The sequence below is a fragment of the Aptenodytes patagonicus genome, chromosome 5 (genome assembly GCF_965638725.1).
Source record: "Aptenodytes patagonicus chromosome 5, bAptPat1.pri.cur, whole genome shotgun sequence".
Classification (NCBI taxonomy): domain Eukaryota; kingdom Metazoa; phylum Chordata; class Aves; order Sphenisciformes; family Spheniscidae; genus Aptenodytes; species Aptenodytes patagonicus.
Genome location: NC_134953.1, coordinates 27,977,352 through 28,180,415, shown reverse-complemented (window position 1 = coordinate 28,180,415; position 203,064 = coordinate 27,977,352). Strand labels below are relative to the sequence as shown.

General features: G+C 41.1%; 2 protein-coding genes across 16 annotated transcripts; both read right to left on the bottom strand.

The window, feature by feature from the left end:
• Positions 1-50,624: 50,624 nt before the first annotated feature.
• Positions 50,625-52,704, bottom strand: LYPD3 (LY6/PLAUR domain containing 3). Its single transcript, XM_076338138.1, has 3 exons — positions 52,650-52,704; positions 51,677-51,793; positions 50,625-51,068 (listed from the first exon to the last, which is right to left on the bottom strand). The coding sequence occupies exons 1-3, from the start codon at positions 52,702-52,704 to the stop codon at positions 50,863-50,865; spliced, it is 378 nt and encodes a 125-aa protein (XP_076194253.1). The 3' UTR covers positions 50,625-50,862.
• A 597-nt stretch (positions 52,705-53,301) lies between these two features.
• On the bottom strand, positions 53,302-200,764 carry TACC2 (transforming acidic coiled-coil containing protein 2). Of its 15 annotated transcripts, XM_076339161.1 has the most exons (27): positions 200,667-200,764; positions 189,273-189,401; positions 186,970-187,154; positions 184,252-184,329; positions 182,636-182,695; positions 171,417-171,586; positions 156,315-162,104; positions 138,366-138,491; positions 135,456-135,605; positions 131,053-131,184; positions 99,778-99,941; positions 90,740-92,060; positions 87,322-87,357; positions 85,780-85,840; positions 84,524-84,731; positions 80,606-80,667; positions 79,642-79,757; positions 78,684-78,855; positions 77,137-77,277; positions 76,150-76,230; positions 68,636-68,779; positions 67,630-67,706; positions 63,084-63,127; positions 56,777-56,937; positions 56,090-56,196; positions 54,851-54,971; positions 53,302-53,870 (listed from the first exon to the last, which is right to left on the bottom strand). In XM_076339161.1, exons 4-27 carry the CDS (start codon positions 184,282-184,284, stop codon positions 53,805-53,807), a joined length of 9,543 nt encoding a protein of 3,180 aa, XP_076195276.1. In that variant the 5' UTR covers positions 184,285-184,329; positions 186,970-187,154; positions 189,273-189,401; positions 200,667-200,764; the 3' UTR covers positions 53,302-53,804. The 15 variants fall into 15 exon arrangements, with proteins under 15 accessions (XP_076195276.1, XP_076195275.1, XP_076195278.1 ...); XM_076339160.1 differs by lacking the exon at positions 186,970-187,154; XM_076339163.1 differs by lacking the exon at positions 186,970-187,154 and having other exon boundaries at positions 79,642-79,754.
• Positions 200,765-203,064: the final 2,300 nt, after the last annotated feature.

Genomic DNA, 203,064 nt, shown 5'->3' with positions numbered 1-203,064 from the left:
AGGACAGAATCTATTTTTTACCTACCCTGCAATGTCTAAAAAATTTCAAGAATAAAGTCTGCACTGGCTTCTGCCCCGTGCAATGCCACTGACTTCAATTTAGAAATTGGCTTGAAGCCCAGTATATTCCAGCAGAATTATGAGACAGGCCCTTATTTCCTCTCCAGTTGTCTCTATTCATAGTTTTCAAAAGCTGGCAGGTATTTTCACAACAGCCTTCATGCCTGGGAAAAAATATTGGCAGGCCCCTTCTGTACCGATCCTTTACTCAGGAGCTGCTTGTGATTCTCATCACTGAAACGGGTAAGAGAGTTTGGACATCAATTCCTGCTGGGATTCCAGTTACTCAAAATAGAGTCTGCAATAAATAACATTTCGTGGGTGACCTGCGGCAATATGCACCTTTGAGAACACGTGTTTATTTCACAAGGTATGGAAACTCCCAGTAGAACCTATGTGTATAACAGTAATACCAAAAGGCATAATATGTATCTATATATATATGTATATACAGATATAAATATGCATATCACATATATACCCTGTATATATAAATACACATCTTGCATGTCCTGGCAATGAAGCAGAAATATTCAACAATTCCAAAATATCCCAATTATTAACTTTTCTAATTGTGTTTTCATGATGGATCATTTTACCCAGCAGAGGAAGTTCAGCAACTTTATACATACACAGAAATAAAGCACTGTGAACAAAACCTCATTTCATTGCTCTAAAGAAATTAATTCTGCCTTAGACAAAACGGTTTTGTTAAAACTATCAGTTATGTTACAGTGAAAAACAGGAAAAAGCCTGGCCAGTGAATTACTAAGCGTAGAGCAAAATGCTTTCACTATATTCTTTTTTATGGGTTCAATATTGCAAATTCCATCCACATGCAGTATGCCTCCTGGGCCCTATTTTAAGAGGGGTGTTACTGAACTCAGTGGGACTACTTTTCTTGGAGGCTATGATCAGGCGAAGTCACTACTCTGCTGACACCTTCAGTGTTAGCAACCAAGGAAAGATTTTCCATCATTAAACTTTATCCCAGAGGATGAATGTCTGAGTTTTCTGCAATGACACGGGATTGATTAGGTAATATTTATCACCTACTGAAATTATTTACCATAATGTAGAGACAGACAAAAGTTCTCCAAGGTTCCTGTCAGTGTGACCTGGGGAAGAACCCCCCTTCGTACCTCAGGGTTGCCAATTGCTGTGACTTCAAACACATGAGCAAGATGGACTCTAAGAAACAAGGTTGTCTTCTCCACCTCGGGAGTACACCCTTGTTCACCTCCAGTTATGGACGGTTTCTGAAGCTTGAGAAGATGACAACACTGATCCCCGAGCTATCACTAGCTAACGGGTAGTGAAGGAAAAATGTCCCCTGGATCGTTGCAGGCAATTAGCTAAAGCACTGAAGAACGAGGTTTCCCTACAGTCATTGCCTTGCAGCAAAACTGTGTGTGTGATGGGCACCTTGAGGGCAACGCAGACAAGCCTCATCCCTCCGTGCCTCCCAGGGGGAGGCAAGGAGCAGAAGCATTAAAATCCCTGCACGTACAAGCAGAGAGTTTAATTCAGAAGCTGCTTTAAAGCGTATTTACAATATGCATTTTAAAGCCTCTAAGTGAGAGCCAAAACTTCATCTCATCTGATAAAATGTTGACAGAGCTTGGAAATTTAATCTCACATGGAGGTTGAATTCATTCAGCCTCAGCTTCCAGTTGTTGGATCTTGTTATTAATTTGATACTGAGGTAGAAAAGCACCCTGATGTAACTGCTGTGTATAAGTACTGGTACACAGCGATGAAGTAATTTCTCAGCCTTTTGAGGCTCTATTTCCCTGAAAGTCATATTTAAACACTTTGAGCTCATTAGCACTAGGAGTTTAATATTCTTATGTTGCAGTTCTTTTCCTCATTCCTATGTGCATAGTATTACACTAAATCGTATTATACGATGATTCTTCAGTTTCTATCAAACAGTGCATTTCTAATTTTCTTCCATCATTTTTAGATATGAAGTTTGTTACTGAAAAACAAAAAGCCCTTTTTTCCTTCTTATTCTATTTCAGCCCAGAGCCCTTCCACTTAAAAAAAAAAGTGAATTATCTTTAAAATATAGTGTCTCTGTAATAAAAAGTTTGAAATGTTTTTTTTCAGTTGGGGACTATCTCTTTCATTCCAAAGCTTGAAAGACGAGAGCTTAATCTTCTTCAGAAAAGGGCGTATTCTGCACTGAAATATATGCAAATCGCCCGGAGGGCTTTCAGCTTGCACGGTTGTTGCAGTCACTTACTCGGCTCAGGACGGTGCTTTGCTTCTTACTGTCGTTGGGCTCAGCAGCGGCATACCCTAGAGAAAGCCAGCGCACAATGCTGTAATGGTCTTGGGATGACAATAGAAGGTCAAGACGTGCGAGTTCGCTTTCTGGCAGTGTCACAGATGTGATGCTGGGGTGCTCGCAGCCTCCCTGTGCCTTTCCTTCAGCAGATATCCTTCACCAGGTGCTGGGTAGCAATATACACCTTCTCTTGTGAAGGGTTTGAGGTCTACGTATGAAGGTATACAATTGTGTAAACATGATTTAGTACTAGAAAAAGTGATACTCTGTTGGAGCACACAGAATGTGAGATGGAGGTAATGAGACACACTATTTTATTTATTTAATTTTTCACTATGCACTATATGCCAGACATCATTTACATCTATATTAGGAAGTACAGTGCGGAGCAAAACAGGTGGTTGAAGCTGCTCTCATTTGTACTTTTGCCTGGAACCATAACATTATACTTCACTGTAACAACTCAGAGTCTCAGAGTGACAGTCAAAGTTGCAGTTCATGATGGGTGGAAGTATGAAAGCTTTCATTCAGTTATAGCAAGATCCCAAAGTACTTTGCAATGCCCTGCCCCTGGCACACCCTTCTGACTTGGCTGTAGCTAATATTTCCCGTGCCGGGGAATCCCTTGGTGATGGCACTCTGGGTTTCTCCATCCAGTTGTGCCAGGTGGCGAGAGTCCCACCGCTGGTGCCACCAGCCCTCGACCGCTCTCTTCGGTACCCACTTATGGATGTGCTCCTCCAGCATGGAGCAGTCCCCGTTGGGATGCCCACATAAGTGGCAGAGCCTTAAACCAAGGTTTTTAATAGGAAGAACAGCTCTGCAGGTGGAGATGCAAGCAGCAGCATCAAAAATGTACTATTTAACATCAGAGGAGTAACTACAGGGGCCCGAGGGGCCTGTAGTACAAGGTTAAAAGTGCCTCAGCCCCATGACACAGAGCACAGCACCAGCACAAGCTCATTTGATAATTTCAGATGGGGTCAACATTTTTACCAGCTTACTTTTGCCCTGGCAGGCGCCATGCCAGAACAGGTATCACCTGTCACTCTGCAGCTGGCACGGAGGTGGCATTAAAGCCAAAAGCTGCTGCGAACTCCGGAACACACGGTGGCTCATGTGGCTGCAGTGCAGTTGTGTGCCCACACAGCCTAATCCTGACCCAGTCTGTGCCAGTGGAGGACATGGAGCTGTGCCACTTGAGGCAGCTGCAGCCCAAGCAGCACATCTCCAGCAGGGCTTGGTCCTGCTCTCGGGGCAGCCGGAGGGGAGACAACCTCTGACATCTCTGGGTCTGGACTGGGCACATGGGTCATCTCTGCACGCACCCAAATAAACGTCAGCCCTGCTCAGGAAGCAGCAAGTGTCAAGAGAAAGGTTGGTCTGGCTTCTTGCGTCGGGGCAGGTCAAGGCACTGCAGGAGCCGTTCTCCTTTGGGAGCAAAATTCAGTGTTGCCTTCAGCGCAGAGGAAACAGCCCTTTCTGGCCCAAGACTGATGGGCCAGTTTCGTAAGCCTTAAGGATATATGCTCGAAACATGTTTTACTTTGTAAAAGCAAAGAGCTGTCTTGATTTCTGTATAGGCAGGGAACAATTCGCAGGGCTGGGAAGCAACTGATATTGGTGGCCATTAAAAAATGTACAGGAATTGAAGTGTGTGGGGACCCTGGTTAACAACTAACATTGTAACTTTTAAGCTCATAAAATAAAATGCAAGAAGCAATTATTAAAGATTTATTAAAAGATAAGGATATCTCTGTAAAATCCACAGTATTACATTACACAACTTCAAATAGATAACAAAGATTACAACTCTGTGCCTACATTTAAAAAGGAAAATAAAAACGTGGGTTACCATTTCAGAGTATCTAGAAGGAACACAAAGATCTTTGAATGTTCAGATTTAGAAAATGTGTGAAATTCTGAGGTTCTGGTGACATTGGAAATGGCCTCAAGTTGCACCAGGGGAGGTTTAGATTGGACATGAGGAAAAATTTCTTTACTGAAAGAGTGGTTAAACATTGGAACAGGCTGCCCAGGGAAGTGGTTGAGTCACCATCCCTGGAAGTATTTAAAAGATGTGTAGATGAGGCACTTAGGGACATGGTTTAGTGGGCATGGTGGTGTTGGGTTGATGGTTGGACTTGATAATCTTAGAGGTCTTTTCCAACCTTAATGATTCTATGATTCTATGATTCCCAAATTCAAACTTCTGAGCCCATAGGTGTCCCCTTCCTAGGTTGTTCCTTGAGGGCTGTTTTACATCTCCTTTAGAAAAAATCTTTCGTAATGTCTCAGGTTGGTTTCTGAGCAGAAGATGCCTGTCATCCTTCTAGGACAATCCTCATTTTTCCTACCTCATTGCTTCTGAGGACCTCCCAGTACCTTCCAGTATGATTTGCTTTTTATACCTCCCTTTGTGTCATCCTGCAAACTCTGCTGCCTTCAGCAATGCCACTTTTTATTTACATTGGAGGAAAGATTAAAATTGACCATTGGGAATAAAGCAGCTAGAAATTTGGTCCCGAACTTGACCAAATTTCAGTGTTTGTAACTTCCAACTGCTCTAATTTTTAATACAGGAAGCCAAGGTCTTTGCACATTGTGCATGTTACGCAATGGGTTACTGATGTAAACTGTGAATATTTTGTCATCAAAAGCTGCCCAACTCAGGTCTTACCGACTTAAAATACTTGCATCTTTATTCCATTCTCTCTAGGATTTACACTTTTATTGAAGTCAGTGCAAGAATAAGGCTTTTTTAGTATGTTCTCATGGTAATGGATGCAGTTATGACATGGTCTATAAAATCCCCTGTTGCCAACAGTACCTATCCAGAAGCCACCCTGAACTGATAACTGCTGATGGGGGAGACGGCCAGAGCCAGAGCCAGCTCCAGCCAAGCTGAGCAGAGGAACGGCGTTTTGCACCACGATAGCAGCCCCTGTGCCTGGGGCACAGCGAGCACCCTCCATGGGGTACAGAGGCAATCATGGCCTCTCCTTCTGGGCCCCCAAGGATGCTTTAGGAGATAACAATTTTTCTCTGGAGCCCTTTTCTAACCCCTGTTGCCATCAACGAGTACACCCAGGGCTGAACATGGCTGAAATTGAACCGCTGCTGAAAATCATTTAACTGACAATGCACCCAGCACCGCTCCAGATATTGCTCTAGCTTGTCTGGCTTTTCAGCATTTCCTTTCTCTCCACAGATTTTCCATTCTTGCTAAAACCAGCTCCACAGGTTGTGGCAATAGCTTCAAGGGGTTGTGTAAACAGCAGCATTGCCAGGTCATCTGTGCCTCTGCTCAGCCAGCGACAACTCTGGCGTCTCTCTTCCCTGCAATTTGTCATCCTAAAGTGGACAGATGTTGACAGCTGTTCTCATGCTGAATGCTACCTTTGCCGTCAAGGTACCGTGCTCATCCAGCCATAATTTATCCAAGTTAGCCAGGTGGCTTTATGTTTCAAAGGTACAGAGCCTATTTCTGTGGTAAGTGGATTGGATTTTTGTTTCCCCAGGTATCTGGAAAGGCAATATTTCCAGAAGGTGTATTGGGCTGCTCTGTGACAGCTTAGGATTTTTTATTATTTTTCTGTAGACAGCTGGGCGTCAATCTTTTCTTTATGACTGAGTGCAATTCTGATATTAATGATGAAACGATGACTGGTTCTGCCAATCCTGTTTTGTCTTGGGGAAAAGAAAAGAGAAATGACTTATTCTTTGGATCATTTGGTAGGCTCATCACACCTTAGAAACATTTAAAAGCAACTGTAATGGCATGGACCATGTGTCTGACTGGGAATGACCTCAGTACTATGAAAATACCTTTGTAGGTAGGTTCATAATGTCTTATGAACCACTAACTGGTGGTTGGATGGGGATGAATTAAGGTTAGAAAGGAGTAAGGTAGAGCTGATGCAGGGGAAAAAAGATAAAATAGATATTTGATGGCAATTAAGATGCATATATTTCTTTTTTACAGAGATTAATTGAGTTATAGTTTTGTTAAAAGCATCTTTCAGTTTTGTTACAGCAATAAGAACTCAACAGAAGTATCTTATGGTCCTGTTTTGAATTAATTATTAACCAGCAAGAGTAATCAAAATCATTAAATAAATTTGGCTCTGTCCGTTAAAAGCGTAGCAGTGTGGTTCGCAGTGGCAGACCATGGCCAGATCTGACATTTCTAGGGGAAAAAAGGATGGGCAAAATGGAGCAGCGGGTTTTTGTGGCACATGCTGGGAGAGAGCAGAGGTGAACTCATGCTGTGGGCAGCCCTGAGCCACACTGGGGCACAAACCTGCCCCTTAGGGCACAGCCCTGCGGGGTTGCCTTACATAGTTGCAAGTAATGGCACGCTTATCTACCAACCTCCGAGTCCTTAAATTGTTTTACAGTTTGAGGCTAGTGGATAAAAAAGTGTCCTATTCGCTTAACAGCAAACGGTTCCCTTGTTTGGAGTTATACTGTCATTTATTCCTTTTGCGCCTCTTTCATTTGAGAAATCAGCAACCATCGCCACTGGAGGCTGAGGAATTTCAGCGTTGCTTCTCCTGGGTGAAGGCTGGGAGCACGGTACCGAGCTGGCTCTTTGATCTGCAGGAGCGGTGGTACTCACAGCGATGGGCACCAGCCTGGACCTGGGGAAGCATCCTCCTTCTTTGAGGTTAGGGAGCTGTCTGAGTGCCAACTGCCCCTGGCTCCTATGCCCTTAATTTGAGTTGTTTAAATGAAGAGACTCTTGGGAATGCTATAAAACTGCAGTTTACTGAGAAATCAAGGACCAGCGGGCTGTGATAGGAAGCCAATTTAGTCCACAAAATGCAGAGCTGTGATAAGGAAGAACAAAGGACAAAAGGAAAAAAGGCAGAAATCATGCCTAACAATTATATGACTAACCCACTCACTCCTCTGCAACGATTAAACATTAAACTCCCACAAGCTAAGTAAACAAAAAAACCACCCTCTGAATTCCCCCAAGGCTTTGTCTTCGTAGCAAGGTCTGAACTTGAGGGACGAGTGCAGCCGCATCCTCCGCCGAGCTCCCCTCCGCCCTGGAGGTGCTGTCTGTAATGTGGTTGTCTGTAACGGGGGTGTCTCTGGCTGGGCTGGCCTCAGCTTGGGGTGCCGAGTATGCTGTGTGTATAGCTCCCATACCGTCCCTATAGATGCAGCAGGGTGTCAGAGGCTGTGTCCCTCTGCAGAGTGAGGGGCTCCACCTTATCTGCATGGTTTCTAGCCCTAAGAGGCAAAATGGTACCTCTTCTTTTTTTTCCTGCAAAGGAATAATTTGGGTTTACCTCTCCTTAGCTGTTACAACCCCACTAGCTTGTCCTCCTTCAGCTTCGTTTTATTCATCAGGCAGATCCCAGGCACATGCAGACTGCCTGTAGCCTGAAATTTGGCTTTTGCTACTTATCACCTCCCCTGTTTGCCGGCACAACTTTAATTATTCTGACTAACTTCAAAAAGCAGAAAGAGATTTAAAATCATCCCAGATTACAAAGCAAGGAACTGAATTTATGCTTCCAGAGCAGCCTTGCCAAAACAAAGACTGCAAAAGTCATTCTCTCATAGGTGGACTCAACCACCACTTTATCAAAGAAAGGAGTGTAGCAGCCGGCTTCCTATGCGGCTCCCGTCCCGGCTCCGGCTCCCATCCCCACAGAAACCCAGCTTCCCTCGGGAATGTAGCACAAGCACGCACAGGCATGCTGGAGCGAGCAGCATGCAAACAAATCTTCCTTTCCAGGGTCCTACGATGTTCTTGCTTAACAAAAAGCTCGGCTTTCCACCTCTGCTTTGGTCTGCCGCCTGTGTTTGTGTTGCAGGCTGTAAATGGGGTCAGCAGAAGTTGCTGAGATTGTGATTCAGTTTTTTCCTATGGACAGCAATGAGTCACTGCAAGGAGGGCAGGGGATGGATCACCAGCAGGGAATGCTCTGAGGCCACTGGGTACAAGTCGGTAGTGTTATCCCAGAGGTAGGTGTCTGGGGGCAGCTGGAGAAAGGGGATTGAAAGTGCCCAGTTGCTGGCAGTGCAGACTTTCCCACTGGAGCATCTCCACTGCTGTCTGAGCAGCGGTGCAGCAGTCAGGTACCCAGAAAGGTCTGGGGCCATGGTGAGACTCTGTGAAAGAGCTACAATACAATTCCAAGTCACCACTTTTAAGTGTGTAGAGTAGATAAACAGAGATATCCTGGCTGCACACTTGTTCACAAATACACCAACTTTGTTAAATTGCCATGATAAATCCAGATGCACAAAAGGTCAGATGTGCAAAAAGGATTTCTGTTTGCAAAATTTGAAAATCATAGAATCATAGAATAGTTTGGGTTGGAAGGGACCTCTAAAGGTCATCTAGTCCAACCCCCCTGCCGTAGGCAGGGACATCTTCAACTAGATCAGGTTGCTCAGAGCCCTATCCAGCCTGACCTTGAATGTTTCCAGGGATGGGGCATCCACCACCTCTCTGGGCAACCTGTGCCAGTGTTTCACCACCCTCAGCATAAAAAATTTCTTCCTTCTATCTAGTCTATACCTACCCCCCTTTGGTTTAAAGCCATTCCCCGTTGTCCTGTTGCAACAGGCCCTGCTAAAAAGTTTGCCGCCATCTTTTTTATAAGCCCCCTTGAAGTACTGATAGGCTGCAATAAGGTCTCCCCGAAGCCTTCGCTTCTCTAGGCTGAACAACCCCAACTCTCTCAGCCTTTCTTCATAGGAGAGGTGTTCCAATATCCCACTCCTGAAGCTTACCTCTGAACGCCATCACTTGGAAGGGAACGAGGCATCTGAAATCAAAATAAGAAGTATGTTATCATAAATGTTTAATTCTTCAATGCTGTGGCCAAACCCATGTGGCACTTACAGTCTACACCTGGCTGATATAAATGGGGCTGTAGCCTAATGGGACTGTTCCTCAGCAGAACTAAAGGTAAGGCTAGGCAATTGAAACTGGTCGAGTTATCGTGTCTAATAAGTTAATTCAGCCACATGAAAGGCTAGCTTAAAATATCTATCTTTTTATGTTTGCAATAGGCTATGGGCCTGTTTGCAGCTGGGGAATATGATTCAGTGAATGAGAAGTGGCATATTAAGCTCAACTGCTCAACACACAATGTGTGTGCAAATAACAGCGGTGGATTAAGGACTTAGTTTTAAGGAGTAAAAATGTAGAGCTTTAAGGGAGTTAGAGAGCTGAACAGAGGAAAAGGAAATGGAAGGAAAGGAAAGGAAAAGGAAAGGAAAAGGAAAGGAAAAGGAAAGGAAAAGGAAAGGAAAAGGAAAGGAAAAGGAAAGGAAAAGGAAAGGAAAAGGAAAGGAAAAGGAAAGGAAAAGGAAAGGAAAAGGAAAGGAAAGGAAAGGAAAGGAAAGGAAAGGAAAGGAAAGGAAAGGAAAGGAAAGGAAAGGAAAGGAAAGGAAAGGAAAGGAAAGGAAAGGAAAGGAAAGGAAAGGAAAGGAAAGGAAAGGAAAGGAAAGGAAAGGAAAGGAAGAAGTAACAGGGAGAAGTAAAAAAAAGAAAAAAAGAAAGGAAATTATGGAGCAGACATAAAAACAGAGGAGATTACCAGGAAGAAAACAAAAACAAATGGAGACTGGGTTGTCCCCTTTCAGGTGGTGATGGTGAAATAGAAAAACCTCATTGGAATCTAAAGCGGTCACTTCAGTTCAGCTCCCCTGGATAGCCTCGTAAAACCAGCACGACATACCCAAAGATACGGAAAACGGCCAGTGCCACTGCTGTGTAATCTGTTTTCTTTCATTTGATGGAGGTCATGACTTCGATATTTTCCACCAGACTGGCCCTATTTGGGTGTCGGGCTGTTTGTTTGTTTACAAATAGAGAAATGTCTCTGACATCTGTCTGCATTCTCCTAGCAGCTACCTCATGGTTCTTGCAACTTCCCACCCTTGCCCACGGACCTTTCTTGGAAGGTTAGTTTAGTTTGTGTTCATTAAAACACCCTTTAGCTGAACTCACTTAACAACAAAATGACAAAATTGCAAGGGATGAAAACTATCTTAGCCTTTATGTAATGTTTTGCTAATTTTAACAAACAGGTTGAGTGGTAAGAACCCGTGGGGATGCTGAAGAGCCATGAAGAGATTACATAGTCGGGTATTTCTGGAAATGTCTAGATTTCTAGAAATACAGATGAAATCATAACGAGATCAGAGTGCAGCTGTGCAGAGAAGAGACAACTCATTTTTCACCTCCATCATCAGGCCAAAATTAGTCCAACACCAGTTGGAGAAGTGATGTGGTCCCTTGGCTTTACAGCAGCTAGAGCAGAAACCTGTGAAATGGCCACAAGCTGGGGCTGGTGCTGGGTATTAACCAGTCCCTTGAGCCCTTGGAGCAGCTCGTGGCTCATCCTCGTGTGCATCCTGCAGCAGGTTCAACCTGCAGCTCACCTCCTGGGGCAGCTCTTGGGGTTACCTGCTGCCACTGCAGGAAACAAAATTTGGGAAATACACGGAAACCGCAAGGTCAAAGCCTCGAGCGGAAATTTTGCGAAGAAACAAGCTGTTCTCTGCGCAGCCAAGTAATAACCTTACAGATTTTTGTCTGACCCTTATCCCCATGGTGCGAGGCTCCGAGCTCCTTCCCATGTCCTCCTGGCCGTCCCCTGGGGCGGGCCGGGGCTGTGGGCAGCTGCCAGCGGGCAGGACCACAGCCAAGGACTACGTGTCCTCTCCTCCAGCACCCCAACACACATCTCTCCTCCCTACCCCCTGCCAATTTTTCTGGGATGTCATTATCTTTGGGATTTGTTAGGCTCTTGCAAATCTGATTTTAATTAACCAGTGGGTTCTGACTTCTGGCAAAATGTATTTTAGCCTTAATTCTGCTTTAAAGTTGGCTTCTGTGTAAGAACATGCGAAAAATTATGTGTGTGAGCTTGGGAGCTTACTACCTGTACCATTTATCTAACGGCTATCCCTAAATGTTTTACATTTCCTACAGTATGTCAATGTTATAATTGTACAACTAATTGAACAGGGCTTTTATTGAACTGTCTGTAGGAACAGTTTACACTTAAATACTCAGCCAACTGTTAACTGCTAAAGCTTTTACAGAAATGATTACCTTAAATTTCCTTTCAAAATTGTGATCTAGTGCAAGCACATTGTCATTTTTTTAGCAAGCAAAAAATAAACTTTATGCTGTAGAAATGTGCACATGGTCTTTGGCAGACTGTTTTCCTGACCTCAGAATTACTATGAAACATGTATTTTAAATACTGAGGATCTTGAGAGTAAATGTATTTGCAGGAATGAAAGCCTGACCAGAATGATAAATGAATCAGGCTTAATCAGAAATAAACAGTGACCTATTCATAGCTGTTTCAAAAAGGCAAGAATTTTGCAGATGTTGTTAGGTCAAGTTATATAAAAAGACAGTTTATAATGAGCAGAATGTGTGTGCTAAAGTCAAGGGAAGTCTTCACAGACACATGTTTTTCCCATAGCTGTGTGACTTTATTCCCCAGTGGTGTGGCTTCATTTTGATACGTGCTCCTTCTCATCTCTGACCATTGCACCATCCCCTTGGTGGTGGGATTGCTGGAGAGCACACTGAGAACTTGGAGAGACACGGGAAACTGAAGTTTAGGCTTAAATCCCTTAAGACATCCCAATCCATATTCACAGGAGGGATGCCCAGTGCCAAGCAAAACCTGCCCCGGGAACCTGCGCGATGGCTGGCATGGGGGCAATTGCTGCACCGCCCAGATTTTAGGCAAGGTCAAACATTATTCTGACGTATCCATCAGTGCCCCCACAGTGCCCCTCCCTGTGTGTGGGAAATGCTTGCCTAGAAGGCAGCTCCGGCTCCCATGGGTAAGGCTTCGCCTGTCTGGAAATGCAATTTTGAGAGCCCTGTGTCTGGAGTCCAGCAGGAATAAAGAGCTCATCTAGAGCTGGAGCCCATTTTTCTCCCATCTCAAGTGATGGGAGAGTCAGGCAAAAGGCTGCAATTCAACCAGCAGCGGAGCTAGGGTAGACCCAAGATGAGCTTTTAAAACGCTCATGAGTCGACCCTGATTTTCATTTGAAAACCCTGATTACAGAGTGTCTACACTGAAGCCTAGAACACCAGAACCCACTCACTGGCTTGGAGCCCAACGCATGCTCCGTTAAACCACATTTCATTTATTCTAAATAAATAATCGGCATCTTTTATGGCACCATAAAATATCTCAGGTAGTGTCTCTGCTGTTATTGAAGGAGAAGAAGAGGGGAAAGAGATTGATAGCTGATGTTTCATGCGCTCAGAGGCAGAATTAATCATAACCCAGGTACAGGATAGCACTGCTGCATGAGTTCGGGCCTGAGCCTGCCTCTCTGTATATCAGTGTTGCACAATATTTCAGCTGTAACACAGAAATTTTGGAATAGAGTCATCCTGGAAAGAACAATTTATATCCAAGGTCGGGATTGAATGGCATTAAATGAGATCCCTTGCTCTGAAACGGGCTGTATTTTGTCCCTTCTGGAGGCAGCAAGGTTGCATGGGTGGCTGCAGAAGTCAGACCTGCAGGGACCAGAGACTGCCAGGAGTCGTGCACTAAATTTCAAAGTGTAGAAGTGGGGTCGGAGGAAGGGACATAGGCTGGAGGGTCAGAGAGGGCACAGAGTAGCGTGTAAACTCATAAGGATTTACAAGAACAGTTGCACAAGTGATCTAGATTAGGCTCATTCATGGTTTTTGTAAAGTTAGAGCCCACTTGGAAAATATTATTCAGTCAAAAAGAAAACATGTGTGGAACTGTGGGAAAGAGACATGAACACCCCCAAACTTTCTCTTCCTATAATCTAGAGCCAGGTTTTGTCATCTGAGCCCGTGCCTAATACAGAGGAAATTGCCAATTTTCAGCAAGAACCTATGGGTAATGGAAATGGGCTGTTGATCGAATTTACCCTTCAAATAAGCATGACACAAGGAGAGGCTGCAGTTGCTTGTTTTCATTCTGTGACAAACAGGATTAGTGGGCTAAACTGATTGCTCCCGCTTCACCAACCCCATCAGGTGCTAAAATCAGTTCTTCAAGAGAGGAAACACTAGGACTGACTGACTCAAGGAGGTGGAAGAAGACGAGCATGTGTCACATGGCTTGGAACAGATGGTAGCCATGCTTCAGCACCGGCACCCAAACCAGGATCCATATTGGAGGAATTGATCTAATTAGTTAGTAATTTAAAATTCTAAGATGACTTCTGGCCAAGTATTTGGATTGGCAAAACAGCTGCAATCTCATTGCTTTGAACTTTTAGCAAAAAGACAGTTTCTTTTTAAATGAGGAAGGGGTAAGACTAGGCACTTTGTTTTCCTGCCGTGAAGCAGACAGTGTGTAATCTATACCTGAAATCCGAGTTTTGCAGACAAGGTGAAAAGAAACACGTTTGACTTCTGAGTAACTATTAAAAAGTCCTGACATAGATGCACACAGAGGAACCACAGACTGTGTCTCTTAAATAACTTTTTGCAAAAGGTACGCAAGCAAGTCACAGGTCTTCACAGGAACTTGGTATTTTGCTGGGGAGCATAATCTTTCCTAATACTGTTAATTTTAATAAGCCCTTTCTTGTCTGGTGGTTAGACCACAGGTCTACAAGTCGTAACACAGGGGTACCGTTCCTGCTCTTTGTTAGCCTTGTGTCTCACCTCAAGCAAGACACATTGTTACTTTTCTCTGAACCTTCAGCTCTAAAACTATAAAATATTTGCCCATCTCTATTGCTCAACTGAAATAACATTTGCAGAGCACTTTGGGTTGTCAGAGGAGAGACAGTATTTATTAGTGTAATTTCTGATTTCAGTTACACCCATGCAACCTACTCGTTCATGTGGAACAGCGTCATTTCTCTGACTTCTTTTCTGTGCAAAGGCTTGGTGTTATCTGCGTTAGGAAGTATGATTAAGGAAAGAAGTATGCTTCTTTTTAAAGTTTTTTTTACAGATATCTACTTAGCGTGTGCTTTTTCTTTCACAGCAGTCATTTTACTTTTTTTCTAAGCTGAAAACCTTGCTTCAGCGCGTTACGTTCCTGACATAACCAATTAGCATTTTCCATGAGGGCTTAAGTCCACATGCCACCAACATTTTCTTTGAAGTGCTAAGTATCTCCTTTTGACACCAATTTCAGCAAAAATTAGGGGAACTCAAATACTCCAGAACTGAACCTTGGGTAGAACGATTCTCAGTGGAGATACAGTGGAGGCTGTACATGCTTGGCCATCCCTTGTAGAAAGCACTGGTGTTGATGCACAAAGTATTTTATTTACAGAATCTCTGCTTATCAACCCTCTAGCTAACCATGACCCTTGAAACACTCTGCAGCTTCTAGAAAGAGCCAAGTTAGTTAATGGTCATATGTAGACGTGAGGATCAATGGGCAAAGGCTGAAGAAGTAACTCTAGCAAAAAACTATGCCAGCAGTGTGTTGAATCAGCTCTTTAAACAAACTGCTGGATGTCAATGTCAGGTTTTGAAGTCTTACGTGCTGACAGGCCCTTTTATATGCCTACTAATGGCAAAGGCATTGTATTTGTCATCAACTGAACAACAATAATTGGAGACAGCATTTTTGTCATTGTCTCAATAGGTATTGCAACAAGCCTGATGTTTCTCTGGTACTCTGTGTCTGCCACCACATTTTAAAATTCATGGACTATGCCTATTTTTTTTTATTTTTCATGTGTCTTATCAAAGTCCAAGCTCTTTTATGTGCCGTAAGCATTTACTTGCCACAAATACCACATCAGTGTTTAGACATAGCAAGAATAACTGTGGTAGAGTTCATCCTTTTCCAAATGCCTTTTGCAAGAGGATCGTGTCACTCCGGATTTTGGATGAGCTGATCAGTACCGGTCTGTGTGCCTGACGCTCTGAAGAGGCAATGAATAAAATTCAGACAAAAATCTGTAATGCGTATGGGAAAACTGACTGCTAAATATTGTTTGTGTCAACTGGTAATTGCAATCTAGGTTGGAAGACTGTAGCCCCTGGTTACATGCAGCTTTTTTCAGGTATAAACAGAGATAAAGTTCTCCAAGGTGTTTTCAGCAGGAGTAAAAATAATGAATCCCATGCCAACGTTTGCACAATGTGTTTGATTTCCCTACCATTTTTCCTGTTAGATCAAATTAATGAGATGCTGTAGAGTTTTGACCCAGGATCATGGAGTTCTGCAAAATTGCTACATGCAGGTTAAACAAGAATATGTTGCTGTGAAAAGTAGAGGGGTTCCCTGGTAGGGACGGCCACCCCTGCCAGCAATGCTGGGAAACACGTTGGAGAGGACCAGCCAAACTTTCTTTCACTGCCATCCGGAATGATTGATGCACGTTCCAAACCCGGACACCTCGCCGATGTTTCTGGCACTCATACCACACCCAGACTTGGTCCTGCAAATGCAAATCGTTAAATGTTTGCTTAAGAAGGAAGATCAATTTTCGTTCAAAACGTATCTCCTCCACGCTGCTTTGGTGTTCAGTTCTGAAGGCACTCCTCCTGTGCTAGCCCAGCCCTGTAAGCACAACCTTTGTCTCGGTGAGGGTTGAGACTGAGCCTGGTAAGTACCAGCAGCTCTGGAAACCCCCGAGCAGCAGCAGGCTGTGTGCTGCAAAAAAACCTATCCACCACCATCACCAATATTATTAATCGGCCCACAGTTTGCTCAGACAGGAAATTGTTACCGACCACTTTAATTTTACTAAACAAATGAAACCACCCCATTACTCATTCAAATCTAATAAACCGCAGAACACAGAGGAGGAAGTGAGCACTTTAAAATGGCTTGGAGAAAAGTTCTCACTTTGTTTTGCCATTTAATTAAAGCCAGGCTCTTTACAGGAAAGGGAATAATGAAATGGCAACAATATGTGTACTATGATAATCTTCTCTGTCGGCATCTCAACGTGCAACTTGCTACTGAAGGCAGAGGGACTTTTCGTGCTACTCTTTACATTCCCAGAGCATTACCTGCTCCTCAGGAAGAAAAGAATTAGAAAATACATTGAGTACCAGGATGGATCTCTTCTGTCATGCCCTGTTGGGTGATACGGGGCTTCGTTAGGAAGGGGCCGATGAAATAAATTTCCTGACACTTAATGTCTGCAGATGTTCAGAAAGCGACTTCCTGAAGATGGGCCCTGCAAAACACCTGACAACCAGCTGTTTTATCAATGCCTTGGCATTTCCTGATCATCAAGTGTCTAAAATATCAACAAAATATGATTACAGTTTTAAAATTTGCAGTTCTAGCACTAGTTAAATACGTGATATGATTTGTATGCATATGTAAATATTGTCTTTGCAGTCAGAAGGCAGAAAAAGCATGAACGTACTTGCACCACAGAGAGCGATTGCTGTAATTGTTTGCCTTTCTTCTCAACATCAGATTACTACTTTAAATGAAGGTAATTTCACAAACAGGCAGAAACACCATTTTCGCTATGGGAATTCTTACTCCAGCATAAAAGCTGTATGATGAAGCTTCATATTTAACTGCTTCTACCTGAAGGAAGAGTTCATAAATGGGAATTATTCCTTTGTGGTGATTTGGCTCCTAAAAGACGATTAAAGAAGAAAAACACTGGTACCAGATAATCTCAATAATAAGGGCAAATATCACAAAGCAACTAATGCGCAACGTGTTTTTGTAGCACTGCAAAGGCCATGAAGGCTTTTCCAAGTATGTACGAGTTTGTTCCTGTCTGTACAACACGTGCTCTTTGGGACTGTTGGTGTTTGGCTCCTTCATGCTCAGGGGGAAGGAGAGTGTTTGCTGGAAGGTCCTTGCCAACTTGGAGCTGGACCGAAACAGCTCTCACCTGGTTTGCTGTAGACACTTGATCTACTGCAGCCTTAATCCAAGGCACACAGGAGGAAAGTCAACAGGAAGATGTATTAGTTGTATTGCGTGTTAAAGAAGCCCGCATACTTAGTAAAATCCCCTTTCAGTCACCACCAGAATGAACTGGTGTCTGATAAGATAAATAATTTTTGTTACCATGCATCAGTCCCATGCATGGACCGTGTTATCTGCACGGCGCTGGCATGGAGCTGGCCCTTCTTCCCTTCTCCATCACAGATGTGCTGCAAAATGGGATGCAATCTGCTCTACTTCTTTTTCTTCAAAATATTCTCCCCACCAGTTTAGCCAGTCTTACTTAATTTGTTTTGCTATTTGGAAGGAGTTACAGATTTGACATCCTAGAAAACAGCTGTTATTTTTACAGGAAAAAAGTATGTGATTCATAATTTTCCAGAAATATGCACATTACACATGTAACATATTGGCACCTTCTAAAAAACATGCTAAAGCTTGAAACTTGTACCATATTGTTTCTGTTTCTCAGCTTTACGTACCTGTTCAAACATCACACCAAATCTCACAACTCACAAGGAAAAATCTGTGGTCTCTCGTGCCATCGCCATTCTCCAGCTGAAGGGAAAGTAGTTGCACCTTACAAAGAAAAATAATTCAAAATGGTGCCATTTTGTAATGGCATTTTCCAGTGGCATAGAGGACTATGGAAAATCCAAGGATATGGAGTATCAGGAGCTGTAGGACAGACCTTTTTGCTAAGCCAGAATGTGCAAAAGAAATTCATAATGCAATTCTGATTCAGTGTTTAATTTCAGTAATCACTTTCTGCTTGGGGTTTTTTTTTTTCTTCCTTTTTAAAAGCAGCATCCTCAGCTTGCCTCATCGGGAGCCATGGGGTAAAACACTGTGATGAAACCAGACTGTCATGACAAAGGGTCCTGAGGGAGGTCGGCAAGAAATGCAATGGAAAGGTGTCATGGCCAAGATGACCCTCGCTCCATCCTCCTTCTTATCATTTTGAGAGGTGAACTTGCACATGTTGTACAGAGTGGAAAAACTCATAGATACTTGAAAAAATATTAATAATTAAATATAGTGGGTGTTTCATAAGATGCCAGTGTACACACTCAGCCTCGGAAGGAATAGCTGGATGTTGTGAATAATGCACTCTTCAGAAACCTCCAGAAAGTAAAAAGAAAAATTTATGAAGTGCATGTAAGGATAACAGTAGTCTATCCACTAAGCTAAAAATGTCTTTCTTTCTGTCCTCATCTACTTTTTAGCATCATTTACAGGGTACCTTAATATTCCAAGGTGTACCACCAAAGCTATTTTATACATGCAACAGGAAAGTAAAAGCTTTGCAGTTCAGAGGTTGTTTCTGACACCCTTCTTCTGACACCACACAGCCCAAATCTTACCAGGACTTCAAGGCACTTTGTAAGGTTGGAATACAAAAAGCAGTCATCTGAGTTTCAAGGAATAACCTCCAACGTTTTCTATTTCTGTTCTGCAAAGGATTCTTCCATCTCAGTGCACGGCGATGCTTGGCTAGGACCCCGCCAGACGAGGCACTGGGAAGAAGTCAATCTCCTGCAAGCCCTCCAGCTGCAAGCGTGCCAGGGGGAGAGTTTGGCTTCAACAGCCGCCCGTCCAGCTCAATGCCACCCAAACACCCTGTGTTCCTACGCACGGCGTTATTAAGACAGTGGTATTTCCTGCTCTGAAACTGTACATTCCTATCGCTTCCTCTGAGAGCATAACTTTGGCATAAGTAAATAGAAGCCTTCAAAGGGAGATTCCACTGTGTTGCCATTTAACCTGGCTTGCCGCAGCTCTGGAAGTCCCTGAGCACTCAGTGCCACCAAAGCAGTTTCTCACCAGTTCTCCCTACGGATCCCCACCCAGCTGTGCTTCCAGCAAAGGGAGATGGGGGGAGCCCCGGCCAGGGCTAGTTTCCCCCTGTGCACACTTTTTTGCCACCCTTGGACTGCAGGGACTGGGCTGCAGGAGACTTTAGGAGTACAAGTTCCCTGCGAGGGCTCCCCAGCAGCACAGGTAGCAGGCTTGCCAACAAAAAAAACTCATTATACAAGTGCTGAGGTTCCTCTTCCTCTCCCATCACCTCCCCAGCAGTTATAAGAAGTGATGGTATAGCCCTGTTAAACAAAAAAACCCCACCAAGCCCCCAGCTTTCAGAGCATTTTTAGTATCCTTTCCAGTGTACCTCATCCTTCGTTGTTTGCTTAAACAACTGTTTAAACGGTTTGTGTTTGACAAGAGTTATATCCTGGATCAGTAAATAAACCTATAACTGTATGCTTTCCTATAGTTACTTCTACCCTGATTATTATAATTAAAACAAGTAGGAAAAAATTACATGTATACAAAGAAAACTGGTGTCTTCAGTGAAAAAGATCAGAAATTATAGATCTGGTTTGATGTATGCAAACAGACACACAGCCAGTTGTGGCTGCTTAGCTCCAGGATTTAGGTTTAGAAGCATCTCTCTAAGCAAAATGACACCCAAGCAAAAATGTTAAGGTAGATGATAAAATATGAATCCAGAAAGTCTGTGGGTTAGATTTTACTGAGCTTTGGCTGGAGTCACTGGGTTGAGGAGCTCTGTCTCCTCTGGCTTAGACGTTACATAGCAGAGCTCGTAATTTTTCATCTGTTCTGGAATGTAATTTTGCAATAAATACCAATTCTAACTACTAGGTGCGAAGGATTTTTTTAAATAAACTTTTACACTGTCCTCCTGCGTTCAGAGTAGGTAAGAGTTTGGAAAAAGGTGCCCCCCTGCCCAGGAGAGAGGTACCGACAGGAGCTGTGCTGCACACAGACCTGGTACTGGCACTTCAAATCTTTCCATCTGAAAATAGGAGCCGGTAAGTTTTAAATCACAAACACACGATAAAACGTACTTGAAATGAGTCCATGTAAACGAAGGGATTGAAAAACAGCTATGTATCTCTGTCCTATTTCCCTTTCCAGGAAGGGACATCTCTTGGGTAATCTAAAAACAAAACAAAGTAGCAGAAAACTTTACTTAACCTCAAGCTTATTTCCTATCTGCCCTAAATTTAGCTGTTCAGATTTTGTTTGGTATATATGCCTCCCAACATACTGACTTTCAGAGGGATGTTTGCCGTTTGCCTAAAGCAACTGTTGCAGCACTCTGGTTAAAACTGGCTGATTTAATTTCACATCTCAGCATTAATTTTTAACATGAAATGTCACTCTGTGTTTGGAGACGGCAGTGCTGGAGTGGCAGCAGGAGTCCGGTAGAGCCGATCGCTGAATTTTGCTCACTGGAAAAGCCCAGCCACCCACATAGCGAACAGCTGCTGGGAACTCACTTCCAGTGACTCCTGCCTCTCAAAGAGCGGGCGAGGGAGAGAGCAAGAGGATAAAAACATTATCATAAAAGCTTCTCCACGCTTATTTTGAAACAGACAGTCATTAATTCAAGGAAGACCAAGTCAGGGACCAGCCCAAAACGCTTAGATTATTTTTCCATGAGTCAAGAGTTATACTCAAAACAAAAATTAGACTACAAATACCAAGGCCACGCTGGTGCACTAAGCATTTCCCGGCACAGGTCACTGCTGCCAGCCTCCTGCTACAGAAAAAAAAAGATCTGACAAATGGCTTGGAAAGTTTTTAAAACTTTATTCATTCTGTCTGTGTCTGTCTTTCTTAAACCTTGAATTTTAAGGCCAGAAGTTATTTCTACTGCTGTCAGCTCAAGGTGTATAAATTCTGGAAGGAGCATAAAAGAGGAACAAGTACATTTAGAAACTCTCTAAAATTGAGAGCAACTGGATGTAAGGATTTGGGGAAGCTGAAGACCACAACAAAGTGCTTCTTCTCATCCCTAACTGAGAATCGCCTTGTCTTTGTGGTGTGAGTCTTTCCAGGGTAAGAAGATACCAGGTTACCAAATTATCACCGAAACTATGACTAAGTAGTATCTGCTGCTCACCTCAGTCCAATGATATTGGAGGAAGAAGGGGAAGGGAAGAAAATAAACAATTTTTAAGCAAGGGAATTTTTAAAAAATCACAGAAATTTGTACACGTGAAAAATAATGTCTTTATTAAGGCGTTCTAATGTTAGAACAAACCCTGTGAGATGGGGTCTTTGATCCTGTGCAAGTAAAATGATCGAAAGGGAATGACAAATGTATCAACAGACTGGCTAGAAAAGGTAATTTCAGGCTATGTGCCTGCACCACGTCCCCGCCGAGACCCACCGGGCCCCCCTGCCACAGACCCCTGCCCGGGCTCAGCCCTGCTGCACAGGGAACCTCTGCGGCTGCTTGCCTTTCCAGCCTGGCATCCAAGGTCCCTATTTTGTTACAAACCAGAATTTGAATGCTTGAAATGAAATAAAAAGCTTTGTGTGCTTATAAATCCCGCAGCACAGGCTGCAGCTGCGCTGGAACGAGCAGCACCTGGCACAGGCACAGGCACCGTGATACTGGGCATCCCGCTCTTGCCAGATCAGTGTTTATTTCTTGGGTTTTTTTCTTGTTTGTGGGCAGAAAAAATTAAAATTTAAAATCAAATTGCATAAACCACCCTTGTTAAATTGGACCTTTACTTTCTTCATGAACTGAAAGGTACATTTAAGATTTTGCTATTCACACTAATGAATTGTAGCAACCTGGGATGTAAATGGAAAGAAAGCTGTACTACATGTAATGCCGGCAATTTACCCTTCTGTAATCATTAATACTCTTTCCTAAGTCCATAGTTGATTCACTTTGATTTTTTTGTTGGTGTGAGAATGTAGGGCACTGTCTGATTTACAAACCCATATAACCTCTGTTAGATGAATGGGACTGTGCAAGATGCGAGACAGGGCTGCGGATGATTTAAGATTGTTTCCACTCTTACAGCGGTAGCTTCTCTTTCTGTCTCTGGCATTAACAAATAAACACAATTACAGGCAGGGCAAGAAGAAGCAGCTGCTTACTAGTAGGAAACTAAGTGGTAAATAATTAAAACAATTAGCTCTAGGAAGGAAAAAAGTAAAAAATTGTTTTACTGTAATAGTTACATTTTTCAGTGGTGACACCCAAATCTGGCGGAGATCTGTGAAAGCTGATTCAGGACTGGTTTTTGGAGTTAAGTGCAGGTGGTGCCAACGACTTCAAAAAAAAGCTATGAATAACACATAACTAAACTTTTGTTGAGTAATTATTAATAGAAAACACGCGATTCAAGATAAAGAAGTCTTTCAGCTGGCAGAATGTGGTAGACATCACAGTAACATTGAAGTTATCAATCCACAGGGCTTAGATGGTGCTCAGCAAAAAAGGAAATGTATTTTCCCTGCTATTTCCCCAAATAGTTGTGTGGAGCAAATCAACATCCGCAGAAGGCAAGAGAAAAATGTCTCTGTTTCTGATGCAACTTCCCATACGTTTTCAATCAGAATTTTCCATGTGCCGCCTTTTGCTGATGCATTTTAAAGCAAGCTAAATGCTCTGATTGCAAAGAATATATATATATATATATATATATATATATATATATGGGTCAGCTGAACACTGCCACTGCTGCAGCTTCTGAAGGAAATAAAAGAGAAAGATTAATCATTTGCTTCTCTGAGTAGCTGTGCATTTGTGGGTCATGGAAGCACAGGTACTATTTTGCAAAGGGATCATTACAAATGAGAAACGAGCTGTTAACTCCATCGTATCTCCTCCCCCACATTGTGAAAGGTCATGGTTGGCTGGGCTCTGTTGTAGCTCAGCTCAGAAAATGGTAAAGGAACTTAGAAGTTGTTTTTCCCACCAAAAAAAAAAAAAAGAAAGAAAAAAGAACAATTGTACACCACTTCCATTTTCTGAAGAGGAAATGGTGATTTGTCTCAGCCATGCTATTGCCTGGGAATTCAGCGGCCTTTGGTAACAAAAGAGTTAAACAGCAAGTTCATCTTAACTCTGGAAGAAAACATGTTGTTTGAATTGCTTCTTTCCAGGGTAAATAAACATTAATGCTTCATAGCACCTTTTCTCTTTGAGGCGCACTATGTCTCTGGTTTGGCTGGGTTTTATTGAATCCCAGCTCAAGTCTAACACAAATAATGTGCCACACCTGAAAGATGCAGCCACGCTGGAAAATCTCAGCCTAAGAAAAACAAGTAAGAAATGCACTGAAGGGCTCTGAAATTCAGTCTCCTGAGCAGACGTGAATTCCAAGGCACAAATTAATTACATTATGTGGGCTAGATCAACCAGTGAGTCGTCGTGGAAACCCAGACAAGTATCCAGCAAATGGATTTTTCACTATGACCTTTTAAAATATTGCAACAGCAACAGTGTCGCTGGAGAAGCCCCAGATCCTCTTTCTCTTTTGTTCTGAACCAGCCCCTCCAAACCATACTGCTAAATTTCACTGCAGGTCTCATGTCCAAACACAAATCTGTTCTGTCTCCTCACCATGAAACCCTATATAATAGCTGTGCTTTTGACGAGTCTTTCCCATATTTATAATTTTCAACCCAGAATATGCACTCTCATACCTCTGACAGTGGGTAATGGCACACGTGCTAAAGACGACCCAGTCCCTCTGGATAGCATATTGCCCTTATGCATAGCTGGACATAAGGGAAGTTATACACAAAAGCACGTTAAAATGTGAAAATGCCCCGAAAGGGCACTTGCTCAGCCTTAGATCAGCCTCACTTAAATCAGCCCAATGAACAGCAGTTCCATGATACTACTTTTTCTTGTTCCTATGTGACACCTACCTGTTTTCCTGCAGAGGATGGAGCTGTTCCGGGCATGAATCAGACTTGTTTAGGAAAAGAGGCTGAGTTGCCCGTAACACCTGGTGCTTTAATCAATTGCCCACCTAGTCACCAGTTATTCATGGTCTGCTTTCTGGAGACCTCTGATTCAGAGGTCCAGAGCTGTCAATAACTCATTGTAACTGGCATCGGGTAAAGTTGCATGTCAATTAAATGAAATGCTGCATACCTCTAAATCCTCTGAAAGAACTCCAAGTCCGAGGCAGCAGCTGAGCAGAGAAGGTGGACACTTCTGGTGTTCATTTACCTCTGTCCTTGTTCCCCAAGGGGCGAATTTAGAGGAGTTGAATCTTCACACCTCAAATTGGTATGAACGTACATCGTTAATAAACATCTGCAATGTTCACTGGGCAAGGCTGGTAAGCCTGATGGTTATCATGATTTCAAAAAAGTGTTTAAACAGCATATTGCAAGATGCAGTAGGCAACAAGAAGAAGACAGAACATGCAGACACCTCATTTTTTGAATGCTTTTCCGCTCTGAAACAGGGATGCAATGACAAAAATGGTTCCTTAATTATTTATTATAAGGCTTTATTATAATGCCTATGCAAAAGGGTCCTGGATTAAGATTGCATAGGAAGTTTTAATCATGTCATTTCATTGTTTTTGTGGACCTGACTTTGCCAGTCCAGTAGCATTCTTCCCTGTAATGTGCATCCTGTGCTTACAGAGCATTTGCTTGTAGCCAACTGTTGGCTTTACAAAGAAAACTGTGTGAAAAGTCTGTATTTTTCACTGCATTAACAATGAACAAAACCCCAGCTTGCATTAGCAATATATATACCGTTCTACACATTGTTCGTGTTCTGAAAAGGAAGAGGAATGGGGCCGGGCTCCTTCAGAAATGAGACAGAAATGCCATTGAGATCTCGCTTCCTGTGCAGGAGCTTGCGAGAGCTTCAGTCGCTGCACTCCTATGTTGGGTTTTGAGTAGTGTCATGGTTTGTAAGATCTGCTACATCTTCCCGAAATCACTCATTCAAGATGAAAAAGTCTAAAAATGGGCCTGCTTTTAATTTAAAGAACCCTAACAGCTCAAGCAGATTGAGCTGAGGACAATCCCTTTGAATGGGGAGCAGAGATCCCCTCACCTCTATTCCTGATGAAGAGTGGGAGGGAAGCGTCAGGACATCTCTGCAGCTAGAACAGCCTCAACGTGTCTGGTAATTAAGAGATTGTCCCTGACGTGTCCAATGATGGTCAACAGGCCACTGGTCTCCTCGCCACAAGTAGCACAGCATATGCCCAGTTGGATGTCAAACCCTTCTGAAGTAATTGTTTAAAGTAGTCGCAGCCAAGCAGAAATAGGAAAATGTTAGATGCTGTTTGTGTGCTGGTTGTACATGCTGCCATTCAGACTCATTAATCAGAGTCCAGAAATGGCGGGATGGCTTACAACGTTGTTGTTGTTTGTAAATTATAGTTTAGGGGCTCTGCTTGTTTAACCCTGGCTTTCTGTGATTCAAGCTATTTTGGGGTGATGCATGCTGATTTAGCTGTTTCCAGGGTGTGGGGCTTTTAAACCCATTTTTCCTCCCAACTGAAAATCATGGGACTTGTGAAAAAATTGCAAGTTGGCAACACTGTGCATATATTGGGTAGCTTTTATGGGAGAAGAGGTCACTGATAGCTTCTACTTTCCTCCATCTGCTTGCATGGAGCATAGAAAGGCAACCTCATTGCCACGCAATCTTAGCACTACGTGGTTGCAAGAATATTGGTGAAATGGGAACAGCCAGCTGCACTTTAAAAACCCATCGTCAAATCCAGAAGCTATCCTGGGAGAACTGAACGCATAATGTTCACTTCAATCAAGAGAAATCAGTCTGAACAATATTTTAGTTTATATTTTTTTAAAATATATCGTGGCCTTTTCTGGGAAATTCATTTCCTCATCTCCTCGTCCTCCTCCTCCCCTCCCACCTGAAGTGATGGCCACCATAAAAGAGACTTCTTGATCCCAGATGTGTTCCATTTCCTGCAGTAAAAATTAAAATCATTGCCTTTTGCATAAATATCTGCCAAGGATGGAGATGCACTACTCAAGAACTTTCTGCAACCGCTTTAGTTCAAAATGAATAAATCAGTAAGATTTGATGAGCTAGCCAGCATTTTCTAATTTGTTTCTACTGGCAAAAGTGCCGCAGTGAATTACATCCAAACAAATTTGGTGGCAGCATCTGCTTTATAGTGACCTAAATGTCTAAATCTAATTTTAGAAAGTGACTTGCAACGGGTTCAATCAAGGCTTTCAGAGCTTGGTCCGGATTTTATTTTCACTCCTTTAAGCAAAGAGCTGATTCATGGTGTTTACGTAGTCGCTGTTGATTTATGGATCAGCCGTGGGTCCTAAGCTGAGCAGAGCTCTGACCCATACACATGGGGCAAGACCCTCACACATCCAGAGAAGCACATCAACGCTGTTTGTGATGGAGATGGAGGAGGGTCAACCCCTCAAAGCCACAAATGGTTTGACATACTGAGAGGCAAGCCTGTAGGAGGAGATACTGTTTCAATATGGAAAGCTCCATAGTTTCCATAGGAAGCTCCCTGGTTTGGTACGGCCTTCTGATTACTACCCGCTGCTGGTTATACAGGCTGGCAGTGATGAGGTTGCAGAGAGAAGTCCTGCAGTGATCAAAAGGGACTTCAGGGCACTGGGGCGACTGGTTCAAGGATCGGGAGCACAGGTAGTGTTTTCCTCTATCCCTACAGTGGCAGGGAAGGATACTGAAAGGAGCAGGAAAACACACCTGATCAACACGTGGCTCAGGGGCTGGTGCCATCGGAGGAATTTTGGTTTTTTTGATCATGGGGAGGTTTACATGGCACTGGGCCTGCTGGTGACAGACAGAGTTCAGCTGTCTCACAGGGCGAAAAGGATCATGGCTCATGAATTGGCAGGGCTCATTGAGAGGGCTTTAAACTAGGTTCGAAGGGGGAAGGGGATAAAACCAGGCTCACTAGAGATGAGCCTAGGGGTGGTGTGCCGATGCCGGGGGCGAAATCGATAGCCCAGCTCAAGTGCATCTACACCAATGCACGCAGCATGGGCGGCAAACAGGAGGAGCTGGAAGCCATTGTGCAGCGGGATAGCTGTGACTTAGTCACCATCACAGAAACATGGTGGGGTGACTCTCATGACTGGAGTGCTGCAATGGATGGCTATAGACTCTTCAGAAGGGACAGGCGAGGAAGGAGAGGCGGTGGGGTGGCCCTGTATGTTAGGGAGTGTTTCGATTGTCTAGAGCTCAACGATTGTGATGATGGTACAGTTGAGTGTCTATGGGTAAGGATGAGGGGGAAGGCCAACGAGGCAGATATCCTGCTGGGAGTCTGTTATAGACCACCCAACCAGGATGAAGGGGCGGATGAAGCGTTCTATAAGCGGCTGGTAGAAGTCTCTCAATCGCTAGCCCTTGTTCTCGTGGGGGACTTCAACTTCCCGGACGTCTGCTGGAAATACAACACGGCAGAGAGGAAGCAGTCTAGGAGGTTCCTGGAGTGTGTGGAAGACAACTTCCTGACACAGCTGGTAAGTGAGCCTACCAGGGGAGGTGCCTCGCTCGACCTGCTGTTTACTAACAGAGAAGGACTGGTGGGAGATGTGGTGGTCGGAGGCCGTCTTGGGCTTAGCGACCATGAAATGGTAGAATTCTCGATTCTTGGTGAAGTAAGGAGGGGGGGCAGCAAAACCGCAACCATGGACTTCCGGAGGGCGGACTTTGGCCTGTTCAGGACGTTGGTTGAGAGAGTCCCGTGGGAGACGGTCCTGAAGGGCAAAGGGGTCCAGGAAGGCTGGACGATCTTCAAGAAGGAAGTCTTAAAGGCGCAGGAGCAGGCTGTCCCTGTACGCCGTAAGAAGAACGGGCGGGGAAGACGACCGGCCTGGCTGAACGGGGAGCTCTTGCTGGGACTCAGGAAAAAAAGGAGAGTTTACCGCTTGTGGAAGAAGGGGCAGGCGACTCAAGAAGAGTACAGGGATCTCGTTAGGTCGTGCAGAGAAGAAATGAGAAAGGCAAAAGCCCAGCTAGAACGCAATCTGGCCGCTGTCGTTAAAGACAACAAAAAAAGTTTTTACAAATATATTAATGACAAGAAGAGAGCCAAGGAGAATCTCCATCCTTTATTGGATGCGGGGGGGAACATTGTCACTGAGGATGAGGAAAAGGCTGAGGTACTCAATGCCTTCTTTGCCTCAGTCTTTAACAGGCAGACCAGTTATCCTCAGGGTACTCGGCCCCCTGAGCTGGAAGACAGGGACGGCGAGCAGGATGAACCCCTCGTAATCCAAGAGGAAGCAGTCAATGACCTGCTATGCCACCTGGACGCTCACAAGTCTATGGGGCCGGATGGGATCCACCCGAGAGTGCTGAGGAGCTGGCGGAGGTGCTCGCCAAGCCGCTCTCCACCATTTATCAGCAGTCCTGGTTAACAGGGGAGGTCCCGGACGACTGGAGGCTTGCCAATGTGACGCCCATCCACAAGAACAGACGGAAGGAGGATCCAGGGAACTACAGGCCTGTCAGCCTGACCTCGGTGCCGGGGAAGATTATGGAGCGGTTCATCTTGAGGGCGCTCACAAGGCATGAGTGGGACAACCAGGGGATCCGGCCTAGCCAGCACAGATTCATGAAAGGCATGTCCTGCTTGACCAACCTGATCTCCTTCTATGACCAGGTGACCCGCCTAGTGGATGAGGGAAAGGCTGTGGATGTGGTCTACCTGGACTTCAGTAAGGCCTTTGACACCGTCTCCCACAGCATTCTCCTCGAGAAGCTGGTGGCTCACAGCTTAGACAGGTGTACTCTGCGCTGGGTGAAAAACTGGCTGGACGGCCGGGCCCAGAGAGTTGTGGTGAATGGAGTTACATCCAGTTGGCGGCCAGTCACGAGCGGTGTTCCCCAGGGCTCAGTACTGGGGCCGGTCTTGTTTAATATCTTTATCGATGATCTGGATGAGGGGATTGAGTGCACCCTCAGTAAGTTTGCAGACGACACCAAGTTGGGTGGGAGTGTTGATCTGCTCGAGGGTAGGAAGGCTCTGCAGAGGGACCTGGACAGGCTGGATTGATGGGCCCAGGCCAACTGTATGGCGTTCAACAAGGCCAAGTGCCGGGTCCTGCACTTCGGCCACAACAACCCCATGCAGCGCTACAGGCTTGGGGAAGAATGGCTGGAAAGCTGCCCAGTAGAGAAGGACCTGGGGGTGCTGGTCGACAGCCGGCTGAACATGAGCCGGCAGTGTGCCCAGGCGGCCAAGAAGGCCAATGGCATCCTGGCCTGTATCAGAAATAGTGTGGCCAGCAGGAGTAGGGAAGTGATGGTGCCCCTGTACTCGGCCCTGGTGAGGCCGCACCTCGAATACTGTGTTCAGTTTTGGGCCCCTCACTACAAGAAGGACGTTGAGGTGCTGAAGCGTGTCCAGAGAAGGGCAACGAGGCTGGTGAGGGGTCTGGAGAACAAGTCTTATGAGGAGCGGCTGAGGGAACTGGGGTTGTTTAGCCTGGAGAAGAGGAGGCTGAGGGGAGACCTCATCGCGCTCTACAACTACCTGAAAGGAGGTTGTAGCCAGGTGGGTGTTGGTCTTTTCTCTGAAGTAACAAGTGATAGGACGAGAGGAAATGGCCTCAAGTTGTGCCAGGGGAGGTTTAGATTGGATGTAAGGAAAAATGTCTTTACTGAAAGAGCGGTGAAACATTGGAACAGGCTGCCCAGGGAAGTGGTTGAGTCCCCATCCCTGGAGGTATTTAAAAGACGAGTAGATGAGGCACTTAGGGACATGGTTTAGTGGACATGGTGGTGTTGGGTTGATGGTTGGACTCGATGATCTTAGAGGTCTTTTCCAACCTCAATGATTCTATGATTCTATGATTCTATGATTCTAATACCCCACCTGACAGTGTTGAAGAAAAATGGGCAAACCTTGGTGTTTAGCAAACCTTCAGCAGTTGGATGGTTCAAGAAATCCTGTCTCTGGGCAGTCTGTGATTGCCTTTGTTCCCAGGACCGACCCTTCCAGGTACATTGCAAATATCCCTACGACAGGCAGCAGTGATTAGGTTTCACCTTCTCGGCTTCCAAGAGGATTTCAGTGGCTCGGGCTGGACTGCCTTCAGGGTCTGCCCGTTGGGCTGGAGCTCAGGCAAATAGCACTGCTGGAATTGTCTGGCAACTGGAAACGGTTGTAATCCACCGGGAGTTAATACTAAAATACCCTTAAAAATCCTGCTAACAAGAAGGCCTCCGCGTGTTCCTCCAATTCTTAACCTTTTTGCTGGGGCCCTTCCAGCTGTCCCCGATGCAAGTGGCTTCTGGGGCTCACATGGGATTTTGGTTGCCAGGTTTTGGTCAAATTTGCTCTTTTATCACCTGGAATTCTGTTTTATTCCAAATTTGGATTTCTGAGCTTAGATGGGCTTTAGTGCCCAGGACTGCTCTGTTTATATATATCTGTACGATTTTTACATCCAGGCTGTATAAGTGTTTAAAAAGTGCCTTATTATATTGTATCATACACACATAAAAGAATATAAATGCATAAACAATACCATGTTTCTGAGCCATATGAGAAAATATACTCCTGAAGTGTATTTTAAATAACTAAGATACCACTCTGGAATAAAATTAATCACATTAATAATCCTGATAAAATATAAAATCAAGTCAAAAGTTATAAGACATTATTACTGTATACGATGTAAAGAAACCATTAAAGAGCATGTTTAGTGTCTTGAGTTGCATGTAGCTTTGGCCTTGGGTTTTAGGGATTTTATTGTATGATTTCTTTTAAAGCTAGTGGTAAAAACACATCTCAGGTCAAAATGGTAAATAATGAATCACCCACAAATTCAGCTCATTTCCTATCTCTCACTGAAAAAATGTTGATTCCAGGCATGGGAGCAGAACTTTGAGCCAAACAGTAATTTCTTTATCGTGTGCATGACTCATAGGAAAGAATGCCTCATGAGGATAGCAGGAGAAAAAACTAAATTAAAAAAAACACAAGTAAATTCACTTTAAAGAAACAGGCAATCAAGTAAAGGGCAAAAGGTCAGAAAAGGCCCTCAGCCGTTTTTGCATTGCTTTTATGGTCTTCACAGTGTCCTCCAGCTCCTCTGCCCTGAAATGCCGTAGCTCTTCCCTGGGAGCCCCCGAGGTAGCTGCCAAGGCAGGGTGTGTGTCAGAGGGGGCAGCACCCCAGAGAGGAAAGGTGTGTGGCACCGTGGGACAGCTGAAGGGCCAGCTTAAGCCCATCAACCGGATAAAGAAGGAAAATCAGACTTATGAATTAATTTCACACCATCTTACAAGACACTGGGAATAGATGCTTTCTTTTCAATGCATGCCCATAGGTTGCCCCTGGTGTGAATGAAACCTCTGCATCCCCTATCCTGCGAGCTGATCCTGCAAGTTATGTGGCAGTGATCCGTGGTAGGAGGTACGGTACAGAGTCAGCAGATACCCTCTATTCTTTTTTTTTTAAATGTCTAATACCTTATTAGTGAGTTTACTTAAGTGTCTCTTTTGCATTACTCTTTCCTTATCCACAAATGCGAGTAAAAGCAGTTCACCCTCCTCCATATGTTGCTTTGAGATCTCTTGGTGAGCCTTTAATTATTACAAATATTACCTGCCCTCTCCGGAAAGTGTCTCCTCCCTCAGGCAGATTTATTCAGCGGGGTAAATCGATATTCATCAAGCATATTTCATGAATGCTGATTGTGAAATGAAACAGAATTTCAACTCAGCTTTTAGCAGCAATATCTCATCTGATTTCCGTTTCTTTTTTTTACCAGACTGCTAATGGATGATTAATTTCAACAAGCATTGCTATGAACATTTACATAATTATTTATGAGTAATTAAAACATCTTGCCTCCTGTTCCAGAGCCAATATCGCGTGGCCAGGAATACTAAACTAGACAATGATGCAACATTAAAATGTAGGGTAGCTTATTCCTGTAGGGTAACTACGCGCTTCTTTAATGTCACACATGTAAAGCTGTGCTCAGGACCAATTAATTTCAGTCTGTGAAGACTAAGAGAATTGTTTGCATTATCTCAGTACAGATCGATACTGTCTCCCACACATTTTAGGAGCTTTCAAAAAAATGCAATTCAGGTTCCAGCAAGATATAATTTTGGCCCTGAGGGTAATTTCCTGTTCAACACCTTTCCTTCATAGGGATGCTACAGCAAATGAACTATACATTTATATACTACGATTGCTATAATAAATGAAACAGATTTCTCTGGTTCTCCATGAACACTTAAAAGACGAAATAAAAATGTGCACTTTGGAACAGTTTCTTATTTAAGAGTTAATTCCTGATGATGTAGGAAAACTCATTATAAAATTAAAATTAAAATTTCAAAAAAAGCTTGAATTGGAATTGAATTACTTTCTTTCCACTCAAATTCACTTCCTTACCTACTAAAAATACAGTGGAACTGTTTAATGAGCTGGAATTATCTGGACAGATGGATTTATCCATAGGAAGATCCACCAGAGAGTTGTTTTCTGTAGGTGAAATTCACGGAGTGTAAATAACCTGCAGGAAGAAAAGCTTTGTTAATAACAGATTGGCATAAATTATTTATTCCATGTTACCATGTCAGGGAGAGATCAGCCCTAAGCCGCCGTTTCCACTCATTCGGAAGCACTAGGAGGGGAGTCATAGGCTGGACTTCTACAAATATTTAGGAAATCGTAAGACTGCATATCCAGAGTGACTTTTGCCCCGGCAGATGTAATACAGATCAAAGGACTGATCTCTCACCGCATGTCTGCTGGTAGAGGCTCCAGGGTAAGGCCTAAACCATCTAAAATTCACTTGCTGTGGAACACAAAGCTCTCCAGCCCCAAGTAACTTCTTGCAGACCACAGGTGAGAGCCAAGTGCTTTCCTGATTTTGGGTTGTCTTGTTTTTACTTGGCTTCAGAGGTGAAAATACCTTCTAAAAGATGTTGAAAGAGCAAGGATAATGAACCCTTAATTTTAGAAAGCACTGCAGCAGTGTCACTTGTACCACCCCCTTGGTGCCCATGGCAGCACTGGCAACTCACTGACTGCTCTCCTGCATTAGAGTTTATAGGGGGTAAAAAACTTGAGTCTTGAGTCCAGCAGCCTATTTCATCAAATGTCCTTATCAAAATGATAAATACAATAGATTTCTACCGTAGCTTTGCAACTACTAGAGTTGTACTGGCCTTCCTAGCTTATTAAATTGTGTTTTCCTTCATCATTATGAATAATTTGGAATGGAGTTCAATCCAGTTGGCGGCCGGTCACGAGCGGTGTTCCCCAGGGCTCAGTACTGGGGCCGGTCTTGTTTAATATCTTTATCAATGATCTGGATGAGGGGATCGAGTGCACCCTCAGTAAGTTTGCAGACGACACCAAGTTGGGTGGGAGTGTTGATCTGCTCGAGGGTAGGAAGGCTCTGCAGAGGGACCTGGACAGGCTGGATCGATGGGCCCAGGCCAACTGTATGGCGTTCAACAAGGCCAAGTGCCGGGTCCTGCACTTCGGCCACAACAACCCCATGCAGCGCTACAGGCTTGGGGAAGAATGGCTGGAAAGCTGCCCAGTAGAGAAGGACCTGGGGGTGCTGGTCGACAGCCGGCTGAACATGAGCCGGCAGTGTGCCCAGGCGGCCAAGAAGGCCAATGGCATCCTGGCCTGTATCAGAAATAGTGTGGCCAGCAGGAGTAGGGAAGTGATGGTGCCCCTGTACTCGGCCCTGGTGAGGCCGCACCTCGAATACTGTGTTCAGTTTTGGGCCCCTCACTACAAGAAGGACATCGAGGTGCTGGAGCGTGTCCAGAGAAGGGCAACGAGGCTGGTGAGGGGTCTGGAGAACAAGTCTTATGAGGAGCGGCTGAGGGAACTGGGGTTGTTTAGCCTGGAGAAGAGGAGGCTGAGGGGAGACCTCATCGCTCTCTACAACTACCTGAAAGGAGGTTGTAGCCAGGTGGGTGTTGGTCTCTTCTCCCAAGTAACAAGCGATAGGATGAGAGGAAATGGCCTCAAGTTGTGCCAGGGGAGATTTAGATTGGACGTGAGGAAAAATGTCTTTACTGAAAGAGTGGTTAAACATTGGAAGAGGCTGCCCAGGGAAGTGGTTGAGTCCCCATCCCTGGAGGTATTTAAAAGACGAGTAGATGAGGCGCTTAGGGACATGGTTTAGTGGGCCTGGTGGTGTTGGGTTGATGGTTGGACTCGATCTTAGAGGTCTTTTCCAACCTTAATGATTCTATGATTCTATGATTCTATTTTGTATAATGGCCACCTGATTAATAGGGAGAAGAAGAGTGGCAGATGATTTATGCGTTAGAAGGCAAAGGAAAACAGTTGGAGTAGTGAGACCTACACCATGACTTGCCATAGGGCGTGAGGATTTCAGATCGGCCAGGGAGCACCAACAGCCTGGAGGAAGAGTACAGTCTATGGGTGATGCATTTGGCATCAGAGGGATATAGGGAACTGCAGAAGAGAGGTTCTGAAACAAGCTCAGGCTGCAGGAGATGAAATGCTAGGAGCCCTGTAGTCCATACAGGGCGAGCAGTTTCATGCCAGAAGAAGACAGAAAGTATCCCTGGCTGACCATAAGGAAACCAAGCCTTGCCAGAGAAAACGTACGTGTCAAGGAGAGCGCTCGCAAGGTGAGTGCATGTGTGGAGGAATCCAGTGGCCACAGGTGTTTGTGATGACAGCTGGTGTAAGGAAAAAGTACTGATTTTCCAGTGGAAAAGGCGATGTCAGGATGAGTTACATCAGAAGTCGGAAAAGCACGCTTTGTAGTGGAGGAGCCTAACAGGAACAGCCATGTATTTCTGTTTTTGCTTAACACTTGACATTAAAATCGGACATTTGGTTTGGGAAGGAAAAGACAAAATAACTGGTAACTAACACCTTAAACGTCTGAAAGAAATGGTAACCTCTGCAAAGGAAGCGTCAGGTGGTGCACAGCAAGTTATAGATAGCAATACAGATGTCGGGTCCTTCTGAATTAAACATCTGTACTGTATTTTCCTGCAATTACAGTAACCCACGCTTGATGCCTCCGGTGGAGCGCAGGACTGCAGGAGCCCCATACCCCTAATTACAGCAAAGAAACACAGCGGCTGGTAAATGACAAATGTGAATGAGTAAAAGAGCTAACTTTGCTTTAGCATCAGTCTTCACTCAGGTATCACTGAGAGATCAGTGAGGATGCTGTATTACGTTTTTGGTAAAGTTTTACAGCCTACGCTTTCATTTCAAGTTAATTAACATTGATGAGAATTTTACATGGAGTAGGGGGTGGCTCTTCTTTACCAGAGCATCAGCTATGTTTATCTGTCAAGACTATTCTCATTTTACTGACTTTGAGGTCCTCATTAGTTATTAAAACCAGGAACCTGGAGGGAAAAAGCCCTTCATTGCATTTATCTAAAGTCAGTGTTTGTGATGAGTAGGTTATGGCACTCTCTAATCATTGCTAACTTTCATTAAATTTGAGTTTCTTTCTTATTAGAACAGAATTAACCAGATGGGATTTTATTAGAGAGAAAATACACTTAATACCAAAAAACTGCACTGCAGTTGAAGGTGGAAGAGCTTAGAAATGAAAGCTGGGGAGGTTAGACTGTCAATATTTTGAACCTTCTTACAAATCTACAGACTGTTTCATTTTAAAAGGGCAGCAACAGCAAACCTTCCAGAAAATTTGCTTTCATGTTTTCATGCCCATCGTCATTTCTTTGCTGTTTGTTTGTTTTAAAATGCTCCACTCCACTAGCGGCCATGGTATGCTATGTTACAACACAGTGTTTCCAGACATGGAAGAATGTTTATAAATCTGTGGGGAAAGATTTAGCTGCCTTTTAAAAATAGGCTATTTATGTATCTGGGTGTAAAAGACTGATGTCCAGTTTAGAGCCCCGTCCCACCAGCCTTCCCTCTGCTATGGGTCACTGTGGTCATGTTTACAGGATAGACCTGGAACTATTTTTTTATGGTTGCCCCTGTAGCTGGAAGACATGAGCATGAACTTCAGAGCCTTCATAACAAGTAAACTCTTAACGATGCTAATATCACATAGAATAGTTGCAGGAGTTTGAAATAGATGTGGATAAAATAGCTAAACAGAAAGAGGTTTTTAATATTTTTTTTAGGTAAGATATTACAATCAGTGCAGTGTAAGAGTTCTTACTTTGAGCACAATCCATTACACCTTTCTTACATACTGATCTTTTTTTTCGGCCATTCAACAGTGTATTTGCCTGATTCCACTTTACTGCACTGGCATAAAGAAGAAGTCATTCTGTGTAAGTGAAAAACTAGAGCATAACTGGTCCAGACACCAACCTGGGGTCTCCGCAGAAAGCAGAAATTCCGAGAAGGAGCAGGACAAAGCTCACAAGCCAGTTGCTCACCCCACGGGGAAAGGATGGTGTACGTTCGCAGCGCTGCTCCAGCGCTCCCTGACTGCATCCCCAGAGAAATGCCACCCTTTCTGTCCTAGGGGCAGGGGGCTGAAGTGGGAATTAATGTCTAGCAGATGTAGTATTTGCACACAGGGAGATCTGGCAAGGGACATGTAAGAAAAACAAACCTGCAGGCACCTGGTTTGGGAAACAGGTCTTCTTCTCATTTAACTTTTGCGAGGGTGCTTGCGAGGTCACCCAAGGACAGCAAGAAATTGGTTGATTTGTGATGTAGCACATTATTATCATCCTCCTAGAAAAGCATGAACACCTACAAATGTATTTTAGGATTTTTGTGTAGAAATGCAACTCGTGGGGAACTAGCTCCTGAGTTCAGCCCAGGTTCATACCGGAGACTCAGCCCCATCCTTTCCATTTGTACAGCGCCAAGCACATCAAGGCTTGGCTCTGCCTGGCTCGTCTCAGGCTCGCGATGGCTACGGTCATCGCAAGGGTGACGTGTGTGTTCAGCAGATGATCGCTTTTGCAGGATGCAGTACAAATGGCCAGTGCACGATGTATTTAGCAGGAAGCATTACTTCTGAGGACAGTAAAACAATGTCACACCTAAAGAAGGGGGACCTGCAGGCCAGTCTGACCTGGGGGGTGGAGCACGCAAGGCACTAAATGCTGGGGCGGTTTCCCTAGTCGCGTCTGGCAGGGGAGCTGAGGAACGAGGTTCACTTCAAGCCGTCTTTTGAGGTCTGCTGTGTTTGCTGGTTAAGTAACTAGCGGAGAGCCCAAGCCCCTGGGAAGACATTTATCTGTGAATCCCGGGTACCATCTGCTGGTGGGCGCGGGGAGTGCCGCCTGCCGGCCTGGGGCTGCAAACCTCCCACCCTCGGTGAGTCAAGTTTATTTCATCACATCGTTCATGCTCATATAATTCAAACTCCGCAGAAAAGACATTCGGCGACTGAAAATCTTAAATGTGGGTAGATGCCATAGTTAGCAGATTTCAGGCCCAATTTTGGCCAAGTAACATAATACAAAGACGCGTACAGTGATGTTATAGGCAAGTCAATGCATGCAAAAGGATTCCCTCCAAGAGCGTCGAGGTGTCTGACAGCAGTTCGAAGGTTCCCGAGCCGGTCCCCAGTTTTGTCACCTTGAGACCTCCCAGCCCAAGGAGCGTTCCCAGACCTCAGCGGTGTCTCTATCTCACCTGGCCAGCAGCTACAGACGTAGCGGAGCAAGCTCCACACTTCATGATGGACCGACACCTGCGATACAGAAAGAAATATTTTTAAAGCATATAAAAAGAAATGTTTCTATTTTGTAATCAGAAGTCAAGATATGTGAGTTAAAAAGGTAATTTTAACAGTTAAATTGGAATGGGGTGAGGACTGTGGTTACTAGCAGCTGTTTGCCAATAAAACATTCTCTGGCATTTTCTTTGAGGAAACCTCAAAAGATCTTTTCACGTTAACGGTCTCCAGAATGGGTGTTAAGTTTCCTATTATTGTAAGCAAAGCATGGGAAGCCTGACACCCTGCGTGGGAGCGAGATGCCAGGCCAAGCACGGGCAGCAGCTGAGGAACAGTTGAGAAGTGGCCAAGCGCTGTTGCCAATTAGAAGAAAGAAGGAATTCCTGAGAAAAAGGAGTTTTCGGAAGGAATTTGAAGATTATTTGGGATGACAAGAACATGAATAAGTGATGGCCCGATTATTTTAGTATATGGAGGAAAAAGAAAAGGGGAAAAAATGCTTTAGTGCTTCTGAAGAGACCAGAGTGACGAGAGGTACCAAGAGAGGAGCTGAGAAGCTGAGACACAGCTCTCCAGAACAAGACAGCTGCTAAAACCCTCCATAATTCTACGGAAAAGAGAGAAAGAGGGAAGAGAGGTTGTCTGAGAAGGTCTGAGCTGGAAGTGAGGTGCTTGTCTGAAGGGTTTCCAAATCCTCAGATGACAGGTGCTTTAGCCGTTGTATAACCTTGTTTCTAAAAAATAATATTACATTCCCAGGACCAAATATATGACCCCTTGTAAAAAATCTGATTTCCATATCATCAGAATTTATTTCATCAATTTTCATCATGATGAACAGGTAACGCATATATTTCAGTTCTTCACCCGGTTAGGTGGTATCAGTGGATATCTGTATTCACATATATATTCCTTGCCATTTATATATGTTCCTCCAGAAGGACTAATTTCTTTTTACTTGACTTGAGCATGAAAGCTTCTCTAATACTCCTCCTGTTTGGAGAACATCAGGCAGCTGTGAAGTAATTTAATGAACCAAAAGGAAGTGGTTGCTGATGATCCTAATCAATCAGTTCTCTATTGCTCTTTGATATCTTGCTCCATCAAAGGAACAAATCGTGAATGTGCAAATTAAGTGTGATTTAAGGACACTTAAATATTGACAGAATGGGACTGCAGATGAAACTGTAGTGGCTTTGATTCTTACTTTTCAAAAATCCTGTCAATCATTGTCATTGTTGTCATTATTTTGGATGTGCAAAAATGAGGTTTCCAAACCAGACAGCTGAATAAATCAAATAAGGCAAATACAGATATATGAAAGAAAGACACTAATAATCTCTGTCTGTAAAAGACATTTATCTGGTTGCTGCTTGCCAAGAGGTTTTTGTACTCTGATAATTCAAGAAAAATACTAAAATTTTCCATATTTATGCCTTATCTTCTAGTTTAAATGCCAAAATAAGAGAGCCTGTGATCAATATTTGTTTTCATGTGCTGCAGCAAGGTAGTAGAGACGATAATTTTTTGCCATTCTCTCACTCTGGAGATGCTGCGGGTGAGGCTTTCCTGCTGAGAGACACAGAAAATAAACCCCTGAAAAGGAAAGAAAAGTAAAATCTGGGCTACAGGTCAAAATGCCATTTGGTCGTCAAGGCCACTACTGCGAGTAAACAGCTGTACGGAGGTGCTAGCACAATTCAAGTAGCAGCAGCCTACTGTGCATCTTAGGGATAGCAATGTCTAAAAAGTATCATGTGCGTGATGGTGACCAAATTTGCAGCCTTCTGGCTGCATTTCAATTGGAACAACCGTGTCAACTCAAATGTATATATAAATAGCATTCACACTCACTTGAATTTAGCATGGTTATGTCGAAGAGCGCTCCTAGGAAGAAGGATGCCCACACACGTGTGATAGATACCTCCTTCCTCGACAGTAGTGCTGTAAAATGGGCTAACTGTTCTGCAGCCCGGCAAGAAATTTTGCAGATACTCTAATGGTAAGCTATGCAAAAATAGGCTCATTCTCAAACTAATTCAGGCATTACAATAAGCTGAAAGTCTGAAGCTTTATCTGAATCTGGTGACTGGATTCAGAGTGTACAGGAGCATTTCCACTGATACCTTCACAGTATAGATCAGCTCATGCCCTTCCTTGTAGTGAGATAATTACTGTAGATCAAGAGAGTTTGACAATATGCAGATTTTCCTTCTGCTGCTGCTTTTTTTTTTTTAATTCACAATTTTTTTAATTCAAAAGATCCCCAGCTTTAAGAAACAAGACATTGCATCCCTACTGTTCAGGGCATGAGATGCTGAGAGGAACACACACTGTGGCAGGGATTACTTTTCTTGCCTGGGATATAGTTTTGTAGACTGCTTTCATTCCTGGACTAGCTTTACCAATGTAACAGAACTATACTGTATCATCGCATATATAAAACGGTACGCTTCAGCTACCTTGAGAGAACAGCTTGGCTGCAGAATTGAAGGTATTGCTAAGGAACCGGTCCAGCAAACAGCATTTCACGGATGCTGAGCAGCAAATGAATGGCTAGCACAGCTCCTGCTGCCTGCTAGCCCCACCACAGTGATGGGTTAGTGAAAACTGGTTATTGCTGCCACAAATGTCCCTCTGTGGCATTTTTTGTGTGTGTGCTGTTCGCTTGCCATCAATGAGATCATTTGACTTTTCATGGATTAACACATTGCTTTGTGTATACTGCTGTTTTTAAAAGCAATTAAAAAGCTGAGTGATATCGCACAGCACGCTCCCATGAGTCTCTACTAATCAAGGTGGTGTCCTGGTTTCAGCTGGGATAGAGTTAATTTCCTTCCTAGTAGCTGGTACAGTGCTGTGTTTTGGATTTAGGATGAGAACAATGTTGATAACACACCGATGTTTTAGTTGTTGCTAAGTGGTGTTTACACTGGTCAAGGACTTCTCAGCTTCCCATGCTCTACCGACTGAGAAGGCTGGAGGTGCACAAGAAGCTGGGAGGGGGCACAGCCAGGACAGCTGACCCCAGCTGGCCAAAGGGACATTCCATACCATGTGACGTCATGCTCAGTACATAAACTGGGGAAAGCTGGCCGGGGGGGGCCGCTGCTCAGGGACTGGCTGGGCATCAGTCGGCGGGCGGTGAGCAATTGTATTGTGCATCACTTGCTTTGTATATTCTTTTATCTTTATTATTGTTGTTGTTATTATTATTATTATTATTATTATTATCATTATTATTATTATTATTATTTCCCCTTCCTTTTCTGTCCTATTAAACTGTCTTTATCTCAACCCATGGATTTTACTTTTTTTCCTCCCTGATTCTCTCCCCCATCCCGCTGGCAGGGAAGGGGGGGAGTGAGCGAACGGCTGTGTGGTGTTTAGCTGCCTGCCGGGTTAAACCACAACAGGTGGTTACCTTCAGCTAACTGTAGCATTTTTGATTCCACTGAGCTATACGATTCTTGTTCAAGTAAGCGTATTTGAACTATATTTTATGGTAAAAAAATACTACAAAGCAAGTAATAGCTCTTCCTGAAAACTACCTCGATTCACTGGAGCCAGTGTGGCTGAAAGCTGTTTTCATTTTGCCCTGTCTTGAAGCCCTGATGGTGATCTGTAAGGGCTGTAGCTTCTGTACCAGCCCCCTCCTTCCCAGCCCTAATTCTCCTGTTTTTTATCACAGCCCAGTGTTGAGGATTAGCAAATCAAACGTGCAGCTAACACCTCTGGAGGTTTTTTAATTTACCCGTCCTTCTGTAGGTGTGAGAAGCAGGGCTGCTCCCATTTTGCTTGAAGATAATGCAGTATGGTAGGCAACAGCGGGTCTTTGACATGACTTGCAGCCAATATTCCAGGATAAGACGCATCATGACCTGCCAGAGCCATACCTCCACCAAAACCACACTTGAATGGGCCTTCCCAAACCACAATGAGCTTTGTTAGGCAAAACCCATGGTGATTCCTTCATATGGACATCTGTGTTCATAGTGCAAATAAAATAACGTAGGAAAGCCTATGGAGGTATGGGTGGTCCTTTTCTCTCAGTCTTGTCCCAGCCCTGCTTTAGTCCCCCCTGAACTGCTTCAAGAAATTAAGCTGCCAGATTTTTTTCCACTTTTAAGAGGTTAGTTTTCTGATGTGTTTTCACCCTGCTGCAGAAGAGCAGAGATGCAGCAGCAGCAGCAGCAGCAGGGATAAGGCTGGCGGAAGAGGGAGGTTGGCAGTGGCCAGCCGTTAGGTCACTTGGTCTGCAGTGTCTCGTGTTCCCTATCCACTCCCGTCGCTGCCCTAAGAAGCTGAGACTGAGATCAAGCTTTCAGGAGCACGTCTACAAGCAATGCAAAAAGCTCCAACAATTTCTGGTTTTAAATAAATAGATCCGATGAGGATCCCACAGGAAGCCCAACACTTCAAGAACACTTCCAAGGAAAAAGGAAAACTTGCATTAAAGCCCTGCTACTCGGATCAGTGAAAATAAAGTGCAGTTTCCAAGGAACATGTTCTCTCAGGTCACTGTTTCTGACTTGGACCAGCATCTTCTGTGATCTTCCACGTGTGGGCAAAAAGAGTTCCTTTGGATGGGGCTTCTGGGTATATAACCTTAGAGAAGAAAAAAAGAAGAGGAAAACTTAAATATTAAGAGTTTTCAGATCTGCAGAAGGACTTTTGTGCCTGTTTCTTTTTCCAGTTTTCTTAGCTGGCCTCAGTAAAGACTCCCACCTCCCCCCAAACCTTTCCTCACCTCTGCCTTTAGTCGGTCACCGCTGCAAGAGCATTATCCAAAGCTAAAATATTTGTACCATTTTTTTTCTATTGTAAATTTCTATTGTTTCTATGTAATTTTTCTATTTTTACACAAATAGCAAAACTGTAAGATGTGTTTGTGTTACCTGTCCAGCGTGCCACCCTTTTTTGGAGGCCACAGTGGTACGTACACCTGAGGAGCTCATCCTGTACGTCCCAGCCCGGACGCCAGACCTGCTGTACTGCCTGGAGACACCGGTGTGCCCCAGCTAAGGGGTTGAAGACAAGTTTTCTGTTGACTGAGTGGAAGTGCATTGATTAGGTGACACCCTAAGGAATTTCTCTTGTAAATTATGCAGCAAAGCAATGAAGGTGATTTTACCGCAGACAGAATAAAAGAGTGAGTGCACTGATGCTCAACAAAAACTCCATAAATGAGCCCCTATTTGGCACTGCAGCCTCTTTAGACTTTTCATGCAGAACTAGCAGAGTCTAATCCTATTTAAAATGCATCCAAATTCCCAGCAGAAACCGGCAGGAAAGTGGGACAAAGCTGACATCCAGACGGCTAGCTCTGAGAGGGGACCTGGAGCTGAGACAGGGCTGAGACACCTGCGGGTCGGTGTCTGTCTGCAGGCACCTTGCGTCAACGAGGGCAAACTTCCAACGGCAGCAACATCCCTAAACCTTGTCCTAATTTCAGCCATCGGCTCCAATCCCTTTTCCTCTGCCTGACTGGGGCTTGTGGCTGCCTTGACCTCAGTTTCACAGTTATGAAAATAACATGAATGAAAATGCTTCTGTAGTTGCTGGGCAAATCTAGAGCAAAATAGTTTAAGGAAAAAAAAAGAAAAAAAAAAAAAGAGAGAGAACTATTTTAAGCACTGCGGCTGACTGTCTTTCTCGAGACCAAAGCAGCCCGCAGGCCATCTGTCTCCTGGAGAACTGGTCTCTGAGACTGGGCACAGAAAGATCCTCAAGCACACCATGACTTAGAAATCAGCTCCAAGACGGGGAGGACTGTTTTGTTTGCTGGCTCGGGATACCCCATCCATGGGCTAGTAATCCTCTCTTCATCCTCCTGATGAGAGCAAGCTGAAAGAGAGGTCACCAGGATTTGCCCCAAATAGCTCGGGTTCGCAGTGTGGTCTGGAGCCAAAGTTTGGATAAGCATAAAAAGCTTTGGATAAGCCATGCTAAAGTAAAGGTCAGATGAGATCACTAGACCGCTGATCATTCATGAGCAAAGTATTATTTTCAGTTTCCACAAGGGAACCTGATTTTTGAGCGGGCAGAAGATTACTTTTTCAGGGACTGCTTCTCTCTAATGTTAACAGGAGGTGTCAAATCACAGTTTTCTTTCCCCCCCCCACCTGTCATCATCCTCAGAAGAGTCTCATCGAGGCCAGCTCTGAAAGCCTTATTGGCTTGCACAGTTCCTAAAATATCACGGCTGAAATTGGCAGCAATTGGTGAAACCCGCTTGACTGCAAAACCACCCTCATTTCAAGAGCACCGCACCCTGAACACACACACAGATTTTTTTCACGCACTTATCCATCTCGGGGCCGGGGGTTTGACCCTGCGGCTCTGCTGGGATTCAGAAGGAAGATCTACTAAATCTAGAAAAAATTGACAGAGCAGAGCTGTGTCAGGAAGATGCTTTAGCAGAAGCTCCTCCCTATCCTAAACCTTGGGTAGAGCTAACCAAACCAACCCAGGGAACAAACCATTCATTTTCATCTGCTGCACAAACATCACCAAATGCAAAGCAGCCTGGTAAATCTCCCCTCTCCACGAGCTCCTCCTACGCTTGATTACAGGAATGCTAATAAACCCGCCGCCAATGCCCCACGGGCACAGCCCTGCTCGGATGACTTCCCAATGAACATTTTTCCTGGCTCAGTTAACTGCCCCACTCATGGATTTGCTTCATCCTGGTAACTGATTTGCTCTTTCCAGAGTCATATTCATTGAAACTGAATATTTAACAAAACCAGACATGTTTATCCAATATGAGGAGTCATAGCTGGCTGGGAGAATGTGGAAACTGAAATGATGGAGACTGCCAAATACTCATAAGAACTGTTAACAGTACAGTGCAAGAGAAATGTTCAAAAAGATGGCTCCCAAAAGTAAAGCTTAACCCTTAGAAGGGCTAAATGAGGGGAGAGAAGAAGACGGGCGTTGTCACTAGCTGCTTGTACCTGCCCACGTACAGCTGGTGATGGCAGCTTTCACAGATGCAGAGAAACACAGAAGTGAGACCGAAAAAAGCACCGAGGCCATCTGATACTGCAAAGGTGCTTATTTCTCTTCTGTTACAGCGGATTTCTTTGAAAGTGTGTCTTAACCCCCAGCTCTGCAGCCCCAGCAAGGCTCAGTGCTCACAACTGACTGTGAGTTAAATGGCTCCTGCCTTAAACGCAGTTTCTGGGTTTCTAGCATGCCTTCCTGCCGGTGGGGCAGGAGTTTTTCTCTGGAGCTGGCTTATACAGCCCTTAACCATTAAGTCTTCATACGCTCAGCATAACATAACATAACATAACATAACATAACGTAACATAACATAACGTAACATAACATAACATAGAACGAAACCTATCATGGTGATAAAGACTGAAACTAGTTGTCCTGGTTTCGGCTGGGATAGAGTTAATTTCCTTCCTAGTAGCTGGTACAGTGCTGTGTTTTGGATTTAGGATGAGAACAATGTTGATAACACACCAATGTTTTAGTTGTTGCTAGGTAGTGTTTACACTAGCCAAGGACTTTTTAGTTTTCCATGCTCTACCGACTGAGCAGGCTGGGGGTGCACAAGAAGCTGGGAGGGGGCACAGTCGGGACAGCTGACCCAAATTGGCCAAAGGGACATTCCATACCATGTGACGTCATGCTCAGCATATAAAGCTGGGGGAAGAAGAAGGAAGGGGGGGACGTTCGGAGTGATGGCGTTTGTTTTCCCAAGTAACAGTTACACGTGATGGAGCCCTGCTTTCCTGGAGATGGCTGAACACCTGCCTGCCGATGGGAAGGAGTGAATGAATTCCTTGTTTTGCTTTGTTTGCGTGCGCGGCTTTTGCTTTACCTATTAAACTGTCTTTATCTCAGCCCACGAGTTTTCTCACTTTTACCCTTCCGATTCTCTCCCCCATCCCACTGGGGGGGAGTGAGCGAGCAGCTGCGTGGTGCTCAGTTGCTGGCTGAGGTTAAACCACGATACTGGTAATCATCATAGAGTTGGGAGATGCAATTTAGAGATTATTATGCTATTAGAAATTTAATTCCATTGACACATATATATGAGAACTTGAAATTAATAAATACACACTTTTGGATATTTTCTTTCCATTTGATAAAAGTCCTCCAAAAGCGTCAAAGGGGGATAAGAACAAGTTGCTAAAGGGAGACAAAGAACATCCTCAAGATCGCAAAAGCTCTGTGAAGGTTGGGAGAGCACAGGAGCAAAACCATGCATCAAAAATTTGTCTTTGAGCAAAATCAGGCTCTGACCTGGCTGAAGAGATGCCAGCCAGTGCGTCTGAGCTCCAGGCCAGTTCTGCAGACACTGACCTTTTTGCACTGAAAATCAGAAACTGAGGGTGACTGGCATTGCTTAAAATAAGATGACAGACGTCTCAAATGAAGGCAGTAGGAATCAGTGACTGTATTTGAACACCAGCCTTAATTTTTGGGCCAAGTCTCTGCTCGTGTTCAAAAACCTCCCCCCCAAGTGTTTAAAGCAAAAAATAAAAAACATTTTGGTGAGGATGAAGGGCAGAAAGTCTTCAGAAAAGGGAAACGACTTCAAGCGAGAAATTCCCCTTCACCTTTCAAACATTATCTCATACTTACAAGTCTTTTGAGCTAGCAGCTAAAAGGGTGGGTTTTGAAAGAAATACTGCCTGCTGGGCTAAATCAGGTTGCTAGGAAAGGTGTAAGCAATTTTAGTAATAGTCTACTCCTTCACAGATTACTGGTGCTAAGTGCGGAGCAGAGGAGGGTTGGGTGGCTACAAAATGCTCAGCCCCATCCTCCCACTCTCATTCCTCTGCTTTCGTTTTGTTCCAGAAAAGTGTGTTACCTGTCTCCCTTGGAAACCTGTCCCTATGGCAACTTATAGGACTATCTTGACGCAGACAGGCTAGTACTTTGACAGCCCCTTCTTTTTGTGACACTTCTTATGGTAACATCCTGAGATTGTCAGAAAGATGATGTGAGATCACCTGTATCCAAGATACCATTTGGATGATTTTCTACTGAGAACTTGTTTTTGCAGTGTTTCACTCTTCTAGCTCTTGAACTCTCAGTCTGTATATCACGACTGCAATTTTATCTGAAACGTGTTGCAAAATCTATGTATTTGCTTTTATCAGCAAAAATCCGTAACCTCAAAGGAGATGTTTTTGACAAGACCTACTTTCCATAAAGCCACGCTGCCAAGTATCACATGCTGCTTCTGTGGTTCTTTCTGAACTGAATCCCTCATTGGCTTTTCCCTTGTTTTATTCAGATGCTAACAAAGTTTACTTGTACCTACACCACCAACATGATGAATGTCTAGCTACACTCTTTATACACACTGTTACTTGGATTAACAGTTATCATTTTTTTCCACTCTGTTGTGAGTGAATATGCTACATCTAAGCATGTCATAAATTTACCAATTAAAAATACGCTGTGCACTGCTGGCTTTGGATGATAAGAGGGAGTGTATGTGTAAGCAGGATGACAATCTTGAGCTCCATGAATTGCAGTCAGGACTTCTGATTTCAAAAGCATAAAACTCCTCCCCAAGGGCAGTCACCAGCCACAGCCAACAGCTCCGGGCTACGTCCTAAACATCTATAGGGTCCAGAAATGTTGAGACCTTTTGGAGTGATGCTCACAATGAAATCTGTCACAGCTGGGCTTCCGTTGCACACAAAGACGTGATAGCACAAGGTACACAAGGGTGTTCTTTGTTTTAATCCCTACTGAACAGAGCCACACGACTAACATTTCATATGAAAAAAAGGTTAAAAAAGAAACTGTGGTCTGTGACACCAAGTTATACCTAAAACTTCTTTCATTAAATATCACAGCCCTTATTGAGGTAATTTTCTCTGATCTAGAATTTAAAGCTCACAAGCTTCCAGAATTGCTTGTTCCTTACCAAGAACAAGAGGCAGCTTGGAACCTTGCTCTCACTGCGGGAGAATTCATGTGTGGATGAATGTAGACACAAATTAATTTGTACATTTGCATGTATGCTCTTTGAGAAAGTGCAGGGGAACTTTGCTCAGATGTGCCCTCCCGGTAGGTCCCAGAGGCTCTCATTGTCTTTGGGAAGACTGGGAAAAGAAGGAAACGCTGTCTGTACTGCCAAAACCAAGAAGATACAAAGAAATCATGGAAATTATGGTTTGGGGCTGTCTGTAAATCCTACAAGTTATAGTTATAATTGAGAGTTTCTCTCACTTGTGAATCAGAAATTACAAATCTCTTGCTTTGGAGTTCCTTTCTTGAAGGTGAGAGGCTAGCATCAAACTCAAACCCAGGACTTACCCAGCTGATCCACTACATAGATCCAACTAATACAACAGACAAAAAAGAAGTCCTATCATTTTCAGTCGCAGCAGAAAGCATTTCATTATCAGTTTCTGCTCCTTTTGTCCCAACTGTCCATCGACATTAAGGAAGACAGAAAGAGTATGCCACCATGCCGGGAATGATTAGACTTCAGAACAACCAAACTAAAGACAATTACTTGCTGTTTTACATATGACTGGGAATAGCTCTGCACAGTCATGGCAATGGAAACTTTAAAATATTTTCTGTATTTTTAATGGAGTTTAAAAAATATTCCTTCTGTTTTGTTCCATTTTTTCTGTGCTTGTCTTCCTGTTAATGTTTATGCCAAGAACCATTGTGAAACCCCTCTGATATCATCAATCCATAAATATGGTTTATCATTTCTAGATATATACATGCACGCACACTTCAGGTTCATAATTAGGCAGGAAAAATGTCAGACCCGTAAAAAGCAAAACACAGCCCGTTATGCGCTGGGTGGCAGAATCAAACGGAGGCGGTGGGAGGCTGCGAGCTGCCTGAAGATCTGAGTCCTGGCTGTAGTCAGGAACGACAGATGGTGTTTGTCAAGAGGATAGAGCCTTACCTTCTTATTTTATCATGGAAATATCACAGTAAGAAAACTATCAACATTCACTATTTTATCTAACAGATTTAAGAAATACATCCCACAGAAAAAAAGCCAGAATTCCTGCTGGAAACTAGACCGCCAGATGCAACTGGAAATCCCAATTGAAAGATGCCGTTTTGTTTATCAAGAGACATTGTCAGCCATTGCATGTATTTTATTTTCTCATTAAGGAAATGCACTGAGCATATACAGAGATTACGTTCAATACAGATTTATCATTACAGAACAATCATAAAATAAAGATACAATCAATACGTATTTCCTGTAGCAAAACAGATTGAAGGAACTGATTCAAGCCGAGAATGAAATGAAAAATACTTAAATCAACTTAAGTGACTTTTACACAGATGAGATATTTAAGTCTAAATTAACATTCTCAGCCAAGATCTGTTGCATTGTTGCAATCTTTATATTCACAGCTTTATCAGACTTGTGCCTAGCAACTCAGCATAGACCAGAACTGCCTTGTCTGAGAGCCCATTCGAACAAAACCCCAGAAGAATAGTCCCAGTCTGAAGCCACAATCTACACGAGATGATGAAAGGATCCACACAGAGGAACAAGTACAATAAAACAAGGAGACAGTTTGGTCCATGTGACAGGCAACAGCTAGTAGGCAGGCTAGGGTTATACTCTATGTGGAGGTTTCACTGACTTCACTTGACGAAGCTCTCTAGAGTTTGCAACCTTAATAAAATTTTTGTGAATGTGCAGAATTCTATGACACACTGCCTGGAATTGATTTTTCAAAGAATTATACTGAAAAAAAGTCACAACACAAAGCTAGTGGAAAAACTACTTTGCCATGTATTTTGTGAGTTCTGTAAACTTGACGATCAAATCTTTTTCCAAATGGGCAACTAAAACTAGAACTCGAAAGACTACCTCTACTTCAAGTAGACCGGCTGGACTTTAAGCCAGTCCTATGCATGTTGTGTGCCAGAGATTAGACCAGATCATCACAGTTGGACATTAAAATCTACAAATATCACTCATCTGCTTGTCTGTCCCTCTGAGTTTTGAATCAAAGGAGGTACCACCCTGCTCTCCAATGTCATAGAGCCAAGACCCTGCTTAGTGCCATCACACTGCACGTTATGTCACTTCTTGTCTTGCCTAGTTTCAGCATAACCACTTCAAAGGACTGTCTGCCTACTAGCTAGTGCTGCACAATGCCTTTGACGATGTGGCCCATTCTGGATCATTTATTTGGTAAGACTGCAATGAATGGGATTATTAAAAATGTTGATTTAGTTCCTTACATCTCTAAAGATCTCCAAGTAATTCCATTCACTTTGCAAAATAAAAAGGATATATAAACCACCACAGATCAACTCAATCACGTCATTGAAGGGGGAGATATATCCTCTTACTCTCAAAGAATGAAGTTTAGGACAGTGAAGAATTAACTACATAGTTGAAACTGCAGGAAGAATTTGGATAAACAAAAATGTTATTACTCAAGTTATTTGCCTACAAGACAGGGATTAACCACTTGTTCTCAAAACCAGCAGTAGAGAGAGAACAAAGCTGATCTTTGGAGGGAGCTTACCAGTTCAAAACAATTTCCAAGCTCTTTTTTTTTCTTCTTCTTCCAATGTTGTGGTAAGATTCTCAAAGGATCAGAAAAGAGAAGACTGGAAGGGTTTTTTTCCCAGGAAGTGTACATAATATAACATACCTCCATGCACTGTTCTCTTAATGCCCTTCTCTCACCAGTTTGTATTAATAGTAAATCACCTTTATTTCAAGTTTTCTGGCTTTGTCCAGTTTGCAAATGTTCTCTGAAAGACTAATTTGCTTGCTAGAATTTTCAGTCACTTTGTGCTTGAAAATTTTAGCTTGCTTTTGAATGTCTGCCAACAGTAAACAGCGTTTGGAAGATATTGGTCCTTTACCCTACTACAAGGCTACTTGCAGCTAAGATTTCTCCTTCTCTTTATACATACTATCTAAATTGTAGGAAAATTTTACATATTCGCACAATCAACCCTTTACAATAAACAAGAAGAGGTCAGTGTTTCTTAGGTATAGGTCAAGACATACTTAGCAGATGGAACCATTTTTATCTGAACATCTGTCAGGTCTGCCTACTGCTTTTTGCCTACCGAGAAATATGGTACATGGAGTCACGTGATTAGGAAATATAATCATCCCTTTCTAAGAAGGCAGACTTGTTGCTTCAGGATACTTTTTCTCCCCCCTCATGTCAGCTTCAACAACAGGTGCCACAGTGATGTAAAGATGAGGAGAGAGAAGTAGCTTGCGGAGGTGGTGACTCTTGAAGCCAGGCTTTTTGCATTGCAGTTGTTTGAGTAGCAGCAGTGAACGCTCACTCCAGGCGCTCTGGATCCGTCCCTCCTTGCCCGCTCGCAGAAGGACCTGAACGAACAGGACTTCATAATGCCACCTAGAACAGAGCCACATTGAACCCAAACGGACCAGCACGTTCATGGTGACCCGCTCCTGTCTGCGGCCCCTCAGCATGAACCTGACCATCCTATATTGAGCAACAACATTGGGTTTGGCCGTTCCTTACAAGTAAATGAATACAATCGCATCAGATTACAGCACACTATCAAGCTCCCACTTAAGTTAAATAATCATGATTTATCTTAGATGGAACTGATGCAGCTGAAATATCTCTGAACGTGCTCAAGTGCAGTGCCTCATTAGCTTCCTTTTCCTTTCTGATTTCCAGGTAAGTCATTTAACTTAAAAATGACAGATTTAAGTAAGAAGTGGGCAATACTTAAAATGCTTTTTTACAGCTTTCACGTAGTGTGGATACAGCTCATCATGGCACACTGACAAATCATACTCAGTGGGATTTTGTATCAGATTGCTGCTAAACCAATAAAAATAGGGATTGAGATTTATTAATAGGGTTTATTTTGAGAGGAAACATTTACCTTTGGTTTTCTCCTTAGCTTACTATATACTCTTCTCTTTCCTACACTGATTATTTATTTCTATTATTAAAAATTTAATGAGTCTGAACTGTTTGTGACTACTTACTTGCTTGTCCTCTAATGACCGCACATGCATCTGAATGCCCTGGACATTGCTGAGTTCCTTGTCTGTTACAGTCTTCATCACTAGAACCTACACAGGTGTAACACTGCAGTGCTTCGCCTGGCATTAAGGAAAAAAAGACCACTTATAACAGTAGTGTTTAGAGTTTACAAAAAATATTTTAAAATATCAGCTACACAGTCTTTCCAATTTTGTTTGAAGCACATGCAAAAAATTGCAAAAAGGGTTAAAAAAAAAATCTACAGATTCTGCAAATCCCATCAATTTTTCTTTTTTAGAAGTGGTCCAGATACTGATTTCAAAAATAAAAAAAATCAGCCATATGTTATTTCGTTGTTACAGTTTGCATTTAAAATAATCCAAGAACATCTGATGTTCTGTAATTGCACCCACACCTTCTTGTTACATTTTCAAAGCAGAGTCCACCGTAACAAGTTGGAGTATCCTGTTTTTTTCCCCCTCTGTCATGATCTTTGGTCCACAGTACCATGAAAGAGTACACTGTAAACACATACAATCTTACTATGATCCATATTTCATTTTCTCCTAAAGTATCAATTCAGGTGGAAGGCACAAGAGTATATCTTAAGAGGTTTGCTTTTGTTTAAACATTACAACCATAACTCGATCCTCTTTCTTTTTCTTGGTTCAAACTACATGGTATTTTCAAAGGCAAGCATGAATTTGAAATATATTTAAAATACCATACTTCAAACTTGCAGAGCAGAAGGCACACTTGCTGTCCACAGGGACATGTGCATTTAAATTTGTTAGCATACATATTTATGTTTACATTACATAGCAGAGGTGAAATTCTGTGCTGCTAACCACATACACAAAATAATCTGAAAGCAAACAAACCCAGGAGAGAAGCCCAGAACAGCAGAGGCTCAGCCACGCCTGAAGTAGGAAATGAAAAAGAAATGAAAAAGGAAAGAAAAGGGAGTTGACTTACTTTTGAGTACAAAAAGGGAGCTGACAAGAACCAGGCTGAAGACTGTCCACATCATGGAGATACAAGAGATGTCCCATTAGTCAAAGAAAGCAGTTCGTTTGCCATTAAAGCCTTAATACTTATCTTACATACCTAATCTTCTGTAGAGGATAACTTATAGGATAAAGAGGTGTGCGAGAATGCTGCTTACCTAGCTTATTCGGGTTGTACTTCTAATCACACATACTTCGTCTCCACAATCCCTGCAGGCAAATTCCTCCAGCAGCAGGAAGAAGAAAATGTATTCACCTTTCAATGATAGATATGCTTAAAACCCACCGTCCCATCATCGCGTGTCACAGTCTCCAGCTCATGGAGTCTCATTACGTTTGCCTATGTGATTCGCTGGATCAGGGTCAGAGTATTAAACATTTTTGAGGAATAAGCCTATTCTTGGGACGTGAATGGTCCAAATCTAGCATATATATATTTATAGGGAGAGCAAGATATAGACATAGATATGTGCACATAAGTAGTATATTCTTGTGACCCACGGAGTGCTCCAAGCAGTGACCCATGAAGTGCTTTCTATGGAGGAGCCCCTTAATAAGAGCTGCTGTATCTGGCGCTGCACATGAAGTAAGCAAGTGAAGTACATAAAACAGAGCCATACTTATCTTCAACTTTCGACGAAAAAATTTATTTACAATAGAGAATTTCATTTAAGTGACATGCATTTTCTTTTTTTTTTTCATTTTTAATTTTATTTTACAAATCAGCAAATGCAGATAAAGTTTACACTCCTTAAGGCAAGAGTCCCCATGCAAGTAATACATGTTTATATTAAATTCAAAAGACATCCAACATGGGAACTCATGTACAAAGGGAAGGCTAGGATCAGCAATTTGTAATTTCTTAGAGAACTTGACCATCTCCCTGATACAGGAACTTCGAGATCAACTTGCTATGAATTATACTATGAAAATGCAAACAATAGCAAGAAATTCTGATAGTCATCTTAGTACTGCATACAATTAAATCAACTTTATTTAGAAAGAAAATACAGTAGTGCATACGAAAAAGTGAAAATATAACCTGTCCACATAAATGTATGGACATCAGTGTGCCAATGGTCATATTGCACTCAATATTGAAGTCCAGAAATTTGGTTAAAAGTTAGCTTTTCCCCATTTTGGCAATCAGTTCATCACAAATCTTTGTTAATTCTTCTATCTCTTTATTCTGGAAAATAAAAGGCAATATTAAGTATTATGAAACATGTTGTTGCATTAAGATAAGGGTTTTTTTTTTTTTAATTATCCAACCTTTGGGCAAAGTGTGGGACAACTAAGTTTTCTCCAATACTGAGAACAGAACATCTATATAGAGAGACAGATATATATAGATATATATATGCACACATAGTACAGCTACGTATGGTGCATTCAAACAATATGCTTACTTATTTCCACATACAGCTCCTCCGACTTCAATAAATACAATTTAGCACTAAAGCACACAGCTTTATAGCAGTCATTCCTAGCACACGATAATAATACATAGTGTAAATTTGTTTCTAGGCTGCACATTTCTAGCATTATTTTCACTCTGTTTTCCAGGGGCTCTAAGCAAGGACGAGCTGTACTATACTGAAAGCAAGCTCCTTTGCTGAGCTAGAGAACATGAAATATAAATAGGGATTTCCTACAGTCATTTTTGCCCTAAGCCGTACAGATCCGTATCTGATCATTTTGTCTATGTTAACAGTGGAGGCATGTAAGCTAGCGTTGGAATTACAGCTAAAACTAAAAATGGAAACAAAAAACGAAAGAAGAACTAAGACAGAGAGATCTTAAACCGGAGAACCAAAGCAAACCAAGGGCCCTGCTTGGTACACAGGTGCCCACTGAGCTTTGACCGAGTCTGAATCAGCCCTGAGCGCTGGCCGGTGGCTGAGATCAAAGCCTGGCAGATGGGTCCATTTGCCCGAACTGCCCGGTGCACACTGCTGATTTTGTTATAAGGGTTGGGCATCTCTGCTCTCCCTGGGGGCTGGGGAGCTGCCGGGCCAGCTGGATGTGAGGAGCTGGAGAGGTCCTCGGGCAGACCTTGGCTGTGGTCTGAGCTCCAGAAGAGAGCTGGATGCAGCCACTCTGGGAAGTTTCACTTAACTTTGGTCACCCTGTTGACTTCTGTGTTAAAAGAGCTGAATTGCTGTTTACCTTTTGTTCCAGTGTTCTTTCCAATGCGTCCACTTTCAGCTGCTCTTTACGAAGGCTGGCCTGATACGCTGCTTGCTCTTGCTGAGCCTTGCCTCTCACTTGTGCAATTTCAGCATTGGCTCTAGAAAAACATAGATTTTTGTCACGTCAGGTTCTCTACAGGAAAGGACAGCGGGTACCAAAGGACGGACTGCATCTTAACAGACGGGTGGTGAGGTCAGGGCTACTTTCTGCATGTCTTTGAAAGTATTCTGAGACTTGTCCCTAGAGACTTTTCATGACTCCCTCTCTTGCTCAGCAGAGGCTGCAAAGTCTTTTCTTAATGTCTGTGTCATTCCCTTCATGCTTCTCTTAGATATCTGTGCTGGGGTCACAAACATCCCTTAGGTAGAAGTGTTTTATGGCAGTTTCTAAACCTGATCTCCAGTTCTTACAGACTAGACTCACAGCTGGGACAACAGCTTGAAAGCAAATCCAAGTCTGTCTTTGTTTTAGGCACTGATCAATCCTAGTGACATTTTGGAAACATCTCTTGGGTCTAGGGGACTGTAATATGAGTCCTGAATATAATTCTTAGAAATGCTTAATTGGTCATTACATGGAAGCATGGGGGGGGGGAAATCAACCAGAGCTGCCTCTCTTAAGCCACAATCTGATGTTCGCTCCTTAACGGTGGCTGGAGGAGTTACTATCCGTGCACATCTGGCACAATCTTTTGTGCAACTATTCCTCGTCGCCCTCAGCACAAGTTGGGCCGATCCAGCTTAGATAACCAGTGTTACAAGGGAGAGACCGCCTGACTGATTCTGCACTGAAACAGCTGAGCAGCACTTACATGTTCTGTTCTGCTGATTGACGCAGGGGCAATAATACAGCACAGGGGCAATAGCAAATCTCTGGGGGCAGGAATACTGGCTGCAGGTGCAAATATCTGAGCACAGCCCTCCATAGCCGCATAAACCTAGCTAATGGCCTCTTTCTTGATCTTCCCTGGAAAATACGTTAAGGAAACATGAAGACATTTGATAAAGATAGAAATTTAAGGTGTTCTATATGGTCAGGAGCTGGAAGAAACACCAGCACATTACAGAAATTCTCATGACGGCGTTTCATTCCACCCTCCATCACAGAGCAGCCTGTGCTCTGCATATTGAAGAAGCAGGCTTGGGGTGCAAGGTCCAGCCACAGGAATACTCCTGAAGCATGAACTCCCGAAGAGAGATGTGTACAATCAATTACCTGTCCAGTTTTTCCTCAGCATGAATTTTGAGTGCTTGATACCTCTGCTCTTCCTTCTTTACTCGCGATAAATATTCCTGCGCGCATTTCTTTAACACTTCTTCATTCTTAAATGAGAAGATGATTACATTAAATTTAATCCAAGAGGTTGAAGTGTAGGACAGGCACCTCTTTGCGGGAGTCACATTCAGATATTTTAAGGGCTGCAGTCTAACACTGACACCCCCACACAGAGGCCATCTGAGGCAAGATTACTCAATGCAAAAAGCTTTACAATTCTTCTGTTTGCATTTGATACATGGGTGCAATCCTTCATCTGAGGATTACGTTACGTCACGCACTTTAGATATAACCTCTGACCTGAGGAATTCACATCCTAGGTTTTAACAGAATGCTCAGTCCAGAAGCCAGCCCTGACATGTGCTCAAGTCCTGCAGTTATGTGACATCTATTGAAATCGCAGTGTCACAGATGGGAGCAAGTTACTCTTGTGCAAAATCTTCATCTTTTTAAAGCTATTCCAAAATGAAAGCACAAATGAGCATTCATGTTCTCCCTCCCCCCAGCACACTGTAGTACATCAGATTCAACTGGAAACAAAGACGTGCCTTCTGTTAAGCAGCGCTGGTATACATGAGAGCCTGCTCAGCTATGCTCTGTAAAGGAGGGGACTTTAACATGACTCACCTTCCGAAACCCCTCCAATACTTCTTTCATTTTTTCATATCTCCTGAAAAGATCTGCCAGTGATTTCTCCACTGAGTTCAGATCTGCCAAAGCTTGTTCCTTCTCCACTATCAGCTGCTGAACAGTGTGATGCGAGACAGATTTCTCCCTCTGTTCGTCCTCTGTTAGAAAGAAGAGAGGGGAAGGAAAAAAAGTTATTTTCAGAAGGGTAGTAGTAGTAAGAACATTGATTTCACCACCATCTACAGTTTCTATTATACTGTGCTCTATGCTGTGTATTAGCAAGTTTGCAGCATCCAGAAAAGTCATTTTTATATAAAGACACAATCCTGTTTTGGAAAAAAGCTGCTAAATACAGGGGTATTTAAATATTTTGATGTTGGGGAAAAATGTGAATATATCTCTGTACTGATGATTTATTTCACTCTGAACTCAGCTGTTCCCCTGAAAAAGGCAAGTGCTGGATTTCCCTTGTTTGCCTGAAGATGCACTAGCTGAAGGAAAGGACATTTATGCACATTACTAGCACTGGCAATAAATTATTTGCCATTGCTGATGTATGGTTTTCATCTCCTGGCATCTCTTCTAATCCTGAACAAACAAAGCACTTTGTTTAATGGAATTCAACTCAAATTCTTCCCTTGGAAAAACAGTGTTTTGCAAACTCTCATTCTTAGGATTACTGTAGCAAGTGCCAGAATGGAAATCTAACATTAGACAGACTTTCTAAGTTCTGGTCTGCAGAAAATATCTTCCAAGCTTCTCCTGGGTATAGTTAAATTTGAGGCGGGGATGGTGGGAAGAACACAACAGGAATCCAAATCCGTATGGAAGAGAATTTTTCAAAGGAACTGACCTAGTAATAAATTGGAATACCCGCGTAACACTGGAAGAAAAGGTCTGGCATTTCCTCATCCAAAATGCTTCATTGTTTGCTTCATATCCTAAAATATGATTCTTGTGTCCATGTTTTAAGGGCTACTTTGAATGATACTGAAATGAAAACCAAGCCGCAAAACATAGCAGTTTTATATTACCATTTTCCTTTGCCTATGATGGAAACTAAAATAAGGTAAGAAGTTCTCCCACGTAAAAAGCACGGGGCATTTCAGAATCTACAACTTTTCATTCAGGCCTTTATATTTTGAAATATAAAGAACTAAACAAGAGTTCATTTTTTTATTTGAATAGAAGTCTTCATCTGAATTAAGTATTTCATAGTGCTGGTCAGCTCTGAAATGTCAAAGTTGATACTCTCAATTCCCAAACTGAGATTAATTTCTTCCTTTTGCATATTAAATCCTTTTATACACTTTTTTACTAGCCTAACTAAGCCCAGAGCAGTGACGATGCCATGCTGTGCCTCAGCTCATGTTGGCTATGTTCTGTGCTCCTCTGCATGCCCCCGACAGCATCTTGCTGGGACAGAGCCTGACCCGAGGTTATTTTGCTCTATGTGACGCAGAAGGTCGAAAGAACCAGAGAAGCTCTCAGGACCTGCACTGTGTTTGCAGCACTGGAAGTTGTAACAGTTTATTTTACTGGTGAATAAACACCTTTGATATGGCAGAAGTGAGAAACCCAGAGCCCCGTAATGCCACATCAGTTTGATAACATTTAACATCTCATAAAAAATAAACAAACATTCTTTTCTATTTTGCCTTCTTAAATACACTCTGTGATCATTCGTAATGTCAAAAGGAATGTATTCTCAAGTAAAATGAGAAAACCATTTGTCATCCTTCATTTATTTTTCTAAATCTGAGAAGTTGTCACCTTGTGTTCCAGCACAAGATTTGTTCAATCACGCTGGAGATTACACACTGTCTAGCTTAATTCCAAAACACTTACTGGCAGGATCCTGTTCTTTGGCAAAACCTCTGTCGTCGCAACTCCATGCAGGGGAAGGGATCCATTTGCATGATCACGTAATGTACTTAAATGTATTTAATGTCACAACTTTACTTTTTCTGAGGCTGCTGTCTGTGGTATTTTAGCAACTTCCTTCTTATTTGTTTCTAGGGCAATCTAGAAAGTTAGTAATTCATGACTCACTCCCTCACAACTATGGAGCTCCTCCTGTTCCTCCCAGTGCATCGCGGTGCCCTCCCCTCTCCTCAGCTGGACCAGCTCCTCCAACACTCATCCCCAGCCCTGCTTCAACTTGCACATGGGAATTAGGGGCAAGTGATATCCGATGCTCCCTTTCTCCTCTCCCTTCCAGTACATGCTAGAGGTGTCCACGGACTGGGGAGCGAGCTGAGGCCTCATTAGACTCCAAGGGGAAAACAGGAATTTATATTGGGGAAGGGAGTGACATATAAATTGAAAAGAGGGAAAGCTTCCAGTGAGCTTTAGGAAAGGGGCATCTGATAATCTCAGATAACAGTTAAGATGATACATTAAAAACCAAATTGGTTAAATACTACAGAAAAAAGAAACTGGCATCTGGCTGGAGGGGGACTGCAAGATCTATGTGATATTTTCTAAAACTATGATTTAGCTTTAATGCAAAAGGTGTTTAGTGGAACTGTGCTGATAATACTCTGCCAGTCAAATCTTAGTTAAGCAGTTACAGATACTTATTTCTAAAGATATTTATGAGGTTATGTGATTAAAATATTTTAATTAAATGGCTTCCATGTCTGCAACACACACTGTCCACGGCTCACCAACAATAACAACAGTATGCTCAGGACTAACACTATCCAAATTGACAGAATCAGAGCACCACCACAGCAGATCCGCTTTCAGGCTCAGCTCAGTATTACTTACATTACTTAATGGGAATGCAGCAAACGGAGAACAAAACCAAAAGAAACTAAAAATGCAAAATGCTGGTGTGAAAGTTGGTGAAAAGCTTTACTTACCAGGCTTGCCTGTTTTGTTTTTGCAAGCAAATAGCAAGAAGCAACAAAAACGGAAGCAAAATAGAAAATCAGGAATTGTTAGGAAAGCAGAAAATAAGTAATGCAACAACCTGTAATGCACAAAGCATAACATCTGTTTGGTTTTCATTATGAAAATTTAATTATGTATTTAAACGTACAAGTATAAGGACACATTTTTAACAGAAAAAACCCCAACATTACAAATCCATCAATAAAAAGGAAGTCCACAACAGGGATTTTGGAAGGGAACTGTGGATGCCTGTGATCAAGGTGTGTGTAGGGTGGGGTGCACTGAACATCGGGGTGACGCAGGCTCCGTTCCATACAGCTGTCAGTGCCACGCAGTTGTGAGCTGCAAAACTTGGGCAACAGTCAGCAAAGCAGTAGCACAAGCAGCAGGCTAGCCTGGAAAGCCTGTTCTTTTTTCTCCCCCCTCCTCAATATAGACAAGAATATGTTAGGGGCTCAGGCAAGTGTAAGAAAAGAGGAAAAAAAGTTAAAGCACCAGTAAAAAAATATGCAAAGAGACACTAACAAGGAGCTATACACTGACAGCTTGCAAGCTTTGGCTGTACAGAGTGTGTCATGAAACTAATTGCATAAGCTAAGTTGGGTAATATTGGGTTCTATATGTATAGGACAGCAAATACTAGACATTCCACAGCCCTTGAAATCAAAGGCAATTACTGTTTGCAATGCATGTTTTCAGTGCCTTTATAGGCAAACATGCACGATCATATATTGTTAATATGGAATATTTTCAATACACATGACAACCTATAAAAAGCTGAGCAGGACCTATCAACCATACTGAATATTCATGAAAGGGATTTGTGAAATTGGTTCACTTGTAATGCCCTCCTAGCAGGGCTGTATAAATAGCTCAGAAGGGTTAAATCATAAATAGAAACAGCACAGGCATTTCTTTTGTTAAAATGCCTATTTTGCTTTAGCAGTAAGGCATTATTGTGATAATAGTTCAGTGAAGTATATGCAAATAGCACACAGACAATCATTTTCCTCCACAACGTGGCATTTGGATGAGTGAATTCCTTTATCAAAAGGGACAGTAATTTACGACAAATGACAGGAGAAAGTGGGACAATTAGATCAAGAATTTACATTAAATGCAGGGAGAGGAAGCCTCACATTTAACATGTTACCATGCTGCAGAATTTGCATACTGCTCTAATTAACATATGCTTTCTGTGTCACTGTTGTTGTTTCCGTTCCTTTGCAAATGGACAGCAAATTACATTATTTATAGCCATAGCTCTTAAAAACTTGCCATAGATCATTTGAAAGACTCTAACTGATACTCTGAATTTGAAGTTTAAAGTTCTTTTTACTTCCTCAGTGGTCAATGGCCCGATGCTTTAATTATCCTTGATTTCTTTGCAACAAGAGGAAATGGTAATTGTAGAATTTACTATGTACGCCATGGCTGTGCCTTTGCCTTAGCACTCCTATTCTATACTTCTTGTTGCACTGTGGTCTCACAATTTGAATTTTTTTTTTAAATCTGTCTCTCAAAAGTAGAATTTGATTTTGTTATCAAAAGAAACTTCTGTTGCTAACTATATGCATATGCTTGGGAGAAAAGGACAGGTCCTGTGTTTGTACATATGAATGACCACGTTCAGGGACAAAGCCGTACCAGAGTGTGTTTAGTGTAAACCAAAATGAATTAAGTTCTTTGCATACTCTGGTCACTCCTATTTTAACACCTGCATGATAAGAATGACAGACGTTATGTCAGAAGGCAGGCAAATTTGCTCAGTTGTACACACAAAAGGCAACAGAGGCATAACACCATAAAGAATGAAGCCAGGTATATTATTACTATATATTATTCATTTTTGTATATTTTGTTATTTATTTTATTTATTGATATTACCATAACATTATTTATTTATTTATTTATTTATAGGTCCATTTTTCTCTTCACTTGAAAGGAGGCTGGGGTGTCTCCCAACGACTGAGAAATGCAGGAAGGCAGCAAAAGCACCCGACATTGAACTACTTCCCCCTACTCTCTTTGGGCAAAAATAAGCAAATTCGCTACAAATGTATGTAAACACAACTCAAGTGTTAATTAAAACAAAACCAATTTAAAAGAAACCAAAAATTTGGGGGTCACACAATACTGACTGTATATGAAGGGACTGTCAATTTTAAAAGGGGCAAACCAATACGATATGTTGATAGCTGTAATAAAAATCCTTCCCTATTAAAAACCTGTTACAAAGATGCAGGTATGCCTGTTGTGTTCCTGGCACACTGTACTGTCTGTGACAGTTCTCTCAGGGGGAGTAAGAGGAATAATTTCTTTCTTTTTATTTTTCAATAAACACAGTGCAAACAGGCTGGATTCATAACACTCCCTGCTCGCAGGTATCATTAGCTAGGCTAGCCTTTCTCATGCATCTCACAGCCCAGATTTAACTCCGAGGCTACTCCTAATGGCTTTTAACAATATTTCACAGTTCTCTGCTGCTTTACTCGAGCTTGTCCAGATGAGCTTGGTCCTGCTTTCTCATCAGCCACTGCTTCTTTTCCTGCTCTTCCCAGCAAGTTTGGCCATAGAGAACCCACAACCCCGCTCAGCCATTTGCCTTTCTGGGAGACAGCTCGAGCTGAAGCAGTACAGGGCAGCACAGGCCACTGGTGCTTTCTACAGCCAGACTAAGAAAAATAAGTTTGGAAATCTTATGAGGAGGCTTTAAAATCACATCCCAGGGGCCAGACCTCCCGCACCAAGGAAGCAAATGAGTCCTGCAACCTTTGGTTTTGAAATACTACTGCACGTAGTGTTTTTCATTTGTGGGGCATGCTATTAACAAAGGCGTTTTCTAATTATTGTGAGGCAAAATATGTCATAATTTAGACCTTAAAGGAGACCCCTATGTCAGTAAATAACTGGGGAGGTGGATTGGCCACTCATAATCTCTCAGCTGGGATTGGAGTTAATCTAGGTTTTGGTCTGACGAATGCACTTAGCACAGATAATCCCTGTTGTAAAGAGCTAAGTTTGGTATCTCCCATTAAACAGTTGGGAGCGGATGACTAAAGGGTTTTTAGGTCATTGAAAGTCTCTCCCAGAGACACCCATGAGTTCTGGGCAAAGCATTTGAACATGTTTCCTATGGGACAGTTTGCTTTGATGCAGAAAAAAATCCCTGACCCTTCTGTATTACCTGGACTGCCTCGGGGGCTGCTTTCTGTGAAATGAAGCCCTAGCTTTTCATCACAACCTGGCAGCACACACTGGTGTCCTCAGATGCATTCACAATTCCCAGCAGCATCAGCAGATGTAGCTAGCATCAAAATGAAGCCCACAGACTTCAACCATGTTTCTAGGCTCTCTTCAGAAAATCAGAGTGGAGGATAGCATCTTTCAGAGTAGAAACACCTACCTATCATCTGAGCAATCGTCTTCTCATATTCTGAAACTATTTTCCTATAAGAGGGAAAAAAAAGAAAAGCTTTTGGCAAACTTCATAATTGCTAATGCTTACTTAGAAAATATTGCTACTCAATAACTGAACTATGGTATTTCAAAAGAGATACAGAACCCCTTCACACTTTTATATGCTCCTTATTACCTGAGTAACAAATAAAACTAACAGTTTAAACATTGCACCTGATTTTTAATTCTCCATGTAAATCAATATAGGTGGGGGAGGGAAAAGGGATTGCTTTGAAACAAATTCTGTTATTTGAAACATGCCCAAAGTACATTACCAATCATGATTTAAATATAAACATACTCACATTGGTCTAATTCAAGAGTTACAAAGAGTCTGACTTTTCCATTATTTCTCCCCTCTTCTCCATGTTTGTGTTTACTTATTTTTAATGTAAATGATAAGTAAAGTTATAATTGGTAGCAAGTAAACCTAACAGGAGTATAGTTGGCCCTCATCCAAAATATATCTAATCTTCCACTCTCCAAATGTGACTAAATGATCCATTAGCACTTAAGAGAACAAGACCAAAATATTCAATTATGTAGCACAAAATCCATCATGTCCTATTTCCCAAATCTGTTTTTAAAACAGAAGTGGCAAAATGTTACTTTTAAGACTATTTTATTTCCTATACTTATGGTAGGCTTTGAATTTCCTTCTTGTAAAAAGGTTAGCCAAAATAAGCAGATTAAATGTGATTTAGAAAGATGATCCATCCCTTCCCAGAGCCAAATAAAGCTAATGAAATGAGACTAGCTTGATACGTACTTTGATTCATGAGCCACATAGGACTCTACGAAAAACAAAATTACCTCACACTTCATCTGAAGTGGATATTCAAAATTGCTCACTGGTATTTGAATACGTCTCTTTTGAAGTCTTAGCTCATTTTCACTTGCTCCGTTTTAGAGAAGTCTGCTGCAGTTGGTGAGGTTACAGAAAGGATCCTGAGACAAAAGTCAGTAAGGAAAGGAGAAACTTGCAGAGCTCCCAAAAAACTAATGCAGTAACTCCAGTACCGCCTGTCTCACATCTGAACTGCAAACAAAGCCCAGAAACCCCTGAGAAGGCCACTTGCCCCAAAGGTCAGTAGCGTCTCACTTGCCCCGGTCCTGCAGCGCACTCAGCAGAGCTGGGGGTTTACAGCTGCGCACCCTGCTGACCTCGCTCAGACTTCAGGTAAAAACAATTTTTGGTACTGGGACCAAAGCCCATCTCTGCGCAGCTCGCTGTGCCTCCAGCCGCTTCCTCCACTGGGATCTCCTCAGATGCTGCTTTCCCTGCTGTCAGTCCTGTTGTTTTAATTGGCTTTTTTCTTTTTCTTTTTTTTTTTTTTAACCATAAATGACACTTTTGAGAGCAAAGAGCTGCAAGGATTTTCCCCTAAAAGGAAGGCATTGGTTTCATGTCCAAAGAAGATTACCTCAAAAGCCTGCTGTAAGCAGTAAGGATTTTAAAGCCATGTCACATCCTTGTAACACCAGGCACCTTTAGGAAGTTTTATCATCCTAGAAAACGAAGCCAAGGACTCAGGGCAACTAACAGGACATTAAACACTGTTACACCGCTACAGCACTTCCCAGACTAGGCTGCACCATGGAAGTTGGCAGCAAAGTGAAATAACATTATCTATTTCTTATGTTTACCAGTTCAAGTAGGTACCAGCCTTATGAATCATGTGGCAGCTGTTCAATAGAAGTGGGTACTGCAATGGCACATTGATTTTAATAATATTCAATTTGGAAAGGAAGGTAGTCAAGTGAAGTCTTGCTCCAGATTCATGTCAAAGGCCTCTTTCAGTCAAGCAGCCTGAATAACGGTCATTATGGCTGGGGAACCAAAGGATGCTGGCCACATCATTCCTCTCTGTGATGGCACATCTTAACCCTAGCTTGACATGCTGCATAGGCTCAACTTTTGGTATTTTAGACATTCAGTCTATTTATTGACTTCCTGCAATTTCCTAAGTCCTAAAAATACCAAAATCCAGGGCTACCAAGGATCTCGGAGGTAATCTGCTTGACTTCCCTTACTGAGGCATAATCAATTAGACCTCCAAATAACCATATTTAAATATTTCTTGCCTGCCTCTGGTTGTACCCTGGGATTATGGTACAGCCCACCCTCGTTTAGCTAGGGGTTAGTTATTACATTATTTCAACTTCTCATCTTGGCTGCTGTTCTCTGGAGTGGAATTTCCTCCAGTCTGACGTTCTTCTGGAAACTTAGCTGAACTCAGGATATTCCAGGTAGAGTATGCAGGACTTGGGTAAAGGAGCATTGCTTCTCCTCCTGTGGAAAGTGATGCTTTTGTGCTTGTAACTCTAGATAATCCCTTCACTCCTTGCTTATCATTATGTCATATCTAATTGCTGCATCCCTAATTTACCACACATGGACCGTTTCAACATTTAATCTTCCAAGAGAAATCTTTCTTTGTGCACACATGCGTATTTTATCATTTTGTGACAATATTAGGCAGATTTTTTTTTTTTCACCCATGTGTTCTAGTGATGTGCCTGTGGGAAATTTGGCTTAGATAATGTGGTTTTTTTCAAATCAAATTTTACGGAGGGTGTAGACACACAACCAAATTACTGTGAGGAAGATGAAGGTACAGATCTACAGTGTGCCAGCTGCTCTGTGTCACCCCCTGCTCTTCTTTCATTAAGGAATAAGCAACCTCTGTCAGTGCCCATTTGCAGCCGGCAGGCACGTGAACCCAGGCAGTTTCTAGACAACAGACCAAGTACCGCACTTGAGCGTCTGCTGAACGCTGAGACATTCCTTCCTAATTTTGTTCATTCCTTGTTTTGCTTCCTCGGTTTGACTGCTTGCAGCAGCTCCTTTCCATTTTGCCTCACTATGCATTTGAAGGCTATGCCAGGGTTTTGTTTCCTTTCCCAAGCAGAGCACAAGAGAGGTGAGATAACTCAGCTGGGCGCTGGGAGATGGTTTTCTGAAAGAAATAAAGTGGCTGCCCTTGCCTTTTGCAGATGCTTCTCTTAAGATGCTTTGGCTCAAAGCCCTGAGCTGCCGCTATTCAAATCTGCCATGTGCGACTCCTGGCATCCATGCTAGCGTTTGCCATGTTCTGCACCACAGTTCCCTTTTACCCTTACTCGCTAAGTACAGCTTTCCTGGATATAAGCAGGAATTACATATGCAGGTCATCACTTGATACAGCTCACTGGCTTTAGCTTTAAACCACTGAGACATTTAATTCTGGGAAGAAGCTGGTGCTAGAACAGAAGTGATTTTGAAGAAAATTCAGTCTCAGAAGCGATTGCAGAAATTATTATTATTTAAAAGAAGGATGCTAAAATAATCTGACAGTTTCCTTTTATTTATGAGTTAAGGAGTGGGGGATGGTTTTTCTGTCTGTTTGAAGGTAGAAAATAATAGGCTTTAAAGACTCCATGAAATATTTTTATACATTCTCTTTTGCAATTGATGGCTTCCTCAGATTCAGATCGATGAGCAGGTCAAGCTCATAGGTATGTCGTTCTTATGGTATTACCACTGTAAAAAAAGAAAGGCTGAAACTTTCAACTGAGTAAATGGGAAGCAATAATGATTCTTTGAGCAACACCGCTCACCTCATCCACTACAGTGACTTTGTTGTCACCCTTGCAAGTGGTAGGACCTGGGCTGGGAAGGAAAGTCAAACCAGTTATGTTCCAGTATACAGATATTTAATGTAACAGAGGCAGGTTTGCAAGGAGAAATAGAATAGAACAGATACAACTAGAATAAACTGAAAAGCTCAGGGTCCTTCTGTCAGGTCTCAGGTGGAGCAGCAAAATCCAAGATAAATATTGCTTAACTAAAATCAAGCTTAGTGTGTGCACTAATTCAAAAATCAGCTCAGTTCAAAGAAAAGGGCGTAGAATCTCCTTGAAAGTCAACTCTCGGAGACCAGAGTGGTTCCTCTGCAAGAAATGTTTTTCTACTGGCAACTGGGTTTTTGTTTTCTATTGTTAAAGAAACTTTTTACAATAATGTCCTGGAGGGAGCCTGTACTACTCATATCTATCTGCAAACCTTCACGTTCTTTCTTCTGTTGGCAAAACTATTTGTGGAGAGTGAATTTTAAATTAGCACGTGCGTACCTCTGCCAGCTCTGCAGGCAGACTCATTCAGTTAGGCAACAGAAACATCACTATGCAATCCACGTGAGAATTCACAGCACAAACTGGAGGAAATTCTTCCCTTACATTAACCTAGATTAAGACTTCTCTTATCTCAGTATTTTGAGGATGTAAGTTAGATTAGCAACATAGAAGTTTTCAATGATTACCCTGAACTGGGGTGCCCACCATGCAGAGCAAAGACAAAGTATCAGTTTAGGATCAATCCAAAGCCTGCAGTTAAAAATAACGAAACAAATTCAGCTAACCAAAACAGTTGTACAATCATGGTACTCTGTGTACTATCTGAGGCTGAAATGAGACTTTCTGTCAGTGTGATTAGTGACAAGTTAATAACCCACCTCATTTCCATCACTTCCCTTCTGCTTTCTTCATATTTCTCTTTCCACTCAGATACTTCTCTTTCCTTGGCCACTATCTGAAACAGAGAAAGCAAAGGAAGAAAAGCCCAGTAAAACCAAGTGATCCATTAAAGAGGAAATTAAGTAACTGTACAATATTTGATTTAATATCAAATCCTAATTAACAGAGGTATAGTTTTCAAGTGCATAATGTGTTCAAATATATGCATCCCCAGTGACTTTTTTCTCTTTTCAGACTGCAAGGTGCAATTAAAAAAGTTCGGATGTGAAATCATACTCAAGTTTTGAAAAACTAACTTAGGAAAGTAGATGCAATGTTCTTGTTTCACGTTTCATTCCTGATTATAACAAGGACGCTTTTCAAGAAATACTATATTACACTACACCGTGTCTGATTTGACCTGGTGCCAAACCTGAAATACTTCTGTACATGGGTTTGGAACATGGTCCCCTGGTTTGTCCTCTAAGGGGGTTCTACTGCTTCTGCATGCATATTTAGGGCGGGCTGACTGTCCATGAAATTTTATACCCAAAGGACTGTGTTCCTTTGTGCTCCTTTCGTTCACACAATTTATCATGAAGTTTGGAATACTCTAACACTAGATTGTACCCATTTTTTAATTGTTATTATTAGCCAGACTAATCTTATATGTAGCTTTGTAAAAGACATAATTTTATTCCCATTTCTAGCATCTTACAATTTTTATATAATTGTATAGCAATGTCAAGATGCACAGAGCACATTTGAGGTCAAAAACAATAAAGATTTATTTTCATATAATGTCTGCTTTTCACTTATGTCAAAAAAAGTAAAACTTACAGCGTAGTGCCTTTTGCTTTGGTAGCCCCTAGCGTGGCTTTAGCACGGCTGAGGATGGTTTCAAGAACAGAACAAGTGTTCGTAATAGGAATCATTTGGGAGAAAACAGGAAAGAAGGAAACTACAAGGGGCACATTTCCTTTTCCAAAGTCTGAAGAAAATTACCTCTGCTCTGGCGAGTCGTAGTGCAGAGTCTAAGTCTTGCTGGGGGTAGAGAAGACCCGTGGTGCTTTCTGCATCCGAGGTACCGATCCGGGAATACAGTGCACTTTTAGAGATGGAAACATCTGCTGGGATAGCAGGTTCTCTCTGTGTGTTTGTTTTTTTAAATACAAAGAAATGAACCATTAAATATGTGTTTAGCTCTCATGTTTTCTGGGTGTAGTGCTAGGCACCAGGGTCCTGAGCTAGGATTAGAATCCTGTGCACTACTAAATTATAACAGCAATAACACTGACAAGGAACTTTGAATTTAGCAATCATAAAATATACATTTAAGAACCATAGTAAACACGAAGGGAGCCGTGTTACCCTTATAGCGAGAAAATAAAGACAGCACTTTGCCACCAATATTTTAAGGTCCTATATTAGAAAATTTACTACTTTCTGATGCAGAAATTTCATCAAAACATCCACAAGGAATGCACGTCAGCAGAGGAAATTAGAATTGGAGGCAGAGAGCTTGTTAAGAGAAATTCTGCTTCCATAAAAATAGATCAAGAAACCAGAAGCAAGAGGACAGCTCACTTTCTTAAGTCTGCCCTGCCAATATACTATTCTATCATAAACAGTATTACATAAAAAGTGTGAATACACAAGTGACATTGCTGCCCCCCTGGTATTTAGCATGCGATTAGTAAGTTAAGTGAGGTTTTATTTGCAGCTGCCAATTTTGCTCATGTCAGCAGCCCAGATTAACCCAGGAGGAAAGCAGCATGTAAAATGAGGAAGAGAGCAAAAAAGAGGTATGTGACACTGAGATGCATCAGATGCCTTACAAACAACTCTAGATACAAACAATCCAAGTTACAGCACATTAAAACGAAAGAGATTATAAAAGATAGTTAGGAAGATACTAAACAAAAAAACCCCCACATTTTTAGACACCATCCGTAGCAACCCCCTGAGAGCAGACCCCTCTGCAGCAGATGCACCACCGCAGCTATATGTCCCTGTGTCCCCTACCTACACTTTGCATCTCGCCATCAACCAGCTAACATGCACGTGCTGACCGCCTGGCTGGGAATCGCCTCTGGCAGTCTGGGAAACAAAGTGTTCTTTCTCTCAGCTGCTGGTGGGTCACAAAATAATTTTGGGGGTGGAGGTGACCATATCCCTATTGTTGGGGTTTAATGTTCCACTCCTCCCTTAAATATGCATGAAACTGGCCAAGGGAATCAGGATTACTGGGGACAGGGAGGAAAGGGGCAGACAGTACAGACACCACGGCCATCACCAAAACACTGCTTCCTTACAGCACTGAACTAAAACAGGCTGGAGAATCAAAATGTCACAAAAAATTAAAATAAACTTTTTTTTAAAAGTGGAAACCCTCATAGAAACCAAATGGGGTAGCAAGTTAATGGTAAGAGGCATCTCTATGAGCTTTGTTATGTTTCCAGGCTCCAGAGCAGAGAAAGGGGATCCCCTCTGCCTGTGCAGTGCTGGGACCCCCACGACTATACTGCACAGGTGCAGGCTACATCGTCCTTGGGGTAATTCTGCAAGACAGAGCCTGAGCACCTCCACTTCACGGGTGTCCTGGTTTCAGCCGGTGAGTGAGCGGCTGTATGGTGCTTAATTGCCGACTGGGGTTAAACCACGACAACAGGCTGAGGACCTGCTCTGGTCCCCGCATTGCCCAGAGCAGTCCCAGGGGAGCCCCACCTCAGGGAGCACCATGGGGGAAGGTGGGCTTAGCCCTGGCCAGGGATGTGCTCTTGCACTTATTAAGTGTTTTCCTTTCTAAGAAATCCTTCCACCAAAAGAAGTTTCATGGGAAAGATCTTGTACCTAAGCATGGCTGAAATTCCTTGAATTTCTGTGACCTAAGATACTTCATATGGTACAGAACATTCAAACACACTGACTTCAGCGGGGAGGACACAAATGCCCAGAAATCCCTCCCTCACTGTGTATGTATATACATGTCACTTGCTAAGCCAGTGTCAAAACTGCATTTTAAAATATGGAATGATTTTTTTTTTTAAACTTAACCTGCAGATTCAGTAGCATAATTTTTCAGTGGCTCTCATGACAATTTAAATTGTCTCTATGACGATGCTACACGTAGCCACAGAGAGGGCTGGCCCATTGCCAACAGTTTGTGCAGGTGAGGAGAGAACTCAGGTTGATCAATGCCTTTTTCCATCCACTGATGGAAATGGATATTCACATACAGCTTTTCTCGTACAGCACGTCCTTGCTGCTGAAAAGGGGATAACATATTTTTCCAGTTTACTTGTTACCTTTGCGCATAAAGCAATATGTTCTGTTCCTTCAAGTTCACTAACGCAGTACCTTAGTCTTTAGGCTTTATCTGCAATAATTAAGAGTAGTAATCAAGATTTTTTTAATGATTTTTTTTTTACCCAAAAGAGATAAAAAGATTTTATTTTATTGTAAAAGAGGGTTGGTGGGTTTTAGTTGTTTTTGTTGGGTTTTTTTAAGTAAAATAGCAGTCACATTCTACTGCTTGAAGCACATGAATGTGAAAGTAAGTAGATAATGTCTGAATCAAGGTTCAGTCCTCCTCTCTGTCCACAACGTGCACACAAGTAGACCTCATTAATTTCAACACCACATGCTCTTGTTTCAACACAGTCAAAGGAAATTTTGTCAGATGCTATTCCATAAATCATTCACTTGCTCACAGTTCTTCTCACATAGCCTAGAATAACAGAAAGGATCCAAACCCACTGTTAATTTTGTTGCAATCCCTTCTGAGTTCTCACATCGCACCTTATTGAAGAAGCTATATTAAAAATTACATACAATGCTCACTTGAGATAAACACAGGACTACTAGATGTTCTGGATATCACATCTGTAGACAACATGAAGAAACCACACCAGCAACATTAAAAGACTAGGCAAGAAAATTTAATCAGAGCAAGAATAAGCTAAACAGTACTTACAAAACACCATACTGCATCTTTATTTATACAAGAGACTCTCACTAATTTGCTATGTATTTTTTGTTAATTTTTTAAACACAGGAGCCAATTGACTATTACTTCTAGCATTTATGGAGCAGGCCACCCCTTCCCTTTTTTGCTACATTTAACCATGAACACACAAAATAATGATAAATTCCAACATAATTAGGAGGTGCAACCTCAAATCCAGTGGATTCTCCTACCTGAGCAAAAAGCACCACAAGATCTATCAAAATTGAAAGTATCTCCCAATATACAACAACTACGCAGGAAAAAATACATCTGGGACATAAGCTCAGACATCTATGTAAATGCATAAATACAAAAACACATGGTGCTGTCCACAGATCTGAGTAAAGGTAAAACAGCCAATAAATAAGACTACTGCTGACTCAACTCAGTATCCTAACTTCAAAAAAAAAAGTACTTTAGTTCCTCCTCAAACACAAGGCAAGAAAAAACGAGAGATAAAAAAGAGCCATTAGATCATCAAAGCTGCCCTCAAAAGAAAGGCCATCCTGAAGATCAATCTGTTGAACTGTATGTATCATATTTCAAAAGCCTCCTGCAGCTTAATTTGTTGGATCTCATAAAGAGATTGCTGGAAAATATTAATTGTGGTGAAAGAAACACAAATTTCCTCAAGCTCATATAAAAACGTGTCAAAAGTAACTGCCAGGATGATGAAAATTTTTAAGACAAAAGAACATTCAAAGCACTTAATACATACTTATGCATATTTTTATACAGTGCTCAACACCTCACTAGTATATGTTTTCTCTAGTTCTCTCTTGCATTTGAGTAAATTGTACAAAAGAATAGTAATAATGACATGCAAACCAACGTAAAATTTCAAAAAACTATTGCAAAAACTCTTGGAATTTAACCATTGAGCAGAAATGCTTCTGGTAGTGGTCCTGAACTCTGCAAACACTTCACACGAGTCACAACCGGGCTGCTGGGTTCTCTCTTTGGCAGGAGCAACCGGTAAAAGTCCTCGTGGTTTTATTTCAAAAGCCAATTTTACACAACTCCAAACCGATGTACAATTCAGTAACCGTTATTTGCTGCCTCCAAACATTCTTATCCTGAGAAAATAATAAAACCTGACCAACAGGATGATGGTATTACCCAAAATAACTCTGTCAATGCTTTAAGTTCAACACCTAACTGCTGAGAAGGTAAACAGTTAATTGGGTTAATAATAAGTGTAGGGATTTATAAGTCACTGAACCTCGCACAGAAAGATTAGAGTCTGCAGGGGAATTACTACTAAATGTAGGTCACTGCAATCTTAGTGTAAATATTTGAAAGCCCAACGCACTTCCTCTTCTCTTCCCAGCATCTTTCACAGAAACCAGGTATCTGACCAGAAAGGGAATAAATGCGCATCGATTAACCAGCTGCAGTTATCTCACTTCAAGAAGGTCAAAGTGAAAGAAAATAGAGACAGGCACTGCAATGAAAATGAAAACTAGTTTGTATCATACCATTTAGAGGAACATGTATTTAGCCCTGCTGAAAACTAGCTTGCACTTTACAAGCATTCAAATACTGCTTGGGTGCATATCAAATGATCTACTCTTTTAACTAATTGATGTGTGTGTAGACAGGTCAATGGAGGCAAAATAAGACCTATTTGTGCTTGCAAATATATTGAAAAGCAAGTAAAATCCAAGCATAAGTTCTCTGCTTGTAAAGTTTTACTAGGAAAAATGGTATCCCTGTTTGAAGGAAATATTCCTCCTTCACTGCCATGAGAACCCCCCAAAGCCGTGATGCACTAATCCCATTTGTGCCGATGCCTTTCTTTTCATTTTCTCTCCTTTCCTTGGATCTTATTTCAACACCCAACTCTACATCACCTCAGCATCTGTAGGGTGGTGGACACAAACCCTATCAGCTTTCTGTTCAAGTTGCACCTATAAAAAAATGGCCACAGGACATCCTAATGGAGACTGTTTAATAGAGAACTGTTAATTCATCTCAATGCTAGAAGATAGAAATCTTTGGCAATATAAAAATAGGCGACTAGTCCTGCTGTTGTTGAAGTCTGTGACAAGAAGTTTGGGAGTGGCCAAATAACTTCCCTCTGTCTGAGAACAACAAATTGCACATCCTTATTCTCAGTCCTAGTACTAGCAGAAAATGCTTGTATTTAATCTTTATTTTAGGTGACCTAACTTGCCATAACAAGTGCTTGTGTCTTTATTTAGCATCCTATTCTTGTTACCCCATCCTGTAATGGTTTAGCAAATGTTAAATGTAATTACACAACATTAAGAAAAGAATGGAGGCCAGCCAACCAGAAGGGAATTCTGCCAGTTAGCATCCAAATTTAAGTGACTGCAGTTGTCTGGTGGATCCTATTATACTTAATCCAGGCCATCAGTCACTGTAGGTCACAAAGGTTGTCATCATAGGCTAATTTAACATTAGCAACCTTCCACTGAAATAAAGTTATGCAAGGACAAAAGTCCTTCCCAGCTGACACCCACAGTATTCAGCTAAAAGCATTCCTATGACTGGACCAACATGGGGCTTTGTGAACGTCAAAATGACACCGATTCTCTGTCAGAGCGTGGAGTTTTGCTTATTTTTCTCTCCTCATCTCTGCTTATGGTTTTTGCTATCTTTGTTGTACAGATTAATGGAATTTTCTAAAAATTCACATGAAATCCATTCCCCGTTTCTAAGTTCTAAGGAGTTCATAAACTTGTTCTATATAAAAGAAAATGCTGTAATGATGTTAAAAAGCATCTTTAAAATATAACTCCACATAATCAAATACATACTATAACATTTTTGCAGCTCAGAATCTTCCCTGGGTAATACACAAGGATTCACAAACATATGAACCTATTCTCTTCAGTCTAAAATACTACAATTTGTGCGTCTCTGAATTGCTGGCTGGCAGCAAAAATGCAGATGTCTAGCGGATGTTTTTTGTATAACCTGTGAAGAGCATCTAGGTATTATTATGTGTTTCATCTCGAGTGTTTCCTGGTGCTGGAGAGTTTGCCTGCTGCATGTTACAGCAAAGTGCTGGGAGGACAAGGAGGTAGAGAGACAATAAGGAGGTAGAGAGGATCTAGAGAGGAACCCACCTCACCCTCTTCTGACACCCGCCACTCAGGGCAACGGAGCAAGGGGACACAGTCACACACAGGCTAGTACTCAAACAGGAAAATGGTATTTATTTTTTCACTCCTTTAATTAGAAGGTTAATCTTGGTTTCTAATGAAGACAATGGCACATTTCTCTTGATTAAATAAAAGATTATAGCCACATACTTTAAAGTTTTAAAACACCCATAAATCTGCCCAGAATGAGTTTACTTCGGTAAGTATAGCTGCACCATGGAAACAGCTGGCTTATGGGCTATTTAAGGTAAGCAAAATAAATCAAATATGATCATTATTTTTTCATAAAAGTACAGTTAATCTAAAAACCCCTTTACTTTTATGAACTAGCTACTTTATGACTGATCTTTAGAGCACCAAGAAATTCTACCCTCTAACCAGCTCAAATGTTGTTATGATGCAATGAACTCAAGATGATATAGAACCAGGCAAAAGACTTCCCACCAACTTATTAATGGACAGTACAAGAAGAGAAAGATCACTGGAGAAGAACATGTCAGAAGCACATTCTCCTCATTTGGAATAAAATGTCTCACTGCAGCAAGACACTGCCATCCCATCAGCATCCCATTCAGCTGATACCACCTCCCAAGAAAGCCACTAACATTTTTGGCTTGACTTTTTTGTTAAAAGCACCATGAAGGGCATCATAAACTGGCTGCACAACTGGCTAACCACCAAACCCAGCGCATCAGAGTGAGCTTTTCTGTCCCGTTCCAAACACAGTGAGGACCACGTGCATCACTAGAGCAGTGCAAAGCATCACTCTGAGGAAGCGCTAGCCAGCACAACATAGAAGTAGCAACAAAAAGAAAGCTTTAGATCTTCATGAATAAAGACACATTGTGTTGGGAGGCCTTTTTTCCTTGGGAGCTCTACAGCCCTTCCAAGCCTGCTGTAGTCCCTTTCTTCACAAGCCTGAAGGCAGGGTTGATTGAACTTCTCACTTCTGAACTTTGAGGGTCAAGGTGTCTGGTTTCAAGCTGAAAATACCAACAAAAGGCAAAATGCCCCTACAGTCAAAATCTATAGCATCTTTATAAGAAGTAGGTTTGGTATTGTTTTGCCATCTTGCTGTAGACAGAAGACAAATGGCCACCTGATTGCAGAATCTGCCTCCTGCGAAAGGTATGTGCTTGGTTCTTGCCTTCAAATTTGCCTTTTGTTAATTTGGATGTAGCAGTACTCGCTTAAGTGGAGCAGGTGACAGCATTTCTGTGTGCAGTACTGCTTTCAGCACGCTCTTCTGTGTCACACTGAGGTGCGCACAGCTTAGCATTGCACTCTGAGAGCCTTAGTTACCTTGTTAAAGAAAAAGCAGCACTCGGTTTCTTAGTCTGTGCACACTCACACACACATGGCAGGCACAAAACAGATACCTTGGAGCAGAAAGAAGACAGGGTAATCTGCCTGGCTAACTTCAGTGCTTCTATCCTCATTGCAGCAAACTCTAACTCCTCCTGTCAAGTGTTTGGTTGTGAGCAATCCACAGAAAAAAAATGTATTAACATAGCAAAAATGTTTAACACATTAAAAAATTGAATGTTATATTTTAATGCATAATTCTGACAATCCCTGGGTGACAAACACAACCCACATCCCTTTCATGACTAGAACATTGGTACAAAACTCCAGGTTTTGGTTAGTTTTGAGGTAGCTGTATAGACAAAGAATTTTTATTAGGGGGTAAGTATGAACAACTCTTTGGGTAAAATAAATGTTTTCTAAAGCTAAAGCTGTTTTTCACAGACTCCTCTCCTTTCATTTCTGTTTTATGTGAATTTATGCCAGCTGCTGCTCTCAATTCAACCTTTGCTGTTTTAAAGTTTCACTATAAATATCCTAGAAAATATGTCCTGACATACAGAACTGCTCTGCAGATAAATATGCTTTTCCTAGAAGAAGCCATGCCAAATTCTGCATTAGATAGATTACCAGAAAAACAAAGCCTAATTTTCATTTCAGCAGAATTAGGGCCTAAATCTCTGAAAATGAATCTATGCATACAGACCTACTAAGGACAGGTGTCAAGACAACTCTCCACACATCAAGTCCTATGGTCAAGCTTAAAAGATTTGCTTTATAAAGACTTCTGCAAAGTATACACATCAGTGGAATAGGATAGCTGAAAGTGTTGATGAAATTTAAGTTTAACTTTATGTATTATATGAATTAAATTAAAATATCTCTGTTCCTTAAGTTCCTGAAAGGCCAAAGTTACTTTGGAAAGAATCAAATCATTATTTTGCTTCTTTCCCACCTCCCCTCTAAGTGTCCCACCACCCCTTTCAGATGAGGCAAAGCATTCCTCTACCTGTGTATAGACAAACTTAAAGAAAAGTGACATTTATATTTCTGCTACAAACCTGAAGTTTCTGAGCAAATACTGGGGGGTTCTTTTCTGCTAAGTCAGGATCTAGATATTCAGGCTGATCACAGATTGAGGTTTTCTTAGATATCCTATTGAGAAGAGCATCAGCAGAGACAAAGGAGTCTTCAGGAGATGTCTGAAGGGTAAGGAGGATATAGAATAAGCAACAGAAATTTTGCCCAAGTAGTTCAGGCCAAAAGCAACATACCTGTCTGCCAATCTTTGATTCCTAGTTATTTCATGCCCCACTGAAGATTACTTTTGAATACATGATTCATAGGTGTAACAGACAAACATCAAGAACAATTCTTCCTAATTTAAAAGCTGAGCAAATTTTCCAAGACTAACGTGAAGTAGGTAATATTAGGACCTCTAAAGCAATGGCTCTCAAACCATGGATCACAGCCCACTCTCGATACTTCTATAATAGTTTTCAAACAGTTACGATAGGTTTTGTTCATACAATAGCTTATGTTCAGTTCAGGCATCTCTAAGGCAGTCCAAAAGCTCTGAAGACCACCAAAACTGAGGGGAACCTCAGCAAGCCTCTTTTTGCAGTCTTTACAAAGTCTTCTGCTGCTTACTGGGGATAAACTAAGTTATGTCCACAATTATAACATGATCAGGATAAATACACGATATGAGGGTGGACAGAATTAGAATGACAAAAACAAGACCTCTGGGATTTGAGTACCCAAGACTCCCTGCAATGAGAAAAGTATTCACTCTCATAAGAAATGTTTTGCGAGATGGTATCAACAGCATTGTTAATAGAAATTAAGCATAGTATAAAAGTGAGCTGCTTCTTATTTTGACTCCTCAGTAAATATATCGTCATATAGTTTAGCATGCCTAGGGCTGTAGGCATTTGTGAAACAAGTTTGCCTGGAAAAGTGGAGGTCTTGAGGGAACCTTCATGAATTTGAGAACTAATGCTCTAAAGTCTATGCAGCGCAGGCTGGATGCAAGGAAGGGCTCACCACTAATCCAAATCCAACCCAGAGAAGCCACTGAAAAAAGTGATTTAACTGGAAGCTGGAATGAGTTCTAATGATCAAAAAAGTGAATTTTACATTATCAGTATCAGATGACAACAACACAGTTAACAGTTTATACAAAAATGTGAAAGGGCACCTGTTCCTTACCAACAAAATTTTGAAATTTCACAGTACATGCAACAGAACAAATCATGTCTCCATGTTTATATAAAACCCCTTATTTTATATATAAAATATTTCTTCATATATTGGGTTAAACATAGTGTAAAAAGGCCTGTGTGAGAAAAAAGCACTTCAAAGTATCAACTTGGAATAAGTTATCACAAGAACATGTTAAGCTATGGTGAGAATTCAGAAGATTCTTCTGAATTCCACCAGTTCTATCAACCTCCCTCCCTCATTTGTGTCCTACTACATGCTGCTACCAAGATCTTTAAGTATCAGGGTGAGATTCACTCTACTTTCGAGATCCACCTTTGCTACCTATGACATGAGAAATTTCTGCAGGAAAATGATTCCCAAACTCTTATCATAAATGACTTACTATTTCAATAGCCTCTGGAGTTGTTCCTAGTGTCATGGGCTCTAGGTCTTTCTGCTTTGACTTGTCAGATGACTGCAAGTGTCCCTCTTGGCTGGCAGCTAGGACTCGGGAAGCTGGATGTTGTATTTTCATTCCAGAGGATTGCTGGGCTTCAGGGTCTTCAAAACTTGACCTGGAAAAAGATTGTGTACATGCTTTCAGGGTGGAGCACAAGACCCCTACAATTCTACTTCTGGTAACAGCTAAGGAAGTCCTCTTCATTACTTTCGTGTGTGTATATATATACATATATACACACACACATTGTTTCAACTCAACTTTATATCATTTTATCTCATAACACTTTGCAATATCCTTACAAAGCAATGCACCAGAGTCATCTAAATAAAGCCAGTTCTATCAGAAATGTTATGCACATTCCTTAAATATTTCTCACTTGCCTTTTTACCCCTTTCTCATTGTGACCTACATCTCTCTCAACAAACAATTTTTACTAACAAGAACAGATGTCCTTAACCAGCAAAATTTTTGGAAGTAAATACAACCCCCACATCCTGTTCTTATGAACTACACTCCTTGTTCAGAAAATATATCTAGGAAAGGCCAAGTGAAAAGTTGCAATTAGGAGATTTCTAGATTGACGTGAAAATGACCTCAGTATCTGAGAAAAAAACTGTTAAGTAGGAAGCCATAGTCTAGTGAAACAGCTGCCACTGTGACTCTATTTAGTAAGAATATGAAGGAGAAATATATGTCCTTATTCCTTCCCATTATAAAACTTCTGTATCTTTGCCCTCTATTCTCTATCATAGGCATACACAAATGGGAATTTATTTTTAAACAAACAACTCAGCAACACAAAGGCAGAGAGAGGAAGAATTGCCTGTGTACGTGCTGTGACGGTAACCCATTTCCCTGACATCCTTTTCCATTGCTGAGTTTGCTTGCAGTGACATACCCTGAGCACGGTGTTGTGGAATCAGACAGTCTGATGGGAGGTGATTTGACTGGGCTCTCATGCTGTGCATCAAACACTAGGTATAAAGATTGTTTCTTCGGGGTGCTATCATCCTGCTGGCAACAGGAAAAGAAAGACTCATTAAGCAACTCAACTGTCCTCCATTAGAGCTAATTCAGGTCACTGAAGCTTTAAGTGACCAAATGACTTTACAGACAACTAATAACATAGGTCTGTAATATAGTCTACGCTGATACTGAGATGATCCCTTTAAGGAAGAAACCATTAAAGAACAAAACCTAAACAGTTCACTCTTTGTAATGGCTCTTCTTCTCCCACTTTGGGGTTAATCAGATTTCTGGTCCTGTCAGGCAGGAGGCATCCCTTGACTGAAAGTGTTACTAAAATATTCATTGAAACCAATGTTATACTCATCAGTTTAAGCACCTGACATACATACTTGATTTTTTTAACTTCCCCTGTGGATATACCCCCATTAGATCTAGTGAAGCTATCAAATCCGTGAATTAAATAGAAGTAAGGCAAAACAACTGATAATGTATAGTACTGCATTCCGTATTTCACATTCATTCTGTATTCTCTCCTGATTCCCTCCATCTTCTTAAAAGTCTTACTCTCAGTTTCTTAAAATAGTTCAATAGTTGATGTAGACAGCTTTGTACTCTACACTGCTGGAAATACTGATTTGCTTTTAATCTCCAGAAAGAACTACTATGATGCTAGCTTAAAAATAAAATAATAAAATGGAATGAGCTCTACAGGATATAGGAAAACAAAGCACATGCAATTCACCCCAGTTATGCCAATTTAAAGGAACTGGTTTTGCAAATCTGCTGCAGGTACATTATAATTAATTTAAGGGGTAGTGAGGCTGATGGCATTATCAGGATAGTATATTATGATAAGAGAATGCAAATGAATGGAAATGGAAGTGAGAACTTACAGGCACAGAGGAGCCTATTTTCTCCATATATTCTATTTCATATGAGTTGCCATATTCCAATTCTGCAACAGAAAGAAAAAAGAGCCATTAAATACATGTCATGAAATGATTTTTGCATAAGTAAATGAGATCTCTTCTCATTTACAAGGGCCACTCCCATTCTGCTCAATATTTTTCTATGAGGTATTAATAGAATATACAGAGAGAAAGCAGAAGGTGCACTGATTTTCATTGATTTTCAACAATGAACCTATGACACATTTCAGGCAAATTCACTTGCCTGAAAAATTTCAGCTTTATCAATTTGCTGAAGATTCTGCCCCAGGGGCCAGAATATTAACAAAGTTTCAGAGCGCTTTCAGAGCACAGATGACTTTCCCCTATCATGTTATCTTATCGCAGAAAACACATTTTTCAATAATTGGTAATGCTGATACCAGTTTCCTTTAATGTATGCAAAAAGATTTTAAAAGCTGTTGAGAAACGAAGTAATTTCTATTTCTTAATGTTTATCACACAGTTCTTAAGTGATACCACAGTAGTTGTTCTTAATTAAGATAAAAAGATACATAAAATACCTGTATGCTCATTAAACAAGGGGTGACACAACAGCCCAGCTTACTGGGCTGTTTTCACATTTTAGTTACAGAGGAAAAGCCTAAGGCGGAAAGATTTATGAAGAATCCTGTATCTAAACCCTAATAAAAATGCAAATCTTTACTGCTTCTCTACTTCTAATCTCCTAATTACACTGGAGGGAATAACCAGTATTTCTCTCCAATCCAGCTCAGTAGTGAGCTGACATAGATGCAGACAGATAAAACACAGCAAAATGGAAAAGAGAGCATACCTTCCTGCACCCAAATAAAAGCAAAGACTTTGTTCAATGACACCTTAATTTAAAAATTAAAAACATCGTTAATTTGTCCTAATGCTGTATTTTACTCTGTTTCTATGAGTTAACTCAATAATCCACTTGTATTATTTCATTTCCATTATAGATAAGTTCTAATGAATGACACACTAGCATTTACATTACGATAAAAGTATGTGCTAAACTTCTAGATTTGGGCAGCTTTTGAAAAGTATGGCTTGTATCAGGAAGATGGTAACCATCATTAAAATGTTTGTTCTTTAAAAACAAACCAACCCTAAAGATAATCTCTTACCTGTTTTGTTAAAAAAAAAGTTTCAAAGGGTGCAATGTGAGCTTACATTGCTCAAAATTTTTTTATAATAAAAAGCACCGTAAAGTACTAGCACTGTAATTCCACAAGTCTACATATTTTGTCAAACAACCACTGAAGAGGAACAGCCACAAACTCTCAGTACCTGACATGTGGGAGGTATTAATAGTAAAACATCTAAGTGAAGAGAATGCTACAATAGCAGGCTCCTCACATTTAAATTCCTAGCACCATATATTTTAATGGTAATAGGGAGCCAAGCAAGATGGACAACCTCCTGGTATCAGATACAAATTTCTGAAAGCAGAAACAAAACTGAAACGATGAGATTCAAACCACCTCTTGGATGCAGCATTGCAGGAAAAAGCATGAAATACCGGATAACAGCATCCAGTGTTTAGTAACTGCCTTTCTGTATTTCATTTATCTACACATAGCCCAGTGAGGTGCATCACAAATGTTTATGGGGCAGCTTTATGACCCCAGAGAGCAGTGAGTGAGTGTACAAGCACGCTCACAGGCAGGAGACGTACCGGCACTGTCCTCTGCTGGCACAGCCGGCAGTGATCTTCCATCTGCCTTGCAGGGCTGGTAGCGGCTTTGCAATTGCAATCCAAACTGACTTTTCAGACAACACGTATTTAACTTTACTGATTCAAAAAAAGGCAGAACACAGATGGAAATACTTCAACTAGAAACAAAAGGAATAACATGGCTCGCTAAACACAGTTTGCCTCGTCTCATTGCTCTCGGAGGTTTCCAGAATAATTAGACACTATCTCCTCTCCCAGGTATCTCCTCTAAGACATCATTGTCCCTCCAAAATCTTAGGCTCCAGTTATCTTTATACATTCAAAATTACAAATGCCCAGGATACCCCATGAAGTAAGATGATTATCTTTTATAAATACATACAACAGACTTACTAAGTGATGTTCTCCAACTCCTCCTACAAATAGCTGCAAGATTACATCAGAATTTTCTGCTAATAATTACTGCTTATTTCTGGTCTGTGCAACATGAAAATGGCAGCAGTTATAAGCAGCGCATGCAACAGATGAGAGCTGGATGTATTGGGTGACTCAGTAGTTGGGCTGTATCTGTACAAAAGCAGTGTTAGGTTACAGGGTAACACTCATACTAGTATCTGGGAGAGGTAAGAATATTCGCACTGAGGAACAGCCCTGGAATTACTAAAAAAATTCTCAACGCCACAGGAACAAGACTGTCAAGGGAAAAAAAATATTATTTTTAAGAGATCTGAAAAGCGGATGCATTGTTGATTTTAATTAGCATGTAATCTGAAACTCTGACTATACCATGCAGCACACATGAGACAAGACAATTAGCATTTAATTAGGAGCTTTGCTCACTTTCTTCTACCCACTTTGATAGCTAAAATGATTGCCTTAGAGTATCTCTCACTATCCCTTTGTTCCATTTCCTTCCACATAATTTCCATTTTCCCAGATTTGGGGCACTTACTTTCTAAAAAATATTTCTTTAAATTATTTTTTTAAATACAAATAAAGTGAAGCCGATGTCTAAAATTTATAATTTGACAATAAAGCCAAATGGATTTACCCAGACTGAAATACTTATCTGAACGGAAGACTCAACAGATTTCCAAAAAGCCCAGGCCACGCAAACATATAAGCATGTGCATATGAACACGTGCAGTGCCATTAAAACCACTGTGATTATTCATGCCTTTTAATGTCAAACACATTTGACCTAAAAGCTTAACAGTTCTTAATTAGGCAAAAACTCCTCAGACCCAGTCTAAAATGGCATAAAGTAGCTTTAATGGTAGATTGGGACATGGTTTGAAAGGTTAGGGAAAAAAAAAAGATTCATACCAAGAAGAAGTTGTTTAAGCCAAGTTAAACTCATACATTCTTCCTACCCACAAAGCTGAAAATCTGCCCTTGGAGCAGATGTTGCAAAGCAGTATTCCCTCTGGTAACCCTAAGGAAGGCCACACACAAATTTTCTAAATTCTGTCTCTTCCACATTTCACAGACCTGGAATGACAGTTCTCTTAACAGAAACTTCCAGCTTTAGTTCACAACTGCTTATAGGAAGGTATGACAGGAAAAATCTTAATAAGCTTATCTAGAAGGAAATTTTGTCTGGCATGTGAATGGTAACTATCTTACACAGGGAGTATCCTAGACATTTTTATGCATAAAGATACCTGGATCCTAGGAACCTGGAGGAGAGATGGCATGTTAAGGGTCAATGCAATACACAAACTTTGAGCAGAATTTTAAGCTGGGACCTTCTCCCATTCAGGTTAGAGCAACAGGCTCAGGCAAAATCAGTAGTTCAGTGACTCTGGATCCAAGAGCACCAACTGAGAGCAGTATCAGGCCCCAGTCTCCCGTGAAGGCACAGAGAGAACAGGTAGCATGCAAAGAAGAACAGAGCTTGCCTACAATTAACTATACAAAGGAAGCAAAAGCCTTTCCCTGAAGGCCCCTTTATTTTCCTTTAAGCTCCCTCTCTACTCTTTCTTGACAACTCAAGGTGGGACTATGGGGGTCATACCTTCAGCTCTCCGTAATTGCCAAGTTCCCCAGACTGGTCCAAAGAGCATCATTTTTTAGGGTTCCCAAATAATACAGTTCGCATCCAGCAAAGTATATGCCAATATCCTCGAACGAACCAAAACCCCTCTCTCAATAAATATAACATTAGCTGGATGCAGACAGTCCTTTATAAAGCATACCCTCTGTAGGAGAGCTGAATTTAGTCTCATTAACAAATGTAGACAGATCAGACGGTTGCGGGTAATCCTGTTTATCCGTGTTCAGGTCCACAGTCATGCAGGTCCATTTCTGACTGGTCACCGAAGATGCCAGTTTCTCCTCATCTGTCGCATGAACCACCGTAGATATGACGGGAGGCGTTTCTGGAGTAGGCAGTGGAGTGGGATCCTGCAGAAAACAAGCGCCAATTAATTCTATTATCTTTCATTAACACGTTGAATTGTCAACTCCCTAAATTCCTCTGCATGACCACAGTCATCTTTTTAATTCTGTACTCTTTACTGCAGCTCTGTATACAATACTTAATGAAAAATACTGAAGTACTTAATTTAGAACTCTACTAGCAGCAAGTTTTCCCAGTATAACTAAACTCTTTGATGATAAACACTCGCATTGCAAAGCTGCCTTGATAACAAGGAAGAAAGAAAATCCAGAGCTGTTTAAATATGTTAGGCACTTGACATAAGTGGCATACATCACGCACGACTGAAGTCTTTGACTACCAAAACTGACTTTTTAGGCTTCCCTCATGGGAGCAAGCCTTCATAGGTCTGCAAGGTCATAAACCCTTTCCTTCACTTCTGGGCTGTCAGGCAGCATAGATAAAAGGGTAGGATGGATAACAGGAAGATGAACAGCAGCATGGAAGGAGCTGTGCCACATCAAAGCACTTAGGCCTTTGTAGGCAGAACAGCTTTTGTTAACTTCTCTTCCAAGAAAACCACCTGCCGACAGTTTACAACAAGGAATAAAACCATCCAAGCACATGTTCCTGGTAGATCAGCCTACTTGTTTTATTTCTATTTCCCTTCCAGCCCACCAGTTTGATGCATTTAGTTTCTTACTTTCTAATCTAAAAATTCCAGGGTGGATAGTTACATCTAGTTTTTCAGACAACTGATTGAAGATATTTATTCATATTGTCACTCCATTGTAACATAGGACTTTTCAAAGTACATGTACTAATAATCTAACTGGAATTCCCAGAGCAAATACTAGATCTAATATATGTCGTATACATGCTTCTAGTGACCAAAAGTTTAATACCTTATGATTACAGCCCAGTGTGCTATACTTGAACACCAATATGCTTATATTCTTTACAAAAACCTCTTCTATTATTAAATGTACAATTCTACAATTAAATAAATCAAATTTCCCTTTTTGCCCCTACAAGAACACAAATTACATGCATCAAAATAAGGCAGTACTTTACCTGAGAAGGAGGATCAGATAGGGGGGATCTTTTTGGTGATTTTTTCACCCTAAATGTATCACTGAAAATAAAGTTAAAGCAGTTAATATGGTAATACCAGCAAGAATTGGGTCATTCCACACTTAGCAAGAGACAGCCACAGACAACGCAACCTCTGTAAGCCCTTCTGCTTGAAAACCCCATCCATTAGGCAGCAGCACCACAGAGAAACATGCCATAGGTACATATTCTTGTCATGCACTTGGAACAGGCCTCAATTCCCCAAAAGCTGAGAAAAGCAGGATTGCCATATTTTTTATGCCAACTACCGACACATTACAGAAAGGAGTTGCTGCTTGATTGCAATTCAAATCCCTGCTCTACCACAGACATCCTCAGTGGCCTTAAGCAAATTATTTAGCTTCTGTCTGCTTCAGTTTGCCATCTGAAAATTACGTCTAAAACACATCTTTAAATGAGAATTAAGACTCTGATAAACTTGGGCAGTAAGCTCCAAGGACCTCATAAATCATTAAGAAAAAAACTGGTATGCTTTGGATGAACTACATAAAACCAGCTGAGGCAGATGCTGTTCCCAAGATGCCAGAACAAAGCTCTATCATTACAAATGTGCACAACGGACCCCTCCCTCTTTAAAACAAACACAACAGCAAATATGGCAATGCTGCTTCCAGTTCCTCTGACAGCTCACAGTGCAGACTGGGAGCATGGACACTGTAGCCCTTCAAAATCCCATAGGTTTCAATGAGGCAAAAGGAATGAAGAATAAACATTATGTCTTGGTGTATAATTATGAATGTTGCCTTTATGTTTATTCACAATCGGTTAAAAATATTTTCTAACAAGGAAATAAACCAATTATCCACCTGTTCTCTTGATGCATATTGCCAGTTATTCAAACACATTTTTGCTACTAACTAGAAGAGGGAGAAAAATATCATACCAAACTCGCCGATAAAGACTTAATGTTTGAACTGAGATGCAGTAGCAAAAATTACTGCCTATCAGCTCATCCCTGATCAATGAATGGCAAGATCAACTGTAGAAATTATAATGGTGGGTTTCAATCGGTAGAGGGTAAATCAATACCACATCTAGAGGGGAAAATAAATCGGACAGCTGAATATTGGTGTGTTCGATGCTACTAATTATCTAGTTATGATGCTAAAAGTAATTAGAATAAATTATTCCTTTAAGAAGGAGAAACACTTTATGACATATTTATGAAAAACTGATTGTACAATATTGTTGTACAATGGTAGAAATAAAACATTCATATTTTAGCTCAAGGATACAAAATCTATACAGTTTTTAAAAGAGGATCTTCTTTGATAGGCAAACAGATAACGAGGCAATAGATTCTTCAAACTCATTCACAGCAAGGCATCTTAAAATAGCTTTCATATGTGCCAGTGAAGTGAAATAGTTAACATAAAAGCTTCATGCTAAATAATAACTGATCATGCTGCAAAATAAATGAGTAAAATTAAAAAGCCCATAAATCAAAGAGGAAACTTGAATTGTTAGCTTAGAATTACTTACAACAGAGAACATACAGACATCACATCTTCTACCATCCTAAGACAAATAAGACAAAGAAAAGAGAGACAGACAGAAGGAACTGACAAAAAAGATAAACCTACAAATACTCTGTTAATTTTAATGTGTTAATGCAATCCGATCATGCGTATTTTCTACCTGTATAATCTTAACACCTACTTTTTATTATGAAATACATGGGGAGAAAAAAAATATTCAAGTCCTTTAACGTTTTCAAATTCAGTTATACTTTTGACACACTTTCATCTTACAAAACACATTTTTCAAAGCTGAGGCCTCCGAGTTAAGTTCCAATCAGCATACTGAGTGTCCTTGCCTTCCCTGACAGTAGCCACCTGCTTTCTTTTCAAAACACAGTATTTGTTATTATATGGGATGTAAAACTGTTCTTGAATGGCAGCTAAGCTTAAGGAAAGAGCACAGTTATGCAAGGTTTTTTCATGTCTGCTGATTTGTTACGACAGTACAGAAAAAGCTACTTGACCATTTCAAATCATTTACCTAAGTCAAGAAAGAAAATGACATGTCTTTAAATCTCATCTATGTTGGCTTTCACTGAAACCTAACTTTGTATTCTGATAGAACAAATTGATTGCCCCAAAACCAGAAGCAAATCTTGCCAAACAATTAAGGCTAAGAAAAGTTTTCATCTACTTATAAGCTTGGCAGCTTCTGCTCAGCTCTTCTCACGTGAAATGCTCTTGAAAGCTGGCACCTTGCATTTCTAAACACAGCCTCCAATCATCCAACAGTTTTGAGAGCAACGTCTACACAAGCCACCTATTTTTATTCATCACTATAAGCAGGCACTCGGGAGGCATCAGCTGCTCTTTGTTCAGTATCATCTGAGCAAGATGATCTATCTCAAAACAGCTCAGCACTTAGGTATACGACCAGAGAGTAATTTGCGTTGAGCTGACATCTCTTCTAAAAATCTCATCTCTTCACAGGGAGGTCAATGCTTAGACTGCTGCAGGTTTCATTCCAGAATAAAACCTGATTATTTTTATTGATTTAACACAGGTAAAACCTAGCATATGGAACAGATTCAAAGCAGTACAGGCTTAGCAATGGCTTAAACGCATGCCTGGCTTCTTCGTCTCCCATAGGCCTAATCCAGAAATCGCTGTCTTTCCGTATAAGGAACACATTTTCAAACTGGTCCATACAGTTGTATTTCTGCACCCCTCAATAGCGCTAATAAAAAACCCTGGCTTCGCAAAATCATCTATTATTTCGGATACAAGTCCTGGTATATTACAGTACAATTTCCTAATTCAAATACCCTCCTTTCTACCCCTTGCAGCTGAAGCATCTTGCACTGGCTTCTTTCTCCCGTCCCACCAGGACAGCAGCACCAAGAAGGGTCCTACACCCCATCTCCCTGCCTGGCATGGGGTTCTCCTGCACTGGACCCCACGGAGGAGTCATGCTGAGGGCCTTTTTTGTGGAGAGGAGAGACCAGAGACAGGCAGAGACAAATAGAGCCACTGCTTCCCCTGGCATCCCCCAACAAGCCTTAGGCTAATTTTCTTCTAGAAAGTATTACGGCTCCAGGCTGCATGGTGTATTAATATGCAGATTCTCTTCTTTGTTAGAAACCACTAGCAAAAGTAGGTTATGGGGCTGCAGCGAGCAGACACGTAACACAATGCAGTGAAAGCAGTCCCAGACAAGGGCTGGGAATTCCTGCAGACCTCCTGACCTAAGAACCTGTAAGTCCTGCTCTAGGGTAGTTTTCACTTCTTCCACAATGACAAAGAGCAGCAGTGAACTTTGTGACTGTAGGACAGGGCCTTCCCGCGATGGATTTTCCCAAAGATCGATGTGGTTTAGCAAACTCTTTCTAAACTCATGTTACCCCTAAATTAACAACTTTGGAATTGATTCTAATATTCACAGCAGATGGGCAGACCCAAGAGGTTTATACTTGGGGGTCTGTCAACTCCACTGCAGCTACTGGAAGACACAAGGAGAGTCTGGCTGGCAGCAAATATCAGACTTAAGGATCTGATGATATTAAAATTCCCCTCTTTCACTCTGCACTTCCTCAGTAAGATTCAAATTGTTCCTCTCTTGCAGTCAGACTTTTAAGTCTTCTTATTTTGGACAAAACCAGTTTGGACTGTAGGCTCGGAAAATATGTCAGCTTAGCATGCATCTTAACTCCCACCTTAATTTCCCTGAAATTTCAGGCATACCTCAAAAAAAACCAACATCAGAACAACTCAGACTCAACTCAACTATACAGTGGTCTATAATTTTTGTAAGTCAGAAATGCCCCTAAGAAGAAAAAATGGCACAAGCTTCCTCAAATCTGGCAAGGGACATAAATTAGACGTCTAGAGGGTAGCAGGCTGCTCAGAAAAACCTAAACAATCTCCACCTCACTCCATAGAGGAGGACATTTTTTGTACTGCCTTACATTAACCATGTCATCTTCAAATTGCCAGGCTTTTATAATTGTAAGTCACATTTTTGTTAGTTAGCTGAAACTTTTAAATCATAAAGGGGCATGCAGTGAGATACTTTCTTATAGATACACACAGGATATCAATTTCAGATAAATGGGATATAAACTTACTGATTACCAACTCAAAATAACCATGTCTGAATGGGCAAGATAACAGGCACACCAGCAAGTTAACCATGGAATCAATGCAACTAGCCATGGAAATCATTAACCAAATACCTAAATACAAGAAGCTAGAGAATTTATCCTGCACATTGACAACTGTGTCTAAAAGCTGGATATTTCCCTAACACATAGCAGTCTAGGAGATTTTAACCCTTCTGCAGAACTGTAAGCTCTTTCACAGAAAGGAAATTTTTCACATTTTTTAGTCTTGTATTTTAAAATATATATTTCAATACTGCACTCTTCTGTTTCAGGTTATTTTCTTTTAAGTACTGTAAGTCACTAGATAAAACCATCTTCCTGCTGTGTGCAATAAGAGATTGCCGCTGCCTTACTGTTTCATGTCCCACTCTCAAAAGTGATGATTCACAAAATAGTCTTTACTTGTGTGAATACTTCGATCAGCTCAAACAGTATCAAATTCCCAAGATGAGGTCACAGAAAATTTGGCACAAAATTGATAAAATTTGGATTTAATCAGGTTCAAAGCTACACTGAGCCCCAAAACTTCAAAAATCCAATTGCCAGTCCAGTAGCCTAATCTGGCTTGATTTAGCCCTGCTTCTCCCCTTCAGTCTGGAAACTTCAAGCTATTGAGGAAACAGGTTGAGGGAGAGCACATACAGACTCCCGGCATGAGTCCAGTTGTGTGGCTACCAACACTCAACAGCATCTTCCTTTCTCTATTCAAATATAAACCGGGTGTAACTGTGTAGGAATGTGCTGCTTCTAATCTAGAAACATCTGTGCCCTTTAACTTACGTTTTTAGTGGCGTCTTCTTCTTTTTTGCAGGTTTATTCAAGTTGTCTCCTTCAGTTCCGTTTGCTTCATTGGCACTGGCTGGTATCTCAAAGGAAGCTGGAGATTTAGAGGGTGAGCTGGCTATCTTAGAAGAAGACTTGAAAGGGTCAACAGAGTCCTCACACATGTCTGGCTCAAAACTGTATGTTTGTTGAGGCAGTTTGGGTGATTCTTGCATTTTTGTACTAGATGAGAACGGGTTAAAATTGGGATCATCCCACTTGTCAATATCAAAAGTGTAAGAGCCTTTTGTGATAGGGATTTCGTTTGGATCAGTGGGTGACTTGGTCGGTGTGGTTGGAGCATTGTCAAGCTTTTCCACTGACTTTTTAGTCTTTGGCCTCCGTAGTGGCATTTTAGCACCAGGCTTTTTACCTGCTTTTTTGGGAGGAGGAGTACTCTCCTGCTGGTCTTCACTCACCCCTTTTTCTTCAGAATAATCGAACTCCAGCCTCACCGCAATGCCTTTGACTGGCGGGTCTTCTTGTCCTCCAGTGTCAGGCGGAGTCACCTCCACAGCCTCTGGTGCCGTTGTAAGAGGTAGCGTTTTCTTATTGGCAGGGGGAGAGTTTTGTACTTTGCTGCCTCCAGTGCTAAATGCACTAATCCCTTCAAAACTGTCTGGATCCAAAGGGTAGGATCCTTCAGGCACAGGCGAGGCCTCCTGTTCCTCAGCGGAAATTTTAGAAAGTTCAGTACATTCGGGCTTTACTGAGTCAGCCTTTGTTTCAGATACTGGTTTATCCTCACCTGGGGCACAAGCTGCTTGGCCAAGGTCAGACGGTTCTTGTGGTGTTTCCTTCACTGGTGGAGCATCCAGGGATTTTTTTGCTGACTGCTTCTTTTTTAAGGAAGCTGGTCTGGATTTCTTTGTTCTCTTAAGGGTACTAGAAGCACTACTTGAACCAGTACCGTACACATCTGCTGCCGGTGCTAATGTCTCACTATTGCCAAGATAAGATGCTCCATCAAAATCACTTGCTTGCAAGCTAAGAGATCGAGACAATGTAGATTTGGAAACTGGGACTGAATCAGTAGATTTTCTTCGAACATTCGTTTTGGGATCACGATTCTTCGACTCTGGAGAGCTCGGTCCTAAGGCATGGAGAGAATCAACCAACTCAATGTTATCGAAGTCCAAGTTGTAAGTTCCACTGCTGGCTATCGGCTTGTCCTCATCGAAGACGGTGGAAAAAGAATGGGAAGGGGGACGGAAAGGGCTTTCTTCAGCTGATTCACTGTGTGACACATCAGTTACAGGTACAATTTCTGAACATAATCCTGTGGGAACAAACAGAAAACTGTGAATTTTAAACACATTTTTAAAACTGGAGCATAATAAATTTTACTATAATCTAATGTTACGACAAGTAAAAAAAAAATAAAGGGTTAAAATCATACAAATGAACTAAGCAATGATTAAAGGACATAAAAACCAAAGTGACATTTCCAATATATGAACTAGATTAGGGGAAAAAAATAGTTCTGTTCTCCCCAGAGAAGGATTCGAGGCAAGTTTCATGAAAACACAAAATATGTACTTGCAATAGCCTCTAAAGCATCTCTTCTAAACTAATTATGACTTAGTTAAAGAGATGGATATTACCATAACATGCTAACTATGCCAAATACCAGAAAAACTGAACATTGAGCACTTTATTACTCCCGTTTTCTACTGTTATAAAGAGTTCACAGAATTGTGTCAGAGCTCTAATGCAGTAAATTCCCTGTAAATTGTCTGGTACTTCAGCAATTACATGTTGATCTTAAGTTTTGTTTCCCATGTGCTATTTTTACCAATTTCCCAGAGGAACATGGCTTCCTCTCCACAACCCATCAATGCTGCTCCTCTCTCTGCCCCAAGCAGTCAATGCACTCCACTTTGACCTCGTAATTCCAAGTTTATAATGAGACATGAATCACTGAGAATTTCATATGAAATAAATTATGGTAAATGTAAGAAAATTAGTCAATTAGAGTACTGTACAAATATTCTCAGTTGAAAATCTTCCTTAAAAAAGACCGCTAGACGCTCCCTACAAATTATTTAAAAGAGATTTCTCAAAGTGTAGTTCTAACTCAACGATGAAAAGAAAATTTATAGAGAGAATTATATGCTAAAACTGTTAAACCAAGCAGCTTTTCATTGTAAAGATTTGCTTATTGAAAGGAATCCTAAAAAGATTTCTAGAAGTCTCTTGACTTGGGATATAACACCTGTATTGGACAAAGTAGAAAAATAAACAGTGCATGTTAAAAAAAATAGAAAATATATAGGTAGGAGAGGATTAAGATAATGGCCCTTTCTGCCTTCCAGTTCATAAAAGTTCATTACTAAAATGTTTTACAAATTCTGAATATGGTTTGTTCCTGCTGTCATTGTACTGCTCCCTATCTGAATGTAACATAGTCACCTCTGCCTATGTGTGCGTGTCCCAGCCAGGGTATCAGAGACCTGGGAAATCTCTCTCCAGCTCACAGCTCAAGCTGGGGTAAGGCAGCTTCTCTGAGCTCTCACTGACACGTACTGGAGCAAAACGCCCCAGTGTTTCCTATTGAAGCAATGCAGCATTCTTCATGCTGTCATTTTTTAATTATGCAATTACAAAGAAAAACAGTCAAACAAAATGAATGCTTTGCTCATCCTTAAACGATTTCAGAGAAATTTCTACACATCTTTTTCATTCCAATCCTGACATGCTTTGCAAAATAATTCCCATTTTGCCCAGCTACATTCATTAACGTTGTTCATAAAAGCAATACAGACAATCAATAATTACTTTTAGTCAGAAGCTATGAATGGATTAAGAACAGAAAAAAACCATTTTTCCTTTGTTTCAGAGGAAATTATATGCCTGCATAGAGATTACAAGAATTATTATTTATGGATGTAGAAGACAGAAAGGATTTAAGGAAATTGGACACATTTCCCAAAGCAGTACCTTAGAGTAGCATCACGTATTTCCAGAGATTGTCAAAGGAATGACAGCTACACAGTTTCTCTTTTAAGACTGTGGAAGTTTACTAAGTTACATCAATTAAAATAATATTTTAATGTGTTTTTTTCTGCTAAATGAATGCTAATAACATGGCAGTACTTCAGGACAGTTTATTTTTCTCCTTAACCTCCACTGGCTTGGCCTTGGTTTCAGCCTGGCTGAGAGGTCATTGATTAGACTTGATTTGCCAGCTGAGCTAGTGCGCACTTCACACACCCATCACTTTCTGACGCTGATGGGACTTCTGTTAAGGGGACTCAAGGAGTGCCATAAAACTCCAGCATTAGACTAATCTGTACATTTTACACTGAAACAGGAATGGAAGACACTTAATGGGAATACATTACAATAAACACTGGTGCAGCTCTAATATGTCAGCAGAGTACACATGTAGGTCATCATGAAATAAAAGGGGGATCTGAACAAGAAGTCATCTGCAATTATGCATTGTTTTCATTCCAGCGTGTGCCAAAGGCCTCAACAGGATTGAGGCCCCTTGTTCAAAGTCAGTACAAACATGCATTTAAACAAAACAAAACAAAACAAAATAAACCAATGCCCTGTAGGAGTTGGACTGTAAATAACAGGCATAGTAGAGCTGAGGTTAGGGATGCATCACAGCAGCAAAGAGGGCGTACAAGGCTTTCCAGCTACTCAAAGCAAAACAGCATTCAAATTTGGTATGCTCCACACAGTGCAGAGCTTTAATCTTCTTTAATTGCTTATTTCACAACTTCCTCCTAATCAAATCCTTTACTTACAGTATAGATTTCTGCAGAATGTCGCTTGCCTCGCTACTGTGATATTTTTATTGTTTCTTTATGAAACAGTATGTGAAACCGTCTCAGAAAACATAGCTTTTGGTAGAAGTGAAATGCTGCTGTTAGACTCTTCTGGCATTACAACAGAATTGGCTCAGTACTAGTAACAGCAGAAATGCTGGAGAGGAAGATATGAACGGTACTCACTATTGCAAAACAGCATGGCTTTATTACTACAAAGAGATAAGAAGACGATTCTTTCCTGACATTAACAGCCTATTCAGAGAGCAGTGCCATTTGTCCTTTTACATCACAGAATTAAGCAAATCAGTATTACTAATTACAGTATTTTATTAAAATGCAATTTGATCACAAAGGAACATACTATGACACAAGCCATGAAAATTAAGGCAGGTCTTGCCCTAGAGAGAGGCCAGCATAAGGTTTTAAATAAGGTTTATGCCTTTTATTGGCGCTGACAGTCACCCACAATTTATACTGGTAAGAACTGCCCACAGGTAAATATTAAGTTTTATAAAGCATTCCAAGAACATGAGCGATAGCAGGGAAACTTACATTGCCATAAAAAACAGGCAATCCCCAAAAAACCCCTCCCATTTCATTCATTAAAAAAGAAGGTCCAAGTTCTGCTCCTTCCACAAGGAGATTTCTCTGATTTCAGAGAATTTTTGCCTGGATCAGGTATGAAATACAAAAACAATCCCCAAACCAAAGACAACAACAAAAGACCCCAGACTTCTTGTATCCAGATGATGAGACCTCTCAATGACAGCTGCATGACATGTTTAATGCTTGGCATTTCCACCTGTCATCTATTATGGCAGAAGCAAAAGTTGCTAGAAAGATATCATAAGACTGTTTGCATTAATAAACAAAACAAATTTCTCTTGTTAGTATCAACAAAAAGGAATCAAAAAAGTCAAAACACTTTTCTAATCAACTACAGAAATCTTTTTCTTGTACATTATAAAATACCTAAATATTGATAGCACTTCAGATGCCAGTAAAGCTTCAGTGTCCCACAAGAACAGCGAGATAGACAAATACCTCACTTAACTCAGCCTTCTTTAAATAAAGATCCATAAATGGTGTGGACAGTAACAAATCCCATGCATGTGCTCCGAACTGTCCACTGATGAGGACAGAAAATTTTTACTACATTGCTACCACTGCTTTATATTGAATATGAAAGGATAGGAGGCATTCGTAGGTTTGGAGCAGGACTGGTATTAGGATTTACATCTGACAGCCTATCTTTTTACAGCCTTAGGAAAGAAATGCAGAAACTCAGTGGCAGTAGTTGCACAAGGAGCTACAGGAGTAGCCAAAGCAAGGGCAGACTTGTTTCATTTTGCTGCAGCATCACTGTTCTCTTCCTCACCTGTGAAGCTCTCCGCACTCCGTGCCTTTCCCCGCTCTGAGCACTGTGGTACCAGCGGGACAGGATGCGGCACCCCGGGGCATCCCCTACCACAGTGCAGGTAGCGTGCTCTCCCGGGAGGTGTTCACAAAGAGAAACATTTCCAAAAACTTTGGAACTTCAGGTTTGTTTTAAAGATATTTTAAAGAAGAAAATTAAGTATCTGCACCAGCTATGAGCTTATTGAATCTAAATCTGCACTATTTCTTTATGAATAATGAAAATATATTAAAGAGAACATATAAAGTACTTCTAGGTATTTTTAAATACATTTCCCTTTGAATTACAACAAATTCTTCTAGACGGGGAACTGCACTGTGCACTAGGACAGTTGAGCATTTCTTCTTTGTTGATGTATCTCTAAAATAGGGGGAAAACCAATAGGCTGAAAATAGAAGGCCTTAACACTGCTGAGCCAGAAACAAAATGAAACACTATTTTGAAAGGCTTAGAAACAAAACTTAACCAGTTCTAATAAAGCAAATACAGAAGAAATTAGATTCTAGTTGTGTTTTCTAGAGAAAAACAAACAAAGAGAAACCCCTGGAAAAAACATACAGCATGCACCCACATACTCCGTTACAATGAAATAACTCAGGAGACAAGTACACTTCACCTATAGCATATAGGAATTGGAATGACCTAATACTAGAAATTTTGAAACACAGTTTATTTCAAGTTTCTGCTTGTTATGAGAAGCCTTTGAAGTTATGAAATCAATTAGTAATGCTATTTTAAAAATTACTTCCACCATTTATTCTGAAAGAAAACTTTGGATATAAAGTCTATTTTCAATTTTTCTGTGTTAGGCTTCAAGAGGAAAAACACTGAAGAAGAATGTTTTCCATCCCAAAAATTCAGTTTGGTTTTGTCTGGGTCATCATCTCTCTACTGGAAAGCCTGACCTCAATTTCCCTGGCACAAGATGGACCTGAATATAGGTCTCCCATATCCTGATAGGTGGGCTGTAATGCATAGACGGGACTTCAGCTCTCACATCTCCCCTTGTGTATATAATCTGAATTCATTAATTAATTGGGGAAGGCAGCAGGGGGGCAGAAGAAATGCCCCTGCTTAGGCAGGAATTCCTGGCCAGAAACAGGGGGTATTTGGGAGAAAGGGCTTGGGACACTTTCTGGTGCTCGGATGGCTGGAACAAGGGACAAGAGGACACTGCTATGAGAAGCTGATGAGACAGGCAACGATAATTTAAAATACTACCAAAGTAATAAAAATAATAATAATAATAAAAAGCACCCTCAAAGTCATTTGCCTCGAGAATATAACCCATGTTCCCCATAACAAAGAAGTATTTATGGAGGAATGGAAGGGCTCATTAGTGACACTTTCTGGGGTTCAGAGTTAGTTCCCATATGTGCTCTGTAACTCCTCTTCTCCTCCAGACTCGCCTGCAGACTGACTCCTTCTGCTCTGCTGCTGATGGACTGGAGCCATGCAGCAGGTTTTACCCCACCAGGAGCTGGCACAAACCCAGGATGAGTCTAGCTATATTTCACTTTCATCATATTTATTAAGCTAGCGCTGAAGTCAACCTAATTAAAAACGCTCCTCTTGGCTTTCCAGCAGTGGGGTCCAGCTGTTGAGCTAATGATATCATGCAGCATAACTGCAACCGTCTGCATAAGTAATTCTTGTCAGATATATATGAAATAATACTTTAAAAAACTTACTATGCTTCCTCCTTCCGCCCAAGTACATGTTCCATCACCAGCCTCATGTAGAAGACAAAGCCATGCAGCTGGTGAACCAGAAACCCAGCTGGCCATTGCTGCCTCTCTCTGTGTGTGTGCCAGGCTCTCCGGTTGCCTGTATTCCTTATTCCTTTTTTATTGAAACCTATTTATTTAGCTGTATGGTACCAGTGAGGAACTCTGCTTCAACTGCCCATAATCCCCGAGGAAGGGACTCATTCTCTTTGTGTGCAGCCACATGCATAACCTATGAGGTAAGTAAACTACAAGATAACTGTTACTCAAGTGGTTTATAAAGTACAAAATGTTTAACTGTTCGCACTTCTGAAGAAGCATGCAAACACCTAAGCTATGGTCTTAGTACATTTAATTTCTTCTAAAGATTTCCAAAACAAAGGAATGCTTTGTGTTGCCCTCCTACATTTGAATTTTTTCTGCATTACACATCTTCCTTCCCTCACATGAATTACCCTGTTGTATAACTTCATTTTGCATAATTTTGGAATGCTGAACATAGCTCTGTTAGTTTGTGGTAACTTGCCTCCCATGGACAAATCTTATTTGCAAATGAAATGTTTTCATCTCTGCCATCCAATGGCCTTCAACATAGTTCACACTGGCTGTGAATAGATATATTCAGTTTCCTACCTTTCTTCAGAAATATCTGAAAGAAAGGAGGGGGAGATCTGGGATGTAGGGAGAAAAGAATCACGTATGCCAGGGAAGCACATGTGTAATCAAGGGTTTGAAGATAATCTACTGCAGTAATTAAAACCACACTCCAATCTTGTTTAGCACATGCATTCTTTTGTTCTCTCAGCACTTATTTTGTAATCATTAGATTACAAAAGATTAGAAAAAGGAAAGAAGATGGAGAATGAGTAATGTTGTTTGGTACAATGAAGAGGGAACTGTAACAGTGGAAAAGAAAAAGTGTCAGGATGTCTCAGTATTTCATTTTTATTTTGTGGAATCAGTTTGTTGAACATCTTTCTAGCTTCTTATAAACTTGTATAATAAATAATGATCTTAAAGAGCATTCCTTAATGCGTAACTCCCAGAAATGCGTTAGGTGACTCAAGACATTTGCAAGACTTATTTGTCACTTTCCTGAAGGCTTGAATCAAAGCTGGACAGCCTTTATAATACACACACCAGCCATGGACATTGCTTTGCCCACTGCTAAACATAGCCACTTCTACAGTGGAAATGGAAGCTTTAAAACACTGCCTGGCAATGCTGTACATCTTTCCAAATGAAATACAAGTGAGCTTTAGTCTGCTTAGAGTAAAATTACCTTTATACAGTTTAGCCAGGTGATCAAAATGACTTGACTTTCAGATGGGAAAGAAGACAGTATAATGGGGAATTCAGTCTTAAACTGTTGAGCTGTCATCTGACAGCCGAAACAAAGCTATTTTTGGCTAATAGAGTGCTTTCTACTCCCTCATATTCCATTACTCAATTTGGAGAACAAAGAACACTTTTTTTGGGGAAAGTTCTTTGGTTTTTTAAACAGAATATTCCCTTTTTAACGCTTACTTTGCCAGTATGTACCAATTTTTATGTATGTATATTATACATACATTCACACATAGTCCTGTGTGTTCCTCCTATACTGTACCATAGAGATAATATAAATATTCTATTGTTCTATGAGCTTTCTGTTTACCTTCTGTTTCAGCTAATAATATATTTGAAAATAACATTTAGTTAACTGTCACTGTTAATGGTGCTCACCCAGATACCTGCACCTGTATCTCATACCTCATTTTTTTACTCATCTCACTCTGTAAAAATCCTACAATTCTGAGAGGAGGGAATGAAGTTTGATTCAAAAGGAAGAAAGGTTTTTCCAGAAAACTCCTCTTTTCTTTATTATTTGTCAAATGTTATAGACAGATTCTCCAGTACTTTATTCCAAGAGGCAACAGGGTTTTTCCTCTCAGCATGGATAAGGCCCAGCACTAACTAATCTTCCAGGAAACATTTTATTAGCATCAATTCCTTACCTGTGCTAACACAAACACCTCCCTGCAGCTTCACCTTCCTCAGTAACCTGTCCATTCATTATATGCTCATTACCTGTGTCTTCCAAGGGCAGCTGGGGTTTTATTTCTTGTTCTGCTATGTCTGCTACAACTGCTGCTGCTACCGCTGCTTCGGGGGGTGGCTGCGGAGGTGAAGGTGGTGCCTTTACTGGTGTAGTGGACTCCGGGGTCTCAAATGCTTCTTCAGAGTCAGAGCTCCTGGTGAAAATCAAATGAGAGACTAGTGAGCAGAGTGAAGATTCATGTTTGCAGGTCATACTTGGAAATGCAGGGCTTTCTGAGCTGATGGCACAGACCTCTGCATTTCCCAAAGGAGATTTTACATTGCAGTATGGTTTCCAGAGCAGGATATCATGGCTATGGTCTCCTCCATATAAAAGTATTTATGTCACTTAAGACTTCTTTGTGTTACAAAAGTGAACACATACTTAGAAATAAATCCGTCCTGCAAAGCCTGCTTTCCAGTGTGAAGGTGGCTCAACCACACAGTCAACACCACTGACACCCCTGTGTTAGTTTCTAAAACTCTTCCTGGCAGAAGTGTACCTAAATCAACCAAAAAAAATACAAAGGATCTTCTCAAGAGATTTCATAGCTTCATCAAAACCCCCATCTAAAATAGCATCAAATTTCTGTGTGTGCTCCTACAGGTGAGAAAGCAGACATGGAGATATCTGAAGTGCAGCAAATCCGTGTGCATTCTGCTCCCGTGTAAATACTACATTCTATTTTTAGCAGAATTTTACCGTAGCCCTTTTCAAACAGTAAGCGTATGGCTTTGTTCAAAAGGTAAGGCAACCTGTAACATGCATGGAGTCCTGGTATTATCAGTAATCCTTTTCTAGCACCATATGCTCACACAGACACAAAAACCCAGCAAGAAAACAGCAGCACCCAAAATGGAGCCAATCAAATGAAACACAAGCTTGAAAGGCAGCAACTGTACAAAATGATGGGTAACCTAAACATTAAGTGACAATCTAAACCACACAAGGACACACAATTTGCTCTTACAGCAGTACAGCCTTAGGAAACTGTCCTTCTAGATCTGGAAACTATAGATCGTATTCCTTCTTAAACCAAACTGAGACCAAATTTTAGCTTTTAAACATTTCTTCTTGAAGCCTTTTTTTGGGAGTAAGGAATGCAGTAACAATGGTGTCATATTAAATATGCACTGAACATATGTTCAATATACATTCAATAAGCATTTCTGTTGGTCAGATGCAGATTTTTATGGCTGGTTTGTAATAAAGTGAATTGAATATGACAGTTTCCTAAAGGACAGGACTGATTTGCCTATTGCCAGCGATTCTTTGCATGGCTGTAGTCTCTACTGCCCCTCACAGCTGTCCACACCCCACACCCCAGTGCAACGGGGACAAAATTTGCCATGAAATGAAATGCCGTTTCATCCCCCAGAAGCACTCTGCAAGCCGTCCTGAATCGAGGACTCTTCTCATTTTGTTCAAGTTAAAAGATAACTCTGAGCTGCCAGATTCTGTCTGGTTTCTCAAAGCTCATGGTTATTTTAAGCAGCTCGATGTCAGGAGAAGTACAAGATTTGCATTCGATTACATTTGCCTAAATCTATCGCAGCATGAAGCCTTCGGTGAGCTGGGGAAAAAAAGACCCCAATGTCACCCCTGACAGCTTGAGGAGCACAGCGGACCCGATTCTCCTCAGCTCCCTCCGCAGAATCCCAATGAGAGCTCCCACCTCCTCGCACGCCATCAGGGTGCACGCCACGGCCCGGCGCCAACCCCTGTCTGATCACCTCTACTCCTGTGCAAAGCAAAAGGTTTTCTATTAGCTAATAGCTTTGGATGTTTGCATTACTTGGGGATTTTTGGAGATTTTTTTTTCTCCCCAAACTTATGTCACTGCCTGGAGAACTGCTCAAAAATAGTGTGCCTGGCTTTCTATTATATCTATTGCTGCAGCTCCTCAAAATATCTTCTTTGTGTCATTGCTTAAATGACATTGCATTCATTCATCAGGCCACAGAACAGACAAATTGGAAGAGGTAAGCTGCAGCATTTTAAATTATATCCCTTCAAAGATGCACCATGTTTTAAGTTAAAAATATTTTAAGCTTAAGAACAGCTGCAAACAAAGAGCTGCTGTAAATAAAGCTGCACAATAGGAATTCAACAAAATAATGCTTTCTCTTCCTTCCACAGAGCTGGGTCAGGAAACTTTTAAGTTGAAGAATCAAAGAGAAACAGAGTTGTGTGATATTTTCCCAGTAGAGAAATGTTTCTTGTGTCATAAAAACAAACCTAGAAAGTTATCATCTAAACCAAGAAAATGAAAGGTAATTCATATCTCTCAGGCTTTCACATAATTCTGCATTGCGCTGTACTTAATGCTTTACTCTCTTCATTTTGAACCCAAAATGTTGCTCTGTAATACTGAAACAATAATAGTTGCACACGTTTAGATCCCTTTTTTCCAAACTGTCTGTATAGCACATGTAACATATGCAGTAAATATATAGACAGATGTAATATAACTGAAATTGTGAAAAGTCGCTATTTTCATGTCCTACTCATATTTGTAACTGCTTTGTTAAAACTGGCTTGATGGCGCAGTTCTGTGTCCTCCTTTATTTAAATGATGGAAAGACTCTGTGCATCTTTACCTCCCTTTTAAACAAGCTACCTTTGTTTACTTGGTCTCTTCCTTGGATGAGGTGGGTATAAGCATTTGAAGTAAAGAGAAATGTCTGTTCTTTTTTGTTCGCTGTATAAGCTTCCACGCTGGAGAACCTCCTGAGTCTGTGGACAGACAGTTGTCGTGCCTGAGCTCCAGCACAAGGCTTTGTTTTGCTAATATTTAATAATCCCCAATCTGATGCAATACTCGTAATTTTCAGCTGCACCCCTCCATAAGCAGCAGTGTAATCAAGTAAGAACTGTCTTAACCGTAATCCAAATGCTGCTGAGTTTGTCATGAGAAGCAATCATGCTGGCAAAATACGGTATTTAACAAAGAAATATGAAGGGAAGTTGAATACCAGAAAAATGTTCTTTGTCATAGCCTGGGATCTGGGAGAGAGCATAAAGCCTGGAAGCACATACCAGGACTACGCTCCAAGGTCTACATTACATATATCCTGGAAAAATTAGATCCTGTGTTCAGTTTTCCTTAGTGAAAATATGGATGGTCTCTCTTGCATAGGATATTTTTAAGACTACAGTCCTAATTTCAAACTGTAAGAAAAGATTTTCCCAGAACAACAGGATTTCCTGTGAAAAGGAAATTACATATTTCAGCCAGTTCTATTCATAAGTCTTTTCTCTGAGAAATACATGGAATACAGAGAACGAAAATAATGCTGCCGTGAAGTTCACGGTGTAAAACAGATTGCCAAATTTTGATATGCTGTGAGAATCTGCACCAATTCAAAGCTACGCAAGGAACAGCCACCACGGATCCAGCTGTGGGCAGGCTCTCACGAAAGGAAGAGCCCTTGTATCATCTAGAATATTATTCTGAAGCTCCAGCCAAGGATGAAGCACGGTGAGATGGGATGCATGGGTTTTAGGGATGGAGAACTCATTTGCTGGCCCCATCTCATAATGTTGTGGAGATGGGGCGTGCAAGTGCAGAGTCCGAGTCTGCAGGACTAGTTTGTGGGGCAGCGATGAAGTAAAAGCTACAGGAAGTAGCTACATGCACGCATCCTTTTAGCCAGCTTGGGAAATGAGCAGGAGCTTGCCTTGATAGCATGTCATTTGTTTCCATCTGTATCCTTTGGGTTTTGTACATAATGGGCAAAAATGTATAGACTGTAGAAGCTACAAAATTATTAAATGATAGTAATAGAATACAAAATGACCAGAAATATTCTTCTAATCCATCTCTTTCACCTCCCTTCTTGAAAGATACCAGTAAACAGTAAATGTAACACATAGAGATGGGGGAGGGAAGCAGGGGAGAACTGAGAAATGCAAGAATCATACCAGACCAATACAACACTGGCAACACTGCATCAACTTGTGGAGCAGGAGCACTCCCACTCTCATCTGGAAACTGTGAGGTCTTGCCCAAGCCTGTTACATAAATCTCCGGAGGAAATACTGAAGGGAGTCACTAGGGTTGACTTTTCTCCACCTTGCAGAAATCCAGCCTCATAAGCTACATTACCTTTTTTTGTAAACCACAGATGCTTATAATTTTAAGTCCTCCTCTATTTCAGAATGAAAAATTGCCTTTTTGTCACTGTAGCTGGAAAGCACTCAGTAAGCAAGAATGAGATTACTTCATTCCACTGCCTCTCCTCACTGCTTGCCCTCTTCAGGCACGACAGCCATTGAAGTGAGGTCATCCTAGTTGTCACTTAGAAACTCAATTCATTAAAAAGTAGTTTGCAACAGAGCTGTGGCCTTCAGCCGCATCGGGAACCCTGCCATCTGTCTCAGGTTCTTCTAATATTTACACTACAGCAGTATAAACGGTGCAAGTGTGCACTCTGGTTTTATTTCACAGGAATGAAAGGGATGTCTGATATATAAAAGAAACTTAAAGGCAGGGCTTTGACACAAGGACTGAGATCAGCAGCATCACTTCCAATGGAGGGGCTCAAGGGAGCAAATCTGGAACCGGTATGTGCCAAGGGAGCTCCACGGGCTTTTGTAGAGTTACTTCACTTAAAGTCAAATCTATATAGAATTTTTATGTAGCGTATAGCCTGCTTCAGAAAAAAACCAAACATGCCTAACTACTTTACGCAGCACTGATCTATTGGTGTGCAATATGGACAGTCTGGAGAGGAATGGGTGTGTGATATTTTGAAGTTTTGAAGCCAGGAGCTGGAGTTGCATTACCAAGAAGTGCTGTCTGTGCTGGGAGTGGGGAGAGGGGGATAGAGCCAAAGGAGCTGCTCTCCACCAGCCAGGGTTGTGGAATCACAAGTAACAACGTCAAGACCAGCCTCAGGGGAATCTGCTCCATCAGAACTAAGGTGAAGAGCCTCTGTCCACCTGTATTTAAATTTGTATATTTTTCTTCCAAACTTTGCACGTAGGAAAAAGTATGTTAAATGTGCCTTATTAGTGGAACATGTCCCAGATTAATCGAGGTCTCTCATACCTGTCAGCGATATCACTGATGCCCAGCTAGCACTCCATAAACTCATCCTTCTTGCTGGTACTCAGAAAACTCTATCCGCTAACTGTTTTGTCTCTATGTACCTTTGTTTTACTGACATCAGACCAGAGGCAACAATTTCTTTCTCATGGTGTATTTGGAAATATGACATATCGGGAGGAAAAAAGTCAGGTAATCTTACAACATGCACACAACAACAACAAAACCAAACTGTGCTCCATTACCACCCAAGAGTGCTTGGAGGGTAATGAAACAAAAGCAAGGACTCCAAAGCTTTACTGGAGAGCTGTTGTTTACAGATTGCCCTCTAATTGTAGTGTGCGGGACGTTTGGAAACATACAGAGAAATTGAGGACTGTCTCAGACGATGAGCAATTCCTACCTGATCAATTTTAACTGGCAATAACTTCTAAAGTCTTTTCCTGAGATATAGCTGAACTCCCTGAGGGGGAGGAGACAGAAATGGATATTTTGTCTTTTTTTCCATCTCATCTTTAGATCTACATGTTCTTTACAACTGGCTAGAGCTGCAGTTCAAGGGGAAAATGGCTGCCCAAGTACATCCATCACCTCTAGGCCACATAAAACCACACTAGAGTTATCTGCAGATCTGTTTCCCTGGGCCTTAAGGATCAAATACAAATAAGAACACGCAAGGCACATGCATCTGTTACCAGAGGGACATCACGCAATGCTCGGTTCCGTACTGAGATTTCTGTGCACCAGAGGTACTAGCAGGGCTCTGAGACAAAGAGGGAGTCCACAGCTGTGCGATGGAAGGACCCAAATGAGCAAACACTGCAGTGCTGATACATAAGCACTACCTGTGGCAACACCTAAAGGCGACGCACAGATTCCATCAGACCTGGCCCTCCAAAGCATCTGTAGCTGTTATATCATAAAGTTAAGGTATAAATTTCACATGAGTATTTACTGGACAATTTAGCATACACCATGAGAGGAATCTAAATCAGAAAAAAAAAAAAAGCAACTTCTTACAATGTTCAATTTAGTACTGAAGATGCATTCTGGTTTTCATTCCTGTAAATCCCACTGGGAGATGAACTGGCAATAAAAAGGAGGAATAAGTTCTGTAGTCTTACCTCCATCGATCATTTTCAGAGATGATCCTCATAAAACCTGCATGAATAATTCAGGTTTGGTTTACTAATGAGATCAGAACCAAGGATGCAGGACTGGCTGTATACTTCTGAGGTCAATCTGTTTTGCACGTTACTTAAGCAGGCACATATACTGCACTGGCAAGAGCCACACAGGCTGACAGATTTAAAAAGACACAGAGTAACTTTAAACTTTAGATTTCCTAAAGCCAGAGAGGCAAGGCACTCAGAGATGCACATTAATTTCAGTCAAAGCTCTTTCACTGTAAACAGCCTGATAAAACCTTTTCAGATTTCCTGGTGCCATTTTCAACGGTTAAACTCATTTTTCCATATAGTTCTTAAAAAAAACAAAAACAAATAAACAACAACAAAAAAAAAAGAACACTGAGGCAGGATGTTTCAGCAATACATCTCTCCGGACGAAGATCAATCCCAGTCTCAACTCTGCCACTGAACTGCTGCGCATACATGGTCTTGGTCAGTTCACTTCTGCATCCACATCAAGTCTGCCTTATCCACTCAGGCTGGGATGTCTTAACACCATGAACAGCTTCTTGCTATGGACGTATGCAGAGCCCAGAGGGGGAAAAAAGACTGCTCGGTACACATCACATTCGAGGGTTTTTTCCTTCTGTTTATATAAAATTCAATAACTGACAATCTCTTATAATTCATGTTGTGGTACCGCTCATGTTGCAGTTACACAACTCTGCAATACAGAGATACAATCTTTCCTCTTTTTTTTTTTTCCTTTTCTTCAGACTCTTACAAATACAAATCTGGATCATAATTCAAAATCACCAAGAGAGCCCAAATGGTAATTCCTTTCCTGGAGATCAAGTTACCAATTTAAGCCAGCATCCATTAGCTGACCCGAGGGCCTACTCACAAGGACCACGAATATTCTATAGCTACAACAAAAGGTCATTTTTTTTCATCCCAGCATTAGGTTAGGATAATATCAAATATGCGTCAACTTTGTATGCTATCATTTTTGTACAGTATTTGCCTACTCAGTGACTTCCAGCTAACATGACATTCTTTTAACATGATGATTGTTAGCTATGTCATTGTTCACCCACGTTTTGAATACAAAACATCCCTAGAAATTTTAAATTTTAATATTAAATTTCTATAGCAACATATAAAAAACATGGATACAATGGTAGATTCATCTCGTTATTTTAGGTATTAAATATTTAGTGTCTGAATTAGTCTACTTATCAAACCTAGTATCCAAGGATCTGCTAAACGCATGGTATTAAAAAACAACACAAATACAAACAGTGATAGGCATAAACCTCACAAACAGTATTTCCCTTCTCTCTAATAAAATACACCACTGAAATGATAGAACTTCTCAAAAGAATTCAACAGTACAGATAGCTCTGAAAATGTTTTGCCCAGAGAAGAGCAAAACCAGTAACCTTAAACTAGCCTACCAAAGCTCAAGGGTGGGTGACTTTTCAGGGACCACTGAAAGCCATCTGCCTTGCTGCCTCTTGCCCCATGGGGAGTGTTCTCGGTGCTGGATCTGATGCTTACGTTGAGTCAGGAGCCAGGGGAGGTACAAACACGTCACTTACATGTCACCAGACTCCATTTACAAGCCAGTTCCTTTAGGGACACGTTTCTGACCATTAACTATTAATGGACTTCTCTCACACTGTTATAAGGGTATTCAGGGACAAGGTCATCTATCCTATGATTAAATAAATTCACAACAAACTTATACTGTGAGGAGACAAACCGCAAAATGGGTCAAAAGGAGAGGATGCTGAGAGGGAAACAGTCAGATCACCAACATTGTCTTCAGCTCACCTTGGGCTCCTACTGGCATGATACCGTTGTCCTATCTGGAACATTACTACTGATTTGCACACACAAGATGAGAATCAAGCCTTGCAATAAAATAAAATAATGTTTGTTACCCCCAAGGTAGCCACAGGAAAACCAGAGTGTATTGGTCTCTGAGGGTCTGTTCCAGTGAAATGCAAAATGCCCTAGACTACACCAGAAGCCAGTGGGAATTCACAGCTTTCTAGCGCTGAGTCTATACTAAGCAAGTACATCACCTTGTGGGGGAATACTTTTGTCTGCTATCTGATACATATGGCATATGTACAGAATATGTATCATATGCATATCAGAAAAGGCAATTACGCCTTGTGCTACTCACCTGCATTGCAACATTGGTGCCATATTTTATAGGTTTCTGACTTGCAAAGCCTGATCATCAAAACAAAACCATAATTTCATCACAGGATTATTTAAGCTTAAACAATGCTGGAGAATAATTTTAGTCTTACTTTATAACACTCATCATTGCTGGCCTATAGATCTTCTCTCTTTATTTTTACTTTAAAACTGGATATGGCTCGATGAAAAATAGGTACAACTCCAGCTTCTTTAATCACAGCAACTTAAAATAATTTTATAGAAGAAATCCCTGAACTGGGATGAAGTTGATTTCCTAGGTATCTTCATTCTTTATCCTGCTGTCTTTCTGATGCATTAAAACCCTAATAAAAACAATATTGTAGGACAGCAAAACAGGTAGCAATTTTTTTAAAAAGGTTTTTGTGAAAGAACATATCCAATCAAAGTTGGGAGGTTTAAACAGGTTTAAATGTTTTGCATTCATAGGTTTCTGCGGCAAAAGTAATATTCCACAAAATCATCCGCAGTGTCTTCCTCAGCAGAGGTATTCTGCCCAACATAAGAGCAGGGTAAATGTCACGTGTTCATTTTATGGCCTGAGCTACGACGCAGCGAAGAAGCATCCTTTGCAGTTCTCACTAAAGAATAAAGCTTTTGTCAAATAAATCCCATTCCACTGAAACGACAAAGACCTACTTTAGTGCAATGCAATTACACAAGAACTCATATTGACACGGATGTGTGCAGAAAGCAGGGCAGGCACTCCTCTCCAGAGAAGGACTTTAATATTATTTCAGCATAAATATTCCTACGAGACCCACAGAAAACATGGCTCCCCAGAAAAATAATCACTATTACATCGAAGGTGATACTTGCCGGCCCACAAGTGATGTGTCATGACAGGCACAACGTTTTAATTTAGGGACACAAGGGAGGAAGATCATTCTGCATCGTGTGCAGAAGCAGCCAGTCGTTCCCCTGCTTTGTGCAGCTTTCTGCTTCTCCTCCATGCTGCAAGCCCAAGGGTGTAATGTCCTCTGCTGCCCCAGCACATCTCAGACAGTTCAGCTGAAGTGTTAATGATTTACACCAGTGTAAATTTGGTGTGAATGGGTAAATATGGCTCAGTTACATACTGCTGCTGATGTAACGCTACTGAGCGACTTCACTGCTCTTCCAATAACATTTGACGTCCAGCGTCAAGTCCTTGGACAACTCAGTGTCTGAGCTGAGATACAAGAATCTGGATTTTCTTTTTTTACGTAGGTGAGATAACAGAAATAAAATGCTATGGCTTCCTTTTTCAGATCATTATGACTTTAGCAATGGAAAATAATACCTTGCATGTTATCCAAACCAAACAGATCAGTTTGGAAATCTGTCTTCTAGAATAGATTGCAAAAAGAAACTTATGAATCCCTTAAACATTAATCACTTACTATAAAGAGGCCAATTTTTCCTTACAGGATGGTTATATTTAGAGAACAAGATTAGAACTGCAGTGGAGGAGAATTAAAAGGGCATAATAATCTTAAAAATAATGTTGATTTTTGTTTTTTAGCCTACTGTATTATAAGTAATCTTCCTACCATAACTGATATGGGAAGAAGGAATTATTTTTCCTGCTTTTTCTGCTTGTTTATTCAGCGATTTTGAAAGCATTTTGTGCAGAAGCCAAATTCACACTCCCCCAACAAAAGCCATTTCCTGCTTTCACACAGCAACCAGAAAGAAATGTCTCAAGCTGTGGGAAGCCACATCTGAAGGAAAAAAGACTGAGGGATATAACATGGCATACTTACAGCAGCACTTCAAACTACTTAAACCATTTTTCTAACTGATTAGCAAGAAGTTCCCCATATTGCTTTAAATCATGTTAAATTTTTCCTTTTTATTGCTTTTCCTGAGATCTAACAGGGTATGTTTTTCAACACTACTGATATAAATGAATAATGAAATGAACTCCCATCCTTTCTGGCCAGCCTGCTTTCCCTTTTACTAGCTTCAGTCTGAATAATGAAAACTTCTACGTTACAGAAACAGGACTCGGCATTGAAGAGTTTTTTTAACCCCTATGCTCTTTTCAGGCAGATGCTTTATTCTCAGAGGAACAACAGGAAAATACCATTTAATTAAAGGCATTCATCTTCAGACATCACAACAGCAAATATACTATTGTGTCCCTAAATCACCAGAGGCCGCTAAATATTCAAACACATAAATCTCTTGAGAGATGAGAAGAAACAGTAAAGATGCAGTATACCCCAATATCCAAGGTAGGAAATACCACAAATATAATTATAACCAGTTAATATATAATAATCCCGGTCAGTGCTGCACTTTGTTCACCCTAGTAGGCTAGGGATTGGTATTTGAATCAGTAGTTGATGTTTAAGTATTTAATACTCATGGCAAATATCTTTCCCCTGCCTTTAGTACCAAGCTCTAAAGTTTTAATCCAGGAAACAACATCCTGTTAACTATCTCCTCAGAAAGCATCCATGTGCCTGAGCTCACTGCTATACAGCATCATGCAATGGCTTCAAGGGAAAACAATCAATAATTCACTGGGAGCCAGAGCCATAGGTTTGAAATTGCTTTGTTTATTGGAACTACCTTTTAAATGCAACAACGCTTTCCAGAGTCACATCTCTGCTCAGCCACACTGCTCAAAAGCAGGACCCAGGGACAAAACAGCAACTGTGAAGTGCAAAGATGAATATATGACACCTGAAATCCCTGGGGGGCCAGCTTATCTTGTGGCATGGAGATTCCTGAAAATAGTGAGATGTGGAAATAAGACTGTGTTCCTGTAATGCTTGTGGTCCTTCCTTTCAGAAAGGAGATAAGGACTACATGGAGGGTGGAAAAGAAGGGAGGCAGGGAGTCCCTGTGCTAAAAGGGAAAGAGGGGAGACGAGAGTCCCCCTGCCCTCAACCTGCTCCATATTCTGCCTATTTTACCCCTGCACAGCCCCTGCAAAACTGCGCAGAGCTTCACACAGATCCCACTAACTTCCTCTACTTCAACACGTGAAGCAGCTGCGTGGATAGAAACATGGCCAGGAAGCAATAGGAGCAAAGGACAAAACAAAATCTCAACCTCTTAACAACAACAAAAAAATCTCTCATTAGGCTATAATAATTTCATCTCCTGACTCGGGGGTGGGTGTGATCCTTCTGCTGCCACTCCAGCCCAGTGTAGCTCTGGGAGGTTTCTCCTTGACTTCAGCAGAGCTGCAGCTTTACCTCTCCCACGGGCACACTCTGTGCGGCTCCAGATCTCAGCACAATGAAACCGTCCCTTTCGGTAGGTGCTGCGTGAACGCCCAGCTCAGAGAAGTGCTGACTCAGCACAACAGCATGCTGGAAAAAGCAATCCCTGATTTGCAGTGGCACCTCACCAGCTGGCACCCAGCTGTACAGCCCACAGCTCTGCTAGGTGAGGAACAACAGCACTAAACCTTCCCTTCCCAGGATCCCGCTTTGGAAGGGGACAGTCCTGCATTTGGGAAGTTAAACAAAGGGATTCAAATTCCTTGCTCATCCTCCCCCCCTCCTTTAGCAACCAAACCCTTTTCCCAGCACAACACTGGACTCATTCCTAATGAGAGCAAAGAACTGTTATTAACAAGACCAATAAATGCAGGTTTCTATGCCAAAGGAAATCAAAACTCAAAAGCAGGAGCTTATTTGATTCTAACTACTACTAGGTTTCAGATACAATCTGGTCTATATTTAGCCCTAGAAACAAGCTTCTTTTGTTTAGAAAAACCCTATCTTGTAAGTTTGAACATAATTCTAAGGATCTCATTTAATCGAAATCAAAGAAACTTGAAAGGGAAAGCCCCAGATTTTCCCAAAGTTTACTTTTCATCCCAACAGAACCAACGGCCCCAGCTCTTCCTCCTGAAAGCAAGAGGCTTCCCAAGCACCCATTCCTCTCGCTAATCAGACCTCGTAGCGGAGGGAGAGGAGCCGTAGCAAACAGTACTGTGAGGATGCAACAAAACAACTAACACAGCTCTACAATTACCCTGAGGTCTGTCTCAGAGATATCTAAACTTGCTTAAACCAAAATTTTCCCAGTTAACATGCTATGTTTTTAGACAATTTTATGCTGCAAACTTCACATTGGTTTCTAGAGCTAAGGAGGGATCTTACTATCTTGTCTAGTATCACCATCTATGAAGGCTCTCAGGCTAAAACATGCCTTAAAAGAAACCTTTGAAACCTCAGACTGTAGTGGAAAAAGGAAACTAATTCATTTTTTTCCCATTAAGCTGGTGCTCTGGTGCTAATGGGAGTACAAAACATGATATGCATAGTCTGCTACTAAATTCAGATAGTTGCTTCAGAGCATTTAAGGATCTGATGAGAAATGACACCTTTTTTTCTTAGAAGTTTTTCCACAGTAAAAGATATTATTTTTTTGTTTGTTCCTTACAAACACTCCCAGTTCCTCAGAGAAAATGCAAACTGCACTGAAATTCTAGCTATAATTAAAACTCTACCTTTTGCCACTGAAAAGCCTGCTTACCTGGACTAAATAAGAAGTTTGTTACATAGCTAAATTCTTACAACACATCAGAGATGGATAAGGAAATGGTATCTAAGACATTAGCAAATACAAAAACTCTCTATAGGTGTAAGGTCTTAAAACAAAGGAAATGTGTTTATAATAGACAGAACCACTTTTCTATGTACTATAATCATGTTAGAGAAACATTAAAAGCACCCAGTCTATTACCCCTTGAAACACACAGGACTGAGGAGCATCTTTGATTTAAATTTAACAAGCAGTTACTTTGACTGCTGGGTCAAGCAAAGCAAAAAGCAAAAGCAGACAGGAAAACAGTTCTGACTGTAAGTGACAGCCACAATGCATGTGCAGGAATGCCTTTTCATTCATGTTTTTACTACCTCACATCAGTTTGCATTTTCCAATTTGCCCATATGTCATAATACATAATAGATGACAGCAGCTCCATTATGCACGGCATAGGGCACACCATTCACTATAGAGAGCTTTATAATATACACGTATTTGCCAGATGTGTGGCATGCCTTGCTAATAGAAGGGTGAGTGATTCTGGGGTCTTTTTATTTTGTTTTCAAGTCTAAACGTGACCTGCCTACTTCTAGTGACAGATGTAGCAGTTGATGTAATAACCTCTCATATCAAAGGAAGCGCTGTCATTGACTTCAGAGATGAGATGCTTTGGACTCAAATAAGGGAAGCTGGAATAAAAGACAGAGGAGCTTGACAGAAGAATTTGCTTGTTACTTCTGGTCCATTTTCTCTTAAGTAAAACACCCCCACGCCTTCCAGCAATTCACCCTATTTAGTAGACAAATCTAGTAGATAGAGTATGGTCTACTTATTGATGGGGATGCTTACCGGTGACTGTCAATAAGAGAAAGAAGAAAACAAATTTATGTAGAACGCTGACAATAGGCAGAACTATCTGTCAAGGGATTAACTCAGACTAAATACCAATTCAGTAACAGAAGGCTCCCCTCCTCCCAAGACCCAAATTCTTTTCAATACTTTCAATATCTAGATATCCCACTCTTCCATGTATATATTCATTAAGATGATTTTCCTATGTATGAGCAGCTAGAACTGTGCAAATATTTTACCAGCCTAATTTCTTTCAAACTTTTAAGAATGATACAGTGGATTCTTCTAAGTTTGGGAGATAGAAAAATAAAAAATGTGGTAGCAAGCAAGGGCTGCGTTTTTGTACGTATGCACAGATAACTTTTATATATATACATGCATATATATATACACACAGAACAGCTGCTCACATCTCTTATGCACAAGGCTGAGACAATCCAGTTTAAATTTTTCTGAGTCTTTCCAGCAACCAACAAACAAATGAAAAGACCACGCAACAGAAGAAATACTGAAAAACAACCCACAAGGGCACCAACATCTTGGCCTGCTACCAATGATCAGTAACATTCGATTTCTTTCTTGGAGCCTGATCCAGCTCCCACTGAAGTCAGTGGGCATTTCACTATCAACTTCAGTAGAAGCTGGCTCAGTCTTCAGTCATTTTCCTCTTGGATTGGCAAGGGATGAAAATGTTAGAGACGCAGTATGTAGAGCTCCTGATGGGAGGAAATAACACATCATTAGCCCTTTGGCTGATCAAGAAATGGGCACTGAATGTAAATCCTGCCCAGTTGCTGCAAGGACAGCAACCATAAAGCTCCACAAAAGGAAGGTGTGGCTCGTGCTCAGGAGAAAGGAACCCTTTCCATCGGAGGAAAAAAAAATGATTCAGAGATGACAACTGGCTAAGAGCTACCAACATTTAAAAAGCTAGCAACATTTCCAGTTTTCTAATACTTAAAAAGTATTACCAAGAGATAGAAATATATTACTATTAAAAAGAAAACCACTGATATATAGGTGATAGCACTTGGCAAGCTGAATTCTGTTCACATCCTCAGCAGGACAAAACTGGCATCTCAGCGTAGCCCAAACAGCGCACGCAAGGATACTGTCACAAGTGCACTAGATGTAAGCGTGTATGCACCTGAACAAATTCATGCACGCTAAACATCATCGTACTGTCATTTGCCTTTATTTCAACCGAGTCCATTCCTATTATCTGATTGAAACGTGCCCTTGATTTAGCTAAATCTGTGACCACCAGGGTGCCTGCTGCAATTTGCAAAGCACATGACAGTGCTTATAATGTCAATAGCGAGGTCTGAACCACGCCACTTTTATCTGCAGTTAACTTTTATTGTCACGGGCTTCCCTTGGGCTTTCCCTTTTTTATCATTCAAAATTGACTTTTTTTTTTCTTTAAATAAAAGGACAATTGCTACTGCCAGTGACTGAGTCACTAACAATCCACAATCAACAACAGAATACCCCAGGCTGTTAGTGTCAATACTGGTTTTATTACAAATACTTTTTTCCTGGCTGAAACAAATTTACATTGAAATTGGGAATTTGGCATACACATGCAAAAAAAGCACATTTAATCATGGATGCACTCTAAAATCTTAACCTAGACCCCTTTTCAGCATCGATTCTACCACCAATTTCTTTCTACACTTTCCCTAGAGATTAGCAAAGTCCATCATAGGACACTTTGGAGAAACTCCTAAACCAGCAGCTATTTAAGGAATTTGTTTGTCTCTGTATTTTTTTGATGCTAACATAAATCTATTCCAGTAATGATTTCTGATTTACACCCCTCTAATCTAATGAACTCAGGGCAGCCAAATCCAACTTGGCTTTCTCTGTGTTAAGAAGATGTCTCCATTAAGCAGTCAGCCTCTGCTGATGGCTAAAATGATGACTTCAGGGATGCTGTAACTGCATGGGCAGTTACCCAACTTGCCTGGGACATGGCCAGATGTTTTTGCCTCTGAACTATCACTGCCATTAAGGAATTTGCTTGTGTCTGCGAAGTAAGTTAAATGTAACCTCATTAAAAAAGCGTTGGTAAAAGTTATAGTTATTAGGGTACAAAGTCAAAACCTCAGACCAGAACTGATTACCATGACATCCTATAAGGATGTTCTTGTTTTGGGAAAACAGGCTCATACTTTCTCAAGGATAAAGAAACATCTCCATACTTATTTTAAAGAGTATGTAGTTGGAGTAAAGAAAATGGCATACTTTCTTAGTGATTTATTTAATACAAGATGAGTAATATCTTTCACAAACTCTTCCCTAGGACATCAACAGTTATTGAATGACGCCTGTGCTAAAAGTGTATCTGTTGATTATGTTGGGCCTTAAAAGATCATATTGAAACCCCACAGCAATGACTAACTGCAAAAGATGAGGATATTTATATATAAGAGAAGTCATTGAAAGAGATGACAATATAATTTACTCATGTGCTCCCAAAATATATACATACATATATATAGACACCTTGATCAGTATGTTCTTCAACAGAATGAATTTCAACAGAACAGAAAGGCTGTGAAAATTGTAGATAAAAAACACTGAACCCTGCTTTAGCTACATCTCTTTTATTGCCCAGTCCTTGGATCACTGTTAAAAATCAGCACCAGTTTGTGCAGATAAAAATGTAATTTACAGTACTTTAAGGATAATGAGGCATCAGTTTATTCCACCATACCATTAAAATAGATGCTGTATATAGGAATGCTAGTACTATGTATGATGGAACGATATAGAAAAAAATCTTAATTGGTGAAGCTATACATCAAAGGAACAAAGGATACAGGAATGCTGTTAGGCCTGTATCTTACAAATATAACAAGACAGTATCAAGCAAAGCTATCTGCCGATATACCGGAATATGACAATAGGGAGCATACACCTACTTGTAAGGCCTATTATAGAGGCAAAACTATCAGTTACTGCTTTATCATTCCCCATTGACTCTGAAGGACTTATCTCAAACATACAAATGATGTCTCAACTATAATCAGATCTACCTTAATAAGCAGACATAACATTAAAAAACAAAAATTTAGAGACCTACATGAGGCTGGTTTATAGACTAGCTCTAGTGGATACATACCTAAAACTTACCAAAATACATGATCAGAAATTAACTCGGTGTTCAGACATGTTAGATAAATGTGATTTATGCAACTGAAACGACAATAGGAGACAAGGCAATTCTTCTAAAATCCATTCAGAGGTAAGGTCCATGCTCTAGCATGCCAGCTTAGTAGTTTGGGGTGGAGGGTTAGGGAGCAAAGACTGTTGGCTAAGTAAACCAATAAATCCTCAACCAATAAATGACAAAATCCTATTTGCAAATGGGAAATGACTTTGCTATTTCTGCATGCACATACATATTTGTGCACTTTTATATATGATTAAGCCATCTGAAAAAGTGATAACTTGTTCTGAATAGCCACTAATTGTTTGCTTTTTCTTCCCTCCCCCCAATGAATCTTTCAGAGTTGGCCTTCAGTGAGAAGAGATCTAAGGACCCCTTGCTTATGATTCATCAGAGGATATAATACCATGACAGGGGTGGATGCTGACAAGGGTGATGTGACCTGAAAAACAGTATCTGTATAGAGAAAAGCAAAAAGAAACTCTGAAAAACCAGTGAAATGCAGCTCCATGCTGTGCATTTTAAATAGAAAACACAGAGGTGGTAGGTTTGGGAGGGGGGAAGGGGTGTTTTTTTGTTCACTGGAAATGGTCATTGTGTTTGATTGATTATGCATCCAAAACATAAAAAGACAAAACATATGGTACACAGCTATTGCTCAACACAAATGCATCGAGGTGGTCAGTCCAAGCGAGGCGCCTGCCTACTAGGAAAGCATTATCAAATATAACTTGCAATATTCAGCAAACCTTAACTATGTCTCCGGCTGAATGCAATTAGCATTAAACAAAGGCCTCAGACACAAAAGTCAGCTCCTTAACGCACCACACAGGTTAAGTGCAGAAAGGCTGCAGGCCCAACAGTACAGAGGAAAAAGAGGAGAGACAGGGGAATCCACACTTACATGGCCTCTGACGGTTCCCGGTTCAGGCTACCTGTCTGTGCCTGCTGCAGAGACTGCGACCCTCCCATCCTCAGCGTGCCCTTGGGTTGAAGCTAGATGCGAGCAAGGCCAGCTTCCTCTGTAATTCCACCAGCAAGGAGCCCTGAGAGCTCTGACTGTGTAGAGGCTGCAATACTGCAGTGCAGATGGAAACAGCTGCTTGCATCAGTGGCACAAGCAGAAACACTTCAGCAGCAGCTTCTCTTCTCTGAACTGTTGCCAGTTTTTTTTTTTGTCCAGATGAACACTATTTATAAAATAAAATAAAATCCCAGCCACTGTGGCAGGCTAATCATCTGCTAAACATCAGTGGTCCAAGCAGCTACGGTGCAAGCGCCTCTAACACAGGACTATTGGCTATTGAAACTGGCTTCAAAAAAAAAAAAAAAAAAAAAAAAAAAAAGAAGAAGAAAAGCAGACCCTCCCTTTAAGCACACATTGTCAGCTACTGTGGCTCCCTAAGGACCTACAGGCAGGACCATTATATTGTGTTGACTCAGCTGATTTGAAATGCAAATGCACGTGTGCACTGGATGCCGTGCATACATTTCCCTTTAATAACAGGCAAGTTGTGCATATCGGGATGATTGCAGAGAGGATTAATAAGCAGAACGGCTGCTTTTTTTTCATTTAAACAAATGAGCTCATCCCTCTTGCAGAAAATGGAATCTTCCATGAGGAACGTAGGGAGACTATCATGAGCAGCCAAGGTAAACAAGCCAATGTGGGAGCGGACCCTACCCGGCACAGCTCCATCCAACAGATCGGTGCACTTAACCATTTTGCTTCTGCCTGCACAGACCCCCTTGCTGGACAATGAGGTGGAGAGCCGTGGGGATGCTCATCATCTAATACTGATGTGATTAGTGCTGAGGATCTTTAAGCCCAGAAAGTACAAGCCCAAGCAAACAGCATTCCAAACCCTACGCGTAAGCTTATCGTTTTGCCACAGTGGAGGTACCAGGGTACTGGGAATTCACGTGCTTAACAAGCTGAAAGGGCTGGGCTCCATCACTCTCCACATCACCGTCTTTAGCAAATAACAGATGCTCCACATACAAATTATGTTTCGCATCACTAAAGGAGCAAAAAAAAAAAAAAAAATCAGTGGCACTACCGCCTATACTAGGAATTAAACTCTAGGGACACAAATGGCTTGAAGCTATGTAACAATTCTGGATACGTGACAAGGCAGAGAGGTCAAAAGGATCAGATAAATTGAACAGAAATATTAAAACATACTAACTTCCAAGCACCTACCACAGCATGGCTTTTGTGTTTCAGTGGAGGCCTCACTAGGCTTATGCCTTAAACAGCTTCTGGTTTTTTTCTCTGCATGCAAAAAGGGAAATCCAGTAGGGTTTGCTTACTTTACAAAAATAAGGGTTGCTGTATACATGTGCAAGGTTCTGTCTCTCTGGGTGCACCCACAATCAATTGTTCTTGGGATAAGAAGAAACAAAGATGCTTAGTGAACACAAAGCACATTTCATTTCCAGAGACTGCCTAAAATTAAATTCTGTTTTATGAACAGTATCAAAATAAATGAGCCTTTTTTTTCTCTTTTTTTTTTTAACTAAGGGGAAAAGCTAGTGAGCCAGCACTTTGTTTAGCCACAAACTTCCAAGCAAGTTACAATTTTGGGGTTGTTTCGTTTCTGGTGAAAGCCAAACCCTCATTTCTAATGTCTCATTGCTCAACACTCATCTCAAGTCCCCCAGAGAAGCAGCGGCACTGCCTCACTCAGGGACTGAGCTTCAGAATTTCTGGTGCCCAGCTGGGTGCCTGAGCCACAGTTAACCCCCAAGCTCTGCAGCAGAGCCCAGCTCTGATGCTCCCTTGTCAAGGTGGTGGCAGCTCACTACGCCTTCTGTATTTGCCAGATCCCAGGGGAAGGCTCTCGCTGCTTGGGCAGCCCGACTTGCCCAGACAGCCGTTTCCAACCATCACCAGACAAGAGATGAGGAACCAGACTTGTCCCAGGCACTGTCACAATTCTACAACTCTCAGAGTAGGAGTTGAAAATACAGGACAGTGTCACTTGACAGGGTTGCACCTCTTCTGTGCTAGAGAATACAGGCTGCTTTTTAGCCCTTTTACAGCAGTATTTACTTCACCAGACACTTACCAGGAAAAGCATAAAATGCCATGAACTGGACAATTTTGTTAATGACAGCAAATCAGTAGAGCCAAATAAAAACACAGCTCAGTGTGCAAAATTTTAATGTAATGTCAGGTAAACACTTGTCAGGAGCATTCCAAAGTAAGTAAAACACAGAATTTGAAGAAAGTGTATGAAAAGCCCCATGTATACTCTGGCAGTAGATTTGAAATGGTTAATAACTCCAGTATTTGCATCCAATATGGGAAATGAATGGTATCAGCCAACAGACTAAAATTACATGGCTGTATTCAGAGAGCCTATTAGGTTGAGGTTACAGCTCAGCTTCAGTTTTGCATGTGGTAGCTCTACTGAACTACAGAGGACTGGTCTTTTGAATATGATAAGAGCTCCCTACTAGATTTCATTTGTTACAGAGAAAAGGAAGACATTGAGAAAAAAAAATTCCTTAGAAAGGCAAACACCATATTGAGAAAGTAAAGCCCTAGCAGGTACCTGGAAGCCAAAAGGGAGAACACAGGCACTGTTTGTCCTGCCAGCGGGGAAAACAGGAATGTTGTAGCATCTTCCTAACAAGTGTAAAGAATACACTTAAAATGCCTGTGTCAACTCTCTCAAGTTTCACGTGTACATCTATTAAATAACCAAAGGCCTGACAAAAAAAGGCTTGGATTAAATCCTATTCTGAGGCAGCATGATCCTTTCAGGAGCTGTATAGTGGAGAAAGTTTTTATCCCATTCCCCAACACTTCTATGCAACAGATATTCAAGCTCCACTAGAAATAGCAGGTCTTGGCTAACATGTTCACTGGCAGTCTGCATGATCAAGGGCTTCAGCCTTTTGAGCCCAACTATACCCCTGGTCTCTTTACACATGCTGTCCGGGTTAGCAGGGGGCTCTGGTCTATTGTGAGGGGTGTCACAGACAAGGTATTGCCTCCTTCTCCCCTCCCTCTCACCACAGTTCATGAGCACAGCTCACGGCACATCTCAGAGATTCACCACAAGGACAGCTCAGTGGCCTCTGTGCCACTCCTGCTTATAAAGGAGACAGGATTTAACTCTTCTCTTTGAAAAATAACCATCCAAGCAGCTCAATTACAGCAATGTGAACTGGAGCACTGGTAAAACAAGAACATGAGCTGTAACTCTAGTGAGACCTTGATGGATGTGCTTCTGTCAGTTTAGTGTCAATACTTCATTGACTGGCCAGAAGAGAGCTGCTTGGAGCCTTAGGAAAATGTTTCAGACCAAAGACGAAGGAGCTCAGTCCATTACACCCAAAGGCACCTGCACAAAGAGAAGTTACATGTTCGAAAGCAATGGTGGCTTTGACCAAGTACTGCATCAACAAGATCCAATGAGAGAAACTAAAATTAGGAAAACAAAATCAAATCAACCTTTACATGCAAATTCTTAATAGTGAGTACAGTTACCTCATGGGGAGGGAACACATGTAATAATTTTAAACCTCCAGACTGCGACGGTCTTTCAAAAATAGATGTGCTCATAACTGAGCCTTGGACTTGAAAGAGTTTGTTGACTAAGGGATGCAAGTGTAACAATTAATAGACTGCAGTCTCTGGCCAACACTGTGCAAGAAGCCAGACCATAGATTTACTTCTGATTTGGCCATAAAATCTGTTACACTACAAAGCTGTCTGTGGACCAACCCTAGGTTGACGTTTGGGGAGGTTCTGTCATTTTGCTTGTTGCTACATTCATCTAAACCCACATATTCTTTAAACTACTCTAGATGCTCAGAGGATCATGTCACTCCTTTCACTTCTTGCACTTCAGAGAGAGGAGACGTAATTAAGCATCATGCAACTACAGCAGTAAGCTTGCAAAGCTGGCTCTGGCCTTTGATTTCTCTGTGGGGCAGAAGCACGGAGTCTGATAGACCTCCAGTCTGAACACAAACGTGGTGTGATCAGCAGCACTGGAAGGTTTTCCCTGCAGCCCGCCCTGATCAGTAAGAAAGACCTCGGATGAGAGGGGAGCTCTCCCTCTCCTGTCTGGCCCCAATTCATCCTCTGGGCCTGCCAAGAAGCATCAATTTAGTACTAAATTTAGTGCTGGCTTTTAAAAATATAAGAACTGTGTTGACGCTGTAAGTACATTTTGTAAGAACTTCTCTGGAACCTGAAAAACACACAGATGTAGCTGGGAAAAAAAAAAAAAAAAAAAAATCCCAGTGTGGCTTCAAAGGACTTAAAGGTACCCCAGGCCTTTCAGCCTAGGGATGAACAGACCCATAACAACTTATTGTGATCCCACTGCTGAAAAAGACTATTTAAGTATTCAGTACCATCCTTTAAAATGTATAATTTTCTTTTCCTGCCTGTTTCATCCATTTAAGCAAGAGCCATATTTTGGCCTATACTAAATTAATGTTTTATTGAAATTTGAGGTCTATTGGTTAGTTGTTTAAAATGCTGTACAGGCCCCTAAATATTTGGTCTTATTACATTTCATGTTTATATATAAATTCAGACTTTGGTCACTTGCACCCAATTTGAAATTTTTGGCTTCCATCAAAAAACAGTGCTGGACAGGACTGCGATAAGGTTTATGATATACTGAAATTTATGTTCTGTTTCTTTGCTCTTGGCTTCACTGTCCATCGTGCTAGGCATTTATGCTAGTTATAAACATGACCACACATACACACATGGAAACATCAAAGACCCCACTGAAAGAAAACCCTCCCTCACACATCCAACCCCCTTGGGAAGGAGTGGGTAAATATTAAGCTATATCTCCTAGCTGCAATGCATTATTGAGGTACTCCGCAGAAATGAGCACCATATAAAGCAAACTGCATAGAACAGAGCAAAACCAAACATCCCAATAACAAATGGGTTTCTCTAGTATCCTGAAGGCTGCTGCCAAAGCTCTGAGGAACAGTACTGTCTACAAAAAAAACAAAAAAAAGGCGGGGGGGAGGAAGTTAACAAAGGATAGATTACTGTTTAAACAGAATCCCCTTTCCCCCCAAATATTTTTTTTTTTAATATTTAGATTATATTGCCTTTGGATCCCAAAGCCTTGAGTGCAGCCTGGGAAGAAGTTTTCACCCCAAGGACTCCCTTATTATTAGGCTGCCAGGTATCAAAGGGCTCATGGCTAGGGCATCCACAACATCAGACTGCTAAGAAAAAGCAACATCTTTCCTAAAGGACTAAAAGGACCACACTGCTCAAAAAAATCAACACTGTTCTGTATAGACACAGTTGCAAGGCACACCAGTGCCTCTGGGGGGCTGGCTGTACTTTTGAGAACACATTAGCACATAAAAGCATTGACATCTTTTGAAGTGCAGTGGTGACAGCCTTTTTAGGACACCCAAGGCTGGAGACTCCTGTACTCTAAAACCCTTCGAAGAGCACCAGCCCTCCTTGGCCTTTGCTGATACGCTGTCTAAGCACAGGCTCTGTCTGCTAAGTCCTTCCCAGAAATACAGGTCTACCAGGACCAGCATTGATCCTTGTGTTACAGAGAAGGTCAAGCAGACTGTTTTCAACCATGTGGGCACTCAAGGTTTGGAGTTCATTTTTCTGAAGGTTATACTGTAAGCAGTTTTACAGGCTTTTAAAGAATTCAAGCATTCTTCATTATAGGCTGCACAAAAATACATGGCTCTAGACACGTTCCTCATATTCCTGTGCTAATTTACTCATCATGCATTTTTTTGTCCTGGGACACTTAGGATTTTTTGTTTGTTTGTTTATTTTCCAAATCAGGGTCTCTCACTCCTGCAGACAGATTTTTGCTCCTTAGTCTTACCTCCCTCTCTAAAGTGACCAAGAGCGGATCACTTGTCTTGAGGAGAGTCACTTAAAAGACCTCTTCAAGCAATGAGCTGCTGAGGCTGCCGGTTGAACGCTACAAGGCATTTGCTACCCTTCACTTTGGTTCTTCACTTTATCCAGGTAATTCTACCCTTACGTTATGCCCAGAGATGTGCCAGCAGGAATTTTTGTGAGACCACATTGAACCTGCATTTGTTTTTCCAGCCAGGTCATTCCACAATCCAGCTCACTGCCTGCACTCCTGCACTGCTGTGGGACAGGGACAGTGGCAATACTTAATGCTGGTTCTGTCATCAAATCCTTCAGAAAGTCACACCTAAGCACAGAAAGCAACCGTAACCCTTCCAATCTCTCTCTCCCCAGAGGTGCGATTCTAACTTTTTTTTGCTTTAGGGAATAGCCACAGTATTGCATGTGAATAGACCACCATTTAAAATTTAAAATCTTGTTATTTTGAAAGATGATATCCCCAAGAGAGAACCTAAGCAAATGCCACCTCCTGGAGAGCCATGCAAATCGGTGAAGAGAGGAATGATCTCTTGCTGTCAGGTAGCAAGAGCAGTGGAAGAAAAGCAGATTTCTTTCTTTCTCTCTCTTAGGTTTATGGGGCAACTTTGTGCTACAAATGAAAGACTAAGTATGAAAGTTACCTGAAATATGCAACAAATTTTGGTTTACTGGCAAAAAACAGTAAAGTGTTAACATAAAGTGTAACACCTATGCTTTAGTAGCACCTAATAAATAGGCATTTAGTGCAGTTCATGTCCACAGTATAATTAATATATGATTATAGTCTATAATTAGCAATTTAAAGGCACATTCATCACCATCCTTCAAAGATCCAGTTATCCCTAATTTAATCCCACTCCAGTACAGATAAATCAGAAATTCAGCCCTGAAGTAAGAATGACAGACTTCAGATTGAAACCATGGTCTTGTTGGTTTTTTTTTTTTTTTTGTAGTTGTTTCTTTTTTTTTTTTTTTTAATGGGCTTAGAGTGGGGTACTGATTCATGACTAGAGTGTAAATGAAGTCTGAGCAGTAAAATAATTAGAGTGTGTTAAATCAGTGGGGTACTTTTCAATATTCTCATCAAGAAAAATAAAAGCAATTCATTCAACTGCCTCTGTACAATACCTGGCATAACACAGCCCTATCTGTGTTACCGTGATATAAAATAATACACCACAAAATAACAGGAGGAGATACTAGGTGTAAAGCTTCAGAGATTTAACTTACTCTTATAGGTTAAATACTTTGCTAAACACATTGCCTGCTCCACCACTTATCTAGATTAACACCGCACGAATGCTTTATTTGCACTGATACATTGTTAGTTCATGAAAAAAACCCCAGTCACAAAATTTTAAGTCTGAGCACACTGACAGAGTATTTCCATCTGACAAGTCAAAGAAAAATGGAGTGACCAGTGGTGATGCACCCAGGATGGACACTGCAACTCACAGGAAACAAACACTAGAATGGGTTTCTAAAATAAAATAAAAATAAAATAAAAATAAAACAAATAAATAACTGTGCCCCCCATCCCCATTGATCACTGTTTAGTTGCTAAGGTCACTGCTTAATCTAAATTGCAAGTGAGATTAATGGCATTAAGAGTTATGAATAACCAAGATGCCTGCTTAGTTATTGAAATTTCCTGCATGGGAAACCCACTGCAAAGATAACAAAAGGGGCCTCTGCACAGTGCTATTCAGGATGCCAGGGGGGCTACAGTCTTTCAGAGGTCGGCAGTGAATTACGATCACTAACGTGAGAACAAAACACACCAGACGATTCCGTGTACAAAAGCGTTTTATGAAATTAAGAAGCCATACAAACAGGGAGATTAGGTTTCTGAGGGCTGAGCACATCTTCAAGTGTGGAAGCCTCCACGGTGGCCGTGCAGAGATTTCACCGAAGGAACAAGGGGGTCTGTCTATCATGCAGATCTACAGAGGAGACCCAAGTTAAAGCTCCAGGGCAGCCAAACCCCTGTGGAAAACTCTTCATCCCACATAATTTTGTGCAGCCTTTGGCCTCTCATTTGCTCCTTTGCTTTCTCCTCCTGCTGAGGCACAGACACTTCAACTTTGGATTTCATTTGTATCGTGCTACTACTGTATGAACCAGGCCTGAATTCAATGGATCACAAACAAAACTTTAAACCCCTTTTTTCCAAATTTCTGGCCCACAGACTGGGACCACAAGCATAACCACACCAAAGGAAGGAGTTTGTTTTACTGCTGAATATGCCTCTGCAGACTATGTCCATGAGCCAAACGCCCAAAGCTCTGTTGACATTTCCGTGCACCGGAGCTGCAGAATCGCCATCACAGACCATGGGACCTTTTCTTGCTTCCGTGCTTCTTTCTAAGACTTTAAACATCCCAAGGTATAAGATCCCTAAGACAGCTGGAGCCAGGCTTGTTAGGAAAGGAGCTGCGTAACGCCGAGAGGGGACTGACATTTTTAAGGGCTTTCATGCACCTGCCCTCAGCTGACAAGATCAGTGTGAATAACACTCTCCGGGGGCACTTTGTTGCAGGAGATTTCAGGAGGCAGAATCCAAAGGTCTCTTGCCCTCAGGGCCTACGTGAAGGATTAGATTATGAAAATGCAGGATGAAGAAATCAGACAAGAACAGTATTCCCGCCTGGTGCAAGTCTTTGCTGTGACTGCCAAGGATGGGTGGTCAAATGACAACTGGGTAACTTCTTAAAGAAGTTAGCTTACAGCTTCAATTTGATTTCAAAAGAGTTAACAGAAAATTGGTTTGAAGTATTTTTGGTATTTTTCAGGGGTATTTTTTGCTTTTGTTTTTAAAAGATTTAGCATTAGGGGTAGAGAGCCCCAAAGGCACAGGCCATATTTAAGCATAACATTGATTATTGAGAAATACAAAATACATCTGACTCAACAGTTTTAACCCATGCATTACCTGCTCTAGGACAAGAGGTGATCCCCTGCAAGTCCTCCACCCTCCTGGCAATGCCAGACTCCTCTAGTGCCCTCGGAGCTGTCACCGTGCATGCCACAGTGCCAGGGAACCGCAACCCAAGCCAGGTGTATAATCTCTGCCTTGAATCTGTACTGCCAGTTTTGTAGGGTTGATGCAAGATGATTAATGCCATTCTAAAATTCCTTGTGGATGGATTAATTAGTGTAATGACATACTCATTTTCATGCTGCTGAACCTGTTCTAGCAGCAAGGAAATTACCATATATCGCCTGAGGGAACCTGTAAAATACACAGTAATAACAAGCAAACAGAGGGCTACCATCGCCCTTTTGCCCACTGCCACATACAGAGAGAAGCTTTACAACACACACAAATAATTGCTCTCTTTAAGCATAAACATGCAGGCAGAATGCACCCCAGAGAGCCCAAATTCTGAACAAAGATATTGTTAGAAAACTGGTGAAATTTCCTGCTTCTGTCAAGCATCCATTAATGCTTTGCCTTTTAAAAATGCAGTTACTGGAAGCTATTTGTTGAATTGCTGCTGTTTTATGGAAGCTGTCCTCTGCCAGCACACAACATGGGTGTTCTCTCTTCACTCAGAGAAGCCTGCAGGATCCAGTCCCTTGTCTGGGGACCCCACCATACCAGTCCCACAATCAGCTACAAGAAAATGCACTTAGTCCACAACATTTTTGGCTTGAAACACAGCAGACATCCCAGGATTTGATGCTATTAGTCAGTAATAGGCTGAAGAGATCTACACCGAGCAACACAGAGCATCCTCCTGCCTGGGGCTGAGCAGTTCTGAACACATCATTCAGGAGACACAATCTCTTTTAAAAACGTGGAATGGAGGAAATGAATGAAGAGCAGGACTGTGGCTCATTCCTGTCCATTTGTTAGAGACTGGCTGATTACGTGGAAGGTATCTATTTTTTATGTTGTGCTTCAGAAGATGGTGAATGCTTTTTGGGATGTCGGCCACAAAGCCTCAAGAAAAATCCTTGGAGTTTAGTTTCCAAGACCTAAGCAACTTCATTTCAATGCCTTCATTCTGTTGCTATTATAAAAAAACATCACTTCACTTGTGCACCAAACAGTCCAGACACACATTAGAGGTATACTACCATCCAGTTCATATAATACATGTAAAAACACCCCCTCCTAAAAAAAAACCCCAAAACCCTCAAAACCCCACACTGTGGAAACAAGAAGGCCTTGAGATTGCATTTGTATCCCTCACTTGTATTTCCCATCTCTTCCTTGCTCAGTGCACGTGTAAACCTAGTGGAATGACTCATCCCTTTCAAAAGGGTTAAATCCACTCAAGGAAAAAACCCTTGTGCTTTTGAATCCCATTTAATCCCTTCTTGGTTTTCATTACATCATTAAAAGCAACTCAGTCTAGGATTATCAGTATTGGTCATAAATGAAGGCAATACATTAATTTTTACTTACTTAGTTATACACCAAGCCTCTCCAAAGGTGGGCAAAAGGAGAAAACTTGTTTTCAACATGTGATCAAGCAAATAAAACCCAGAAGTCATAAAGCTTATCCTGTTTTTCTGTGTGACACCAATAATTCAGCTTTGCTTCCTCCCAGGGAAGTTTTATGAAACCACCTTTTGGAAAACAACGATGCAGAAAGCAGAGCTTTCTGTAAAGACTGTTGTGACTTTTTGCATTCAGATAGAAAGATTTGTTGCTGTGCTTCCAATTGGTTCCAGGCTCATTTCAGGAAAACTGCGTAAGACAGAGATGTGTATTTAATTTCAGAGATTCACAGATCAGCAGAAGTTCCCTATCCATCCAGAGTCTCTCAAAATGATATGAGTACAGCCTGTTTTAGCTTTTGAAAGAAAACTGACCCCGTATCTGACAACAAGGAGGACCCACCTCTCCAATCACACCAGCCACATTTAACATCACAGGTGTAGCTTTCAAAGCAGGTAGTGAGGCTACAGGTGAGGACATGCACAAAGACAGCATTTGCTTTTTGCTCTACAGAATGGATTATATCCGTGTCTCTTCCTCATAGGACAATCAGAAGGATGGATCAGCTCTTCAGGGCCTTTCCAGCTCTATCCGTAGGGCTTCCATAAAGGACAAGTTACACTCACTAGCAATATTTCAGCACTTCTCCCAAATTATGAACTGTCTGTGACACAGTTCATAATGTGACCATCATAATCACAGAGGAGGCTGAAATGCCTCAAGGATCTATTTTGCAGAAAATTGTGCAGTGGCACAGCATTTGCAGAAGTTTAGCACCTTGCCGTCCAGGCAGTTGCCATAAATGTGACAAAGTGAAACACAACCCAGTTTTCCATGGCTGATTTGACTTGATACACATGAATCACATAAAAATGCAAGATAGTCCAAGAAGGGTTTACATAAGCAGCTGATTATAACAGCAAAGAGTTATTTGGACACTAATATATTTGCTTTTCAAAAGGATGCAAGAATTATCTTTTGTCCCACAGATATCTCTAATTCTCACCTCTGTATGCATCTTAATTTTCATTAAGATCTGTGAAAGTCTCTGTTCATGTTACAAAAAGAGCAAACACGCAAGTTCAGCTTTAGAGAAAGAAGGCTGTGGATGATAATACTGCTGTTCTCAAGGCGTAACAAGGATGCTTGCTGGTGTACATTTTGGTTACTGACATCCTAGGCTGGATTTTGATTCTGCATTAAGCAGTTCTACTCATAGTACTTAATTAGACCATTGTTTACCCCATCCAAGAGATTCTTACGCACGCACATATATTTACATTATTAAACACACTACTTCATTATCAAAACCAAACAGAAACTTCAGGGGCACAAGCCAATCTAAATATGTGAGCACAGCAGCTCTGCTTGTCTGCAGAGTTCTAAAATTATTTCTCCTCTCTTTGATGCTGAATTCTGGTGAAAAGGAAAAAAAAAACATCACCATGTGTTTTGGTGGTTTCAATTTGGATTTGTAAACGATAGTCATCTGTGACTACACTAAAGCACTCACAGAATGTGAAATTCAGTCCCAGGTATCCATTAAGTTCAAACAATTTTGGATGATTCTCTGGAAAGAGACAACATCTTGGAGTGAATGTTTTCTAACTTACAACCTCACCTGACCATTTCTCTCCATTTTTAGAGAATTACCACGGTATCTACCCTTCATTCAGAAAATTCTCTGCAGATTACAGAACTTGCATACTGGTGCAAAACAGACCTTCGAGCACTTCTGTTCCCCACCAACTATCAACAGGTTAAAAAGTGCAGGTCCAGTACAGTCTCATGGAGGAACATTACATGGAAGACTTGGCCTAACTGTGCTACAGCAAGCATATACACTAGAGGTGAGGACACTGTTTTCTGGTCAAAATAATCAGAGCTTTAGAACAAATAGTTAACCAACATGTTTCCTAGATATTATACTGTGGATGTTTTTTTTAATAGCATTTGCTGATAGGTATTCATTCACTGTTCCACAGCAGAACATGTCTATTGTGTACATTTTCATTCGTGATTCAGAGTATTCTCCTGCTGACTGTGGCATCTTTTGACATTTCTGAACAAAGCTTTAGTGGAATAGCTGTATTTCCCGTGGTGTCTCCTGTCCTGTATTGTACTTGTCACAAACTGCCGGCCTGTATTTGTGGGGTGGAGAACGCTATTCTCTAGGGAGTGCCCGTTTAATATTCTCAGCTGTGCTGTGACCTTTTCCATTAATAGATGTCACAATAAGGGCATGCCTTTATTGCTGAGCCACAACAGCATACTGGTTAATCACCCACAAGACAGGCGTCATCTGAAGCTCTGACAGGAATATCCAAGCACATGTCTCATCTTGACTATATTTGAGATGGGAGGACTCAGTTTGGGGGTTTTCCAATCAAAAATTCCCTAGGCCATCTATCAAACACTATGGCATCAATCAATGCAAATCTGAAGGAGAGAAACATTTAACTTTGAAATCAAGATAATTCAACATTTCTTCAGCAAGAGCAAAACCAAGCTGAACTTCTTCCCTCAGTATTGACAACTACAATACAAATCAGTAGTGTGGGGTGGGGAAGACGCTGGCAGCATCTGAAGGGGAATGAGTGGAACAGTCCTCTTGAATACGACCTGATCTTGCACGGTTTCACAAAAAAACCCCAAACAACAAAACAAAACAAAACAAATTTGAACTTCAAGAAGAGAAAATATTTGGAAAAACCCCTAAAAAATTATTGATTTAAAAACAGTAGGAAAGATCAACATAATAATAACCAGCGTAGTCCAAGCTCCCTCTTCTGGTCTTTTGCAGTATATATACTGGAGTAAGCAGGTCTTGATAGTCTACCATTTGGTTTCAAAATCTAGCAACAAAGTGTTCATATAACTTAGACAAAACACTTTTTAAAGTTATTCAGCCTCTTTCACACTACTTATGTTTTCTTAAGCAAAGGATGTACAGACATGGAAATTGTAATATATGAAATAACATTGCACAATACCTCTTTTTTTCCCTTGTGAAACCTTCAGTTTCTTGAGCAGGCAGTTCTACACCATCACCAGGGGCCGCAGCCAAAGGTACATCCCCAGAATCGAGGTTATCAACTTCTTTGCAGCTATCAGACTTGGAAGTGCTGCAAAACAATTATTAAAAATAAGCTGACAAATTTCAGAAGTGCCCATGAAGCTTCAGTGAAGTCTGCTTAAAAGATGAACTTTGGCTGGATCTAAACTAAGGAGTTCTAAGGAGCACATCGTCCCCTCCCCAATACTGTCTCCCTCACACCTCCCACAAATTACTCTTTCCTACAAACCCTATTTCATTTAATTTCTCAGATGACCACATAACCAGTAATATTGCAAAGTTTTGACAGCTCTTATAAACCATAACATTAACTGCCAGAGAAATTTAACTGTGTAGGAAATTAGTAAAATAAATAAATCACTAATGACTACTTTGCAGTTCTCATGCAGCCCTTTCTCCTCAGCATACGATACAAACATTCAATTAAGTGACTTGAGTGACTTGTCTTTTAGAAAAAACTAAAACCCAGGACTAAAAAATTCTCTCACTTTAAAAGCTCTCCCTATACTGTAAAGCTAAAAGCACAATGATCCCTGAACTCATGACATGAATGTTAAGATTACAGGACTGTAATACTGCTGTATTTGTTAATTCCTACAAGTCCCTCTGCTCAGCAAAGCCCCACAAGACCCAAGCTCAGAAGCATGACAGCCACGTAATGATTTCCAGAGCACGTAAATACAGATTGGAAAGACCAAGCTTCTTCACAGCAAGGGAAGGCACTGTGGGGTGCTTTGGGGAGGCGTGCCCTCTCCTGGCACGTGCCTGCAGAAAAGGAGCTCCTGCACACAGACACCAACCAGAGTACAGGAGGAAACAGCCATCTGCCCAAATCCCTGGCACGCAGGGGAGGGTAGTCTTGCCGTTCCCTTTCCTCAAGGCAGACCAGAGCAGAACACACCGTTACAGCCCCATTAACTTTCTGTTTTCTTAAGCAAAACCCAAATTAGAAAAAAGCCTCAACAGCAACACAAATAAAACACTTCTCTCGGGAGCCTTCTAATGCTCTTTAAGAAGCTAAATCACCTGTGTATCCCCACAAGAAGCTCAATTGCATTCTCTCTCACTTTAAGGAGACTGGTAACCATACTACTCCCCCGGCTCTTGGCTACACTCATTAAACCAATGACAGAAAAGGAACTAAATAACCAATGACTTCATGTCTCAAAAGCAGGAGCAGGGTAGGGTCTTGTCATGCCACGTTGTTCTTTCCAGGGCACCTCTGACATACCAGAGGGACACAGATGTTCTGGGGTAGCAGCCACACACAACAGCCTCCCCTCCTGCCAGCTCCTGCTTCCAGAGATCCAGACACAAATGTTTACAGAAACGTTGGTGGAACCAGGCCTTGGCTGAGAAGCTTCTTTTAGGTTTCCTGAACTAAATATAAACAGTTATCTTAGCCATTCCTTTTAAAATTTCCTCTCCCCTCTCCCCCAGTAATTGTACTGTAATTGTAGAAGATAGATTAAGTTGTGTTACTGAATAAGAGTTGGTAAAGTTCAGGGACAGATTGTTACTTCCTTTAGAAACATGTATACAAACAGAGGACAAACATAAATCACATCCCTAACTTTAGTTACAATATGTATGAGCATGAGAACAGTTATTCCCCAAAGTGTTTATCCACTAACTTACTAAAATTATGAAAGCTCTTTCTGAGAGTGGTTTACTTTAATTAGCTCATATCCATGAAGTTGCTTTGTGCCATATGGGATAGCTACTCAGTTATTTCTTCTAAGAAATTATCTCTGCTTTACGCAATCCTTCCTTCCTTCCTTCCTTCCTTCCTTCCTTCCTTCCTTCCTTCCTTCCTTCCCCCAGTTTGTCCAAACTCATCTGACACTAACATAGACTTCCTAAATTTTCAGTCACATCAAGTTTAAATAAATAAATAAATAAAAATTCAAAAGCAAACTGTTTCCTTTTTCATGCAAAGGACTTTTCCCTTTGCTAAAAATGTCTTTGTCCTAATATAGTAATAGCATCAAATATATACAAAAGCGACGTGACTATATAGGGTCACACGGAAATTAGAGAAAGTAAGATTTTAAAGCAAAAAGTAAACTGCTAAAAATAAGTGAATGCTGAACATCTGTTTGGAGAGTAAACAAAGAATTGCAAAACCCAAACAATTCACAAGAGGGCCCAGCCAAACAAGAATACCAAGCGCACATAAAATTACGGACCTTATGTTACGCACACATAAAACCGTCCCAGTTAATTGCTTACAGTAGCACCTGTTCCCCTCTCAGCCACACCCTTCGCACAGGCCCCACTGCCCATCTGCAGCCCTTCAGCTTCCCCCTTTAAGTCTTTCCACATAAAATGAAACAATTTTCAGAGATATACTTTGACTAATGTCATTTCTAATGCTCTCTGCAAAGCAAAACTAGCTATCAAAATACAGGCATTTTTAGAAGAGCTCTGCTCCCTGGCCTTCACAAAGCACAGGGCTTAATTTTATGAGCGATAGTATCGGTATGTGTTAAAATACACAAATAATTTCCCCTCATCTTTCCAAGCTTCATCTAAACCATCAAATACTGGATTCCCATAAAGACCATGCCTGCCAACTGTCAGCTGCCTTACTTGTGCAAGTGAGCTTGTGAAGGAACATGGCAGAAATGCAGTTGGTACTTGCATTTTCTCTGACATCTTGCACCGACACAAGTACTAGGAGGAATCCACCTGTGTGCCATGGGAAGGCGGACTGCAGGACAGGGTGCACGGGCAGCCTGAACCCCTTTTCCCCACTGCTGTCCCTCTGACAAGGGGTCCACAGTACCAAGGAGTGTTGAGCAAGGCCATGAAAAGTAGGTTGCAAGACTGATCACTCCAGGTCTGGGGCTAATATTGCCACATAATAATTTTAGCACTGTTCAGCACGGTTTGCAGGTAGAATTGCAACAGCGTAGTGCTACTGGTTTTTGCCCATCACCAGATGGGCACTACCTGCAGATGGGTGCTGCCCACTGGTGGCATAATAAGCTCGCAAAGGACAAGGCAGAAGCAGAGCAGCTCAGAAATGGTACAAACTGCACAAATTGAGGCAGGGTGGCACAACACAGCAACCCTGTCCAAAACACAGACTCTGTCCACTCTAAACTCTCCAGCCTAAGTCTGCATCAACTCAGGTACGTATCAATTCATGGTGCTTGTATCAGCTCAGACGTGAAGTGGCTACATTAAAACCTCTGCCTCTCCACAGCTCTTACTAAAACAAGACTTGCCATTAAACTTATTTTCCAACAAGTAATATTCTAATGGTTGTAGCAAGGATACTACCAAAAGGGCCAAGTCTTTGCAGTGCACAATAAACTATACATGGGCCAGTCTTCATCCTGTAGAGTTGAGCTGATTCGAAAACAAACGTTTTTCAAGCTCCATCTCTGTTAAAGTAATTCTCAAAAGTCATTTTCTGACCGTCTGTGTATACAGATAACCCTGGGTGTTCCTGCCTGCTTGTACTGCTAACACTGAGGAGCACACCCTGAGAGCATCACAGTTCCCCAGGCTGTGAACTATGCGACCGGGACATGTCCATCTGCAGATAAAGCAACACAGCTTTTGGTGCATCCGACATCACCTATCACAAATTCCCCTATGACAGCTTAATGTGCCCTCCACGTAACAGGAGCTGGGAGAGAGGCTGATGCAGGGGAACACAACGTTGTCCAACACCAACTCAGGTTTAGAACAGCTTTCATTCCCTAGTATTCTCAACAGAGCTGCGACAGCTCTGTCTGGTCTGGACTAAACGCCATGCTGCAGCTCCACAACCTCAGCTGGCGATTAAATGCAAGAGCAGGAGCTTTCCTTACCATGTGGAAGGGATCAGATTGGGTTGCCCTGCCTGTTACCTATTGCCTGACCCTAAAGACAACTCATGCAGCCAGTGCTTTCCAAGCTACCATTTTTTCCTGGGCACTTGCAGGTTTTTTTGCCCGCAAGACAGGCAGCAAGTTGCAGGGAACAGATAGACACTGCTTAGAAATGTGTAACACCTCTAACCATGGAGCCCAGCTAAGCTGTGGTCTCGTACAGCCAGGACACTTATCTGCCATCTCTGCCTTTCCAATCCAAACATTTCTCATATAAAACAGAAATCCTGTTGCAGAGCTCTGCACCTGCAGCATAAAGAGAAAGATGCGTCTGGCTAAAATTTCTCCTAGTGCAATGTGTACTGGCAAATCAGAGTGAACTTGGCCTTTCAGTTTCATTTCTAAACAAAAATGCTTGGCAGAACAGCCAGTGAACTTTTTACCTAATTCTTTTCAGGGCACTCCTCTGTAAATACAGTAAATAAAATCTACTGACTGCACAGATGATACCATGTTGTCCCTGATCAATATGTAATCAGCAGGGGAGGAGAGAGGCAGACGGTCATCCTCAAGAAGCAAAACAAAGATACAGTTTCTTGACCGGACAGATGGAGAGACAACCTGATCTCTTATTATGCACTGCCATCTGGAAGACATTTAGCACAAACTGACCCCTGCCTTATATGCACCATTATTTTTCCCTGTCAAAGTGCACACCATCTGCATTATATGACACCCCTGATGGGGAAATACATGGAAACAAAATGAACTTATTAGTAAATAACTAAGTATATTCAGGGAAAAACACTTCATAATTGTACTTTAATGCAGACAGACTGGAATAGCATCATGCCATCTAGTAGCCCTGGTAACATTTCAAAAGTATAGTGCAGAGGTATAACCAGTAGGCATCGACACAAAGACATCACATGTGTGTGCATTAGAGAATTTTTTTGCAGTCATACTGAAAAGCAGTGGTGTGGTATTTCTACATAAAATGCCAAAAAAGCAGTGGCTTTAATATGATCATCTTACTTATATAGGCAAAAGTCTGCTCCACGTCACAGGTGAAGAGACGATGAGGGATAAGGCAATGACATGAAACAACAAACATCACTGAAACTCTTCCCTTGGATAAGAAAAGCCCAGTCCTGCTATTACTTATCCTCATTGTGAGCATAATCCCATGCATTTTAGGAGTAATACTTTCATTTGCTACCAACATTATGTTGTTATCAGGTTAGGTCTGACCAAACCGCAGGGAAGTCAGCAGTGTTCCTTACTGCTGGAAGAGAGTTGCACCATGCCTGTTTCAGACAGGAGCTAAAGCAGGGGTCCAGCTGTGCTGATATTAACCCCTCTTCTGCCGATCAGCTGCATCTGCGGGTGAGCACATGTGGGAGCTACTGCGTTTCTACTGCTGGGACACCAGGGAACACCTCTGCAAGGCTCACAGAGAAGCTGGCAAGCAACAACAGCCTGGACAGAAGACAGGTGCAAAGAGAACAGGTAGGCTTTTTTTTCTAAAGCTGACCAAGGATGCAAACTAAAGGAGTAAGAAAAACAAACAATACTGACAAGAGTTAACTTGTGCAGCTTTTTAAAAAAATAGACAAAAAAATTAAAACCAACAAACATAAGAGAACTACCTGCAGCCAGATTCACTCCAGCTGACCAGTGTATTTCTCTCTCACCTCCCTCCATTTCAGGAGCTGAAAAACTACCTACTTCCACACTGAATACCCCTGGTTTGCAACTTTTTAGCACTAAACCCTTGCAAAAATCCCTGCACCTTCATCAAGGTCAGGATATGGAAACAAGAGCCAGGTCCTGTGGCTGCTGCACAGTCTGTGTGCCCTCACCCCTACTAGGCTCAGCCACCCTGTATGGGCTAACTACAGCTCAGCACCAGCACTCGCAGCCTATGCAACTGGGATGAAGCAAGGAACCCTGAAACTAACTTTTGGACATTAACAGTAAAAACATTTTAAAGACAGAAGTTATGAAGCAGATCAAAAGAAAAGGTATAATATAATTAACTCGACATTGCAGATCCAGATGAGAATGTGAACAGTGTGAATTCATGAGGTTTACAAGAAGCAGTACATTAAAACACTCTAAGACTGTTCTTCCTAAATGTTTCCTAAGGTGACATTTAATCATAGACAGTTTGTGTGCCTTTTTCCCTACAAACAGCAAACTATCACCCCAAGGGCAACAGAGTCTTCTATTTCAGACTGTAGTCCAGAGACCATATATAAATCTTCCTGGCACTTTTGGTGTTAGTCTTTTTTCATTCCTCCGCATTCAGAAAGTAGATCATAGCTCCACCTCAATTACTGCTCACTCTTTTCTAACTGCCTTGCTACTATGGCCAACACTCCATTAGCAAGAAAAAACAGAATCCACAAAAACCCATCAGTAACCCAATTTCATCTGTTAAAAACAAAGAAACACAACTCTTTGAGTAAAAACTTACAAGAACTGGAAGAAATCCACATCATTAGCTTCCCACTGTAAGCTTCTCTAGATCATCTTACCCCGATTGTAGGAAAAAGGTTGTTTCTCACAGATTCACTCAGCCAGCATTAGCAACTAACTAGCTTGGGGACTGATGGAAGACCAGTACCGGCTAAACAGCAAAGTCACACAGCCTTTAAGGTGGATTGAGCAAACCACACAAGCTCCTTTCCGCCTTTGATAGCATATTATTGCTACTTCAGCTAACCAATTTAATGCTAGCTTAAATATATTGTGTATGTTTACACTCCACTGAATTCACAATGATTGAAGGGTAAATACACCCTACAAGGCTTCCTCTAGTGTTGACAGTTAAGACAAACTCATACACCCAAAGATCTTGACAACCCAGCTGCCACCAGCACAAATAAAGCAACAGTTTCCCTTCTCAGTGCAAGTAAAAGCAGACAAAAAGCCCAGTGTCCAACAGAGATGAGATACTTGAATGCTTTATAATCAGCATTATACTGTTAAGGAACTTCTCAAAGTTAAAGAAAATGACCAAAGGATCAGTTACCTTGTACTAATCCAAAAAAAAGTATAAGCACCTAAAAAAATATAAGGCATATATTGCACCTTCACAAGGCATGACCTTCCCATGTGCCAAAGTGATTCAATCTCAGGGAAAGGTAAATGGCATCTTCCTTTGAAGGTTTTGATAGAGGGAGATTTAAATTCTGGTAAAGATTTCCACTGACAGATGCTCCACTGACTACAGACAGACTTGGCAAACCCATCAGCAACTGGCCATATCAGACATATATCCATCCAAGAAGAGTGATAGCAATTTCTAAGCTAGCGCTGACCTCTGTGGTCCTCCACCCACCCCAGTAAGCAGTTTGCAGCTGTTTCCCACCGCTCCAGCTGCAACAGCTCTGTACAATACCTTGCTGCAGTCAGCTCAGCAGCATCCACGGGATCAACATTTCCATACACCGTAGAAACAGCTAAGGGTTGCTCAGAAGGATCAAGGGGAGAAGCCAACTGTATGACATCAACTGGCCCAGAAGGGCTGCGGAGAGAAGAAAAGACATGGAAAAAGGCAGCCTCAGAGGTCTGAGTTATTGCAGAACTACTGTCACTTGCCTGTCTGAACCCCCAGACTTTAGCATGCATATGCTAACTTCTGTGTTAGGGAACGCAGCGGAAGTTGGCATTTTTAATATAAGTTGCTTTTGTGCACAGCCCTACTGTTCCCACCAGGCTGAAGTCACTGGATTTTTGTCTGTGTTACAACTGCAGGAGCAATGAGATAGTACAATCCAACAGCAATCATGTTTTGATTCTGATTTTAAAAAGCAAATGAGAAAACAAGCTACTGCTTGAACAAGAGAAATGGCAAGACTTCCTTGCTCAGAAACCACGTAACATACAGGGAGCTCGGGTCCGGCTTTCACCGGCCACGGAGCTGCGCGGGGACTCATCAGTGGGAGCACAGAGTCAGAGAAAGGTCTCCCGGGTGTTGCAGGGAGCACATGCAGGGAGACACCCAGCCTTGTTCCACACCCGGGGAAAGCAGGGTGCAGCTGAGTACCAGCACTACGTGGCTAAAAGAAAACAATTTGGATACACATCCTTGAATCAATAAGGAAAGGAGCCTTGCTGAAGAAGGGTTTTTTGTTTGTTTTTAACAGACACCAAACCATGGGAACCCCCTGAAAACAATGTTTTTGTCGCCTACTTCAACCTGACTTTCCCATGTGGCCACCCAGAGACCGGGGCCCTGGAAGTGTCAGTTTTCCCTAAAACTCACCAAAATCCTCAGGTTTTTGTAAAACATAAAACGTGACCTTTAATTTGGGTTCCAGTTTCATATTGCAGGTTCACCCAAGTGGCTCAGTTTTGAGGTGCCGCTTTCCTGAACACCCTTCCATCCATGTTGTTTCCAGTACTACCAAGTGAATAAAACCCTGTGCACAGACGGATGGTACTGTACACAGGTGGATTTGCGCACAAGTGTATAAACTTAAAACTGTCACTCAGCATTTGGAATTTCAGCTTAAAAATAAAAATCCCTAAATTATGGAATTCAGCTTTAACACTAGACGATTACTTCCTTACCTAACCGCAAATCCAGCGGTTCAGTACGATTCTCTACTGTAGTTTAATTTTGGTTCAAAGAACATAACAAGGAGTTAAACTGCACTATAATAATGTCAGTGTTATTCCAGTAACGACTGAAGGCTACCATCTGAATATACTCACATTTCACATCTTTTATCTAAAGGATTCTGTAAAGTAGCATGTTCATATGGGAAAAATGATTTGTCAAGCTTGTTTTCTGATTTTTTAATTTTATTTTTAATTAATTACACCTGTGATCCTTTGTAAGCCAGTGTTTCTGCTTTTCTTTTCCAGTGGTTTCACAGCACCATTCTGTACTTGGTCCAGTTTGTTTGTCCATGGCATCCCTGACAAGCCAAGTGGCATCCTCCCCTCACTTAAACCAACACTAACAAGAGCAAGGTTAAGCCATAATGCAGTTCTCAGATGACGGCCTAGAATATTTGATTTTTTTTAAACTCACAATATTACTTTTATCTAATTACAATACTAAGCAATTAACTGACCACATGTTCTCTGGCTTAAGCACACCTGAGGGCTCAGCCTGTTGTAGGAAGCTTTCAGCTAAGATGTTTACAAGTTCTAAAGTCCTCTAGCTTATTAGTATAAAAGGACCGGTTTTCACTCATCGCTAAGAGTTGCATATACTTAGAGCACAAACGGGGGTGCCCCCACTGCTTTGCCTTAAAATGAGTTTAGAAAGTAGACCTTGACAACAGGACATTGCAACTTCTTTCTTATATACATAAGGAGTGAAACGCAGATGGGCAGATCTTGTTCTGGCTACTGACAGAGCACTAAGGGTCTTTCCTGTGAAGGTATAGAAAGTACAGCACAAGCCAAAACTGCAACTGAAGCTGTTGTACTGGTGTGCCCCAATCTGGTGAGAAGCGAAGTGTTTGCCTGCCACCACTCACATCTGCTGCACGACCAACTCCTGGACAGTGACTTTCATACAGTCTACTGTTACTGTAAGATTTCGGTATCACTACGGACAATGTAACTTGTAACTCAGTCTTGGGGAGGTGATGGCGAAGCTGCTCATTGCCAAGCCACCCTGCTCTCTGCGGCACAAACAATGAAGCTATCCAAAGCTGCTCAAACTAGTTCCACAACTGACATTCCTGGGCACCACAACCTTCGCCTCGCAGGCGCCCGCCACCAGGTCCCTGCTGTGAATCCTCTCCAGCAACTGGCCTTTTAGGCCAATTTGTTTCAAGAATCGAGCTCTGTAAAAAGGCCATGAGCTTTTTCCATTCCATTGCCCAAGTTCTGGGTCAAGTCTGGAAGAGGATCTACTTAAAATGACTTCCAAATTCTACTTATGACAAGCGTGACTGAAATACTTTTCAAAGGAAAATACCTCACAGTTTAACAAGCAGTTGCTTACTAACAGCTGCAGCGAGCACACTAAATTCAGCCCAAAGACCAAGGGGTTCAGTCTGTTATTAGTGTGTCACAAGTGAAAGACATTGCCCATCAAGTGTCCTTAGGCTCTTGAGTTTCATAATTTCACTTTTAAGGCCTCTACTTATCTTTGAAAAGAGATTTTCCAAGTCACTGTTAGAAGGCAGGTATGCAAATAGCAAGTTTCAGACAAAGATTGACCCATAGGAGTCATTAAATATCAATGAACGAATAAGAAATAACTGCATAAACCTATGTAATTTCTTCTGTTTAAACATAGGAGGTCTGACCTCAGTCTATGTAAGAAGCTTTTGAACCAAGGCAGGAAATGTATTTAAAAGATGTAAAAAAGCATAGCTTTACATACGTGGACAGAGAGGCAAGCAGGGTCAGCTCCTCGGTGCCAACCCCAAACACAGCGAGGGCTAGGTATTCTGGTGGTTCCATTTGTTGCTCTCCTGCTGACATCAGTGAGATGCAAACCTTAAAACCCTAATTTCATACTAAAGTTTTAAAATGTTTTGACACTGGTGCTGGAGACAGAAGGCAGCTACGGGTCTTGGCATTTTCTCCCTGTCCACATTTTTCCAATCAGGAGAGCTGGATGTGGCTCCCTTTGAACAGTCAACAACAGCTCCAAGTTTACTCCAAGGGAAACCAATAAGCATTTCAAGCCCTGCTATCTCCTAGTCCCAAACATTTGGTTGCTTTTAATGAGATAAGGGTAAGATTTATAGATCCTGCTCTTGCTCCAGAAATCTCTGGAAAACGGCACCAACAACCGCAAGGCAGGACTGAGCTCTCGGCACTCTCATCACCTGCTATTTCATTTTCTTCAAGAAATGAGATGTTGCTCACTGGGTACAGCAAGGCTGATTGATAGACAAAATCCTCTAGATTTCATATTTGGCTTTGTAATAACTTGGACCAAAGAGCCAATTTTTTGAGCCTCAGTTTACACATGTGTAAGAAAAAATAATAATTAATCACAGAAAAATATTGAGAGGATTTGCTATTTCTGATAAGTTTTTATACTGCAATTCTTTGCAAGGGAAAGAGATCTAGCAGCATCTACATCACTTCAAATTCATTCATTCAAACACATTGTATCTCGCAAAATTTCATCCATTTTATTAAGTAATTCCTTCATAATATTCATTTTTACCTTCTCATACTTCATTTTGTAGCTTATCTCATACATTAGCCACATTCATTGAAATCAACTTCATGTGTAGAAAATCCAGCAATAACCTGCTATAGTAACTCTATGCACCTTCAGTATTTCTGTTCTTTAAAAGTATTTTCATGACTATTGGGAGTCTGTCATTATAATTTAGCAGAGTAGGAGGTAAGAAGCTATTTCTCAGATTAGAAATCAACATTACTGGTATCAGGGAACAGCTCAGGACTGCTGCATAAGCTACCAGCACAGGATTAGAAACAAACAAGACCCTCTTTTTTTTTTTCCCCGTACTACTTCTTGTGAGGTAATTTAAGATCAATTTAAATATTAATAGAATTTTAGGAAAAATATGAGATGCTAAGATTGACATGAAAAGTCTGGCTTTATTTCCCAATGAACTAAGGGGACATCCATACAACCAAATGATGTCCCCGCAGGGCAAGTCCATATGCCAGCAATAGCTTTAAAAGCTCAGACACAGCAATGACTGGGGGTCACCGGTTACTTTGCTGGTCGCTATGCATACATACAACCAAGGCTTTACTTTTACCAGCTAAACACACACCCACAGTCAAAAGTTCAAGTTTCGGGAAATACGCTGCCTTTTGTAAATCCAACAAAGACTTACTTATGCATTTAAATATGTGATTTTGGAAAAACCTCTCAAATTCCTTCTGTACTCTGAAGGAGAAACTATGCCTTAAGTGCCTCGCATCAGCACTTTGTATTTACACTGCAGGACCTTCTGCATGCCTCAGCCAGGCTGAGTCCTGCTGAGGTGGGAGCTGTACAAACACAGTAATGAAGGTATCCAAGAGATGAACTGGCATGTGTTAATTAAACAAGTAAAATCACTCTCATTCAGGGAACAGGAGTTTGATGCACAGTACTGTGCACAGCAGCATTTCTGTACTTATAGAAAAAAGACATTACCACCAAGATACCAGAACTGGCTCCTGGGGGAATTATTGCAGTGTCTCAGATACACATCCTCTTCCTCTGAGCCGGACTCAAGCAATCAGCAGAACAGGTCTGGACGCTGTGTGACCGTGCTCAGAATGCCCAGGGAGAGCCAGCCCAGCCCACCGCGGCTTGGGCAGCACCTGAGTCACACCTCTCCCCAAGGACGGGAACTGCCATCATCCTGGCTGAGCAACAGGAACCAGCTGCATCTCCCAAAGGCTGCGGGCTGCCTGCAGTCCATGGGGGAACACACAACTGCCCGGCTCCAGACACAAGACTGTGCTTCCAGCAACAAAGTAGTCCCTTCTCCTGCTGCAAGTTTCCATACTGATAAAGTAAGAAAGGAAAACAAACGCCGAAACTGCATTCTGGAGAAATGAAAGCATCTTTTAAAAGACTTCTTGAAGGCAATACCCCACCTATTAAAAGCAACCCCAGAAACCCAGCTGCACAGCAGCTGGCAATCCCTGCAGGTAACTCCACATTACCCAGCCGAGCGGGATGATAGTGCTATTGCTGTCAGGCAATCCGCGCATGTGACGATGGAGAGTACTTCTCAGAAGCGATACTTTTCTGGCAGTGCTTGTGGAAATCCTGACAAGATAGAGAAGTTATCTTGGCAGGGGATGATGTTTAGTCACGCATTACCTGAGGGCCTGGACTTCCTCTCTCACCCAACCCTTCTTGCTTAGAAGTCCCTTAATTTTTGTAACACGTGTATCCGGATTGATCATCGATGTGATTAGTCGTAACCGTAAAATAGAAAAAAATATTTTTTTTTGGCCTGAGTATTCTACATTACTGTGGTCACATTAAAACCTAAAAGTTATGGTGGGTTATTACATTAGACAAACAAATACAATTATTTTAGATTAAAAGACTTCAGGGGACTGAAACACACATTACAGTATTACTTCCTTCGCAAGCTGAAACAGGGACAACAGAAAGCCACATAAAAGTGTTAGAAGTATAAATCACGCCTGCACAGGATGAATAAGCATATTTGCTGTAATAACTGTCAACCATTACAAAAAGCCCGTAACGTCACCACCGTGCAGCTTTTAGAGCCTCTGAAGGGCTCTCAGTCACGTCCTGATGTCATTGCTGCAGAATTTAAAAGTCTCCAAATTCCAGCTAGTAAACCTGAACCAGAAGTTTCTCAGTGCGATCAAACCGCCCCCCCCGAAAGTCTCCTCACCCGCTGACACTCCGGCCGAGCAGAAACCCAACCGCGAGCCATGGCAGGAGCCACAAAACCATCCGGCCTCTTTCTTGGAGGTAAGGAGAGTTAATCCTCTCCCAGAGCTGGAGGCAGCGCCGTGTGAGCAGAAGGGCATTTTACTCGGTAGAAGTGTTACTTTTCAAAAAGTTGTTCAAAGGAAAAAAAGGAGGGGAGAAAAAGTGCAACAATCTTTTGAGAGAGAGAAGCAGGGGCAAACAACAGCTGACTTTTAATTTCTGATACAGACCGTAACTGCACATTGTTTTTGTTATTTCCTTGGCTAACTTTCCCCTCACAAGTGTCTACTTACCAAGACCAGGAAATAATCACCAGCTTCGCTATTCTCAGTCATCCTCGGCTCCAACACGACAGCCCGCAACAGGCCCTCAGTTTAACACGAATTCCCCCCGCTTCCACCATCCCGGGTCGGGAGCAGCGGCCCCGCCGCACGCCAAGCCCGGCCCCGGCCCCGGCAGCCTGGGCGAGCGCTGGAGCGTACAAAAGGCCGAGGAGTAGGAGCCTGGAGCTGCTTCTCGGAGGCTCCTCCCATGAGGCTCCCCGAGGAAAGGCCGCAACGACCAAGCCTGCCGCGCCCCGCGTCCTCCCCCGCCGGGGTCGGATGCCTCCGGGGCGGCTGCCGCCGCCCCGGAGGCATCCGACCCCGGCGGGGGAGGACGCGGGGCGCGCCCCGCCGCCGGAGCGCTTGCGGCAAGCGGGGAGAGAGGGGGGGGGAAGGACACACGCAGGACCCCGCATGCTGCCCCAAAGCTGCAGAGCGATGAAGCCGCGGCGCCCACGTGGGTTTTGTTCTTTTTCTCCCGGTTTTGGCGTGGAATTTCTTCCAGGGCTCTTTGAGTCATGGCAACCCGATGGCCGCTCGGAGTTTCCATCTGCTGCACATGGTGGGGGAGGTGGACAGATTAAATTACGACGTATGTAACACTTAAAGCATCCACAGATACCTCCTAATGTTTTAAAAACCGCTTCAGCAGAGCCTTGTTTGACTGATGGCGTTTGGCAACTTTTTAAAGTTTCAGGATGCAGGAATGGTGTTTGGCCCAACTTTAAAGATAACTTTCTAAAAGTTTCAGGATGCAGGAAAAGTTTTTAACAACTTTCACTGCAATGTTGTTTGTTGATAGCTGTAAATCTAAACTAAACCTTTTTATTCCTACTCTAATTCTGGCGTTAAGTTCCAGCTCCTAAAGTCACACAGGTTTTCTTATAGGTTTCTTTACCTATAAGAAAATGGAGCAGTTTTAATTAGTTGCATGCCCTTATTAATCTCTTAGGTTTCCTATGGGTTTATTACAACACAAAAGAATGGCTTCACAGGTAATTAAGTCTTTGCATTGAGATCCACCAAATTGCATATACAAGCTGCCAGCACCCAAGGAATTAATTGAGTCTCTACCCAGGGAGATCATTATCATGTTTATAACATGTCATACAATAACCATAGACTAAATGTCTATAATACCTATCCCACAGAAAGATAATTGGTAGATTCATTGCTTACCAAATGCCCAATCGAGATATTTCAGATAAAATGCTGGGGCTACAGAGACTTAATTTAGCCGAGTTACAGTTTCCCAGCTGACTCCATGTGCACTCTGCCCAAACTCTGGACATTCAACTGTGGTGCCAGCTATGCCTGCTTGGGTGACAAAACTAACATTTCCTCTTCTTCAGAACTCAGTCCAGCTCTTAGCAGGACTGTGCATCTCCTTTTAATGTTAGGGTACAGTAATGATACCAGTTGGAGTATCTGGTATCCAAAGCATCAATTCACAACTGAGCCTCAGGTGTAAAAAGGTATTCATCAATTTTTTTTTATTATTTGTTTTTGACTCTTGAACTGTTTCTCCTTCTAGCCCTTGTTTGATTTTCTGTGAGCAAAAGGAGGGAACAGATTTTTGCCCAGGTAAATTTTGTGTTACAGGAGAACTTTTGCATTCGTGAGTCTGAAAGCAGATGACAGGGATTTCCCTTGGATGTGCTCATTGCTGCTTTTAACAATTTGGATACCTGTACAGGAAATAGGAGAATATACCAAATGACCCCTGGAGACCAAATCAGATACTGTAATGGGTGAAAATGCTGAAAAACATGTAGACTACCAACATCGCCTGGGCTGCAAGGTATGGCTCATCGAGGGGTAAACAGCACTTATGGAATGATATGCTGTGGAGAGTTCACTTAGTTGCAGCACCGGGAGCCAGTAGCATCCATTCTGACAGCAAGGATTAAGATCAGGCAGAGAGTTAAAGTTTATGGGGAGAGCAGCTCTCTCATATCCTGCCTCCCAAGCAGCAGGAAACCAGGCATGGAAAAAGTTACTGTGATTTCTGATACAGGTACAGGCATTCAGCCACCCTCTCATTTTGGGGGGAACTAAACTCTTTTGTCATCTGGAAACCATTTCACAAATAGCTTCTGCAGGTATAACAGCCCTGAGGAGGAGGGAGACCCCAGAGAGAATAAGATTCATTAAAATAAATTTTTATTTTCTTTGCAAGCACCACTTCAGTCTGGCGCAAAGCCGTGGACACAGACTAGCTACATTCCTGCTAACAAAACCAAATTTAGCATTTTTGGAATAAAATGGTCATTTTGCTCAAATAACATGCCTCTCCCTGTTTATTCATTAGCCTCTTGCTGTACCAAAACCCTTTCACCTACTGCTAAGCAATCTCAACCCACCTTTGTCACAAACACATTTCCACTTTCCTCCCAGTGCCCTCTGCTACTTAAACATAGGAAAACTGATACGCAGTAACTCCAGGAACATGGTGCTAAGGTGTGCTTGATTATCTGATTTTCCTGTAAGGATTAATTAACCTGCGTTAATAGAAGGCTTGGGGGAGGAGAGAGGAAACAAGCTGAAAAGCAACAGGAAAACAAGAGATAAGCAACCTCCCAGCAAGGCTGGGGAGACAATTACAGGACAAGGGCTGACTTTCAGGCTGCAGCCTGCAGTGTCACGCCGTCTGGCTGAGGCTGGTAGCCGGCAGATCAAAGAGCTGTGAAAGAAAGTGTTGCAAAAGATTTCTCTGGAGGGCCGGAGCTGGATAGGAGCGGTGAGCATGCTGATGAGACGGACTCAGCAGCAGGAGACATCCTGCGTGATGGCCCCGCTGGGGTCCGGGCCCTTCCCTAGCTCCCAGGGAACAGTTAGCCTCAAGGAAAGGCCAGAAAGCGTCGGGACGGCTTATGTTGGGGGGAACTGTTGGGTTTTTTTAATGTAGATCCCAAACGTTTTTAAAGAACACCAGTATTTTGCATTTGGATGAAAGATTTTATCTTTGCTAGATCCCCACTTTTTCCTTTTCTACATATGTATGTGTCCATGAAAATTTGAACATTTACCAAGCTATATGTGAGAAGTTAGGTTGCAATCTTAAGGGTGGAGGAAACCCTAAAAGAAATAATCGTCTTTTTAGTTTGGCAATGCTAAGTAGTTCATGACACAGGCACAACGAAGTTCCTGTGGTGACACTATAGTTACCTGACATTACATAGGCACATGGTGTTGGAAGGCAGAGCATATATATATATATACACACTTCACCCCAGCTTCCACATCCCACACCGCTCCTAACTGCAGGACTGACACGTGAATATTCTCCTCAGGCACGCAACATTTTTACCCTACGCTCAGGAAAACGGGAAATCGAATTACAGGAAAATTAAAGGTACTTAAGTCCAGTACTTGCAGACATCGTTTTAGGTTGCGTTTTAAGAAGACTGGACTATGACTTGAGAAATGTCATCAGAGACTCTGCCATTCAGGCTGTGCTCCATGCTCAGGGTGCTTTAAGACTGTGGGTGGACACCTGGTGAAAGCTTCCGATGGACACCATACTGCTAGTGGTGGCCCACTCTGCCCAGCCCCCGTGAATTCGATCTGAGGGTTTTTCCCATAAACCACGTCACTTTTGCCAACCCAAAGCACTTGGGGGGGTGGGGAAATGAGTCAGCCTTCAAGAAACCTATGAAAAACCCACGAAATTGACTTGGAAAGAATGTTACATTAAATAAACATTAAAAAAAAAGCCAAACAAAAACCCACACAGTTTTTCTTTTAAATTTGCATTCTGTTTTTTGAGAATACAGGATGAACTCAGATCAGATTGTCAAGTTTTTCCCCGTAAGCATGAAAACAAGGCTCTTTCTTCTCCAACTCTTTAAACCTAGGTTATCACTAGTCTATAAGCAAATACAAATACTACAATATTTGTGATAAATTTGCAAAAAAGCTGGCAAAAGAGCAATGCCTGTTCTGAACAGTAAGGCTGCATCATGCAACTAATCTTTAAGAAAATGTGTGTGATTTTAAATTGTTCTTTGTGAAAACTTAGTGTCCATTTTTAAGGCCATTTGCAACAAAGAAACCCATATAAATATACTTCAGTTTGTTTAAAATTACAGAGGAGTTTCTCTTTTGCATTTCCTAAGCAGAGGTTCATAGTCATATACTTTGCAAAACCACAGACCCAATTAGCTCCAGAGCAGCCTGGCTGAGATATCCAAGCTGCTTCTGTAACAAACACCTGAACTTTATATTTCCACTTCTTTCCACATAAAAATTGCCCACAACCATCATTTGTGGTGGTTTAAAATTAGGTCGTGCAGTGCCCAGCAATTTTTATTGGTGAGGCTTTGGGATGGCCATCTCTTTAGATTCCCAGACTTCTACCTTAACCTTCTGCTTTGAAAAAAGGGAAAGTTTAATGTTAACCCATTACATCTCGGAGGATCAAAGTGATGGGAAACTGCCATTTTTGCAAATTTCCAAATAAGTAAGATCGATTTTTAGAAAACCCTAGGCTAGACTTAAAGCCTCACAAATTCCAGTGATAACTTCTCTAGCAAACCAAGTTTATTTGGATTTTCTACTGGAAGAACAAGATTTGAAGAATGCTGCACGCAACAGACGTTTCATGTACCATCATAGTATTCAAAAAAAGAAAAAAAGAGAAGATGTGGAAAATCTTGGAGACTTTTAAATATTCAGCAAAACTAACTCTATATTTTGGCTCATTTAATGACATTGTTAAGAAGGGGAGATGGGAGTTTTAAGTGTCCATTTATTTTCATGACAGCCAGAATTTTTTCCTTAGTTGTTAGAAACTGAACAATGCATACATGCTTTCTGCTTTCATTCCAGGAAACAAATCAAATCTTCTCTGTCTGCTGCAGAGTTATTCTTAGTTGGCTTTGATATTTCTATCAGCTAGGAGAGCATAACAATGTTATCATGCTAACAAATTCCAAAGATTTTACATAAGCTCTTGAGTGCCTTAAAAAAAAAAGGCTTTATTGATTACACTGTTTGTGTTTCATTAGCCAAAGGAGCTAGGAAAAGGCTGAAAAAGGATGAAAAAGCAGTTTCATGAGTTTCAGTTTCATGAAGCAAGTACTCCGTGTTTTTCAGAGCATCATTTACAAAGAGAAGCCAAGCTTTACAGGTTTGAGGCTGGAAAACACCAGGTAGTTCAAGCCAACGAATCATTTAAATCCTGCTTGTCTACATACAGCCTATTTTCCTAATTTGATTTTTTATCAGTTGAAACAACTAGACACCCCCCTTATTTAAGCAAAGCAGGATAAGTGGAAGTATAGTGCTTGTAGGATGGTCTGGGTGAAAAAGGATCACAGGACTGCGCAGCATTCTCACTGGCTGATCTGCTAGAGGCTCAGGGCCAAATTCTTTGCTGATATCACTCCACTGGCGCAGAGATTTTGGCTCAACATTTACTGACTTTAAGGGTAGGCTGCAGCCGTAGCCTTCTCTCACGCAGCTGTCTTGAAAGGAATGTACCAAGAGGTAAAGAAAGTAAATTAGTGAAAATAAATTGGAAACAACCTTGCAGAGTCTTAGGGCACTTTCGGAGAGCTGGTTATTTTACAGAGGACCATGGACGAATGGGGCAGGAGCACAGAATGGTGGCACTCAGCATTTCACAGGGACCTTAGAATCTAGAATGATTAAGCCTTTGATTGGAGCAATTAACATTTCTACACTTATTGCAGTTTGAGATGCAGAGCTTCTTACAGGCCAAAGAGACTCTACTATAAGAATTAATCTGTCAAGGTGAGTGTAGATGAACAGGCCCAAACAGATGCATGTAACAATTTTTTACTTTTCCAGAGTACCCAAATGTTAAGGAATAGCAATATCTAAATAAGCCCCACCTGCTATTAGCAATGCAAATGTGGGCTTCCATATACCTGGACCAATATTGATAAGACAGGCTCCAAGGACATCAACATAAAAGATAGCAGAAGGAAAAACAGGAAGCAAAGGACGAGGCAAGTACTACGTAGTTCTGGCTCTTCAGACATGTCTCCAGAGGAGTCTCTGTTGAGAAGCACTAGTGCAGTGCAAGCATGCCAAGACTCAGAAAAACTGGAAGGAAGCCACATCCAAGTCATGGATAACATGCCTGTGTCTGTAATTGCTGTTCTCAGAGCTGCCCTCACTGGGGTTCAAAGCTGGGGCTAATCCTACTTTGCATATTCTATTAGAAACAGGGACAGTGGAACTAGCTCCACGGTATCCAATTTTGTAGGAAGCCAGAAGATACAGAGTTGGAATAGAGAAAATATGGGGATCTGTAGGATATGCAAAAACAATTTTGAGAAAATAGGCAGCTTACTTGGAAGCAGCAAGGTTGAAAAATACATCTGGGGAAAGCTAATCAGAAAAAAAAAAGTAATCTGAAAGTAATTTTTAACTTAATGAGAAAAGACAACAAAAAAATGATGCTAAGCTGCCTGTCCAGACATTGGACAAAGTATTACAGTGTCCATGCTGGATTTCTTTAGCAAATGCCTGTATTTGATTGAATAAATGTAATTTCTTGAGAGTCATAGAAGGATGTGTGAAAAAAGCAGCTCATGTATCATTCATCCATGTCAATACCTACCTTACGAATACGTGGCTAAGGTTCTCAAGAGTGTTACAGAATGTTTTCAATACAGCAAGAAGTACCAGTAATTTGGCAGGACCAGAGACGATTTACTTCTATATTTTTGTGTAGCAGAGGCATATGTAAATAAAATAAAAAAATAACCAGCATGGTATCACATACCTAGTTTTCCATTGGTATGTGCTTTGAGTACAACAAGGCATACTACTAAATCAACATTTTATAAATAATACACTGACTTAGACGCTGCCTAAAATAGCGGTCAGTTCAGTCAATGGCATTCATTAGAGTAGATGGCAAAACTCCCTTTCACTTCTTAGAAAGCAATGTGAGATGTCCATTGGGTAAGAGTGAAGTTATCTTAATTTTACTCTTCCATGAATAGAAAAATACCAAAATTAAATATCGCAGACTTAACACAGACAAAATTCCCACAGAACTCCCCATCCAGTTAATTTAGTTAAGGACTGCAGGTTGAGCTGCTTGCATCTCCAAAAGCACAACTGTACTAACAGTTGCACCTACTGAGGATAGCAATGACATAAGATGGGAGGGAAATAAAGAGAAAGAATTCAGATGCAAAGGGAGAAGGGCAGGAGAGACAAATAGCCTGATTAATTTTGTGCATTTCATTTATGTGTAAATTACCTTCAGCTATTTTTCCCTTTGTTTTGTGATCCTGAGATGCTGCACACCTGAGTTAATTCTGAAGTTAAAAAAACAGGGAAATAAAGCAAGCTGCATAATCACTGTTTTGATAAGTTTCCTTTTAACTCCAAACTCTTGTTTTCAGATGCTAATGACACAAAGCCTTAGTGCTCAAAACCCACTTGACTGACCTGAAAAGCAGTTCTACATTCCATACCTCATCCAGCAAGACTGTTTAAATATTTAATACTGTATTTGTTATGCAGACAAAAAAGACCAAGTCAGTATTTACTAAGGAGTGAACATTCTTTTCGGACTTATTGAACTTGCCAATTTTTGATGTCAAGAGCAAAGCATGAAGCAAATCGAAAAGTATGTCTGGACCAACTTTAGAGATCTTGTCTGACCTATGCATAGGACATAAAGAATGTTTTTCAAGTAGCTTTGCTGATGCCAACTGCTGCAACGTACTTCCCATATAAGAATATTGTTTAGATGTATAAGTGATGTGAGTCAATGCAACAGAACTCTCCATTCTCTAAAAACCAATGGCAGCGATAGTAGAGCGCCTACAATACAGTGCTATAGCCGGGAAAGGGCCCTCCCGGTGGAGTTTCTTGCAGTGTCAAAACCGTTAGGAAACACTTGTCCCCAAAGCAGTGCAGTGCCACTGCCTCCTTGCCCTTTACGGCTAGCTTTATGTGCCACTCATACAGTGAGGAGCAGGTCGAGGTACAGCCAGCAAGGAAGGTTCAGGCACTGCAGAGAAAGAATGAGCACCTGCTTAAGTACAGCTATGAAAGCACTGCATCTTGTCTATTGATTTGCATAGACAGTCTGGAATAAGGATTGCTTCTGCAGCATAGGCTCCAGAAGAAGTCAATGCAATTTGCAGTAGCACCAGAAGCTCTGGGAACGCTAAGCCTGCACAGTGCCCTCTTGCATTCAAGGCAGGTGAAGGCACTGGGCGTATTGCTCGGCACTGCAACGAGCACAGCCCATGCTGCTCTGCGCAGCAAACCTGTTCTGCCGAGGGGTGCAGAGGAGAACCTCACCTTACTGCAAAATGAGTGTCATTCCTTGCAGCATGTTTACGGCTCCTTGTGCTTTTCTCTCACCAGCACACCCAGCCCCCAGCCGAGTCTGTGAGCATCTCCACAAAACTGGAACACCCAAAGGCCTGTTAACAAGCTGAGTGTTTTGCCAAACGAACAAATCAGTGAATGATGCAATCTCTTCTCTGCACCTTACAGAGGCACATCTGGGAACGACTTCAGAGACTCCACTTCAAAAAGCTCCCTCGGCACTTTTTCCAAGAGACAATGGCAGTTTGTCCATACCAGCCAGTTGGATTACAGGGAGGAAGTTATCAAAAAACTCCACGCCACCTCTAAACATCCCTAAATTTTGCCATCATTTCTAACGTTGTTCCATGCTCTGCTCAACATCTGCCATACCCCATGATGCAAACAGGAGCATTTCAGTGGCATAAGGTATAAGGACTCGCCATACATACATGAACCTCCTTTCTCCCTCCATAAAAGAATGAAGATGTATAGGTGTAGACATTACAAAAGGAGAAAAAAAAAAACCCTCAAGTCCTGATCTTCCTTTCTAAGTAAAACTCAGACAGCAAAATGGAGCGGCTGGATGCCCAATAGTAAGTGGGAAGGATGACATTTTGATGCCCAGATGTGGCCACCATGAACACAGGTTTTCAGTCACAGATTTGGTAGAGATAGAAATGTCAAAACCATCAAAGACAGGGTTATTTTTTAGTCCTTTTCAGTGCTGACAGACAGGTCTGCCAAAATCCAACCCTTCCCTACTTCTGCTAATAGCACAGCTGTATTTCCACAAGAAAGTGGGGCTAATGCTTCAGCCACAACCTCCTTTCCAAAAAGAATTGTCCTTTTACTGAAGATTTGAAGGGAAGTTATTGGTGCTGTACTATTGCCTTCAGACACAAAGGCTCTTCTTATTCCTAAAGGGAGGTGGGGCAGGAGTCACTACAGACAGTTATTGGATCTACTGTCCATCACAAGATCACCCTCCTCACAGTGCCATAGCCACGAAGGAAAGAAATTCCTCTATTTCCTCCACAGGAAGAAATCCTAACAAGGATTTAAGAGTCAGATCACACAACTTTGCCCCCTCACACACAGTTCAGTGGGGTTTCAACATAAGAGATCTTGTAAGAGATGGAGCTATACAGAAGCAGTGGAGGGGAGAGAAAACAATGCTGAAATAATTCAGAAGATGCCATTTCCTTCTCCTAAATATAATGTACTTCTCTTACTACTATTTATTTTGAGAGCTGGGGAGGATTCGTTCTCCCTGGAGTTCTTTCCATCAGGCCCAAATCCCCACAGTCAGCTCTTAGAAATGTGTACCTTTTTTTGCACGACTCTAGTAGTTTATCCTCTCTAAGGATTATAGGGCAATAAACGACTGGAAACCACTCTGCAGCAACAAGTGTTGTGACCAGAGTACACAGGGTGTGGAATACAGCTTGAAATTAAACTATACAAAACCAGTTTTAAGTTCAGAGAAAAACTGGACTGGTCAGCATGTTGGACCTGCTGAAGACAGACCAGCCAGCTCAATTAATGCTTTCTACTTCTCTTTTGTATTATAAATGCATATTCCTCTAAGAAATGAGCCTGATCAAAAGCAGAGACTCCTCTCTACCTCTGAGAGTCCCCAGTGTTTAAGTCTACAATACCACAATCGCGTACGGCTCTGCACACAGTATCTCCTGCGTGTGTATGCACACTTGGTATGTGTGTGACACCACTTACAGCTGCAGTCCAAAAGTAGCAGCTGCCTGTTGATACAAACCCTCACGCTGGAAAAACAGGTGATAATGAATTCTTAAAGCATATGCAAGTATTAAGCAACTACTCCATGAATTGCCAGCAGCTGTTTCAAGAACCCTGCACTGCTTGCCACAGGTATTTATTTAAAGTATGATACCCACCCCAATACAAAACACATGCATAGACATATGCATGTACTACCCCATAGTCCCTTAAGACTTCTGAACCAGGCCATGCCGGCAATTTGTTTGGTAATTTCAAAGCTACCCACTGTGAAGCTTCCCATCATATAAAGGGAAACAAAAAGAAAGGAAAGGAGCTAGAGAGAAATAACAGGGTCTAATTTCCTTGTCATTTTATGGACAGATCCTTAAAGAGAAATTCACATAGCTCTTCAGACTTCCAACACTTCTAATATTCTTCGAATGTACATTTTGCTCACGCAATTAGATCATATTTAGTCTCCATCCCAGACTCACATACAACAGGGAGAACTCCCCCACATTTTCACAACAACAGAAACACTCCAGGTATTTTCACTTATAATATGGTTTTATCATTTTAAACTTTTATCCTTAAAGTGCCACTTTAAGGAATGTGGCACTGAAACGTTTTTCCTCCTTTTTCAGTTAGTATCATCTAATTTTCTGGTAATACTTAAATTCCATCTATGGACACCATTCATTAATGTTGTCTGAAACAGTTCAGCTTTTCACTGTAGCCTTCTGCTCTGCTGTTGTCTCTTAGCAGTTACAGCTATACCTGCCTCGTCCGGTACGGGAAGGAGAGGGACAGTGTGCAAGAAAGTTGCTGAACTTACAGAGGAAGCAGTGACATGACTAGATAAACAGAAAGCACCTGTTCTAAGATCGTAATTCTTTTGAATTAACTGCACATCAAACTGAGAATTCAGACAGCAAAGTAGAAACTCACAAAAAAAAGTCTTAACTTTATTAAAGCAGTTACTGCTAGGTTTGGAAAATAAAAAAAACAACTCTTAGGCTCCACAAATCCCAGCTAAGAAGAATTCACATCTGAAACAACTCCATGTCATCAGAAACACTGAATAACACAGTGATCAAAGGCACTGTCAATACAATTATATTATATGGGAGGATAAGAAGGAGGCTAGACAACTAACAGTGTGAGTAATTGGGTTATACTGTAGACTTGTTTTTAAATACTGCAATCCACCATGTGAATGCTGCAGGTCTCATTTAACTGGGTCACCAAAACTTAGGCAAAAGCCTACTAACTTAAGGCTAGGAAGTGCTATTTGTTTGCCTAACTTTAGGCTACGAGGTGTGAACACTGGGAAGCGTAAGCAAATCCACACAGGTAAGGGCAGGAATCTGGACCAGCAGATGGAACAGGTAAGAATGGAGCTCCTCAGCTTTTAGGACCCCTCTGCCCTTACAAATTATTTCACATTTCTTCCACATAGTCCACATGTAGAAGCAACAGAAATTTAAGAACAGAGTAAGTACCATGCCCTCCCAAACCACCCAGATAATGGTATCTGCCTTCAAAATTGTATCCCTATAAAGCCCCAGGATCCTGACAACCATTTCATATAGTAATTTAAAGTAAATACCTTTCAGCAGGTAATCCTGCCACAGCCATGTCTTGAAGTTCTTTGAGGTCAGGGTCCTTAGGCTCAGTTAATGCAAGCGGCGATAGCTTTCTTCTGGCATCCTGAAGTGAGCTTTCATGTTCTGAATTCATCTTGCTTGGCTGATTTTCAGCAACAGTGAGATCTGTACATGCAGAATGCTCACCCTGCTCCATCACAGGAATGGCTGGAGAGTGATTTTTGTACAGGTATGTCTCCTGCTCTTCAGTGCTCGTGTTTATAGCTAAGTCACCTTCACCAGTGACTAACATCCTTGCAGTACCTGTTTCAGGGATGTCTCCAGTTTTTTCGTTACCTGCCTTTGCTGTGCTTAACACTGTGTCACTACTCTCTTTTACATCTCCCTCAGTCATATTGCTAGATTCTAGTTTAGAGTCAGTTTGCAAGCGATCATCCTGGCTTACTTCGTTTTTTAAGTAATCTATTAACCCATGCACGGTCACTTTCTTTTCTTGCTGTGCAACTTGTGAATTTTCCAGTGTTTCCAAATATTTCCTATTTACTGGATCATCCTGTATCATCTGCATGTCATTCTGAGACTTAATGTCATGCATAAAATTGCTGTGAATGTGTGTCTCCTGATTTTCCCCAGGTAGCACATTAAAATTGTCTGGCAATTTTTCATGATTGTAAGATCCTCCCGGGACAAGTGTTGAAGCTGCCATGTCAGAGATGCTCTTGGCAATGTCTGGATCACCGTACTCACTTTTCTCCTGTTCATTTGGCTTAGGATCCTGGCACTGTTCAATAGGAAGACTTACATCTTCTTCAGATGAAACTGGTTCTGCATTACACTCTGTAATTAAGTTATTTCCCTCTGCGGTAGCAGCATCTTCTAAGTCCCTCTTCTGTACATCGCCTGTAGAGATAACAGCTACAGCGGGTTGTTGCTTACTGTCAGAATACGCAGGGAAGTTCTCAGCTGCTGCCCCATCAAATGAAGCCGGTCCTTGCTTCTTTATCTCTAAGCTTATTAGCAATTCAGGATCAACGCCACTAGCACACACGCCTTCCTTTCCTTTCATTTCACTGCCCTCTGGATGCTCAGTGGCTTTGTCTGGCTTTTGCAGATTTTGCAGAGCACATTCAGCAGGTGTAGCGCCTTCCAATCTAGGGACCACTTCTAAACAGCTACTGGGCAGCCTATTTTTCTCAGTGTCCTGGAGACTTGCTGGTGGCAGCTCTGCCACTGTGTTTTCTTGTTGCAGAGTTTTGCCCTTGGCAGCTTTGCAGGAAGACTCAGTAGCTAAAGACAACTCTTGCCCCTCTGCTTCTGAGGTGCTCTCGGCAGCTCCTTTGCCCGCCTTGTTTGATTCTGAAAAGTTCTCAGCACCACACAGTTCTGCTGTATCCTTGGCCACTGGACTCTGCTTGAAGCCTGCATGATTTTCAGACAGAAGTAGGGGTAATTCAGCACTCAGTGTGCTGTGGACAGTTTTTTTAAATATCTGGCTGATATGCTCCCTAAAGGCTGGGAGGCTGGAGCCAATGTCCAGAGAGCTGCAAGTCAGAGCCTCATGCTCCCTTCCAGAGTTCTCTGCAGACTGCTCAGAAATACTGATCTCTGTCCTGGTTACGTTATTATTCTCTTTTGAAAGCTCTTCCATTCTTTCTGAATTCCCAGGTTTCTCTAAGATCTTACCGTACTTGTCATCTATGCAGATATTACTTGCAATTTCCTCATTACAGCCTTCTTGTTTACCAACAGATGAAAGGCTCAGCAGCTTCCCTTCTAGAGTAGGGAGAGCTAACAGAGACTCTGCTGAACTGTCACTTTGCTGTTCTTTGAAGTTTGCCTCACTTTTTGTTTCTTTGGATTTAATTGCAGATATCTCTTTCTTCAGCTTCTCAGAATTGAACTGTGATAAGTTTCCAGTACTCTGCCCCACATTTAAAGTCTCTGGCAGGGCTAAACTGCTGTTTCCATCTCCCTGAAAACTGTGGTCTGGAACATCTTTTCCATTAACATGCATATTCCCCACAGAGCTGGTTTCTGAATTTGCTGTTTTACCTGTGCTTACCCTGGGTGAAGGACCTAAGCGCACAGACACCTGAGAACCTGCAGCAATCTGCAAATTAGAGTTACTTTCTAAGGCATTTTGGCATGCTACAACTTCCAGCTCATTATTTAGTAATTCCTCCCCAGTACCACTGTTAGTATTGTTTCCAGGTTGCTGGCTAGGATGGCTTAGTGCAGAGGTCCGTGTAGAGAGGGCTGTAAAATTTGCTTGACAATAACCAGGCTCCTCTGGTGTCTTTTGAATGCAGCTGGATTTATATGACTTATCAGTGGGAATTACTTCCCCGTGTGCCTGTAATGGCGAAGGAGATCCTTGTGTCCCTAGACTTTTATCACTTTTCATATTGCTTGTTTTTGTGACAGAAGCACTGTCCTCACAACTTATCTCCATGTTTCCATCTTCCCGGCTGATTTCCCCATCAGCAGTCAGGCCTTCAATCTTTTTCGAGTTCTTTGCCATTAATGGCATTTTTCCTTGAGTTTCTGGATGAGATATTTGAGGATCATTTTTCTCAGAATTATCAGAAGTATGTGCTATTTCTGTATCACTTGGCGAAGCCTGTGATATGTTAGTGGCACTTGCTGAATTCTGTGTCCCTGGAAGAGCATTTATAGCAGCAGCACGGCTTTCACCAGTATTATCCTTTATCCTGCACACGCTGCCTGGCTGTTCATTCTTGTCAGATTCTTTAGAAAACGTATCGCTATGACATGCTGCTTCATGCTGACTAGCTGAGATCAAAGAATTATTATCCTGCTCAGGCTTGTTTGAGTTTTGCTTACTGCGGCAGTTTTCTTCTGCCTTGAGATCAGTTTTGTTTTGCTCATTGCAGTCTTGCAAATTAAGCATGGTCACACCAGAAATATTTTGCCCATGTTTGCTGCTGCGCATATCCTCTGACACTACGGCACTGCTTTTATCCTTGTCCTTTTCTTTTGCTGTGTCAGAGTCGCATTGGATCGATGCTGGACCTAGCGCAGAATATTCTTTATTAAGATGGTTTGAAATGTTTAGAGGTATTTCTGGCATGTTGCTGTGATTATTTAAGTCCAATGGCCATTCAGGTTTTAGAGCTCTTTCTTTGTGTTCCCGGTTGTCTGCTTTTGTGACAGTTGTCAGCCTGCTTTGCTGCTTCTGTTGTTCGAGTCCTGTATTTGAAATCCAGCCACTGTCACCAGCAACAGACACTGACTTCTCCATTTGCTCTGCTTGGGGAAGAGTAGTTGGAACATCTGCATTTTCTTGCAATTCTCTGATACTGCACTCCAGGGCCTCAGAAAAGCTGCACGTGTCACTCTCAGAGGGGCAGCTGTTTTCACTGATGTGGCTGTCACCCCCTCCCTCCATGTGAACTGGGAGGAGCTGAGGAGCGAGTCCTGAAGTACTGGCTACAGCTTGGGAGGTTTCTAAACAAGCCATCTGCATATTTCTGTGACTTTCTGCAGCCACTTGCTCCTGCTGAGCTTGCATCAGCACATCCGATTTGCACTCACTTTTTAGTGCCAAATCTTTGTCCTCCATGAAACCTTTCACTGCAGTTTGGTGCTTCTCTTGTTGAATACCCTCATTTTCTTTACCATCCACGGCACTGCTTTGTGCAGCTGCAGCTGCAGGTCCTTGCTCTGGATCGCTGCGAGGCACTTCAGTGATGTGACTGATCTGCTCTTTGGTTTCCGAAACCTGTAAGGCCTCCTCAGTCTGAACAGCCATGCAATCCATAGTCACTGCCAACTCATTTAAGCCCTGGAGCTCGAGTTTTGATTTGGACATTTTTACACTTTCTTCTGACTTGCTATAGCTCTCAGGCTTTTCTTGACTCTCAGTTTTGCATTCAGATTCTAACACAGTTCCTCTAGCAAAAGCCTTCACCCAGGATTCATCCTGCTTACTCTGCTTAATATTATTGTTCTCAGAGTGGAGGAGCGGTGAACTGTGTGCATGGGCTAAACAAACCTTTTCAGTCCCATTACAGCCTGGCTGGCCCGAAGTTTTGTCTTCTGCTTCAGTGTTAAAGCAATCAAAACTCAGTGGGCATTCTTCCCGTGGAAACTGCAGTGAAGCCACGAGCTTATTCTCCAGATCATCTGTGGCAGCTGTTTTCTCTTTACTCATTTGTTGTTCAGGTTTACAACCAAGAGAGTGTGTACTGTCTTCAGGTGATTTAAAGTTACTGTCTAAATTCAGAGGCTTTTCCCCAGCTTCTTCCCTTAGGTCACCTGTTGCAGTTTTTTCACAAAGACTGAATTCTTCAGGATTGTGTCCCAAATGGGTATTTTCCACATCCTGGTGGTGGCTACTAACAGAGTTCGATAGTTGTCTGTCTGCCCCACTTGACCCCTCAGGTAATTCACTGGTTTCTGTCACTCGTGTCTCCTCTGTTCTGATTTTTTCTCCTGTTACATTCGCCTCGGTTTCTTTTTGATTCAGGTCTGTGGATCTGCTCAGAGAAGTACTTAATGCATATTCTTCCAGTAATAATCTTTTATCTACCAGGGAATGTTCCTTGGTGGGATTGATAATGCTTTCTGTTTCAGAAAGTGTGGTGCTTTCTCTAGACACATCATCAGCTTTTATAATTTCATTGCTACTGGCTTCATCTTTTGGGCTTTCAGTTGTGACAGCTGATTTTTGTTCTTCCTCTCGCTTAAATGATAAAGGCACACTGAAATGCTCGGCACTAACAAGCTCATCCTCCTTTTGAAGCTCTCTTTGAAAAATGGGTTCGTTTTTTTCAGAGGCTGTTTTCACCCCTTCACTCCTCATTGGATCTTGAGAGTCATTTCCTGGCACATATTCCCTCGAAGGCTCTTCAGGCTTTGATACCAAGAGATTTGGAGGGTTAGAAGGCAACTCTGGCATTAAAGTACAGGCTTCTGATTGCTCCCCTTTGCTTCCAGATAGAGCTGGGTTTGCCTCATCCCCTTTAGCTGTTGTTACAGCCCCCATCTGTAGATTACAGACTTCACTGATCTCAGTGAAGACCTGAGCATTCACAATTGCTCCAAATTTTTCACTGTCTGAGCCTCCTGTTGCTGGATAATTTAGGATTAAGGTTTCCTTTTTCATTAGCAGACCCTCTCCACCATCTGTGTTCTGTCTACCTTGCTGCATTACAGTCTGCGGCTGACCTACTTCCAAAACTCCTCGCTCCTGCTTGGCCTCCTGAGCAGTAAAATAATCTCCTGCTTCTTTACCCTGGGGAAACGTGCTGACATGTGGTTCCTTCATGCCACCCAGCTGCTCACTCTGCCAGAGCAATCCAAATTCATTCAAACTCATTTGTGTGACTCCTTGCATTTCTGTAATTGCTACAGGAGGGCTGGGCTCCGGGCTTGGGTTTCTGGGATCATTCTCATTGTTTTTGATAGAAGTGGCAGCAATATTGTCACATTTTGGGCCTCTGTGCACAGACACGGCATGTGCTATTCCCTCTTCTTTGTCATTCACTGGACCTGGGAATGGCACTGCTTCATTGCAATTTGAGGTTGGCAACTTGTCGTTGCTTATAAGATCTGCTGTGACATGTGTTTTGGCACAGTATGCAAAAGACATTGAGGTAGGCAGACTTCTCTCTCTTGCTTCTGCAGCCTGCTTTGAGAAATCAGAACCTGTTTGTCCTCCATGTTCTTGCAAGATACTGTTCTGTCCTCTCACCTCTGAAGACACCATGCTTGAATTTGGATTGGATAAATCTTCAGCACTGTAGCTACTGATGCCTTCATTACTGATGCTGCCAACAATGGAAATGTTTATTCGTTTCATGTCAATAAAGAAAACGAAGCAAAGAATAAAAACAATTCGTGCTATTGATGTTTCAAAGCCATGCAGTACATGCACTGAGAAGCTGATAATCTGCTTTCAGGAGCTAAACCATCAGACACACATTACAGTGATTTAAACGCTCATTACTCTGGAAAACATGTACCCAGTCTTACCTGACAGCCACCATGCTCATGGCATGCATTTTAACCATTCCAAAACCTGTCTTAGTTAAGTGTGGGGAGAGGGGACACACATCTAACAGACTAAGGGAGCAACATGAGAAAAAGTGACAAAAATACTGGAAAAACCACCAGTAACTCAAAGAAAGGTTTTTCATTTCTGCTTCTATGAGACTACTTTGCGCAAAGCTAAAGGCCGTGCAATCCACAGTAACTGCTGTTATCTGGCTATACTTTTATTATGCAGCAGAAGATTAAGAAGGGCCCATCTGTTGAATGTTTTCTCCAACTAATCAGCACAGTTGATTCTCACCAAAGGGTCAAAGGTCTCACCTTGCCGAACGACCTTGCCATACAACGACACACGCCCTATGAGGTCATTTTATTGCAGTGTTTGATTTCAGTGCATATAAGGTATAACCGTTTGTATGATCTCTCTCCACGCCCATTAAAGATAAGATAGAATAAATGGAAGCAGAGATGATGTGGGTGCACTAACTGCAGAGAAGGAGAAGTTATTTTTAATATTTTTCACGTGTACTGTGTGGACATCAGTTTCCATACTTAGGTTTGTAGGTGGTGGAATAGGTTAATCCTGTTCTCTCCTTCACCTCCCCTGGGAAGCCTGGGCATATTTTCATTGCCGTAGGGAACATGTAGTGAAAGATCAACTCAAAACTGAACATGGAATTGTACCTGGGAGCAAGGGGCATCATTTACTTAACATGAAATAATAAATCTCTCAACCCCCCATCCAAAGCAAGATACACAGACAACATGTTGTCAAATGCTCAGAGGTCACTGTAACGGCAGTGCGCTCTAGTTCCATAGCTGCACGGAGAGAGTTCGTTCATGGTGAGCCCATCACTGGAGCTTTGCCACAGCTTAGCAGTAACAGGCTACATTTCAGAAATTCAAAGTGCCCTACAAACTGTAGTTATAAAAGATGCTTAAAACACCTTCTTTTGCCCAAAAGTTTTTCTTTTCCTAGCACACTGAAAACACCTATCCATATAAAACTTACTGACACTGGGAACAACACAGGTGGCAATGCAATATCTGGTATTTGTTGGATCACTGACAACATGGGGCATGATGGGACATGAACAAACAACAAGGAGATGCCAGGAGGCTTTCCCTAAGGAAGGAACAGACTTAATCATTTGACATTAATTTTGCACTCAGGGACTCTTAATTAGAAGAGGAGGGGCAGAAACCACAACACTGAATTGGGGAGAGGATGGAAAAGTGGGAGTCAATTGCCGTTCCAGCTTTTTGTTCGTGTTGCAGGTTTATCGTCTTACTGATTAAATTGCTTATTAGCAGTTGTGTGCCCAGGGTTCTTCAACCTGGAAGCATGCTCCTGTCAGACATGGTGTTCAGGGGAAGAACAAACATGGGTGCAGGTTGGGGAGGGTGAAGCCCTCTAACCTCTGTGAAACTGAGTGTTGGAAAAAGGAGAAAACACCACCTACAATTACAGTTTGTCCTTATCATCTTTAACCTCTGATTCTTTACTCCCATTTGTCAACTGAGTTAGGAAAAGCATGGTAATAAATTTGGGATTGAAACATTGGTAATGTTCATCACACAGACCATACATCATTATATATTTACATTTTTACAGATTTCAGCTGACTGAAATTTCTTTAAGATCTTTACAGATATTACTTCTTTGTTATATTAGACTTCTATTTGCAGCTATTAAATATGAAACAGTTCCAAACATGTCTGAAGTGGTTAAGTTTTCTTGAATACAATTGCTAAACCCATGAACTATCTACTGCCATGCTGGTAGCAACTTTGTAAAGAGTCATAGTAGTAAACTTGTGACTTAGCAGGTTCAAGGGCAGATGAGAATCCTATGAACTAAGCTATTCAGCATTATGAATCAACTAAAACAATTTTTCTGGTGTTCGATAATGCTGAAAACTTGTTCATTTTACTCAGGAGTAGATGAAGGAATTGGGACAACTTTGTAATTAATGAATGCTGAACAAAATTAAAATGACAGTGCTGGCACATGCTGTGACAGCAACTTAAACTATCACTTTTAGAATGAAGTAGTACACATTCATCATTGTGCTACTTCAGCTTGCCTCAATGTTTTATTCAGGACATAACAGAGAATTGAAAGGTTCGAGTTTCCAGTCATAATAAGATACGTCCAGACTGACCTGTTTGGATATCTCCATCTATGTTTCTTCTTCTGATGTAGGTAACAAGGAAAACTATAAAGGGAACGTATCCTACATCTTCCTTTTAATTTTTTGTAATCTTGCTTTTCTGTCTGCAAGACAGTGCTGGGGTTAGACAAACATCTGTTGGGAACAACTTAAGCACAGAAGGATGGACTAGATGACCTCTTAAGGTCACACCTAGTCCCATTATCTTCCACTCTTTCTAAAGGGAGCAACACTACAGGGAAATGACACCACATGCTGAAGATAATTCCCCTGAGTAAAACCCAATCTACATGAAAATGTACTAGCAATCAATAATTACCTGCAGGGAGCATGTATTTTGAGACAAACCCATTCAATATGATCAACATAAAGCTATGACCCTAAAAGTTGGGGGGTTTTAAATACAGGAAAATAAAATGTGTTCTCTTTTGTGGTTACTTGATCTCTTTTGTTTGTAGTATGAACTAGCTTGATATTATTAAGGGGAAAAAATCATTCTGTAGGGTAGTATTTAAAACAAAACGTGCAAATGACAAAGCATGAAAGAACATTAGAGTTCCTCATAGTTCGTGTAGAGCTTAGGGCAGAAAAAGTCATTTTGCTAGGAATAATAGTTGCACATAATCAATGATAAGTTAGAAAAAAAAAGAAAATGCAGTCATACAAAGACCTAGGTGCATATGTAACTTGAAATATGCAAGTGTCCCACTGCACTCAAGAGTTATCAAAGGGAACTTTTCCCTTGTCTTAGAAGTTAAGCACACAATTAAGGATTTGCAAGTTCAAGGCCTTAACATACTGACCATATGAATGCTATCCTTACAGTTACAACATCAAACAACAATGAGTTAAATCTTTATATGTCTAAAGTGTTTGTTTTGCATAAATAATTACTGAGAAATTGCTTGTTTGAAAGCACATTGCAAATTTACCGATTAATTTTTAATACCTGTAGTTAACCTCTTCCACCTTTAGAATATATTGTGGCAAGTTCGAATTATCCTGAAACAATTTAAGAGTACTGCCCAGTTACTAAGATGTTTATTAGGACAGCACTGCCTGGTTTGTGTTTAGGGTGTGAAGCTATAAAGGATGTTAAGAAATTGATGACTTATGGTGCATCTACCAAAAATACTTCTGGATTAAGAGCCATACCCAATCTACCAGCCATTAACACTTGAAGTTGCAACTTCCATTATGCTGTCTTGCCATCCACAGCAAAGGCAAGGAGACAGAAGATAAAACCAGCAGCAGCTAGACAAAAGCTCTCTGGCAATTAGTATGTGAGGGGGGTGTCAAGGGGTGGGGGGTAGAGATGCCCAAAGATGTTAAGCCTACTTGATAAACAACACAAAATGATGATCCAACAACAGAAAATCATAGATAATTCAAAATTTCCTTTTCTTATTCCTTTGCTTTCCTTCTAAAACATGCAGCAGTTGTTGAAAGGACAGGCAGTCTTTCCAACCCAGTCACACTTGTGAGGGAAAAACACCAAGTGCTGAAGCCTATGAAACCCAGAGCTTGCTATCCATACTGATGTAACTCAGAGCCTGAGTGATTATATTCCCAGGAGTATAAAAGCCTGAAATCTGAGGATGAATTTAGAAAGCACTGAAGGGGACAAATGCACAGCCAGCTCTGCCACCATGGCACACATATAGCTGCTTCTCAAATGTTTCTGTTCCGTTTCCCATGACACACGAGAGATCAGCATCTACATTTTGAGTTTACACACTTGGACACACTGTACTGGAGGACTTGAGTTAACTTAAAGAATCCTGCACTTTAATCTGTCCCTTAGAGGTATTGAAAGTTAATTAGGAACATAGAAATAATTTCCACATTCCCTTTAAAAAAAAAAAAGTCAGAGTAAGTCACTATTTGAACTTTTCAGTGTAAACAAACACATGAGAAATCCATCATCGCTAAAGGGCTGCTAACAGCAGCCAGCTTCCCCCGCCCTCCCTGTGTATCTAAGCTTTCAGGAAAAAGTGAGGCAGGAATAATGATCTATATGATCCTCCTGAGAACTGTCCTCCCCTTCTCCCCCACCCCCAATCACTTTTCACCTCCTTGTTCCACACACAGAATAAAATTCAGGGCCTGCAATATTTTAAGTATGACCGAACTAAATTATTCTAACATAAAAAAAGTAAGCTGTACTACTGCTGCAGCAAGCAAACATGGCCAGATCTTCAGTTCCAGTTCCACAACCGGCTCCTGGTCTCCATCCGAGATATCCAGAGAGTCAGCAGGAAGCATGGCACTGAACGGACGGTCCCACATGATGTGTGGCAGCTTCAGCTTGTCATTCTGCAGTGGCTCTGTGGGTTCCATAGGATCTGTGCGCAGCACTCAAGGTGGGAAAGTGGCCAAGTTCATCTACGAAGAGTGCTTATTCCCCTGAACTACTTCTGGGTGCGTATCTTTTAAATTGCTGTATCTGCTTCTTCCTAAACCTGCAGGAAAAAATGCTTCTCTGGGGTAGAGTTATCCAGCTAAGGATTCCCTAGGCGTTTTCTTCTGTGTGTGCACCACGAGAAAGGCATGGTTACATCTCGCGCAGACACCAATGTTAGCAAGCCTGAGGCTTGCTAACTATTCTAGTTCTTCAGCATTTTTATTTCACATGGAAAGTTTACAGATTAATTGCTGATGGTGTTACTTTTCAGCATACAGGACTAGTGAGAAACAGCTAAAAAATATTGGACTGAAACAGAGTATTTTAAAATAAGAGTCACAGACGTTTTGAATTCCAAAACATAAGAATCTAAAAGTGACTGAAACAATTTCTGAGAATTTGTGGAGGATGGAAGAAAGCCACCCAGAAGACTGGAAAAAAGCAAACGTGGTAGTTTTCCACACAGAGATACTCCATCTGAAGATAGCAGGTCATCCACTTTTAAGACTGTAAGAGTTCACTTCAGGGTGGAAAAGATGCGTTCAAAGCAGCATATGGGAGCAAGTTAAAAATAAACAGCCTGGAATCTGAAACTTCAAAGATTTCCGTTTATTGTCTTTGTTTCTATTTTGGCAGGATATAACTAAGAAGCCACCCAAAACAGGCATGTGCCAGCAGTTTCAGGAGTAAGGCTAAATAAAAAGTAATTGCCTGAGCTCCTGCCCATCCTAATATGTTTCCTGAAACAAGAATCTTATGAATCCCTTAAAAAATAAATTGAAAAACTGCTGTTGTAAGTCCTACAGTATACTAAAGCATCAGGACGAACAATGCAGGTTTTGAAAAAGAATAACATGGATACAATAATGTGAGGGTTAAATTCTGCTCTGTCCCAGTACACCAAAGTCAGCACATAAGTTTTGCAACACGTTTAATAGATTTCTGCATTCTCAAGGGAGACTCCACCAGTAAGACAGGCCATTCCTTGTGTTAAAAGCCACGGTGAGGTCTTCAGCTATGACCTTGTAGCTTTGTTTCCCTTCGATGGCAGGATTGCCCAACCTTGCCCACAGGGTGAAGATACAAAGGTCCACCCATATGAAGATGCGAGATCCATGATAAATTCTAGAAGTCTCAGGTCAAATATTCAGGTGACAAGTCTCTGAGAAGTTTACCATGTCCTTCCAGCACTGACAGTGATATAGATCTGTCTGCAGGCAGTATTAAATGGTTTCCCACATTTGAGTGGCTAGAGGAACTTGAAGCTGACGCTTCCTTCTCCATACCACCAAAAAACCCCCAAAAATTTCATCCTTATTCTTTCCTAGCTGTGACTGCACACAGATTTCATCAAGAATGGTTTTCACCAGATTGGGTGAGAGTGACAAAATCCTGCTGCATGGATGAATACAGCTTCATTCCCGGCTGCTTGATATGATTTGCCACCTACTATTATTTTTCTTGGATACAGAAGTAGAGGAAGATACTGCTGACCAGGGTAAAACAACCTCCCCTCCCCCAAAGTCCCCTCCTTGATTTTATATATTTTGAATTTTAAAAATGAACCAAACATCACAGAAGTGATGGAAAGCTATTTCCTCAGGACTCTCATATGGCGCCCTCTGATTTCGTATACCTGAGTTCCTTACATTTCCACAAATGAATGGAGCAAGAATGTCAGAAGTTTAAACCTCCGCATACTTCTTGCTGCTCTCTGGCGACATCTAAGAATCTCTTACTCTTTAACGTACTATGCTGTGAATATTCTATACCCACTTACAGGTGTAGAAAATGAAATTCGGAAAGATTAATTGCTTTGATAAGGTTCACTCCTGGGACTTAGTGTTAGGTCAGGGAGCTGAAAGCACATTTTCCATTTTGAGTGCTTCACAGTGTTCCTGTTCCTACCAGTTTCCTCGTAGCTAGTTAGAAGCGTCTTTATAGGCAGCCACTGGAGAAAGTTGTGTATACTGTCTCCCTTAAAATGTGGACAAGAAAGTAATTGTACAGAGATGCTTTTGAGAAACAAGAACAACGTATATAATTTAAGCTCCCTGATGAGTTCTGCTGCTGCTTCATTCACAGGCTAGAGGCAGTACATAAGGCAGGTCTTAGTGGTTGGCACAAACACTGTATTAGGTGGATGCTGGTGCAAATGCTGTCAGTCAGAGGGTGTACGGGTGTTGCAGTTCTAAGTACACAGTCTAAGTCTGTCATTTTGCAGTTTCACAAACAACTCTAATCTTTAGGAATGTTACTCATGATAGGCCTACATATAAAATTTAACAGTTGCTAATACTCATCATTTCCCCCTGAACTCTCTTTCCCCTTTCCATAATATAACCTGCGTAATGATAAGAATACCGGAAAATGACTATATTATTGTCACAAATCACAATGGATCATGTTTTAAGTAGCTTAGAATAAATTTATGTTTTCTTCAGCTACGACAGCATGGTTACTCACCATTACACACACATACAATATAGTGATTATGCACAATACTGTCGAGAGAAACTAGAAGCTTGAGGATACATGTAGTATTTTTTAACTGTAATAACATATGAACAAAACATGCATCTAAAGTTCTCCTCCTGTCCGAGTTTACATCACAACTGCAAACTCAATTTTTTTCTAACTAGTGTGAATGACATCTGTGGCTTTTCTCATTTGACATGAAAATGGAGAGACACTCTCAAAGACATAAGGAACTCATCCAAGGAAGAGCTGTTTCATGTCTAGACCTGGTGCTAGACAGTAAAGTGATGCCACATTGGAAGAGAAATAGTCATACATCTCTAGGAAAGACGTGCAACCTTTCATCACTTTAAACTTCAAGCCTAAATACCTTTATCGTTGTAAATTGACTTTGCAGTCTTAGTCTTGCTCAGACTTTATTTTTTTCAGTAGATAATTAAGATGTGCTAGTGGCAGTCAGAAGAAATAGAATTAATAGTAACTATCTTCCTGTGTGCGTACTGAAGTATGACAACCTACTGAACTCTAAGAGCTCCATAGCACAGCCAAACTATCCCTTCCAGAAAGTAAACTGCTTTTTCTTGGTAAGTCTTTTTAGATTATGTCATGTCTCTAAGTTTCCCTGAAATTTCCCTGATGTGGTCCATTATGATCTTACTTAATACCTGCATTTGGACTTAAACTGCCACAGACTGTTGCATGACATCAATAATTTTAGAATAGAATAGAATAGAATAGAGTAGAATAGAATAGAATAGAATATTAGAAGGGACCTACAACGATCATCTAGTCCAACTGCCTGACCACTTCAGGGCTGACAAAAAGTTAAAGCATGTTATGAAGGGCATTGTTCAAATGCCTCTTAAACACTGACAGGCTTGGGGCATCAACCACCTCTCTAGAAAGCCTGTTCCAGTGTTTGACTACCCTCTAGGTGGGTGGTCAATGCTTAATCTCCATAATTTCTTGTTAAAAAAGGGCAGAAGAAGAGTTTATTGCCTGGGATAGCATTAACTTAACAGCATTTGAAATATTTTGCTTGACTACTGTTTGTTCTTGTTTTTCATTTCTCAAGTTTATATCTTTCAAAGACAGTGGCAATCAGAAATGGTAGCCAGGGTTGGTGGAAACAGAAAAAGGCCCAATTCACACATACTCCCCTTGAAAAGGATGTGGCCAATCTTTTTGCAGTGAATTCTCCAATCTTAAAGAAAGTTCATGTAAACACTTAAAAAGGTGCCCACAGCCTAAAAATCCTACACATTTATCAGCAAGTTACTGCTACCCCTTCTAAGCTGTATCTATCATTCTATCCCAGGTAACACTGATGATCAGGAAAGTATTCAGCCCTATGTCAAAATCATGCTAGCATTAGATAATTTCTTCATTGCAGCAGATGAAAATTCTAGTACCATGGGAAGATTCAAGTATTCAAATAAAAAGTATTAATGCTTCAGACAAAATATTCCCTTTGGCATATTTAATAAAATCCAGATTACGTTACCTTCTGCCATCCTTAATAGCACTGAAGAATACCTTAACTCTGAAAGTGGTCCTATTTATTTAATCAGGTGAATTTTAAGGCATTTAGAAGAGCACAATGCTAATAAATATTAGCTGGGTTGGTACTTTTTAATAGAATTGTTATACAGAGCTAAGCACAGCATTTTGCAATTGTTTAAAATTACATCTTCATTCACAACCATATATGACTACAAAAGACTCTTCAATGTTTCTCTGTCTCAGATAAGAGTTTATTAGTATGAGCAAAAAGCATAGGAAGTTTAGGTCAAGAGTTACGACAACAGCTGGTGTCTTGTTTATAGCTACGCAGTAAGGCGAGAAAGTCAGTTTAGTAAATAGTAAGTAGCCTTGTTTTGTCAGGTTATTTTGAAGACTACATCATCATCATCCATCAGGATGATAGATTTTGAAAATCAGTTACACAAGAACATAAATTTAATGAAAATCCTGCAACTATCAACAGCAGCAGGGCTTCAATTCTATTCACCGGAAGAAACTTCATTTCTTACCTTGTAGGTCCTGGAATTGATGGGGATATGCTCTCAGCCAGTTGCACAGCAGCAGGAAGATCTGAGATGTCCTGACCTCCAGATCTTTCTATGCTGTTTTCCTGAGGGGTCCTTTTTAAACCATGCCCATTACCAGGAGGTTGGCCTAATTCTGAATCTTGTGGAGCGCTCTAGAATGAAAAAAAGAACAATTTAAATAGCTACTGCTATTTTGGAGTACAGGAAATTTTGGAGAATACATAAGCTTAAGGAGTTTTCTTCTGCCCACTGACGGACAACTTCTGTGGTAGATTTCACTACTTTGATGGAACTTGCAGGTTCCAAAGCCAAGCCATTTTTTTCCTTAACGACAGAAAAACAGAAGGAAGTGGTTGAGTCAAAAATAAATACTAGGAAAAGAACAGGGAGAGAAGAATGCAGCAATTGTTCTAAAGCAGCCAGGGCCTTTACTGACCCAAGGAGGGTATCATCTTCTCTTTTTCCAAGCCTGGCAAATGCTTCCTTGCTAAGCAAGTTTAAAACGAGAAAGGATGGAAACAAGTTATCAACTTTGACACTCATAATATTAGCAGTATCTTTGGAGTGAAGTTAGAGATAAAGCCAACGTCAATCAAGATCCAGCACTTGAATCCAAGTCCAGATTCTTCCCTCTCACTTCAACAAAGCTCAGAATGCCTCTGAACTGAAATGGAGGGCCTGATTATCCACCGTGTTGCCTTTCTGTAATAACAGATACAGGAAATGCTGCAGTTTCTATAGTAACAGCTACAGAAATGCTATTACACAAATATGGTAATGCTGCATCACCTCTTCTCAAAGGTAAATATTTACCCAGGATCTTCATCCACGGAGACATGCCTTTATGAGTGGTGTTTGTTTTGTTTTGTTTCGCTTCTATTGCAAACTGTTAGTTTTGCTCCAGGAAGGAAGGAAGTCCTGTGCAAGTGCCAGGCTGTGACCCGTGGTGTGCCTGCAAATCCCTGGGGTTCTACAACACCCCCATGGGGCTGCTTACAACAGGTAGTGGCACCTTCCTGCTGAGGGTTTTTTTTGGCAGAATTATCTTTAGAAGGCAAAGAAGAGCTGGTAAAAGCTGCTTTGAACAGCAGCTGAGGATGTTCTTCAAGTACAACAAAAGAACTAGAGAGAAACAATTATGTGTAAAGCAAAAATGAAGTCTGAATGAAGAAGCTCCATTTCAAATCCTCTGGCACATCCAACAATAGTGAAAGAGAAGGAAAACTGCTTAATCAGATCACCCTCAACATACAGTCATTGTTGTTCTAAGAATTGTTAACTGTAATTGTAAAAAGCCAAAGGCACACTTAAGGTAAAGACACGTAAGCGTATGTACTGACCACAGGAGAACCACTTCAGAAGAATGTCATAGGTGAAAAGCACAGTACACAATTCCAACTAATCTCTTGGGTTTTTTTACTCTTGATTTTTAGGTTTATTTTGTTCTAGAAGTAGTCAATAAATTGCAGAAAACTATTGTTTGCAAAACTACACTTCTCTGTGTGAACATGGTGTGCTCTCACACAACCAAAGGCTTCTCGTGATCAGAGACAGGAATGAGAGACACCCAGTGGACAAGAAAAGCCCACGTAATGAGCAATTGAAAAGGTCAGGGCATACTGAAAATATAAAAAGACTTCCTTTAGAGTTAAGGCAAATTTGATTAACTCTCATATCCTCTGCCTTTCCCTGGAGGAATCCCTTCACTACAGCTTTGTTTGCAGAAGTCTCCTTTATCACACTGCTTTCCGCTGAGATAGACCAAGTGCTCTTGGTTTCATGATTATTAAGCACTTACCCAGCATGTGCTGACATCTAGCATTTGGAATATTTATCTAAGTATATATGTTGGCCCCAAAACCACAGTATATGGCAAAAAAATACTAGAACATCAAGATTTATACACGGAAATCTGTTTCTTCCAGCCAGAAAAGAAAAAATAAAAATAGAACTTAGTTAGCTTACAGGGCTCTGTTTTGCTTTTGGTGCTGTGTTTTGGGCAGCCTTGCTGTTGTTTCAGTGAGAAAGTTTGCATGGAGAATTTATTTCAGCATGCATACATATGTGTAGAGAGAAAGAACTATGAGAAAATGTGTTATTAAATTAATTATCAGGAAAAACCCCAACCAAAACAGTGACTTCTGGGGTAATACGTGATCATGCTGGAGCACATCCATTGCCCAACTGCCACTCACACCCCACTACTATCCCCATACCCCAGAGCCTCCCCTGCTTGCCAGTTAGGGTGGGTGGTATTTATATCTTGACAGAAGAGGAACTCCTTCAACTAGATGGGCCCAACCCCACGGACAGTCAGTCTTCAGAGCATGCACTGGCCTTGACCCACCAGGGAAGCGGGACAAGAGCAGGGCGGTGGGTTGGTAAATGCACAACAAGACACGCGAGGCAGCCACAGTGCCATGCTCTTATTTAGTCAACGTATCATGTCTTATTGCGAGAGCTACAATTGGGTCAGTCTGGGAGGTGTGCCACAAACGAATGCCTCCCAGTAGCAGACAAATTAAGTATAATTTTCAGGGCACATGCAGACAAAAATGACCTCCTTTCCTTTCCCAGCAGAGCAGGGACGGTGGGGAGAACCACACAAAGAATCCCCCAAAATTAGGCCAATTTATGAATTTGTCCAGATGCCTCCAGCAGTTGGCAAGAGCAGCGAGAACTAATTCTTTATTTTTCCTTCTTTCTACTACCACCATCTCAAACTTTCTTCAACTGATTTGGGTGCTAGGCAGGAGGAATACCTCACAGCTCTCTTCAGAAGATGAAGAGCTGCATGTTTTGTCTCCTTCTTCTAAAGCCTCTGTCATCTTCCATGGCAGAAAGGAACACAGCAAAGAATTAAGTAATTAACCTACTGCACTTTTAGTACCCACATATTGCTTCTAATGAATCTCTCTTTCATAAGATCAGCCATTTAACTCAAAGGGCTCCTTAGGTTACAATCTTCTGTTCTACTGACCTGCAGTTGTCCCACTTTTGGAGCCACAGCATAATAGGGATGCCTCTTGCACACAAATGTCTAAAGTAAAACTCCTTTCTGTGCAGGGAACCAGTATCCTTTGGATTGACATCCAGAGCCACGAATCCCACGAGCCACATGATAACCGATAGTTAATCAGCAACATGGGCTCAGTTACGGCATTAGAAAGAAACACTACTCATCAGCCTGTCATACAATAAATCGAATAGCACATTGCTACCAAAGCTCAAATACCACTAACAAATACAAGGAGGCCTAACACTGTGGTTACATCTGGTAGGTACTTACAAGCCAGCAGTACAATTATTTCAGGACAGTTTGAAACCGTAACATGGAGTCAGGCTAACTTGTCATTGACTCGCTGAGTCTGACACTTCACGGAACACTTTGGGGCCAGAATAATTTTGCTAGAAGTTTGCTGGATTAATTCACAAGTTAACTACATAATATAGACATTTATGTGCCTGTTATACCTAGACACCTCATCTCATAAAAACTAGGATGTTTCCATCTCCACAGAGAAGGACCCATGTCCCAGTGATTTTATCAGCTGTTACACCAAGTCTTAATATCAAAACAAAAACACACTGGGAAGGGCAAATTAAGAAGGCAAGGAGAATGATCACAACAAAAGGTTAGTTATGTGCGCTATTTTGAAGACTACTTTTAACATTTTTCTATAGGTTGTTTGGGGGGGGCGGGTGGGTTTGTTTGTTTGGTTGGTTGGGTTTGATTTTTTATTTTTAAATAGTTTTGTGCTTTCAGGGATCTAATGTTTCAGAAGGTACAGTTCATCTCCCAGCTATCACTAAGCAACTGTCATTGGCCACAGAAAAATCTGACTCTTGTTCTTCTAGTTCCGAACATGACCAAATTTAACATATATGAAAACAATCTTTGCAACATAGCTCCTGTTGGAGCAGAGAGGAGTTTGAATTGTTGACACTCTTCTTTCTTTCTTTCCAGGCTGTCAGGTGTTTGAATGATCAAAAAGCAAAGTTGCCCTCTTACCTAGTAAGGCAAGAGCACACATGGCCAGGAAAGTATATTTTCAAAAGAGGCTTGAAGGAGGATTTTAACAATAATCTAAAATAAATCTTAATGTAGATATTTAAATGTAAAAGGAACTACTAATATTCCAAGATACAGGAAAGCTTTATATATTGGTCTTCTACATTTAATGTATTAATTTAATCATCACAAACCAACATGCTCTGTAAATCTATGTCAGCTGGCAGAAAAACATAATTCAATTTCTCTATAAAGTTTTTCAAATTTAAGCTAGTTATGCAAATCAGGTGCTGAACTAGCTTTGCAGAGCGTGCTTTTTTATTTTTAATTAACATATGTGAAAACAGTTAGAAAGACTGTTTTGTTCAAAAGTATCATCAGAAAGCTGCTGTTAAATAAATTACTTTTGAGGTTTCAACACATACAACCTCTGAAGTAATTTACTACAGAAGCTTGCAGCTAAGTTTGCTCTATATTCATTTCAAATATAGTATACTCCTTTTTGAAAAGGATTCTGAGATTATAAAAAGTTACTTAATTGAAAGACTTAAAGAAATAATTACATTAAAAATCAGAATACAGAGGTTCTCAGAAGTTTTTTCTTTAAGTCTAGGATAATTAAAAAACCCCAACAACAAACAAACCGAGTTTGTCAGAGAGTATACAAACAACAGAAGGAAAACTAAACAGCCTATACTTTTTTCCTTTAAGCCAGCATACTATTTAAATGAATAAAACTGATTCTCCTGAAATATGAAATGTAATTTACATTAAACCTTTCCACAAGCACTGGACTCTGCAAGAACACAAAGTAAATCTACAGGATCACTTCATTTTCCTGATGAAATGAAGCTCCTGAACAGGAGCTTAAAAGTTAAAAAAAAAAAAAAAAAAGAGAACTCCATTAACACTGTAGCCAAAAGGATTATGTGCACTGCTGTACTCTGGCTAAAGTTACCATACCAGAAAGAAATTCCCTTAATGCTACATGGGAGCCTGTTCACAGCTCAGCTCCCAAAACACTGACTCCCCTCCCGATTCAAAGCCACAGCAACAGCATTAGGCACTGCCACAGCCTTGTGTTACAGCGATTCAAGAAGCCTCGTGTTTCTCAACAAATCACCAGGCTCTTGATCACAAAGTACAAAACGGGTCTGGTTTTAAAACCTAGCATTCACACTCAAACCCCTCCAAATAAGTGAACTTCCTTTGATTCCCCTTTCTCCTTTCAGTAAAAGTTGTTTCCTTTTACATCTGCCCTCTGCAACGTTCCTCCATTAAACACGCATCCTTTTATAGCAGTTGCTGGAACATACCATAGCTCTGATAGCTGAAAGTAATCTTTGAAGAGTTACATTAAGTTTCCGTTCTCACTAGCTCCCTCTGGTTATGGGGGGGAAGCTGGAACAAGCCTTTACAAGTCTCAATCAATAAACCAGAACTTACGTTTTATTTTTCTCCTTGTCTTCCATTACAAGTTGGGGTTTTTTTAATAGGGTTTTTTAAAGTCTGCCTGCTAGAAGTATTGGTTCATGCGCTCCGAGCCACCACCTCCTTCACGGGGACGGGGATCAGGCTGCGGCAGTGCAGATGAATGCCGGGACACAGAGCACAGGTCGGCCCTGTGGTGCCTGGGCTCCAGTTTCAGGATCAACCGTCAAGCTGACCACATTGGGAGGATGGACACATGGTCCCCGTTAGGGCCACACACCTCCTCAGCCAAACGCCTCACGCATGTGTGGCTGAGCAGGCTAGCATCAAGCAGAAAAGCATGCACATGGCGCTCTTTGGAAAGGTTTCACTGCAACGCTTTGCAGCAATCGCTCATTTTGCTGCAGGACTGGCTGCAGAGAAAGGGAGTGAAAAGTTGTTCATCCAAAGCCTTAATCAATAAGCTGTTCCTTGTTATTTTTATTGTACTTCAGCATTAAATCCATTCCTTGAAAACGGAACTGAGACGCCAGAAACTGGCTTGCTGCAATTCTTAAAACAATCAAGTTAACATAACAGTTCATGAATGAGTCTGCCTAATACCCTGATACCTACTAGAAATCAATACCAATGAAATATGAATAACGCAGTCTATGTCACAAAAGTGGATAGAAGAAAAGTTTTCAAAGTCACATTTTTCTAAAAACAGAATTGTACAGGTCACATGGTTGGGAAATCATATTTTTAAAATGGCTGTAGCAATTTTTTAAGACGGAGCAGGTTTTAGGAGCTACCTTTTTGCTCTTCTGGCTTTTTGGTTTTTTGCTGTTCTGCAGGTACAGTAACTGAGCAGTAAGTTAGATTTTTCAATCTTCATATCCTTGGAGAACCATTGTTTCTCCATTGTTTGGAGAAATGGTACCAAAACAGATAAAAATTAGATAATGAGTGGATATTGCTTTAACAACCAGAACTTTTCAATCAAATCAGCAAACACTGGTCAGCAAAACTACTGATCATGGGACAGTAACAAATTGGTACCTGACATACTGGGCCAAGCTTGAACTCCATGTGACAATTAAGATCTGAAGAATTACACTAAAACTTGGTTTTGTCACATCGCAAGAGAGGTAATTCTGATTTTAATAAACAACTTGTGCAGCAATCTGCATTATTCAGTGCCTGTCCCTTGTTGAGACTGGCTGGAGTTCAGCAGTTTAGAGAGGGTGATGACCATCATGACCACTTCTTGTTTTTTTGCCCAAACATCACGACTACTTAATTAGTTGGATGCAATTATGACATGATCAGATGCGAAAAGCAGACTCTTTCTTTAAGGGAGATTCTATACAAAATTTTGCAATTACAGTAGCTTTGTTTTTAATCAGTAATGGTGTAATTTGCTATTGCTTCTGGCTTGATTTATTTGTCTCTCACAGGAGTAGAATTTTAGGTTCATGCCTTTTCTAATTAAAATCCTCAGAGGGACAGGAATGCAAAAATTGGCATTTGGTGGAAGTCTCATTTAATCTGCTTCTTACAAATACAAGAAGCAAAGCAAAGCGTGATAAGGTAACAACGGTATTTGAAAAATTCTGGTTACAACATTCTATTGTAAGTACCTATGCCTTTTTCTTAGAGAAAAAGGTTTGCTTTCCCTCCTGAGAAATACCTACTGAAATGACTCTGGCTACGAACGTAAAAATAAACACTGGTGTGTGTGTTTGTGTGTATATATCTATATATCTGTTTATATATAGTCACCATCTTATCCCTGGTTTTGCATTCTTCACATAATACCCAACTTCCTCTTGGCTACAGCAAGAGCAATTCAAACCTTCAGGCTTCATTGTTGGTGTTTATGACCCTTCCAATCCACTGAGGGCACTAAACTGTTTATCTTCAGATCCTTGTAATGTCAACATAAGGGTCTTCTCAACAACTTGCTGCTACGTTTAAGCCTTAGTCTGTTTGAATGTACATAACATGAGTCTGCACTGGGCTAAATGAAGCATAGCTATATAACTGGCTTCATGGTTCCTGTTAACCTAATTTTTCCATCTGTTTATGTGATCTATGTTCAGTAGGCAAAGGAAAATTCATAGTTATCCTTGTAACTCCACTAGTCTTGCTGCAGTGTCTTATTTTCCTTTGTCCCTTTCCTGACAGTTGGATGAAGGCCTGATGAGTACCTAGATTATTTTCTTAAGGATGGCAGGTGTATGAGATACAGTAGGAGAGAGAGAGAATAAAGTTGATGATCTTGGGAAAAAAATCTTCATCACATAACTTGCAATTTCAAGTCAATATAATTTTAGCTAAAGCAGCTTTCTGATGAGTGGTTCTTAGCAGCCTAACAATAAAACACTTGAGAAGATGCTGTTAGATTTATATGAAGTACTACTGGGAAAAATGTCTCCAAGTTGAGTTCTAAACTCTGTTGTGCTTCCCAGCTAATAGTGTTTGCTTGCCTAGTAATTTCTAACTACCCGTAGCTGTGGAAAATGTAGGTCCAACATTTTCACACTATTTCTAAATGGAGAAATGTAGTAAATAATTATAGAGGTTCTTTATAAATATAAAATATTTTTCCTTTTCATCTGTACTCATAAATGTACGTTTCCCATTAGAATGGTGGTGGCTTTACAGATGTGAAGGAAGCTTTAACCATTAATTCAGAAGAGAAGGAATAGTCTTCCAACTTCCTTTTCACTATGCTTTCAAATTAAGAACCCCGTCACAACTTTGAATCTTTATTCTTCTTTCATCTCCCCTCCTTCATTCACAGGGAAGATGAGAACAAGTATAATAATTATTCATTGCAGTGAGAAGTGTCCCAGAATTTGCTGTATTTGCATAAATGGATGTATAATTCTCTGAAAACAGACAATGTGCTTTTTGTGTAAACTCAAACAAATACTTGGCTTTACTCACCATAGAATATTGGACCAGTAGGAATTATCATTGGAAGTAAGCATTAATGAATATGGTGACTGGAGGTATGCTAGAACTGCGTAAGCATCAGTATTGGGCATGCTGGCCTGTAGCCGACTGCCATTGACACCTTGTTGTGGGCAAATGTTGACTGAAAGGATGTGGAACAGTTCTGCTGTCCTGTGCACTCCTGATGTGCAATGGATGAAATGGAAGGCAAAATGAAAGAAAATAATAATTTAGAGAGTAAAAGTGGTGAATCGTGGACACAACAAACTCAAAGAAAAGCCCATGTAGGGTTACAGCTTACCTCATTAAAATGCTATAAGCAAAATTATTATGCAGAAAATTTGGAATGTATTTTTGTTCCCAATTGAATATAAACAATGGAACGTATACAGATGTTATTGCACTATTCAAAAAGTATGTAAACACACAGTATGAGCACCAGAGCTCAGAGGAATTTGCCCAGTTATCATCTGTGGGAATGGAGACTGAAGGCTGGGAAGCTGCTAATGTGCCCAGTGCCTTCTCTGCTGATCCCCATAATACTGGGATCTGAAAGAAGAACCATGCCAATTAACTAGATCCATCACTTCGCACAGGCATAAGGAAGTTGAAATATGGGGAAAGTAATAACGCAGAATATTAACTGCAGAATGTGCAGCAGTCAGATTCGTTCATAAGAATTAAATGGGGAAACCCTAGCAGGAACACAGCATGATGCCTCAGACAAATAGACTCTGCAGAAGTTATGGCCCCTCTGGCAAGTATGCATGTGTTGCCTATCTTACACATTTCACAGTAGAAAACAAACAAGAACAAAAAAGATAACCACACATGTTTAAAGAGAAACAGACAATAACATAGATGTGGAATAACCAGCTTTGTTTGGCTATTTACTTATTCAGAAAACAAAGAAGAAAAAAGGATAAAGCAAAATATATAGAAATAACTTATGTGGTAACTGAAATTCCCTCTTCGACTGTGGGGCAAAATACACGCTGCTAGAATTTAAATTCAGCAGCAGTCTTCACCTTCAAAGAGCTTTACAATTACTTGGTAACTTTGACTTTTCTGTAATCATGGAGAAAGGCTGTGAAAGATGACAGCTCTCCTCTTCAAAACTCTGAGTGGCAAGAATTAAAAACCTGAGTTAAAATTATTATATTAGAAAATCCAGCCTATTTGAGCTTTAGAAAATTTTATGCTTGTGTTTCCAATGATAGAGAACTGTTTTTTACATCCTCCACCCACCCCTTTAAAATGAAAGCAAAGATTGGTCTTGGTAATAGCATAATTCTAGTAGATGAGAGACCATGATAAAAAACAGTCATGAAAGTCAATAATAATCCTGTAACGTACAGGCACTTTGGGAGCTGGTCCCTGAGTTAACTGCACAAACCTCCGGAGCAGCATGGACAAGGCTGGGCTGCAGAGCTGGTATGCTGGGCTCACGCTCCTTCACACAGACCATGTGCCTCACACCGCAAAACTTTTTAAATAGCAGACAGTTTTGTTGGTCCTGGTCAGCTTGGGTTTGTTTATAAGTGGGGCTTTATTAGCTGGCATCTGAGCCCAGACTATCAAGACTATCAAGGGCTGAGGAAGTGCACAGATACATCAGTCTCTACAAAACTATGAGCCTTTTCTTTTTATTATGGCCACGTAGATGATTTTTGAACATTTGGCTGTCCAGAAAAGTCAGGGAAAAGCCTGAGGACAGACCTTGCCATTCCTCTACATCATTGGATGCATTTGGATGGATGAAGAAAGATGTGTCTAATGGGCAGCACTGAGACCTTCTACAGTTCCATAAACTGTAGTACTTTTCATAGCTTCCCATTAAAGAATACTTCCTTTACTGCCCCTATATTTTCTCTGCTAAAGGCTGGATCTCAAGGGTCAAACTGGGTCAAAATATCTGTTCTTCTAGATTGTTTTTTTTTCAATTTAAACATATTTCTCTTCATGTGGAGTTTTGCTTTTCAAAGAAAATGCATCTTAAAAATAGCTTATATTTAGTTCAGCATAAGCCCAGCAAGCTGTGCCACTGACAGAGACCCTTGTTTGGAAACAAGCTTTGCCATTCTAATAGGGCAGGACACAAACCTAAAATCTCTCAGCAGTTTGGACTTTGTGCACTTTTACAGCAAAACAGAATGTGGTTAGTATACGTAAAATCACATTGTTAGATACACTGCTGGCCCCAGCCTCATTTTATCTATTTATTATCTTTGTTCATTTCTACTAAATTTAGATTATGTTTTCCTCAGAGGCTGGTCTTTACAAGATGTATTGGGTATTTACTTTTTCTCTAAGTGCCTACAACATTCTTCGTAGTAGCACATCTATTCCACAGATCTTTCTTCTTATTAAATGAGTTCTAAACTTAGCACAGGCTCTCCCATCTTTAATGCAAACCATGTGTACCGCTTCCAAATGACTCAGCTGAGAGCTAGAACTGGGCAGTGGTGTTCTCTGATAAATACATAAACAAAACCAACAACTCATGTCAATTGGTACTGAGTATAAGAACAACATCTACTGAGCTATTTTAACTGTGTTAGAGTTGGAAGGAAAGCCAGCATGCAACGAGGGTCAAATACAGGCTGTTTCTCTGAAGCATAGATTGCTACCAAAGAAAATAGTTAAAAGAAACCAGATTTTTTTTTACAACTTGCTGAAAACTTAAACCTTGCAAATTTGCAGTCAGTATCAAAAAAACAAAAGCGAGAAGCAGGTGCATAAGAAAAAGCACAGCCAAGCCTGATGCTAACATTTTGAAATGCAAACCATGCAAACCAGTTTCATCATCCACTACCTGCTGTGTTCCTTGGCTTGGTGGTATAAGGATGACTTGATTTGCATTGGGAACTTCTGGCTAAAAATGAACATATTTAAACGATTCAGTGACTATATGAATTTTGACTATTCATTAAGCAATATTTTTTCAATAGCTGTTCAGCAGATTAAGTGGCTTTTAAGATTTTAGTACTACTTCTTGTTTTTTCTCTGTTAATAGTGACTTTTAAAGTAATTTGGTTTTCTAGCATTTATTTTGTTTTGCTTTGGGGTTTTGGTTGGTTGGTTGGTTGGTTTTTTTACAGTGTGAAATGGAGACCAGAAGCTTACTTTCCTTTTTAGAAAAGAAGAGCTTTTTATGAAATTTCTTAATAAATTCAGTAACTTTTAAGTAAAGTCTTCTCAGCCTCAGGAAGACTCCTGAAAAAATGTATTTGACTTTCAAAAACTTCCTAAGTGACAGTTGAACACATTGGAGAAGTTCTCATTACTTCGTTACAGGAATTAATACATTCCCCTCTTCCCAAACCCTGAAAAAAGTTGGGAGCAAATCTTGGGCTAACAACACAACTGGGCCAGAACAACCAAGAATTATAGCAGATTTTTCTTCTAAAAAAATCTTTATGAAAAAATCTGGCTAACTTGTAATACTGATTCCCTTGAGAGGGTCCACTTTGCAATGCACAAGGTACAGCAGATCTGCTGAGACCTGAAGTGGAAGCAAAATGAACCCTAAGGCATTTTATCATCTACTGTAACATATGGAAGAAGAGAAGATGAAACACATTCTGGTATTTTAACTGTTGAAATTAGGTGGATTAAAACTTTTATTCAAACTTATATCAACATAGTAACTTCTAATGTAATTTTACACAACTAGCCATAGCATATGGGTTCCCTTCATTTCAAGAATTTAAAAATAAATCACCAAACACCAAAATGCATTAACAAAGCACCCTTGTAAAACGGGTGTAAATTCCTGGATCAGCACCCATACGTTCATTTCTGAACAAGGAGAAGCTACTGTGTGTCAGGGCTCTGAGGGCACCATAGGCATTGCCTGGCTCCCAGGGCCTCTCCCCACCCTGCCCATGGCCCAGGACCCCATTTCAGTTCCCCCGGGGACGTTATCACCAGCGATGCCATAGGATGTTGGACTCTTGCTCCACCACAGTCCTGCCAAGCTCGGCCATTGGCCCCACTGAGCCGGGCTGACACATGGGCTGACATCCTGGACCCATCTTGGCCTGTCCCTTTCTCCAGGGATGTGTCTGATGCCTGGAGCTGGGGCTGCCCCTGGCTGCTCCCCAGCTGCCCCACCAGCTGCCTTGCTCCCTGGCTGGGGAGGTGGGATGAGCCAGCCCTGCTCACCCCATGGGGATCCTCCATGACTCCTGTCCCCCAGGGAGCAACCACCCGCACAGTGCCCTGATGCTATGTAGCAGTGTCACTGCCAAAGAAAACAAACAAACAAACAAACAAAAAGTTGCCTTCAATTACCATTAATGACACTTAAATAGGATTGTAACTGGGAGCAGAAGATAAATGTGGGGTAAGCAGCCCATGAAACCAATTTCTGTAAGGTTTGCTCTAGGCTAATAGGGAAGGGAAATGCAATCACACTGTCACACTTACCTGATCTTCTGCACTACTGTTCTCATTGCCCATTTTGATGCCGACGTCCAGTACCACACAGCAATTAAAGAAAGATCACTGGAAGAAAAGAAAAAGCTCTAAGTCTTCCGTAAAAAAAACCCAACAAAAAACCCTGGAAATTTTGGAGGAATGTCATCTCAGCCACCCTATCAGCTGCCCTTCCTGATATTCAGTCTTACAATGATTTTCAGTCATAAATCAGGGGAAGATGACTCCTAATGCTTTTATTTTGTCATGTCTCCCTGCTGTCTTCCCTACACTGGCTCCACTTATGCTGAAAGACACTCCTTGAAACTCAGCTTCTGGATTATCCCATGTCATTTGAGGCATCTTCCTTACCAAAGTTACTTTGGATGGACAGCCCATACAAAAACCTTATTGTTTTAACTGTATTCAAACCACTTGTATGTCTTGGAGACCCTGGACTGAGCTGCATGCTCACATTGTCAGAACCACAAACCTGACTGTTACTGTAACAGTAACAATTTTCCATAAATGCATTCAGCTTTAAGAAAGAGTGAATGGATTTTTTATCCTTATCACTGGAGTCGTACCCTGCTTTTCTTAGGCATTATTCTGCTTACAATGTTATGATCTAAACACATTTTCTTTACACTTACCAGGATCTGCCTGCCTTAATTACTATTGGTTTTATACCAGTTCAACTCTAATTATTTAATTTCAAAAAAGTCCTCAGAGCATTAGAACTGTAACCAGCAGCTCTGGAATTAGTGTCTCCCCAGGCATTATTAATTTCTGTATTTTTTTGAAAAGGATACTCAATAGTAAATGTACACAACAGAGATTCACTTATAGACATTTACTTCTTGTTCTAGACATTTTATTTTGGAGCTCAGGAATTTAAATTCACTGTGTTTATTGTATTACTGGATAGGTGCAAATTACATGCTGTCTTCAATTTTTTTTTCAAAAGAATGTGAGATCGGTCTGCGGCATATGTCAAGAAAAACTCCATTAAAGTCAGGCTGTAAAAGAAAGATTGCACTTTGTTAGCCAAAGAAACCATATAAGCTTTTAAGGAATGTTATTACTTATTACTACAGTACACATTTTTAAACTTGAAAGATTATTTTTCTTCACAGGAGGCTTGGAGAGAGAGAGAAGTTCGGTATTGTGCTTTTAAGCTATGCTCTGTTTAAACTTGAGTGTCTTCAGGGGATATATTGGTGCTTGAACTTGCTCCTGTTGAAATCACTGGGGCCAGGATTGCACTTTTAGTGATTAATTAGCAACACTAGGTTTTATCTGCTGAGATTACTTCCAAATCCTCTACTGTTTTAAAACACTGAACTAAATTAAAGACTGTATATACTATTTTCAAAATTGCTATTCCCCAAGTATGAAGTACTCCATCATGAAGTAGTGTGCACACACAAATCTTTTCAGGCCCAGCTCAGTGAAATGTTCCAAGACAACAGGTTAAGATTATAATATTTTAAGTATGTATTGATATAACAAAATATTCTCACGCTGTTAGAGCAGCTAACTAAGGTTTCAATGCACAGGAGAGAAATAGTAACTTTGCTATAGCAATATGCTTCCCTCAACAGTCAGCACATGTCCCTAGGAGTGAATAGACTGGCATTTCTGTGCTACTGACCTAATGAGCTTTTCTCTTCCCAGCTCTTTTTCTATTTCTACAGACAACATGTGAAAACACCAAGAAATTTAAAGCTCTCAAAACTGTCCCCTCACAAGCACCTGCAGTAATAACATAAGCTGGGGAATGAATGAAACTCTCCAAGTCCCCATGGAGTTGTTTGGTTAATTGGGGTGGGGTCTCGTATTATCAGTTGTGAAAAATGCAAATTTTGGTTATCGAGTTCTTAAATAGATTAGCCAGTGTATGACATAATGTTGCTCTATTTATTTTAGAGTAAATTCACTCCAGTGCACAATATACTCTCAATGCTTTTGCACCAACTCAGCAATACTGACTGTTAAGAACAGCAACTGCTAATAGAGGCCAAATTTGTAATATTCAGTTGAAAGAAAAAATACTTTATTTACAGTTTTTTATTAAAATGTACAGGAATCAAAGTAGAAAATTACAAAAGCACAGCAAAAGTGCTAGCTATCACAAATCTCCACTAACATATCATATCATACTGTCTACTTACTCTTTTCTTTCCCTAGATTATGAAATTTCACAATTGTCACACAATTCTCACATCACCATCTGCTTAATAACGAAGATAAATGTCATAAGTAGGGAATAAAGTCGTTATAGATTCTGCAATAATGAAACAAGTGATAATAATAATGCATGAATTACATTGCAGAGTAACTAATAATTTTTCAGATTACAATGTTATTGTAATCCTTTTTACATACACTATTTGTAAAACATTTTCTCAGTGCACAAGAATTACTTAGATTGCAAACTACAAGCGCTTTATCATATGTATAGAATTTCAAATAAACATTAAAAACATGCTGAAAATCCATTCATTAAATAAACATAGGTTAACCAAAAGATAATCTTTCTCATCTTTCTATAATATCTTTTACAATTTACATGTCATTACTGAAATTATTTTAACACCACATATCTCAAAAATTGCTCACTCGTACCAAATTGGTCTGATGAGCCCATAGAGATTTCTGTACTCATACAATAAAACAACTGCTTTCCTGAAAGCAAGCGAGCGAGAGAATGTTTAAGTTTACACTTACATTCCAGGATTAATCTGGCAGCTTTGGATTCACTGACACTTTTAGAGCATGTCTTCAAACCATTCCTTCCATCTTCACCTCACAAGTTTTCACCTTATTTTCCTCCTACTTCTCCTCAGACTGACATGAAATGTAGGCTTTCTTTCAGGGACCCACCTTCATAACCTGCTGAACAACGAACTTGCCTCCACCCCAGGCAAGAAAGAAAACAAGTTATACTTCCTCCACCCGGGCCTCCCCCTGCTCCTGGGAGACTGCTATGGCTCTGCATGTCATAAATTGAGTACTAATGTTTTTCACAAAAGCAACCCCAGAGAAAATGGATTTTGGTTAAAACGTATTTCACTTCCAGTGTTTCTTGGCCTATGGTATGAGCAGTGCTTCTGGCACTATAAAAATTGTTCACTGAAACACTATCAACAATACATTGAAGTTATGCACATGTTTTCAAGGCAGAATTAGTATTGGGGGAATATCTCTTCAGCAGTTTGTTTTCAAGTTTGTTTATGTGTTTCATTTCATTTCAGTTTGTCTTTCATTTTCTCATATTACTCTTGAAAGCTCTCAGAAATATCTGCTAACAAATGTTGATATTCCTGTTCAGGTTATGCTGAAACCATTTGCCATTTAATCATCCTGAAGGGTGGAGACATGGCAAAAACCCTTTGAAATGTGATGTTACAAGAAGTACTGGTTTATGGGTGAGCTAATTGTTATTATTAGTGGTCATTGTCCGTTCCAGCAATGCTTCCACACAGGGGTGCTCAGAAAGACAGCTGATAACAAAAGACAGTGTATTTATCATTAGTGGCAACTCCAAGTGATTAACAAGTTTCTGTAAACACCAGTGGTGCTTGTTGGCGCCACACAGCAAAGGAACTGTCAACTGTCAGTTTACTGCACCTTGAAGAGCTGCTAGGCAGCATTACTGACTCTAGCGTGGAAAATTCATATCTGACATGAATAAAAGGCAGGATTTCATAGGGTAGCTATACGCTGCCTGCTGGCTTTCCTGTGGTTGTTCTCTGTTCCACAAAGTCTGGTCTACAAACATCTGGCTTGAAAACATCAGGCATATGAAGAGCTGGAATGAACAGTGGCAAGGTCAGGGACTACACGAGTAGCCCTGCCTTTTGAACCTTTCTTTTTTTATGAAGTTGGTGATCCAGCAATCCAAGCCTCCAGCATTATTATACCACCTTAAGCCACTATTAATGATCAAAGAAGAATTCCACAGATCAGAAATAAATTACCTGTATTCCCTGAACTTTTTCAGATTATAAAGTAAAGTACCTATGAGTGGGTTTGGTGGCGTGTGAGTGATACAATATGTCAAATAAATCTGTGCTATACCTCTAAGAGTTCAAGATGGAAAAGTCAAGATCTGTAGTGAAGCTCAAAAACTAAAAGATGTGAAAATGGCTGTCACAGCCCCTTTTCTCTGGTCTCCTCAGCCTACCTCAGAATCCAGAAAAGCTGAAGTTCATCAAATGAAGTTTTAGTGTGCTCTTCCTTAGAAAACAAAATAGGGCCATTGTAAAATTCATTGCCTATAGACAACAAATTATGCAATGTTTTTGTTTAGGCTCTCTGCCATGAATTTAAGAACAGGGATCCTGTGGGAGCTTAGGAAAACACAAGCCTGGTAGTATATCCTCACTTCTGCTACCTGCATTATTTCCTCATAAACAGAAACTGAACTCATATATTGTGCTATTGCATTTCTAAAGCTAAGGCCAGAAAAAGCCACAAAGTGAAAGTGAAGAAGCTGCCTTGCAAAACAATTGTCTGGCACTAACTGTGGGGAAAATGACCTTCTGGTAGTTGATCATCATTTCTGATTTATATTTTTATTTTTTACCAACACACGTGCAAAGAAGAAACCCTCTGTTTGGCTAACCTTGTGTAAGGTTTGCAAAGCCACGCAGACAACTTCACTATTGCCAGAACCATGAGTCATGTGAAACGAGGGGAGCGACATACCTGCTAACAGACAGCAACCATGCTCTCCGATCTCTGGACCTAGAACAACTCTGTCTGACAACACTGACGTTATACGTTTGGGTCGGTTTTCTGACCCACTCTCATGTCTAAATTAGGATACACTCAGGTCCTATCCCAAGCAACACCTATTCACTGCAAGTTTTTCCCACCTACGCAGATGCTGCTCTGCTGCTCTGTTCCAGTATGAAGTCAAATCAGTTTGCATAAACCACTAACTGTGAGAGCATTCCTCATCCTCTGATGTCTTGATTTATTCTCTTTGATTTTATGATAGAACTGGTGGGAGAAGATGTACTCACATCGGGCTGCTTTACTGTTATTTGCTGGAATTCCCCTGTGGTTTCTCATCCACGCTTCATGCTCATCCAGGGAGACTGCCTTTTCTTGATCAAAAGAGGATCTAAACCAGGAGGACTGGAAGTCTCAAACTAGGGGAAAACACAGCTAAGACTTAAAGGTAAGCTATGTAGCGGGTTAATGAGTTAGGCATTTCAGTAAGATCTGAGTAATTTGCCATGAGTGGTCAAATTTAATCCTAGTATATACAGTATTTGGTATACTTACCAACCACACACTACTCAGGTACGTTAGCTTCTTATATATTGAATACATGCTACCTTAGGTATTTATATAACACAATTTAGTTTGAGCTTATTTTACTTTATGGTATAAATACTGACAAAATAAGACAAAATGTTTTTATGCTCCTTACTTTCACATGACTGATACCACACATAAAGCATTGCAAAGCTCTGCTGAAGCACTGAGCATACCATTACACACCAGCTATTCTCGTAGGCAAGAGAAGGGGGATGTTCAGAATTTTGCTCTTCTCTGATCTTGATGTAACTAATGCAAAATAATTCTTAGTTTCTGCATACTAGAACAATATCGTAGAGATCTGCAAGAACGACCTATGATAGTCCTTCAGCCCAGAGCAAATATCAAAACCTGAGAGGGAAAACATAATCCTATAATGAGAATGAGTAAACATGTAACAATTTAGAAGTGCACAACTTGATGGGAAGATGTTGCTCAGCAACATCAGCAGCTGGATCTGCTGTAAAGTTGTGACGTTGCGTGGCAACAAAAAGCTGAGCTGGCCTTTTGTGAGAGTTGTGAAATGGTATTTTCCTGCCCTTCCCCCCAGGATAACCAGAAATTGCCTATCATCGGGACCGCACCACTGAATATACGGTAGGACTGAGGATTTAAAGGACAGCGAATGAAGACAGCTCTTTGATGCAGCCCAGCCTTGGCTGATTTGCTCCACTTAATGTACAAGTATGAAAGAAAAGAAACAAGGGGAATCTGAGTACCTGCTACTAAGAGACAAAATAATTTTTTTAAAAACAGATTAAGAAAGTTAAAAATTACTCTTCCCATTTCTGGCTCATTTTCAATCGGTATAACAACCCGGCCTGGAAAAATCCAATCCATGGCACACTTCCATTGCTTCTAATGACGCCAGCGCAGCACTTCAGGGCACTCCTGCGCCGCGGATGTCAGTGCACCATGGAGGTCTAACCGTGGCGCCAGAGGCAGTCAGGCTGCAAAATCACAGTGTTCAAGGAGGAAGTGAAAGGGAATTATTTTGCTACAGTGTGAAACCTGGAAAAAAACATTGTGATCCAAAAGTGTTTTGACTTCTGATGGGGTTCAACCTCTTCATGTAGCTAAGGTGTTTAGAAAAGTTTTATTCACGCTCACGGTAATGAAGTACTTGGATATGGTAGTGATAACAGTTATAGAAAGATATGACCGCCTTATTATGCATAGTACCCTTAGAAGTGATTTTAGAAAGTAGTGAGAGACATCAGGTGCCTGCAAGACTTTACCTCTTGTTTTAGTCTCTGTACAGATAGTCCCTCCTCCCTCCTTCAGATCTTTTAGTCTAAACATTCGTGGCACAAAAGGTGTAGAAGGCGACGCGTATTTCTTTGGAGATTAATTGGTTTGCCCAAGGTAAAAAAAAAAAAAACAAGTGGCAGAACTAGGATGTCAGCACTGGCTTCCCCAGCATGCTCCCATAGCCAGACTATGCTGGAATTTGAGTTAATGTCGTTCAAACCTCCATCAGGAGGTACCCTTCCTAAAGCAACACGGAGGTGCTAATTAATTTTATTTTACATTCCATCTAGGAATATTTTCCCAGCTGAAAAAAAGAAGCCTGTTATTTCAGCTTTTAACAGAACTTTCATAATACTATATAGTTTCATGCAATAAAAATAAAAGTGATTCTGGAAATCTTAGGTGTCATTCTATTGCCTAAAAGAAACACCTAGTGTCACACTGGACACCTTAGGGTATCCTGCTTATCCCTTAACTGCTTTTAGGGAAGACATGGGTCTCAGATAAGTTTTGTGTTTTATCTGCCAGTCCCATGAGGATGTCACGGCCACCTCAGGGTGTCTAAAATGGTTCTCAGTGCCTACATCTGTGGATCTGAATAATCTTTCTCTTGTGCATTGAGCATTAAATGTTTTGAGCACATGTATATTCCCTTTTATTTGCACTGATTGCAGATGTCGAAGTAATGCATCTTTAAATGTGGTGCCAAAAGTATTTAACAAAATATATATGATCCAAAAAATAACATCCAAGTATTGGAGCATTTCTCTTTCCAAACCACATTTATACCAGCAGTTTTTCACCAGATTCCATATGCAGCACTTAAGTCAGTGGGAAGGCTGTTGATCCAGATGAAACACACAGCGCTGTGCAGTGGCACTGACTCTCTCTCTCTGTCTACATGCAGTATGTGGCTATGGAGAGCTGGATAAAGGCTTCATATTTAAGTTCCTAACGCCACAACCAGCTAGCAGGGCTTGGGAGCTATAGAGGAGGCTGACCTACGTAGCTCACCTGGTTAATCTGTGCCTATCATTGTGCAGGACTGCAGATGATTTCTTCATTATTATTGCCTGCCTTTTATAAACAGCTGATTATGATTTATGAAAAATATCTCACCCATATTTGTATTATGAGACATATATGACTGTATAATTCAGGTCCATAGCCAACTCGTCAGCATGCACGTGTGTTGTCACACTCTAAATGCACAGTCATTGACTCAAAGTGAAGGATCCCTGTTCCTAAACCTCAAAGATGAGGCAGGAAGAACATTACTCTGACTTGGGGCAAAGTTTTGGAAGGAGTGGTGAGAGGTCTGAAGTGACGGGTGGATTTTCAGAACCTGCTGGCTCTCTGCTCCCAGAGCTGGTCTGCCTGCTGTGGTGTCCTGTCACAGCACTAGGAATGGTGGGACACAACTCAGAGAGACAAAAATCCATGTTATGTTGAGGCAGAAAAGGAGACATAAGCAAGATGGGGACCAGTTGGTTTAACACGTCTCCACAGGCACATACAAAGCATGGGAAGAATGCATCACAAGGTGAATTATTTCTTGCCTCTTTTCAGGTTCTTTCTTCTTCAAACTATTTTCCTTGGGGTCCCCTCTGTAGTGTTTACCTGTTTCTTCTGTCCATGCATTCCCTTTTTTCTCCTCCCTTTGGCCAAGATACTCAGTGGAAATACAAGGGAGAGCAAAAAGTTGCCATAAGGTCTGGTTTTCTGAGAGCTGAGGAGAATGGCAGAGAAGAGGCAGGGCGTAAAGCTGCTCAGAAGGTAAGAGATTCCTTCCTTTTTGTTCTCCTTTAGCTGTGGAGTCTGGTAACCAGCTGTCAGCAACTGTGTCTCCCTAATTGCGGGTGGCAGCAGTATTTCACCTCCTGCTTTCTTGGCCTGAGGTGTGTGTTGACATGCCAGAGTTGGCAGGTTGCAGCTGCTTTCTGGGCTTCGTGCTAACGCACCCTTCATGCCCACGCAAATATCACAGGAGAGGAGGACTTGTTCTTGGGCTTCAAGGGGACCTCCAACACTCTGAGACTTCCCTTGAGCTGAGGGGTGGATGCTTATTGATTTTTTGTGCTGGCCCAACACAGGTACATAATCATGTATACACACGCTCACACATGTATATACACATGTATATATTACATAATATGTATATATAAATGCATATATCCTATACAGGTTATATCCTTCATCCTCAGAGACCATTTAGCCTGAAGCTGTTTTTCATAATCTTGTGATAGCTGTTTGATCACTGGGTGAGAATAAATTAGGTTATAAACTCAGCTACTGAATATTTAGCAGTGAACAATATTCTCACTGCAGGTGTGCTGTGTTTTACCAGTAGTGAGGGCAGGCTATGAAAATAAGTTTCTCAGTAGACTTGCACCTCAAGACAACTTGTTAACAGCCAGACCAGGGTTAGGTTTCAGACCCTAGTCCAAGCAATTATACTAGATCTTTGCAGGACAAACTCTGGGAACTGAGTCACTGGCCACTGAAATAATTTTGTAGTCAAGATAGTGTTCATAAAGCCATGAATCATTGTTTACAAAGATGCTGAAGTTGGCTGAAAAAAATATTTACTTTGAAATTAAACTGGTCGAGTTTGTTCAATCTTCTGCACCTTGAAACTAGTTATATTAAGTAAGCACAACACTTACATTCATGTACTGTAAATATTTAGGTAGGATTACTTATGCAAGTTCTTCACTGATTCACAAAGCAGGACAACACTGCTGACATTTTACAAAAGTAGAAATTGAGGCACAGAGGGCTTGAGTGATTAGGCCATTAATATATTGTGTAATCCTGGACTAAACAGGAAAATAGGGCTAGTGTTCAGCCCTGAGAATATCAGTACAGAATGAAAAAGATTACTGATTTGATTTGGCATTGCTGTTCTAAAAGAATAGGTTATATTTTACATGGAATATGTACTGAATGAGGGACTTTTCTCAAGGATGTTACACTGATTTAGCCCTGCACAAAAAGACCCCACACATTTCAAGGCTAATCAGGACTGAAATACTTCCTCAGGCTTTTTTGTAAGGGCCAGCCAAGAACATTTTGGTGCACAGTAACATCACAAAGGTATCAATAAAAATATCATAAATAAAGAAGGAAAGAAAAACAGTAAGGCTAAAATAATTTTAAGTGCTTTTTTTCAAAGGATAATAATTGCGTAATAACGAGAATGCTTCCTTACTGTCATTACCGTTGTTTCATCACTGTCATAATGTTTACAATGAGTATAATGAATGAATGTTTAAGATGAATATGAATGTAAATTATAAACCTATTTTCCACCTTGACTCCTTTGATTCAACTAAGCAGGCATGCAAAACAAGATTGAGAAGTCAGTTAAAGACAGCACCTAAAGTTTTTATGATGATCTGGTGACAATGACTGGTGTCTAAACTGCATTATCCTACTCTGAATTGGAGCTCTTATGTTTGCCTTTGTGGTAGTGGCTTTTTTAAAAGATGACCTAATGCCATGTTGGTGGGAAGTGCTCCTAGTGATCCGTGGTGGTTGGTGGAGAAGTTAACTAAGCTGCTCACTGTTGTTACAGATGGCACAAGTCTTCATCCTTTTGACAGACATAAACCTAGTCAGCTTCTCCTAACGACAGATTTAAACTCATATAACATATTGCCTTGTCCAGCTGGGTCTACGCTATTTATATTCATGTTATCATTTTCCACTAATATAAACAATATCTAGTTTCAGAAATTCACTCTTAATTTACAGGTGTATTTTTCCATTGGCATTTCTTCATCATTAGCGAATATGTTAAATGCAGGCTTTGCAGCATTTTAACTCAATCTCAGTTTTGATTTGAGGAAGGTTCCCTGAAGACCAGGCTCACAAGATAATTGTTGTTATACATAATTAGGCACTATATTTACATTTTTTCAGCAGGAATTGTAATACTGAATGAAAATTTGGGAAGAAAATCTTCAGAAATCATCTGCAAATGGCTGCAATATTGGCTTCCTGAGTCTGCAAACAGCCTGGTTCTTAAAGATGTGAATTTTTCACATAATGTGAAAAATTTTCATGTCAGTAAGATTTTAACATCAAAATCTAATTATGTTTTTTGAACATTGGCTATAGTTATTTTGGTTTTGGTTATTACAACAGACAGAACTTGACAGATGAACAGATGAAATTTGATTTTGCAGTTGTCTTCTATTTATCTACTGTTTATCTATTTGTCTACTGTCATTGAGCTGTTCTTTTCATCCCTAAGAAAATAACAAAAGGTAATAAAGTGAATGGAAATAAGCAACATTCTAGTTCTCCTCTAGCTGCACCTATGATGTCTATAACCTTAGTACACAGTGCTATTACTGCAATCCAATGACTGGATTCATATTGGGATGTGGACTCAAAAGTAAAAATGGTAATTCATTGGGGTGCAAAATCCCAAGAGTCAGCACTGCTATCTTAGATGATGGCAGAAGACCAGTGCAATGGGAAAAGCAGCACTCAAGTTTTTTAGCTTGACAGAGTTTTTTTGACATTTCATCTTTCAGATAGGAATGTTACATGTTTATGCAAGCCTTATGACTGTCTCTTTTGGATATTAAAGATCCAAGTGCCTTTTTGTACTGCACGTCCTTGACTTGCTGGCAAAAAACACCTTTGCCTGTTAGAGCAGGAGCTAATATTAAAAAGAATGCCTAGGCTGATGCTATATGCAAGTTCACAGATGGCACTTTTGTCTCCCAGGTACATCAATTGTTTTTAACTAATCACAAAACACTTTGAGATATTAGTAAATGGAAAAATAGAAAACTTCTACTCTTAACATGAAACCATGACAGAATGTAGGGAACTAAATATCAGATACTAGTACCCAAAAAGTGGATACTAACCATATTACAAGTCAATAGAATGAGCACAAAATAAGACCTACAATTGTTTGTCCAGTTTAAAGTTCATGTATGATTGGAGTATATACAGTACCACCTTCCATAATTAAAGGGCTAAAGTGAATCAAGATTGGTATCTTCTTGTATCCAGATGCAATTCTTTTTTTGTTGTATGAGCAAACTCTTAAGGGTTACTTGGTGAAGTGCTGTACATCTAGAAAAGAATAATATTTTTCTCTGAAAAGTGTGATAGCCTATAGGTTGAATCAAACCTCTTTAAACTTCAGATGTAAGAACAGAACTTGGCATAGAAAGATATGATGAGACTGTAGGATATGTTAATGCAAAAGGCTTAAGTGCAATTTCCAAAACTCTTGAAATCTTTTTACCAATAGAAATGGTTCAATAGTGCCATGGTTTGAATATTGGTTTTGGGCCGGCAAGTCTTCATACAGGGACTAAATATTGTATGTATGACAATTAAAGAATGTTAAGGCTAGTTTATTAGAATGCAAGAATATCTCCATGCTCAATGCTCCTGACACACATCACCTTTTGATGTGAACAGTGTCTACCAGAGTCTACCAGAAAAACTGAAAAAAAACCCCAACTTCATGTAGACCATGAATTTAAACCTCCTGTCCCTTTGCATCATGCAGAGGTTTTCATATGGGTTCAATAAAACTGTGCAATGCTCCAAATTTGTGGGTAAAATCAGCTCTTTCTCATAAAGAAAGTGGTTAAGTATAATTTTCAGTTTACAGTTGGAGGTGGCATGGAAACTGTGAGTAATAGGCAATGTAACAAGTAGGCATGCAACTTATTCCAACAGTTAATAATAATTACTGTAGTTTCAATTGTATCAATATGCTGTATATATAAAACACAGGCACATACAGAAATATAAAAACAAAATCTTTATAGTCTAATCAAAAGCTTTTTTGTGAGGATGAAAAATAGTTCAACAATTCACATTATACTAGGATAATAGTAACAAAAGTGAAAGACAGCTATGTATAATACATCACGCACATATCCCTCTGAAGTGTTGGAGGATTCACAGTCTATACCATGCTAAAAACAAAATGGAGCACATTAAAATCTAGGCATCTAAGGTCCAAAACTGTGCTGTAAAAATTAGAATTTTGATACTCATGAACTGCTTTATTTGTACTTTTTTCCCTTCCCTTACTGCAGCAATCTTCGCGCTTCTGGCTTCAACTAGGAGTTGCTCACGATGTCAGAGTGTGTTAACATCAAAAATTGTTTTTGCTCCAGAAGATCTAAATGCATCCTCTCTGCCTCTTTTGGAGCGTGAGTGAAAACCTGACATTGAACCTTAAGTGCACAGAAATGGTGCTGTTTGGCTGACACTTCATAGAATCATAGAAAAGAGGGCTGAGGGACATATCCTTCCTCTATTTTAGTGTATATCTCCCCAAAATAGTTATAGTTTTTACAAGTCTGGTGGAGGAAGCACGTTTTGGGAATGGGAGAAAAAGTTCTGAAATCATATTTCCCAAAGAACTCCTTTGAAAATATATGCCATTTGGCCTAATTTGATCAATTCATCAATCATCAGATCTATTCTGGAGAAACAGCTATAGTGTTGGTTTACTAATAAAGTTTCCTGTTTTCTTTCATTGCCCCTAGGGAGATTATCTTGTGGTCCTGCTTTCTTACTCACAATTATACTGGTCCTGTTTCCTTCTAAAATATTTTTGTTGCAAATATGGCAACCGTTCATATAAAAAAAAAATTAGCATGATATCTATCACATTATGTTTTGATAGCAAGAAAATGTGTTTACACTATACACCCAGTCAGGTTGCCATGAATCAGCGAATCTTTTCTGATTACTTATATTCAGAAAAGCAGATGTCACCTAGGTAACAAAATAAATCGTTCTTACCTTTTATTTATGTGCAGTCCTATTACAGTCCTATGAAATTCCCCACAGCACACTACTGCTTTACACATGAAGCAAAGAAACATATCCTAATCCATTTGCAAGGACTCAGAGCTGGCTGAGTCTTGGGTTTGACCAAGAACCAAGAGTGCTAGCTGGATCATATGCTTGCTGTGAAACCAGAGAAGTGAGTCTGTCAAGTCCTAACTAGCATTTTATGACAAATTTAATTTGGCAATAATATATAGTTCAGTATTTTGTCAAACTTGCTGAGCCTTGTATATTCTGTGTATGTATCTTGATCAACTGATATATTTTCATAATATCCTGCATTCAGTAGCTTCTAATGAAAACATACAAAAATTAAATCGAACTTTGTTTCACCATGCAATTTTTAGAAGCCAGTACTTAAAAAGGATTATGTCAAGAAAAATAAAAACTATAATCTGTGATGGCTTTACTCTTATACTGGCTGTCAGCAGTGCAACTCTTCATTAGTTGCTGCAGTTGAATGTAGAATCAACTGAATTTAAGCTATTCATTTAGCTTTAAGCTTAGATCATAGATGTAGGGTAAAATTTTACTCTTTTCAGACTTGTTATGGACTTAAGGGGCTTCTATAAACGTTGTTCCCCTGGCATTAGATAACACAAAAGTTGATCTGAAAGTCTTCTGCAGCCTGAGCAGTGGCTCCCACCTCCCCCAGAATGAAGGCCCATCTTTCCAGAAAAAAGGTCAGTGGTCAGTATGAAAGCTTGGTTTGAATTCCCTCACTGAAAGAAGCAGCACAGCACCGATTAAAAGCTGCCCGGTATTACAGGTCAAACATTCTCTAATACTGCCATAAAATCATTCTCTAATACTGCCATTCTCTAATACTGCCATAAAAGTTGATAGATATAAGATAATTTTAAAGAAATCTTCAAGTGATGAGAAAGGAATGTCCTCAATATTCTTCAAAAATACCTTCCTCCCATCCAGCTGAATGGAAGTTGCCAATGAAGACAGGGACCGTACCACAGCCTGCAGGAGATTTCACAACCTGAACCTTCACAGAGATGTTTCCCCGCGGCCCCCCTCCACTGCCTACTCTGGAAGCTCTCCAAACTACTGCTTCTCTTTCTTCTTCTATCCTGCTCGCTTTGTATCAAGCCCCACAAAATAACAAGTAAGCAATTTACAATGTAAATTATTTTTGTATAAGGGGGAAATGGTCTGCAGGCATACCTGTGAGTATGAAGTATGAGGTTGGAACTGGGGGCATTTATTTTATTTCTTTTTTGCAGTAGGCTGTTTGAGTGGCTTTGAACAGGTGCCCTTTCTAATCAGCCCCACAAACCAGCGCCCATGTGACAATCCAAGCACATCCAGTCATTGACAACTTGCTTTACTGATAAAATAACCAGGCTATAATATAACTTAGATCAGCTTAGATCAGCTTTTTCCTAGACTAGGTTGCTTTCCACAGCTTGCCCTGGGATTGTCAAAATGCTGTTTTGTTGTCAATACTAACTAGATAATTCTGGAGCATGTGCAAAGTGATTACTGATCTCCCTAAGCCAGGGTATTCAAGCCTGTCATTGTCACAGATCTCTGTTTTAAAGATGGAAAAATGCATGGATGTAGATGTAGACGTAGATGTAGATATAGATGGAGATGGCAGGGTACTGAAAACTAAGCCAATGAGGATTAGATGTTCCATCCATTGGCCTATCTGACATTTCTGGCCAACTACCAGCCCTTCTACCTTTCTCCTTTCCAAAATCCCTTTAAAATAAGATTTATGGATCTTTGGATTAGCATCTACTTAATTATGATCTGAATCTATAATTAAAAAGCTTTGACATGAAGGGATGGAGATTTTTTTCTTAACTCCTACATGTATAGTGGGTTTCTAACCCATTGGGCTGTGTAAAGGGAAAAAGGTCTACGCCAAGGTAATTAGCAGCTTGATCCTGAACAGCTGAATCATGAGAAAAAAATTCAAGCTATAAGCACTCTATTTTTTGGATAAGATCAGATTTTGTAAGAAATACCATCGTTATAATACGTCTGCCATTGTCATCCTGTGTCTGTCAATATGATTGTTAGTTTCTGCCTGAAGATAAACCTATCTTTTTAAAGGCAGATTACTTGAAAAATAGTTTCCATAACATACAAAACATACCAAAACATTGCAGTAATATAAACCCTGTTCATTAAAAAAATCCAGAAATAATTGAAGTGGCCATGGTCTTACATGTTGACAACATATTTCAATATAATGCCATCAACATTCAAAATAACAACATAACCAAATTCTTGTTAGTCTCAAACTAGTGAAGTATTACTATAATCTCATTAGTTCTCCTAGTGGGAAAGGCTAGAAGTGACTTCAACTACCTGAAGATCTATAAAAGGTTTGGGTCACCAGAGGCAATATTCTACCTACAGATGTTCAGTGTTGTGTTTTACAGCCTGAAGCAAACTTCATTATGCATGAAAGGACAAAACATTGTAGTCAGTTAATCGTCAAACATCTGCATTATCTTTCTAGTGACTAGCCAGCTAATTTTATTTCTGAAATTCTGCACGAGAAACACACATTCTTGTCGTTACATGGCAACTTAAAATCAACAAGCAATCCTTTCTGAAACAAATCCTTAGAACTATTTCTGAAAAAAGAACAACGGTGGAAAAGAGCCATATTTAAAAATTCCAGCATTTGCAAATAGCTATTACAGTCTGTAATGTTGTAACATGTTTTTAAAACAGCTATTTTAGGACATGCACACTTAATGATCAGTCTCTTGGTCTTAGAAAGATACTGACTAAATAGACATCATCCTGTAGACTACTTTATAGTTATGTGGATTGTAAAACAAGTTATAGAAGAGATCATGAAACTATAGAAACTCAAAGGAGCCACTGTTTTTTTTCTGGTAAGGAGAAAAGTTTCTTTTACTTATAAGACAGTCCCTTTGCCTTTTTGTAATGTCTAAAACATAATTAGTAAACTGTTTTGAGTCTAGACATTTTTAAATTTAAAGAACTAATAAAAAATTACTTACCCAATTTTCCTCTAGACTAAAAATGAAAATGTACCACTCTGTCCCTGATTTTTATAACCTTCTGCACTCCTTCACTCCTAGCTGGTGTATGGATCCCCTTTCTCCCTGGATCACATGAAAGTGTTCTATTAATGTGAATTGGCTTACGTTTGAGAACACTATGCTGGATAGCTGTGAAGTGTAAGGAATCTGACCCAGGGAGCTGCAGGGCTATGACACATCAGTTCTTCACAGGAATTCTCACTTGCTGGATGAGAATAACAGGAGACAGGTCCTGTACACTGGGTGCAGACTGCTGTCGTCGTTGTTAGTATACTGTTTGCTTAAGGCAGTGAGACAAGTTCCATGATACACCGATGTAACTGGAATTTTACCCTCTGGCTTTTCACTCCAGGATTGTAACTACTAAGTATCGGGCTGTCTCTCTCACCCGACTAAGTTTGGGAAAACGAATCAGTTTAGCACGTGACAAACATATATAACCACAGCATCACTAAAAGTGACAGCTGCCTTAAGAAAACCATTGCAAGTCAGCACTGCTCTGCATATTTAATGAGGAATGATTTGCTGGAGTTGAGAATAAACACTTAAAGTCTGGGAATGCTAGTAGATTACCTGGCAGTGGGGAGAGAAGGAAAAAGCAGAAGTCTCCTGCCTCTGTTCCATTCTTCATCCCTTTCCCTTTGCTCAGTCTTCTCTTGCCCACACAGTCAGAAAAGAGGAAAAGCAGCTTGTCTCTTCTCACAATGGGTAAGACGAATCTTTCAGCCCGCTTGTTTGAATGTAGTGGTTGAAGTTAGAGCATTACATCTGTGAGCCTTTCAAGAAAAAACCATGCCACTTCAGTATAGAGTTGTCTTAACTATAAACCTCCAAAGCATGTGTCACTGGAATAGGAAACCCACACCAATCATATAAATGACTTTTAAGTAGAGCATGTTTTCAGTTACATGGTACTTTTGGAAAATCCTCCCTTGGAATACATTATTTCAGAGAGGAAAAAATTATTTCTTTCAAAATAGGCTGTGAGTTACAGGCCTTTAAACACATGTAATAAAAATATATTCACATCAGCACAAGATGTGAAGAAATGATTGCTGTGATAGGATTAAATCTATCACAGAAGTGCTTAGGTTTAAGTTAATTGTTTGCATGGTGTTGGCAATGTCTAATAGGTGATAACTTCTAGAGATTGCTATAAAGAAAAGTGAATTCCTATGAATCTTCTGGGAATACAGAAATTATTGGCATATTAAAATTTCAATGTGAAAAAACTGCCATGCAGTTATGCAAAATATGGGCACAGCTCTACAGAGCACTAATTGGCTTTTTCTTTTGCAAAAATCTGACATTGTTCTGCATTTGCTTTTAATTCCTTTGTTCCTCCATTAGAAATGTACTGGATGGACCACCAAGGCAGCAACTGTCTGGCTATTCTCTGCCCTGAGGCATCACTGATGTATGTATATATTTCCTGCTCCTTCTTGCAAAGATTTGTTTTTATTTTCCTAAACTAAATTGCTGTTTGATTGTAGGGAAAAAGTGGAAGGTTTTGAGCATTTTAGTCTTCGCCAGCATGACTTCCACATGTTGTTGTAGCAACCTTGTGTCAATCTTTCACTTAATGAAACCTTTCAAGTCATTAAAAAGAAAGAGTTCCTGGTGCCAATGAGGGTTTGATCCTGTCGGGTTTTTTTTCCCTGGCATCCCACCAGATTGGGCCCCAGGTTTTTTTCAGAGTTCTATTAATAATTGTTATTTCATATTACTCTGAAAATACCTTCTTAGACTGGCACAATGTATACTGTGATTTGATGGGCTGTTACCTAATCCACTTTGCTGAAAGAATATCTGGTGCCAGATTTTTATCTCCCACAGGATTATCTGTAAATATGGAAATAAAAGCTTCTGCAAGAACCAAGTACATGAACTTACACTTCCACATTGCTAAAACATTTTTTTTAACTTAGCTGCACTCATTAAAAGAAATTCCCCTCATCTGTGTTTGCTTGCAGAGCTGGCAGCTGAATGGCAAGTATCTCAACACGTTTTGTTTCTGATGTTTGCAATTAGTTTAGGCCCCATTTCAGATTACCAGGATTATCTTTATGTCAGGAACAGCCATCATTGGGCAACAGGTCCTGTCTGGCAATATTCTCAGGCAGTGAATTTCTTGCTTTATCTCTTCGTCCCAAATAGTAGCATTTATTTTGGTGTATTCAAGGAAAATGCAAAAAGTGTATGCTTTAAAATCATATGCAACACTCCTGGGCAGTGACTAAACTGTCTCATTTAAAAACATGTCTTTTTCCATTAAGGCCTAGGAACATCTCCCAGCAGACTGGGGATCTTCACACCAGGAGAACAATCTTCTAAAACTGGACAAATGATTAGGTTT

Excerpts from the sequence above, each read along its gene's own strand:
- LYPD3 (XM_076338138.1), bottom strand. The coding sequence starts at position 52,704 with ATGATGTGGACAGTCTTCAGCCTGGTTCTTGTCAGCTCCCTTTTTGTA. Across the intron at positions 51,794-52,649 it reads CTCCCTTTTTGTACTCAAAA|GCGAAGCACTGCAGTGTTAC; the intron begins GTAAGTCAACTC and ends CCTTAATGCCAG. Across the intron at positions 51,069-51,676 it reads GGTCATTAGAGGACAAGCAA|GTGGCATTATGAAGTCCTGT; the intron begins GTAAGTAGTCAC and ends GCTCTGTTCTAG.
- TACC2 (XM_076339161.1), bottom strand. The coding sequence starts at position 184,284 with ATGGGCAATGAGAACAGTAGTGCAGAAGATCAG. Across the intron at positions 135,606-138,365 it reads GCTGAGCTGACTGCAGCAAG|ATGGCAGTGCATAATAAGAG; the intron begins GTATTGTACAGA and ends AATGTCTTCCAG. Across the intron at positions 87,358-90,739 it reads AAGAAGACGCCACTAAAAAC|GATGGTAGAAGATGTGATGT; the intron begins GTAAGTTAAAGG and ends TATTTGTCTTAG.